The sequence below is a fragment of the Ranitomeya variabilis genome, chromosome 2 (genome assembly GCF_051348905.1).
Source record: "Ranitomeya variabilis isolate aRanVar5 chromosome 2, aRanVar5.hap1, whole genome shotgun sequence".
Taxonomy (NCBI): Eukaryota; Metazoa; Chordata; class Amphibia; order Anura; family Dendrobatidae; genus Ranitomeya; species Ranitomeya variabilis.
Window position 1 is genome coordinate 891,601,721 of NC_135233.1, and position 288,358 is coordinate 891,890,078.

The following is a 288,358-nucleotide window of genomic DNA, read 5'->3' on the forward strand; positions in this document are numbered from 1 at the left end:
GCTGGAAACCCTGATCTGCCCCCCGCCACTGCCACCGATCTCCCAGTCCTCCATTCTGTCCCGCACTCCCCTCCGTCCGCCTGTCCACTCCCCCGTCCTCCTGTCCTCTCCCCCCGTGCTCGGATCCCACCCCCCGTGCTCCGATCCCCCCCCTGTGCTCCTATCCCCTCTCATACTTACCGAGCCTCCCAGTGTCCATCCGTCTGTTCCATGGGCGCCGCCATCTTCCAAAATGGCGGGCGTATGCACAGTGCGCCCACCTCGTTCCATGTACATTTTGATCACTGTGATAAAACCTATCACAGTGATCAAAATAAAAAAAATAGTAAATGAACCCCCCCTTTATCACCCCCATAGGTAGGGACAATAATAAAATGAAGAAAATATATTATACATTTATTTTTTCACTAGGGTTAGAGTTAGAACTAGGGTTAGGGTTAGGCCGGGGACACACTTAACGTATAAAAAAACGGTCCGTTTTTCACGGCCGAGAATCGCACAAATGTTTCAAAAACAGTGATCCGTGTGCAGTGCGAGGATGCGATTTCCTCGCATCAAATGATCCGTGTGACATCCGTGTGACATCCGTATGGCATCCGTATGCCGAGATTTTCTCGCAAGCTTGCAAAACCAACATCTAATGGATTTATGTGCTCAAATGTTCGGGAAAACATATATACAGTATATATATATATATATATCATTGAGACACATATATATATATTCTGTATTTATATTTCATTCAGTGCGATATCTGTGAACAGCCGGTAATTCAATTGCCGGCTTTTCATTTCTCCTGCACAAACCCGACAGGATATGAGACATGGTTTACATACAGTAAACCATCTCATATCCCCATTTTTTTTGCATATTCCACACTACTAATGTTAGTAGTGTGTGTATGCAAAATTTCAGCGCTGTAGCTGCTGAAATAAAGGGTTAAATGGCGGAAAAAATTGGCGTGGGCTCCCGCGCAATTTTCTCCGCCAGAATGGTAAAGCCAGTGACTGAAGGCAGATATTAATAGCCAGGAGAGGGTCCATGGTTATTGGCCCCCCCGTGGCTAAAAACATCTGCCCCCAGCCACCCCAGAAAAGGCACATCTGGAAGATGCGCCTATTCTGGCACTTGGCCACTCTCTTCCCACTCCCTGTAGCGGTGGGCTATGGGGTAATGAAGGGTTAATGCCACCTTGCTATTGGAAGGTGACATTAAGCCAGATTAATAATGGAGAGGCGTCAATTATGACACCTATCCATTATTAATCCAATTGTTGGAAAGGGTTAAAAAACACACACACACATGATTTAAAAGTAGTTTAATGAAATAAACACAGCGGTTGTTGTAATAATTTATTGTTCTCGCAATCCATCAGGACCACCCTCGCTTGGAAAAATAATAAACGCACAAGATACATACCTTCTGGTGAACCGTCTCGTCCCACGAAGTAATCCATCTGAAGGGGTTAACTAATATTACAAGCAGGAGCCCTGCAAATGCAGCTGTGCTCCGTGCCTGTAATCCCCGGCGAATGAATGAAATGTAGGTCATTGACCTACATTTCCTTCAGTCGCGGTGAGGCGCCCTCTGCTGGATGTTCTCATGAACTGCAGCCTGGGAACTTTTTCCCACGCTCCAGGTCATATGAGGACATCCACCAGGGGGCGCCTCACCGCGACTGAAGGAAATGTAGGTCAATGACCTACATTTCATTCATTCGCCGGGGATTACAGGCACGGAGCACAGCTGCATTTGCAGGGCTCCTGCTTGTAATATTAGTTAACCCCTTCAGATGGATTACTTCGTGGGACGAGACGGTTCACCAGAAGGTATGTATCTTGTGCGTTTATTATTTTTCCAAGCGAGGGTGGTCCTGATGGATTGCGAGAATAAATTATTACAACAACCGCTGTGTTTATTTCATTAAACTACTTTTAAATCATGTGTGTGTGTGTTTTTTAACCCTTTCCAACAATAGGATTAATAATGGATAGGTGTCATAATTGACGCCTCTCCATTATTAATCTGGCTTAATGTCACCTTCCAATAGCAAGGTGGCATTAACCCTTCATTACCCCATAGCCCACCGCTACAGGGAGTGGGAAGAGAGTGGCCAAGTGCCAGAATAGGCGCATCTTCCAGATGTGCCTTTTCTGGGGTGGCTGGGGGCAGATGTTTTTAGCCACGGGGGGGCCAATAACCATGGACCCTCTCCTGGCTATTAATATCTGCCCTCAGTCACTGGCTTTACCATTCTGGCGGAGAAAATTGCGCGGGAGCCCACGCCAATTTTTTCCGCCATTTAACCCTTTATTTCAGCAGCTACAGCGCTGAAATTTTGCATACACACACTACTAACATTAGTAGTGTGGAATATGCAAAAAAAATGGGGATATGAGATGGTTTACTGTATGTAAACCATGTCTCATATCCTGTCGGGTTTGTGCAGGAGAAATGCAAAGCCGGCAATTGAATTACCGGCTTTTCTATAGAACACCGCTGCGTATTTCTCGCAATGCACACGCATGGTCCGTGTGTAATCCGATTTTTTCTCGCACCCATAGACTTGCATTGGCGAGTCTCGGCCGAGATACGCTGACAATCGCAGCAGGCTGCGAGTTCCCTCGGATCCGAAATACGGTGGAGAAAATATCGGATGATGGGAGCTGCACCATAGATTAACATTGTGCCGAGTGCTATGCGATTTTTTATCGCATAGCACTCGTCCGTATTACGGTCTAGTGTGACCCCGGCCTTAGGGTAAGGCTATGTGCACACTTGTTCTGGTCCTCTGCGGATTTTTCCGCAGCGGATTTGATAAATCCACAGTGCAAAACCACTGCGGATTTATCGCGGATTAACCGCGGTTTTTCTGCGGATTTCACTGCGGTTTTACAACTGCGGTTTTCTATAGGAGCAGCTGTAAAACCGCTGCGGAATCCGCAGAAAGAAGTGACATGCTGCGGAATGTAAACCGCTGCGTTTCCGCGCAGTTTTTTCCGCATGTGCACAGCGTTTTTTGTTTCCCATAGGTTTACATTGAACTGTAAACTCATGGGAAACTGCTCCGGACCCACAGCTGGGGAAATGCTGCGGATCTGCAGCGTTCTCCGCAGCATGTGCACATGCTCTTAGAATTAAGCTATGTGCACACGGTGCGGATTTAGCTGCGGATCCGCAGCGGATTGGGTGCTGCGGATTCGTAGCAGTTTTCCATCAGGTTTACAGTACCATGTAAACCTATGGAAAACCAAATCCGCTGTGCCCATGGTGCAGAAAATACCACGTGGAAACACTGCGTTGTATTTTCCGCAGCATGTCAATTCTTTGTGCGGATTCCGCAGCATTTTACACCTGTTCCTCAATAGGAATCCACAGGTGAAATCTGCACAAAAAACACTGGAAATCCGCGGTAAATCTGCAGGTAAAACGCAGTGCCTTTTATCTGTGGATTTTTCAAAAATGCTGCGGAAAAATCTCACACGAATCCGCAACGTGGGCACATAGCCTTAGGGTTGGAATTAGAGTTAGGGTTGAATTTAGGGCTAGGGTTGGAAATAGGGTTAAGATTAGGTTTGTGGTTAGGGTTAGGGGTGTGTTGGGGTTAGGGTTGTGGTTAGGGGTGTGTTGGGGTTAGGGTTGTGGTTAGGGGTGTATTGGGGTTAGGGTTGTGGTTAGGGGTGTGTTGGGGTTAGGGTTGTGATTAGGGTTATGGCTAGAGTTGGGATTAGGGTTAGGGGTGTGTTTGGGTTAGTGTTGGAGTTAGAACTGAGGGGTTTCCACTGTTAAGGCACATCAGGGGTCTCCAAACGCAACATGGCGCCACCATTGATTCCAGCCAATCTTGCGTTCAAAAAGTCAAAATGGTGCTCCCTCCCTTCCGAGCCCCGACGTGCACCCAAACAGTGGTTTACCCCCACATATGGGGTACCAGCATACTCAGGACAAACTGGGCAACAACTATTGGGGTCCAATTTCTCCTGTTACCCTTGGAAAAATAAAAAATTGCTTGCTAAAACATCATTTTTGAGGAAAGAAAAGTTATTTTTTATTTTCACGGCTCTGCGTTGTAAACTTCTGTGAAGCACTTGGGGGTTCAAAGTGCTCACCACACATCTAGATAACTTCCTTGGGGGGTCGTTTCCAAAATGGGGTCACTTGTGGGGGGTTTCTACTGTTTAGGCACATCAGGGGCTCTGCAAACGTAACATGATGCCCGCAGACCATTGCATCAAAGTCTGCATTCCAAAATGTCACTACTTCCCATGCGAGCCCCGACGTGTACCCAAACAGTGGTTCGCCCCCACATATGGGGTATCAGCGTACTCAGGACAAACTGGACAACAACTTTTGGGGTCCAATTTCTCCAGTTACCCTTGTGAAAATAAAAAATAGCGGACTAAAAAATCATTTTTGAGGAAAGAAAAATGATTTTTTATTTTCACGGCTCTGCGTTATAATCTTCTGTGAACCACTTGGGGGTTTAAAGTGGTCACCGCACATCTAGATTAGTTCCACGGGAGGTCTAGTTTCCAAAATGGGGTCACAAGTGGGGGAGCTCCAATGTTTAGGCACACAGGGGCTCTCCAAACGCGACATGGTGACCGCTAACAATTGGAGCTAATTTTTACTTTCAAAAAGTAAAAAGGCGCTCCTTCCCTTCCGAGCCCTGCCATGTACCCAAACAGTGGTTTACCCCCACATATGACATATCAGTGTACTCAGGAGAAATTGCCCAATAAATTTTAGGATCCATTTTATCCTGTTGCTCATGTGGAAATGAACAAATTGAGGCTAAAATAATTTTTTTGCGAAAAAAAAAGTACTATTTCATTTTTACGGATCAATTTGTGAAGCACCTGGGGGTTCAAAGTGCTCACTATGCATCTAGATAAGCTCCTTGGGGGGTCTAGTTTCCAAAATGGGGTCACATGTGGGGGAGCTCCAATGTTTAGGCACACAGGGGCTCTCCAAACACGACATGGTGTCCGTTAAAGATTGGAGCCAATTTTTCATTGAAAAAGTCAAATGGCGCTCCTTCCCTTCCAAGCCCTGTCGTGCGCCCAAACAGTGGTTCCTCCCACATATGGGGTATCAGCGTACTCAGGACAAATTGTACAATAACTTTTGGGGTCCAGTTTCTCTTTTTACCCTTGGGAAAATAAAAAAAATTGTTGCTAAAAGATCATTTTTGGGACTAAAAAGTTAAATGTTCATTTTTTCCTTCCATGTTGCTTCTGCTGCTGTGAAGCACCTGAAGGGTTAATAAACTTCTTGAATGTGGTTTTGAGCATCTTGAGGGGTGCAGTTTTTAGAATGGTGTCACTTTTGGATATTTTCAGCCATATAGACCCCTCAAACTGACTTCAAATGTGAGGTGGTCCCTAAAAAAAATGGTTTTGTAAATTTAGTTGTAAAAATGAGAAATCGCTGGTCAAATTTTAACCCTTATAACTTCCTAGTGAAAAAAAAAATTGTTTCCAAAATTGTGCTGATGTAAAGTAGACATGTGGCTAATGTTATTTATTAACTATTTTGTGTCACATAACTCTCGTTTAACAGAATAAAAATTCAAAATTGCAAAATTTTCTAAATTTTTGCCAAATTTCCATTTTCCTCACAAATAAATGCAAAAATTATCGACCTAAATTTACCACTAACGTGAAGCCCAATATGTCATGAAAAAACAGTCTCAGAACCGCTAGGATCCGTTGAAGCGTTCCTGAGTTATTACCTCATAAAGGGACACTGATCAGAATTGCAAAAAACGGCCAGGTCATTAAGGTCAAAATAGGCTGGGTCATGAAGGGGTTAAAGCCAAAATTGACTACTAATAATTAATATCCACTTAATACCACGTTATCTTTACCTTATACTACACAATAACTGTTATCTATTCCTTATACTATATACTGAGACAAAACCGTGTATCAATAAAGGGTATTTATTACACACACACACAAGTCTGCAGTCTATAACATACATATATATTTATACCCAAGCTGGCGACTATAAATATATATTATATATATATATACACACAATGTACGGATGTAAAACTCTAATACAGTAATCTCACTACAGTATACAATAATATAACGATATCACACAGTAAAAACCCACCCTGAATTACCTGTCTAAATCACCCAAATCACACATACAATATCAGCCCTCCCACCTATGTCTCAGCTATCCCTGAGGCCTAGTATACTCAGCCATGTGTGTAAGTCCATCCTTGTCCCAGGAATCCAGCAAGGCAAGAGAGAGAGAACCACCTCGTCTTGTCCCTTATATGTGACCAACTAAAAGAGGTGTGTCCAGCCCCATGTGTGGGGGATGAGGTCACGGTCTATTGTCCACTAAGAAACATCCCCTCAGTCCTAAATGAAACTTGTTTTTCCAGCTCATGGCAGCTTTGTTTTACAGCAGGCTGGAAGGGGGGACTTTGCTCCAGGTGGCATACATGTATATGTAAATGTGTCTATACATAAAACATGCACTAAACACATCTCTATATAGAGATATACATTTTGGGGCATTTCCCTTCTACATTCACTCCTTTTGCTCCGTCCCTAATTATGTGTTTTCTTGCTTTCTAGTGAGGTTTGATAAAGATCCATTACCGGGTCGAAATGTTACCTACTTTAAACCTACTACCTACTTTAAACCTACTAAGGAGACCTTCTCTAAATTGCCTTAATATTGTGGTGACTTGAATAAACTTTTGCTCTTGTTATGCATTCAGAAATCCAAAACCTGAATGCTGCTGTTTTTTTTCAATATATTGAATCACTTCCACGTTCAGCCAGCACCTAACTATTTACTGAGTGCACGCCACTTTTTCTATAGAAGATTGAGAGACAGACGAAATGAAGAGAAGGCTCTTATAATGCTAGACCCAGTCTCTCTGGATAGCGGGGAACTGATGCAACTTGGGGCGATGTCCTCTCATTCCCAGGAGAGGGAGAAGAGGTTTTCTGAAGGGCTATGCTTGTATTGTGGTAAAGCTGACCATTTTATTAAGCAATGTGAGGTTCGCATAAGGAAAGAAAAATAAAGGTCAGTAGGAGTAACACTCCAGTTCGTACTGCGTTTTTACGGAGATTTTTTTCTGGTAATACCACATATCATGGTCATTCCATTGATTTTCAGGTAATGGTGGATTGTGGTTCTGCACTTAATTTGATTGATCAACAATTCCTAGACAAATATAAGTTTGATTCTGAACCATTGTCATCTTTATTTCCTGTTGTGGCTATTGATAACACTCATCTGGAACATAGGTGTATTTCTCGAAAGGTTACCGGGTTCCCACTTATTGTGAATATGAAACATCAGGAGTGTATAGACTTGTTTGTCCTTGCTAAATTACCTTGCCCAGTTGTCCTGGGTTTACCCTGGTTAAAAATGCACAATCCTTTGCTGGACTGGTCGTCTAATACTATAAGGTCCTGGGGTCAGGGGTGTTATGGTAATTGTTGTAATGTTCACATTGCTGCTGTTGTGAAGGAGCTAACTGAAGCCATTCAGGATTTCTGGAGGGTATTTTCGGAGGTTAAGTCGCAAACTCTACCACCCCATAGAGATTACGACTGTGCTATTGAGTTCGTCCCTGTGCTTTTTTTTCTAAAAAATTTTCAGAGACTGAGCTCAACTATGATGTTGGGAACAGAGAGTTGCTGGCTATTAAACTTGCATTTGAGCATTGGCGACATTTTTTGGAGGGGGCTAGACATCCGATACAGGTTTTTACTGATCATAAGAATCTGATATATCTGGATGCTGCTAAACGTTTGAATGCCCGTCAAGCTAGGTGGGCACTGTTTTTTTGCCCAGTTTCATTTCTCCGTAACATATATCCCTGGAACAAAGAATGTTAAAGCGGATGCTATGTCTTGTAGTTTCTCTCCAGCAGTTAATACTGAGAAAGAGGAATGTATTTTGCAGAGAGGGGTGGTGATGGCAGCATTGGGTTCGGAGTTGGAGAGTAGTATCCTAGAGGCCCAGAATGCTGTACCAACTAACACTCCATATGGTAAATTATTTGTGCCTAGAGCCTTGCGGAGAACTTTGTTTGCTGAATGTCATGAGTTTCGGTTGGCGGGTTATCCAGGGATTTCGGAAGCTAGAAAGTCGATCGGTCTAAGTTTCTGGTGGCCAGGGTGGCAAAGAGAAATCATCAAGTGGGTTCGTCAGTGTACTGTGTGCACTAGGTCGAAGGCCTCACATGCCCCAGCTTCAGGGTTGCTGTACACTTTGGAGGTTCCTAGTTCGCCATGGTCACATCTTGCTATGGATTTTATCACCGATCTGCCGGTCTCTGAGGGTTTTTCTGTCATCTGGGTTGTTGTGGACCGGTTTAGTAAGATGTGTCATCTGGTCCCGTTCAATAAATTACCCCTGGCTAAGGCATTTGTAAAAGAGATTGTCAGGCTCCATGGGGATCCCACGGACATTGTTTCCGATAGAGGACCACAGTTTGTGGCTCACTTTTGGTGACAGATTAAAGGTTCATTTGTCATTTTCGTCAGGTTATCATCCGGAGTCCAATGGACAGACCGAAACGAAGAACCAGGATATTGAGCAGTTTTTGAGATGTTTTGTAGGAATCAGGAAATGTGGTCGGAATATCTACCACTAGCTGAGTGTGCTCTAAATAATCATACATCTTCCTCGGCTGGGTGTTCTCCTTTTTTTTTTTGCTGTACTGGGAGGCATCCATCTTTCGGTCCATTTTCTAAGATTGGGGCAGCGGTGCCTGAGGAGGAGAGTTTTTCTGGAAATTTGGACAGGGTTTGGACCAATGCACGCCATAATCTGAAAGAGGGAAATAGGAGGTCAAAGAAATATTTTGACAAGAAAAGAAGGGAGGCGATGTTTGCAGTTGGGGACATGGTCTGGTTGTCCTCTAGGAATCTGCGTTTGAAGATCCCTTCTAAAAACTGGGGCTTAAGTTTGTAGGACCGTGTCAACTCGGCAGCGGTGAGATTAGACATCCCCTCGTCCTGGAGAATTCAGTTTTTCATGTATCTTTACTGAAGAAAGTTGACACACCAGATAAGGAGGCGATGCCGACTGTTCCTCCAGTTGATGAGGACGGCAAGTTTGAGATTCCACGCATTTTAGATTCCAGGTGGCACAGAGGAAGGTTGCAGTATCTCGTGTCCTGGATGGGTTTTGGTCCCGAGGATAATTCCTGGTTGAAAGCTGAGGACGTCTCAGCCTCAAGGCTGATTAAGGCTTTTCACAGATTTCCGAATAAGGCTCGGCCAAGAGGATCCAGAGGATCCTCGTAAAAGGGGAGGTACTGTTAGAATCTGTTTTGTTTTTGACCATCCGCCATCTTGTGGTTTTCTGGCTGCTGGTCTTTTTCCCTGGTGCTGAGTTGTCTTAGGTCAGGTGATTGTATCACCCTTTATTACCCAGCACCTGCCTCCCAATCCTTGCTGGACAACAGTTTAATCTGCTAGACTTCTGGCTAGGTGCTTTGATAGCTTTCTGTGTTGGATTTTATGCAGTTCTGGGACCTCTGGTTCGGCTATCCTTAATTTCTGTTTTCAGTTGGTTTCTGCAGCCTTCTCTCTGTTTTCTATCAGGAGGTGACCTTTTTTATACCCAGTCCTTAGGTCTTTAAGGGACCTCCTTCCCCCTATCTTTAACCCCTTAGTGACGGAGCCAAATTTTTGAAATCTGATCAATGTCACTTTATGTGGTAATAACTCTGGAACGATTCAACATATCCCAGTGATTTTGAGATTGTTTTTTTCATGACACATTATACTTTATGATAATGGTAAATTTAGGTCAATATGTTTTGTGTTTATTTATAAAAAATATCAGAAATTTGAGAAAAATGTTAAAAAATTAGCAATTTTCCAGCTTTGAATGATTATCCCTTTAATCCAGATAGTCATACCATAGAAAAACATTAATAAATAACATTTCCCACATGTCGGCTTTACATCTGCACCGTTTTTAAAGTGTTCTTTTATTTTGTTAGTATTTTAGGAGGTTTAAAAATGCAGCAGTAATTTTTCATTTTTTCAAGGAAATGTACAAAATTTATTTTTTTAGGGACCTATCCATGTTTGAAGTGCCTTTAGGGGTCCCATATACTGGGAAACCCCCCAAAAGTGATACCATTTCAAAAACAGCACCCCCTGACATATTGAAAACTGCTGTCAGGTAGTTTATTAACCCTTCAGGTGCTTTACAGGAATTAATGCAATGTGGCATGACAGAAATGAAAATGTGTATTTTTACCACCTAAATGCCGCTAACTTCTGAACAGATTACTACAGCCGTCAGACTCTAAGGCCGCTATTTGGTCATGAATTGCCATGGCAAACATCAGGACCACACAATCGTGATCCGAGAGCACCAATTTGGATAAAGAGGGAGACCCCACACTCTGTTAACCATTTATAATGATGTAGTCTTTTTTGACAGCAGCATCTAAGGGGTTAAACAGATTTTTACGGTGCAAACACTGATTGTGGCTGATGCAGCAAGTTGTCAGCTATAGTGTACAGCCGACAGCTGCTGGACTGTCCCCTGTATGGGGATGCTAGTCCCTTATATCTCAGGTCAGTTAAAAGACGTATTGGCTGTCATTAAGGGGTTAAGTCTTCGCTGAGATTAACCTAGGATTGTTGGTGGGTCTATTCGCATGGAATGGGTGGCCCACTCCATCGTAGGGTATCAGCCTAGTCTCAGTGCAGGATCAGTTTTCCCTCTTCTATCCTAGTTTTCGTTACCACTATACTTACCTCCGCTGGTCCCGGGGCTGTCTCTGCCGGCGCCGTGCTCGCTGCTCCTTCTTCCTCCGCAGTCGTCACTCCGGCGTCCGCTTCTTCCTGGTCTGGTTCCCGGCGTGTCTCTTCGGGCGCGTCGGCGCGCCTCCCCTCTGCAGCCTGTCACGCGCCATGTCTCCTCCCGTCCTCTCCTTAGAGATAAGCTGTACGCACTCCTCTTCCTTATCCTGTGCTGCGACCTGACCCTGCAGTGTTCTTTGGCCAATGGGGGGTTGGCATCTTGTATTTCAGGCCGCCCTCTCCTTGTGGAGGCGCCTGACTGTTGAGTTTTACTCTGAGTTCCTGCTCTGGTTTGGCTCGTCCTTCCAGGCTCATCCTGCTGTCTTTGGTCTGACCTCTGATCGCAGTCTCTTAACCGCTTCTCCAGCGTCTCGTTCCATACACCTCCTTTACCCCTGCATCCTCTGGTTTTTTGGTTCACCGTTCCTTGGTCACTTCTGCCATACGTCCTCCTCTCCGTTTCTTGTCCAGTTCTCCTATCCCGTCCTCATTCCCTCCTTTCCTGAGCCGATCCCTGGTCCTGGCATCCATGGTACTTGAGACCTCCGAGTTTGCTTCCTAACTGTCCCTGTATAGGGGGTGTCTATACTGGTTCACTCACTTGGAGGTTCAGTATCACGGTCCAGTGGGTCCACTCTTTGTCCACCACCGCTTCTGGCATTACAGTCTGTCTCCGGCATAACAGTTCTGTGTTGATGTTCCGTAACACACAGTTTTTAGAACTGCTTCATATCTATATTGCATAGAGTCAACCAACTTCTGGCATCTGCCAACTGTTGTTCCAGCCCAGGATGCTTGGACTACATCCCAGTTTTTTGGCATTTGTTAGCTTTGCCTCAGACACATAATTTTTGATGTCACTCAACAAGTGTTCTATAGGATTAAGGTCCCGGGATTGTGCTGGCCACTCCATAACCTCAATTTTATTGGACTGGAATTAAGATTTTGCTCATTTACTGGTGTATTTAGGGTTGTTGTCTTGTTGAAACACCCATTTCAAGGGTAGATTCTCTTCAGCGTAAGGCAACGTGATCTCTTCAACTATTTAAATATCTGCATACTAGTCCATTATTACTGGTATGCAGTAAATAGGTTCAGCCCCATAGTAAGAGAAACAGGCCCATATCAAGATGATTGCCCCACCATGCTTCACTGTCTTCAGAATGTACTGTGGCTTGAATGCAGAGTTTGGGGATCGTCTGACAAACGGTCTGCGGTCCTTGGACCCAAAAAGAACAATTTTACTTTCATCAGTCTACAAAATGTTTCTCCATTTCTCTTTAGGCCAGTTAATGTGTTCTTTGGTTAACTATATCCGCTTCAGTACACCTTTTTTTGTAACAGTGGGACTTTGCGGGGACTTCTTTCTAAGAGATTAGCTCCACAGGTGTCTTCTGTCACAGTACTCACAGGTAACTTGAGACTGTCTTTGATCATCCTGGAGCTGAGCATGAGCTGAGCCTTTGCCATCCTGGCTATTCTTCCATCTAATCGAATGGTAGTCTTGAGTTTTCTTTCACGTCTCTCTGGTTTGGCTTTCCATTTTAAAGCACTGGAAACCATTTTAGCTGAACAGCCTATCATTGTCTCAACTTCTTTATACATTTTACCCTCTCCGATCAACTTTTTAATCAAAGTATGCTGTTCTTCTGAACAATGTCTCAAACGTCCCATATTTCTCTGGCTTTCAAGGAAAATAGGGATTTTTGTGTACTCACCGTAAAATCCTTTTCTCTGAGCCAATCACTGGGGGACAAAGACCATGGGTGTATGCTGCTGCCACCAGGAGGCTGACACTAAGTATTATAAAGAAAGTTAGCTCCTCCCCTGCAGTATGCACCCTCCTGCTGGCTCCCACAGAACCAGTTCAGTGCAAAAGCAGTAGGAGAGCAATAACAACATATCAGAGTATAACATGTCAAATTACAGAGCAAGCACAAAGCTATTAACAGGGTGGGTGCTGTGTCCCCCAATGATTGGCTCGGAGAAAAGGATTTTACGGTGAGTACACGAAAATCCCTATTTCTCCTTCGCCTCATTCGGGGAAACAGACCATGGGACGTCCCAAAGCAGTCCCTGGGTGGGGACAACATAACAGATCAGTCCCTGCGTAACCGCTACAGCTAAGATTGCGCTACCGCAGCCTGCAGAGTCCGCCTTCCCAGACTCACATCTGCTGAAGTCTGGGTGTGAAAATTATAGTTGTTTCAAGAATGCGTGCAAACTGGATGAAACCACATCCTTGCAGGCGTGCTCTGCCGAAGCCTGGTGCCTAATGGCCCAAGAAACCTCAATCGACCGAGTGGAGTGTGCCCTGATCCCTGCTGGGATAGGCTGACCTATGACGCAGAAGGACTCCTGGATGTTGGAATGAATCCACCTGGCTATCATTCATAGCCGATAAAGCGGCTACACCCATCCTGTAACCTGTTGTGAATTCTGTTCTCGAGCTCCCGCCTGTGGTTGTGAATGGTACTTCGGCGAGTTCTGTTCATGGACTCCCTCTGGTGGCTGTGAGTGGAGCTGCTGGTTCTGAGATTTCTTCTCCAGCAGATCTCATTCAGGCCTTGGCTGGCTGCTCTATTTAACTCCACTCATATCATTACTTGATGCCAGCTGTCAATGTCCTAGTACTGGTTCAGTCCTCTTGGATCTTTCAGATGACCTGTCTACTTCAGCAAAAGCTAAGTCCCTGCTAGCTTTTTTGTTACCACTGTTTTTGTCCAGCTTGCTATCATGATTTTGTCCTGTTAGCTGGAAGCTCTGGGATGCAGAGTGGCACCACCGCGCCGTGAGTCGGTGCGGTGGTTTCTTTTGCACACTCTGCGTGGTTTTTTGTTAGTTTTTATGCTGACCGCAAAGATACCTTTTCTATCCTCAGTCTGTTTAGTTAAGTCTGGCCTCCTATGCTGAAACCTATTTCATTCCTGTGTTTGTGACTTCCATCTTAACTCACAGTCAATATATGTGGGGGCTGCCTATTTCTTTGGGGAATTTCTCTGAGGCAAGGTAGGCTGTATTTTCTGTCTTTTGGGGTAGTTAGCTCTTAGGCTGTGAAGAGGCGTCTAGGCAGAGTCAGGAATGCTCCATGGCTATTTCTAGTTGTTGTTTGATAGTATTAGGGGCTGCGGTCAGCAGAGCTCCCACTTCCCAGAGCTCGTCCTGTATTACTAGTTTGCTCATCTGGTCATTTCTAGTGCTCCTAACCACCAGTTCAATCATAACAGTAACCATCAGAAGGCCCGAATAAAGCGTCCGACCTTCGGGAGGATGCCGTCCTCTATACGCACCTTCTCAGAGCTCTCACCTCATCCAGGGCATGGAAAACCTGTTCCACCTTGTGGACTGGAGCAGAACAAGACGAGCCTCGTAACGGTGGAAGTACGATACCACCTTGGCAACAAGGGACAGGTATGGCCTGAGGACACCCTTCCCTTGATGGAAGTAAGGAAAAGCATCTTAAAGGACAGAGAGACTAGCTCTGAAAAAAAAAAAATCGCCAGAATAACATGACTGCCGTGAAAAAAAGGAGACCTTCCATGACAGTAAAGTCAGCTACATCATGAAGTGGATCAAAAAGGAGTCTCCTGTAAGACCCCCAGGACCAGTTAAGGTCCCAAAGATTTAGCGGTATGCGATAGGGAAGTACCACATGTGAAACTCCCTGTGTGAAGTCCTTAGTTGCCGTTTTGTCGCAATAAAACCGATAAGGCCAAAATCTGGACTTTCAGCGAGCTGAGGGCCCGGCTTGAACCCAGATTGTTTTGAAACTAAAAAGGGGAAGGCGTCCGAGATCCCTGCCTCAAGCAAAATGTATACTGAGGCGGGCTTACAAGCACTAGTCGCTGATGTTGTGAGAGTCCTGCCTGGGTCAGAACCCAGGATTCAACGCCCAAATTGAGAAACATAGGACCTCTGGGATCTGGTGACAAAACGGTCCCTGAAAAGCAGATGTGGACAATCCGACAATCGCCAAAGAACGGCGACAAATTATACTAGCTCCGCAAACAACGCCTGACGTGATCAGTCCTGATCGACCGGGAACACTTGGACCCTTTCCGCTTCTTAAAGACTCTTGGAAATAGTGGAAGAGGGGAACCTGAACTGGCACCACAGAAGAACCAGAGCATGCACTGCGATAGCTTTTGGATCTCGAGACCGAACTGCGAACTTGAGTACTATGGTATTCAATCTGAATGCCATCTGATCTACATCCGGAGTTCCCTAGCGAAGTCAGATCTGTTGGAAGACTTCTGGATGAAGTTCCCACTCGCCAAAGGCAAGACCCTGGCGGCTGAGGAAGTCTGCCACTCAGTTTTCTTGCACCACCGAGTGATTGATCTCTGCCTATTAGAGAACGTGAGCGACTTCGGCCATGGCCGCCCTGCTGCAGGTACCCCCTAGATGATTGATGTACGCTGCGGTCGTGGCACTATCTTGATTGAATTCGGATGGGGTGACCTGCTAGAAGACAGTGGAACTGCTATAGGGCTAGCCGTATCGCTCAAATCTCCAGAAAACATTGATCGGGAGTTCCCGAGTTGACCAGCGGCTTTGAGCAGTGTGGTGACGCTCCCCAGTCCAAAAGACTGGAATCTGTTTTCACTACTAACCGCTAAACCTGAAGAAAGGATCTCCCCTGGTTCAGGGAAGAACTTAGAGTCCATCATCTGAGACCCTGTCTGACCCACAGAGCCAAGAGGAGTGAAGGTGACTGCTTCCATTGCCGCCACCATGTTTCCCAGAACCCTCATAGCAAATCGGATGGAATGAGGGGACGAGTGAAAAATTGCGCAAGCTCCCTGATGGAAGGCCAAGGCCTTGTCTCACCAATCCTCTGGAGGTGTCCAGGATCATCATCATACTTTGCCACCTACTTCAAAAACAAGATCGACCAAATAAGGCAAACCTTTACTGTTCCACCACCTCAATCATTCCATATACCAGACCTCTGCCCTTCCCTAATAACCTCCCTCTCCAACTTCACTGGAGAGATTACTCACCTCCTTTCCAAATCACACCTCACTACCTGTGCACTTGACCCCATCCCTTCCCACCTGCTCCCCAACCTCACTAACACGCTCATTCCAGCCCTAATCTCTTCAAACTATCGCTATCTTCTGGTACCTTCCCCTCTGCCTTCAAACATGCCACCATCACACCTATCCTCAAAAAACTAACCTTGACCCAACTGCTATGCCCAGCTATCGCCCCATATCACTGCTCTCGTTTGCTTCAAAACTCCTCGAGCCACATGTCCATGCTCAACTTTCCTCCCACCTCTCATCTGACTCTCTCCTTGACAACCTCCAATCTGGCTTCCGCCCCCACCACTCCACCGAAACTGCCCTGACAAAAATTACTAATGATTTAGCTACAGCCAAAACTAACAGACAGTTCTCCATCCTCCTCCTTCTCGACCTGTCCTCTGCCTTCGACACAGTCGACCACTGCCTACTGCTACAGATTCTTTCTTCCCTTGGCATCAAAGACCTTGCCCTGTCCTGGATTGCCTACCTTTCCAACTGCACATTTCGCGTTTCCCACTCCCACACTACCTCCTCATCCCGCCCTCTCTCTGTTGGAGTGCCTCAAGGCTCTGTCCTAGGGCCCCTACTTTTTTCCATCTATACCTTGGTCTAGGACAACTGAAAGTCCCATGGCCTCCAGTACTACCTGTATGCGGACGACACTCAGATCTACCTCTCTGGCCCAGATGTCACCTCTCTGCTGTCCAGAATCCCAGAGTGTCTATCAGCCATGTCCTCCTTCTTCACCTCTCACTTTCTAAAACTCAATGTAGAAAAAACCGAACTAATCATCTTTCCCCCATCTCACGTATCCCCCGTACCTGATCTATCTATTATGGTAAACGGCATCACGCTCTCTCCCGCACCTGAAATCCACTGCCTCGGGGTAACTCTCGACTCTGACCTGTCCTTCAAACCGCACATCCAAACCCTTGCCACCTCCTGTCACTCCAACTGAAAAAATATTGCCAGAATCCATCCCTTCCTCAGCCCACAATCTACAAAAACTATTGTGCATGCCCTCATCATCTCCCGCCTCAATTACTGCAACACCCTCCTCTGTGGCCTCTCCGCTAACTCTCTTGCACCGCTCCAGTCTGTCCTCAACTCTGCTGCCCAGCTAATCCACCTCCTCACTACGCTCCTGCTTCTCCCCTCTGCAAATCCCTTCCCTTAATCTACTAAGACTGATCTACAAATCTATCCACAACCTGTCCACTCCCTCTCTCTCTGAACTAATCTCCCAATATCTTCCCTCACGTAATCTTCGATCGTCCCAAGACCTCCAACTCTCCTGCACACATAATTGTTCCTCACACAACCGCCTCCAAGATTTCTCCTGAATATCCCCCATCCTCTGGAATTCCAACATGTCCGATTATCCACCACCCTCGAATCCTTCAGACGGAACCTGAAAACCCATCTCTTCAGGAAAGCCTAAAGCCTGCAATAATCATTCTGCCGCCTCACCACCACCTGAGCTGTCGCCTCACCACCACCCGAGCTGCCGCCTCACCACCCAAGCTGCCACCTCACCACCACCAGAGCTGCCGCACCCCCGGCCTTCTGTCTCTTCCCCATTATCCCATAGAATGTAAGTCTGCAAGTACAGGGTCCTCTCCCCTCTGTACCAGTCATTATAAATTTGTTTACTGTAAATTATATCTATAACTCTGTATGTAACCCCTTTCTCATGTACAGCACCATGGAATTAATGGTGCTATATAAATAAATAATAATAATCATCCTCAAAAAGGATATCTTCTGGGCTGGAAATGGGGAAGACTTGCTAAAGTTCAACAGCCAGCTCAGACGAGAAAGGGTATCGCAAGTGATACAGACGGACTCAGCGCAGTCATGTAAGGATGGTCCCTTGACTAGAAAGTCATCCGGATAGGGCAGGACGACTACACCCCGACAGTGTGTGATGGTCACGATGGCCGCCATGACCCTTGAGAACATTCTGGGAAGGGTAGCAAGGCCTAAAGGCCAAGTCAAGAACACATAATGCAGTTCCTGAATGGCGAAACGCAGGAATTTTTGGCAAGGGAAAAAATCAGAAAGTGGAGGTAAGCAGTCCGAATGTTGGTGGATGCCAGCAACTTCACCTTTTTCCATTGAGGTAATGACCGAACAGAAGGACTCCCTCCAAAAATGGTGGGCATTGACAAACTTTGAGGTCCAGGATTGGTCTGTTTTCCCAACCTTTTATTTGAAACCTAGATCCCTGAGATCTAGCCTGTCTAGGACAACCCTTCCACTGCTGGTTGGGTCGATAGGAAACCTGTGACTCTTGTTCCTGTGTGGGGAATACCCTGATTGGGAAGTAGTGGGCCTGCCTGAATTGGTTCCAACCTCTCACCGAATAACCGACCACTCTGGTAAGAGAGTGATTTAAGACTTTTTTTTGTGGATGCAGAGCCTACTTTCCCTCATCTGAGCCATAATGCCCTTCTAAATGTAATGGCATTTGCTGCTGACAGCGCCGTGCAACTATCCACGTCCAAAGTGGTGTAGATCAGTCTTCCGCTCAAGAGATTTGATTGGCCAGCTGTACTGCCTCCAGGTTACTGTTCTGAATCAAAGTAGTTAATGTCCTCAACCAGGAGCCCATTGCTTTAGGTACCAATGCGGCAGCTAAGGAAGGGTAGAGCGCTGACTTGGAGAAACTGCTGGGTGGTAGAATGCGCAGCTGTATCCAGATCAGGATAAGTCATGTCTTGCTGTCGCTGCCGTTTTTGGACAGTATAGAGTTAGAGTGATGAACCCTCGATCCACCATCCCTTTAACAGGGAAGTGGAGAGGGACCGTCTGCCTCCTTGCATCATTTGCTAAACAGTGGTGATGCAGTGGGAGTTGCTCAGATGCCAAAAGGGGTGTCTGTACATCCCAGAGTTCAGGCCCCTGGGTGGACAGGGCTGGATGTCCGGCATTAGCCCTGGCTGCAGGAGAGGATACATGGAGGCAACACTCCATGTGCTTGTCTGTTAATGATGTGGGGAGATCGGTGCACTTTATGGGTATGTGCACACACTTCGGAACCGCAGCGTTTCCGCAGCTGCGGGTCCGCAGCGGTTTCCCATGAGTTTACAGTATAATGTAAACCCATGGGAAACAAAATCCGCAGTGCACATGCTGCGGAAAAAAACGCACGGAAACGCAGCGGTTTATATTCCGCAGCATGTCAATTCTTTGTGCGGATTCCGCTGCGGGTTTACACCTGCTCCAATAGAAATCTGCAGGTGAAAACCCGCAGAGGAAACCAAGATAAATCCGCAGTAAAAACCGCAGCGGTTTTGCACTGCGGATTTATCAAATGCGCTGCGGAAAATTCCGCAATGGAATCCGCAGCGTGTGCACAAGCCCTAAGGGACCCGTTGCCTCTAAAAATCAGTCCATGCATGGCATCCTATGTAGATAGACAATACCGTTCCTGCATCGCTTATTTGGACACTCCCTATTCAGGTGACTGGCAAATGTTCTATGGGGGAATTTAGTCCTTTTGAAGAACAGTGCATGACCCGGAGTAAAACCGGAGACCACATCAACCTACAGAGTGAGGATGATGGTCTCAATAAATGAATCCACCATTTCCAGAAAAAAACTGGCAAATGCAGGTCTGGGAAACCCAGAGGTTTCTGTCCTGTGAAGCATTCTTTCTGTGCCGCTGAATAATGTCCTGAAATTCAGGATGGTTGGTGAACATCTTATGCGGATATTTAATCCTGTTAAAGGATACCGCGTGACCCGGAACAGAGATTCGTCCACCATCAGGGTTTGGATGACGGCTGCAATGAGATTATCTACCGTCACTTGATTCTCAGACGAGTCCTGATCGTCAGACTCCCACTCCGAGTCCTAGTCGCTGTGAACCCCTGGTGAGGGGGAGCAAAAAAGCAGAGCTTAAGGACGCCGAGGTGCGAGAGGGCCCGGGAGATGTACTATGGGTACGTATTCTAGCCGCCCTAGTATTTTGTGCCTGAGATCGGCCCCTACAGGCCAACAGTTCCCATGTAGAAGAGTAACCTTCTGAAAGGCAGGCGGATGCCCCAACATGTGGAGGGGTCCCGGGAGGGCTCAACCGCCTTAGTGAAGGCCCTGGACTGCGGCAGTGTTGAAGCTCACTCATGGGGACTAGATGTGCTAAGTTCGGTAATGGCAGAGGGCTCCTGATCCTTCGCAGATTACTCTGTCCCCGTTATAGCAAAGACATAGAGTACCCCCGTATGTTCTGGCTCTGCTGAATGCATCCAATGAGAAGGGTAATGCCCAGAATATACTACGGGGAAGGGGTCAAAGGGAAAAAATGCCCAGGATCGCAGCGCAGCTCTTACCCATACTGTGCCGGGAGATAGAATCCTCCAGCTGCTGGAGCCCAGTCTGAGGCTGTGCACACGATGCGGATTTAGTGCGGATCCGCAGAGGATTTTTCTGTGCAGAAACGCTGCAGATCCGCACTGTGATTTACAGTACAATGTAAATCAATGTGAAAAAAAAAAAAAGCTGTGCAGATGGTGCGGAAAAATCCGCGCGGAAACGCTGCGGATTTAAAAGAAGTGCATGTCACTTCTTTTGTGCGGATCTGCACCCTTCCATTATAGAAATCCACAGTGGTAAAAACCGCAGAAAATCCGCATCAATTCCGCATAAAAACTGCACAAAATCCGCGGCAAATCTGCACCTCCGGTTTCTGCCAGGGGATGCGGATTTTGTGCAGAAAATTCTGCACCCCATTCCGCAACGTGTGCACATAGCCTGAGGAGCGTGGCTGGAAGCCTGAGAATGGACGTCAGGAACAGAGATAAAGCACGCTGAGGGAGTGGGCAGAGCTTCCGACATAGCACAGGCCGAAGCCGGGGATAAAAGTTGTGGGCTCCAGGAGCAGGAAGAGGGGGCAGAGCCGGCTGAGCGTGAACAAGAGGGAGGGATGTCCTGCTTGCGGCCTAGTACAGGCCAAAGCCGGGGAGTAAATTTCCGGCGCCATGTCCGCTGGGTAGTTGCGGTGCACCAAGAGCCCTCCTACCGAACTCGACCCGTCACTCACCAATTGGATGTACGGGGAGCCCGCTGTGAGGAGCTGCAGAGCTTGACCGCTCTGTTGCAGGTCAGGTGCCGTCAATTTTTTGACGGTGCAGGAACCCTCCATCTACCTTCCTTTTCATAGGGAGGTGGACTGTCCGCCTCCTTGTACTATCCGCTTTAACAGTGGTGGTTCAGTGGGGGCTGCTCAGACGCCACGAGGTAGGCCTCTGTACATCCAAAGGGTTAATCACTAGTGATGAGCAAATATACTCCTTACTCGAGATTTCCCGAGCATGCTCGGGTGTCCTCCGAGTATTTTTTAGTGCTCGGAGGTTGTTTTCCTTCCAACAGCTGAATGATTTACATCTGTTAGCCAGCTTGATTACATGTGGGGATTCCCTAGCAACCCCCACATTTTATTATGCTGGCTAGTAGCTGTAAATCATTCAGCTGCGGCGATGAAAACTAAATATCAGAGCACTAACAAACACCCGGGAGGACACCCGAGCGTGCTCGGGAAATCTCAAGTAACAAGTATATTCGCTCATCACTATTAACCCCTTCCCGACATGTGACGGTATAGTACGTCACATGTCGGGACCCCGCTTTGATGTGCGCTCCGGCGGTGAGTGCACATCAAAGTCGCGACATGTCAGCTGTTTTTTACAGCTGACATGTGCGCGCAATAGCGGCGGGTGAAATCGCGATCACCCGCCGCTATTAACTAGTTAAATGCCGCTGTCAAACGCAGACAGCGGCATTTAACTACCGCATCCGGCCGTGCGGCCGGATATGAGCGCATCGCCGACCCCCGTCACATGATCGGGGGTCGGCGATGCTTGTACATTGTAACCATAGAGGTCCTGGAGACCTCTATGGTTACTGATCGCCGGTGGCTGTGAGCGCCCCCCCTGTGGTCGGCGCTCACACCTGCATTTTAGCTACATAACAGCGATCTGATGATCGCTGTTATGTAGCAGAGCCGATCGGGTTGTGCCTGCTTCTAGCCTCCCATGGAGGCTATAGAAGCATGGTAAAAGTAAAAAAAAAAAAGTAAAAAAAAAATGTGAAAAAAATAAAAAAAATATAAAAGTTTAAATCACCCCCCTTTCGCCCCAATCAAAATAAATCAATAAAAAAAAACCCCAACCTACACATATTTGGTATCGCCGCGTTCAGAATCGCCCGATCAATAAAAAAAAAGCATTAACCTGATCGCTAAACGGCGTAATGAGAAAAAAATCGAAACGCCAGATTTACGTTTTTTTGGTCGCCACGACATTGCATTAAAATGCAATAACGGGTGATCAAAAGAACGTATCTGCACCAAAATGCTATCATTAAAAATGCCAGCTCGGCACGCAAAAAATAAGCCCTCACCTGACCCCAGATCACGAAAAATGGAGACGCTACGAGTATCGGAAAATGGCGCAATTTTGTTTTGTTTTTTGCAAAGTTTGGAATTTTTTTTCACCACTTAGGTGAAAAATAACCTAGTCATGTTAGGTGTCTATGAACTCGTACTGACCTGGAGAATCATAATGGCAGGTCAGTTTTAGCATTTAGTGAACCTAGCAAAATAGGCAAGCAAAAAACAAGTGTGGGATTGCACTTTTTTTGCAATTTCACTGCACTTGGAATTTTTTTCCCGTTTTCTAGTACACGACATGGTAAAACCAATGATGTCGTTCAAAAGTACAACTCGTCCCGCAAAAAATAAGCCCTCACATGGCCAAATTGACGGAAAAATAAAAAAGTTATGGCTCTGGGAAGGAGGGGAGCGAAAAACGAAAATGGAAAAAGCTCCGGGGGTGAAGGGGTTAATCACCTAGGATGGGACAGGGCTGAATGTCCGGCAATAGGCCTGGCTGCAGAAAATACGTGGAGGCGACACTCCATGTGCTCATCCATTGAAGGTGTAGGGAGATCGGTGCCCTTGAAGGGACCAGTCACCCCTAAGAATCAGCTCAGGCGTGGCAACCCACGTCGCAGGAAAGGATACGGAGAGGCGACACTCTCCGTGCTCGCCTGTTGATGGTTCGGGGAGATCGAAGCCTTGAAAGGATCCGTCGCCCCTTCGTCCGTTGTAAAAAATAAAATCAAGAATGTAAAAAGAAAATAATAGTTTTGGGTCTGAATAGCAGATCCGTCCATGTGCCTCCTACGGACACTAACACTAAGCAAGAACTGGTTCTCTGGGAGCCAGCAGGAGGGTGTATACTGTAGGGAAGGAGCCAACTTTCTTTGTAATACTTAGTGTCAGCCTCCTGGTGGCAGCAACATGCACCCATGGTCTGTGTCCCCCCCAATGAGGCGAAGGAGAAAATGCATGCACATGTTCTGGCTTCACCCTTAAATGAGGGTCACCTGATTCACACCCATTTCTTCACAGAAAGATTGACCTCACTAATTGAACTCCACACTGCTATTACTTTGAACACCCTCTTTCAATTAATTATTCGAATAGACTCAAAAACATGCAGATCATGAAATGAGTCTGTTGGTTTTCTTAGAATCTACTGCACCAACTAGTGAATTGTTTGATATGTGGTAATATAAGTTATACCAAAAACGGAGATTAATCTGGTTAGTCATATTGCACTATTATTTTGAACACTATTGTATCTTATCTATGTTATACAGGAAACTTCTCACATCATATCTGGATAAACTTACTCTGCAGGTTAGGTCCAAGTGGGAAAAAAAATGGGCCCAACAGAGCCAATGGGCAGATGTTCTGGAATAAACCCCCTAGGTTGGCAGTTTCCGAGAGACAGAGGCTTTCCCAGCTTTGTATTTTTCATAGAGTCTATACAACACCTAGTTTGCTGCACAAAATTGGGGTTAGACAAGATGTGATGTATCCGAGATGTGGGTAGGGAGTTGCACATCTTATGCATATGATGTGGGAGTGGGAGTTTTTGTCGTCTGGCATAATCCGGCAAATTTTGAAAAAAAACAGATCCGTCAGAAATTGTGAAAAATTGATGCGGTGGATCTGTTTTTTCCACCGGAACAGAGTTTGTGCGTCTGCCGGCTATTTTGGATTCAAAATAGGGATTTTTGTGTAGTCTCCGAGCCACTCATTGGGGGACACAGGACCATGGGTGTTATGCTGCTGTCTCTAGGAGGCTGACACTAAGTTGAGACAAAAAAAGGTTAGCTCCTCCCCTGCAGTATACACCCTCATGCTGGCTTCCAGAGACCCAGTTCAGTGCAAAAGCAGAAAGATGAATAACAATATAATACATAACATTAGAGTAGAACATGTCAGAGAAAGTCAAGAACCAAAAAGGTAACGAGCCGTAAGGCTAACAGGGTGGGTGCTGTGTCTCCCAATGAGTGGCTCGGAGAAAAGGATTTTACGGTGAGTACACAAAAATCCCTATTTCTCCTTCGCCACATTGGGGGACACAGGACCATGGGACATCCCAAAGCAGTCCCTGGGTGGGGAACAATACAACCAAATAACTCTGTGTACCATCTGACCTATAAATGCACAACGGCCGCCTGCAGAATACGTCTGCCAATGGCCGCATCTGCGGAAGAATGAGTGTGGACGTTGTAGTGCTTTGTGAAAGTATGCAGGCTAGACCATGTTGTGGCCTTGCAAACCTGCTCCGCCGACGCCTGGTGCCGAATGGCCCAGGAAGCCCCAACTGACCGAGTAGAGTGAGCTCTAACCCCCGCCGGGACAGGCCTGCCCCTGACCCGATAAGCTTCTTGGATAGCCAATCGGATCCATCTGGCTATCGTGGCCTTAGATGCGGCTGAACCCTTCCTGTGACCCTCAGGGAGGATAAAGAGGGGATCCGATTTGCGGAAAGGGGCAGTCCTAGAAACGTACCTCCTGAGAGCCCGTACCACGTCCAAAGTGTGAAGGGCCTTTTCGACCCTACGTTTTGGCTGTGGACAAAAGGAGGGAAGAATTATATCTGCATTAAGGTGAAAAGATGACACCACCTTAGGGAGAAAAGCGGGAGATGGGCGTAAGACTACTTTGTCCAGGTGGAAGGAAAGGAAGGGCGCCCGGCAGGAAAGTGCGGCCAACTCCGAGACGCGCCTGATAGACGTTACTGCCACGAGGAAGGCCACCTTCCATGAGAGAATAGATAGTGGGACATCTTGCAGAGGTTCAAATGGAGGTTCCTGAAGGACGCTCAGGACCAAATTGAGATCCCAGGTCCCCAGTGGCATTCTGTAGGGTGGAACCATGTGGGAGACCCCTTGAATAAAGGTCCTGACTTGCGAGTTAGTAGCAATCTTATGCTGGAACAACACCGACAGCGCTAAAATCTGGCCCTTGAGGGAACTGAGGGCCAGGCCGGAATCCAAGCCGGACTGGAGAAATTCCAGAATGAAGGGAATGGAGAAAACGAGAGGGGGGCGACCGCGAAGCCTGCACCATGAGAAGGCTTTCCAGGTGCGGTGGTAGATGCGAGCGGAAGACGTCTTGCGAGCTCTGATTATTGTGGAAATGACCTGCTGGGAGAAACCAGCTTGAGTTAGGATCCAGGTTTCAACAGCCACGCCGTTAAACGTAGGGCCCCTGAGCTCTGATGGTAGATCGGTCCTTGGCGCAGTAGATCTGGGCGGTCTGGCAACCGCAAGGGAACGTCGGATACGAGATGCACTAGTTCCGCATACCATGCGCGACGCGGCCAATCCAGGGCGATAAGGATCACCGGAACCCCCCTCTATCTTGATCTTTCAGATTACCTTCGGCAACAGAGGAAGTGGGGGGAACACGTACGGGAATCCCAAGAACGCGCTATGAAATTGGGGACTTTGGCGTTGAGCCTGGACGCCATCAGATCCACGTCCGGAGTCCCCCAGCGAAGGCAGATTTGATGAAAAACCTCTGGATGGAGCTCCCACTCTCCCGAGGTGAGACCCTGATGGCTGAGAAAGCCCGCCGCCCATTCTTGACACCCGGAATGTGCACCGCGGAAATGGTGGAGTGGTTGTCCTCGGCCCAACGGAGAATGTGTGTGACCTCTTGCATCGCCACCCTGCTGCGGGTGCCTCCTTGATGGTGTATGTACGCCACAGCTGTGACGTTGTCCGACTGTATTCGGACTGGGTGACCCGCGAGCAGAGTGAAAACGTCTCAGGGCAAACCTGATAGCCCGGATCTCCAGAATGTTTATGGGAAGTTTCGACTCCCGAATCAACCAATGCCCCTGGGCATTGTGGTGGAGAAACACTGCTCCCCAACTGAGGAGACTGGCATCGGTAGCCATCGTGGACAACGGAAAGCCAGATGTGACGAAAAAGAAGCAGGCGTCCGCCTGCCTCGGTGGTGTCGACTGGAATTCTCCCCGAGTCATTGTGAAGGAAATCTGGTAGGTCTAGAACCTCTGGTTCTGGGTTGTCTAGGTTTTCCTCGCCAGGACTGGTTCGGTCTGTAAGGCCGAGTCTCTGTCTGTGCGCGTAGATCGTTCTGATCTAGACGATGCTGTGGAGTTGGACCAGAAAGGGCCACCACGAAAGGGGCGAAAACGAAAATGCTGTTGGCGCTGAAAAGCAGCTTTTGGCCTGTGTTGAGGGAGGAACTTGCTTTTTCCCCCTGTAGCATCGGAAATAAGTTGGTCCAATTTTTCTCCAAATAGGCGTCCGCCCTGAAAGGGGAGAGAAAACAGACTTTTTTGAGGAGGAATCCGCACGCCACTCTCTAAGCCAGATAGCTCTCCTGATGGTGACGGCGTTTGAAGCTGCTGTTGCCGCAGTCTGCTGCGTCTAAAGATGCGTACATCACATAATCTGCTGCCATAGCAATTTGTTTGGCGAGGTCCGCCGCTTCAGATGGAAGAGCCTGGTCCTGCATGGAATGTGCAAGAGTATCTGCCCAGAAAACCATTGCTTTGGCGACCCATGCCGCAGCGAAGGAAGGAGATAGGGAGGAACCTGAGGCTTCATACACTGAGCGCGCCAGGGAATCCAACTGGTGTTCTGTGGGATTTTTGATTGATGCCCCGTCAGGTACTGATAACAGCGTTTTGGTAGCCAAACGCGATACTGGAGGATCTACCAGCGGTGGTTCCGTCCAATCCTTAACCAGTTCTGAGGAAAAAGGATAGATTCCAGGGCCTTTTTGCCCGTAAAGCGTTTATCCGGTCGCTCCCTGTGCCTCCGAACTATCTCTAAAAAATCCGGATGAGAGGCGAACACCTTATGGGATCGCTTGTTTCTGGTGAAGGAAACTGCGTGATCCAGAGCTGAATTAGGGTCATCATTAATCTTTAGCGCATGATTGACAGCCTCAATGAGGGAGTCAACAGTTGAGCGGAACTCCGGGGAATCCGGGTCCATGGATGCCTTAGACTCATACTCAGAGTCGTGATCGCTTCTAGCCCCTAGGGAGGGTGAGCGAGAAATGGAACTATTGGAGGCTGAATGGCGTGGTGAATGATAAGGAGAGGTGGTGCAGATCCGTTTTCTGGATGTCCGAACATCCTGTGGGTGAGAGCGGCCCCTGCTGGCCGATGATTCCCGTTACAGAGTGGTCTCTTAACCCAGGGAAACGAACGCCCCGCTCCCCAGAGGGGTCATGAAGGGATTCAATCGCTTTGGCTAGCGAAGCCACGGATTTGGACAGTGACATGGGCCACTCAGGGGGGCTAGGGACACGGGTTGGTAGCAGCGGAGGGCTCCTGGGCAGATTGGGCATCACAGGTTGGGCAGAACAGGGAGCTTTGAGGCCTGGGAAGAGGAGCCTGGCAGGTGGTACAAGCAGAGAAAAAGGTGGCATGAACCTTAGTGACCTTTTTACCCCTTGACTGGGACATGTTGTACCCCAATGTATGATCTAAGGTGCTACGAGGAAGCTGAGGGGTAGCGCTGCATGGAAGCAGATAGTGCCGTCTCCTTACCCGGTCCTGTGCCCCGCAATTGAGTGGAGAAGGAAAAGATCCTCTGTGGGGGAGAAAAAAAAACGGCCGGCGCTGCGTGCTGCAGAGGGAAGATGGCTGCCGAGACTCTGAAGTGTAGTCTCGCAGGGAGCGAGAAGCACGAGAAGCACCAGAAGCGTGGGCGGGGCCGTAGGAATGATGCATGGAGTGGGCGGAGCCTACGGAAGTGCAGCCTAGAAAGGGCCGAAGCCGGGGACTAAATTTCTGGCCTCGACCGGCGCGCACCCACGGGGAAAAGAATCGCGGCGCTATGTAAAGGATCCTGCCGCTAAGGAGCCCCCCAGAAAAGGTGACCACCATAGAAAGAACTGACCCCTATGCCATACCCAGTGGCAGGGGCGCGCTGCACTTACCCCATAAAGGTGCCCGGACTAAATGGGACGGTGCAGGGTTGGGGGAGCCTCCATCCACCATCCCCATGAAAGGGGGGTGGAGAGGGACCGTCCGCCTCCTTCCATCATCTGCTTTTTCAGTGGTGATGCAGTGGGGGCTGCACGGACGCCACAGTGGAATAGTGCCTCTGTACAGCCGAGGGTGAAACCTGGTGGGCAGGGCAGATGTCCGGCAATAAAGGCCTGGCTGCAGAAGAGGATACTGGAGGTAAAACACCAGTGCTCGTCTGTAAATCGGGGGGAGATCGGTGCCCGTGAAGGGGCCCGTCACCCAAAAAGGTCAGCTCAGGCAGTGGCTTCCCACGTCGCAGGAGGATACGGAGAGGTAAACTCCCGTGCTCGCCTGTTGTTGGTTCGGGGGAGATTGGAACATGAAAGAATCCGTCGCCCCCTTCGTCCAGATTAAAAAGGTTTAAATCCAGTGTGCCTCCTACGGACACTAAGCTTGAACTGGGTCTCTGGAAGCCAGCATGAGGGTGAATACTGCAGGGGAGGAGCTAACCTTTTTTTGTCTCAACTTAGTGTCATCCTCCTAGAGACAGCAGCATAACACCCATGGTCCTGTGTCCCGCAATGTGGCAAAGGAGAGATTTTTTCCAGAATGAAAATGCATGGTTTTAAAAAAACGGAATCTGTCGCCAGATTGCATTGTTTGACCTCACGTTTCACCCGTTTTTCGCTAGATCCATCGCTGTCCATTTTTTCGACGGACAGAAAAAACGTTCCTATGTCCGTTTTCTCCGGCCGCCGAAAAACAGATTTTTGACGGATCCGGCAAAAATCGGATGAAACATGAGGCCATCCGTTGCAATCAGGCGCTAATTCAAGTCTATGAGGAAAAAAACTTTTGCCCGATCGGTTTTTTTTTTCAAATTTGCCAGATTGAGCCTGACGGTGAAAACCTGATGTGTGAAAGTAGCCTAAGCCTGGATATTTCAAGTGTAAGTCTAATATATCAAGCTAGGAAATTATTAGGCCATCACTGGCTTGATCCTCCTGCCCCAACTATCAGAGAACTTAAAGGGAACCTGTCACCTGAATTTGGTGGGACCAGTTTTGGGTCATATGGGCGGGGTTTTCGGGTGTTTGATTCACCCTTTCTTTACCCGCTGGCTGCATGCTGGCCGCAATATTGGATTGAAGTTCATTCTCTGTCCTCCGGAGTACACGCCTGCGCAAGGCAATATTGCCTTGCGCTGGCGTGTACTCCGGAGGACAGAGAATTAACTTCAATCCAATATTGCTGCCAGCATGCAGCCAGCGGGTAAAGAAAGGGTGAATCAAACACCCGAAAACCCCGCCCATATGACCAGAAACTGGTCCCGCCAAATTCAGGTGACAGGTTTCCTTTAAGAAAATGAATAACGTAATATTTTTGGAAAGGGGAATATATATTGGAAGAGAAGCACAATACATACGTTTTATGAGATTTGGAAGCAATGGATGTGTCGGGGCTCCCATCACCAGTGTTGCTCCAAGATAGATTGTCTCTCCCTCTTCATAATGTAATGTAGTTTAATTTGATCCAATTCTTGCCGATTTAACTTAATCTCCTTGGACTATAGGTGGTACGTACTAGTCATTCTTGTCCCTTGGATGTTATCAATCAGATAGAATTCATAGGACCTATTAACTGTTAGAATTATCACCACTGTGCTGTAAAATGCACTGGCAATTTATTGTAATATTGAAACCTTTTATTAATAAGATATTCTGATATATGTAAAAGGCAGACATTTTATATTCTGTATTTTGTACATACGGTAACTCACTTTTATTGTTCGAATTGTAACGGTGTTATGTTAAAAATCTTAATGAATCAGATAAAAAAAAAACAAAAACAGATACTTTATAGACCTCTTGAAAATATAGCTGGTGTGGCTAGGACTTACAATAACTCCATATTCTCCTTAAATCTACTTATAAAATCCTACCTGACTGGAGGAAGTTTGAATGAAGCAGTCACAGTGTGGGCTCCACAGGTGGTCATCATGTACAAGTCTGGATACTAGCTGGTGGGATTGAACCACCTGCCCAGCCATGTGTCCTGTTCCAGCTTCACACGCTGAGGAATGATTGTAAACTACCATTAAATCCCCTCATAGCCTTCACAAACACCATAAAAAAAATAAATAAAAAAAAACACAAAAATGGTACAAAATGATGAAAAAGTCATATAGAACAAATGGTATCGCTGAAATAATCTTGTCGTGCAAAGAACGCAGCCAGTCTGGAAAAATTTGAATTTGTGCGCTCCATTTACCCAGCTTAGCTTGAGACCCCTGCTGTCCAGAGTGTTGTAAAATCTTGCTATAAAAATATAACAAAGAATGCAAATTACACAATCCATGTCTGGATAAAAGTTCTAAACCATCTATTGCTCAATGTATTAACAATACAGAATCACCTATTCATGTAATATGCAGCCTAACTTTGGGAAACCATGAAATAATTTTTGATTACGAAACACTGCATATACGCTTTATTCCCTTTATTGCTTTATACATCTACGACTACATTCATAGTTTACATTTTTTACCTTGGGTTTAGAAATACCCACAGTGCACTTTTTAGAGTAAAACATGTTCTGATTTAGACTGAATAGGTAAAGCCTGGATTGGACAGCAAGAATTTAGGCAAGAGAAATGAGTGAGAAAAATGAATAGAAGACAAGATATGCTTGAAAAGTATGTGCTGTAAAGATGTTTATTTCATGGATTTCTGTCCAGTTGAAGAGGGTGGCCTCCATCAGGCTTGAAATTGAGATACTTGATGCCAATCAAGAATATACGTCCAGTACAAAAGGGAATCACACCGCTTGTCAAAGCTTACTTTTTGAGCGTAATCGAGCATTAAAACTGGTCCAATTGTATTTACCACGTTGAACTAAATGTCATGTTGATACACATTAACCTCTTCGGTGCTGGACATGCAAGCAGTGAAGGGGTTAAGAAATAATTGCATTTCCCCATAGGAAACTAGGCTGATAATCAAAAAATGGAAGATCAAAGTTTATTTTTTGTGTTTTTTTTCGTTTTGTTTTTACTACCTGCATACAAAAACATATTGCACATCAAACAACCAAAACAAAAATAAAAATACCATACTAGGACTAACATATGCAGTTTTTATACAGGAGAAACATTCTGGAAATTGATCTTTTCAGTAGTTAGGGTTATGCCTTTGTGGACTACGTTCGATTTAGTGTTTCTAGCAATGTTTGATTTTAAATACTGTACAGTTTAATAAATAAACCAAACAAAGCTCCAATGAAGAACAGTCACTGCCAATAGCTGCAGATGAGATTTGTGTTCCAGTGGTCTGCAGTTTTTCCTCCATCCAGCTTTTTGTTTTTAATTAAAAAAAAAAAAAAAAAAAAAGGAAAATCAAAAGGAAAACAACATGGATTAAAACGACCAGTTTCCAGACCTAACCAATGGAGAGTTACAGTCAGTGCAAAATACTTTTAGACTGCATTTTCTAGTTTTCCTCAGGTGAAGAAGTGGTTGCATATTGTTAAAAATGTAACAAAAGCAGCTAATGCTTTCAGGACAAATATTATGCAGGATTCCCCCCATTCAATGCCATATTTGAAACAAAACATTTCCTATAGCCAGCACTTTTTTTTTTCTTTTTTTTTTTTCTTTAATGTTTCGTATACTATCTCAAGGCACATCTGATGATGTATTTAGAACACAGTAGGTATCAACTTATGTTTAACATGTTTATCAGGATCCCTCCCCTTTCTTTATTCCAAATGGAGGAACTGAAAGTGTGGTGTAAAGACTGGCGATCCTTAATCTATCTTTGGCAAGCTTGTACAAGCACTATTGTAAAATGTAATGTAAAGGAACTGTAAACTAGGACACTCCATTTAGGAAACCCCATTCAGTATGGCTTCTTGTGTGCTCCCATCTTGACAGCTTGCAGTGTTCCTTTCGGGGGCTGCTGACGACGACTTTGAAGTACTGCCACCATTGGAGCCTCGTGGTCCATTTGTGACCTTTTCAGAAGCTCCATGTTCTTCAATGACTTCCTTTACCTGTATAATAAGTAGTTTAGTTAGTATCACGTCATAGTACTTAAAGGGAACCTGTCAATAACACTTATCACTCCACAAGGAGAGATAGTGCAGGATAAGGCAATATAAAATATTACAAAAGATAACAATTAGTGTCATCCACAGGGCTGAAATTCAGCTTTTGTTGATATGCTCACGAGTGCACTTGCAATCCTAAATTTGCATATTAGTGAACTTGCAGTCTATGGATCCTCTTCACTTTGCTGGCAGTCGGAAAGTGGAGGTGGCGCGGAGACAGAAGCTCATATCACCGCAATTCTCCACTTTCAACAGAGTGCAAGAAAGAAGTAAAGTGGAGACAACCTGGTACACTCCACCAGTGAACCTGCAGAACTCATTCGCATATCAATAAAAAGTGAATTTCAGAGCAGCAGCTGGTACTAAAATAAGCATATATCAATGTTTTACAATATCCCCCAATACCTCTGTTTTCATAGAGATTGATAGTTTTGGGCTGAAAGGAGACCGATGGGAAACTCATAAAATGCATGCTTAACAGGCAATAACTGTTGCGCTTACTGCATAGAAATCTGAGTTCAAAGTTTATGTACAGACTTTGATGTGGATTTTTCAGCTTGAAAGATCCACAACTAACCACTCAAAAATCAAGCTTTTTTTCCTGCAGTTTTTGTGCATTGGTTTTTGCTTACTGCTTTTGTAGTCAAAATTATAATTTTTTTTTCCCCCCAAGAAGATACCCCTCAAATTGATATGTTTTGCTTTAACTCGCGCTTACTGGATTTTGTTGCAGAATTGAAATGCGAGCAAAACCCAAGAATCACTATAACGAAAGACCCCATACAATTTTTGACATTACGCTCCCAGTACAAACATGTGGGTAAAAGCGCTACTCCGCAAGTCAATCCCTATTTGACAAGCCATTTCCTACTTACATAAACAGAGAACTCTACATATACTGTAAGGTCAGCAGTGGTGGTGAGGGAAGTGCTATATTAACCACTTCAGGACCATTCCCTTTTTTGTGCTCTTATTTTGTATACCTTCTTCCAAGGGTTAGAATTGTATTAGTTCATGTTGGGGAAATGAATACTGTATATAAATGTGTGTATCTTTTCCCATCCTTCATTTGCTTGACAGCAAAACTTTCCACATGCGATAGGCAGCGAGACACTGCTCACGCGCACCTATACAAGTCTATGGGTGCGAGATGGAGAATTTCTCTGCCTCCTCTGCAGCGGTACTCTAATCCGGTCATACGAGAGAATCGGAGCACAGTAGCAGGACACTCTGCTCCCGCTCGCAGCAGAGCAGGAGCTGAGGGTCATTAGCATATTGTAGCTGATGGTCATTAGCATATAGCAGCAGATACTCTTGCATCGGATGCCATACACTGGTGTGACTCCAGCCTTATTGTTACAAACGGATCCAGCATCACCATCTTACGTGTGTGACTAAACCTGAGTGCAGGGTGTGAAGGGTTTATATAGCATGCTCCTGATTAATGCAAGGTAAGGCAGAGCTGAAGCCAAAGTCCATTTTTTATATGATTGTTGGCTTGATTTTTATTTATTTATTTAAAAAGATTGATACTGTCTGCTTTCAAAGTACATAAGGCGTGAAGTTACTTATATTGTTCATGTTTTATTATTTGACTCCAAGTGTATATGCCTTTAGGACTGATTCTGGGTAATGGAATAGCGAGTATTTTAGAGCATATGTGGGAGAGGTGTTTGTATTCTTACAGGACCTGTCACCTCAAATAACGCTATTAACCAACAGATAAAGGGTTAACAAATAGTGTTAAGATGTTGCATAGCAGCGTACATAAAGTGCAGTACTCAGGAAAAAAAAAAGCAATATTCTTCCCAGGAGCCGCCAGCTTTCAGTCATGCCGGCGTGATAACAGTCATTGCTCACAGTAGTGTGAGCGGCGGCTGTAAACACATCCCATCACTCTGACAGCCAGCTCTGGCGTGCATCAGTGCAGTTCCCTAGCCTGCTCCATACACCTGCCACAACCACTTGCCATAAATTTACATATGGTCATTAATCAGATTAATAAGTGGTAGCACATGATACAAAAAAAAAAAAACTCACCCGTGAACATATAATGAAAACCGTTTGATACACAATGAATATTTTTAGTTTTGCTTTCAGAGATGGCTCAAGTGAAAATGTAGGTAGCTTAGAATAATCATGGACGTTTCAGGTTTCAGCCAAACTGCAGCTCACCTTTTCCTTTTTGCCTTTAGCGAGAGCTTCTTTAGGGAGGCTTCTCTGTCGACTCTGAGACTCAGCCCTTGAGATATAGTCTGCCACTGTCACTGAAAGGATTATGTATGATAAATGTAAGAGAACTAAAATCACCATGTGTAAAGATCAATCCTGCATTTGGCCATGTACAATGAAAACCATTTAAAGGGATATTCATATATTAACCATTCATGGCATCAGTGAGAACTCTGTCCATCATACAACAGCCAGCTGTGGCTGGGATTACAGAAAATACCAAGCAGGCTGTCCTATGAGCGGTGCATGAATGACAGCTCCGGACACACAGCAACCCAACGTTTCATTTGGTATACAGACAGGTTTTCTTATTTCCACCATAAGTGGCTGGGATGGGAATACTTTTCTACAATAACTTTCGGTAAGTATGTTGTGTACACTCAAAACACACACAAATATCCAATAAATCACACTGCATAGGCTCATTTTATTTGTGCATTGTTAAAACATTAGTATTACATCCGAAACATGACAGAGCAGGGTGGTATTCTATGGTAGGCACTTAAACCATCCTACAGGTTTGGATTTAGTAGTTAGAAACCTTTTCATTGATACGCCATAACACGAGTACCTGGAAAGAGAAGCAGTGCAAATCTCATGCAGGTTAGTTCTCAATAACTCAACCCACATCAGTTACCTGGCTGTCTATCTTCTGCCTGACCCCTGAAGCGACGCCTGCGGCTACGATTGCGTCGCTGGGGTTTTTGTTCACTATCATCTGCAACAGTAAAGTGTGTTAAAATCTTAACTACTCTGAGATGACGCACACCCATGTCATTGACCAAGTTTTAATCACACCGGAACAGTTCTCTAATAAATGTGAAATGAGCAGTACTAAAAGAAAAAAAAAAAAAAAAAAAAAAAAAAAAAGAAAAATACCACAGCTGGAGTAGTGCTTTATTTCACCACTGGACTTTGGACTGGGTGGTATCACTAATGTCTGCTCCTGCCCCTAGTAGTAAACTTACGAGTCACATTCTTCTTGACCTACTGGCACTTATCAGAATCCGTTCAGCCATCTTGTTGACTGTAGCTTACCAATTGGCCAGAAGTCAGAGCCAATGGTCACACAAGCTCAACAGAGCATGGACGTTCGTGAAAATCAGTCCATGATCAGATCGCAATGCACGGACTGGCAGAGAGTCTCGCAACCAGAGCATGACAGCTTCAAAGAAATATTTGAAGCTGCCATGCACAGGTTGGGAGACCCACAGCCACTTTGTGCATTAGCGGTCTGATCTCGGACTGATGTGCACGGATGATTGAATGAGCCTTTACTCTGCAAACATTGAGAAGTGGCATCTTGTCTGCCAAGAAACCAATCCAGCTACTCAAAACTAGCAAAACAGGACCGTAGTGGCAGAGAAAACAGAAGATGGCAGCTGGTAAGTATTCAACTACATGCAAGGAATACACGTTATTGATACCAAGCTGGCGGTTAAATAAAAAAAAAAATGCTGGAGTGCCGCTTTAAAGACTGAATGTGTGGGTGGAAAAAAACAATTTTTCACAAATGGCACTTTCAAAATAATATATAAGACCTGGTATTTTTAAGAACCTATGATGTAAATTATCAGATATACCACTGTACATTTCCTAGAGCAGGCATCTAAATACACTGGTAATGGTTACAATATATTTTAGGACGTCCTACAATACATGAAGAGCCGAAGGAGCTGTTACAACGTCAAATATCGCTGGTGGTTTTGAGAAATAATGTAAGAATACTTACCAAATTATTATTTCTGAAAGGCCCTACTAGTGAATCATTCCCAAAATTTAAATTTACAAGGAGATGGTGTCTATAATCAAGATGTAATATATCAGTATCATGCCTATAAAAACATACCCAAGCCATTTTCATTGACCGATGCATTATCAGATTCAGTCATTCCATCCATTAGAGAAGCATCTTCATCAGTCCTCCTCCTCCGTGATCGCCTTCGCCGGTTAGTGCTGTGGTGAGAGTCACTTGCATCTGTATCGACTGTCTGGTCTGATTCCGTGTTATCAAGTAAGCTGTAGGGGTTACTGTCTGGATCCTTCAGCACTAGGAATATAAATCCAAATATGAAGAGTGTTGCCTTGTCACCATTTATTTAGCGATATGCAGTAGTCGTGACAGTGCCTACATGCTTTAGGCTAGTGAGGGTTTAAAAATCAATTTCATGTTTATGTGCCCTCTAGTTGCCTACAGAAGAGGAGCACTACTCCTTCTATAAGCTGTAATATCTCCATCACTATATGCAAGGTTAGCCAACACTAACATCATTAGTCTTCAGAACTACAATTAACATTACAGCATCCATGTTTTAAAGGGAACCTGTCACCCCCAAAATCGAAGGTGAGCTAAGCCCACCGGTATCAGGGGCTTATCCACAGCATTCAGTAATGCTGTAGATAAGCCCCCGATGTATCCTGAAAATTGAGAAAAAGAGGTTAGATTATACTCACCTGGGAAGGGGGGGGGGGGGGGGGCGGTGCGTTCCGATGGGCATCGCGGTCCGGTCCGGGGCCTCATATCTTCTTACGATGACGTCCTCTTCTTGTAGTCACGCTGCGGCTCCGGCGTACTTTGTCTGCCCTATTAAGGGCAGAGCAAAGTACTGCAGTGCGCAGGCGCCGGGAAAGGTCAGAGAGGCCCAGCACCTGCGCACTGCAGTACTTTGCTCTGCCCTCAACAGGGCAGACAAAGTACGCCTGCGCCGGAGTGTGACGACAAGAAGAGGACGTCATGACGCCCATCGGACCAGAACCGCCCCTGGGTGAGTATATTCTAACCTCTTTTTCTTATCTTTCAGGATACATCGGGGGCTAATCTACAGCATTACAGAATGCTTTAGATAAGCCCCTGAAGCTGGTGGGCTTAGCTCACCATCGATTTTGGGGGTGACAGGTTCCCTTTAAGGTTTACAGTTGTCAAGCTAACTACAAATATACGACAGTGATGATTTAAATTGCATAAACACCCAGCACAGCCATACACACAGTCTATGCCCCACCCAAAACAAAAAAAATAAAAAATTTGCGCAGTAAAAAAAAAAGTTTAAACATTTCAGATACATTTAGTATTTAAGCACATATGGTAAAGTTTAACACCAGTGAATCATAGAAGGAGGTATAAAATAAACACACCAGAGCTGATCGAAGATTTGCCACCCCTAGATCCTCCACGTCCTCGTCCTGCAGATCCACTGCGGCCTCTTCCTCCAGGACGTCTTCGGCTGTCTCTCTGTTGGCGATTTTCTCTATCATCCTCTCCAGCTAGGGACCAGTCACTCAATTCATCTTTTCTTTCGGATTCAGTTTCAGAGGGATTGGACAGTTCAGAGTTTGTACCTGAGAGAAAAAAAAAAACAAAAAAACAAAAAAAAACACATTAAATAGAGTGATGCTAAAGGTTAGCAATACTGAAGCGGTTTCATATTTTACGCAGTTCAAGATCTGAAAAAAAATAGCTGAACAGAAAGTTTTAAAGTTTTACTGTGTTCAGTTTTGGTCACCAATGCTCAGGAAGGATATAATGGAACTAGAGCGAGTACAAAGGAGGGCAACAAAATTAATAAAGGGGATGGGGGAACTACAATACCCAGAGAGATTAGCAAAATTAGGATTATTTAGTCTAGAAAAAAGACGACTGAGTGGCGATCTAATAACCATGTAAGAGTATATAAGGGGACAATACAAATATCTCTCCGAGGATCTGCTTATACCAAGGAATGTGATGGTCACAAGGGGGCATTCTCTGCGTCTGGAGGAGAGAAGGTTTTTCCACCAACATAGAAGAGGATTCTTTACGGTCATGGCAGTGAGAATCTGGAATTCCTTGCCTGAGGAGGTGGTGATGGCGAACTCAGTCAAGGCGTTCAAGAGAAGCCTGGATGTCTTCCTGAAGCGTAACAATATTGTATGTTACAATTATTAGGTTCTTTAGAAGGACGTAGATCTGTGGATTGATTCTGACGGCACATAGGATGAACTGGATAGACAAATGTCTTTTTTCGGCCTTGCTAACTATGTTACTGAAGCAAGGACCTAAAAAGAATTATAGACGGAAAGAGGAGATAATGGACAATGATCATATAGTCTGGATACAGAAAATTCTGCACAATCTGTTCCCTTTTCAGCTTGTGAATGGATAAGGAACAATGAGGGCAGAGTAAAAGGGGACCCATTATGTCATTTTACCCTACTAAACTGCCTCCAATGCCCTAGAGGTCATGTAATGCACACTCGTAACAGGTGTCAAAGTTATTTTTAGTTATCTTCTATGTAAATCTCTGGCTTACAATCAAGTCGGTGGTGCTGGATATTGGGTTAACTCACGCTCCACTAGCCTCTAGTCACACCGACGGCAACATGAATGACGGGCTGATGTAAGACTGTAAAGGCACGGATGATTGGCCTCGGGGAGACCAAAACATCCAACACCGCGGAGACACCATCACGTGTTTCTCAACGCAGTGATCCAGAACACTGCCCCCATCCCTTATGGGAAATATGCAAATGCATGTAAAGTAGCTGCGGAGACACCATCACGTGTTTCTCAACACAAGCAGTGAATAGCCAGGCCTTTCCCCGGGAAGGAACAACCACGGAAAGGGCAGCATCCAATAAAGGAAAACATCCAATAAAGGAAAACCACCTATGCCAAGCATGGTATCCATCCACAGACCGCTGTTTCGGGGTGGTTTTCCTTTATTGGATGTTTTCCTTTATTGGATGCTGCCCTTCCCGTGGTTGTTCCTTCCCGGGGAAAGGCCTGGCTATTCACTGCTTGCGTTGAGAAACACGTGATGGTGTCTCCGCAGCTACTTTACATGCATTTGCATATTTCCCATAAGGGATGGGGGCAGTGTTCTGGATCACTGCGTTGAGAAACACGTGATGGTGTCTCCGCGGTGTTGGATGTTTTGGTCTCACCGAGGCCAATCACTCGTGCCTTTACAGCCTTTTTACTAGGCACTGCTCCTAATAGCCAGTTTCCTAATCCACACTGATGAGGGGCAAAAACCCCGAAACAGCTGTCTGTGGATGGATACCATGCTTGGCATAGGTGGTTTTCCTTTATTGGATGCTGCCCTTCCTGTGGTTGTTCTTTCCCGGGGAAAGGCCTGGCTATTCACTGCTTGCGTTGAGAAACACGTGATGGTGTCTCCGCAGCTACTTTACATGCATGGGCTGATGTAAGAGTCCTCACTGAGGAAATCCTTCCACTGTGTACGCTTCAAAAATGAAGTTGGAGAAGTACAACTAGCTGCCATGAGCATGTCCGAGGAGCTAGCTGTCAACACCCAGGTTTGGGATTTCACTAGGGTGGGCTGTGACATCAAAGCAGTTGAGTCCATAAGTCAAACCGCGATGGGCCTGACTACTGGCTGGGAGAGCATGAATGAACGATTTAGAGTCCATCTCACATGCCTGGAAGCCAGGGATCTTACATAAAAAGGAAGCTAAAGATTAAAAGCATTTTTTTTCCTTCTACAGCTTTACAGACATGTCACAGATGCACATTACACAGCCTATACAGCAAAGTGACATGAGACATTTCCTATAATTATTGTGTCCTACTGCTGACATTGCAGAGGGGAGAGGCTCCTGCTGCAGCCAGCCACAGGCGCAAAAATAGAAAGGAAGAGTTGCACAGAAATTTCTTCTTTATATATATATAGTAACATTTTTATATGACAAAATGAAAGGACCAGAATAGGTGAATTGCTAAAAATTTTGTTTTGTTTAGCCTTCTGTAGGATACAAGAAATCCTGGACCGTCTTTACCACATAAAAACTTTCTTCAGCAGACTACATGGTATACGTGCATCTTGGGCTTGCCAATTACCACTTAATTCAGATATTACAACAAAAGATAAGAAAATAAAGAAAGTTTTCTAACAACATCATTACAAACAGAATAATTTTTCATTTGATGCCATATCAACTTGCAAATTTTAGAACACTGTAGGGGGCACCAAAATGCGGCCTAACTCCTGGATAAAAAAAAAAAAAAAGTTTTTTTTTTTTTCATTTTTACGAGTGACTAAACTTGGACTGACTCACGCTTAATCCTTTCAATATATCATATACAGTGCCTACAAGTAGTATTCAACCCCCTGCAGATTTAGCAGGTTTAATAAGATGCAAATAAGTTAGAGCCTTCAAACTTCAAACAAGAGCAGGATTTATTAACAGATGCATAAATCTTACAAACCAAAAAGTTTTGTTGCTCAGTTAAATTTTTATAAATTTTAAACATAAAAGTGTGGGTCAATTATTATTCAACCCCTAGGTTTAATATTTTGTGGAATAACCTTTGTTTGCAATTACAGCTAATAATCGTCTTTTCTAAGACCTGATCAGGCCGGCACAGGTCTCTGGAGTTATCTTGGCCCACTCCTCCATGCAGATCTTCTCCAAGTTATCTAGGTTCTTTGGGTGTCTCATGTGGACTTTAATCTTGAGCTCCTTCCACAAGTTTTCAATTGGGTTAAGGTCAGGAGACTGACTAGGCCACTGCAACACCTTGATTTTTTGCCTCTTGAACCAGGCCTTGGTTTTCTTGGCTGTGTGCTTTGGGTCGTTGTCTTGTTGGAAGATGAAATGACAACCCATCTTAAGATCCTTGATGGAGGAGCGGAGGTTCTTGGCCAAAATCTCCAGGTAGGCCGTGCTATCCATCTTCCCATGGATGCGGACCAGATGGCCAGGCTCCTTGGCTGAGAAACAGCCCCACAGCATGATGCTGCCACCACCATGCTTGACTGTAGGGATGGTATTCTTGGGGTCGTATGCAGTGCCATCCAGTCTCCAAACGTCACGTGTGTGGTTGGCACCAAAGATCTCGATCTTGGTCTCATCAGACCAGAGAACCTTGAACCAATCAGTCTCAGAGTCCTCCAAGTGATCATGAGCAAACTGTAGACGAGCCTTGACATGACGCTTTGAAAGTAAAGGTACCTTACGGGCTCGTCTGGAACGGAGACCATTGCGGTGGAGTACGTTACTTATGGTATTGACTGAAACCAATGTCCCCACTGCCATGAGATCTTCCCGGAGCTCCTTCCTTGTTGTCCTTGGGTTAGCCTTGACTCTTCGGACAAGCCTGGCCTCGGCACGGGAGGAAACTTTCAAAGGCTGTCCAGGCCGTGGAAGGCTAACAGTAGTTCCATAAGCCTTCCACTTCCGGATGATGCTCCCAACAGTGGAGACAGGTAGGCCCAACTCCTTGGAAAGGGTTTTGTACCCCTTGCCAGCCTTGTGACCCTCCACGATCTTGTCTCTGATGGCCTTGGAATGCTCCTTTGTCTTTCCCATGTTGACCATGTATGAGTGCTGTTCACAAGTTTGGGGAGGGTCTTAAATAGTCAGAAAAGGCTGGAAAAAGAGATAATTAATCCAAACATGTGAAGCTCATTGTTCTTTGTGCCTGAACTACTTCTTAATACTTTAGGGGAACCAAACAGAATTCTGGTGGGTTGAGGGGTTGAATACTAAATGACCCTCTGAAAAGACTTTTCCCAATTTAAAAAAAAAATAAACAAAGAAATAACATTCTTTTTTGCTGCAGTGCATTTAACACTTCCAGGCTGATCTACAGTCCAAATGTCACAATGCCAAGTTAATTCCAAATGTGTAAACCTGCTAAATCTGCAGGGGGTTGAATACTACATGTAGGCACTGTAGGTGACCAATCAGGTTGAAATTGGGACTATGCACAGTTCCATTTTTTTTTTGTCAAACTTTTGCTCAATCACTGTGTATTATAGGTCTTCAAACAAGAACATGCATAAGAGTTGAATATCATTTTTGGATGACGCCATGTCACTTGTCAGTTACCGTACTTTTATACATACTTAACCAAATCTTTTCTGTGAACCTTTATTACAAAAGTGAGGTTGCCATATGGAAAAATAGAAGGACGAAAGCTTCCCCTCCTCCCCTAAATATGTAAACTACTCCATAAAACGCTACCGTAAAATTGAGCAGTCCATCAAAATTATATATATATATATACACACACACACACACACACACACTCACCGGCCACTTTGTTAGGTACACCATGCTAGTAACGGGTTGGGCCCCTTTTGCCTTCAGAACTGCCTCAATTCTTCGTGGCATAGATTCAACAAGGTGCTGGAAGCATTCCTCAGAGATTTTGGTCCATATTGACATGATGGCATCACACAGTTGCCGCAGATTTGTCGGCTGCACATCCCAAAGATGCTCCATACAAGGCAGGATGGATCCATGCTTTCATGTTGTTTACGCCAAATTCTGACCCTACCATCCGAATGTCGCAGCAGAAATCGAGACTCATCAGACCAAGCAACGTTTTTCCAATCTTCTACTGTCCAATTTCGATGAGCTTGTACAAATTGTAGCCTCAGTTTCCTGTTCTTAGCTGAAAGGAGTGGTACCCGGTGTGGTCTTCTGCTGCTGTAGCCCATCTGCCTCAAAGTTCGACGCACTGTGCGTTCAGAGATGCTCTTAGGCCTACCTTGGTTGTAACGGGTGGCGATTTGAGTCACTGTTGCCTTTCTATCAGCTCGAACCAGTCTGCCCATTCTCCTCTGACCTCTGGCATCAACAAGGCATTTCCGCCCACAGAACTGCCGCTCACTGGATTTTTTTTCTTTTTCGGGCCATTCTCTGTAAACCCTAGAGATGGTTGTGCGTGAAAATCCCAGTAGATCAGCAGTTTCTGAAATACTCAGACCAGCCCTTCTGGCACCAACAACCATGCCACGTTCAAAGGCACTCAAATCACCTTTCTTCCCCATACTGATGCTCGGTTTGAACTGCAGGAGATTGTCTTGACCATGTCTACATGCCTAAATGCAGTGAGTTGCCGCCATGTGATTGGCTGATTAGAAATTAAGTGTTAACAAGAAGTTGGACAGGTGTACCTAATAAAGTGGCCGGTGAGTGTGTATGTATATATATATATATATATATATATATATATATATATATATATATATATATATATATATATATATATATATATATATATATATATATATATATATATATACACACACATACATACACATTATATAGGGGGTGGTTAAAACGAGAGAGAGAGAGAGAGAGAGAGATTAGATATATATAGACATATAGATAGATCGATAGATTAGATATATATATCTATATATCTCTATCTATCTATCTCTATATATCTCTATCTCTATATATCTATCTATCTATCTATCTCTCTATCTATCTCTCTCTATCTCTCTCTCTCTATCTATCTATCTCTATATATATATATCTCTATATACATCTATATATATATCTATATATATATCTATATATCTAATCTATCGATCTATCTATATATCTATCTCTATATATCTGTATATCTATATCTATCTATCTATCTATATATATATATATATATATAGAGAGAGAGAGATAGATATATAGATATATAGATAGATCGATAGATTAGATATATAGATATATATATATATATATACACACTCACTGGCCACTTTATTAGGTACACCTGTCCAACTTCTTGTTAACACTTAATTTCTAATCAGCCAATCACATGGCGGCAACTCAGTGCATTTAGGCATGTAGACATGGTCAAGACAATCTCCTGCAGTTCAAACCGAGCATCAGTATGGGGAAGAAAGGTGATTTGAGTGCCTTTGAACGTGGCATGGTTGTTGGTGCCAGAAGGGCTGGTCTGAGTATTTCAGAAACTGCTGATCTACTGGGATTTTCACGCACAACCATCTCTAGGGTTTACAGAGAATGGCCCGAAAAAGAAAAAAAATCCAGTGAGCGGCAGTTCTGTGGGCGGAAATGCCTTGTTGATGCCAGAGGTCAGAGGAGAATGGGCAGACTGGTTCGAGCTGATAGAAAGGCAACAGTGACTCAAATCGCCACCCGTTACAACCAAGGTAGGCCTAAGAGCATCTCTGAATGCACAGTGCGTCGAACTTTGAGGCAGATGGGCTACAGCAGCAGAAGACCACACCGGGTACCACTCCTTTCAGCTAAGAACAGGAAACTGAGGCTACAATTTGCACAAGCTCATCGAAATTGGACAGTAGAAGATTGGAAAAACGTTGCTTGGTCTGATGAGTCTCGATTTCTGCTGCGACATTCAGATGGTAGGGTCAGAATTTGGCGTAAACAACATGAAAGCATGGATCCATCCTGCCTTGTATGGAGCATCTTTGGGATGTGCAGCCGACAAATCTGCGGCAACTGTGTGATACCATCATGTCAATATGGACCAAAATCTCTGAGGAATGCTTCCAGCACCTTGTTGAATCTATGCCACGAAGAATTGAGGCAGTTCTGAAGGCAAAAGGGGTCCAACATTAAATGAACATTTAACTTTTTTTTGCAAACATTTTACTTCAGAACCATTTTTTTTAATTTTTACAAGTGTAAAAACAGAAATTTAACCACAAATTTTGTTGTGCAATTTTTCCGGAGTATGCCGATACCCCATATGTGGAGGTAAACCACTGTTTGGGCGCACCGCAGAGCTTGGAAGTGAAGGAGCACCGTTTGACTTTTTCAATGCAGAATTGGCTGGAATTGAGATCGGACGCCATGTCACGTTTGGAGAGCCGCTGATGTGCCTAAACAGTAGAGACCCCCCACATATGACACCATTTTGGAAACTAGACCCCTTAAGGAACTTATCTAGATGTGTGGTGAGCACTTTAAACCCCCAGGTGCTTCACAGAAGTTTATAACGTAGAGCCGTGAAAATAAAAAAAATCACATTTTTTCTACAAAAATGATCTTTTTGCCTCCAAATTTTTATTTTACCAGGGGTAACAGGAGAAAATGGACCCCCGAAGCTGTTGTACAATTTGTCTTGAGTACGCCGACACCCCATATGTGGGGGTAAACCACTGTTTGGGCGCATGGCTGAGCTCGGAAGCAAAGGAGCGCCATTTGACTTTTCAATGCAAAATTGACTGAAATTGAGATCGGACGCCATGTCGCGTTTGGAGAGCCCCTGATGTGCCTAAACAGTAGAAACCCCCCAAAAGTGACCCCATTTTGGAAACTAGACCCCCCATGGAACTTATCTAGATGTGTAGTGAGAACTTTGAATGCCCAAGTGCATCACAGAAGTTTATAATGCAGAGTCGTGAAAATAAAAAATATATATTTTTTAACAATAAAGATTTTTTAGCCCCCAAGTTTTTATTTTCACAAGGGTAACAAGAGAAATTGGACCCCAAAAGTTGTTGTCCAATTTGTCCTGAGTATGCTGGTACCCCATATGTGGGGGTAAACCACTGTTTGGGCGCACGGCAGAGCTCGGAAGGGAAGGAGCGCCATTTTGGAATGCAGACTTTGATAGAATTGTCTGCGGGCGTTATGTTGCGTTTGCAGACCCCTAATGTACCTAAACAGTAGAAACCCCCACAAGTGACCAAATTTTGGAAACTAGACCCCCTAAGGAACTTATCTAGATATGTGGTGAGAACTTTGAAAGCTCAAGTGCTTCACAGAAGTTTATAATGCAGAGTAGTGAAAATAAAAAAATATTTTTTTTTCCAACAAAAAAGATTTTTAGCCCCCAAGTTTTTATTTTCACAAGGGTAACAGGAGAAATTGGACCCCAAAAGTTGTTGTCCAATTTATCCCGAGTACGCTGATGCCCCATATGTGGGGGTAAACCACTGTTTGGGCGCACGGCAGAGCTCAGAAGGGAGGGAGTACCATTTGACTTTTTTAGCGCAAAATTGGCTGTCGTGTTTGGAGACCCCCTGATGTACCTAAACAGTGGAAACCCCCCAATTCTAACTCCAACCCTAACCCCAACACACCCCTAACCCTAATCTCAACCCAATTCATAATCCTAATCACAACCCTAACGATAATCACAACCCTAACCCCAAAAAAGCCCTAATCTCAACCCTAACCATAACCCTAATCAAAACCCTAAATCCAACACACCCCTAACCCTAATCCCAACCCTAACCCTAATCCCAACCCTAATCCCAAACGTAACACTAATCCCAACCCTACGACGTACCGACGCTAGCGTTGTAAGCGCCGCACAACGGGTGCAGCGGATGCTGTTTTTTCAACGCATCCGCTGCCCCATTGTGAGGTACGGGGAGGCGGGGGCGGAGTTCCGGCCACGCATGCGCGGTCGGAAATGGCGGACACGTCGCACAAAAAAGTTACATGTAGTTTTTTTTGTGTTGACGGTCCGCCAAAGCACGACGCATCCGTCGCATGACGGATGCGACATGTGGCAATCCGTCGCAATGCGTCGCTAATGCAAGCCAATGGAGAAAAAAACGCATCCTGCAAGCACTTTTGCAGGATGCGTTTTTTCTCCAACGACGCATTGCGACGGAAGCCAAAAAACGCTAGTGTGAAAGTAGCCTAACCCTAAATTTAGCCCCAACCCCAACCCTAACCCCAACTCTAACCCCAACCCTAACCCCAACTCTAACCCCAACTCTAACCCCAACTCTAACCCCAACTCTAACCCCAACTCTAACCCCAACTCTAACCCCAACTCTAACCCCAACTCTAACCCCAACTCTAACCCCAACTCTAACCCCAACTCTAACCCCAACTCTAACCCCAACTCTAACTTTAGCCTTAACTTGTCTTCTCCTGCCGGCCGGCAGATGGCAGCAGATGGCGGGCGCACTGCGCATGCGCCCGCCATGATGAAAAAGCCGGCTGGCAGGAGAAGACAGAAGAGGACCCAGGGACACCGGGTGAGTATGTTAGGGTCCCCGAATCCCCCTATTTCTCTGTCCTCTGATGTGCGATCACATCAGAGGACAGAGAAATAACTGATCGGTTTTTTTTTTTCTTTGTGGTCGCCGGTAAACTGTTAATTACCGGCGATCGCAAAGCAGGGGTCGGTGCAAACCGACCCCGATCATGTTCTTTGGGGTTTCGGCTACCCCCGGCAGCCGAGACCCCAAAGATCTTCCGGGTGCCGGAAAAAAGATGGCGGCGCCCATGGGGAGACACGAGGAGCACCGGGGGAGGTAGGTGAGTATTTGGGGGCTATTGGGGGCCATCGGGGACCACATTTCTCTGTCCTCCGATGTGCGATCACATCGGAGGACAGAGAAATTAAACGGCAAATCGCGTTTTTTTTTTTTTTGTTGCGACCGCCGGTAAACGGTTAATTACCGGCGATCGCAACTCGGGGGTCGGTAAAAACCCCCCGAATCATGTTCTCTGGGGTCTCGGCTACCCTCGGCAACCGAGACCCCAGAGAAAATCCGACTCTGGGGGGCGCTATTCACTTTTTCCACAGCGCCGTTAATTAACGGCGCTGTGGATTAAGTACCCTTAGCGGCCGCCGTTAAAAGGCGTATCGGCGGTCGTTAAGGGGTTAATATAGATAGATATACACACACACATGCATAATTTACACTTGTCAAACCAATTTTTTTTTTATCCCAAACTGCAAAATGATGGAGCATGATTATTACAGAAAAGTTGTTTCTAATGCTGCAATGACTGGACATCAGTGCAGCTCATTAGCCGATACTCAATGATCTCCATCTTATATATGACCAATATCATGAGCCAGTGATACATCAGAAGCAGTTGTTTTGGGAATGGATTGTTGCAAGTTTCAATACTAATGCTTGCATGAGTGCAGGAAATTCTTCATCCAATTAGCATGGCTAAAATGGAGGAACATTTTAAGCCCTTTTTTTTTTTTTTTTGTTAAATACAGAACTGTTAAAAGTCTAAAACGGTTAGCACCCACATACCATAACCAGATGTATAATTGGGTCCTCTACGACCTCTGCCCCTTCCACTGTAGGACCTGCTTCCACGGACAGATGAGGCAGTACTTTCATCAGTTGCATAACCCTTTTCTTTCTCTGTGCCTCGGCTTGAAGATGGTCGGAAACCCATACCAATTTGACGAAGTTGTTCATCGATTTGAAGTCTTTCTAGCCGTAACTGCTCTACCTCCTAAAAATTAAGACAAGGTTGTAACAGGTCACCCCAAGAGGCTCCCACAGGGTTTTATGAAACGTTTACAAATAATTGAAAATACACACTTACTTTTAGGTACGCAATATGATATTCTAGGAGAACCTGCACATTTCCAATGCTTTCCTTCGTTCCAACAAAAACAAAAGGAACCATACCCTGCACAAATGAGACGGACACTTATGTACGAAAGAAAAAAAAATACCAAGCACCTCATCATAGGGAAAAAAAAAATGGAAATGGAGGGGAAAAAAAACAAAAATAAAGAGAAATTGAATTTTAAATTATGCATCAGTGTTAACTTACATCTTCACGGGGTAACTTTGTTTCATTATCTCCTTCAATCCTCACTCTTACAACTCCAGATTTATCCACAATCTCCTGAATGACTTTTCCATTTTTTCCAATAACTTTACCTGAGAACAAATAAGTCAAGAACTTTAAAGGGCCCAAGATAATATAGTTTAATACCTTTTAAAACTCCTTAACCTCACTTGATTCTTATACGTTTCACGCTGCGTCGGTCCTAAGCATTCGTTATTGCTCGTTATTGCCTGTAACCCTGTGCACACTGCAATCTTTCTGACTGATGAACGTCATTGTATGACCGAAACATCATTATTTTTGGAGTGCCTGTTCACAATAAAATTATCTTCTTATAACAGTTACCTGAAAGCCAAGTTTTCTACAAGACTGAAGAAAAGCCCAGCAACTAAGAATGTCATATTTTGTGCTCCAAAAGCAATAAATGTGCATATCTCTGCAATGCGGCGACACAGTGTCAACGATACCATATCAAAATTTTGAGAGCTCAGCAAAAAAAAAAAACCCACAGGTTTTGTAAGTAAATCTTACCGACAAGATTTCTGGGCACCTGGATAAAATCTTCCACGAATTCCAAGAAACTGCGAGCTTTCTTGACCGCTTCAGCACTCTAAAATCAAAGCACAGTTTTAAATATTTGAGTATATTTGAGTCATACAGACGTTAAACTGAAAGACAGTAAAAAATTCTAGGACAACACATACAAAATGTATTTTTCATATGATCCAGCATAGCTTTTTAATGGTGTAACCACACGCACTATGTAAATAAGACTACCGCAAATCTACAGCATGTAGAGCAGGATGCACACTAAACCAAAATAGCAGAAAGATCCCAAGAAAAATCATCCATCTGCCAGATGTTTCAGGAAATGATCAACTAATTCCTGCTGCGGCTTTCACATTAAAAGGCGGTGTCTGTAATTAGGAAGTGGTCATTTAAATTTAAAAAAAATTACTCTAGTAGAAACATTTTAGGTGGCTCATTCAGCATTGTTCCAAGATTTTCCATCTGGATCAGAGGGTGGAAAAAAAAACAACGCTGTTGTGTCCTACAGAACAGATTGACCATCACCAAAACGGAGGCCAAAAAAAAAAAAAATGATGTGAACATGAAATTAGAAACTACTAAAATATACCTGGACCGATTATTAGTAAAATAAAAAGATGCAACAAACCTCTCCATAAATTCGAAATGTTCCACTTTCTTCTTCCAATTCTATAGCGGTAATACCTGGAACTTTCCTGGCTAGCTGGATGTTATTTCCATGTGTACCTATTGCGAGCCCCATTAGATCTTCTCTAACAACAAATTCTTCATGAAATGCTGCGGCAAGCTGTTTTGTACACTAGAAAAAAAAAAATAAAAATTGCAAATGGAATAATCTTACTGCTTACTGCTCATCATTGACAAAGGTAATAACAGCACACAGATAATTTTTTCTACATTTCCAGAACAGAAACAGTACAAAAGGTAAATATGTAATGTGCTATATTCTTCCTTGTAACCATATGTACCGTATTTTCCGGCGTATAAGACGACTTTTTAACCCCCGAAAATCTTCTTAAAAGTCGGGGGTCGTCTTATACGCCGGGAATCGACTTGTACGCCGGTGTATATGGTGGGTGGGGAGGGGGAGTGATCCTGATGACGAGGGGGCGTCTCACAGGAAAGTGAGTAATCCCCATTACCTTATCCTAGCGGTGCAGCGTGGGGGTGTCAGTGCTGGGAGCGGCGGCAGCTGCTGTGTTCTGGTGCGGCGGCTCCTCTTCTGTGTGGGGCCTCTGTGCTGTGAGGTGGCGGCGGCAGCGGCGTATCTTTATCCAGTTGGGGCTCCTCCGGCATCTCCTTAGCCCTGGAGGCCCCGCCGCAACTCCATCGGTGCAATGTGGTGGCCTCCGGGAAAATGGCCGCTGCTCAGATTCAGATCTCGTGTCCCGAGATTTCGGGACGAGATCTGAATCTGAGCAGCGGCCATTTTCCCGGAGGCCACCGCATCGCACCTATTGAGCTGCCTCCGGGAAAATGGCCGCTGCATTGCACTCATGGAGTTGCGGCGGGGCCTCCAGGGCTAAGGAGATGCCGGAGGAGCCCCAACTGGATAAAGATATGCCGCCGCCACCGCCACCGCACAGCACAGAGGCCCCACACAGAAGAGGAGCCGCCGCACCAGAGCACAGCAGCCGCCGCACCAGAGCACAGCAGCCGCCGCCGCCACTCCCAGCACTGAGACCCCCACGCTGCACCGCTACGATAAGGTAATGGGGGATACTCACTTTCCTGTGAGACGCCCCCTCGTCATCAGGATCACTCCCCCCCCCCCCAAAAGGCACATATTCACCGACCCTATAAGACGACATAGGGTGTATAAGAAGACCCCCGACTTTTAAGAAGATTTTATATTTTAACTGGTAAAGTTGGGGGGTCGTCTTATACGCCCAGTCGTCTTATACGCCGGAAAATACGGTACTTTCTTAACTTCTACACAGATTACTTGGTTTCAAGTTTGGGGCATTTGACCAATAGCAGATTCCTGGTCAAAACAAGGGACAATAAGTAGGCAATCTTGGAGAAGGGAGGTTTCTAGATGCTTTTGAGATGCGAAAACTTTAATTGCAAATTCAACTGAAAGCAAGCCAGAGATGGAGCCTACAAGTGATTTTAACCAATACAGAAAGGCGTGGTTTATATGAAAAACATTAAGAACATACTTCTAAATGTTTGGTGGCTTCTTCATTCCTTGACATCAGCATCAGCTTAGTGCGAATACTTCGTAAGTGCATGTCACTCAGGATATTTACCCGCTTCACTGTTGATTCACTTGCAGACTACAAATAGGAAACAGATAGTAGCAATGCAAAATCCAACATACAGTTTTCTGAATGTACTCCTCCTCGTAAAAATTTACAGATACATGAAGGCCAAGGCTTCCTGTATTTTTTATTATGACAGTTAAGAGCATAACAGTTTATAAAGTCTAAAGCTGACTATATTAGAGATCTGCCCAAAATTGGCATTTTAGATCACCACCTTTTCATGAGAGATGCCAACAACTATCTGTTAATAAATTGATCTGCCATGCTGGATGTTTTTACTTTTTCTCAGGGGAGAGAAAAGTTATTTATACCTCAAAAATAGATCGGCACCAAAGTACGTTTATTACAGGCCATTGCAGAGATCAATTGGTTGTTTTGTCTAGATTTCAGTTTCGATCCACAGACCTTCACAGACTAACTATGAAAACACAATTATTCCCAAAACAGCTATCTGAAATTCCCAACATACGTCCAGCTTATGGCAGAAAGCTGCATGCAGTCCACGTGTGATCATTAGAAATCTGCATTTGACATTGTATTCATAGAAGCAATCCTTCCAGGCGAGAAGATCTCCGTAACACATTTGAAAGAATCATATCTAATGCTGCCATCAGGTCATTTCTGCAGCTTCAAGTCTAAACTCCATGCTATTTTTTTCATGGTCATCATGGTTGACATCAAAAACTTCTCACACTTAACGCACACATAGGAGCATGTAAAAGTTTTCCTCTAGCACATCCGATTTTAGAAACCTGATTGCCGTTTTGAGCAAATAATTTGAGTACCAAGTTAAAAACGAATAAAAATTACAAAAATCTTATCTTATGCCTCTGCTTAACTTTCATGAGCACATTCTTTCTTACCAGGATAATTAATTGATTAGTCTCTGAGCTAAAGTACACTCTACAGGCGCCGACGGCTTTCTTGAATTCTTTATGCACAGCTTCACTGGCACACCTGCAAAAACATGACAGCTGTATTAATAAAAATGCCCCTTCACGACCACACAGTGGTAATCGTTGAAAGTCGTGAAGTGCAAACTATTAACAAACACTATAGTCACCCCTGCAATGGCCTTGTTGTCATTGAACTGGGAAAGCACGGACACAAATGTGAGATCTATTATAATTCATATCTGTCTCGTAGTTAAACAAATTATAGCCTTCCATTGGAAAAATCCGATCTTACCGGCCTTTACCGAAATTATAGACCAAATTAACCTACATAAAACATATGAAGAAAACTTCGCAATAGCAAACAATTATTATAAGAAATATGATAGGAAATGGAAGAAGTGGGTTGAGGTAGACTCCAACTTATCGCATTAAAAGGAAAGATGGTGGTTACCGCATACCTGTGAGGATAAAATATGTTAATCTGTTAAAATTGTTAATAACTATCAAATTCTGTTATGTCTGGACAGCGTGTCCACAAAGTTGTACTTACCTTTTCCCAGTCCCATTTCCCTTACCTCCCTCCCTCTCCTTACCCTTATTCCCTTGAGAGCTGATTATATGACTATCTTTGCATGTTAATACTAAATTTCAAAAGATACAATAAAAATATTTGAAAAGAAAGTCGTGAAGTGCTTTACAAGGCCGGCATTATGAAGGAATCCTGGCAATTACTAAAATCCAAACTTAAAACTAATGGAGCTGCTAAAGAATTGTGCAGTTAACCTCTTAATGGTCTATAACGTGCAGTGTCCGTCATAAGGCACCTACCCCTCTTTGGTGTGGGTTCCTGATCATGACAGCTGAGCTAATTAGCTGACATGTGCCTCTAACAGCCGCAGGTGGAATAGCGATCCATCCACAGCTATTAACTAGTTAAATGCCGCTGTCAATCTCTGAAAGTGGCATTTAAGTTGTGCAAACCGGATGCCTGTCTTTGCTCCGCTCACCGGTGCCCGTGTCACATGACAAGCTGGGATCTGCAGGAGACCACTGATTGTCATTACCAAACTACTATGAGCATTTTAGGTACACATAGCAGGGCTCCAGCCCTTTGTGTAGCATGTTTGCTTGGATTATCACAGCCTCTAGTCTCCCATAGAGACTATTGAAGCAAAAAAAAAAAAATTATATGTAATCACCCCCCTGTTGCCCAATTAAAAAAAAAATCAAAAAAAAAAAATCAAGGATTAAGGGTTTTTTTGGTCACTCGCTGCAATGTCGGCCTATCAAAACATACTATCAATCCCAAAATGGTATCAATAAAAACGTTAGCTCGGCGCGCAAAAAAAATAAGCATGCATCCAGCCCTAAATCCCGGAAAATAGAGACACTACGGGTCTCTGAAAATGGCACCATTTTTTTAAAGGTAAGGTACCACGTTTGTAGATCATTCATTAATCAATGTAATGTAGCATAACATGCTGCTATAACCAAGATTTGAATGCATGTAAAACAGATTTCGTGTGTTATACCAGTAGAAAGAAGGAGCTGGGGGCTGACATCTTGGTTTCACAGCAGTAGCACGACACTAGCAGTGTCATATTACAGCACCCCATGGACATAGGAGATAATAGACCGCCGCGGACCCCATCTATAACATTGAAGAGGCGTTAGCAGTGAGCTGGGCACGCCTCTGTGGGCTGCACAACTCACTGCTGTAGGTGTGACTAGCAGCCATTTTACTATAGCCCAGTGCTATCTGCCGACCTCCACTTGCTCTCTATCGCTGCAGGAGAGAAGCGCTGACTGGAGCCAGGAGAGTGGAGAGTGCGGGTGATTTACCTCCCTGCTCCTCTGTCTGTACTCCAGGCACTGCACGTTCTGAGCAGACATCCTCTGCTCTCACACGCTGCCCTCCCTGGGTGCTTCTCCTGCTATGTCTCCGCCTCCCCACTTGCACACAGTCCCGGAGATCTCCGGTAAGCTGCACCTTCCCCCATTGTCGCTCTCCCTCTCTGTGCGGCGTGGGGGGGGGGGGGGGGGGTCTCTATGCGTGTGTGCAAGCATCGTCCGATGGGACTACAAGTCCCATCAGACGATACCTGCTACACTGACAGCGATTGACACAGTAGCCAATGATGGGACAGTAATAGTCCCATCATCCGGCTAATGTGTTGAAGAAAAAAAAAAAAAAAAGAAAAAAAGCTGCATACATACGTGCTGCATACATACGTGCTGCATACATACGTGCTGCATACATACGTGCTGCATACATACGTGCTGCATACATACGTGCTGCATACATACGTGCTGCATACATACGTGCTACATACAGTACATTCATACATTACATACATATAGACATACAGTACATTAAACATAGATTACATACATACTACATACAATACATTCATACATTACATACAATACAGACATACAGTACATTAAACATAGATTACATACTCACCATTACTTGTCATTTTGTTCCCCGAAGCCAGTGTCATCTGTAAAAAATATGAAAAAAAACAAACAACCAATATACTCCCTGTCCGCAGAAATCCACGAGTGTCCCACGACGATCTCCCGTGGAGAGCAGCAGCATGAGATAATGCGACTGCTCTCCAGGGGCTCCAGGAACACAATGACGGCAGGAAGGTATCCTTCCACCACTGTATTCCTCCGCCGCTGTAAAAAAAAAAAGTCCCTAGTCTCACTTTCTGCCATTGCTGTATGATAAATTTTCCCAGGCAGCAATTGGCATAAAGTGAGCCTTTGTCCTAAGGTAACCTCTCAGTGATGCACTGAAGAAGCCATTGTCTCCTGTCAGTGTGTCACTGAGGGTCCTATAGAGCAGTGACATCACCCGATGTCACTGTTCTATAGGGGAGATCGTCGTGGGACACTCGTTATTAATTGGACTACGGCGGATAGGTAGTATACGGTTTATTATTTTACGTTTTTTGCAGGCGCTGAAGTATGGTAAGTATGGTGAAATGAAGAATATTAAAATACTTTTTCCTAATGTGTGCGTGTTTTATTAACCCTTTCTTACTATTGGATTAATAACGGATAGGCGTCTTATTGACACCTTACAATAGTAAGGTGACATTAACCCCTTATTACCCCATATCCCACCGCTACACGGGAGTGGGAAGAGAGGGGCTAAGTGCCGGATTTGGCGCATCTAACAGATGCGCCATTTCCGGGGTGGCTGCGGACTGGTATTTGTAGCCGGGGGGGCAATATCCATGGCCCCTCTCTAGGCTATGAATATCAGCCCGCAGCTGTCTGCGTAGCCTTTCTGGCTATAAAATATAGGGTGACCCCACGTCATTTTTTTTTTGCGGTCCCCCTATTTTAATAGCCAGTAAAGGCTACGCAGACAGCTGCGGGCTGATATTCATAGCAGGCTACAGATATTGGCCCCCGGCCGTCGGCTTTCCCCCTCTGGTGCAGAAAATTGCACGGGAGCCCACGCCGTTTTTTTCTTTTTCTTTTTTTTAATTCAACGCTATGCGTCGGGCCGACGTACCGACGCACGTTGTGAAATTTGTACCCGAAGTGGGGAGCGGATGCAGTTTTTCAACACATACGCTGCCCATTCTGAAGTCTGGAAGGAGGGAGCGGAGTTTTGGCAGCGCATGCTGGTTTTTTTCCGCCAGATCCGTTTCTTTTTCCACCGGATGTTTTTTTCCCGCCGGATCCGTTTTTTCCCCGCCGGATCCAGTTTTTTCCACCGGATCTGTTTTTTTCCCGCCAGATCCGTTTTTTCCACCGGATCCGTTTTTCCACCGGATCCGTTTTTCCACCGGATCCGTTTTTCCACCGGATCCGTTTTTCTCCCGCCTGTTCCGTTTTTTCCTCCGGATCCGTTTTTCCACCGGATGCGTTTTTTTCCCGCCGGATCTGTTTTTTTCCCGCCGGATCTGTTTTTTTCCTGCCGGATGTTTTTTTCCTGCCGGATCCATTTTTTTCCCCGCCGGATCCGTTTTTTGTCGCCGGATCCGTTTTTTGTCGCCGGATCCGTTTTTTTTCGTCAGATCCGTTTTTGTCGCCGGATCCGTTTTTTTTCGCCGGATCAGTTTTTTTATCTGATGCTGCTGCTCTCCACGGGAGATCGTCGTGGGACACTCGTGGATTTCTGCGGACAGGGAGTATATTGGTTGTTTGTTTTTTTTCATATTTTTTACAGATGACACTGGCTTCGGGGAACAAAGTGACAAGTAATGGTGAGTAAATACTCTATGTTATATGTACTGTATGTCTATATGTATGTCATGTATGAATGTACTGTATGCATGTAGTATGTATGTAGTATGTATGTATTGAGTATGAATGTAATGTATGTATGTAGTATGTATGTAGCATGTATGTAGCATGTATGTAGCATGTATGTAGCATGTATGTAGCATGTATGTAGCATGTATGTAGCATGTATGGAGTATGTATGGGGTATTTTTTTTTTATATATTCAACACATTAGCCGGATGATGGGACTACTACTGTCCCATCATTGGCTAATGTGTCAATCACTGTCAGTGTAGCAGGCATCGTCCGATGGGACTTGTAGTCCCATCGGACGATGCCTGCACAGACACAAAGACCCCCGTGCAGGCCGTACAGACCCCGGAGACGCCGTACAGACCCCCCGGCAGGCCGTACAGACCACCCACGGTCCCGCACTGACCCCTTGAGAGGCCGCACAGACAGCCACGACCAATCAACGACCGGCACAGTCCGGCGGAAAAATGGCCGCTCCTTCCTCCCCGCAGTCAGTGCCCGCTTCATACTCCCCTCCAGTCAGCGCTCACACAGGGTTAATGCCGGTGGTAATGGACCGCGTTATGCCGTGTTTAACGCACTCCGTAACCGCTGCTATTAACCCTGTGTGTCCCCAACTTTTTTACTATTGATGCTGCCTATGCGACATCAATAGTAAAAAAAATGTAATGTTAAAAATAATAAAAAAAAACTGCTATGCTTACCCTCCGTCGTCGCGTCCTCTGCTCGGCAGTGCAAGCGGCAGGCTCCAGTGCCAAGGATGGTATGCGAGAAGGACCTTCCATGACGTCACGGTCATGTGACCGCGACGTCATCACAGGTCCTGCGCGCAGTCAACCCTGGGACAGGAAGCTGCCGCGTGCACCGCACACAGGCGACAGGACTACAAGGGCTCCCTCGGAAGGTGAGTATATGTTTATTTTTTATTTTAACTCTTTTTTATCCTGTTACATACGTGTCTGGGCAATATACTACGTGGCTGGGCAATATACTATGTGGGCTGTGCAATATACTACGTCGCTGGGCAATATACTACGTGGCTGGGCAATATACTACGTGGCTGGGCAATATACTACGTGGCTGGGCAATATACTACGTGACTGGGCAATATACTACGTGACTGGGCAATATACTACGTGACTGGGCAATATACTACGTGACTGGGCAATATACTACGTGGACATGCATATTCTAGAATACCCAATGCGTTAGAATCGGGCCACCATCTAGTACCATATATGTATATATGCCATGGATGAGGCCACAGTAAAGTGTATCTTTATTTGGGACAAAAGGTAACTCACAGGTCATTGCAGATGATGATGAACATACAATTTGTCATTCCTCCTACACAGTCACATACCAGGGAGGAAGCCACTCCAGCCAGTGTAATATTGCCCCTTTATTTGGGTCACATGGTAACACATGTATTTATTTCCAGTCCACAGACTCCACTCCACCTCTCTGCTGTCTGCTCCTCCCACATGAGTCACAGTCACACTTCACTGGCTGAATCTAAGAAGCTGCCAGGCCCAGACAAGAAAGAAAAAGACTCGGTTCACTCACGCTGCAGAGCCGACTCCTTTCATTCACAGCAGGGAGCCGGCTCTTTGTATCGGCTCGTTCACAAACGACACATTACTAACACACACCACTTCAGTCTTCCTCCAGTCCACCATGCTGCTGCTGAGCCCACTGTGTTCTGCTCCTCTGTAAACAAGCTGTGCTTCTGATGCAGTAACTGCTGGTGATAGCAGATCACAGAGCAGTCACACACAAAATGGCTCTGCCCTGTGATGCTGCTCTTCATTCTGCCCCAGGGATATTAGACCACCCAAAAGGGGAGGGAAATGCTGATGTCAGCAGTTACTTCCCCAATTTTCCAGCTAACAGTAAAGCTGGTAAGTCTTACTATAGCTGCTTGAGGTCTAAAACGGAAAATGCTCCCCCTAGTGGTAAATATATATATTTGTAAGAAAATATATAATATTTTTCATATAGAAATGTTTGCAAACATTGCATTAGTACATTTTATTTACTATTTTAAGCTTAATTTCACAAAAAAAAAATACAAGAAAACTGGTGGCACCTTCCCTTTAAAAAGAAAAAACTTTGAATTTTTTTCACCACTTAAATTAAAAAAAACCCTATACAGTGACAGAAATAATAATATGATCCCTTTCCGATTTTGAAAGTTTGCCCACTGACAAAGACATGATCAGTCTATAATTTTAAGGGTAGGTTAATTTTTTAACATTTAGAGTTAGAAAATCAAAAATAAAATCCAGAAAATCACATTGTATAAATTATTTAAATTTGCATTTTGCAGTGAGAAGTAAGTATTTGATCTCCTGCAAACCATTAAGAGTTCTGGCTCCTACAGACCAGTTAGACGCTCTTAATCAACTCGATACCTGCATTAAAAACAGCTGTCTTACATCGTCACCTTTATAAAAGACTCCTGTCCACAAACTCAATCAGTCAGACTCTAACCTCGAGAACTTGGGTAAGACCAAAGAAATTTAAGGATATCAGGGACCTGATCATAGACCTGTGCAAAGCTGGAATGGGCTACAAAACCATAAGTAATACGCTGGGTGAGGAGACAACTGTTGGTGCAATAATAAGAAAATGGAAGACAGACAAGGACTGCCAATCGACATCGATCTGGGGCACCATGCAACAATCTCACCTCGTGAGGTATCCTTGATCACGAGGAACGTGAGAGATCAGCCTAAAACTACACGGGGGAACTTGTTAATGATCTCAAAGCAGCTGGGACCACAGTCACCAAGAAAACCATTGGTAACACATTATGCCGTAAAGGTTTAAAATCCTGCAGTGCCCGCAAAGTCCCCGTGCTCAAGGAGGCACATATGCAGGCCCGTCTGAAGTTTGCCAGTGAACACCTCAATGATTCTGTGACTGATTGGGAGAAGGTGCTGTGGTCAGATGAGACAAAGATTGAGCTCTTTGGCATTAACTCGCCGTGTTTGGAGGAAGAAAAATACTGCTTATGACCCAAAGAACACCGACCCCACTGTCAAGCATGGAGGTGGAAACATTATGTTTTGGGGGTGTTTTTCTGCTAAGGGCACAGGACTACTTCACCGCATCAATGGGAGAATGGATGGAGCCATGTACCGTAAAATCCTGGAGTGACAACCACCTTTCCCTCAGCCAGGACAATAAAAATGGGTTATGGCTGGGTCTTCCAGCAAGACAACAACCCAAAACATACAGACAAGGCAACAAAGGAGTGGCTCAAAAAGAAGTACATTAAGATCATGGAGTGGCCTAACCAGTCGCCAGACCTTAATCCCATAGAAAATATATGGAGGGAGTTGAAGCTCCAAGTTGCCAAGCGACAGCCTCAAAATCTTAATGATTTAGAGATGATCTGCAAAGAGGAGTGGACCAAAAATCCTCCTGACATGTGCGCAAACCTCATCATCAGCTACAAAAAACATCTAACTGCTGTGCTTGCCAACAAGGGTTTTGCCACCAAGTATTAGGTCTTGTTTGCCAGAGGGATCAAAAACTTATTTCTCACTGCAAAATGCAAATAAATTTATAAAATTTATACAGTAATTTCTGGATTTTATTTTTTATATTCTCTCAATGTTAAAAATTAACATACCCATAAAATTATACACTGTTCATGTCTTTGTCAGTGGGCAAACTTACAAAATCAGCAAGGGATCAAATAATTATTTTCTTACATTGCAATGACCTGTAGAATCATGGCAGGTCCGTTTTAGCATTTAGTGAACATGGCAAAAAAAAATAAAAATGTGGAATTGCATTATTTTTGCAATGTCACCGCACTTAGAATTTTTCTCCCATTTTCCAGTACAGAGTGGAGAGGAAGAAAGGAAGAAAAGAAGAAAAAAAAAAAAGCATGCCATGCATCAGTATAACTTAATTTTTACGGACATATTACAATTTTGTAATTAAATTTTAGGAAACCAAACGGTCCTGTAAAAGTTTAAAAGATGGATAAATAGTGGGCAGAAAAATGGATTGTATACAGACAGCTCATGGATGACAAGTAAAAAAGGAAAATTGTCCCTCTTCTGGATGACAATGGACCAAATATTTATACGCAAGTGCGAGTGAACAATCAAGAGATTACCAAACCCTCATTTCACAATTATCTTGCCATGTAAACAAGCTATTGATCACCTTACAAACAAGTAAAACTGTTCATCGGGTGAAAATATCTTTTGCGCAGAGCAAAAGATCATTGCTCGCACTGGTGTATCGTCTTGGGTAACAGGACTCGCAGTAATGGAATCTATGGCAGCCAATGGCCACTCAGCGATTTATTACATTTTAGGCTATTAACAGTCGATCAGTAAAGATTTACTGGCGGTGTGAACAGAACTTTATGCTAGCATTTAAAGGGAACCTATCACCCCGTTTTTTTCGGTATGAGATAAAAATACTGTTAAATATGGCCTGAGCTGTGCATTACAATAGTGTAGTTTGTGGACCCCGATTCCCCACCTATGCTGCCGAAATACGTTACCAAAGTAGTCATTTTCGCCTGTCAATCAGGCTGGTCAGGTCGGATGGGCGTGGCTTCTTCCCCCAGATATTGCGTAGTTTTCCGTTGGTGGCGTAGTGGTGTGCGCATGTCCAACGTCCCCAATCCTGCACGGGGGGGTGAAAATAGCAGCGATGTCCGTTATTCCATTGGTGGTCGGTGGGCGCGGCCATCTTCCTTTGGCCGCGCGTGCGCAGAAGCGGCGCTCTGCTGGCCGCGGCTTCAGGAAAATGGCCGCGGGATCTCCATCTGCGCACGCGCGGCATCCCGCGGCCATTTTCCTGAAGCCGCGGCCAGCAGAGCGCCGCTTCTGCGCACGCGCGGCCAAAGGAAGATGGCCGCGCCCACCGACCACCAATGGAATAACGGACATCGCTGCTATTTTCACCCCCCCGTGCAGGATTGGGGACCTTGGACATGCGCACACCACTACGCCACCAACGGAAAACTACGCAATATCTGGGGGAAGAAGCCACGCCCATCCGACCTGACCAGCCTGATTGACAGGCGAAAATGACTACTTTGGTAACGTATTTCGGCAGCATAGGTGGGGAATCGGGGTCCACAAACTACACTATTGTAATGCACAGCTCTGGCCCTATTTAACAGTATTTTTATCTCATACCGAAAAAAACGGGGTGATAGGTTCCCTTTAAGTATTTTAAAATCCTAAAAAGCGTTCACATGGAGCATTTTGAAGTGGACAGTCCCATCCAGTTTCTCAAGTGAAGTGATATCAGGAATTATTTTTGGTCTTTTTAAGCGTTTTTTCCCCTGAACCATTTTTTCAGCCTTTTGATTTGACAATCCTAGTGGCAAGCAACTTTTTTTTGTCCACGTGGCATTTTTCAACAGGTGTTCAGAACCATTTGAGTGTTTATTTTTTTTTTTTATATGCACACTTCCCATAAGAATGACCAGAAAAATGTTTCTATACTTTTAAAATTGCTGTATCTGAACACAGCCTGATACAGCTATAACCTCACTGTCCTTAAACAAGGTATTAAAAAAAGCAAATAGATTCAGAGAACAAGTATTTCTGCTTCCCCAGAATTACCCATGGAAAAACGGCTTCTCATACGGAAAATCCACATCAATTTAAATAAATAAATCCCACTACAGGATGTTGATAATGATGGTGGTGGTTTAGATCCAATTACATTAAAGGGAAGTCCATATAACCTTTCTGGTAAAGGGTCTCTCACTGCTACTAACCAATTTCAACCATAAACTACATTTTAGATTTTAAAACCAGTATTATAAATGCAAACCCCACAAAGTACAAGCTTATTTTATACTCCATTAAGGCAACTTACGCTTCTCTCAAGTCTTCTGGAACATCCACCATGCATTTAAAGAAAGAGTTCTTTGTCACAGGCTTGTTCTGATTGACAGGTCGAAGCCGCTCAAATGTCACAATTTCATTGTAGGTAGCATCGCATGCAGCATATTCAATAACGTAGAACTTGAAAAACAAACAAAAAAAAAAAATCACATTTTTAGATTCTATAAATGATTACAGCCTTCCAGAATTTCAAATAGTTTGTGAACATATTGAAATACGAATTGGTCAAATTGTTGCAGTCACATTATAGAATTGCAATGAAATCTGCCGGTTCGGATGACATTCATCCAATGTTTTATGGGCACCTTTACAGCTAGGCTGTACTTTAAACCCCTTAGTGACAGAGCCAATTTTTACAATTCTGACCACTGTCACTTTATGAGGTTATAACTCTGGAACGCTTCAACGGATCCCGCTGATTCTGAGATTGTTTTTTCGTGACATATTGTACTTCATGTTAGTGGTAACATTTCTTCGATATTACTTGCGGTTATTTATGAAAAAAAAAATGGAAATATGGCAAAAAAAATTGCAATTTTGCAATTTTCAAACTTTGTATTTTTATGCCCTTAAAATCAGAGAGATATGTCACACAAAAAAGTTAATAAATAACATTTCCCACATGTCTACAGGGTTAAAAGTTGACCAGCAATTTCTCATTTTTACAACACCATTTTTTTTTTAGGGACCACATCCCATTTGAAGTCATTTTGAGGGGTCTATATGATAGAAAATAACCAAGTGTGACACCATTCTAAAAACTGCACCCCTCAAGGTGCTCAAAACCACATTCAAGAAGTTTAACACCCTTTACGTGCTTCACAGGAACTGAAACAATGTGGAAGGAAAAAATGAACATTTAACTTTTTTTTGCAAACATTTTACTTCAGAACCATTTTTTTTTTTATTTTCACAAGTGTAAAAACAGAAATTTAACCATAAATTCTGTTGTGCAATTTCTCCTGAATACGCCGATACCCCATATGTGAGGGTAAACCACTGTTTGGGCGCACCGCAGAGCTTGGAAGAGAAGGAGCGCCGTTTGACTTTTTCAATGCAGAATGGCTGGAATTGAGATCGGACGCCATGTCACGTTTAGAGAGCCCCTGATGTGCCTAAATAGTGGAAACCCCCCACAAGTGACACAATTTTGGAAACTAGACCCCTTAAGGAACTTATCTAGATGTGTGGTGAGCACTTTGAGCCCCCAAGTGCTTCACAGAAGTTTATAAAGTAGAGCCGTGAAAATAAAAAATCGCATTTGTTTACACAAAAATGATCTTTTTGCCCCCAAATTTTTATTTTGAAAAGGGTAACAGGAGAAATTAGACCAAAAAAGTTGTTGTGCAATTTCTCCTGAGTACGTCGATACTCCATATGTGGGGGTAAACCACTGTTTGGGCGCACTGCAGAGCTTGGAAGAGAAGGAGTGCCGTTTTACTTTTTCAGTGTAGAATTGGCTGGAATTGAGACAGGACACCATGTCGCGTTTGGAGAGCCCCTGATGTGCCTAAACAGTAGAAACCCCCCACAAGTGACCCCATTTTGGAAACTAGACCCCTTAAGGAACTTATCTAGATGTGTGGTGAGCACTTTAAACCCCCAAGTGCTTCACAGAAATTTATAACGTAGAGCCGTGAAAATAAAAAATCCTATTTTTTCCTCAAAAATGATTTTTTAGCCTGCAATTTTTTATTTTCTCAAGGGTAACAGGAGACATTGGACCCCAAAATCTGTTGACCAGTTTGTCCTGAGTACGCCGATACCCCATAAGTGGGGGGCACTGTTTGGGCACCCATCGGGGCTCGGAAGGGAAGGAGCGCCGCTTGGAATGCAGACTTTGATGGGATAGTCTGAGGGCGTCATGTTGCATTTGAAGAGCTCGTGATGTACCTAAACAGTATAAACCCCCACAAGTGACCCCATTTTGGAAACTAGACCCCCCAGATGTGTGGTGAGAACTTTGAATGCCCAAGTGCTTCACAGAAGTTTATAATGCAGAGTCGTGAAAATAAAAAAAAAAAATTTTTCCACAAAAGAGATATTTTAGCCCCCAAGTTTTTATTTTCACAAGGGTAAAAAGAAATTGGACCCCAAAAGTTGTTTTCCAATTTATCCCGAGTACGCTGATGCCCCATATGTGGGGGTAAACCACTGTTTGGGCGCACGGCAGAGCTCAGAAGGGAGGGAGCGCCATTTGACTTTTTGAGCGCAAAATTGGCTGTGGCGTTTAGAGACCCCCTGATGTACCTAAACAGTGGAAAGCCCCAATTCTAACTCCAACCCTAACCCCAACACACCCCTAACCCTAATCCCAACCCGATCCATAATCCTAATCACAACCCTAACGATAATCACAACCCTAACCCCAAAACAACCATAACCCTAATCAGAACCTAAATCCAACACACCCCTAATCCTAATCTCAACCCTAACCTCAAACATAACCCTAATCCCAATACACCCCTAACCCTAATCCCAACCCTAACCTTAACCCTAATCCCAAACCTAACCCTAATCCCAAACCTAACCCTAATCCCAAACCTAACCCTAATGCCAAACCTAACCCTAATGCCAACCCTAATCCAAACCCTAATCCCAACTCTAACCCTAACTTTAGCCCCAACCCTAGCCCTTAACTTTAGCCCCAACCCGAACCCTAAATTTAGCCCCAACCCTAACTTTAGCCCCAACCCTAACTTTAGCCCCAACCCTAAATTTAGCCCCAACCCTAAATTTAGCCCCAACCCTAAATTTAGCCCCAACCCCAACCCTAAATTTAGCCCCAACCCCAACCCTAAATTTAGCCCCAACCCTAACCCTAAATTTAGCCCCAACCCTAACCCTAAATTTAGCCCCAACCCTAACCCTAAATTTAGCCACAACCCTAACCCTAAGTTTTAGCCCCAACCCTAACCCTAAATTTAGCCTCAACTCCTCTAGCTGCTGGCCGGCAGATCATGGCGGGCGCACTGCGCATGCGCCCGCCATTTTCTTACCGGAGGAAGAAGCCGGCGGCCAGGAGGGGACACAGGAGGACCCAGGGACACCGGTAAGTATAACAGGGTCCCCGAATCCCCCTATTTCTCTGCTCTGTCCTCTGATGTGCGATCACATCAGAGGACAGAATTACACACCGCTTTTTTTTTTTGCGGTCGCCGGTAAACAGTTAATTACCGGCGATCGCAAAGCAGGGGTCGGTAAAAAAAACCCGAATCGTGTTCTCTGGGGTCTCGGCTACCCCGGTAACCGAGACCCCAGAGAAAATCCGACTCTGGGGGGCGCTATTCACTTTTTCCACAGCGCCGTTAATTAACGGCGCTGTGGTTTAAGTACCCTTAACTGCTGCAGCTAAAAGGCGTATCGGCGGTCGTTAAGGGGTTACTGTAGATTTAACCCCTTTACGACTGCCGACTGTAAATAAACGTTGGCGCTTGCTGAGCTTTGTGCAGCACTCAGGGCTTCCGGAGTCCTGCAAGCGCTGGCAGAGTAATAATTCTGAGTGGCAACATCGGGACCCGATTTGTCTCAGGTCCCGATGATGTTAACCATCTATATACACTCACTGGCCACTTTATTAGGTACACCATGCTAGTAACGGGTTGGACCCCCTTTTGCCTTCAGAACTGCCTCAATTCTTCGTGGCATAGATTCAACAAGGTGCTGGAAGCATTCCTCAGAGATTTTGGTCCATATTGACATGATGGCATCACACAGTTGCCGCAGATTTGTCGGCTGCACATCCCAAAGATGCTCCATACAAGGCAGGATGGATCCATGCTTTCATGTTGTTTACGCCAAATTCTGACCCTACCATCCGAATGTCGCAGCAGAAATCGAGACTCATCAGACCAAGCAACGTTTTTCCAATCTTCTACTGTTCAATTTCGATGAGCTTGTACAAATTGTAGCCTCAGTTTCCTGTTCTTAGCTGAAAGGAGTGGTACCCGGTGTGGTCTTCTGCTGCTGTAGCCCATCTGCCTCAAAGTTCGACGCACTGTGCATTCAGAGATGCTCTTAGGCCTACCTTGGTTGTAACGGGTGGCGATTTGAGTCACTGTTGCCTTTCTATCAGCTCGAACCAGTCTGCCCATTCTCCTCTGACCTCTGGCATCAACAAGGCATTTCCGCCCACAGAACTGCCGCTCACTGGATTTTTTTTCTTTTTCGGACCATTCTCTGTAAACCCTAGAGATGGTTGTGCGTGAAAATCCCAGTAGATCAGCAGTTTCTGAAATACTCAGACCAGCCCTTCTGGCACCAACAACCATGCCACGTTCAAAGGCACTCAAATCACCTTTCTTCCCCATACTGATGCTCGGTTTGAACTGCAGGAGATTGTCTTGACCATGTCTACATGCCTAAATGCACCGAGTTGCCGCCATGTGATTGGCTGATTAGAAATGAAGTGTTAACAAGAAGTTGGACAGGTGTACCTAATAAAGTGGCCGGTGAGTGTATATAACCTTCTAATTCTGTTTGTTTGTCTGTAACGGAAATCGCGAGTCGCTGATTGGTCGCGCCAGGCGCCCGCGACCAATCAGACAGGCGTAGTCCGGCCGCAAATTGGCGCGGGATTTGAACCACGCTTCGCTGATTGGTCGCGCCCGGCCGGGTGCGACCAATCAGCGATATTGGTGCGCAATTTAAACCCCACTTCTAGAATACCCGATGCGTTCGAATCGGGCCACCATCTAGTGTGTTATATTACAGATGCTGTGATCGCGGCCCTTACACTTTTGTGAAAGGGAGGGGTCTCCTTCACTCACCCCTCCGGCATCCGTGTGATCACAAACCTAAGGCTCTCATGGCAGTCGGAGGTCAAATTATGACCTCTGAGTATGCCAACTACTTAGGCCTGTTAGAATCAGCCAGCAGCAGGGTCTAATAGGTGATCTGACAATGTAACACTGACAGTTCTAATGCATTGCAAAACACATGTATGCAATGCATGAGTCCATCGATCAGAGAAATAAAAGTTGATCTCCCATAAAAGGGACTTTGTAAAATAGTAAGGGAGAAGAAAAAAAAAAAAAAAGTTAAATTTCAAAAAAATAAATAAATTCATAGATTTATGCAAAAACAACAATAAACTAAAAAAAAGTACACATATCCATAATTACCCTATCGATAAAAAGGGTCACACTAGATAACCCCTTCAGTGAACACAGTAAAAAAAATAAAAAAAAAAAAAAGTCCAAAAACTGCTTTTTCAACATACCAAACAAAAAGTTAAATAAAGCGCAATCAAAAAGACTAAATGTAAATGAAAACTATGGTATCGCTGAAAACGTCACCTGGTCCCGCAAGAAACAAGGCGCCATACGGCTCAGCAAATAAAAAAAACCCTTAGGCTATGTGCACACTTTTTTGAAGGGCAAAATGATGGAAGGACAATGTCTTCGTTGATGTGGAAAGCCGAGACCACCTTGGGAAGGAATTCAGGAACCGGTCGAAGAACTACCTTATCCTGATGAATAATCAGGAAAGGGGAACGACATGACAGGGCTGCCAACTCGGAGACCCTCCTGATGGATGTAATGGCAATGAGGAAGGCGACCTTCCAAGAGAGAAGGGAAAAGGGCACATCATGAAGAGGCTCAAAGGGAGCAGCCTGAAGAGCGCCAAGGACAGGTTAAGGTTCCAAGGTTCCAAGGGAGGGCGGAAAGGAGGGGCGATATGCGCAACTCCCTGTAGAAAAGTCCGATCCTGGTGAATGGAGGAAAGGTCACTCTGGAAGAGAATCGACAGAGCGGACACTTGTCCCTCGAGTGTGCTGAGGGATAAGCCCGAATCGAGACCAGACTGGAGGAAACCGAGAAGATCTGGAAGAGAAAAGGACATTGGAAAAACTTCATTGGTTTCGCACCAGAGAAAGAACGCTTTCCAGTACCTATGGTAGATACGGGAAGAAGCCGGTTTTCTGGCTCTGATCATGGTCTGTATGACCTGGGAAGAGAGACCAGAGTTTTTCAAGACTGCGGCCTCAATGGCCATGCCATTAAACTCAGCGACTGAGAACTCTGGTGGTAGAGAGGTCCCTGAGAGAGGAGATCTGGGCGATCCGGGAGTCTCCAAGGAGTGTCCGTGAGCATGTTTACGAGCTCGGCGTACCACGGCCGCCTTGGCCAGTCCGGCGCTATCAGTATGACTGGAATCCCTTCCAACTTGATCTTCTTTACCACCCTTGGAATCAAGGGGAGGGGTGGGAACAGGTAGGGAAACTGAAACTGGGACCATGGAATTACCAGGGCGTCGTGGCCGACGGCAAGAGGATACCGGGACCTGGTGACAAACTGAGGGACCTTGTGGTTCATCCGGGACGCCATAAGATCGACATCTGGCGTACCCCAGCGGAGGCAAATTTGACTGAAGACTGCGGGGTGGAGAGACCACTCGCCCGCTGCTAGGCCCTGGCGACTGAGAAAGTCGGCTGCCCAGTTTTCGACCCCGGGGATATGAACGGCTGATATGGCCGGAACGTGGCGTTCCGCCCACCGAAGAATCTTTGCCACTTCTGTCATTACTTGGCCGCTGCGAGTCCCGCCCTGGTGGTTTAAGTACGCCACGGCCATGGCGTTGTCCGACTGGATGCGGACGGGAAGATTCGACAGAAGAGACTGCCAGCGGATTAACGCAAGGAAGATTGCCCTGATCTCCAGAAGGTTGATGGGAAGGAGAGCTTCCTGGGTGGTCCAACGGCCCTGAGCCGTGTGTTGTCGGTAGACTGCTCCCCACCCGAGAAGGCTGGCATCGGTGGTGATGACCTGCCACTGAAGGGGAAGAAATGATCTTCCTCTCAGGAGAGGAGGACAGCATCCACCAGGTTAGGGACTGACGGACCTGGAGAGGAAGGTGGACGGGACGGTCCAGGGAGTCCAAGGACCTGTTCCAGGTGGATAGGAGGAATAGTTGGAGGAGGCGGGTGTGGAACTGGGCGAAAGGAACAGCCTCCATGGAGGCCACCATCTTTCCCAGGACTCCCATGCAGAAACGAAGTGACTGAGGGGCTGGGCGTTTGAGAAGGCGGACCGCCTTGAGGAGTACTGAGAACTTTTCCTCTGGGAGGAAGACCCGAGCTAAGTTCGTGTCGAACACCATGCCCAGGAAGGACAGTCATTGGGATGGAATCAGAGAGGACTTGGTCCGGTTGATAATCCAGCCGAGACTGGCCAGGATGTCCAGGGAGACCTGGAGACTGTGGGCACAGTCTAGACGAGAGGACCCCTTGATCAACAGATCGTCCAGGTAGGGGATAACGAGGATCCCCCTGGAACGAAGGAGGGCCATGACCGCCGCCATGATTTTGGTGAAGACCCTGGGGGCAGACGCTAAACCAAAGGGGAGAGCCGTGAACTGGTAGTGATTGTCCCCGACAGCAAACCGAAGGAATCTGATGCCGTACGCAGATGGGGACATGAAGGTATGCATCTTGGATGTCGACCGAGCAGAGGAACTCCCCGGGTTCCATGGCGGCGATCACTGACCGCAGGGATTCCATTCTGAAGTGGTGAGGTCGGACGTGGCGGTTCAGAAGCTTCAAATCCAGGATAGGGCGAAGAGACCCGTCCTTCTTTGGGACTACAAAAAGGTTTGAGTAGAACCCGTAAAAACGGTCTTCGGAAGGAACGGGAATTACGACTCCGGCGGCGACCAGAGACGTTACGGCTTGAAGCAAGCCAGGTAAATGGGACAGCTGCTTTGGGGGGCGAGAGAGAAAGAAGCGATTTTCCGGGGGGGGGTAGAAAATTCGGACGGACGAAAGGGGCGAAATGTTCGAGGAGCCTTTGGGTTAAAGAAGCGTTTTGGCTTGGACAGGGGGAGAGAGGTACTCTTGCCCCCAGTCGCGTCTGAGATAATTTGATCCAGACGAGTGGCAAAAAGCCTGGAACCTTGAAACGCCAAGTTGGTGAGAGACTTTTTGGAAGTAGCATCTGCATTCCATGCTTTGAGCCAAAGAATGCGGCGCATAGCGACAATGTTGCTGCTTGCCCTGGCTGAACAGGCTGCTGCATCTAAGGAGGCAGTGAGAAGGTATTTCCCTGCGTGGTTAATCTGGTCGGCGAGGTCAGCCAGCTCGGTAGGGGAGGCCGAAGCCAAAATGCCTCGGCGGAGAATCTTGGCCCAGGCAGATATGGCCTTAGCCACCCATGTGGAAGCAAAGCTGGGGCAGAGGGAAGCACCCGTTGCCTCAAAAGCCGATTTGGCCAGCGCCTCAATTTGTCTGTCCGATGCGTCCTTAAGCGACGCGCCGTCCGGTAAGGAGAGAACAGTCTTGGAGGAAAGACGGGAGATCGGTGGATCGACCTTGAGAGATTCAGCCCACTTGGAGAGAAGATCGGCGCTAAAGGGATAGAGCACGTCCAGATGTTTTCTACCCGAAAAACGTTTTTCAGAATGTTCCCAGTGTTTAGACAGGGTAGACTCAAACTCCTCATGGGTAGGAAAGGAGCGAGAGGGACGCTTCACCCGCTTAAAGGAGACAGAGGAATCCTGGGGGGAACTCTCATCTTGTTTTAGTTTGAGGGTTAGCGATATAGCCAAAATAAGACTATCTACGACAGCCTGCATGCTAGAAGCCTGGTCTTAATCGGAGTCAGAACCGGACTGGGAATCCACATCAGACCCAATGTCCTCCTCCGAAGAGGGGAATTGGGAGGAGGAGAGCAGCTTGAGCGCTGCGGAGGGACCTGGAGAACCAGACGAAGAGCCAGACAGAGTCCTCTTTCTAGAGCGGCTGGCTGATTTGTCTCCCTGTGGTTCAGGGTCAGGTGCGGCCAACTCGCCATGGAAGACGGTCGGAGCGCTGGTGGCTGAAGGAGGCTGTGGAAGACGTTCAAGCGCCTGGACCAGGGACAGAGATACCTTAGTCAAATCAGAGACCGACTGAGAGATAGCAACGGCCCACTCAGGGGGAGGGGGAGCGCCCCCATCCCGAGAGTCAGAAGCTTCCTGCGGGGCAGACATGGCAGGAGGACTGCAGGACTGGCAGAGAGGCGACGATTGGCCTACAGACCACTTTATCTTACAACGAGCACAGGCGTAGTGAGTTATGGTAGGTTTGGTAAGGCAGGCTCCAGAAGAGTTGGACATAAGGATATTCTGCAGCACTATACTACAGAAAAGGCTAAAGGGCCTACAGTGGTATGGATAATACCAGGGAGGGGCCAATATAGCGTCACAATCCTACCGCACCGCAGAGCAGAGTTGTCCGTGTCCCCCAACACACGATGTCTCCTGTGCACGGGGCTGCTGAAGCAGGAAGTGCCAGCAGAGAAGAAGGGGCGGTGCTGTACGGAGAGGAATAAGACAAGGCTCCTGATAGGGCCGCACCGAAAGGGAAGGGTGTGCCCGGGATGTAAAAACCCCTCTGAGTGGAGGAGGAAAAGAGTGCCGAAAAAGGAGGGGGCGTGGCCTATCGCAAGGGTGTGGCCTATCGTAAGGGGCGTGGCCGGCCGCAGCGGTGAAAGTGAAAGTAAAAAACGGCCGTGACTGTGTGAAAGCACAGTACATTTAGACAGGGAAATACTGCTGCGGGGGAGCGGCTGCTGAAGCGCTGGTACCTGCATGTTCCAGTTCCACAGGTAGAGGGAGAGGATCGACCAGGGGCCCGATGAGAGAGGGGTCGCTGGAAATAGAATCCTTCGTCCAGAAGACGGCCTCGACCCCAAAACAAGGGGGAGGGTCACCGCTGGTGACCACTGTCTTCCTCTCAGCCCTCTCCGAGGAGAGGGGTGAGGGGGACTGTTTGGCAAGGACCGCCACCATAAAGACCCTGGAGCACCTGGGAGGGTGACAGGGTATAATGTCCTGCCGGCGGTCTGAGAGCTGCGATGCAGACGACACCACACTGCTCGCTCAGCCGCCCTCCTGGGGAGGCAGGGTGAAAGATTGCACCCTGAATCCCTGAATGCTGTATCTGAAAAAGAAAAGCCAAAATGTTAATAAAAACAACAAAACCTGTAAAGGAATCAAGATTAGCAGCGGATCTGAAGATCCAGGTCCGCCTCCTACAGACACTAAGCACAAACTGAGGTGCTTGGTGCCTGTCGGTGGGTGTATACTGCCGGGGAGGAGCTACACCTTTTTCCTTTTTTGCATAGTGTCAGCCTCCTAGCAGCAGCAGCATACACCCATGGTTGTCCTGTGTCCCCCAATGAAGCGATAAAGAAATAGAAAATTATAGCTCTCAGAATGTGGCAAATGTAAAAACTTTTTTTTCCTACAAAAAGTGTTTTAAATATGTGACAACAGGCAAAAAAAATAAAATATTATACATACCGTATATACTCGAGTATAAGCCGACCCGAGTATAAGCCGACCCGAGTATAAGCCGACCCGAGTATAAGCCGAGACCCCTAATTATGCCACAAAACTGGGAAAACTTAATGACTCGAGTATAAGCCTAGGGTGGAAAATGCAGAAGCTACCGGTAAATGTCAATAAAAATAGATACCAATAAAAGTAAAATTAATTGAGACATCAGTAGGTTAAGTGTTTTTGAATATCCATATTGAATCAGGAGCCCCATATAATGCTCCATACAGTTCATGATAGGCTCCATGAGATGCTCCATATTAAAATATGCCCCATATAATGCTGTACAAATGCTGATTATGGCTCCATAAGATGCTCCATAGAGATATTTGCCCCATATAATGCTGCACATGGCCCCATAAGATGCTCCATAGAGATATTTGCCCCCATATAACGCTGCACATGGCCCCATAAGATGCTCCATAGATATTATGCCCCATATGCTGTTGCTGCAATTAAAAAAAAACAAAAAAAAAACACTAACTTACCTCCCGTCGCTCACTATATTCACCTGTCCTCCGTTCCACCGACAAGCGTCGTTGTGTCTTCCGCACTGACGCTCAGGCAGAGGGCTGAGCGTCACTGCAGAGGAAGCAGAAGACAGCGGCGCCGACGGTGGAACGAGGAACAGGCGAATATAGTGCACTGCCCCCCGCCATACTCACCTGCTCCCGGCGCAGTCCCTGGTTCTCCGGGCGCTGGCAGATTCTTCCTGTATTGAGCGGTCACATGGTACTGCTCATTACAGTAATGAATATGCGGCTCCACCCCTATGGGAGTGGAGTCGGGTCCATATTCATTACTGCAATGAGCGGTACCATGTGACCGCTCAATACAAGAAGAAGCTGTCAGCGCCCGGAGAACGAGGGACGTCCAGGGACCGCGCCGGGAGCAGGTGAGTATGATTAAATGATTAGACAGCTGCCACTCCTCCTCCCCTGCCGACCCTGGGAATGACTTGAGTATAAGCCGAGAGGGGCAATTTCAGCCTAAAAAAAAAAATGGGCTGAAATTCTCGGCTTATACTCGATTATATACGGTACATACATATATACACACAGATGAGCGTGCAACTAATATATATCTTTTTTTTTTCTTCCTACTATTGCAAGGAGCCTTCTGAGATTGCTGGCTGGGGATGCGTTCACTTTGTTAAGGTACTGTGTTTGGTGCTGTTCCCATTTTTAACCTATATACACACATATATATACCGTATTTTTCCGACCATAAGACACTTTTTTCCTCCAAATTTGGGAGGAAAGTGTGGGTGTGTCTTATGGTAGTGGGGAGGGGCAGCGGCCAGTGGGATCGCACTGGGATCCCACTTGCAGGCGGCAGAAAAATGTCCCCACTGCCAGTGCTGGGGAAACCACATGGTCCCGATGATTAAGTGCAGTGAATATTCATTAGCCGCTTCCCCGCCCACCTGTTAGCTGAGCAGTGAGCGGGGAGCAGCAAATGAACAGGGATACACATGGTTTCCCCAGCGCTGGATTCCTGCAACAGCTTGGGAGATCTGTGTGTGGAGTGGAGGAGACAGCTGCATACCTGCCTGGCTGTGCTTGTCTGGATACTGAGTGCTGGGCATAAGGACCTGTGTGATGTCATGAAGTGGGCGGGCTGGAGAATCACATGGCAGCACAGAGCCCTCTCTTTTCTGATGTCATCACAGGTCCTTCAGACACTGCACTAGAATCTGCTGGCTTCCTCTTATAACCTGTGCTGTGGAGAGGCAACAAGAGGGAGGGCTGTGCGGTCATGGGATGCTCCAGCTTTTCACCTCACCACAGTGTGGCTGGCTGCCACAATTAAGAGGTTAGTCTTTACAACACACAATAAAGCACTCTGCCACTCCTTTGGTGAACTATAACTCCCAGCATGCCATAGGATCTGCAGGACATGCTGGGAGTTATAGTTCTCCCATGGGATTTTAAAGCAGCACTCCAGTGTTATTTTTCAGTGCTGGAGTGGTGCTTTAAATATAAGCCCTGTGCCCCCATTCTTAGACTCACCCTCCAGCGTCTTCACATAGTACTTTACAGACACCATACTGGGCCTGCAGCACCATCTTCTACCCGTAGCTTCCAGCATAATAACATACTATTATATATAATAACACCACATATAATAGTATGTTATTTATGTTATTACATTTTACCTCATTTGTTTGCTTCAAACTTTTTTTTCCTATTTTCCACCTCTAAAACCTGGGTGCGTCTTATAGTCCGAAAAATACAGTACATCCAACTATATCTATCTATCTATCTACACACACACACAGAGTATTCTAGAATATGTATGCGTAGTGTATAGCGCAGCCCACGCTGTACATTGCGCAGCCCACGCTGTACATTGCGCAGCCCACGCAGTACATTGCGCAGCCCACGCAGTACATTGCGCAGCCCACGCAGTACATTGCGCAGCCACTTCTATAGCACAGCCCATGAAGTATATTGCCCAGCCCACGCAGTATATTGCACAGCCCACGTATTATATAGCAATGTGGGCATCATATCCCTGTTAAAAAAAAGAAATAAAATAAAAAATAGTTATATACTCACCTTCCGGAGCCCCCGGATCCAAGCGAAGCGGTTACCGACGCTGCTCGTGCGCTCCGGTCTCAAGAGTGCATTGCGGTCTCGCGAGATGACGTAGCGGTCTCGCGAGACCGCTACGTCATCATCTCGCGAGATCGCAGCATGGACCGGTTACCGGAGCGTCGCGAGCGGGAAAGGCCTGTTGTCGATCCGGGGCCGACGGACGGTGAGTACATAACAATTTTTTTTTATTTATTTTTTTTAACATTAGATCGTTTTACTATTCATGCTGCATAGGCAGCATGAATAGTAAAAAGTTGGTCACACAGGGTTAATAGCAGCGGTAAAGGAGTGCATTACACCGTGGCATAACGCGGTCCGTTACCGCTGCCATTAACCCTGTGTGAGGGCAGACTGAAGGGGAGTACGGAGCGGCCATTTTGCCGCCGGACTATGACCGTCGCTGACTGGTCGTGGCAAAACAGCCACGAACAATCAGCGACTTGGATTCCATGACAGACAGAGGCCGCGACCAATGAATATCCCTGACAGAAAGAAAGACAGAAGGACAGACAGAAAGACGGAAGTGACCCTTAGACAATTATAGTAGACATAGATTCTCTCTCCATCTCTCTCTCTCCCCCCCTCTATCTCTCTCTATATCTATCTATCTATATATATACACACCAAGTAGCAAAAAAAGAAGGCAGCACTCCAAGGATTCAAAGTGAAAAAACGTGTGAAGTTTAATCGACCCACATCACTGCGCGACGTTTCGGCTCACACAGCCTTTTTCAAGCTTGAAAAAGGCTCAGTGTGAGCCGAAACGTCGCGCAGTGATGTGGGTCGATTAAACTTCACACGTTTTTTCACTTTGAATCCTTGGAGTGCTGCCTTCTTTTTTTGCTACTTGGTGTACATGTTGGATAGATGAGTGGACCATTCTATCCAGGGGGCCAGGCACCCACCATCGGTGAGCATTGTGCTGTTCCAGTATATATATTATATATATATATATATATATATATATATATATACACATATATACACATACATACATACACATACACTAGATGGTGGCCCGATTCTAACGCATCGGGTATTCTAGAATATGCATGTCCACGTAGTATATTGCCCAGTTACGTAGTATATTGCCCAGTCACGTAGTATACAGCACAGAGCCACGTAGTATACAGCACAGAGCCACGTAGTATACAGCACAGAGCCACGTAGTATACAGCACAGAGCCACGTAGTATATTGCCCAGTTACATAGTATACAGCGCAGAGCCACGTAGTATACAGCAGAGCCACGTAGTATACAGCAGAGCCACGTAGTATACAGCAGAGCCACGTAGTATACAGCAGAGCCACGTAGTATACAGCAGAGCCACGTAGTATATTGCCCAGCCACGTATGTCACAGGTTAAAAAATAAAAAAATAAACATACTCACCTTCAGAGGGTACCCTTGTAGTTCTGTCGCCTGTGTGCGGTGCAGGCGGCAGCTTCCGGTCCCAGGGTGTGATGACGTCACGATCACATGACCGTGACGTCACGGCAGGTCCTTCTCGCGCAGGACCTGTGATGACGTCGTGGTCACATGACCGTGACGTCATGGCAGGTCCTTGTCGCATACCATCCTTAGCACCGGAACCTGCCGCTTGCATGGATCGGTCACCGGAGCGTCGCGAGGAGCGGGAAAGGCGGCGGAAGGTGAATATATAATGATTTTTTATTTTTTTTAAATTTTTAACATTAGATGTTTTTACTATTGAGGCTGCATAGGCAGCATCAATAGTAAAAACTTGGTCACACAGGGTTAATAGCGGCGGTAACGGAGTGAGTTACCCGCGGCATAACGCGGTCCGTTACCGCTGGAATTAACCCTGCGTGAGCCGTGACTGCGGGGAGTATGGAGTGGGCGCCGGGCACTGACTGCAGGGGAGTAGGGAGGGACTACTCGATTCTCTAGAACCTTTGTACTACCAGTACCGTGGAAGCCCCCTATGTTTCCGTTAACAGATGACAGACGTTAGTGGGGACTTGCTGTTTTGTGGATGAATTTGGAGCTTTTGTTATGTAAAATGCTCATAACATTTATCCTGCGCTCTCTGTTGAACACTTAACATCAGGTTTTCCATGTAAATCTCCGAATGATGTGATTCAGATGAAACCCCTAAAGGGTGAAATTCCCAAAATGGGGTCACTTGAGGAGGGTATTCTAGTCTTCTAGCACTTAGGGGCTCTTTAAATGGTATCTGCAAACTATTCTATAGAAATTTGTTCTCCAAGAGTCAAATAGCGCTCCGTCGCTCCCAAGTCTCGCCATATGGCTAAGCAGAACTTTACACACATATTGCCACGTTCCGCAGAAATTGTGTGCCATTTTTACCCATTTTCCCCTTGTTAAAACGTAATCTTTGCAGGCTAAAAAAATTTGTGGTAAAAATCAGGGCTGTGGAGTCGGAGTTAGTTTTGGTTGGAGTCAGAGTCAGTAGAAATGTACCAACTCCAGCTTTTTAAAAAATGTATTAATATTTCATAATTGAACTTTCATATGAATTTTATAAATGTTACTCAAATATACATATGTTCTATCAAACTCTGAACAGTGATAAGCAGTTCTGCTGGAGATAGACATTTCTTACAATGTATGAAACTGAAAATGTGTTGCAAATTCTTAGTAGTAAAGCTCCTCCTCTAGACTAGATGTTTACTAGGTGTGCGTCTTCCAAGCATCTCACAGCTGCTACTCAGAAGAGGAAGACTGTAAGAAGTATTATCCTTTCAACAAACTTTGCATCAGATAACTAAGTACATGAGGAATAACAGTATTACTGACCACTATATCAGTTGTACAACCTGGCAATAATTTTGTACAATTGTTTTTAGGAAAAACAATTGTCATTTGGATTGTGAATGCAGAATTAAAAACCTGAGAATGTCAAAGAAGCGTCACATTAAATCAGCTGTATTTGAACATTTCACCATCACTCAAGATAGAAAACATTATGACTGTCAGTGTATGACAAATTATCCAGATGAAAACAAATGCTGTGAAGCCAAGATCAGTGCATATTCAGGCAAAGATAAAAATGCTCCTACCAGAGCTTCTAATCTAAAGAGACATTTACAGCGCTTTCATCCAGAAGTACTGAAAGCAGTGGATGAGAAAGACTGCATCCAAACCAATGAACCCGTGCCCAGCTCTTCCAGCCAAACAAAGGAGCAGAGAACTTTGCAGCCATCAGTTGCAAGATATTATGTCAGTGACAAAGTTACTGTGACAATGACAGTAGATACATTTAAAAAACAGATCATAGAGCTTGTTGTAAAGGATAGTGTGCTTATTTCATTATTTTCACGACCAGCTTTTATGTGTTTCAATGGGGAAATGGCCCGCAAGCTTGGCGTTTCTCTGGAGAGAGTATTAGAAAATTAGTAATCGAAGAAGCTTTTAAACAAAAGGAAGAACTTAAAAAAACTCTCAAGGGACTCTTTCTGTTTCTTAAAATGGATGCCTGCACACGTCACAGAGTGAACTATTTTGCCATCAATGTCCGATTTGTTTGTGACAAAAATGAAATAGTTACCAAGACATTGGCAGTAAAAGACACCAAAGCTCATCACACCAGTGAGTTTCTCCTGGTCTTGGTGGAAAAGGTTCTGCAAGACTATGAACTTAATAAAAGAGCAAGTTCTTTCTGTCGTAACTGACAATGCTTCAAATATGATAAGTACTATTAAGCTAATGAATGAGAGTAATGATGGTGACCAGCAGCTAGAAGAACATTCTGGGTCCACAGACACAGAAATGTTTGAAATAGAGGAACACAGTATTGTAACTGAGGAGCAAACTGAAGTTGCTTCAGATGAACAGCAACATGATAGTTTAGAAGATCTTGTTGAAACGGTCAATACGTTCTTTCATTCATCACATGCGCTGTGTTGTGCATATGCTACAGCTGGCTATAAGACAGTCTGCAAGAAGGACATACTGCTGCACTGATTGGCAAGGTGAGAAAATTGGCTACTGTTGCCAGAACCCCTAAAGTTGACTCAATTTTGAAGAGACGTGCTGGAAAAGGGGCAATTATTGATCAAGCCACACGATGGGGCAGTACTTACTTAATGATTCAGCGCTTGGTTGAACTGAAAACCTTTCTTGTAGACATGGCTAACCCTCAACTGACGCTAAATGAAAGTCAGTGGAATCAGGTGACTGAGCTGGAAAAATTGCTAGAGCACCCATTTACAGTGACTAAAAATTTACAAGCAGAGGACTTAACTCCAGGTATTTTCTTAAAGGAGTGGAAGAACCTGATGTTTCGCCTGTCCCAAAGAGGAGGGTTAATTGCAAGTGGCATTGCTGCATCAATGAAACGGAGAGAGGAGCTACTATTACAAAATAACATTCTTTTGGCAGCTGTTTATGTAGACCCAATGCATCGGATTCTTCTAGATGATCAACAGCTAACTAAAGGAAAAGAAGCTCTGTTTGTTCTGCAACCCTTTCATCCTTACTGCTATTTCAGTCAGGAGGAACAAGAAGAATTTGGTCATCCTGCCACATCTACACCCTCATCAACTGATGAAGAATTTAATTTCGAAAAATATTTGGATCACAAGGACCGTGCATAGCGTTCCCGCATAGAAGAAGAGTCATCCCCAAAGAACACAGCCAGTACAGTCATGGACAAAAATTTTGAGAATGAGACAAACATTAATTTTTCCAAAGTCTACTGCTTCATTTTTTCTAATGGCAATTTGCATATACTCCTGAATGTCAGAGTGATCAGCTTAACAGCAATTACTGTACTTGCAAAGTCAATATTTGCCCAGAAAATGAACTTTAACCCCCAAAACATATTTCAACATCATTGCAGTCCTGCCTTAAAAGGAGCAGCTAACATCGTTTTAGTGATTGATCCATTAACACAGGTGTGGGTGTTGATGAGGACAGGGCTGGCGATCAATCAGTCATGATAAAGTAAGAATGACATCACTGGACACTTTAAAAGGAGGCTGGTGCTTGGTATCATGGTTAACTGAAGAGAAACAATGGTTATCTCTAAAGAAACACGTGCAGCCATCATTGCACTGCACAAAAATGGCCTAACAGGGAAGAGTATCGCAGCTACAAAGATTGCACCTCAGTCAACAATCTATCGCATCATCAAGAACTTCAAGGAGAGAGCTTCCTTTGTTGTCAAAAAGGCTCCAGGGCGCCCAAGAAAGACCAGCAAGCGCCAGGACCGTATCTTAAAACTGTTTCAGCTGCGGGATCGGACTACCAACAGTGCCGAGCTTGCTCAGGAATGACAGCAGGCTGGTGTGAGTGCTTCTGCATGCACTGTGAGGCGGAGGCACTTTGAGCAAGGCCTGGTTTCAAGGAGGGCAGCAAAGAAGCCACTTCTCTCCAGAAAAAACATCAGGGACCGACTGATATTCTGCACCAGGTACAGGGAGTGGACTGCTGAGGACTGGGGCAAAGTCATTTTCTCTGATGAATCCCCTTTTCGATTGTTTGGGACATCTGGAAAACAGCTTATTCGGAGAAGAGGTGAGCGCTACCACCAGTCTTGTCTCAGGTCAACTGTAAAGCATCCTGAAACCATTCATGTGTGAGGTTGCTTCTCAGCCATGGGAATCGGCTCACTCACAGTCTTGCCTAAAAACACAGCCATGAATAAAGAATGGTACCAGAATGTCCTCCAAGAGCAACTTCTCCCAACCGTCCAAGAGCAGTTTGGCGCCCAACAATGCCTTTTCCAGCATGATGGAGCACCTTGCCATAAAGCAAAGGTGATAACTAAATGGCTCATGGAACAAAACATAGAGATTTTGGGTCCATGGCCTGGAAGCTCCCCACATCTTAAGCCCATTGAGAACTTGTGGACAATCATCAAGAGACGGGTGGACAAACAAAAACCAACAAATTCTGGCAAAATGCAAGCATTAATTATGCAAGAATGGACTGCTATCAGTCAGGATTTGGTCCAGAAGTTGATTGAGAGCATGCCAGGGAGAATTGCAGAGGTCTTGAAGAAGGGTCAACACTGCAAATATTGACTTGCTGCATTAACTCATTCTAACTGTCAATATAACCTATTGGTACTCATAATATGATTGCAATTATATTTCTGTATGTGATATAAACATCAGACAAACACTAATAAAAACCAGAGGGCAGCAGATCATGTGAAAAACGGTAATTAGTCTTACCGGTAATAGTATTTCCAGGAATCCATCCTGACAGCACCATGGAGGTTGTCTTCTTATACACAGTGGGACAGGAAACCACGAGCATAAAAGGACCCTCCCCTTACCAATCATCAGTGATTTTTAAAGTACCACATCTGGATGGATGCCAAAAAGAATATTTTATTTAAACACAAACAAGATACAAATGTTTACGTCACATCAGTTCTTAGTAAATCAGCATGGGAAGGGAAACTAGCAGTGCTGTCAGGATGGATTCCTGGAAATACTATTACCGGTAAGACTAATTACCGTTTTCCAGGTCATCCACCTGACAGCACCATGGAGAAGTACCAAAGCAGACTACTTCCTAGGGTGGGAATACTGCCTGGAGTACCCTCCTGCCAAAACTTAATTGCGTTGACATCACGTCTAGTTTGTAATGTTTGGAGAATGTACTAAGATTCGACCAGGAAGCGGCGTTACAAATTTGATCTGCTGAAGCCCCCCCTTTTTCTGCCCACGAGGCTGCCATTGACCTAGACAAATGTGCTCTGATATATCCCGGCGGATCCTTCCCCCGGGCTTTATAAGCCGAAATTATTGTAGATCTAATCCATCTCGCGATTGTGGATTTAGACACCTTTCTACCCTTAATTGGGCCTCTAAACTGAACAAAAAGATTATTATCTACCCTCCAGGGTGCTGTAACCTCTAGGTATTTAAGAACCGATTCTCTAACGTCCAGGCTATGGTAAAGAGACTCCTTTTGATTTCTGGGTGACTGAAAAAAGGAAGGAAGTATGACCTCCTGATTAATATTTGACTCGGAGACCACTTTCGGGAGGAAAGCTGGGTCCAGTCTCAGAACCAATCTGTCATGAAAGACCTGTAAATATGGATCCTGAATAGAGAGGGCCTGAAGCTCTCCTAGTCTCTTTGCTGAAGTAATGGCTACAAGAAAGGCTGTTTTTAGGGACAATTTACCTATGTCTGGATTATCCCCCAAATCAAACTGAATTTTACACAATTCATTAAGGACCAAATTTAAGTCCCATGGTGGAATAGTTTTCCTTATTAATGGTTTTAGTCTTGCAACCGCCCTGGAGAATCGACTTATCCATGGGTGAGCTGATAAAGTACAATCATAAAAAACACTAAGGGCCGCTACTTGTACCCATAAAGTACTGGGTCTAAGACCTGCTTTAAACCCTGCCTGTAAAAAGTCAAGGATCTTAGGTACATTAGGCCGGTCAGTATCGACTGTAGTTTCTCCACAGTAGCTGCAGAATTTTTTCCAAATTTTGGAATAGATTGAAGAGGTTACTGGCTTTCTGCTTGCTTTTAATGTAGAAATCACCTCATCTGATAAACCCTTTGCTCTTAGGACTTGCCGCTCAGAATCCAGGCCGATAGACGAAGGGTTTCTGGATTCCGGTGGAGAATGGGACCTTGAAAGAGGAGATCTGTTCTTTGTGGAAGAATAACTGGTTTCTCCTTTGACATTTTTTTTAGTAAGGCAAACCAACTCCTCTTCGGCCAGTACGGTACTACGAGCAGGACCTTGGCTCTGTCTTCTGCAATTTTTCTGAGAGTTCTTGGTATTAGTGCAAGCGGAGGGAACGCATACAACAGACCTCTTTCCCATGATTGGGAGAAGGCATCGACTCCCGCCGGGTTTTCCTGAGGGTTCAGCGAATAGAAGACGTTGACCTTTGCATTCTGTCTGGTTGCAAAGAGGTCTATCTTCGGGTTCCCCCAATGATGACAAGTCTTTGAAAACTTCGTTGTTTAGCTCCCATTCTGTTGATAGAACTGTCCTCCTGCTCAGGAAGTCCGCCACTTGGTTGCTGGAACCTTCCAAGTGAACTGCAGAGATCGAGAGTACCGTCACTTCTGCCCACCTGAAGATTCGTTCCGCCAACTGTTGTAGAGCCCTGTGCCTCGGACCACCCTGATGTCGAAGGAAAGCAACTGCTGTTGTGTTGTCCGAGAGTACTTTTACGTGTTTGTTCTTCACCAAGGCTTGTGCTGAAGATAGAACCTTCCAGACTGCGAGCAGTTCTCTGAAATTTGAGGACCGCGTGCTGTTTTCCCGAGTCCACTGACCCTGGTAATACCTTCCCTGGATGTGACCTCCCCAGCCTTGTTGACTTGCTTCCGTGGTAATTATCACTTCGGGAACATGATTCCAGGCCACTCCTTGCCTGAGATTCTTGGGATCTGTCCACCAACGTAACGAGGTCTTCACTTGGTTTGGCAGCTGTATCACTTTGTCTAAGGATCCCTGTCTTCTGTCCCAGGATGAGAGAATCGCCTGTTGAAGCCGTCGCGGGTGAAATTGACTCCAATTTACACAAGGTATGCAAGCCGTCATCAGCCCCAGGATTTTCATGGCATCTCTGATGGAAACTCTGCTCTCTGTGAAAAGATGAATCTTATCTATTATGCCTCGCAGTTTTTCTTCTGGCAGAAAGGACATTCTCACGCTTGAGTCTAGTATGACTCCGAGGAATTTTATCCTCCGTTTGGGTACTAGATCGGATTTTGCCCAGTTTATGATCCACCCCAAATTCTGCAGAGTGGAGATTACAAACTGACAGTTGGTCCTGAGTTGACTCACCGTGTCTGCAACCACTAAAAAGTCGTCCAGATACGGAACGACTATGATATCTCGATTTCTTAGGTAGGCTACTACCTCTATCTAATCTTCGTAAAAACCCTTGGGGCCGAAGCTAGACCAAACGGAAGACAGCGAAACTGGTAATGAAGGACTTTTCCTTCTTTTTCTACTGCGAACCTCAGATATTTTTGGTGGTTTAGGCAGATAGGAACGTGGTAATATGCACTCTTTAAATCTAGGGTGCACATCACCACCCCCCTGTCCATGAGAGGAACCGTAGATTTTAGTGACTCCATCTTGAATCGTTTGTACACTACCCAAGAATTTAGGTGTTTGAGGTTTATAATGGTTCTCCACTCCCCCGAGGGCTTTATTATGGAAAACAGGCTTGAATAAAACCCTTGTCCTATTTCTTGGGGAGGTACTGGGACAATCGCGGCTGTTTTCAGCAGATCCTGAATATCTACCCACATGGGAGATGACGAGGCGAGATGGGAGCTGGAGATCAGGAATTTCTGTGGGGGAGGGGAAGAGAATTCTATTCTGTAACCCTGAGCCACTAGTTGTAACACCCATGGGCTTGTAGTGATTTTTTGCCAGCCCTCCAAAAAACTGGTTAAACTCCCCCCCCACTCTGGTGGCGTCATTTTCTGTGGTAACCCGATGTTGAACCTGAAAAGGTGGATTCTTTACTTTTAGTTCTAGCTTCTCCACCCTTTGGGTAACTCCACCTTCCTTGTTTCCCTTTCCCCCTATAGTCAGTTCTCTGATTAAAACGTGACCTCCGAAAGGGCTGAAAGTTTTTGCGTTTGTCCTCTGGGAACCCCTTTTTATCATCTGACGCTTTCTCTAAGATGTCGTCTAGTACCGGCCCGAATACCCTTCCGCCTGAAAATGGGATGGCGCAAAGCTTATTTTTGGAATGTACGTCCCCTGACCAATTTTTAAGCCAGATCGCTTTTCTGGCTGCATTTGATAGGGATTGATTTCTGGCCGTAAATCTTACTGATTCTGCCGATGCGTCTGCTAGAAAATCTGTTCCCATTTTAAGAAGGGGAAGGGATTTTATTATAGTTTCTCTAGGGGTTTTAGAGGAAAGTTGATCCGCTAGGTCATCTACCCATAAGTGCATAGACCGTGCTACTGATGTCGCCGCTATGTTTGCACGCATTACAGCTGCTGAGCTCTCCCAGGCTCTTTTTAAGAGACTGTCTGCTTTCCTATCCATAGCCTCCTTCAAGTTAGATGAGTCCTCAAAGGGTATTGCAGTTCTCTTGGAGACTCTAGCTAGAGGAATGTCTATTTTGGGGACATCCTCCCAGTCTTTGACTTCCGCTGGATCAAAAGGGAGGCGTAGTTTAAAGTCTTTTGGGATAATCAGGCGTTTTTCCGCCTCCTCCCACTCTTCCAGAATCATCCCGCGAATATGAGCATTAACGGGAAAGACTTTTGAAGTCTGAGCTCGTAACCCGCCGAACATCTCATCTTGTATTGAACGAGAGGTTGGCGGTTCTTCAATTTGCATGGTGTGCCTCACAGCACCTAGCAGCTCATCCGTGTCTATTGAAGAGAATAAGTACTTTTTTCCCTTCTCAGGAGGGTCTCTAAACTCGTCTTCCTCCAGATCTGAATTGGACAACGCTCCTTCAGACGTAGAGTCCGAATCCCTCGTTCTCTTCCTATTATCCGGCTGTGAGGGTTGAGGAGTCATTAAGCCAGAGACTGACGCCTGTACCTCCTCCCTGATAATAGCCCGCATGTTAGACATGAGAGAGGCCTGTTCTTCACCCAGGATGCGATTAGTGCAGGGTTCACACAGGGGGCTACCTATAACAATAGAAGCAGCACCGTTTTAGAAGGATGTGCATATAACCGGGAGGAAAGCATTAGTGGTTGCCCTCTTTAGGGGACTTACGTGTGCCTGATTCTCTCCCTCTATCCTGGCGGTATCCTCCATTTCGGATAATGTGCAGGATAGATTCCTACCTACTCCTTTTACCTTTATACTTGTCTCCTGGCGTTGGAGCGTTCGCGCTCGCCGGCATGCCCCGGAAGTGCTCCGTCTCCACCATAGAGAGAGACGGGGATGCCGACCCCGCCCCCCGCCGGTGACCCGGAAGAGGCTAGCGTGCGGCGCTCCGGTGAAGCGGTGCTGCGGTGAGCCACCAGGCCGCCTGCCTGTTCACAGGGGCGGACCCGGGAACGCTCGCGCGGCGTGCACGGTCAAGAGCCCCCCGGGAGGAAACGACCGGCGATCCCAGGAGCAGCGCTGCACTGGGTAAGCTGAGGGACCCTGTGTCGGGTTTCAGCGTACGGGGTCTTGAAGTGGGAAGGGTAATAAGGGCCTAAACCCCCCGATCCACACTCCCCAAACGGAGCTTGCCGGAGTCTCGTAGTTCCTATCCAAAGTGGGACAGGAAAAACACTGATGATTGGTAAGGGGAGGGTCCTTTTATGCTCGTGGTTTCCGGTCCCACTGTGGATAAGAAGGGTATGGCTCCACGGTCCGGAGGGGCGGCGGTATCGCCGCAGCGGCGAAGCCACTCGGCGCTAAGCCCCGCCCCCTTTCTGGGATGCGATGGTGCCGGATGTGTACAGTACACATCCGGGATCATCGCACCCCTCGCCATAGGGCCCTGTGATATGCCTTGCGGGGACGCTGCGTCCCCGCAAGGTGTACGGACATGCTGCGATCTGAAAAGACGCGCAGCATGTCCGGAGTCGCAGGGCCGCCGCGTGCGGGTTTCCACGCATAGTGGAGACGGGATTTCATAAAATCCCCTCCACTATGCTGGAACATCTGGACGCTGCTTGTTTGACGCTGCAGCGTCAAACAAGCAGCGTTTACTTACCGTGGAAACATACCCGAAGACAGCCTCCATGGTGCTGTCAGGTGGATGACCTGGAAATATAATTTTGGTGTCATTCTCAAAACTTTTGGTCATGACTGTACATTTCAGCAGAATTTTTCATGTGCCCTAAAAGAAATTGAGAAATTTGACTGTTCATCAAAAATAACAGTGCAACAAGCGATTCCTCTGTATCCTGACATTGTCAGAGATGTTGCCCGAGTGGTTACTGCTTTGCCACCAACCCAAGTTAGTGTAGAGAGGTTGTTCTCTGCTCTCAAAATAATTAGATCAGATTTGAGGGCATCCATGGAGGAGGATCTGACAGAGGCAATACTTTTTCTGAGGACAAATTTATAGATTTCTTCTTATTAACTGCATAACAGTGTTTATTGCATATTTACTTACAAGAGTTTAGAAAAGTTTATAAAAGTTATTTGCTATATTCTAATTGTATTCTAATAAATATAGTTTTTGCTCTAAGTGGTCTGATTACTTATATGATTGTGAGAAACTGAATAAGCACGATGTTAATATTTTACAACAGTAAATTTATTGTTACGAATTGGCCATTTATGAAGGAGTCGGAGCTGGAGTTGGAGCCGGAACCTGATAAAATCCAGGAGTCGGAGTCGCAACTGTGGCTTACTGACTCCACAGCCCTGGTAAAAATGTAATTTTTTAATTATTTAATTACCGTATTTTCCGGCGTATAAGAGGACTTTTTAACCCCTAAAAATTGTCCCAAAAGTCGGGGGTCGTCTTATACGCCGGGTACGGGTGCACAGAGCGATCCTGGATGGTTCCCAGGGTCTGAAGGAGAGGAGACTCTCCTTCAGGCCCTGGGATCCATATTCATGTAAAAAATAAAGAATAAAAATAAAAAATATGCATATACTCACCCCTCCAACGGACCCTGGCTCTCACCGGTGCAAGCGTCTGCCTCCGTTCCTAAAAATGCAGTGAGTGAAGGACCTTCGATGAAGTCGCGGTCACATGAGCGGTCGCGTGACCGCGACGTCATCGCAGGTCCTTCACTCACTGCATTCTTAGGAACGGAGGCAGACGCTTGCACCGCTGAGGTCCAGGGTCCGTCGGAGGGGTGAGTATATCCATATTTTTTATTTTTATTCTTTATTTTTTACATGAATATGGATCCCAGGGCCTGAAGGAGAGTCTCCTTCTCCTCCAGACCCTGGGAACCACACGCCGTATAAGATGACTTAGCGTATAAGATGACCCCCGTCTTATACGGCGGGTATATCCCAAATTCCATATTTTGTATGGAAAAGTTGGGGGTCGTCTTATACGCCCAGTCGTCTTCTACACCAGAAAATACGGTATATAATTCTGTGAAACACCTGTGGCACTGGTGTCAATATAATCACTGCACTCCTAGTTGAATTGAGAAGTGTAGTTTGTAAAATGGGGTCACTTATTGGGGGGGTTCCGCTGTTCTGGCACCTCAGTGGCTCTGCCAATGTGACATTGCACCCTCAAACCATTCCAGCAAAATCTGCACTATAATTGCTCATAGCACTTCAATAATTCTGCTACATAGCGGCGATCTGAGCATCGCCTCTACGTAGCAGAGCCGATCAAGTTGTGGGAGCTTCTAGTCTCCCATGGAGGATATTGAAGCATGCCAAAATTTAAAAAAATGTTTTTAAAAATATGAAAAAAATAAAAAAGAAAAACTATAAAAGTTTAAATCACCCCCCTTCCGCCCCATTGAAAATAAAACAATAATAAAAAAATAAAAAAATCAAACCTACACATATTTGGTATTGCCGCGTTCAGAATCGTCCGGTCTATCAATAAAAAAAAAAAAAATTAACCTGATCGCTAAATGGTGTAGCGATAAAAAAAAAAAAAAAAAAAAGGCAAAATGCCAGAATTATGTTGTTTTGGTCGCCATGACATTGCATTAAAATGCAATAACGGGAGATCAAAAAAATGTATCTGCACCAAAATGGGATCATTAAAAATGTCAGATCAGCATGCAAAAATTAAGTGCTCACCTAACCCCAGATCACGAAAAATGGAGACGCTACCGTTATCGGAAAATGGAGCCATTTTTTTTAAGCAAAATTTTGAATTTGTTTTCACCACTTAGATAAAAAGGAACCTAGACATGTTAGGTGTCTATGAACTCGTAATGACCTGGAGAATCATAATGGCAGGTCAGTTCTAGCATTTAGTGAACCAAGCAAAAAAGCCAAACAAAAAACAAGTGCAAGATTGCACTTTTCTGCAATTTCACCGCCCTTGGAATTTTTTCCCGTTTTCAAGTACATGACATGGTAAAACCAATGGTGTCATTCAAAAGTACAACTCGTCCCGCAAAAACTAAGCCCTCACATGGCCATTGACGGAAAAACAAAAAATTACTGTTTCAAAAATAAAGCTGATGTGAAGTAGAGATGCAGTAAATGCCTCTTATTATTTTGTGTGTGGACATAACTATCCGGTTTAAGGGCATAAAAATTGAAAGCTTTAACATTGTGAAATTCTCTACATTTTTGCCAAAATTCCAATATTTTCACAAAGGAACACAAAAAATATTGACCTAAACTTACCACTCAACCTCACAATCACTGGGACACGTTGAAGCGTTCCAGAGTTATTACTTCATAATGTGACACTGGTCAGAATTGAAAATATTGGCCTGATCAGGAAGGCGAGAACAGGCTATGGCGTGAGTGGTTTTAATAAAAAAAAAAAAAAAAAAAAATCAATAAACATGAATACCCATAGTGACTGTAAAAGAAAAAAAAAAAAAAAAAACAACCAAATACACATGCAGCGATAGAAACCTACATCTCCTTTCATCATTCGGACTTTCGCAAGCCACCATCCACAAGGCTCTTGGTCATTTGCTCTGGAGTAAACCTATAAAAAAAAGTATGCAGATTACAATGCAAAGCAAACAATACGTCATTCTACATTTATGGTAACTATACAAGTTGGGTGTATTCAAAAAGTGTATGAGATCCACAGAGTAAATTTTTTTTTTTCACTTAAAGTGAAGAAAAAAAAAAATAGATATTAATATACAGTGGTTTGGGAAAGCATTCATCCCCTTGGCATGTTTCGTGTGTTGCTACCTTACAACCTGGAATTTTCCCTTATTTTATTTTATTATTTTTAAGCGTTTCCATGAATTCATGTAAAAAACATGCCTACAACTGTGAACATTAGATTTTTTTTTGTGAAGCAAACTATAAATATGAATACTGAAGTTTTTATTCTAAGGCTGCTTTCACACATCAGTTTTTTTCCCCCCATCAGTCACAATCCATCGAATGTTGAAAAAAACGGATCTGTCGCAGATTGTGAAAAACTGATGCGACGCATCCGACTAGCTGATCCAGCTAATTGGATCTTTAAAAAAAATAAATAAATCGGAGCATGCTCAGTTAAAAAAACACAAACAGAATCCGTCGCTGGCGTCCATCATTTGATGGATCCAGCGCCATAGGGTTCCATTCTAGCAAACGACAGACGGCGACGGTTCCGCTGCTGTCCCGTTTTTTCGACGTACACAAAAAACGTTACTATGTCAGTTTTCTCCGGCCGCCGGAAAAACAATTTTCCAGCGAAAAACGGATGAAACGTAAGGCCATCCGTCGCCAATACAAGTCTATGAGAAAAAAACGATTCCGGCGGCAAATTTTGCCGCATCAGTTTTTTAAAAATTCGCCGGATTAAGACTGATGGCAAAAAACTGATGTGTGAAAGCAGCCTAACTATTCATCCCTGAAAGTCAGTGTGATGGTGTAATATGCTATGTGGGTATCATTTTTCTGTATATTTCTATTTTACTGGTTATCATGGTGTTACTGTATCTCATAGGATGAGTTATTTGCCATCTGATATTCTCCCCACAGTTCTGTATTGTATGCTAATGACATGTTGACCTAGCTTGTTGAAACAATGACCCCCTGTAGTGCCTTAAACCACCAGGCACCTTTACCAGGTGTGGGAGGCCTAAAAACCGCCCCAACCTGTCTGACTACTTCTGGACATAAGGAGAGGACAGGAGCTGGGGGGAATTGAGATCCTGTGTGGACCCATGATGTGAAGACAGTACATCAGAGAGAGAAAGAAGGGAATATGGACTGTTATCCTCTGTGCTGGATTGTTGGACTTTTATCCTGTTACTGAAATGCATTCGTTTTCTGGAATATTTAATCCTTTGTGTGATGGATCGTATATATGGAACTTTCGTGTTTTGCCTAAATAAAGGTCTTGGAATTGTTCACTATTCTCTTGCTCTGTTGATTGTGTGATACCGGAGAAGGAACCTGTGACAACTAGTGGCAAGCAGCGGGATCAACAGAGCGTAACCTAATGGAGAACCACACACACACAGAGAGTACAGAAATTGGACTGTATCCAGTTTACAGGAGAGAGCCAGAGACCTGGGCCTGAACTACCAGGGACTGACTAAAGAGGCCTTAATCGATCTACTGGTGGGTGCTAGCCAGACCACCTACTCCCATATGTCTGAAGGACGAGCACTGGAGACGAGGACCCCCACCCCAAAAAGCCAGTGGGTGGTGTGGTACGAAGAAGAGATGGCGGTTCTGGGCCCAGCCGTCTCTCAGGAGCACAAGGAAGAGGCTGCCCGCCGGGCACAGTGGAGACAAGAAGCAATGGAGCTTGAAAGAGGGAGTAACGCAATGTGGAATGTAAACCCAACGATCCGGGAGCCTGTACGGATCACCCGGACAGAGTTTAAGCCATTTGATGAGGCTTCTGGAGATATGGAGGGGTTCTTCAAGGACTTTGAGCAGCAGTGTGCTGTTTTGGAGGTGCCCCACTCTGGCTGTATGCGTTTGTTAGTGGGACTCCTGAACGGTAGCCTGGCGGAGGCTTACCGAACCATTGACTCACAGCGGAATCGGGATTATAACATTGTAAAGCAGACTATCCTGGATTACCATGCTATCACCCCAGACTCATATAGGGCCAAGTTCCGAGACCTCCCATGCACTACGGGGGGGATCGTTTAGGATGTATGCACATAAGATGTCCCAGGCATGTCGGAGATGGCTGGAAGCAGAAAATGCCTTTACTGTGGAAGATGTTATACAGGCGTTCCTTATAGAACAATTTCTTGCCAAGTGCCCCGCAGGGGTACGGGAATGGGTGCGGGAGCGCACGCCGTGCACCGTGGATAGAGCTGCAGCCATGGCCGATGAAGTCCTAACTATCCGACCACAATGGAGGAGGCTTCTGGACAATGAACCATGGCCTTCTACCGCGCCCCGTCCCCCTCCGATTATATCTGCCCCTCCACCCAGCCGCAGGCCGATGACAATCACAGCTCACAATCCTGGGCCCCAACAGTTCCGAGCACGACCTGGGGGTATCACAGAGAGATGTTACGGGTGTGGGCAACCTGGACATTTGCAGTCTGGCTGTCCCTCAAGGATTCGGAGGGAGCCCCACCTCCTCCAGTGCGTCCTGTACACTCCATCCCACCTGAGGAAGAGGAATCTCCACCCCCACCAGAGTGGACCACTGACCACGGCACCATAGATACCCCCTCCTGGAGTGTACGGACTCCGGCCTTTGTCCATCAGAAATACACAGCAACGGCATTGCCACCTGCAGGATGTCTTAATTGATGGATACAAAGTGTCGGGATTTAGAGACACAGGGGCATTCCTGACTATCGCTGACCCCCATGTGGTTCGACCCGAGGCAATTCACCAGGGCCCGGGAATTCCCATTGCGGACACCCCCCGCCAGGACAAATATATAGAGAGCTTTGGTACGTTTGGATTTCGGTTTTGGAGAAAAACTCTGTTGGATTGGCGTTATGGGAGGACTTCCTGCAGATATCCTCCTTGGAAATGACATTGGGAAGTTGCAAAGTCATTTTGTGGGAGCAGAAGGTCCGTGGGCCTCTCCTTCTGATAGAACAATTGGAGGGAGATATCGCAGATACCTTAACGCCCATCATTCCATACGTTCTAGAATTCAGAGACTGCCTCGCCCGTACTTGGTTTTACGGTGTTTGGTTAGTGGGGCCTCTTGCTTAATGGTGTTGCAGCCTCTGTGGTCTTTCAGAAAAAGTAAAGTGTGTATACTAACAGATCATGTGACTTATATTGCACACAGGTGGTCTTCCTTTCACCAAGCATGAGACCAGAAATTTTAAGGGGCTTAATGGCAAGAGAGGTGAATACATATATACATGCCAATATGCCAATATTTAGTTACTTTATCCCTTAAATTAAATTTTTGACTATATTTTCTCACATCAGCAACTTAAGACTATTTAGTGCTGATGCATGACACAAATCGTATGACAAATATATTTAAATACAGGTTGCAGGACAGAGGAGGACGGGGGGGGGGACGGAGGAGGACGGGGGGAGGACGGAGGAGGACGGGGGGAGGACGGAGGAGGACGGAGGAGGACGGGGGGAGGACGGAGGAGGACGGGGGGGAGGACAGGGGGGAGGACAGAGGAGGACGGGGGGGAGGACAGAGGAGGACGGGGGGGAGGACAGAGGAGGACGGGGGGGGGGGGGAGGACAGAGGAGGACGGGGGGGGGGGGGGGAGGACAGAGGAGGACGGGGGGAGGACAGAGGAGGACGGGGGGGAGGACAGAGGAGGACGGGGGGGGGAGGACAGAGGAGGATGGGGGGGGAGGACAGAGGAGGACGGGGTGGGGGAGGACAGAGGAGGACGGGGGGAGGACAGAGGAGGACGGGGGGAGGACAGAGGAGGACGGGGGGAGGACAGAGGAGGACGGGGGGAGGACAGAGGAGGACGGGGGGAGGACAGAGGAAGGACAGGGGGAAGGACAGGGGGAAGGACAGAGGAGCCCAGCCATGCACACAAGATGAGACCGGGGGAGCCATGCATACAACAGGGGGAGCCACACACAGCAGGATAGGATGGGGGGGGAACCACACATACCGGGATAGGAATGAGGGGACAATACATACCCGACTTAGGCTATGTGCACACGTCCAGAATTGCCGCTGAAATTTCCACGGCAATTCCGCAACTGTGCCGCGGGTAAAATGCATGCGGAATTGATATGCGTTTTCCTGCTAAACACAAGCGATCTGTAGCATCGCTTGGAAAACTGATTGACAGGTAGGTCACACTTGTCAAACATAGTGTTTGACAAGTGTAACCAACGTTTTACTATTGATGCTGCCTATGCAAACACAAAAAACGCAACATGTGCACAAAAATTGGGGATTGCATTCTAATAGGATGCTTAACCCCTTCACCCCCAAGGGTGGTTTGCACGTTAATGACCGGGCCAATTTTTGTAATTCTGACTACTGTCTCTTTATGAGGTTATAACTCTGGAACGCTTCAACGGATCTTGGCGATTCTGACATTGTTTTCTCGTGACATATTGTACTTCATGATATAGTAAAATTTCTTCAATATAACTTGCGTTTATTTGTGAAAAAAACGAATATTTGGCGAAAATTTTGAAAATTTCGCAATTTTCCAACTTTGAATTTTTATGCCCTTAAATCACAGACATATGTCACGCAAAATACTTAATAAGTAACATTTCCTACATGTCTACTTTACATCAGCACAATTTTGGAACCAAAATTTTTTTTTTGTGACGGAGTTATAAGGGTTAAAAGTTGACCAGCAATTTCTCATTTTTACAACACCATTTTTTTTTAGGGACCACATCTCATTTTAAGTCATTTTGAGGGGTCTATATGATAGAAAATAACCAAGTGTGACACCATTCTAAAAACTGCACCCCTCAAGGTACTCAAAACCACTTTCAAGAAGTTTATTAACCCTTCAGGTGTTTCACAGGAATTTTTGGAATGTTTAAATAAAAATGAACATTTAACTTTTTTTCACACAAAATTTATTTCAGCTCCAATTTGTTTTATTTTACCAAGGGTAACAGGAGAAAATAGACCCCAAAATTTGACCCAAAAGCCATTTGACTTTTCAATGCAAAATTGACTGGAATTGAGATGGGACGCCATGTTGCATTTGGAGAGCCCCTGATGTGCCTAAACATTGAACCCCCCCCACAAGTGACACCATTTTGGAAAGTAGACCCCCTAAGGATCTTATCTAGATGTGTGGTGAGCACTTTGACCTAACAAGTGCTTCACAGAAGTTTATAATGCAGAGCCGTAAAAATAAAAAATCATATTTTTTCACAAAAATGATCTTTTCGCCCCCAATTTTTTATTTTCCCAAGGGTAAGAGAAGAAATTGGACCTCTAAAATTGTTGTGCAATTTGTCCTGAGTACGCTGATACACCATATGTGGGTGTAAACCATGGGCGTTTGCGTTTGGGCGCATAGCAGAGCTCGGAAGGGAAGGAGCGCTATTTTACTTTTCAATGCAAAATTGACTGGAATTAAGATGGGATGCCATGTTGCGTTTGGAGAGCCCCTGATGTGCCTAAACATTAAAAAACCCCACAAGTGACACCATTTTGGAAAGTAGACCCCCTAAGGAACTTATCTAGATGTGTTTTGAGAGCTTTGAACCCCCAAGTGTTTCACTACAGTTTATAACGCAGAGCCGTGAAAATAAAAATTCTTTTTTTTTTTTTTTTTCACAAAAATGATTTTTTAACCCCCAGTTTTGTATTTTCACAAGGGTATCAGGATAAATTGGACCCCAAAAGTTGTTGTCCAATTTGTCCTGAGTACGCTGATACCCCATATGTGGGGGGGAACCACTGTTTGGGCGCATGACAGAGCTCGGAAGGGAAGGAGCGCCATTTGGAATGCAGACTTAAATGGATTGGTCTGCAGGCGTCACGTTGCATTTGCAGAGCCCCTGATGTACCCAAACAGTACAAACCCCCCACAAGTGACCCCATATCGGAAACTAGACCCCCCAAGGAACTTATCTAGATGTGTTGTGAGAACTTTGAACCCCCAAGTGTCTCACTACAGTTTACAACGCAGAGCCGTGAAAATAAAAAAATCTTTTTTTTCCCACAAAACTTATTTTTTGGCCCCCAGTTTTGTATTTTCCCAAGGGTAGCAGGAGAAATTGGACCCCAACAGATGATGTCCAATTTGTCCTGAGTACGCCGATACCCCATATGTGGGGGGGAACCACTGTTTGGGCACACGGGAGAGCTCTGAAGGGAAGGAGCACTGTTTTCCTTTTTCAACGCAGAATTGGCTGGAATTCAGATCGGATGTCATGTCCCGTTTGGAGAGCCCCTGATGTGCCTAAACAGTGGAAACCCCCCAATTATAACTGAAACCCTAATCCAAACACACCCCTTACCCTAATCCCAACAGTAACCCTAACCACTCCTCTAACCCAGACACACCCAACCCTATTCCCAACCGTAAATGTAATCCAAACCCTAACCCTATCTTTAGCCCCAACCCTAACTGTAGCCCCAACCCTAGCCCCAACCCTAGCCCTAACCCTAGCAATAACACTAGCCGTAACCCTAGCCCTAACCCTAGCCCTAACCCTAGCCCTAAACCCTAGCCCTAAACCCTAGCCCTAAACCCTAGCCCTAAACCCTAGCCCTAAACCCTAGCCCTAAACCCTAGCCCTAAACCCTAGCCCTAAACCCTAGCCCTAAACCCTAGCCCTAAACCCTAGCCCTAGCCCTAATGGGAAAATGGAAATAAATACATTTTTTTATTTTTTTATTTTTCCCTAACTAAGGGGGTGATGAAGGGGGGTTTGATTTACCTTTATAGCGAGTTTTTTAGCGGATTTTTAGGATTGGCAGCCGTCACACACTGAAAGACGCTTTTCATTGCAAAAAATATTTTTTGCGTTACCACATTTTGAGAGCTGTAATTTTTCCATATTTGAGTCCACAGAGTCATGTGAGATCTTGTTTTTTGCGGGACGAGTTGACATTTTTATTGGTTACATTTTCGGACACGTGACACTTTTTGATCGCTTTTTATTCCGATTTTTGTGAGGCAGAGTGATCAAAAACCAGCTACTCATGAATTTCTTTTGGGGGAAGCGTTTATACCGTTCCGCGTTTGGTAAAATTGATAAAGCAGTTTTATTCGTCGGGTCAGTACGATTACAGCGATATCTCATTTATATCATTTTTTTTTTATGTTTTGGCGCTTTTATACGATAAAAACTATTTTAGAGAAAAAATAATTATTTTGGTATCGCTTTATTCTCAGGACTATAACTTTTTTATTTTTTTGCTGATGATGCTGTATGGCGGCTCGTTTTTTGCGGGACAAGATGACGTTTTCAGAGGTACCATGGTTATTTATATCAGTCTTTTTGATCGCATGTTATTCCACTTTTTGTTCGGCGGTATGATAATAAAGCGTTTTTTGCCTCTTTTTTTTTTTTTTTTTCTTACGGTGTTTCCTGAAGGGGTTAACTAGTGGGGCAGTTTTATAGGTTGGGTCGTTACGGACGCGGCGATACTAAATGTGTACTTTTATTGTTTTTTTTATTTTATTTAGCTAAAGAAATGTATTTATGGGAATAATATATATATTTTTTTCTTTATTTAGGATATTTTTTTTATTATTTTTTTTTTACACACATGGGGAATTTTTTTTTTACTTTTTTACTTTGTCCCAGGGGGGGACATTACAGATCATTGATCTGACAGTGTGCACAGCACTCTGTCAGATCGACGATCTGCTGTGCAGGGCTGCAGGCTTACCAGCGCCTGCTCTGATCCCTCCCTGCAGGACCCGGATGCCGCGGCCATCTTGGATCCGGGACCTGCGGCGAGGAGGGAGGTAGGAGACCCTCGGAGCAACGCGATCACATCGCGTTGCTCCGGGGGTCTCAGGGAAGCCCGCAGGGAGCCCCCTCCCTGCGCGATGCTTCCCTATACCGCCGGTACACCGCGATCATGTTTGATCGCGGTGTGCCGGGGGTTAATGTGCCGGGGGCGGTCCGTGACCGCTCCTGGCACATAGTGCCGGATGTCAGCTGCGATATGCAGCTGACACCCGGCCGATCGGCCGCGCTCCCCCCGTGAGCGCCGCTGATCGGTGATGACGTACTATCCCGTCGGTGGTCATACGGGCCCACCCCACCTCGACGGGATAGTACGTCAGATGTCAGAAAGGGGTTAATGTATGCGTCTTTTTCACGGTTTTATAGCGAAAAACCATGAAAAATCCTGAACGTGTGCACATAGCCTTTTACTCGAGTCAATAAGCTTACCCAGTTTTCCGTGGCAAAATTAGGTGCCTCTGCTTATACTCGGGTGAGCTTATACTTGAGTATATACGGTATATATATTTTTGTAGAACAGTATATATTAACCCCTTCATGGCCTTGGGATTTTCCGTTTTTTCCGTGTTCGTTTTTTGCTCCCCTCCTTACCAGAGCCATAACTTTTTTTTACTTTTCCGTCAATATGGCCATGTGAGGGCTTATTTTTTTGCGAAACAAGTTGTACTTTTGAATGACATCATTGGTTTTAGCATGTTGTGTACTGGAAAACGGGAAAAAAATTCCAAGTGCGGTAAAATTGCAAACAAAGTGCAGTCCCACACTTGTTTTCTGTTTGGCTTTTTTGCTAGGTTCACTAAATGCCAAAACTGACCTGCCATTATGATTCTCCAGGTCATTACGAGTTCATAGACACCTAACATGTCTAGGTAATTTTTTATCGAAGTGGTGAAAAAAAAAATTCCAAGCTTTCCTTAAAAAAAAAAAAAAAACATTGCGCCATTTTCTGATACCCGTAGAGTCTCCGTTTTTCATGATCTAGGGTCGGTTGAGGGCTTATTTTTTGCGTGCCGAGCTGGCGTTTTTAATGATACCATTTCAGTGCAGATACGTTCTTTTGATCGCCCGTTATTGCATTTTAATGCAATGTCGCTGCGACCAAAAAACGTAATTCTGGCGTTCCGAATTTTTTTCTCGCTATGCTGTTTAGCAATCAGGTTAATGCTTATTGATAGATCGGGCGATTCTGAACGTGGCGATACCAAATATGTGTAGGTTTGATTTTCTTTTTATTGATTTATTTTGAATGGGGCAAAAGGGGGGTGATTTTATTTAATTTTTTTTTTTTAGTTTTTATTTTTGCCATGCTTTAGTAGCCTCCATAGGAGTCTATCAGCTGGCACAACTCGATCGCCTCTGCTACATAGCAGCGATCATCAGATCACTGCTATGCAGCAGAAATGCAGGTGTGCTATGAGCGGCGACCACAGGGTGGCGCTCACAGCTACCGGGGATCAGTAACCATAGAGGTCTCAAGGACCTCTATAGTTAATATAGAGAAGCATTGCTGACCCCCGATCATGTGACGGGGGTCAGCGATGCGCTCATTTCCGGCAGCCTGGCCGGTTAAATGCCGCTGCCTGCGTTTGACAGCGGCATATAATTAGTTAATAGCGGCGGGTGAATCGCGATTTCACCCGCCGCTATTGCGGGCACATGTCAGCTGTTCAAAACAGCTGACATGTCCCGGCTTTGATGCGGGCTCACTGCCGGAGCCCGCATTAAAGCGGGGGTTCTGACCTCGGACGTACTATTCCGTCCGAGGTCAGAAATGGGTTAATCATTTTGTACAAAATAAGCTACAATCATCATGCAAAAGACAACAAAAGAGGAATTGAGAGGAGTGACTTAAATGAGAGTAATTAGGAGTAACAAGGCACAGGAAAGTATAGTCTAGGGGTAAGGAGTGAAGAGAATTAGGGAGACGAAGCATGTCAATGAAATCCACACAAGGCTGCTAAGTTTTCAGAATAAGCTCTATCAAGTCTGTACAACACCTTGGACCAATGAGCACAGTCCAGTTCTTTTTCTCCTTGGCTCAGGTAAGACGCTTCTGGCGTTGTCTATTGGTCATGAGTGGCTTCACACAAGGAATGCGATACTTGTAGCCCATGTCCTGGATATGTCTGTGTGTTGTGGCTCTTGAATCAATGATTCCAGCTGCAGTCCACTCCTTATGAATCTCCCCAAATTTTTTAATGGCTGTTTCTTAATCCTTTTTAGGCTGCAGTTATCCAGATTGCTTGTGCACAGTTTTCTACTACCCTTTTTCCTTCCACTCAACTCTCCATTAATATTCTTGGATATAGCACTCTGAACAGCCAGCTTCTTTAGTAATGACCATTTGTGATTTACCCTCCTTGTGGAGTGTCAATGACTGCCTTCTGGACATCTGTCAAGTCAGCAGTCTTCCCATGATTGTGGAGCCTACTTCCTAAGCGTATAGGAAGCCTTTGCAGGTGTTTTCTGTTAATTATTCTAATTTATTGACATAATGACTTTTGGGTTTTCATTGGCTGTAAGCCATAATCATCAACATTAACAGAAATAAACACTTGAAATGGATCACTCTGTTAATAATGACTCCATAAAATATCTGAGTTTCACTTTTTTGTATTGAAATTTAAATAAATTAACTTTTTGATATTTTAATTTTGTGAGAAGCACCTGTATGTCTGGGTTCCGAAACCAAAGATATTCGATTCCAGTAAGTATGTGCTGTGGAGCCAAGATCTTAGAATCTCCCTGAAGTAAAGTGATGATAATCCTGGGAAGAAGTGGAGGACCCTTGTATAAAACTAGTAGGTCCTATATAGTATGTTGATGGAATATTCAACCAAGGTGACTGATACTGATTGCTGCCAATGCTCACATGGCATTTAAGGTCTAAATCAGACTTTCAATAGCAGCATGTACCGTAGAATAGTACCAGTTGGTTCATAGCTACATTTGTTGGAAATGTGGCCTGGGCTAATTGGTAGTAAAAAGATATTTTGGCATCTGCCATAATCTCTACATGCTCACAGTTCTTCAGAATGTACAAAGCTACATGCCAAACTGAAGTCTAATCTACAAGATTACATAAATCCACGTTCCCACATTAAGAACTCTAAAAGGAATTAAAAGTGAATTTTGCAGGTACAGAATCTGTTGATGTTCAACCGATAACACATGCTCAATTTAGAACATACGAACAAGAAAAAAAAAAATGAACAAGGAATGAAGAATATTTAATATTGCCCCAGATTCCTCATAGAAAAGCCACACATTATCCCAACTGCACAACAATGAGGCTAACCCACATGAAGATCAGTTGCCAGAAGTTAAAGACTTTGTCTGACTTCAATTGCATATTCTTTGAAAATCACTGAAGTGACTGCTTTTTCATACAATCCATACAAATGTATTCTACTGTGAATTTCCAGTTTGCAACCATTCTAAGGGTACTGTCACACAGTGGCACTTTTGTCGCTACGACGGTACGATCCGTGACGTTCCAGCGATATCCATACGATATCGCTGTGTCTGACACGCAGCAGCGATCAGGGACCCTGCTGAGAATCGTACATCGTAGCAGATCGTTTGGAACTTTCTTTCGTCGCTGGATCTCCCGCTGTCATCGTTGGATCAGTGTGTGTGACACCGATCCAACGATGCGTTCGCTTGTAACCAGGGTAAACATCGGGTTACTAAGCGCAGGGCCGCGCTTAGTAACCCGATGTTTACCCTGGTTACCATCGTAAAAGTTAAAAAAAACAAACAGTACATACTCACATTCCGGTGTCCGTCAGGTCCCTTGCAGTCTGCTTCCCGCTCTGACTGCCGGCCGGAATGTAAGAGCAGAGCACAGCGGTGACGTCACCGCTGTGATCTGCTTTCACTTTACGGCGGCACTCAGTCAGAGCGGGAAGCAGACTGCAAGGGACCTGACGGACACCGGAATGTGAGTATGTACTGTTTGTTTTTTTTAACTTTTACGATGGTAACTAGGGTAAACATCGGGTTACTAAGCGCGACCCTGTGCTTAGTAACCCGATGTTTACCCTGGTTACCCGGGGCCTTCGGCATCGTTGGTCGCTGGAGAGCGGTCTGTGTGACAGCTCTCCAGCGACCACACAACGACTTACCAACGATCACGGCCAGGTCGTATCGCTGGTCGTGATCGTTGGAAAGTTGCAGAGTGTGACAGTACCTTAACAGAAATCAATGTGGCCTAAATGTATATGTATTGTCTGTAAGTATTGTAAAAAAAAAACTTACCTTTGATGGCAAACATCAAAAGAGAAATTTGACACTTACTTCAACCTCATCCCCTTCGGTTATTTCCTTCTTGATGTCAGGTAGGGGTGGCATCCGAACTTCATGGAACGGAACCTGACGTTCCGGCTGCCAGCTGAGAATAAGCAGGTGACAGCAGATTGGAACAGAGCAAGTGAGCATACAGCCAATGGTCACATGGAAAATATAAAAACGGCCTACTTACTTGTTTTCGAAAACAACTGTGAGCGAATCTTCATGGACATCTTTGATGAATCCCTGAAAGCAGAAAACAAAAATGGTTTAAAAATGCATACAAAAGTGAATAAAAAAAAGAATTATAATTTACTTTATAATGTGTTATATGCGGTGTTTAATTCAATCTCAGTCTATCAATTTACTCGAATCTACATAGAAAAAAACCCCCACAAATCGGTCTTTAGTTTTTCCTTACGAGTCGATAGCTTTTACTGGAATATCATTAGACTAGATGGCAGCCCGATTCTAAAGAATCGGGAGTCTAGAATCCATATATACTTTATTTATTCAAATGTAAGAATAATGTGGTGGGCGGGGCCCCTCGGCCTCCGATGTGGTGGGCGGGGCCCCTCGGCCTCCGATGTGGTGGGCGGGGCCCCTCGGCCTCCGATGTGGTGGGCGGGGCCCCTCGGCCTCCGATGTGGTGGGCGGGGCCCCTCGGCCTCCGATGTGGTGGGCGGGGCCCCTCGGCCTCCGATGTGGTGGGCGGGGCCCCTCGGCCTCCGATGTGGTGGGCGGGGCCCCTCGGCCTCCGATGTGGTGGGCGGGGCCCCTCGGCCTCCGATGTGGTGGGCGGGGCCCCTCGGCCTCCGATGTGGTGGGCGGGGCCCCTCGGCCTCCGATGTGGTGGGCGGGGCCCCTCGGCCTCCGATGTGGTGGGCGGGGCCCCTCGGCCTCCGATGTGGTGGGCGGGGCCCCTCGGCCTCCGATGTGGTGGGCGGGGCCCCTCGGCCTCCGATGTGGTGGGCGGGGCCCCTCGGCCTCCGATGTGGTGGGCGGGGCCCCTCGGCCTCCGATGTGGTGGGCGGGGCCCCTCGGCCTCCGATGTGGTGGGCGGGGCCCCTCGGCCTCCGATGTGGTGGGCGGGGCCCCTCGGCCTCCGATGTGGTGGGCGGGGCCCCTCGGCCTCCGATGTGGTGGGCGGGGCCCCTCGGCCTCCGATGTGGTGGGCGGGGCCCCTCGGCCTCCGATGTGGTGGGCGGGGCCCCTCGGCCTCCGATGTGGTGGGCGGGGCCCCTCGGCCTCCGATGTGGTGGGCGGGGCCCCTCGGCCTCCGATTTGGTGTGTGCTCTGCCTGGGGCCACTGTGCTCTGCCTGGGGCCCCATATGCTGCCTGGGGCCCCTGTGCTCTGCCTGGGGCCCCGTGTTCTGCCTGGGGCCACGTGCTCTGCCTGGGGCCACGTGCTCTGCCTGGGGCCCCTGTGCTCTGCCTGGGGCCCCTGTGCTCTGCCTGGGGCCCCTGTGCTCTGCCTGGGGCCCCTGTGCTCTGCCTGGGGCCCCTGTGCTCTGCCTGGGGCCCCTGTGCTCTGCCTGGGGCCCCTGTGCTCTGCCTGGGGCCCCATATGCTCTGCCTGGGGCCCCATATGCTGCCTGGGGCCCCATATGCTGCCTGGGGCCCCTGTGCTCTTCCTGGGGCCCCATATGCTGCCTGGGGCCCCTGTGCTCTGCCTGGGGCCCCATATGCTGCCTGGGGCCCCTGTGCTCTTCCTGGGGCCCCATATGCTGCCTGGGGCCCCTGTGCTCTGCCTGGGGCCCCATATGCTGCCTGGGGCCCCTGTGCTCTGCCTGGGGCCCCAGTGCTCTGCCTGGGGCCCCAGTGCTCTGCCTGGGGCCCCAGTGCTCTGCCTGGGGCCCCAGTGCTCTGCCTGGGGCCCCAGTGCTCTGCCTGGGTGTAGGACACTGGTGACGTCACTTAGCTCCGGACATTAGCTCCGGACATTAGCTCCGGACATTAGCTCCGGACATTAGCTCCGGACATTAGCTCCGGACATTAGCTCCGGACATTAGCTCCGGACATTAGCTCCGGACATTAGCTCCGGACATTAGCTCCGGACATTAGCTCCGGACATTAGCTCCGGACATTAGCTCCGGACATTAGCTCCGGACATTAGCTCCGGACAAAGCCACGGAAGTTGGCACAAATTGCAGGAAGTAGTATTCTAGGCAATTATATATTAGATGGGGAATGTTAAAGGAGCTGTCTATTAGGAGGACAACCCCTTCTAACACCCCAAGCTTTGCCCTGATAAAATAAAGCCTATAGTTCTCACGGTGTAGGCACTCGCGTTCCATGGGCTCTTGTGCGGCTGTATGACATGTGACCCCGACACCCAATCAGTGCTGGCGTCACTGTCCCCGTCTTTGGACAAATTGGACACGAAGAGGAAGTTAGAGAGCAGCGGCAAACCGGACTTCCTCTTAATGTTCAATTTGTCCAAAGGAGGGACAGTGACTCCAGCACTGATTGGGAGCCCTGGGGAGAGCGAGTGCCGTCACTGCAGGAACAGCACTGGCATGTTAGAGGAGTTTAAGTTTTTTTATTATATCAGGGTCAAGCGAGGGTTATGAGAATGGGTTGTCCAAGTAGTGGACAACTTCTTTAACCTTTTTGCTTCCAGGCTTTCTGAACATTTTACGCTTCAGGTAGAAAGGAAAATTTTTGCTCTTTTGAAGTGTACTAATTAAACAAAATTAAGAACATGTATAGATATTGGGTTGGGTTAAGTATCAATTTATTTTTCAAAGTAAACACCTGGCACACATTGTCAGAATACCACGCTGCACTTCATATAAACAAGCACGGTCATATATTCTGAGCCAAAATAAAAAATTTTTGTACAAAATTCCTTAAAAATTAATAATGGCTAAAAAGTGTGAACCAAACAGAAATTGGATACACCACACCTCCTTAACCTCTTCATGACTGAGCCAACTGAGCTTAAGGGTATGTGCACATGTTGCGAATTTCTTGCAGAAATTTCCTGAAGAAAACCGGAAATTTTCTGCAAGAAATCCACATTTTTTTTTTTGCGTTTTTTTTCTGTTTTTTTCGCGTTTTTTTTAGCATTCTGCAAGCGTAATTAGCTTGCAGAATGCTAAAGTTTTCCAAGCGATCTGTAGCATCGCTTGGAAAACTGACTGACAGGTTGGTCACACTTGTCAAACATACTGTTTGACAAGTGTGACCAACTTTTTACTATAGATGCAGCCTATGCAGCATCTATAGTAAAAGATAGAATGTTTAAAAATAATAAAAAAAATAAAAAAATGCTTATACTCACCCAGACATCTCCTCACCGGCGTCCGTTCCTCTTCCTATAGCTGGTCTGTGCGCACAGGACCTTCCGTGACGTCACGGTCACATGAGCGGTCACATGACCGCTCACGACCAATCACAGGACAGTGACGTCATCGGCAGGTCTTTCACCGCACACCAGCTACAGGAACCGAAGCGACAGCGTGCAGTGGAGGCGGGAAGACATCGAGGGTGAGTATAGGACTATTTTTTATTTTAATTCTTATTTTTTGACCAATTATATGGTGCCCAGTGCGTGGAGGAGAGTCTCCTCTCCTCCACCCTGGGTACCAACCGCACATAATCTGCTTACTTCCCGCATCGTGGGCACATCCCCGTGCGGGAAGTAAGCAGATCAATGGACCCCTAGGTGTGCGGAATCCCCTGCAATTCCGCATTTTAATGAACATGTTGCTTTTTTTTCCGCGATGCGATTTTTTCGCGGAAAAAAAGGCTACATTTGCACAAAAAATGCGGAATACACTTAAAATAATAGGAGGCATATGTAAGCGTTTTTTTCGCGTTTTTATCACGTTTTTATAGCGAAAAAACGTGAAAAAAACGTGAAAAATACTTAACGTGTGCACATGGCCTAAAGGGACTCTGTCACCCCAAACATCGTATCTGAGCTAAGCTCACCGGCATCAGGGGCTTATCTACAGCATTCTGTAATGCTGTAGATAAGCCCCCGATGTAACCTGAGAGATGAGAAATAAAGGTTAGAGTATACTCACCCAGGGGCGGTCCCGTCCGATGGGCGTCGCGGTCCGGGGCCTCCCATCTTCATAGGAGGACGTCCTCTTCTTGTCTTCTTGCCGCGGCACAGGCGTACTTTATGTGCCCTGTGGAGGGCAGAGCAAAGTACTGCAGTGCGCAGGCGCTGGGCCTCTCTGACCTTTCCCGGCGCCTGCGTACTGCGCTCGGCCCTCAACATGCACAAAGTACGCCTGCGCCGGAGCATGAAGACAAGAAGAGGACGTGATCGAATGAAGATGGGAGGCCCCGGACCCAGATCACGACACCCATCGGACCGGACCGGGACCGCCCCTGGGTAAGTATAATCTAACCTTCATTTCTCATCTTTCAGGTTACATCAGGGGCTTATCTACAGCATTCCAGAATGCTGTAGATAAGCCCCTGATGCCGGTGGGATTAGCTCAGATACGATTTTTGGGGTGACAGAGTCCCTTTAAGCTCAGCTGGCTCAGTCATGAAGAGGTTAAGGAGGTGTGGTGTATCCAATTTCTGTTTGGTTCACACTTTTTAGCCATTATTAATTTTTAAGGACTTTTGTAGAAACATTTTTTACTTTGGCTCAGAATAGTGACCAAGCCTCATTCTTTAAATCTGACGAGTGTCACTTTATTTTACTCACTCAAATACTGCCATTAGTTGCACAGTGCCTTACAAATATTATCTTTTGCAGTAATAACTTTGATAGTGTTCGGGCAGACAATTTTTGGTCCGAATGTGATCCGACAAAGCATCGGATCGCACTCGACCAATATTATTCTATCGGGCCATGCATATATCCAATTTTATCCTTGAACAGACTGAGGGAGGAGAGTGTAAAAGAAACACACACACACACACTGGGGAAGTCCACCTACAAAGAATTAAGAAGTCTAATTTTTATGGTAGATACACTGCAACCGAGAGATAGAATCTAAAAAAAAACAGAAAATCACATAGTATGATTTTTAAATACCTAAATTGCATTTTATTGCATGAAAGTATTTCATCACCTACCAACCAGCAATAATTCTGGCTCTGACAGACCTGTTAATTATTCTTTAACCCCTTAACGAGCAGAGGTATTTTTGGTTTTGCATTTTAATTTTTTGCCCCCCTTCTTCCCAGAGCCATATTTTTTTTTTGGTCAAAGTGACAATGTCTGAGGGCTTGCTTTTTTGCAAGACGAGTTGTACTTTTGAACGACACCATTGGCTTTTCCATGTCATGTACTCGAAAATTGAAAACAAATTCCAGGTGCTGTGAAATTGCAAAAAAAAAAAAAGTACAATCCTACAGTTTTGTTTTGTTTAGTTTGTTTTTTTACCAAGTTCACTAAATGCTTAAATTGACCTGTCATTATGAATCTCCAGGTCATTACGAGTTCATAGACAACAAACATGCCTAGGTTCGTTTTTCAGTAAAAAATTGCAAAGTTTTTGTTAAAAAAAATAAAAAAAATTGCTCCATTTTCGGGTACCCGTAATGTCTCCATTTTTCGTGATCTCTGGTTGGGTGAGGGCTTATTTTTTGCGCGCCAAGCTGAAGTTTTTAATGAAACCATTTTGGTGTAGTCACTTTTGATTGCCCAATATTGCATTTTAATGCAATGTTGCGGCGACCAAACAAAAAATTCAGTTCTGGCATTTTGACTTTCTCATTACGCCGTTTAGCGATCGGGTTAATTTTTTTTATATTGATAGATCGGGTGATTCTGAACGAGGCAATAGCAAATGTGTGTACGTTTTATTTTTTAGTTATTCTTTTATTTTGAATGGGGCTAATTTGAACTTTTTTTTATTTAAATTTTATTTTTTTTACTTTTTGCCTGCTTCACCAGTCTCCATGGGAGGCTAGTAGCTGCCATAATCCGAACGGCTGTGCTACATACAGGCAATCAGATCGCCTGCATGTTTGTAGATTGTGAGACCTCGCTGGTAGGGTCCTCTCTCGTCCTGCACCAGTCGTGAAATGTATTATTTAACCCCTTAACGACTTCCGATACGCCTTTTAACGGCAGCAGTTAAGGGTATTTAAACCACAGCGCAGCTTTTTTATGTAAAATAGGGGGCAGGTCACTGAGGGATCAGTGAACTGTCATAAGCCATCAGTATGAATAGCTTAAAAGCAGAGCACCACATAAAGACCCCCCCCCCACACCCCGAAGCACGAGCATATCATTAAAGGTACCGTCACACTAAACGACTTTATAACGATATCGCTAGCGATCCGTGACGTTGCAGCGTCCTCGCTAGCGATATCGTTTAGTTTGACACGCAGCAGCGATCAGGATCCTGCTGTGATGTCGCTGGTCGCTGAATAAAGTCCAGAACTTTATTTGGTCGTTTGATCGCTGTGTATCGTTGTGTTTGACACCAAATGCAACGATACCAGCGATATTTTACACTGGTAACCAGGGTAAACATCGGGTAACTAAGCGCGGGGCCGCGCTTAGTAACCCGATGTTTACCCTGGTTACCAGCGTAAAATGTAAAAAAAACAAACAGCACATACTCACATTGCGTCCCCTGCAGTCTGCTTCCTCCTCTGACTCAGCGCCGCAAAGTGAAAGTGAAAGCAGCACAGCGGTGACGTCACCGCTCTGCTCTCACTGTACGGCGCTCAGTCAGTCAGGAAGTGGACGCAGGGGGACGTGAATGTAAGTATGTGCTGTTTGTTTTTTTTACATTTTACGCTGGTAACCAGGGTAAACATCGGGTTACTAAGCGCGGCCCTGCGCTTAGTTACCCGATGTTTACCCTGGTTACCAGGGGACCTCGGCATCGTTGATCGCTGGAGAGCGGTCTGTGTGACAGCTCTCCAGCGATCAAACAGCGACGCTGCAGCGATCGGCATCGTTGTCGTTATCGCTGCAGCGTCGCTTAATGTGACGGTACCTTAACTGAAAAAGATTAAACAACAACCACCACAGGATGGATTTCATCAACCAAGGTGAATAAGGTTTAGTGTAATAGCGCCAACATGACACTGTCTGTAGGTTACTCAGCACAATCCTGCTGACAGGTGATGAGAATGATGAGAGGTATACTCAAGTCAGAACAATGACAGTAGGTGGGGGCATTTTGGACTATTACTCCCATCATCTGTCACCTGCTGCCGCTAATAACAGTGACAGCAAGAGCAGATGATCGGGGTATTTCTCACCCGCCGCCTGCGATATAACTAAATAAATGAAAAACCCGGTATGGGTTCCCCCTGCATTTTCTGTAACCAGCCAGGCTAAACTCTCAGCTGGGGGCTGCAACCCTCAGCTATCAGCTTCAGCAAGCCTGGTTATGAAGAATAGAGGGGTCCTCACACCTCATTTTTAATTATTTAAATAATAATAACCCCAAAAAAATAATTAACACGGTGTGGGGTCCCCTCCATTTTTGACAACCAGCTTTGCTAAAGCTCACAGCTGGGGGCTGGTATTCTCAGGTAAGGGGCCATGGATATTGACCCCCCCAGCCTAAAAATAGTGGCCGCCCCAGAAAAGGTACATCTATTAGAGGCGACAACTCTGGCGCTTTGCTCGGCTCTTCCCACTTGCCCTGTAGCGGTGGCAAGTGGGGTTTCTGTCAGCTTTGTATTGTCCAGTGACATCAAGCCCACAGCTTAGTAATGGAGAGGAGTCTATAAGACACCTATCCATTACTAATCCTATAGTTATATGATACATAAACAAACAGCCAGAATAAAGTTCTTTAATAATCTTAAAGGGAACCTGTCACCTCCCAAAATCAAAGGTGAGCTAAGCCTACCAGCATCAGGGGCTAATCTACAGTATTCTGTAATGCTGTAGATAAGCCCCTGATGTATCCTGAAAAAAGAGAAAAAGAGGTTAGATTATACTCACCCAGGGGCAGTCCCGGTCGAATTCTGGGCCTCCCATCTTCTTACGATGACATCCTCTTCTTGTATTTACGCTGCGGCTCCGGCACAGGTGTACTTTGTCTGACCTGTTGAGGGCAAAGCAAAGTGCGCAGGCCTCTCTGACCTTTCCCAGCACCTGCGCACTGCAGTACTTTGCTCTGCCCTCAACAGAAAAGACAAAGTACGCCTGTGCCGGAGCCGCAGCGTGAATACAAGAAGAGGACGCCATCGTAAGAAGATGGGAGGTCCCGGACCGGACCGCGACGCCCATCGGACCAGAACCGTACCGGGACCGCCCCTGGGTGAGTATAATCTCTCTCTTTTTCTCATCTTTCAGGATACATCGGGGGCTTATCTACAGCATAAAAAAGCAGCAGAACTGCAGTGTGAACTTAGCCTTATGGATACATTTTTACCATATTGCATCAAAATCATAAGGATATCTTCACATGCAGATATATTTTTGATGAAATGTACATGGCTGTATTATGTACCAGAATATCATGCGCATGTTGCAGAACCATCTCTTCACATTTATAGAATAGAGTTTCCAGACGGATGGCATCACTCTTCTGCCACTTAATTTAAAAATGGACACTATTAACTTAAGTGCTATCAAATCCAACAGACACCTGAGAAAGGAGAAATCCAGTCCATGTCAAAATGCGCCCATATGCATTTGAGAGAAGACGCTCAATCAACTCATTTCAGCAGATCTGGCTGACGATTTAAATATATGGGCCTTCCCAAAAGACCAACCATCCTCAGACTTGATGAGGAGTGGGCATGCTAAAATAACACCCCATTTATTATGTTATTCTCAGGAAGAGAATAGGCCAGCAGTGGTTTCGGCACACTCAAGAGCCAAACTAGTATGTGTGTGGCGACAAGAAGTATAGCTGTCAGCCTATTAAGAGCGTGCAATAATGGCACTCAGGCTGCCTGTGCGAGGGGAAGCCGCAACCAATCAAGCGGCCGCTGCAACGAAAATGTGATATTACATGGTGACTTATACCATGTCATGTCCTCAGGCAAGCTCAAGTTCAGCTCAGCACATAGAAGACAGACAGGAGTCTAATAGGTTGCATGGACTGGTGGTTTCTTAATGAGACTGTGCCGTTAACAAATTTCGTTATTGTTCAATTTGTACAGAAAAATAGAGCATCAGTAATGTAAGCATAGTTGTAAGCCTTATTCATAGGAACCCACTGTACTTGTGTGTAAAAGGACCCGTCACCAGGTCAAAAAAGTGTCCAGTTTTTGTTCATTTAGACTATGTGCCCACGATCTGGAACTAGCAGCATTTTAGATGCTGTATTTTCTCTTTGTCCAAAACGCAGCGTTCTATTGAACAAAGGTAAATCCACGTGTTCACTGAACCATTTACCGCATTAAATACATTGTTTTCATTAAATTTTTGTTGCGGAGATTAGCGTCTCTGCAAGAGAAATTGGCATACAGCGGTCCTGAAAGACGTGCCACGTGTCAGTTTCTATGGGTGATCAACAGGCGCACATACACAAGTAGTGGAATGGGATTTCTAAAAATCCCATCCACTATGCTGTAACATCTGGCTGCAGTGGTTTTGATGCTGCAATAATATGCAGGTAAAAATCGTAGCAATTCCTGATCGTGGGCACATACCGTAATATACCTGCTGCTCCCTATAAATGTCCTCAAAACGTTCAGGAGATATGGACTTTATTTGGTGATAATTTTTATGCCGTTAATGAAAGGAGTGGTTGTCACAGGGAAATTTTGCAGAAAAACCCAAGGACACTCCCAGACAATCCTGTGAGCAGTGCAATGGTAATGGCCATAAAAAGTAGAGCTAAATGTTTTATCTGCTGCAGATCTACCGGTTCGGTTCGCTGAGTATAACCCCATCCACACCACTGATTAGCAGCATCCTGTGTACACAGTGCATAGGCAGAGAGCTACCAATAAGTCGTGGGGTGTTGTTGGGACTATAAACATACCCCTACTAGAAAACCAAAGTCCTGCCCCTGTTCTGTAGTCCCGAGTATACTCCCATTTAATGTATATGCAGCAATAGGATTACTCCTTCCCAGGTGCATTACTCTACATTTACCGTATTTTTCGGACCATAAGACGCACTTTTTTTCCTCCAAATATGGGAGGAAAGTGTGGGTGCGTCTTATAGTCCGGATGTAACATGTGGGAAGGGGGCAGCCACAAGTGGGATCCACTGTGATCCCACTCATAAGAGGCTGCCTGACTGCAGTGCTGGGGAAACCACATGGTCCCGATGATTAAAGTGCAGTGAATATTCATTAGCCGCTTCCCCGCCCAACTGTCGCTGAGCAGTGAGTGGGGAGCAGCACATGAATACTCCTTCACTGAAACACACATGGTTTCCCCGGCCCTGGATTCCTGCAGCAGCTGGGGAGATCTGTGTGTCTGGTGGAGGGGGGGGGCAGCAGCAGGGGCCGGAGGAGACAAGATCGCTGCATACCTGCCTGGCTGTGCTGGATGCTGAGTGCTGCGGCAAAAGGACCTGTGTGATGTCATTAAGTGGGCGGGCTGGAGCATCACATGGCAGCACAGAGCCCTCCCTCTTCTGATGTCATCACAGGTCCTTCAGACATGGCACTAGAATCTGCAAGCTTCCACTTATTACCTATGGAGAGGCAACAAGAGGGGGGGCTCTGTGTGTGCAGTCATGGGATGCTCCAGCTTTTTACCTCACCACAGTAGCTGGCTGGCTGCAGGACCTGCACAACTAAGAATTACGGTAAAAGGTTAGTCTTTACAACACACAATAATTTTTCACCTCTAAAACCTGGGTGCGTCTTATAGTCCGGTGCGTCTTAGGCTACTTTCACACTGGCGTTAACTGCATTACGTCGCAATGCGTCATTTTGCCGAAAAAACGCATCCTGCAAAAGTGCTTGCAGGATGCGTTTTTTCTGCATTGACTAACATTAGCGACGCAATGACACACGTCGCAACCGTCGTGCGACGGTTGCGCCGTGCTGTGGCGGACCGTCGGGAGCAAAAAGCGTTACATGTAACGTTTTTTAGCTCCCGACGGTCCGCTTTTTCCGACCGCGCATGCGCGGCCGGAACTCCGCCCCCACCTCCCCGCACCTCACAATGGGGCAGCGGATGCCCTGGAAAAATGCATCCGCTGCCCTCGTTGTGCGGCGGAGACAACGCTAGCGTCGGGAACCTCAGCCCGACGCTAGTGTGAAAGTAGCCTTATAGTCCAAAAAATACGGTATCTACATTAAACCTCATTTGAGAAGTGTTTGCCCATTCAGACATCTTATCCAGATTACATTGCAGTTTTGCAAAACAAAGATCAGATTTTAGTATCCTATATAGTTTGGTGTGGTTAGCAAAAACTAACACTTTACTCTCAATCTCATCCACAAGGTCATTAATAAAGAGGTTAACATGACAAACATTTTATCAGGCAAACAGAAGGGATGCTGCTCGTGTGCATATTGCCCACCGTTTGCGCGCAGTCAGATGGCCGTATAAATCGTAACGAGATTGTGTTTCTATACAGCTGTCACGCTGAGGCTGGGAAAGATGCCGGTCAGTCCATGCACTGCATTCCGACTTACACGGTCGTCGGACTGTGCCCTTAGACCGATTGGGGAACATCATACTTGGCTTGGCAAATCCCATTTATCTGTCCATATTCTGGACAATCTGCAATACAGGGCGACAAGCCCAAACACACTGTTCCATTGAACTTCAAGCACAATGCATAGATTGCAATGTGGAAACCATATGCTGACGTACATACATTCATCACAGAACAAATGATACGCTAAGAGCACATTTTGCTAATTGTAAAAATAAAAATGTAATGGAGAATGCAGGATTTTTCTTTTTATGTACATTCCTTCATAACATATTACATTGTTCTTTAGTATCAGTGATATGGAAGCCAAATACAGCCATATGCATTGAATTGTGAAACCCCCTACAACACTAAACATTAGATTTTCATTTTGATGCAACTAGAGCCTCTTTCTCTCCTGATAAGTAAAAGCAACTTTCAACGATCTTTTCTTATAACTAGGCATTGTGCCATTCATCTTATTATTTCAAGATATATGCAAATTAACTTAACCCCTTCCCGACCCATGACGCCTATGTGGCGTCATGGAATGATCGCGTCCCTGCAGATCGGGTGAAGGGGTTAACTCCTATTTTACCCGATCTGCAGGGAGAGGGGGAGTGGTACTTCAGCCCAGGGGGGGTGGCTTCACCCCCCCCCCCCCCGTGGCTACGATCGCTCTGATTGGCTGTTGAAAGTGAAACTGCCAATCAGAGCGATTTGTAATATTTCACCTAAAAAACTGGTGAAATATTACAATCCAGCCATGGCCGATGCTGCAATACCATCGGCCATGGCTGGAAAACCTGAAGTGACCCCCCCCCACCCCACCGATCGCCCCCCCAGTGCTCCGTTATGGGGTCCGGTCCCCTCCGTCCTGTGCTCCGCTCCCCCGTCCTCCTGCCTGCTCCCCCCCCTGCTCCTATGTCACCCCCCGGTGCTCCGACGCCCCCCCGTGCCCCGATCTCCCCCCCTTATACTTACCGAGGCTCCCGGTGTCGGTCCGTCTCCTCGCTGGGCGCCGCCATCTTCCAAAATGGCGGGCGCATGCCCAGTGCGCCCGCCGAATCTGCCGGCCGGCAGATTCATTACAAGTACATTTTGATCGCTGTGGTAGGTTCTATCACAGCAATCAAAATAAAAAAATAATAAATAAACCCCCCCCTTTATCACCCCCATAGGTAGGGACAATAATAAAATAAAGAAAATATTTTTTTTTCTTTTTCCACTAGGGTTAGGGTTAGAACTAGGGTTAGAACTAGGGGTAGGGTTAGGGGTAGGGTTAGGGTTACGGGTAGGGTTAGGGGTAGGGTTATGGCATGTGCACACAGAGCGGATCGGCCGCGGATCCGCAGCGGATCGGCCGCGGATTTCCGTGCAGAAACACTGCATTGTATTTTCCGCAGCATGTCAATTCTTTGTGCGGATTCCGCAGCGTTTTACACCTGTTCCTCAATAGGAATCCGCAGGTGAATTCCGCACAAAAAAACACTGGAAATCTGCTGTAAATCCGCAGGTAAAACGCAGTGCCTTTTACCTGCAGATTTTTCAAAAATCGTGCGGAAAAATCTCACACGAATCCGCAACGTGGGCACATAGCCTTAGGGTTAGGGTTGGAATTAGAGTTAGGGTTGGAATTAGGGCTAGGGTTTGAAATAGGGTTAAGATTAGGCTTGTGGTTAGGGTTACGGATAGGGTTAGGGGTGTGTTGGGGTTACAGTTGTGGTTAGGGTTGGGATTAGGGTAAAGGTTGGGATTAGGGTTAGGATTAGGGTTGGAATTAGGGTTACGGGTGTGTTGCGGTTAGGGTTGTGGTTAGGGGTGTGTTGGGGTTAGGGTTGTGATTAGGGTTATGGCTACAGTTGGGATTAAGATTAGGGGTGTGTTGGGGTTAGTGTTGAAGTTAGAATTGAGGGGTTTCCACTGTTTAGGCACATCAGGGGTCTCCAAACGCAACATGGCGCCACCATTGATTCCAGCCAATCTTGCGTTCAAAAAGTCAAATGGTGCTCCCGCCCTTCCAAGCCCCGACGTGCGCCCAAACAGTGGTTTACCCCCACATTTGGGGTACCAGCGTACTCAGGACAAACTGGGCAACAACTGTTGGGGTCCAATTTCTCCTGTTACCTTTGCAAAAATAAAAAATTACTTGCTAAAACATAATTTTTGAGGAAAGAACAATTATTTTTTATTTTCACGGCTCTGCGTTATAAACTTCTGTGAAGCACTTGGGGGTTGAAAGTGCTCACTACACATCTAGATAAGTTCCCTTGGGGGTCTAGTTTCCAAAATGGAGTCAATTGTGGGGAGTTCCTACTGTTTAGGCCCATCAGGGGCTCTGCAAACGCAACCTGACGCCCGCAGAGCATTCCATCAAAGTCTGCATTTCAAAACGTCACTACTTCCCTTCCGAACCCCGACGTGTGCCAAAACAGTGGTTTACCCCCACATATGGGGTATCAGCGTACTCAGGAGAAACTGGACAACAACTTTTGGCGTCCAATTTCTCCTGTTACCCTTGGGAAAATAAAAAATTGTGGGCTAAAAAATCTTTTTTGAGAAAAAAATTATTTTTTATTTTCATGGCTCTGCGTTATAAACTTCTGTGAAGCACTTGGGGGTTATAAGTGCTCACTATGCATCTAGATAAGTTCCTTGGGGGGTCTAGTTTCCAAAATGGGGTCACTTGTAGGGGAGCTCCAATGTTTAGGCACACAGGGGCTCTCCAAACGCGACATGGTGTCCGCTAACGATTGGAGCCAATTTTCCATTCAAAAAGTCAAATGGCACGCCTCCCCTTCCGAGCCTTGCCGTGCACCCAAACAGTGGTTTACCCCCACATATGAGGTATCGGCATACTCAGGAGAAATTGCCCAACAAATTTTAGGATCCATTTTATCCTGTTGCCCATGTGAAAATGAAAGAATTGAGGCTAAAAGAAATTTTGTGTGAAAAAAAAAGTACTTTTTCATTTTTGCGGATCAATTTGTGAAGCACCTGGGGGTTTAAAGTGCTCACTATGCCTCTAGATGAGTTCCTTGGGGGGTCTAGTTTCCAAAATGGGGTCACTTGTGGAGGAGCTCCAATGTTTAGGCACACGGGGGCTCTCCAAACGCGACATGGTGTCCGCTAAAGATTGGAGCCAATTTTTCATTCAAAAAGTCAAATGGCGCTCCTTCCCTTCCGAGCCCTGCCGTGCGCCCAAACAGTGGTTTACCCCCACATATGAGGTATCAGCGTACTCAGCACAAATTGGATAACAACGTCCGTGGTCCAGTTTCTCCTTTTACCATTGGGAAAATAAAAAATTGTTGCTAAAAAATCATTTTTGTGACTAAAAAGTTAAATGTTCATTTTTTCCTTCCATGTTGCTTCTGCTGCTGTGAAACACCTGAAGGGTTAATAAACTTCTTGAATGTGGTTTTGAGCACCTTGAGGGGTGCAGTTTTTAGAATGGTGTCACTTTTGGGTATTTTCAGCCATATAGAACCCTCAAACTAACTTCAAATGTGAGGTGGTCCCTAAAAAAAATGGTTTTGTAAATTTTGTTGTAAAAATGAGAAATCACTGGTCAACTTTTAACCCTTATAACTTCCTAGCAAAAAAAAAAATGTGTTTCCAAAATTGTGCTGATGTAAAGTAGACATGTGGGAAATGTTATTTATTAACTATTTTGTGTCACATAACTCTCTGGTTTAACAGAATAAAAATTCAAAATGTGAAAATTGCGAAATTTTCAAAATTTTTGCCAAATTTCCGTTTTTTTCACAAATAAACTCAGAAATTATCGACCTAAATTTACCACTAACATGAAGCCCAATATGTCACGAAAAAACAATCTCATAATCGCTAGGATCTGTTGAAGCGTTCCTGAGTTATTACCTCATAAAGGGACACTGGTCAGAATTGCAAAAAACGGCAAGGTCATGAAGGGGTTAAAAAAAGACCAACAATGGCTTCAGGGGTTGCCATGTGCCTTAGCCTATTAGTTTTGGCCAGAGGCTGGGTCTTGTAGTGTATAGGCTCATACAAATGAGTGTATAATACCGACATGTGGTGTGAGGGGGAAAATAATAAATAAAAAATATAGAACAGCACATTGACCAATAGGGGTCTTCAGATGACCGGTTTCTCACAATGATGGGGGGTTAAAAAAAGACCAACAATGGCTTCAGGGGTTGCCATGTGCCTTAGCCTATTAGTTTTGGCCAGAGGCTGGGTCTTGTAGTGTATAGGCTCATACAAATGAGTGTATAATACCGACATGTGGTGTGAGGGGGAAAATAATAAATAAAAAATATAGAACAGCACATTGACCAATAGGGGTCTTCAGATGACCGGTTTCTCACAATGATGGAGTATTCGTATAAACAAAAAATAAATAAAATTGCAGTATGCTCTATTTCTTTTCAGAGTTTCAGTTGAGACTAGCCTGTTCAAGTTTATGGTTGCCCCCCAAAAAATAGAAATTGGAATCCACACTGAACATCCGTGTGACATCCGATTTTTGAAGTGAATGTGTCAACAAGTTTTTGCTACCTCATCTGAGAGTAGCATGAAATAGGCAAAGAGAAGCTGAATCCATCAGTTTACTGGGTGCAGCAGTTGTGACACAATCAGTTTTTAGATGTAAGAAAGTTCAGAAAGTGGCCCATGCCCACACCACAGCTTTCTATGTACATTGTCAATTGACAACAAGCTACTTATTGGAAGAGGCGTGGTCGGACCAGGGCTCATGTGCACTGTGGTCCAGGCAGTGATCTCCTGGTGTTAAAACATTAATTGAATTGAAACAGCAGCACACAGCCTAATAAATGACACATCACTGAAATATGTGTTTCAGCCCCTACCTAATGCGGTCATCAGATTACACCACAAAAACCTGCTGACAGATGCACTTTAAAAAGGAGGTAATTTATTGCGTTTTACAAAACACATGCTTTTTTATGGGTTTAAGATGTCATATATACACAAGCAAAAATACATATTTCAAGGGGGGTGCTCAATTGTAGTGAAACCTTTTATGAACAGCTTTTAGATGGAGACAAAAGCCTGGGTCTCATATGAATAAACCCTAAAGGCTTATTTTTTTGGCCCAACTGTGAATATAGTCACTGGAACTAATTGAATTATTGGTCCTTATGATGCTGGTCTTTTGGGTTAGAAGACCCTCAATAAAGCAAGAGCTTTCAGCCATAATACTACATGAGAATGAATGAGAAAAAAAAATAGTGTATTCAAAAAAGTGAATTATAGTGATATTTGTCTCAAATATGCCACATTAAAATCATCCTTTGTATCTGATCCAAGAGCAGAACAAAAAACAAACAAACAAAAAACCCCACAAATCATCACATGTAAACAGCTTCATATAATTTGGCTTCAAAGAATATTTATCAAATATAAGAATTAACAACTCTCCAGCACAAATAGAACAATTCTACCAAATGCCAAAGGTTTTTTTTCTTTTTAAATACGCAAGCAAGGACAGGGAGATATAACCATATGTATCAGGTTTTCCACAATTTACAGCATGTAATCGTTACCTTATGTGTACAAAAATGCCACCACAGCGTTAAGCTAGCGGGTTCTTCTGCAACGTCATTACGTTACAGACTCAGTAAGCGGCAAAAGTGCCCAGTATGCCGGCAATCTTGTGAACAGTGCACTGGTGCCAGTAGTCCATGAGCCAAGAACCAAATTTGACGATATCGGTACCAAGCGGAGTGACTAATTCTCTTTGGTATTTTTAGGTAGATGCATGTCTGTAGTTTATTTTTTGATATGATAGCCCTTACATATACGTAGCTTATTAACCCCTTCAGCCCTAGGCCTATTTGTACCCAAGTGCCTAAGCCAATCTGACCTGTGCCACTTCATGGGCTAATAACTTTGGAACGCTTTCACCTATCCAAGCCATTCTGAGATTGTTTTCTCGTGACATATTGTACTTCACGTCAGTGCTAAATGGGAGTCAATATATTTTACCTTTCTATATAAAAAAATGCTAAATATTCGGAAATTTTGGAAAAATCGGCAATTTTTTAACTTTGAAATTCTCTGCTTTTTACAAAAATACTGATACCCCCCATAATAGTTATTAATTTACACTCCCCACATGTTTACTTCATATTGGCATCATTTTGAAAATGAAACCTTATTGTTTTACGACGTAATAGGGCTTATAGTTTTATGCGCAATTTTTCACATTTACAGCAAAACCCACTTTTCAAAGGACCAAGTCACTTCTGAAGTCACTTTAAGGGGCTTACATAACAGAAACCACCCATAAATTACCCCATTTTGCAAACTACACCCCTCAAGCTGTTCAAAACTCATTTTTAAAAACTGTTAACCCTTTAGGTGTTCCACAGGAATTTTAGCATGAGCCAAGAACCAAATATGACGATATCGGTACCACCCGGAGTGACTAGATGTAGTATTTGTAACAAAATTTAATCCAAGTTATGTAAATACACACTGAACATGTCATGTGCATATATATATATATATATATATATATATATATATATATATATATATATATATATATATATATATATATATATATATATATATATATATATATATATATATGTTACTCCATAATATCTTCAACATCGGACTCTGAATCTGACTGTTGTTCTACTGGCTCGTCTTCAGTACCCTTGTTCTGGCATGTCTGTAATCTGCACATGTCTGTGCACTTCAGGCCATTGCTGAGGCAAGTACACTGAGGAAGTTCACATGACCGCACACACTTGCAGGACAGTAGCTGTATAATAGCTTCTGGTGCTGGTGCCCCTTGCATCCACTTGACAACAAGCTTTCCGTCGTTATCTATCATCCAACCGCAGTCTGTTGGGTTTGCAACCCATGGCTGGCTCTGCAGACTTCTCCTCCAGATCGCAGCCTGGTAGTTTGCACGCAGTGCATGCATGAAAAGGCAGTCCTGGCAAGGAGGGAGTTGACTTGACTCTACCACTCCACGTCTGGCACAGAACAGCTGATAACGGAGCCTGTTTACCTCAGTTGTTTGGGTAGTTGGCAGGTACATGTGGCAGGTGATTTCCTGTAACTTCTCAAAAAGTTCGGTAGACACTTCCCATGAACGACCAACTTCCTGAAAGGCATCCTGGTATGTCTTGTTCATCTTCAACTGCTTGAGTGTCGTCATCTTCCCACGGCCAGCGAATGCACTGACGGTGTCACAGCCTGTAAATGCATGCATACCAATCAATGAATCACATACGCTGCCTCCCAATGTTCGGCTCAGAGTGGTGATATCCAGGAATCTTGTCCGGTTCTGTGTACCGCATTTCTGGAACAGGTGGGATGGGATTTTGTGGCACATGCCCAGACACAGGACCATGACATCAGTATCCTCCGAAGTGATGATGACCGACTTGTAACCAGATTCTGCTGCATGAAGAGCATGGAGAAGGAGGCGTGTGTCTGCTTCTTCTTGATTTGACTTAAGGTCAGCAGCCTCTTCCCACTGTTCTTTGGTGATCTTAAAGCAGAGCTGCTCACATGTGACATACAGCTCCTTCTCCTCAAGCTTCTCCCTGTGGTGTTTCGCCTTCCATTCTTCTACCAGAAACTTTATGAGACTTGCCTTGTTGGAGGAACTACTTAGAAGCTTTTTCCACTGCTGGATGTTGTGCCCATGTTGAATGTTCTTGAAATGGATCCCTGTGCCTTCATATCTGTTGACTCTTTCTGTATCTTTGATGGATGTCTCCTTGTAGACGTCAAAGACAATATCAATGCGCTTGCTCTTAGCACCCTCATGGATAGCGCGACTCATTGCTGTGCCTGCTAGCTGGCCAAATGTTGCATTGTTTCCCTTCAGTTTCTGAACCAGGCTCATCCCATCAATGATGGTTGCAGAGGGCTCGGGGATCACTTCTGCAGGACGAGCATTCCTCTCCAACTCCCTTGCGAGGGCAGCCTTGTTGGTCTTGCGGATAGACCCATCACCATTGGCAAGTGCCCATGGCAATGGACCCAGGGGATGAGTCAAGACATCACTCATTTGTAGCTTTCTGTTCTCAGCTACAAGTATCATCTGGCCAAATAGGTTTCTGTCAGCCTTCAAAATTACCTCCTTGCCAAGACCTTGTCTGCGTGTCTTCATTTGGATGTTAGAGAACGTTTTAAGTTTGTTCTTCGTCATCTTGTCATGAAACAATGTAGTTGGCTTATCGGTACCCAAACGCTCATCCTTGAATGTTTGATATGCATCCTCTCCTATACTGTATGCCCCTTGAAGGTCTTTGGCTACATCTGGTGGTGCTACAGTCGCTGTTGACAAACTGATAAGTTCACCATTATGCTCTTTGTTGAAGGGGTTCACCCAACCTGTCTCCAGCAGTTGAACGAAAGATTGGACATCGGCTTCATCTCTTCTAATCCTAGACACCTGTAGGTCTGAATGGCTGAAGTCAGTATATTGTTGGCCTACCAGGGCCCTCAGCTGCCTCAAGTACATACTGCGGTACTCTGATGTCAGGTAGAACCTGGAAACAGCTCCAACTTTGAGGCTGAAGCCTTTTGTGCCCCCTGGTGTCTGGGTGTCTTTGTTGATTGTCTCTTCAATGGTCTGGTCCACAGGAATTCGTCCAAAAGGATTCTTGCTACCGATCTGGACCGAAAAGCCACCTTGCATGAAGTATTCATGGACCTCTGGGTGTTCTATGGGCAGCCGAGACATTGTGGCATAGTAATAGGTTAGGTATCGGGCATAGTTGACCTTGTCATAGGCAAAACACCATGGTATCATCTGTCGGATTGCTCCTAGGTGAAGCATCCAGTTGCCTTCTCTTGAAGCTCGAACCAGGGCCAGCATGGTCTCGACCATGTCCAAGTATGACATCCAGAATGCTGAGAGTTGTTCATTTCTGAGGGTCTCAAGATAAACTTGAAAGAGCTTCAGGGTAAGTGTGCAAGATTCATTATCCAAGAGCTTTTCGAAGGATCCCTGCGACACACTGATGCGAAAGTTTGTGATGTTCTTCAGTGTTTCATCCAGATGGTGAAGGTCCCTTGCATGGTTTTCTTCTAGCCATGGAAGGAAGTTTTTCCATGCAAGCCTCATAAGTGCTTCATAGACCAGCTTGTGTAGTCTCACTGCTCTGTTGTACCTCCGGCCGTCCATCACTCCAGACACTGATCCTTCAGCGATTACACCGGATTCAACACACAGATCTCTAAGGCCTGCATCCTGAAATAGGTGTCAGCCTCTACAGAGGGAGATAGGAGCTCTGCAGAGAAGACCGGAGAGTCCTGTTCAGCACAGAACGTGTATGTGTCAGTGTGTGTGCGTGTGTTGGGGCACCTCAGGGTGTCTTCAAATGTGACATAGCCCCCTAGATTTCTTCCAGTAAAATTTGCACTCCAAAAGTCATTTGGCGCTCCTTCCCTTCCGAGGCCTGCCGTTCCCCAATACTGCAGTGTACGACAACATATCGGGTGTTGTTGTGTTCGGGAGAGATTGGTGAACAAATAGTGGGGTGCATTTTTTGCTGGTACACCTCTTAAAAATAAAAAAATGAGCCTAAAATGACACCTTCATGTAAAAAATGCACTTTTTCCATTTTCTCAACCAAGTGTTTCCAACTACTGTGAAACACTGGTTGGGTCAAAGTGGTCACTATACCCCCTAAAAGATTCCTTGGGGGTGTAGTTTCCAAAATAGGGTCACTTTTTGGGGTTTCCACTGTGGGGGTACCTCAGGCAGCCTTCAAATGTGACATGGCCCCCTAGATTTCTTCCAGTGAATCCGCCACCCAAAAACCACATAGCGCTCCTTCCGTGTTGAGCTGTGCTGTGTGCCCATACTTTAGTTTACGAGTACATGTGGGGTGTTTCTATAAACTGCAGAATTAGGGTAACCAAGTTTGGGTTTGCCGTTAACCCTTGCTAGGTTGCAGGTAAAATTGGATTACAATGTAATATCTGGAAAAAAAATGAAATTTTGAAATTTCGCCTTCATTCTGCTAAAATTCCTGTGGAACACCTAAAGGGTTAACAGTTTTTAAAAATGAGTTTTGAACAGCTTGAGGGGTGTAGTTTGCAAAATGGGGTAATTTATGGGTGGTTTCTGTTATGTAAGCCCCTTAAAGTGACTTCAGAAGTGACTTGGTCCTTTGAAAAGTGGGTTTTGCTGTAAATGTGAAAAATTGCGCATAAAACTATAAGCCCTATTACGTCGTAAAACAATAAGGTTTCATTTTCAAAATGATGCCAATATGAAGTAAACATGTGGGGAGTGTAAATTAATAACTATTATGGGGGGTATCAGTATTTTTGTAAAAAGCAGAGAATTTCAAAGTTAAAAAATTGCCGATTTTTCCAAAATTTCCGAATATTTAGCATTTTTTTATATAGAAAGGTAAAATATATTGACTCCCATTTAGCACTGACGTGAAGTACAATATGTCACGAGAAAACAATCTCAGAATGGCTTGGATAGGTGAAAGCGTTCCAAAGTTATTAGCCCATGAAGTGGCACAGGTCAGATTGGCTTAGGCACTTGGGTACAAATAGGCCTAGGGCTGAAGGGGTTAATAAGCTACGTATATGTAAGGGCTATCATATCAAAAAATAAACTACAGACATGCATCTACCTAAAAATACCAAAGAAAATTAGTCACTCCGGGTGGTACCGATATCTGGCCCGGCTCATGGACTACAGGCTGCCACATAAGAGCAAACTAGATCCCAGAGGAGCGAAGTTAGAATATTTGCTAAATTCTGATACACTGATGAAAAACTGATACAACACACATCTTGAAAATTGGTTCCATTTTTATGCCTATAAGAAATAACTGACACCTAAATGAGGGCTAAGGGTACTTTCACACTGGCGTTTTTTGTCCTCCGTCGCAATGCGTCGTTTTGGTCAAAAAACGCATCCTGCAAAAGTGCTTGCAGGATGCGTTTTTTCTCCATAGACTAACATTGGCGACGCGTTGACACACGTCGCAACCGTCGTGCGACCCATAGGGGTGGAGCAGCATATTCATCACTGTAATGAGCAGCACCACGTGACCGCTCATACAGGACAAGCTGTGGCTCTGAGAGGAAGCATCGAGGGAGCTGGGTATTTTTTTTTCCAGCGGGCGGGCGCACAGGGGGTGGGAGGGGGGTGGTAACAAGGATCTTTATTTTAACCACAAAAAAAATAAAAAAACAATGATTTTTCATTCCTTCTCTCCAGCGAACGCTGCTGGAGAGAAGAAATGAATGGCGGCTTCAGCACAAGCTGGGGGGACAGCGCTTACTGTAGCGCTGTCTCCTGCACGGCACACGGACAGCATCCGTGTGCGGTACGTGTTTTACACGGACCCATTGACTTTAATGGGTCCGTGTGTTCCGTGCGCTCCCACGAACACTGACATGTCTCCGTGTTTTTCAAACGGACACACGGTCCGTGAAAACACGCTGACATGTGCAGAGACACATTGATTTTAATGTGTCTACGTGAGTCAGTGTCTCCGGTACGTGATAAAACTGTCACCACACAGAGGAGCCACTGACGTGTGAAACCGGCCTTACATGTCAAAAAGTTATGCTTGCAAAATGGAGAAAGCAGTAAGTCTAATAATGGGTCTTGACAGAAGACATATCAGATGCACTATTCGTTGGATGAATTATCTAGACATTCCAGAAAACGCCTGTTTTAACAGCTGTAGCTAAATATCTGGTCAAGTGTGCCTGCACCTGTGTCTGTTCATCCAGGGCTCACTATCCTATGCCATATATATATACCACTTACACTCAGACTTAATGCTTAGTTACAAGATCTGTTTACATCCAAAGTCACATCCTTAAGATAGCCTTATAGTCAGGTTTCTCATTGACTATGGTCACACACTGTGTTTTTGCTGCGTTTTACATAACCAGTAAAAGCTATGAGATTTCTGAAATCTGATAAGCACACTGGTGTTTTTTCCTGAACTGGAAAACTGCAGCATGTCACTTCTTGCAGTGATTTTTCACCCATGGGCCATGTTCAAAAGTTGCATTTTTGCTGCATTTTATTCGATAGGCAAAACCTGCTCTCTTGGCAGTGAAGAAGCTGCTTTACCAAAAGAAGGTTTTGCTGCGCTTTCTGCTGTGTTTTTCAGGATCCCAAAGTGTAGCTTCGCTTCCATCACAGAAGCATGAACATTGGTCACCAACGCAAGACATATGTGAAACCATAAAATGATTTTTTTGGGGGAAAAAAAAAAAAAAAAAAACAATTTGAATTTTAGGTCTGAAAAAAAAGGGATTATTCTGAACAAAAGTTCAAGAGTTCATGGAAAAAAAAAAACACAATTATAAATGTGACAGTGGGGGAAAGTGAATGGGTCATAGTTTACAGACCTTGGCAAAGCATTAAGTTTGCAGGACATTGCTTACTTTCACACTTTGGAGGGCCCTGGAGTGGATAAGGTATTGTTCAGTTTCACACCATGGTCAGCCAAAAAAGAAGCAGCGTCAAAAACGCAGGTGTCGGTGCATTTTTTGCAGCTTTTTTTTTTTTTTAGGATGCAATAGTTCAGCTTTACTTCCAGCACAGAAGCATGAACACTGGTCACGAATGCAAGACATGTTTATGAAAAAAATACACATACAAATGTAACAGCTAGAGAAGGTGAATTAGTCTGGGATAATCCAACTAAAGGTACCGTCACACTCAGGGACGCTGCAGCGATATAGACAACGAGCCGACCTAAACTAGATAGCTGGAGCGTCGCTGTTTAGGTCGCTGTAGAGACGTCAAACAGCAACTCCAGAACGATGCAGGAGCGATCCAGTGACGTAACGGCGACTCACTTCTCGTTCTCCCTGGTTGTTAGCTCCATGTCAAACAGCCGGAGTGTACCGACTGGCTAGAAGGAGACGCTGCGACGCCCCCTATGCTCGTTGCTGGCGTTGTTGCTTTTGATGTCAAACATGACGATACACGCCGACCTGGCGACGAAATAAAGTTCTGGACTTCTAGCTTCGACCAGCGATGGCACAGCGGGATCCAGATCGCTGCTGCGTGTCAAACACAACGAGATCGCTATCCAGGACGGTGCAACGTCACGGATTGTTGTCGTTCTCTTTGCAAAGTTGCTGAGTGTGACGGTACCTTTAGGGCTCTTTCAGACATCCTGATACTTCCGATAATGGAAAAAACAATACCAGAGATATCAGTGTCCATGTGTTTAATACTTGTGGCATCCATGTGCTGCATTAGTACCACCCATACTGGCACCAGGGAATCAGCGGTACTGTTCGTGCTGTAACTAGTCACTGAAGACAGCTCGCACCATTGCTCCCTCCTCGAGCTGCGATCAAAGCTAGCAGGGAAGAATGTTGAATTTTATTCAACTGATAACAGCGAGAGAAGGCGGTGGCTAATTAGAGTATTCATCAGCCACCACCTCCGCTATAAAAAAAAAAAAAAAAACCGTGGGGTTCCCATGCATTTTTGATAATAGCTAGGCAAAACTGACATATGTGAGCTGCAGTTTGTCTTGAGTACGCTGATACCCCATATGTAGGGGGTAAACCACTGTTTGGGTGCATGGCAGAGCTCGGAAGGGACGGAGCGCCGTTTGACTTTTCAATGCAAAATTAGCTGGAATTAAGAAGGGACGCAATGTTGCATTTGGAGAGCCCCTGATGTGCCTAAACATTGAAACCCCCCACAAGTGACACCATTTCGGAAAGTAGACCCCCTAAGGATCTTATCTAGATGTGTTGTGAGAGCTTTGAACCCCTAAGTGTTTCACTACAATTTATGACGCAGAGCCGTGAAAATAAAAATTCTTTTTTTTTTTTCCACAAAAATTATTTTTTAGCCCCCAGTTTTGTATTTTCCCAAAGGTAACAGGAGAAATTGGTCCCCAAAAGTTGTTGTCCAATTTGTCCTGAGTACGCATATACCCCATATGGGGGGGAACCACCGTTTGGGAGCATGGCAGAGCTCGGAAGGGAAGGAGCGCCACTTGGAATGCAGACTTAGATGGATTGGTCTGCAGGCGTCACGTTGCATTTGCAGAGCCCCCTGATGTACCTAAACAGTAGAACCCCCCTCCCCACAAGTGACCCCATATTAGAAACTAGACCCCCCCAAGGAACTTATCTAGATGTGTTGTGAGAACTTTGAACCCCCAAGTGTTTCACTACAGTTAATAACGCAGAGCTGTGAAAATAAAAAAATCATTTTTTTCCTACAAAAATGGTTTTTAGCCCCCAAATTTTTATTTTCCCAAGGGTAACAAGAGAAATTGCAACCTAGAAGTTGTCCAATTTGTCCTGAGTACGCTGATAACCCATATGTTGGGGTAAACCCCTGTTTGGGCGCACAGGAGAAAGGGGGGGGTCGGCGGGTGAGGGGGAGCGACGCCTGTCAAATTCTCACCTGCTCCCGGCGCGGTCCCAGCATGTCCCACGTCTCCGGGAGCGGCAGCTTCTTCCCCTGTTCAGTGGTCACTGGTACCGCTCATTAAAGTTATGAATATGGACTCCACTCCCATAGGGGTGGAGCCGCATATTCATTACTGTAATGAGCAGTGCCACGTGACCGCTCACTACAGGGTCAGGAAGAAGCTGCCGCTGGCCCGGAGACGTGGGACATGCGGGGTCCGCGTCAGGAGCGCCGGGAGCAGGTGAGTATGTCATATTCACCTTTCTGCGTTCCACCGCCACCTCGTCTTCCGCGTCCTCCGCAGTGACTGTTCAGGTCAGAGGGCGCGATGACGTATATGGTGCACGCCGCCCTCTGCCTGAACAGTCAATGCGGAGAGACGGGACGCTGAGGAGCAGCGGGCAGTGACGAGAGGTGACTGTTTTTTTTTTTTTTAGTGCAGCAGCAGCAGCATTACATGTGGCACAATGCTATATGGAGCGTCTATGGGGCCATAAAGAACTGCATGGAGCATTATATGGGGCATCTATGGGGCCATAACTGCATGGAGCATTATATGGGGCATCTATGGGGCCATAACTGCATGGAGCATTATATGGGGCATCTATGGGGACATAACTGCATGGAGCATTATATGGGGCATCTATGGGGCCATAAAAAACTGCATGGAGCATTATATGGAGCATCTTATGGGGCCATAATGAACAGTATGGAGCATTATATGGGGCTCCTGATTCAATTGGATATTCAAAAACACTTAAGCTACTGATGTCTCAATTAATTTTACTTTTATTGGTATCTATTTTCATTTTTGACATTTACCGGTAGCTGCTGCATTTTCCACCCTAGGCTTATACTCGAGTCAATAAGTTTTCCCAGTTTTTTGTTGCAAAATTTGGGAATATATATATATATATATATATATATATATATATATATATATATATATATATATATATATATATATATATATATATATATATATATATATATATATATATATATATATATATATTTTAATTTTTTTTCTACACATGTAAATATTTTTTTTTTCTTTTGTTTTTACTTTGCCCCAGGGGGGGACATCACAGTAAAGTGACAGATCGCTGATCTGACACTTTTTTGTGCACTGTGTCAGATCAGCGATCACACAGGTACAGCAGGGAGGCTTCCTAGCGCCTGCTCTGAGCAGGCGCTTGTAAGCCACCTCCCTGCAGGACCCGGATGCAGCCCCGCGGCCATTGTGGATCCGGGGCCTGCAGGGAGGAGACGCTCGGTACAAGGTGAGCACATCGCTTTGTACCGAGGGTCTCAGGGAAGCCCGCAGGGAGCCCCCTCCCTGCGCGATGCTTCCCTATGCCCCTGAAACGCTGCAATCATGTTTGATCGCAATGTGCCGGGGATTAATGTGCCGGGGGCGGTCCGTGACCGCTCCTGGCACATAGTGCCGGATATCAGCTGTGATGGTCAGCTGACACCCGGCCACGCTCCCCCCGTGAGCGCGGCCGATCGCTATGACGTACTACCCCGTCCCTGGGAATTAAGTCCCAGGTCACCTTGACGGGATAGTACGTCAAATGGGATTAAGGGGTTAAATAGAAAGCAGCAACATGCATTGAAAATAAAAAAAATAATATCTGTATGCAGTTTGCAGTTTTCACAAACCCATACACATGTATTTGTGAACTTTGAGCCATGAATCTGGACAAACGGCCCTTGAGAATACACAGACACGCCTTTATAACGCTTCAGCAATGGCAAGTATAAATAAAACTTAACTTTTAATGACTAAATAAAATACAAAGCATCATATACTAAAATTAATCATATACTACAAAGCATCATATGCTACAATTAAACCCTAAAGAGACTGTAATGGGTAGATGTTCTGTGAAGAGCCTCATTCAGATGTCAGCTTTTCTCATGCTATCAGTAACCGTATTTTTCACAGAAAGTCTATGGAGTAGGTCACATGCCTGATTTTGCCCTTGGGCCCTGCAAAATTGCTGAGACTTGTCAGAAATATCAGACCAAACTCAACAATAAATCCATTAAATTTAAAAAAACAAAAAAAAAAAAAACAGCACTTTGCTGTCCGTTTTTCACATTGAATATTCGGAGAAGTTGGAGAAACTTTTTCCACAGCAAGAGAAAAACTGATGATAGTGGAGATGTGGTCATCAAGTCTTAAATAGCCCCCGGCCTGAGGTTCCCCAACTCTGCTTTAAAATAACAGCGACCAACACCAAAATTAAAAGGTCCATGAACAGGATGAGAACTTGAATTCACTTTTAGGCCGGCCTCACACTTGGCGTAAGACAATACGCCACGTATTATACGTCCGTACTACGGCCGTAATACGGAGAAATGTTCCCAAAATATTGATCCGTAGTCAGGGTGTGTCAGCGTATTTTGCGCATGGCATCCTCCGTATGTAATCCGTATGGCATCCGTACTGCGAGATTTTCGCGCAGGCTTGCAAAACCGACATCTAATGGATTTATGTGCTCAAATGTTCGGGAAAACATATATACAGTATATATATATATATATATATATATATATATATATATATATATATATATATATATATATATATATATATATATATATATATATATATATATATCATTGAGACACATATATATATATTCTGTATTTAGATTTCATTCAGCGCGATATCTGTGAAAAGTCGGTAATTCAATTGCCAGCTTTTCATTTCTCCTGCACAAACCCGACAGGATATGAGACATGGTTTACATACAGTAAACCATCTCATATCCCCCTTTTTTTGCATATTCCACACTACTAATGTTAGTAGTGTGTATGTGCAAAATTTCAGCGCTGTAGCTGCTGAAATAAAGGGTTAAATGGCGGAAAAAATTGGCGTGGGCTCCCGCGCAATTTTCTCCGCCAGAATGGTAAAGCCAGTGACTGAGGGCAGATATTAATAGCCTAGAGAGGGTCCATGGTTATTGGCCCCCCCGTGGCTAAAAACATCTGCCCCCAGCCACCCCAGACAAGGCACATCTGGAAGATGCGCCTATTCTGGCACTTGGCCACTCTCTTCCCACTCCCTGTAGCGGTGGGCTATGGGGTAATGAAGGGTTAATGCCACCTTGCTATTGGAAGGTGACATTAAGCCAGATTAATAATGGAGAGGCATCAATTATGACACCTATCCATTATTAATCCAATTGTTGGAAAGGGTTAAAAAACACACACACACACACACACGATTTAAAAGTAGTTTAATGAAATAAACACAGCGGTTGTTGTAATAATTTATTGTTCTCTCAATCCATCAGGAACACCCTCGCTTGGAAAAATAATAAACGCACAAGATACATACCTTCTGGTGAACCGTCTCGTCCCACGAAGTAATCCATCTGAAGGGGTTAACTAATATTACAGGCAGGAGCCTTGCTAAATGCAGCTGTGCTCCGTGCCTGTAATTCCCCGGCGAATGAATGAAATGTAGGTCATTGACCTACATTTCCTTCAGTCGCGGTGATGCGCCCCCTGGTGGATGTCCTCATATGACCTGGAGCGTGGGAAAAAGTTCCCAGGCTGCAGTTCATGAGAACATCCACCAGAGGGCGCCTCACCGCGACTCAATGTAAGTACAGATCCTGCTTTCCTTTCAGCACCCGGGGATTACAGGCACGAGCGAGTGGTTTATCGCAGCTCGTGCCTGTAATATTAGTTAACCCCTTCAGATGGATTACTTCGTGGGACGAGACGGTTCACCAGAAGGTATGTATCTTGTGCGTTTATTATTTTTCCAAGCAAGGGTGTTCCTGATGGATTGAGAGAACAATAAATTATTACAACAAGCGCTGTGTTTATTTCATTAAACTACTTTTAAATCATGTGTGTGTGTGTGTGTGTGTTTTTTAACCCTTTCCAACAATTGGATTAATAATGGATAGGTGTCATAATTGACGCCTCTCCATTATTAATCTGGCTTAATGTCACCTTCCAATAGCAAGGTGGCATTAACCCTTCATTACCCCATAGCCCACCGCTACAGGGAGTGGGAAGAGAGTGGCCAAGTGCCAGAATAGGCGCATCTTCCAGATGTGCCTTTTCTGGGGTGGCTGGGGGCAGATGTTTGTAGCCACGGGGGGGCCAATAACCATGGACCCTCTCCTGGCTATTAATATCTGCCCTCAGTCACTGGCTTTACCATTCTGGCGGAGAAAACTGCGCGGGAGCCCACGCCAATTTTTTCCGCCGTTTAACCCTTTATTTCAGCAGCTACAGCGCTGAAATTTTGCACATACACACTACTAACATTAGTAGTGTGGAATATGCAAAAAAAAAGGGGATATGAGATGGTTTACTGTATGAAAACCATGTCTCATATCCTGTCGGGTTTGTGCAGGAGAAATGAAAAGCCGGCAATTGAATTACCGACTTTTCACTAACACCGCTGCGTATTTCTCGCAAGTCACACTGCAGGTCCGTGTGGAATCCGTATTTTTCTCGCCCCCATAGACTTTCATTAGCGATTTTTTTGCGCAATACGCTGACAAACGCAGCATGCTGCGATTTTGTACGGCCGTAGAAAGCCGTATAATACTGAACCGTAATATACGGCTAATAGGAGCATCCCCATTGAGAATAATTGTGCCGTTTATTTTGCGAGTTTTACGGACGTAATTTCTGCGCTCTTACGTCCGTAAAACTCGCTAGTGTGAGGCCGGCCTTAAGCCATTTTTATAAATTGGCTTCTTTCTCCTCCTGGATTGATCTTTTGATTATGAATATTTTCAATTCACTGGCAAAATATTTTCAATAAACACAGACTTTCCCATTACAGGGATAGGTTATAAGGGTATGTGCACACATTCAGGATTTCTTGCAGAAATTTCCTGACAAAAACCGGACATTTCTGCCAGAAATCCGCATGCGTTTTTTTTCACGTTTTTTGCTCGTTTTTTCCCCAATGCATTAAATAGCGGGAAAAACGCGAAAAATCCGCAAAATTAATGAACATGCTGCTTTTTTTAACCGCAATGCGTTTTTTTCGCGGAAAAAAAACGCATCATGTGCACAAAAATTGCAGAATGCATTCTAAATGATAGGATGCATATGTATGCGCTTTTTATCGCGAAAAAACACGAAAAAATAGTTGTTTCTAATAGTTGTATGAAGATGGAAGGTGGGAGATGAAGAGAAGAAGAGACTCTGCTGCAAGTGCTCCTGAAATGACTTATCTACTATATAATTGTCTAAGGGTCACTTCCGTCATTCTGTCTGTCACGGATATTCATTGGTCGCGGCCTCTGTCTGTCATGGAAATCCAAGTCGCTGATTGGTCGCGGCAAAACGTCCACGGCGAAATGGCCGCTCCTTACTCCCCGAAATCAGTGCCCAGCGCCCGCTCCATACTCCCCTCCAGTCAGCGCTCACACAGGGTTAATGGCAGCGTTAAAGGGCCGCGTTATGCGTTAACCCTGTGTGACCAACTTTTTACTATTGATGCTGCCTATGCGGCATCAATAGTAAAAAGATCTAATGTTAAAAATAATTTAAAAAATAAAAAATAGTTATATACTCACCGTCCGTCGCCCCCTCGGATCCAGAACCGGCCTTTCCCGCTCCTCGCGACGCTCCGGTGACCGCTCCATGCATTGCGGTCTCGCGAGATGATGACGTAGCGGTCTTGCGAGACCGCTACGTCATCATCTCGCGAGACCGCAATGCACTCTTGGGACCGGAGCGCGCAAGGAGCATCGGTAAATGCTTCGCCTGGATCCAGGGCCAACGGAAGGTGAGTATATAACTATTTTTTATTTTAATTCTTTTTTTTTTTTTTTTCTTTTTTTTTTTTTTTTAACAGGGATATGATGCCCACATTGCTATATACTACGCGGCCTGTGCTATACACGTGCGTGGTATGTTATAAACTACGTGGCTGTGCTATATACTCCGTGGGCTGTGCTATATACTACGTGGCCGTGCTATATACTACGTGGCTGTGCTATATACTACGTGGCCGGCCGTGAACAATCAGCGACAGGCGCAGTCCGGCCGCGAATTGGCGCGGGATTTGAACCATGCTTCGCTAATTGGTCGCAGCCAGCCGAATCCTGTGTATTCAATGTATTATTCTAAAATCTTCATAAATAAGCTACATACATATTCTAGAATACCCGATGTGTTAGAATCGGGCTACCATATAGTTACAATATAATATGCTGCCGTGTACATGGGTTCTTGACTTTTTTTTAACCATTATATTATTGTGAAATTGCTTAATAATGCTGCGCTGTCAAAAATTAGATTTAACAATCAAAGAAAGGTTCTTCTGTTAAAGTGCTGTAACCACAAGTACAATCATTTATCCACCTATCCTACATTGGTTAGTGTGCTGATTTGAACTCTCTAGGGTTATCATATGTTGAGAGGGCGCCATTTTGCAAATAGGGTGCCAGCCTCTGTGGATAGGTAGGAAGAGGGTGGGGATTATCAGGGAATTTTAACCACCCCACCCTATGTTCTAATTTGATTATTGCTTTTGCTGAACCTTATGGTTTCTATTTAAATATACAGATACAACTCTATAATTGTCCCTTCCTCAGCCTTCAACCTACTAAAACTCTTGTGCATGCCCTCATCTCCCGCTTCGATTACTCCAACACCCTCCTCTGCGGCCTCCCCGCTAACTCTCTTGCACCACTCCAGTCCTCAACTCTGCTGACCGACTAATCCACCTCTCTCGTTGCTACTCCCCTGTGTCTCCACTCTGCAAATCCCTCCACTGGCTCCCAATTCCCCAACGAATCCAGTTCGAACTACAACCCCTGGCAAAAATTATGGAATGACCGGCCTTGGAGGATGTTCATTCAGTTATTTAGTTTTGTAGAAAAAAAAGCAGATCACAGACATGGCACAAAACTAAAGTAATTTCAAATGGCAACTTTCTGGCTTTAAGAAACACTAAAAAAAATCAAGAACAAAAAATGTGGTAGTCAGTAATGGTTACTTTTTTTAACTAAGCATAGGCAAAAATTATGAAATCACAATTCTGAGGAAAAAATTATGGAATCATGAAAAAACAAACAAACAAAAAAAAAACACTCCAAAACATCACTAGTATTTTGTTGCACCACCTCTGGCTTTTATAACAGCTTGCAGTCTCTGAGGCATGGACTTAATAAGTGCCAAACAGTACTCTTCATCAATCTGGCTCCAACTTTCTCTGATTGCTGTTGCCAGATCAGCTTTGCAGGTTGGAGCCTTGTCATGGACCATTTTCTTCAACTTCCACCAAAGATTTTCAATTGGATTGAGATCCGGACTATTTGCAGGCCATGACATTGACCTTATGTCTTTTTTCAAGGAATGTTTTCAGTTATTGCTCTATGGCAGGATGCATCATCATCTTGAAAAATTATTTCATCAGCCCCAAACATCCTTTCAATTGATGGGATAAGAAAAGTGTCCAAAATATCAACATAAACTTGTGCATTTATTGAAGATGTAATGACAGCCATCTCCCCAGTGCCTTTACCTGATATGCTGCCCCATATCATCAATGACTGTGGAAATTTGCATGTTCTCTTCAGGCAGTCATCTTTATAAATCTCATTGGAGCGGCACCAAAGAAAAGTTCCAGCATCATCACCTTGCCCAATGCAGATTCGTGATTCATCACTGAATATGACTTTCATCCAGTCATCCACAGTCCACCATTGCTTTTCCTTTTGCCCATTGTAACCTTGTTTCTTCTGTTTAGGTGTTAATGATGGCTTTTGTTCAGCTTTTCTGTATGTAAATCCCATTATCTTTAGGTGGCTTCTTACAGTTCGGTCACAGACATTGACTCCAGTTTCCACCCATTCGTTCCTCATTTGTTTTGTTGTGCATTTCCTGTTTTGGAGACATATTGCTTTAAGTTTTCGGTCTTGATGCTTTGATGTCTTCCTTGGTCTACCAGTATGTTTGCCTTTAACAACCTTCCCGTGTTTGTTTTTGGTTCAGATTTTAGATACAGCTGACTGTGAACAACCAACATCTTTTGCAACATGGCGTGATGATTTACTCTCTTAAGAGTTTGATAATCCTCTCCTTTGTTTCAATTGACATCTCTCGTGTTGGAGCCATGATTCATGTCAGTCCACTTGGTGCAACAGCTCTCCAAGGTGTGATCACTCCTTTTTAGATGCAGACTAACGAGCAGATCGAATTTGATGCAGGTGTTATTTTGGGGTATGAAAATTTACAGGGTGATTCCATAATGTTTTCCTCAGAATTGAGTGATTCCATAATTTTTCCTCTATGCTTTGTTAAAAAAGTAACCATTACGGACTACCACATTTTTTGTTCTTGATTTCTTTTAGTATTTCTTAAAGCCAGAAAGTTGCCATTTGAAATGACTTTAGTTTTGTACCATGTCTGTGATCTGCTTTTTTTCTACAAAATTAAAACAACTGAATGAACATCCTCCAAGGCCAGTGATTCCATAATTTTTGACAGGGGTTGTACTAACACTGACCTACAAAGCCATCCACAACCTGTCCCCTTCCTATAGCTCTGAATTAATCTCCCAATATCTTCCCTCACGTAATCTTCGATCCTCACAAGACATCCTACTTTCCTCCACACTTATTCAACCGCCTCCAAGATTTCTCCCGAACATCCTCCATCCTCTGGAATTCTGGGCCTCAACACGTCCGATTATCCACCACCCTCGAATCCTTCAGACGGAACCTGAAAACTAGTGATGACAGAGTGTTCTAGTTGCTCGGGATTTCCCCAGCATGCTCGGGTGGTCTCTGAGTATTTATGACTGCTCGGAGATTTCGTTTTCATCGCTGCAGCTAAAAGATTTACAGCTACTAGACAGCTTGATTAAACGTGGGGATTCCCTAGCAACCAGGCAACCCCCACATGTACTCAGGCTGGCTACTAGCTGAAAATCATGCTGCTAAGGCGATGAAAATTTAATCTCCGAGCAGTTACAAATACTCTGAGACCACCTGAGCGTGCTCGGGAAAACCCGAGCAACAAGTACACTCACTCATCACTACCGAAAACCCATCTCTTCAGGAAAGCCTACAATAACCATTCTGCCGCCTCACCACCACCAGAGCTGCCTCCTCATCAACATCGGAGCTGCTGCACCCCCGACCTTCTAGCTCTTCCCCATTATCCCGTAGAATGTACTTCCGCAAGGACAGGGTCCTCTCCCCTCTGTACCAGTCTGTCATCGTAAATTTGTTTACTGTAAAAGATATCTATAACTTTGGCTGTAACCCGCTTCTCATGTACAGCACCATGGAATCAATGGTGCTATATAAATAAACAATAATATAATGATTTTCGACTTTCTGGGGGAGTTTTTAACCCCTTCATGACCCAGCCTATTTTGGCCTTAATGACCTTGCCGTTTTTTGCAATGCTGACCAGTGTCCCTTTATGAGGTAATAACTCAGGAACGCTTCAACGGATCCTAGCGATTCTGAGATTGTTTTTTCGTGACATATTGGGCTTCATGTTAGTGGTAAATTTAGGTCGATAATTTCTGAGTTTATTTGTGAAAAAAACGGAAATTTGGCAAAAAATTTGAAAATTTCGCAATTTTCACATTTTGAATTTTTATTCTGTTAAACCAGAGAGTTATGTGACACAAAATAGTTAATAAATAACGTTTCCCACATGTCTACTTTACATCAGCACAATTTTGGAAACAATTTTTTTTTTTGCTAGGAAGTTATAAGGGTTAAAATTTGACCAGTGATTTCTCATTTTTACAACAAAATTTACAAAACCATTTTTTTTTAGGGACCACCTCACATTTGAAGTCATTTTGAGGGTTCTATATGGCTGAAAATACCCAAAAGTGACACCATTCTAAAAACTGCACCCCTCAAGGTGCTCAAAACCACATTCAAGAAGTTTATTAACCCTTCAGGTGTTTCACAGCAGCAGAAGCAACATGGAAGTAAAAAATGAACATTTAACTTTTTAGTCACAAAAATGATCTTTTAGCAACAATTTTTTTATTTTCCCAGCGGTAAAAGGAGAAACTGGACCACGGACGTTGTTGTCCAATTTGTCCTGAGTACGCTGATACCTCATATGTGGGGGTAAACCACTGTTTGGGCGCACGGCAGGGCTCGGAAGGGAAGGAGCGCCATTTGACTTTTTGAATGAAAAATTGGCTCCAATCTTTAGCGGACACCATGTCACGTTTGGAGAGCCCCCGTGTGCCTAAACATTGGAGCTCCCCCACAAGTGACCCCATTTTGGAAACTAGACCCCCCAAAGGAACTTATCTAGAAGCATAGTGAGCACTTTAAACCCCCAGGTGCTTCACAAATTGATCCGTAAAAATGAAAAAGTACTTTTTTTTCACAAAAAAATTATTTTAGTCTCAATTTTTTCATTTTCACATGGGCAACAGGATAAAATGGATCCTAAATTTTGTTGGGCAATTTCTCCTGAGTACACCAATACCTCACATGTGGGGGTAAACCACTGTTTGGGCACATGGTAAGGCTCGGAAGGGAAGGAGCGCCATTTGACTTTTTGAATGGAAAATTAGCTCCAATCGTTAGCGGACACCATGTCGCGTTTGGAGAGCCCCTGTGTGCCTAAACATTGGAGCTCCCCTACAAGTGACCCCATTTTGGAAACTAGACCCCCCAAGGAACTAATCTAGATGCATAGTGAGCACTTATAACCCCCAGGTGCTTCACAGAAGTTTATAACGCAGAGCCGTGAAAATAAAAAAATAATTTTTCTTTCCTCAAAAATGATTTTTAGCCCAGAATTTTTTATTTTCCCAAGAGTAATAGGAGAAATTGGACCCCAAATTTTGTTGTCCAGTTTGTCCTGAGTACGGTGATACCCCATATGTGGGGGTAAACCACTGTTTGGGCGCACGGCAGGGCTCGGAAGGGAAGGCACGCCATTTGGCTTTTTGAATGGAAAATTAGCTCCAATCATTAGCGGACACCATGTCGCGTTTGGAGAGCCCCTGTGTGCCTAAACATTGGAGCTCCCGCACAAGTGACCCCATTTTGGAAACTAGACCTCCCAAGGAACTAATCTAGATGTGTGGTGAGCACTTTGAACCCCCAAGTGCTTCACAGAAGTTTATAACGCAGAGCCGTGAAAATAAAAAATGTGTTTCCTTTCCTCAAAAATATTTTTTAGCCCAGAATTTTTTTATTTTTGCAAGAGTAACAGGAGAAATTGGACCCCAAAAGTTGTTGTCCAGTTTCTCCTGAGTACGCTGATACCCCATATGTGGGGGTAAACCACTGTTTGGGCGCACGTCAGGGCTCGGAAGGGAAGTAGTGACATTTGAAATGCAGACTTTGATGGAATGGTCTGCGGGCGTCACATTGCATTTGCAGAGCCCCTGATGTGCCTAAACAGTAGAAACACCCCACAAGTGACCCCATTTTGGAAACTAGACCCCCGAAGGAACTTATCTAGATGTGTGGTGAGCACTTTCAACCCCCAAGTGCTTCACAGAAGTTTATAACGCAGAGCCGTGAAAATAAAAAATAATTGTTCTTTCCTCAAAAATTATGTTTTAGCAAGTAATTTTTTATTTTTGCAAGGGTAACAGGAGAAATTGGACCCCAACAGTTGTTGCCCAGTTTGTCCTGAGTACGCTGGTACCCCAAATGTGGGGGTAAACCACTGTTTGGGCGCACGTCGGGGCTTGGAAGGGAGGGAGCACCATTTGACTTTTTGAATGCAAGATTGGCTGGAATCAATGGTGGCGCCATGTTGCGTTTGGAGACCCCTGATGTGCCTAAACAGTGGAAACCCCTCAATTCTAACTTCAACACTAACCCCAACACACCCCTAATCCTAATCCCATCTGTAGCCATAACCCTAATCACAACCCTAACCACAACACACCCCTAACCACAACCCTAACTGCAACACACCCGTAACCCTAATTCCAACCCTAATCCTAACCCTAATCCCAACCGTTAGCCCTAATCCCAACCCTAACCACAACTGTAACCCCAACACACCCCTAACCCTATCCGTAACCCTAACCACAAGCCTAATCTTAACCCTATTTCAAACCCTAGCCCTAATTCCAACCCTAACTCTAATTCCAACCCTAACCCTAAGGCTATGTGCCCACGTTGCGGATTCGTGTGAGATTTTTCCGCACGATTTTTGAAAAATCTGCAGGTAAAAGGCACTGTGTTTTACCTGCGGATTTACAGCAGATTTCCAGTGTTTTTTTGTGCGGATTTCACCTGCGGATTCCTATTGAGGAACAGGTGTAAAACGCTGCGGAATCCGCACAAAGAATTGACATGCTGCGGAAAATACAACGCAGCGTTTCTGCACGGAATTTTCCGCACCATGGGCACAGCGGATTTGGTTTTCCTTAGGTGTACATGGTACTGTAAACCTGATGGAAAACTGCTTCGAATTCGCAGCGGCCAATCCGCTGCGGATCCGCGGCGGATCCGCTGTCAATCCGCTGCGGATCCGCGGCCGATCCGCTGCGGATCCGCTGCGGATCCGCTGCGGTTCCGCTACCGATCCGCGGCCGATCCGCTGCCGATCCGCTGCCAATCCGCTGTCAATCCGCTGTCAATCCGCTGTCGATCCGCTGTCGATCCGCTGTCGATCCGCTGTCGATCCGCGGCCGATCCGCGGCCGATCCGCGGCCGATCCGCGGCCGATCCGCGGCCGATCCGCGGCCGATCCGCGGCCGATCCGCGGCCGATCCGCTGCCGATCCGCGGCCAATCCGCGGCCAATCCGCTGCCGATCCGCGGCCAATCCGCGGCCGATCCGCGGCCGATCCGCGGCCGATCCGCTGCCGATCCGCGGCCGATCCGCTGCCGATCCGCGGCCAATCCGCTGCCGATCCGCGGCCAATCCGCTGCCGATCCGCGGCCAATCCGCTGCCGATCCGCGGCCAATCCGCTGCCGATCCGCGGCCAATCCGCTGCCGATCCGCGGCCAATCCGCTGCCAATCCGCTGCCGATCCGCGGCCGATCCGCTGCGGATCCGCTGCCAATCCGCTGCCGATCCGCTGCCGATCCGCGGCCGATCCGCTGCGGATCCGCGGCCGATCCGCTGCGGATCCGCGGCCGATCCGCGGCCGATCCGCTGCGGATCCACGGCCGATCCGCTCTGTGTGCACATGCCATAACCCTACCCCTAACCCTACCCATAACCCTAACCCTACCCCTAGTTCTAACCCTAGTTCTAACCCTAACCCTAGTGGAAAAAAAAAAAAAAAAAAATTCTTTATTTTATTATTGTCCCTATGGGGGTGATAAAGGGGGGGGGGGGGGGGTTATTTATTTATTTATTTTTTTTATTTTGATCGCTGTGATAGAACCTACCACAGCGATCAAAATGTACCTGTAAGGAATCTGCCGACTGGCAGATTCGGCGGGCGCACTGAGCATGCGCCCGCCATTTTCCAAGATGGCGGCGCCCAGCGAGGAGACGGCCGGACACCGGGAGGATCGGTAAGTATGAAGGGGTGGTGGGGGGGTGGATCGGAGCACGGGGGGGGGGGGGGAACGGAGCACAGGGGGGGTGGGTCTGAGAAAGGAGGGAGCGGACAGGAGGACGGGGGAGCCGGCAGGCGGACGGAGGGGACCGGACCCCATAACGGAGGACGGGGGGGGCGATCGGTGGGCGTGGGGGGGGGCACTTCAGTATTTCCAGCCATGGCCGATGATATTGCAGCATCGGCCATGGCTGGATTGTAATATTTCACCAGTTTTTTAGGTGAAATATTACAAATCGCTCTGATTGGCTGTTGAAAGTGAAACTGCCAATCAGAGCGATCGTAGCCACGGGGGGGTGAAGCCACCCCCCCTGGGCTGAAGTACCACTCCCCCTCTCCCTGCAGATCGGGTAAAATAGGAGTTAACCCCTTCACCCGATCTGCAGGGACGCGATCATTCCATGACGCCACATAGGCGTCATGGGTCGGATTGGCACGGGTTTTCATGACGCCTACGTGGCGTCATGGGTCGGGAAGGGGTTAAGATGATATTTCCCATGGATTAACATTTAAGATTTTTTCATATAATGTATGGGCAAAACTGTTACAAAAAAAAAAAAAAAAAAGAATCTGTCACATCGTCAAACATAAAAAACTGCTAGAATACCTGAATTGCTTCCCAATTCCTGATGCTTGCCTCCGCTACCATCCTCACTGTTTTTGGTACCCAATTAGTAAACTAAAAGGGTTTTTCAATCATACAATAGTATACTGTTTGATATCTATGATTAGTGAGGGTTCTACATGTATGATAACCAACATTTCTGAGACTGAAGTGGACACGTAGCTAATTTAGCTGTTCCCCACCCAAAACTAAGAAACCACTAAAACTGATTGGAAAATTGTAATTTTATGTTCTGAAACTTGGTTTACACATTGTTGCTGCATCATGGGTGCCCGAATGGAGATCATCATGGTTTTCTGACTAGGTAAAGGTTTAATTGTTAATTCACTGTTCTTCCTGATCATAAAGTGGAGGCCTAGCTGGTTTGTCCTCTCTCCTGGGCAATGGTGCTTCTGGCCACTTGCTACACAGAACAGTAGCAGCAAGTGAACAAACATCTCGTTTGTTCTCAAAATTGTGGGGGCCCCAACTTGTCTAGTCTAAAACTAAAGGTACCTTCACACTAAGCGACTTTGCAGCGAGAACGACGACGATCCGTGACGTTGCAGCGTCCTGGATAGCGATCTCGTTGTGTTTGACACGCAGCAGCGATCTGGATCCCGCTGTGATATCGCTGGTCGGAGCTAGAAGTCCAGAACTTTATTTCGTCGCTGATCACCCGCTGTCATCGCTGGATCGGTGTGTGTGACGCCGATCCAGCGATGTGTTCACTTGTAACCAGGGTAAATATCGGGTTACTAAGCGCGGCCCTGCACTTAGTAACCCGATGTTTACCCTGGTTACCCGGGTGCTGCAGGGGGACTTCGGCATCGTTTAAGACAGTTTCAACGATGCCAAAGTCTTTCCCCTGATCGTTGGTCGCTGGAGAGAGCTGTCTGTGTGACAGCTCCCCAGCGACCACACAACGACTTACCAACGATCATGGCCAGGTCGTATCGCTGGTCGTGATCGTTGGTAAGTCGTTTAGTGTAACGGTACCTTAATTGTGTGACTGCAGACTTGTGAATCCTCACACTGCGTGCTGTGAGGATTATCTGGTGTCAGAACCGAAAATGGCAGTCATGTGACCGCAAACATGTGATATGCCTGTTACCGGCAAAAACACAACTAGACTGTTTCCGGCCTCCACACCGATCTAGTCGGATTGTAGCTAGGAGTATGCATATCGCATTTTTTGCGGACACATGATCGCAGCTACCGAGGCTGACACCGTAGATTCCTCACAGCATGATGTGTGCCCACTGTGAGGATTCACAAGTCTGTAGTCACAGAGTGACACTGCCACTGTCCATAGCAGATTTCTGCAATAACCAATAGAGACGTGTTCTGAAAGGGCTGTGGAGTCGGTATAAAATGACTGTTTGGTACAGTAGTTCACTGCAGTATGTGCTGTGTTTTCCTAAAAACTTGGGAAATTTATGAAGTGATCTATAAATGTCTGTTCTGTTCCTGATCTAAGGATCTCGGTTGTTAGGCTTCTTTCAGACTTCCGTCGGTATGCGGCCGTCGCATGGCGTCGGCGTGACGTCCCGACGGACATTGGAGTTTTTTTTAGCACAACGTGGGCAGCGGACGCAGTGTTTCAACGCATCCGCTGCCCACAGTAAAGTCCCAGGGAGGAGTTACGGCCGGGCATGCGCAGTAAAAAATGCAGAACACGACGTACGAAAAAACGTTTCCTTGAATGTTTTTTTCGCTACGACGGTCCGCCAAATACCGACGCATACAGTGCACATCCATATGTCGCAATCCGTCAGTAATACAAGTCTATGTGAAAAAAAAAGCATCCTGCGGGCAACTTTGCAGGATGCGTTTTTTCACAGAACGATGCATTGCGACGTGTTCAAAAAAACGTAACTGTGAAAGTAGCCTAAGTTGAGATGAATCTGTGCTGCACTTTATGTACATGCTCAGTAGTGAGGCAGTGCTGTGGAGTCGGAGTCAAGAAAATTGAGGAGTCCGGTGGTTTGGCTTACCACCTCCACAACCCTGTCCTAAACAGTGGACCCAACTCCTTGCTCCAGTGAGGAATATTAATGGTACTGCTCAAAGCAAGAGTCATTTTTAATAAAATAAAATAATTGCAACATTAAGTCAACAGAAATGTCAGAAACACATCCAATAATGTAAAACCACACACTGAGGGAAGCCGGCTTATAAATAGAAAGGCCAACACATTTCAAAGAGCTGACAATGTGCCTCAGGATGGGAGAGCGACAGGGACAGCTGAAATACTTTGTACTGAAACGCTCACCTCCCTGGTAACATACTTTAGGCTTCTGTCTTGTTCCATAGACGCAGTGACGCGTTACAAATTATTGTACAGATTCATATCTGTGCGAGTTAGAAGATTATCACGAGGAATAAATTAAAGTAAGGACCTGTTCACATTTCATCACCAACTCCATCCCCTCCAAGAGTGGGAAACAATGAGCATATTCCTTGCCTATTTCTCCAAAAGTATGTCACGATAGGTACGGTATATCTTTCATATGTTGATTAATAAACCTTATTGTAAAAAATATTTGTTTTTTTCTTACTCTATGCAGGAAAGTGTAGCAGATATACTGTCCTATTAAGTAAAATAGGACAATAGAGCATATACTTGTGCCCAATGTATGCCAAAAGGACACTCTTAGGAGTGCGACGATGTGGGCACTGGACCTTAAGGATTCATTTGACATGAAAATCAGGAGCCTTTTCTTTCGTATTTGCAAAACGTGATGATGAATCAAAATGTGAAAAGACAGCAAAAATACAACAGTAGACTCGCAATGTTGAAAATGGTTTCTGATCTACAGGTGGGATGTAAGGCTACTTTCACACTAGCGTCGTGCACTGCACGTCGCAATGCGTCGTTGTGGATAAAAAAAAGCATCCTGCAAAATTGCTTGCAGGATGCGTTTTTTCTCCATAGACTAACATTAGCGACGCATTGCCACACGTCGCAACCGTCGTGCGACGGTTGCGTTGTGTTGCGTCGGACTGTCGTCACCAAAAACGTTGCATGTAACGTTTTTTGGTGCGTCGTGTCCGCCATTTCCGACCGCGCATGCACGGCCGGAACTCCGCCCCCTCCTCCCCGCACCTCACAATGGGGCAGCGGATGCGTTGGAAAACAGCATCCGCTGCCCCCGTTGTGCGGCGCTTTCACTGCTTGCGTCGGTACGTCGCAACGACGCAATTCGTCGTACGACGCTAGTGTGAAAGTAGCCTTATAGAACAGGAGGAGATGATCAAACTGGTATATATATTTTTGTACATTTCAGTAAAATCTGTATGTTAGCCATTGAAGTCTCTGGTGTTTGTAGGCATGAGTCCAGTGGGCGGTCCTAGTAGTGATTGACAGTCTTCCCCCTATGGCTATGATTGCAAATATAGCTGTCACTCACTAGTAGGACAGCCTACTAGGCTCATATGCTTACAATCACCAGGGATTTCTATGAATAAAATACAAAATCTTTTCACAAACCTACATAATATGCTCAGCTTCTCCTTCTCTATACTGTGCTGCCGACTGATCGGACAGCATGTACGCGACAGGTTCCTTTTCAAGCAGCTTTAGATTATGTTTTGAGTTGTAGGATATACCTATATGTACATCGGTGATGAAAGGTGGACAAAAACTTTAAGGGCCCATTCTCACATGCGAGAAACTCAGATGAGCCTCACACGTCAATACCCGGCACTCAGGAGCAGAGCGTGCGGCCGCATGTATTGCTACGCGGCCACACACTCCGATGCGAGTGCAGGGTATTGACGTGCGAGACTCATCCGAGTTTCTCACATGTGAATGAGCCCTAAAAAGGGACATTTCAGAGAAAAGTGGAAATTCTTTAAAAAAAAAAAAAAAACACATTCCTTGGGTCGGAATGAACTCTAGGAGTCATACAAGAAACTTTCAAAGACATCAATAAGAAATAGTTCTGATAGACTGTGGTCTTGGGCCGCTGTGGTTTGTTACCATTTCCCTGCACAATCACTTCATCTCACAGACAAACAACCATTTCCTTGCAAGGTGAGTGGGAAGACAGCGGAGGCAATAGGCTACTGTAGTTATCAGCTGTAGGTTGAACTCCAATTTAAACAGGTCCAGCTGCCAAAAGTGGATGACACTGGATTTCTAAAACATCTGGTGTTATCAGCTGTCATACAGCAGGGCTGGTATGTACGGGTCCTTCAGGTGAAAATGGCTGCTAGTGTGGACTACAGGGGATAAAGAAACCATGATATAGTATACCAATGTCTCAAACGTTGACAGCACTCACAGTAAAGCCACGTTCAGCATTATACAGCAGTATTTGTAGCCAAAACCAGAACGGGAACAATCAAATGAAAAAGTATAACAAACATGTCACCACTTCTGTATTTATCACCCACTCCTGGTGTTGGCTTATAAATACTGATGTCAAATAGTCACGTAACTGATCAGGAAACTTGTATTACTGGAGAATGGCCGATGAGCTACTCATGGTAATGCTACTCTAATAGTAATTGGTATTGTGAAAGGAAATGGGTAAAAGTTGATGCTTACAAATGCCTTATGGTTTCCTAGCAAAAGCTGCATCAACTAACAAATCCCAAACTAAAAGTGCACAAGATATGAAAAGTGAAAGCCAGGTAACCCAGCATGAGAATGAACAAGGAGGCGGACGACGACCTCTCCTGTTACTAGGGGATGTCTGTAGTTACTGTATGTACAGACTCCTGACTACACCTGGTCAGCAGTGCCCTGACAGTACAACTATTACCAGGAGCAGGCAATAATAATAATGGGGCAGATCAGACAGTCCGGGGGGGGGGGCGATCCCTCGGGGCAGATCAGACAGTCGGGGGGGGGGGGGGGGGGGAATCCCTCGGGGCAGATCAGACACAGTCCAGGGGGAAGGGGGGAATCCCTCGGGGCAGATCAGACACAGTCCAGGGGGGGGGGGGAGGGGGAACCCTCGGGGCAGACCAGACACAGTCTCGGGGTGGGGGGATCCCTCGGGGCAGACCAGACACAGTCTCGGGGTGGGGGGATCCCTCGGGGCAGATCAGACACAGTCCGGGGGAGGGGGGGGGGGGGGGGGGAGGATCCCTCGGGGCAGATCAGACACAGTCCGGGGGAGGAGGGGGGGGGGGGGAGGAGGAGAGGATCCCTCGGGGCAGATCAGACACGGTCCGGGGGAGGGGGGGATCCCTCAGGGCAGATCAGACAGTCCGGGGGGGAGGGGGATCCCTCGGGGTAGAGCAGACACGGTCCGGGGGAGGGGGGGGGAATCCCTCGGGGCAGATCAGACACAGTCCGGGGGGGGGGAATCCCTCAGGGCAGATCAGACACAGTCCGGGGGGGAATCCCTCGGGGCAGATCAGACACAGTCCAGGGAGGGAATCCCTCGGGGCAGATCACACACAGTCCAGGGAGGGAATCCCTCGGGGCAGATCACACACAGTCCAGGGAGGGAATCCCTCGGGGCAGATCACACACAGTCCAGGGAGGGAATCCCTCGGGGCAGATCACACACAGTCCAGGGAGGGAATCCCTCGGGGCAGATCACACACAGTCCAGGGAGGGAATCCCTCGGGGCAGATCACACACAGTCCAGGGAGGGAATCCCTCGGGGCAGATCACACACAGTCCAGGGAGGGAATCCCTCGGGGCAGATCACACACAGTCCAGGGAGGGAATCCCTCGGGGCAGATCACACACAGTCCGGGAGGGGAATCCCTCGGGGCAGATCAGACACAGTCCAGGGGGATCCCTCATGATAACCGACTGTTATATATAGTAAGATCCCATTGGGTCCGATCCAGTGTACACAGGCCCTGATTGGAGCCTCACACTAGGGCCAGTAGTAAATGCGGCCCAGCACAGGTCCTTGCACCCAGCACAGGTGCAGTGGACGAGGTGGCCAGGGCGCGGGCAGTGGTACCCATGATGCTTCCCCAGCCGTCGGCCGATAGCCCAACATATCGCTCACTATCTGCCGCTCACCAGGCCCAATCCCGACCTATAGGGGAGCTAGTGCCCCCCGTAGAACAGCCCCCGCCCCACAGTGCCCCCTGCACACCACAGAGCAGCCGCCGCGGCCTCCTCCTGCCGCCCTCGGAGCCCAGAGATCCCAGCGCGCCACCGGCTCCGTCCCGTGCTGCGGTGTGCCCGGCCTGTGCCCGCGCCATTCCAGCCACCGGCCTGTGTATTCCCGTTACCTTGTAGAAAGCTCCGTTAGAGCCGCGCACTTCCACCGTCAGGTCCTCCATGTTGGAAACGCAAAGGGCGATGGGAAGGATTTCTAGAAAGTTTCTGCGTCACCCAAGGAGGGAGGGAGAAATTCTGGGGGAGGGAAGAGGGAGAGGAAGGGGAGGAGACCCCGAGTACAGGGAGGCAGTAGGTGGGAGGCAGCAGTAGAGGTGGTCGCCGTGTGCTGAGGAGCGGGCAGGTGGGCGTTATTATAATGGCGGGAACTAGTGAGGTGTCTGCGCGTCCATGTGGCCGGGCTGGAGGAGGGGGGCTTGTGTTTCCTGCCCACCATGGACTACGGAGGCGGGAACCGTGTCCCACACTGTCCTGCATGTGTGACTGCCTAAATATAGCCCCGGCCCTAAATAGCCGGTAGTGTCACGTATCCCGGGAGCCTCCGGGTCACACATGGCTGAGGTAATGGCTTTCCTCATGGCTTGTTAATGGCCACTTATGGGGTGTGGAGCGGCCATCGTTACGATATCGTACTCCCACCTTATCTGACCCGCTGTGTGAGAAGACATTTTTCAAAGGCGCAATATAGAAAACGCCTGTAACTAAATAGATGCAAACTGCTATGGAAGGGACTCGGTGACTATAGTGGCGACCGTCAGATTTCTGCTTTAGCTTCTGCATGGTGCATTTTTTTTCCCTGTTCAGTCAGTGGACTTAAAGGGAACTTTTTGCGTCCAGAAATGCTGTTTATCTCCTGATATGGGAGTAATTGTGTAAATAGCACGTATGCCAGGTTATAGCGTTTTTAACGCGAAAAATCAGCATCGCGTGCACACAGCCAGCGGCTGCAGGGAGAAAATGAACTTGCATCCTCCCTGCAGCTGCTGCTTCCAGTCATCAGGGCGGTGCTGTCTCAGGCTGTCCCTCACAGCGGCTGGGTGAGATCACACTTACAGTGTGACCAATGTGTAGGAAGACTGGAAGCATCTGCCGCAGGGATGATGGGACTTAATTTTCTCCTTGCAGTTGCAGCACCAATGAGGCACTTGGTATTAAAACGCTCCCTACCTCCAGAATATCTATCCCTATATCTGCAGGTAACTGGCGTTACTGAATGGGACAGATTACCTTTTAAGTGTACCTGAGGAGAACGTGTGGCAGGCTAGTTCCTTCCTCCAACCCGGTCCATAGTATTTTATGAGTCATGACGGTAATCTATGACAGTAAAGGCACAGATGATTGGCCTCGGGGAGACCAAAACATCCAACACCGCGGAGACACCATCACGTGTTTCTCAACGCAGTGATCCAGAACACTGCCCCCATCCCTTATGGGAAATATGCAAATGCATGGAGGATAGCTGCGGAGACACCATCACGTGTTTCTCAACGCAAGCAGTGAATAGCCAGGCCTTTCCCCGGGAGGGAACAACCACGGGAAGGGCAGCATCCAATAAAGGAAAACATCCAATACAGGAAAAATGATAATTACAGGTAATTTGATTTTCCAGAACCATGACAGCACCGCACGTGAGAGATGGCATCCGCCCCCAGGAACAGGAAACCTGTAGCAGAGATAAAAGAATGGGGCGGCCACTCTCTCCTCAGTTTGTTTCAGAGTATGGAAGATGACCGCTTTGTTAGTACACATTCATATATCATATTTACATTGTATAGCTGTATATTAGCTCTTATCTATATGTCAAGAGTATGTATATATGTACACTATCTATTTATTTATTTATATATATATATATATATATATATATATATATATATATATATTTATTATTATTTTTTTTTTTTGTGAATCACACAACCATCACCAAGATAGGGCGGGAATTAATGCGTTGCTGTCATGGTTCTGGAAAATCAAATTACCCGTCAGTAATTATCATTTTTTCCCTTCACCATGACAGCACCGCACGTGAGAGGAAGAAATAGAAGACTCCTTAGGGTGGGACAACAGCAGATAACACCTTTCTCCCGAAAGCCAAGTTTGAAAGACCTAAGTCTAGCCTATAATGTCGGAAGAAGGTAGAGGGTGAGGACCATACTGCCGCCCTACAAATCTGCTCCACCGAAGCGTTTGCCCTTTCCGCCCAGGATGTGGCAATAGCACGCGTAGAGTGGGCCGTAACACCCTGTGGGGGAATTTGGCCAGAAGAAGAGTACGAAAGCGATAGCTGTACGCAACCACCGTGCAATAGTCGCCTTTGAGGCCTTTTTTCCCCTGGAAGGTGACAAAAAGGGCTGATGACTGACGCCAAGATTTTGTGGCTTCTATGTATTGAAGCAGGCAGCGTCTGACATCAAGACAATGGAAGGTTTGCTCTCCCTGGGATTTTGGTTGAGGACAAAATGAGGGTAAGATAATTTCCTGGTCCCTATGAAATTTGGAATTGACCTTTGGTAGGAAGGCCGGGTCAGTTTTGATGATTACTCTGTCATCCTGGAAGGTAGTATAAGGGGGGTTCACTGAAATAGCCTGCAGCTCGCAAGTACGGCGGGCTGAAGTTAGAGCAACCAGGAGGACAGTTTTTAGTGTCAAAGATTTTATTGAAATAGAATCAAGAGGCTCAAAGGGGGAAACAGTTAGAGCATTTAAAACTAAATTTAGATCCCAGGGAGCCACCTTGGGAGATAATTTTGAGGGTCTAGATGTAAAAGCGGCTCGGATGAACCTATAGACCCAAGGGTGGTCAGCAAGTTTGAGATCAAACAGCGCACCCAGGGCAGAGACATGCACCTTCAGGGTGCTAGTAGATAGCCCTCTCTCCAGACCTTTTTGGAGAAACTCTAAAATTTCTTTTACCGGGACTTCTTGGCCGGTCTGGGACAATTGTCGCCCCGAAAATTCCAGGAATTTCTGCCAAATTTTCTGATATTTTTCTGAGGTGACTTTTTTCCTGCTAGCGAGCAACGTGGTTACTAAAGGGTTTGAGAATCCCTTTGCTAGTAGCAGTCCCCTCTCAAGTTCCAGGCGGTGAGATGTAGCCCGTGTACTTGAGGGTGTTGAACTGGTCCCTGATGTAGGAGATCCGATGTATCTGGAAGGATCCACGGGTCCGAGATAGACATGCGTCTGAGCCACGTGAACCATGCTCTTCTCGGCCAAAAGGGAGCTATGAGTATTACTCGTGCTTTGTCTTCCCGAATTTTCCTGAGGACTGTCGGGATTAACGGTATTGGGGGGGAAAAGCGTATGCCAGATGAAAGTTCCACTGGTATAGAAACGCGTCTACTCCTTCCGGTTGTTCTCTTGGGTTTAGAGAATAGAACTTGTTCACTTTCCGATTTTGTTTTGTGGCGAACAAGTCTACTTCCGGAATGCCCCAGTTGGCACATATTTTCCAAAAGACTCCCTGGCTCAGGGCCCACTCCCCTTGATGTAATGGGTGACGGCTTAGGAAGTCGGCTACTTGATTTTCTGCTCCTCTTAGGTATGTCCCAGTTAGAGAGAGAAGGTTTTTTTCGGCCCACAAGAAAAGTTCTTTGGCTTCTGTCATCAGGGATGGTGATCTTGTGCCCCCTTGGCGATTTATATAAGCTATTGTTGTGGTGTTGTTGGATAACACCACTACATGCCTTCCTTGTATTTTTTCTTCTATTTGAAGAAACGCTTGTCTCACCGCTGACAGTTCCTTCAGATTGGAAGACGCTTCTGTCATTGAGGGCTCCCATTGACCTTGTAGGACTTGATCCCCCATATGCGCTCCCCATCCCCATGGGCTCGCATCGGTGGTGAGGATTACTGGATTTTGCAATGACCATGGTACCGCTTTGCTTAGATTTTCTGGTTTTAACCACCATTTTAGCGAGTCTTGGACCCTTGGAGATAGGAGAATCTTCCGATTCAGATTGTAAGGGTTTCTAGCTTGCTCGGCTAGTACCTGCCATTGCAACTCTCTCGTGTGGCTTTGGGCCCACCGTTTTGCTGGAATTGTCGCCGTTAGAACTCCCAGGAGCGACATTGCATTCTGTAGAGAGATAGATTGTTGCTGCTGAAGAAGTTGCACCTTCTGTTGGATAGACTGAATCTTCCTCTGTGGGAGGATACACTCCTGCTTGATGGAATTTAGTAGGATCCCGAGGAACTCTTGAGACTGTGTTGGGACAAGTCTTGATTTCTTCAGATTTATCATCCACCCCAATCTTAACACGTTTATAACTGTTGTGACTGCTTTTTCGCAATCTTCTTTGCTGTTTGCTACTACCAAGAAATCGTCCAAATAAGGCACCAGTAATATGTCTTGTTTTCTGATGTAGGACACCACTTCGGAAATAATTTTGGTAAACACGCGGGGTGCTATGGCTACCCCGAATGGAAGACATTGATACTGTAGGTGGGTGGGAGTTTTTTCGAGGTTTACTAGCCGTCTGAGATATTGCTGATGTTGGCTTGCGATTGGCACATGGTAGTAAGCGTCTGTAAGATCGATTACTGCCATATAACAGCTTGGGTTGAGTACTTTTATCGCCGTCCTTAGAGTTTCCATTTTGAACTTCTCTATTTGAATGTGCTGATTTAAGGCCCTCAAATTGAATATTACTCTTAACGAGCCGTCTGGTTTTGGTGTTAGGAATAGGGTGCTGTAGAACCCCTTCCCTATTTCCTGATGAGGAACTCTCACTAATACTTTTTTTTGTATGAGGAGATAAACTTCTCTTTCCAGTGTGGCCTGATTTTTTTTTTCCCGCCACCTGGGTCATTTTCAAACGATTTGGTGGGAGGCTGGAGAATTTGAGTTTCAAACCTTCCGATAATAGGTTGGTTATCCACTGAGAAGCCGGCAGTGCCGCCCAGTGGTGGACGAATCACCGGAGTCTTCCCCCCCCCACCGGAATCCTGGCGTCATTGGTGTTTTGGGTCAGATTTAGGGGGAGGCTTGCTGAAAAGGAATCCTTTCTGTTTCTGATCTCTCCAAGGTCTGCCTCGGCCAGACCTGTCATCTGAACGGCCGCGGGCCCCCCTGTATCCAGATCCCCGAAAGGACGAACGGGAAGTCTCCCATCGGCGCCTAGGAAAGGAAGGAGGTGGAAACCGCTTCTTTTTGTCAGATGCTTTTTCAAGAATCTCGTCCAGAGCTTTACCGAAAAGATATTGCCCTTCACAGGGTACTCCGCAGAGTTTGACCTTTGACTGGAAATCAGCTGCCCAATTCTTTAGCCATAATGTTCTACGCCCCGAGTTGGATAAAGCACAAGCACGTGCGGCCCCCCTGACCGAATCAATTGATGCATCCGCCAGAAGTTTTGCGGCACCTTGTAGGGAGGGCAATGCCTCCAGTAGTTTATCTCGCGGGCATTTATTCTTGATTTGGTCACTTAACTCTTCCAGCCACTTGACCATAGCACGAGCCGTGCAAGTGGCCACAACCCCGGGCCTAAACGACCATGTTGATGCCTCCCAAGCCGACTTTAGAAAGGCATCCGCCTTTTTGTCAAGAGGGTCTTTTAGGGCTCCCATATCCTCAAAAGGCAATGCTACCCCTTTAGAGGTGCTGGCTATGGCGTTGTCTAATTTAGGAGCCTTTTCCCATCCTTCACATACCGCTTCATCAAAGGGGTACTTTCGCTTTAAGGCTTGAGGAATGGAGATCTTTTTATTTGGCTTTTTCCACTCTTTCTTAATTAAATTAAGTATACTATCATGGAAGGGAAAGACCTTTCGCTTCTTCCCCTCCAAGTTACTGAACATGCTATCCTGTACTGAATGCGGCTCCTTTGGGGTTTCCACCCCCATAGTTGCTCTAACGAGTTTGAGCAGTTTTCCAATGTCTTCTGACTGGAAATACGGGTGGCCATACTCCTCATCCGAGGAGTCTAAGTCTGAGGCGTCAGAGGGGGTTAACACTCCCGGTTCATCCCCTGAATTAATGTCCGACCCCTGCTCACTTGCTGGGGGAGGGGGGTTTTCTTTAGCCGCCTGATGTTTCAGCTGCTCTTTGACTGTAGATTTGACCTCTTCCCGTATTATTGACCTGATGTTCTGTAATAAGGAAGGTGATTCTTTTGCGATTGTTTTATCTATGCAGGCTCGGCAGATTCTTTTGGTATATAGTTTGGGGAGTGTCGCCTTACATAGTGGACAAGCCCTATTCTTTTGTTTGGAGGTGGCTTTCCTTCCCTAAAAAGACACAGTATAGTGTATCAGTGTGTGTGTGATTTTGCCTTACAAAGGCACTCACGCCTCCAGGACCCTGGATACCGCGGTAGCTTGCGTCTCCTCAGACATCCCGGGTACAGGCATCTCCGGATCCATCGCTGGTTCGGTCATGCTAGCAGGCAACTGCGTGCTGTAGAGGACCAGCGTCTAATCCGTTTGCCCCAATATATAGAAGGAGCGGTGCGCGCGCCTCTGGAACAGCTTCCACCCGGAAGTGTCCAGCACACCGGCTCCTTCGGCGTGTGACGTCACTTCCGGCGCGACCGGAAGTTGTCATCCTTCACTTCGGCGGCCGGCGTCAGTGAAGGACACGCCCCCTGCCCCGGACCTGCCTCCTGCCCAGAGCGGTCGCCGGGGAGTCCAGCGAGGGAAAAGGCGCGGTACAGCAGCCCCTTTCACCCCGGACAGCACCGCACGCAGTGCCGCCAAGCATGGCTGGTCACCCCCGCGGACCTCGGCCTCCGGACCGGAATCATCAGAGGGTATCCCTCCGGAGGTAGGAACTCTGCAACAGGCGTCCACCTGCAGGAACAGGAAACCAAACTGAGGAGAGAGTGGCCGCCCCATTCTTTTATCTCTGCTACAGGTTTCCTGTTCCTGGGGGCGGATGCCATCTCTCACGTGCGGTGCTGTCATGGTGAAGGGAAAAACCACCTATGCCAAGCATGGTATCCATCCACAGACAGCTGTTTCGGGGTGTTTGCCCCTCATCAGTGTGGAGTAGGAATCTGGCTATTAGGAGCAGTGCCTAGTAAAAGGCTGTAAAGGCACAGATGATTGGCCTCGGGGAGACCAAAACATCCAACACCGCGGAGACACCATCACGTGTTTCTCAACGCAGTGATCCAGAACACTGCCCCCATCCCTTATGGGAAATATGCAAATGCATGGAGGATAGCTGCGGAGACACCATCACGTGTTTCTCAATGCAAGCAGTGAATAGCCAGGCCTTTCCCCGGGAGGGAACAACCACGGGAAGGGCAGCATCCAATAAAGGAAAACATCCAATACAGGAAAACCACCTATGCCAAGCATGGTATCCATCCACAGACAGCTGTTTCGGGGTGTTTGCCCCTCACCAGTGTGGAGTAGGAATCTGGCTATTAGGAGCAGTGCCTAGTAAAAGGCTGTAAAGGCACAGATGAGAGGTAATCTATGACAGGCTATGTGCCCACGTTGCGTTGTTTAAGCATTTCAGTAAAACTCATCCCATTAATTGAATTCCGTAATAGCTGTACCCATGCTGCGTATTTTTACGCAGCGGAATCACATCGCGGAAAAATATTCAGCACGTTCATTAACTTTGCAGAATCGCACCGATGCCGCCGCCATTGACTTATATTGGGAAAAACGAGTCAAACGCATCAAAAATAGGTCAAAATCCGCATGCGTTTTCCTTGGCAAGTGTGTGCGATTTTGATGAGGAAAAATCTGCTTCTATTCTGCAACGTGGGCACATAGCCTTAGGGAAAATCACTAACTATAGATTTTACAACTTCTACCCTTGAATTAAGATTGAAAGATCAGAACTGGAGGAGAAAGAAGCTGATTTTTCTAAGAAGTTACATGACAAGTTACTTATTCATATGTAATAATTTATGAAATAAAAAAGGATTTCTTTAACCCCTTCCCGACCTTTGACGCAGTGTATGCATCATGAAATCCTGTGCCAATCCGACCTGTGACGCAGCATATGCGTCATGGTCGGATCACGCTCCTGCAGATCGGGTGAAAGGGTTAACTAATTTCACCCGATCTGCAGGGACAGGGGGAGTGGAACTTGAGCCCAGGGGGAGTGGAACTTGAGCCCAGGGGGGGTGGCTTCGACGACCCCCCCCCCCCCCCCCCCCCCCCCCCCCCCCCCCCGTGGCTTCGATTGGCTGTTGAAAGTGACGTTTCACTTTCAATCAGCGATAGTGGCCGATTACCCCCCCTCATACTTACCGACCTCCGGTGTCCGTCCGTCTGCTCCATGGGCGCCGCCATCTTCCAAAATGGCGGGCGCATGCACAGTGCAGATTCGTTCCAGGTACATTTTGATCGCTGTGATCTAGGTTCTATCACAGCGATCAAAATAAAAAAAATTATAAATAAACCCCCCCCTTTATCACCCCCATAGGTAGGGACAATAATAAAATAAAGAAAAAACATTTACTTTTATTTTTCCACTATGGTTCGGGTTAGAGCTAGGGTTAGGGTTATTGTTAGAACTAGGCTTAGGGCTAGGGTTATTGTTAGAACTAGGCTTAGGGCTAGGGTTATTGTTAGAACTAGGGTTATTGTTAGAACTAGGGTTTTTGTTAGAACTAGGGTTAGGCTGCTTTCACACTAGCATTGTGTGACGGCCGTCGCAATGCGTCGTTTTGGAGAAAAAAACGCATCCTGCAAAGTTGCCCGCAGGATGCATTTTTTTCTCCATAGAATTGCATTTGCGACAGTGCCACACGTCGCAACCGTCGTGTTTTGGCGGACCCTTGGCACAAAAAAAGTTACATTACATAGTTACATAGTTATTAAGGTTGAAGGAAGACTTTAAGTCCATCTAGTTCAACCCATAGCCTAACATGCCTTAACATGTTGATCCAGGGGAAGGCAAAAAAAAACCATGTGGTAAGAGTAAGCTCCACCATGGGGAAAAAAATTCCTTCCCAACCCCACATACGGCAATCAGACTAGTTCCCTGGATCAACGCCCTATCAAAGAATCTAATATATATACCCTGTGACATTGTACTTTTCCAGGAAGGTATCCAGTCCCCTCTTAAATTTAAAGGGCCACTGTCACCCCCCCCCCCAGCCGTTATAAACTAAAAGAGCCACCTTGTGCAGCAGTAATGCTGCAGTCTAACAAGGTGGCTCTTTTAGTTTTTGATTCATTTATTACCTCAAAAAAGCGTTTTAAAAATTGGCCACACATACCAGATATTGTACCAGGAGGCGGTCCGAATCGTCCTGTGTGAAGCTCCCAACTGCCGTCACTCTTCTCTTCAGGGGCGACGGTACCCGCCCCCTGAGCGCTGTTATCTTCTGAAATCCGGCGCCTGCGCTGTGCGTGCCTGCCTGGGGCCTGCGCAGTGTTCATTGTCAGTGCGGCCACACTGTTGCTGAATCCCTCGCCCCGCACTGTTATTCATTATGCACAGTGCGGGGCTGGGGTTCCTGGGCATGCGCACTGCGCTGTTTAGACGCTCCCCAGCTCCGACGCTCCCCCGCCTTCCCAGGAACCCCAGCCCCGCACTGTGCATAATGAATAACAGTGCGGGGCGGGGGATTCAGCAACAGTGTGGCCGCACTGACAAAGAACACTGCGCAGGCCCCAGGCAGGCACGCACAGCGCAGGCGCCGGATTTCAGAAGATAACAGCGCTCAGGGGGCGGGTACCATCGCCCCTGAAGAGAAGAGTGACGGCAGTTGGGAGCTTCATAGAGGACGATTCGGACCACCTCCAGGTACAATATCTGGTATGTGTGGCCAATTTTTAAAACGCTTTTTTGAGGTAATAAATGAATCAAAAACTAAAAGAGCCACCTTGTTAGACTGCAGCATTACTGCTGCACAAGGTGGCTCTTTTAGTTTATAACGGCTGGGGGGGGTGACAGTGGCCCTTTAAGTAATGACTCACTCATTACAACATCATACGGCAGAGAGTTCCATAGTCTCACTGCTCTTACAGTAAAGAATCCGCGTCTGTTATTATGCTTAAACCTTTTTTCCTCCAGACGTAGAGGATGCCCCCTTGTCCCTGTCACCGGTCTATGATTAAAAAGATCATCAGAAAGGTCTTTGTACTGTCCCCTCATATATTTATACATTAACATAAGATCACCCCTTAGCCTTCGTTTTTCCAAACTAAATAGCCCCAAGTGTAATAACCTATCTTGGTATTGCAGACCCCCCAGTCCTCTAATAACCTTGGTCGCTCTTCTCTGCACCCGCTCCAGTTCAGCTACGTCTTTCTTATACACCGGAGACCAGAACTGTGCACAGTATTCTAAGTGTGGTCGAACTAGTGACTTGTATAGAGGTAAAATTATGTTCTCCTCATGAGCATCTATTCCTCTTTTAATGCATCCCATTATTTTATTTGCCTTTGTAGCAGCTGCCTGACACTGGCCACTGAATATGAGTTTGTCATCCACCCATACACCCAGGTCTTTTTCATTGATGGTTTTGCCCAGAGTTTTAGAATTAAGCACATAGTTATACATCTTATTCCTTCTACCCAAGTGCATGACCTTACATTTATCCCCATTAAAGCTCATTTGCCATTTATCAGCCCAAGCTTCTAGTTTACATAAATCATCCTGTAATATAAAATTGTCCTCCTCTGTATTGATTACCCTGCAGAGTTTAGTGTCATCTGCAAATATTGAAATTCTACTCTGAATGCCCCCTACAAGGTCATTAATAAATATGTTAAAAAGAAGAGGGCCTAATACTGACCCCTGTGGTACCCCACTGCTAACCACGACCCAGTCCGAATGTGCTCCATTAATAACCACCCTTTGTTTCCTATCCCTGAGCCAGCTCTCAATCCACTTACACATATTTTCCCCTATCCCCATTATTCTCATTTTATGTAACAACCTTTTGTGTGGCACCGTATCAAAAGCTTTTGAAAAGTCCACATACACTACATCCACTGGGCTCCCTTGGTCCAGTCCGGAACTTACCTCTTCATAGAAGCTGATCAAATTAGTCTGACATGAACGGTCCCTAGTAAACCCATGCTGATACTGGGTCATGAGGTTATTCCTCTTCAGATACTCCAGTATAGCATCCCTTAGAATGCCCTCCAGGATTTTACCCACAGTAGAGGTTAAACTTACTGGCCTATAATTTCCGAGTTCAGTTTTTGTCCCCTTTTTGAATATTGGCACCACATTTGCTATACGCCAGTCCTGTGGTACAGACCCTGTTATTATGGACTCTTTAAAGATTAAAAATAATGGTCTATCAATGACTGTACTTAATTCCTGCAGTACTCGGGGGTGTATCCCATCCGGGCCCGGAGATTTGTCAATTTTAGTGATTTTTAGACGCCGCCGTACTTCCTGCTGGGTTAAACAGGTAACCTTTAATTGGGAATTTTTATCACTAGTCATATTGGCTGCCATGGGATTTTCTTTTGTAAATACTGATGAAAAAAAGTCATTTAGCATATTGGCTTTTTCCTCATCCTCATCCACCATTTCACCCAGACTATTTTTAAGGGGGCCAACACTATCATTTTTTAGTTTCTTACTATTTATGTAGTTAAAGAATATTTTGGGATTATTTTTGCTCTCTCTGGCAATGAGTCTCTCTGTCTCAATCTTTGCTGCCTTGATTTGCTTTTTACAGAATTTATTTAATTTTCTGTATTTATTTAATGCCTCCTCACTACCTACTTCCTTTAATTCTCTAAATGCTTTCTTTTTGTCACTTATTGTGCCCTTTACAGCTCTATTTAGCCATATTGGTTTCCTCCTATTTCTAGTATGTTTATTCCCATACGGTATATACTGTGCACAGGTCCTATCCATGATGCTAATAAACGTCTCCCATTTTCTTTGTGTATTTTTATGCCTCAGGATATCGTCCCAGTTAATTGCACCAAGATCCTCTCTCATCCGTTGTAAATTTGCCCTCCTGAAGTTTAGTGTCCTTGTCACCCCTCTACTACACATCTTATTAAAGGAGACATGAAAACTTATTATTTTGTGATCACTATTCCCCAAGTGACCCCCAACCCTTATATTTGATATGCGGTCTGGCCTGTTGGTTAATATTAGGTCTAGCAGTGCCCCCCTCCTTGTTGGGTCCTGAACCAGTTGTGAAAGGTAATTGTCTCTCATAGTTGTCAAAAACCGATTGCCTTTACTGGAACTGCAGGTTTCTGTTCCCCAATCTATTTCTGGGTAGTTGAAGTCCCCCATAATAATGACTTCTCCTTGAGTCGCAGCTTCATCTATTTGCTTTACGAGGATATTCTCCATTGCTTCCATTATTTTTGGAGATTTATAACAAACCCTTATCAGTAATTTATTATGTTTTCCCCCTCCCCTTATCTCCACCCACAGGGACTCTACATTTTCATTAGATTCACCTATATTATCACGCAGGATGGGTTTTAAGGTCGATTTTACATACAGACACACCCCACCACCCCCTCGCTTATCTGTACGGTCATTTCTGAAAAGGCTATAGCCCTGCAAGTTAACAGCCCAGTCATGGCTCTCATCCAGCCATGTTTCAGATATCCCCACCATGTCATAATTATGCTCCAACAACATTAATTCTAATTCATCCATTTTGTTGGCGAGGCTTCTGGCATTAGTATACATGCACTTGATGTTCCTCTCTGTACCTCTATTCTTTCTTAAATTACTAACTGTTCTAACCCCACCCCCCCATGCCACCGCCACCCCCAACTTCCTTATTTGTGCCCAGGTCTCTATCTGCACTATCTTCCCCTCCTATAAAATGGAATACCCTCCCCCCCAATCCCTAGTTTAAACACTCCTCCAACCTTCTAGCCATTTTCTCCCCCAGCACAGCTGCACCTTCCCCATTGAGGTGCAGCCCGTCCCTAGCGTAGAGCCTGTAGCCAACTGAGAAGTCGGCCCAGTTCTGCAGGAACCCAAACCCCTCCTTCCTACACCAATTCTTGAGCCACTTATTAACCTCCCTAATCTCCCGTTGCCTCTCTGGCGTGGCACGTGGTACAGGCAGTATTTCGGAAAATACCAAGTTGGAGGTCCTTGCTTTCAGCTTGCAGCCTAATTCCCTGAAATCATCTTTAACCCCTTCCCGACCTTTGACGCCACGTAGGCGTCATGAAAACCCGTGCCAATCCGACCCATGACGCCTATGTGGCATCATGGAATGATCGCGTCGCTGCAGAGCGGGTGAAAGGGTTAACTCCGATTTCACCCGTTCTGCAGGGACAGGGGGAGTGGTACTTCAGCCCAGGGGGGGTGGCTTCACCCCCCCGTGGCTACGATCGCTCTGATTGGCTGTTGAAAGTGAAACTGCCAATCAGCGATTTTGTAATATTTCACCTAAAAAACTGGTGAAATATTACAATCCAGCCATGGCCGATGCTGCAATATCATCGGCCATGGCTGGAAATACTGAAGTGACCCCCCCACCCCACCGATCACCCCCCCCAAGCCACCGATCTGTCCCGTAGTCCCCTCCGTCCTGTGCTCCGCTCCCCCATCCTCCTGTCCGTCCCCCCCCCCCCCTTATACTTACCGAGGCTCCCGGTGCCCGTCCGCCTCCATGGGCGCCGCCATCTTCCAAAATGGCGGGCGCATGCTCAGTGCGCCCGCCGAATCGGCCGGCAGATTCATTACAAAGTACATTTTGATCGCTGTGGTAGGTTCTATCACAGCGATCAAAATAAAAAAAATAATAAATAAACCCCCCCCTTTATCACCCCCATAGGTAGGGACAATAATAAAATAAAGAAAATATATATATTTTTTTTTTCCACTAGGGTTAGGGTTAGAACTAGGGTTAGAACTAGGGTTAGAACTAGGGGTAGGGTTAGGGTTAGGGTAAGGGTTACGGGTAGGGTTAGGGGTAGGGTTAGGGTTATGGCATGTGCACACAGTGCGGATTTGGCTGCGGATCCGCAGCGGATTGGCCGCGGATCCGCAGCGGATTGGCCGCTGCGAATTCGTACCAGTTTTCCATCAGGTTTACAGTACCATGTACACCTATGGAAAACCAAATCCGCTGTGCCCATGGTGCGAAAAATTCCGTGCAGAAACGCTGCGTTGTATTTTCCGCAGCATGTCAATTCTTTGTGCGGATTCCGCAGCATTTTACACCTGTTCCTCAATAGGAATCCGCAGGTGAAATCCGCACAAAAAAACACTGGAAATCTGCTGTAAATCCGCAGGTAAAACGCAGTGCCTTTTACCTGCAGATTTTTCAAAAATTGTGCGGAAAAATCTCACACGAATCCGCAACGTGGGCACATAGCCTTAGGGTTAGGGTTGGAATTAGAGTTAGGGTTGGAATTAGGGCTAGGGTTGGAAATAGGGTTAAGATTAGGCTTGTGGTTAGGGTTACGGATAGGGTTAGGGGTGCGTTGGGGTTACAGTTGTGGTTAGGGTTGGGATTAGGGTTAGGGTTGGGATTGGGGTTAGGATTAGGGTTGGAATTAGGGTTACGGGTGTGTTGCGGTTAGGGTTGTGGTTAGGGGTGTGTTGGGGTTAGGGTTGTGATTAGGGTTATGGCTACAGTTGGGATTAGGATTAGGGGTGTGTTGGGGTTAGTGTTGAAGTTAGAATTGAGGGGTTTCCACTGTTTAGGCACATCAGGGGTCTCCAAACGCAACATGGCGCCACCATTGATTCCAGCCAATCTTGCGTTCAAAAAGTCAAATGGTGCTCCCTCCCTTCCAAGCCCCGACGTGCGCCCAAACAGTGGTTTACCCCCACATTTGGGGTACCAGCATACTCAGGACAAACTGGGCAACAACTATTGGGGTCCAATTTCTCCTGTTACCCTTGGGAAAATAAAAAATTGTGGGCTAAAAAATCATTTTTGAGAAAAGAAAAATTATTTTTTATTTTCACGGCTCTGCGTTATAAACTTCTGTGAAGCACCTGGGGGTTATAAGTGCTCACTATGCATCTAGATAAGTTCCTTGGGGGGTCTAGTTTCCAAAATGGGGTCACTTGTAGGGGAGCTCCAATGTTTAGGCACACAGGGGCTCTCCAAACGCGACATGGTGTCCGCTAACGATTGGAGATAATTTTTCATTCAAAAAGTCAAATGGCGCTCCTTCCCTTCCGAGCCTTACCATGTGCCCAAACAGTGGTTTACCCCCACATGTGAGGTATCGGTGTACTCAAGAGAAATTGCCCAACAAAATTTAGGATCCATTTTATCCTGTTGCCCATGTGAAAATGAAAAAATTGAGGCTAAAATAATTTTTTGGGGAAAAAAAAAGTACTTTTTCATTTTTACGGATCAATTTGTGAAGCACCTGGGGGTTTAAAGTGCTCACTATGCATCTAGATAAGTTCCTTTGGGGGTCTAGTTTCCAAAATGGGGTCACTTGTGGGGGAGCTCCAATGTTTAGGCACACGGGGGCTCTCCAAACGCGACATGGTGTCCGCTAAAGATTGGAGCCAATTTTTCATTCAAAAAGTCAAATGGCGCTCCTTCCCTTCCGAGCCCTGCCGTGCGCCCAAACAGTGGTTTACCCCCACATATGAGGTATCAGCGTACTCAGGACAAATTGGACAACAACGTCCGTGGTCTAGTTTCTCCTTTTACCCTTGGGAAAATAAAAAAATTGTTGCTAAAAGATCATTTTTGTGACTAAAAAGTTAAATGTTCATTTTTTACTTCCATGTTGCTTCTGCTGCTGTGAATCACCTGAAGGGTTAATAAACTTCTTGAATGTGGTTTTGAGCACCTTGAGGGGTGCAGTTTTTAGAATGGTGTCACTTTGGGGTATTTTCAGCCATATAGAACCCTCAAAATGACTTCAAATGTGAGGTGGTCCCTAAAAAAAATGGTTTTGTAAATTTTGTTGTAAAAATGAGAAATCACTGGTCAAATTTTAACCCTTATAACTTCCTAGCAAAAAAAAAATTTGTTTCCAAAATTGTGCTGATGTAAAGTAGACATGTGGGAAACATTATTTATTAACTATTTTGTGTCACATAACTCTCTGGTTTAACAGAATAAAAATTCAAAATGTGAAAATTGCGAAATTTTCAAAATTTTTGCCAAATTTCCGTTTTTTTCACAAATAAACTCAGAAATTATCGACCTAAATTTACCACTAACATGAAGCCCAATATGTCACGAAAAAACAATCTCATAATCGCTAGGATCTGTTGAAGCGTTCCTGAGTTATTACCTCATAAAGGGACACTGGTCAGAATTGCAAAAAACGGCAAGGTCATGAAGGCCAAAATAAGCTGGGTCATGAAGGGGTTAAGGACCTTCCACCTACCTCTAACTTTGTCATTTGTGCCAATGTGCACCATGACCGCTGGGTCCTCACCAGACCCTCCCAATAACCTGTCAACCCGATCAGCGATGTGTCGGACTCGAGCGCCAGGTAGGCAGCACACCGTCCGACGATCCCTGTCTTTGTGACAGATTGCCCTATCTGTTCCCCTGATAATTGAGTCCCCCACTACCAGCACCTGTCTGGCCTGCCCTGCTCTCCTATTTCCCTCCTTACTGGAGCAGTCACTCCTCCGGCTTTCAGAGGACATGCCTGGCTGCAGCAGTGCTACCCCTGTACTGGCACCCCCCTCATCTGCCAACTTAGCAAACTTATTGGGGTGTGCCAGATCAGGACTAGCCTCCCTGGCACTCTTCCCTCTACCCCGCCTTCTATCTGTCACCCAGCTAACTGCCTCACTGTCCTGCAGCTCCATCCTACCATCCCCCCCCTCATCTATCCCATTGAGCGTCTGCTCTGTGAAGCAGAAGACTCCTCTCCATATTGTCTATGGATCTCAGTGTTGCCAGCTGCACATTTAGATCCAGAATCTGGGCTTCCAAATGCACAATGTGCTCACATCTTGCACAGCAGTATGCACCCTCGACCGGCTGATCAAGGACTGCATACATGTGGCAAGATGTGCACTGGATGGCATTAACAATAGTGGAGCACATTTCCTAATGGGGATTGCACCACACAAACGTTACTTAAAAATAAATACAAAGTATTAAAAAAAAAAAAAAAAAAAAACAGACAGCAATTCCTCCCTTGGAAACTCCCTGATTCCAAAGTCACTGAATCACAAGTCACACTTACCGCCGTCCACACTTACACTCAGGTCACACTCAGCTCGCTCACACTCGCTATGCTGAAGATTTATAGATTTTTTTTTTCTCTCTATTTCCCTTCAACAACAAGCCACCTTGCTGTTCAAATGCACTTTCAAAAAGGACTTGAGCCCCAAACAGCTGCCCCTTATAAACCCTTGATTATGACCGCCCACCCTAAGTTAACCCCTTGTGAATATAGCTACTCCCAATTCAGCAACTCACACAAATTCACACAGGTATTTGTTAAAGGCCTTCCAAATACCTCCTCACTGAATCACAAGTCACACTTACCGCCGTCCACACTTACGCTCAGGTCACACTCAGCTCGCTCACACTCGCTATGCTGAAGATTTATAGATTTTTTTTTTCTCTCTATTTCCCTTCAACAACAAGCCACCTTGCTGTTCAAATGCACAATGTAACTTTTTTTGCGCATCGTGTCTGCCCCCTCCTCCCCGGACATTACAATGGGGCAGCGGATGCGTTGAAAAACTGCATCCGCTGCCCCCGTTGTGCATTTATTTCACAACGTGCGTTGGTACGTCGGGCCGACGCATGGCGACGGCCCCGTACCGACGCTAGTGTGAAAGTAGCCTTAGGGATAGAATTAGGGTTAGAATTAGGCTATGTGCACACTGTGCGGATTTGGCTGCAGATCCGCCGCTGCGGATTCGTAGCAGTTTTCCATAACGTTTACAGTACCATGTAAACCTATGGAAAACCAAATCCGCTGTGCCCATGGTGCGGAAAATACCACACGGAAACGCTACGTTGTATTTTCTCACTCAATTCTTTGTGCGGATTCCGCAGCGTTTTACACCTGTTCCTCAATAGGAATCCGCAGGTGAAATCCGCACAAAAAACACTGGAAATCCGTGGTAAATCCGCAGGTAAAACGCAGTGCGCTTTACCTGCGGATTTTTCAAAAACTGCGGAAAAATCCTCACACAAATCCGCAACGTGGGCACATAGCCTTAGGATTAGGGTTGGAATTAGGGTTAAGATTAGGGTTCGGGGTGTGTTGGGGTTAGGGTTGGAGTTAGAATTGAGGGGTTTCCACTGTTTAGGCACATCAAGGCTCTCCAAACGCGACATAGCGCCACCATTGATTTTCAGCCAATCTCGCGTTCAAAAAGTCAAATGGTGCTCCCTCCCTTCCGAGCCCCAACGTGCACCCAAACAGTGGTTTACCCAAACATATGGGTTATCGCCGTACTCAGGAAAAATTGCACAACAACTTTGGCAGTCTAATTTCTCCTGTTACCCTTGGGAAAATGGGCTAAAACTTATTTTTGTGGGAAAAAAAAAAGATTTTATTTTCACGGCTCTGCGTTATACATTTCTGTGAAGCACTTGGGGGATCAAAGTGCTCACCACACATCTAGATAAGTTCTTTGGGGGGTCTAGTTTCCAAAATGGGGTCACTTGTGGGGGTTTCTACTGTTAAGGCACATCAGGGGCTATGCAAACGCAACGTGACGCCCGCAGACCATTCCATCAAAGTCTGCATTCCAAAATGTCACTACTTCCCTTCCGAGCCCTGACGTGTGCCCAAACAGTTGTTTACCCCCACATGTGGGGTATCAGCGTACTCAGGACAAACTGGACAATAACTTATGGGGTCCAATTTCTCCTGTTACTCTTGAGAAAATAAAAAACTGGTAAAAAATAACTTGAGGAAAGAAAAATGATTTTTTTATTTGCTTGGCTTTGCGTTATATACTTCTGTGACGAACTTGGGGGTTCAAAGTGCTCACCACACATCTAGATTAGTTCCATGGGAGGTCAAGTTTCAAAAATGAGGTCACTTGTGGGGGAGCTTCAATGTTTAGGCACACGGGCTCTCCAAACGCGACATGGTGTCCTCTAACAATTGGAGCTAATTTTTCATTCAAAAATTCAAATGGCGCTCCTTCCCTTCCGAGCCCTGCCGTGTGCCCAAACAGTGGTTTACCCCCACATGTGAGGTATCAGTGTACTCTGGAGAAATTGCCCAATAAAGTTTAGGATCCCTTTTATTCTGTTGCCCATGTGGAAATGAATAAATTGAGGCTAAAAGAAATTTTTTGTGAAAAAAAAAAAGTACTTTTTCATTTTTACGGATCAATTTGTGAAGCACCTGGGGGTTCAAAGTGCTCACTATGCATCTAGATAAGCTCCTTGGGGGGTCTAGTTTCTAAAATGGGGTTACTTGTGAGGGATCTCCATTGTTTAGGCACTCAGGGGCTCTCCAAACGCGACATGGTGTCCGCTAACGATTGGAGCTAATTTTTCATTCAAAAGTCAAATGGCGCTCCTTCCCTTCCGAGCCTTGCCTTGTGCACAAACAGTGGTTTGTGATCACATATGCGGTATCGGTGTACTCAGAATAAATTGCCCAACACATTTTAGGATCCATTTTATCCTGTTGCCCATGTGGAAATGAACAAACTGAGGCTAAAAGAAATTTTTTGTGAAAAAAAAGTACTTTTTTATTTTTACGGATCAATTTGTGAAGCACCTGGGGGTTCAAAGTGCTCACTATGCATCTAGATAAGCTCCTTGGAGGGTTTAGTTTCCAAAATGGTGTCACTTGTGGGGGAGCTCCAATGTTTAGGAACACAGGGGTTGGATTTGAGCCAATTTTTCATTGAAAAATTCAAATGGCGCTCTTTCCCTTCCGAGCCCTGTCGTGCGCCCAAACAGTGGTTCCCCCCACATATGGGGTATCGGCGTACACAGGACAAATTGTACAATAACTTTTGGGGTCCAGTTTCTCCTTTTACCCTTGGAAAAATAAAAAAATTGTTGCTAAACGATCATTTTTGTGACTAAAAAGTTAAATGTTCATTTTTTCCTTCCATGTTGCTTCTGCTGCTGTGAAGCACCTGAAGGGTTAATAAACTTCTTGAATGTGGTTTTGAGCACCTTGAGGGGTGCAGTTTTTAGAATGGTGTCACTTTTGGGTATTTTCAGCCATATAGACCCCTCAAACTGACTTCAAATGTGAGGTGGTCCCTAAAAAAAAAAGGTTTTGTAAATTTTGTTGTAAAAATGAGAAATCGCTGGTCAAATTTTAACCCTTATAATTCCTAGCAAAAATAAATTTTGTTTCCAAAATTGTGCTGATGTAAAGTAAACATGTGGGAAATGTTTTTTATTAACTATTTTGTGTCACATAACTCTCGTTTAACAGAATAAAAATTCAAAATTTGAAAATTGTGAAATTTTCAAAATTTTCGCCAAATTTCCATTTTTTTCACAAATAAACGCAAAAATTATCGACCTAAATTTACCACTAACATGAAGCCCAATATGTCACGAAAAAAACAATCTCAGAATCGCTAGGATCCGTTGAAGCGTTCCAGAGTTATTACCTCATAAAGAGACACTGGTCAGAATTGCAAAAAACGGGCAGGCCATGAAGGTCAAAATAGGCTGGGTCATGAAGGGGTTAAAAAGGACCCTCAAGCAATTTTTTGATGTTCAACTGGACATAGGATGTAACAGTAGCTGCAGAGCAGAATAGCACTTTTTCAATTTTTTTTTAATTTTGCAGAGATATTAGCAAGTAAAGTATTTGGCATCTTGAGCTTTAACTTTTGTGAAGTCCAAGTGGGTGTTATCAGATAGTTGTCAATGGGCACGTGTACTTCTCCCTGTATGGGTTGCCCAATTATATGCATTTAGCAACACACAGGAGAAAAAGAAAATGGCCCACCATAGCTTAGAATTCTCAGTGTGTTTGATGTAAGGATACAGCTCTGAGCTCTATAATTCATGCTGGCAGTAGAGCACAGACTAAGGCTATGTGCCCACGTTGCAGAATAGAAGCAGATTTTTCCTCATCAAAACTGCACACCCTTGCCAGGGAAAATGCCTGCAGATTTTGATGCGTTTTTGACGTGTGTTTCATGTGTTTTTTTTCTAAGCGTTTTTGAGGACAAATAAAGTTGGGACCAAAAAAAAGGCTCCTATGAGGTCATTTCCTGGTCCAACCCATCTTCTCTATTTTATGTTCTTGTTGGATTCAAGATGCCACAAGTGCAGCCCCCATAATACTGCCACACAGTGCCCCCATAATACTTCGAGACACAGCGCCCCCATAATGCTGCCAGCCTCAGTGCTTGAATCTTATTTATTAAATTGACCATATATGTTTCCGTATAAATTTCCAATGTGCCATTCTAAGCTTGGCTTATGTCTTTTATTTTTTGCGCTTTTATAATTTTTTTCTTTCTTTCAGAGAAGATCTGACGCCTAACCACAAGCGATCAAGGCCTGTTTTTCTTGCACATTTATTGAAGCAAAAAAAAGGACTTTGTTTTAAATTTTAAATCTTAAATCTTGTCTCTTTGAGTTATTGACTATTTTTGACAGACACTTTTTCTGATCACATTTTCCATTGACAGTACCCAAACTCTAGATAAGCATATACTCACATTATTTTATTTTTTTTTGTTCAAATGACCACAGACACAGTTTTCCAAATAAAGGGTTTTTTCATACAGATTATATATGTAACAAACATATATCAAAACAGTTGGACAAACATTGTCCAAACTTTTTGTCCTTAAAAAATGGACAGGATAACGACCTATCAACAGGACAGAGGAGGTGAAGGGTAGGGTGGGGTGGGGGGGTTGGGATGGCTGGGATGGCTGGGCTGGTTGGTGGAGGAATAATATCTTTAAAACTGTTGGTACTCCGGCTGGTACCCATACCCCGGGAACATGTCTTGGGAGGACACGCTTGTATTTGGAAGAAAAGAATCTGGCACTCAACTTAATGCTTGTGAATATTTAATCGTAGTAGCCAAAAAACGTTTCGGTCCTTTATCCGGACCTTCATCAGTTACGTACTAGTAATAGAATAGTTGATTAATGTGACAACAGTGTCATGCAGGGCACAGCTTGATCTGCGTCTGGTGCTGCGCAGATAGTGTATAGGCACAATATGTGGACTTAAAACGCTGACATGTACTGTGCTGAAGTCCTGACGCGGAGTCCTCTGGTCAGGACTTCAGCACAGTACATGTCAGCGTTTTAAGTCCACATATTGTGCCTATACACTATCTGCGCAGCACCAGACGCAGATCAAGCTGTGCCCTGCATGATACTGTTGTCACGTTAATCAACCATTCTATTACTAGTACGTAACTGATGAAGGTCCGGATAAAGGACCAAAACGTTTTTTGGCTACTACGATTAAATATTCACAAGCATTAAGTTGAGGGCCAGGTTCTTTTCTTTGAAGTGTCACATGGTGTGGGAACCTACCTGGGCACCATCAATAGTAGTGCACACGCCTCTATCTTTCACGCTTGTATTTGGAGACATTGAGTGATGGCCAGTTGGAGGGGCTGTATGCTGTCGCCTGCCCAAAACGCTGCAATGCAGCTGCTGGTGGTGGTGGAGGCACACTTTCCGGATTAAATAAATTCATAATCCCCGTGATTATGGCTGGTGACGGAGGTATAGGGGATGGGACATCAACAGCCATGAGCAGAACGTTGGCTGCTGACATATATATGTTCTGCCTGTCCCGCGGCATGGACCTTAGGCGGCCGGCTAACAATGAGCCGAATTTGTCCAGCTCATCTTGTTGAGAAGAATTATCAATCAGATTGAGGGTTCGACTAGTGAGTGTCTCAATCACACTAGACGAAGCCTCATTCTTTTTTCCCTTCTTGGGTGCAGCCCTTTTCATTGTCATGGGACGGGCAGTACCATCCCAGTGGGCCTTGACACGCCACCAGCAGAGCTAGAGGCAGGAGCAGCCTCAGAAGACCCTGAAACCACGTCCACAGCAGACGACGAACTTCCATCCGCACAGGAGGATGCCGAACCAGCTTCAGACATTGCGGAAGAAGGCCTGGCCTCCAGAGGATTTGGCGAGGAACACAAAGAGAAGTCCTCGAACTCTTCGCCTAGACCATGCTCTGGGCTTTTGCCATCATGGGTCCTTGGAGTTTGGTTCCTTATATTGCCTTCAGTCCTGTAGAAAGAATCAAAAGCCATATTATTAAATTACTATTGGAAAAATTGGAGATTACAAAAACAATATATATATTTTACCTCCGCAAATTCCTGCTTGTCAAAATAAACTGAAGCTGGTCTGCGTAGGGCATCCTCCTCTTGGATGGCGAGGTGCCGCTTGTAGTCCTCAGGGACTTGACCAGCCGGTCAGTCACAGGATGCCACCTCTTCTTTACGTCATCCATTTAAATGAAACAAAAAAATGAGGAATTCAAAAATTACACATTCATTCAAATTAATAAATTCTTACAAAGCATTTTTTGTCCCGCTTTTGGTAGCTGAGGCCACAAGGGGTATATTTCGATCACTATGGCCGGCCAGGCATCACGTTTGGTATGTGAGGCCTTGTCGTCTTCACTAGCGCTGTCCCACACCTCCGGATGTTTCTTGATCTACAATGTTTAAAGGGACTCTGTCACCCCAAAAATCGTATCTGAGCTAAGCCCACTGGCATCAGGGGCTTATCTACAGCATCCTGTAATGCTGTAGATAAGCCCCTGATGTAACCTGAAAGATGAGAACTAAAGGTTAGATTATACTCACCCAGGGGAGGTCTCGGTCCGATGGGCGTCGCGGTCCGGGTCCAGCGCCTCCTATCGTCATTCAATGACGTCCTCTTGTCTTCTTGCAGTGGCTGCGGCGCAGGCGTACTTTATGTGCCTTGTTGAGGGCAGATCAAAATACTGCAGTGCGCAGGCGCCGGGAAAGGTCAGAGAGCCCCGGCGCCTGCGCACTGCAGTACTTTGCCCTCAACAGGGCAGACAAATTGCGCCAGAGCCCGCTGCAAGGAGACAAGAAGAGGATGTCATCGAATGAAGATAGGATGCGCTGGACCCAGATTGCGACGCCCATCAGACCGACCCGCAGCAGGACTGCCCCTGGGTGAGTATAATCTAACCTTTATTTCTCATCTTTCAGGTTACATCGGGGGCCTATCTACAGCATTACAGAATGCTGTAGATAAGCCCCTGATGCCGGTGGGCTTAGCTCAGATATGATTTTTGGGGTGACAGAGTCTCTTTAAGATTACAAGTCAATAAATTTATTTAAAAAAAATTGTGTATTCAAAAAAACAAAATATATATATACATTTGCACACATATATACAGTTGTGGCCAAAAGTATTGACACCCCTGCAATTCTATCAATTCCTAATCACCAGGAAAATAACTGGTGAAATACCGAGGCTAAGACAAGAATAAATAAAATAGATATCTTTATTGACACAAAAAACATAAAATTTCATATAAAACAAGACAAGGAAATTTCCAAAAGGTACGAAATAACTGATGGTCACATATTTACAAGATTCCAATAGTCATGGAAGTAAATAGGTTCAAAATGGGATATACAGGTAAATCATCTCTTGCCCATTTAAATACAGTACATCTCAAAAATAAATTATCATTTCACATGGGGCAAAACAAACCACCTTTCCTAGCTATAACAAGGTTCACCTATATAGACATATTAAATTTATATATATATACAAAAATATGAAGTGCATAATCCTGTGCAGATATGCTCCTCACTGCAAAACATATTCAATCTAATATATATATATATATATATATATATATATATATATATATATACATACTCAATATATCCTAGCCCAATGTAAATTGCAAAGTTCTGTGCAACTATGCTTCAATAATTATATCCTATAGCAACAATACTAACCGGCACTATATAAAAGTGCTCTGTGCTGTGCAAAGGAATGCATAATATGAACAGACCAGCATGGCAGGAGGGAAATAGAATATAAAGTGCAGTGCAGCAAAGAAAGGACCTGTACCCCAGCCTGTAGATCTTTATTACTTACATATGACAGACCATCAGAGGGGTCTCTGATGGTCTGTCATATGTAAGTAATAAAGATCTACAGGCTGGGGTACAGGTCCTTTCTTTGCTGCACTGCACTTTATATTCTATTTCCCTCCTGCCATGCTGGTCTGTTCATATTATGCATTCCTTTGCACAGCACAGAGCACTTTTATATAGTGCCGGTTAGTATTGTTGCTATAGGATATAATTATTGAAGCATATTTGCACAGAACTTTGCACTTTACATTGGGCTAGGATATATTGAGTATGCCTATATATATATATATATATATATATATATATATATATATATATATATATATATATATATATATATATATATATAGATTGAATATGTTTTGCAGTGAGGAGCATATCTGCACAGGATTATGCACTTCATATTTTTGTATATATATATAAATTTAATATGTCTATATAGGTGAACCTTGTTATAGCTAGGAAAGGTGGTTTGTTTTGCCCCATGTGAAATGATAATAATTTATTTTTGAGATGTACTGTATTTAAATGGGCAAGAGATGATTTACCTGTATATCCCATTTTGAACCTATTTACTTCCATGACTATTGGAATCTTGTAAATATGTGACCATCAGTTATTTCGTACCTTTTGGAAATTTCCTTGTCTTGTTTTATATGAAATTTTATGTTTTTTGTGTCAATAAAGATATCTATTTTATTTATTCTTGTCTTAGCCTCGGTATTTCACCAGTTATTTTCCTGGTGATTAGGAATTGATTATATTGATTGGAGGTGGCTGTTTTACTACTGGAACCCCCCCCCCCTTTTTGGTAATGTACCCCTGCAATTCTGTCAGATAATACTAAGTTTCTTCCTGAAAATGATTGCAAACACAAATTCTTTGGGTATTATTATCTTCATTTAATTTGTCTTAAATGAAAAAACAAAAAGAATTGTCCTAAAGCCAAATTGGATATAATTCCACACCAAACATAAAAAAGGGGTGGACAAAAGTATTGGCAATGTTCGAAAAATCGTGATGCGTCTCTAATTTGTGTAATTAACGGCACCTGTAACTTACCTGTGGCACCTAACAGGTGTTGGCAATAACTAAATCACACTTGCAGCCAGTTGACATGGATTAAAGTTGACTCAACCTGTGTCCTTGTGTGTACCACATTGAGCATGGAGAAAAGAAAGAAGACCAAAGAACTGTCTGAGGACTTGAGAAACCAAATTGTGAGGAAGCATGAGCAATCTCAAGGCTACAAGTCCATCTCCAAAGACCTTAATGTTCCTGTGTCTACCGTGCGCAGTGTCATCAAGAAGTTTAAAGCCCATGGCACTGTGGCTAATCTCCCTAGATGTGGACGGAAAAGAAAAATTGACAAGAGATTTCAACGCAAGATTGTGCGGATGTTGGATAAAGAACCTCGACTAACATCCAAACAAGTTCAAGCTGCCCTGCAGTCCGAGGGTTCAACAGTGTCAACCCGTACTATCCGTCGGCGTCTGAATGAAAAGGGACTGTATGGTAGGAGACCCAGGAAGACCCCACTTTTTCCCCCCGAGACATAAAAAAGCCAGGCTGGAGCTTGCCAAAACTTACCTGAAAAAGCCTAAAACGTTTTGGAAGAATGTTCTCTGGTCAGATGAGACAAAAGTAGAGCTTTTTGGGTAGATCTTTTTGGGCAAAGGCATCAACATAGAGTTTACAGGAGAAAAAAGGAGGCATTCAAATAAAAGAATACGGTCCCTACAGTCAAACATGGCGGAGGTTCCCTGATGTTTTGGGGTTGCCTTGCTGCCTCTGGCACTGGACTGCTTGTGTGCTTGGCATTATGAAGTCTGAAGACTACCAACAAATTTTGCAACATAATGTAGGGCCCAGTGTGAGAAAGCTGGGTCTCCCTCAGAGGTCATGGGTCTTCCAGCAGGACAATGACCCAAAACACACTTCAAAAAGCACTAGAAAATGGTTTGAGAGAAAGCACTGGAGACTTCTTAGCAGGGCTGTGGAGTCGGTTTTGGTTGGAGTCGGAGTCGGTAGAAATATACCGACTCCGACTCCAGCTTTAAAAAAAATGTATTAATATTTCATAATTGAACTTTCATATGAATTTTATAAATGTTACTCAAATATATATGTTCTATCAAACTATGAACAACAGTGATAAGCAGTTCTGCTGGAGATAGAGACATTTCTTCTTGTGTGTCACTGTTCTCCACTGCCCTTCTCTAATCTTATACTTGGCTAACCTAATGCTGCCCCAACCCCCCTACTTACAACGTATGAAACTGAAAGTGAAAATGTGTTGCAAATTCTTAGTAGAAAAGCTCCTCCTCTAGACTAGATGTTTACTAGGTGTGCGTCTTCCAAGCATCTCACAGCTGCTACTCAGAAGAGGAAGACTGTAAGAAGTATTATCCTTTCAACAAACTTTGCATCAGTTAACTGTGAGTACATGAGGAATAACAGTATTACTGACCACTATATCAGTTGTACGACCTGGCAATAATTTTCTACAATTGTTTTTAGGAAAAACAATTGTCATTTGGATTGTGAATGCAGAATTAAAAACCTGAAAATTTCAAAGAAGCGTCACATTAAATCAGCTGTATTTGAACATTTCACCATCACTCAAGATAGAAAACATTATGTCTGTCAGTGTATGACAAATTATCCAGATGAAAACAAATGCTGTGAAGCCAAGATCAGTGCATATTCAGGCAAAGATAAAAATGCTCCTACCAGAGCTTCTAATCTAAAGAGACATTTACAGTGCTTTCATCCAGAAGTACTGAAAGCAGTGGATGAGAAAGACTGCATCCAAACCAATGAACCCGTGCCCAGCTCTTCCAGCCAAACAAAGGAGCAGAGAACTTTGCAGCCATCAGTTGCAAGATATTTGGTCAGTGACAAAGCTACTGTGACAATGACAGTAGATACATTTAAAAAAACAGATCATAAAGCTTGTTGTAAAGGATAGTGTGCTTATTTCATTATTTTCACGACCAGCTTTTATGTGTTTGAATGGGGAAATGGCCCGCAAGCTTGGTGTTTCTCTGGAGAGAGAGAGTATTAGAAAATTAGTAATCAAAGAAGCTTTTAAACAAAAGGAAGAACTTAAAAAACTCTCAAGGGTCTCTTTCTGTTTCTTAAAATGGATGCCTGCACACGTCACAGAGTGAACTATTTTGCCATCAATGTCCGATTTGTTTGTGACAAAAATGAAATAGTTACCAAGACATTGGCAGTAAAAGACACCAAAGCTCATCACACCAGTGAGTTTCTCCTGGTCTTGGTGGAAAAGGTTCTGCAAGACTATGAACTTAAAAAAGAGCAAGTTCTTTCTGTTGTAACTGACAATGCTTCAAATATGATAAGTACTATTAAGCTAATGAATGAGTGTAATGATGGTGACCAGCAGCTAGAAGAACATTCTGGGTCCACAGACACAGAAATGTTTGAAATAGAGGAACACAGTATTGTAACTGAGGAGCAAACTGAAGTTGCTTCAAATGAACAGCAACATGATAGTTTAGATGATCTTGTTGAAACTGTCAATATGTTCTTTCATTCATCACATGCGCTGTGTTGTGCATATGCTACAGCTGGCTATAAGAGACAGTCTGCAAGAAGGACATGCTGCTGCACTGATTGGCAAGGTGAGAAAATTGGCTACTGTTGCCAGAACCCCTAAAGTTGATTCAATTTTGAAGAGACGTGCTGGAAAACGGGCAATTATTGATCAAGCCACACGATGGGGCAGTACTTACTTAATGATTCAGCTCTTGGTTGAACTGAAAACCTTTCTTGTAGACATGGCTAACCCTCAACTGACGCTAAATGAAAGTCAGTGGAATCAGGTGACTGAGCTGGAAAAATTGCTAGAGCACCCATTTACAGTGACTAAAAAATTACAAGCAGAGGACTTAACTCCAGGTATTTTCTTAAAGGAGTGGAAGAACCTGATGTTTCGCCTGTCCCAAAGAGGAGGGTTAATTGCAAGTGGCATTGCTACATCAATGAAACGGAGAGAGGAGCTACTATTACAAAATAACATTCTTTTGGCAGCTGTTTATATAGACCCAATGCATCAGATTCTTCTAGATGATCAACAGCTAACTAAAGGAAAAGAATCTCTGTTTGAAATAGCAGTAAGGATGAAAGGGTTGCAGAACAGTCAGGAGGAACAAGAAGAATTTGGTCATCCTGCCACATCTTCACCCTCATCAACTGATGAAGAATTTAATTTCGAAAAATATTTGGATCACAAGGACTGTGCAAAGCGTTCCCGCATAGAAGAAGAGTCATCCCCATCAAAGAACACAGCCAGTACAATTCAGTAGAATTTTTCATGTGCACTAAAAGAAATTGAGAAATTTGACCGTTCATCAATAATAACAGTGCAACAAGCGATTCCTCTGTATCCTGACATTGTCAGAGATGTTGCCCGAGTGGTTACTGCTTTGCCACCAACCCAAGTTAGTGTAGAGAGGTTGTTCTCTGATCTCAAAATAATTAGATCAGATTTGAGGGCATCCATGAAGGAGGAATTGACAGAGGAAATACTTTTTCTGAGGACAAATTTATAGATTTCTTATTAACTGCATAACAGTGTTTATTGCATATTTACTTACAAGAGTTTAGAAAAGTTTATAAAAGTTATTTGCTATATTCTAATTGTATTCTAATAAATATAGTTTTTGCTCTAAGTGGTCTGATTACTTATATGATGTGAGAAACTGAATAAGCACGATGTTAATATTTAAAAACAGTAAATTTATTGTTACGAATTGGCCATTTATGAAGGAGTCGGAGTCGGAACCTGATAATATCCAGGAGTCGGAGTCGCAACTGTGGCTTGCCGACCACAGCCCTGCTTCTAAGGTGGCCAGCAAAGAGTCCAGACCTGAATCCCATAGAACACCTGTGGAGAGATCTAAAAATGGCAGTTTGGAGAAGGCACCCTTCAAATATCAGGGACCTGGAGCAGTTTGCCAAAGAAGAATGGTCTAAAATTCCAGCAGAGCATTGTAAGAAACTCATTGATGGTTACTGGAAGCGTTTGGTCGCAGTTATTTTGGCTAAAGGTTGTGCAACCAAGTATTAGGCTGAGGGTGCCAATACTTTTTTCTGGCCCATTTTTGGAGTTTTGTGTGAAATGATCAATGTTTTGCTTCATTCTCTTTTGTGTTTTTTCATTTAAGACAAATTAAATGAAGATAATAATACCAAAGAATTTGTGATTGCAATCATTTTCAGGAAGAAACTGAGTATTATCTGACAGAATTGCAGGGGTGTCAATACTTTTGGCCACAACTGTGTCCACACTGAAACACCCACGCAAAACCGATGTAGATATGTATGAATCTGTGTAAACACGTGTGCATGCACACACACACAATCCCCCCCCTACACAGCTCTTTCAAAAGAATCTCTGGTACGAGTCGTGATGACATTTTCGACACATACCGGAGACACTGAAAAGCACATAAGCAACACATAACGGCCGGACACGACGCGCAAAGCAACATTTTTTTTTTGTGCGGTGAGAAATGATCTTTTTGAACCCAATTTTTTTTTATTTTCCCAAGGGTAACAGGAAATTAGACCCCATAAGTTGTGGTGCAATTGTCCTGAGTACGCTGATGTCCCATATGTGGGGGTAAATCACTGGGCGCATGGCAGTGCTTGGAAGGGAAGGAGCACCGTTTGACTTTTTCAACGCAGAATTGGCTGGAATTTAGATCAGACAGCATGTCGCGTTTGCAGAGCCCCTTGGTGTGCCTGAACAGTGGAAACCCCCCAATTCTAACTCCAAACCTAACCCCAACACACCCCTAACCCAAACCCTAAATGTAGCCCTAACCCTAGCCCAAAAATCATTACAAAACCCGACGTGATATGACACATGGTTTACATACAGTAAACCATATCATATCAAAACTAATTAAAAAGTGTAGAATAAATGTAGTAGCTTGTGTTAGGAAGAATTTGGAACTCTAGGTGTTAAAATAAAGGCTATAATCTTGGAAAAAAATTGCCTGGGCTCCCACGCAGTTTTCTAAGCCAGTGAGTGAAGGCAGATATTAATAGCCTAGAGAGGGACCTCCCCCAGCCACCCCAGAAAAGGCGCATCTATAAAAATGCACCTTTTCTGGCACTTAGCCTCTCATCCCACTGCCGTGTAGCGGTGGCATATGGAGTAATAAGGGGTTAATGTCACCTTGCTATTGAAGGGTGACATTAAGCCGGATTAATAATGGAGAGGTGTCAATAAGACACCTATCCATTATTAACACTAGAATATTAAAGGGTTAAAAAAACAATTAAAAAATCTTTTAATGAAATAATGACAAGTTTTTGACCAAATTTATTTGTCTGCTAACCCTAAAAAAAAAACTTGTTCTGTAAATATATATATATATATATATATATATATATATATATATATATATATATATCCATACCTCTCCGCAGTACAGTCAGGTCCCACGCCGTAAATCCATCACAAATGGTTAACTATTTTACAACGGGGATGGGGATAATGCTACCGGCCCGCTGTAAGACGCTGCAGAATGAATTAAATCATATCTGCGCATTAAGGGGCCAAGGAAAAATGAACTTTGCAAATTGGTAAGTCTTACCCCTCAAATTTGTTCCTTTTGGCATAAGGATTCACCATGTAAAATATGTTGACATTAAATTTAGATTTACCACTTGCTCAAGGTATATATATATATATATATATTACAGACCAAAAGTTTGGACACACCTCATTTAAAGATTGTTCTGTATTTTCATGACTATGAAAATTGTACATTCACACTGAAGGGATCAAAACTATGAATTGACACATGTGGAATTATATACTTAAAGGGGTTGTCCACTACTTCCAGTTAACCCCCCAATGTATCCCCCCGAGGCCCCTAATGAATTTTATAAATACCTTCTGTTGCCGTTTTCGCCTGTGAGCGGCGCTATGGTGGCGGCTGAGTCCGGGTCACGTGACCCCCAGGCTGCAGTCGCCGCTAATTTCCGCCGACGTCATGTCAATTTCCAGACTCTGGAAATTGATGTGACGTCAGCAACAGGCTTGTCCCAGCCGCACAGTCAGCAGTCACTCAAGAGTGACTGGGCTGTGGGTGGGGCTGTGCTGGGATCTGCTGCGTTCGTTGCGGCGGCCGGTGCGGCTGCCGGTGCCGTGGCGGTTTGCCGGTTCGGCGGCCGGTGCGGTGGCGGCGTTCGTTGCGGCGACCGGTGCGGCTGCCGGTGCCGTGGCGGCGGCCGATGCAGTGGTGGTGGCCTGTGCGACGGCGGGGGTCTGCGCGGTTAAACCGAAGGTGCTGGAGTGTGGCTGTGCGGTGGTGGTGGCGTCGTCTCTGTGTGCAGGCATCGTCCGATGGGACTACATGTCCCATCGGGCTCTCCCTGCTACAGTGACAGTCAGTGACACATTAGCCAATGATGGGACAGTAGTAGTCCCATCATCCGGCTAATGTGTTGAATGTAAAAAAAAAAAAAAAACACACATACAGTGCATACATACATAGAACACACATACAGGACATGCGATGACATGCACCATGCGGCGCCATGTGATGACATGCACCATGCGACAACATGCAGCATGCGACATGCAGCATGTGACAACATGCGACGATGCGACCACATGCAGCATGTGACAACATGCGCCATGCAACGACATGCGCCATGCGCCATGCAACAGCATGCAGCATGCGACATGTGACAACATGCGACGACATGCAGCAAGTGACATGTGACAACATGCGCCATGCGATGACATGCGCCATGCAACGACATGTGCCATGCAGCATGCGACATGAGACAACATGCGCCATGCGACGAAATGCGCCATGCGACGAAATGCGACATCATGCAGCATGCAACATGTGGCGGCATGCGACGACATGCGCCATGCGATGACATGCGACTTGTGACAACATGCGCCATGCGCCGACATGCAGCATGAGACGACATGTGACGAAATGCGCCATGCACCGAAATGCGTCATGCGACGAATTGCGCCAGGTTTTTGCATTTCTTCTTGAATGTTTGATTGAAAATTGCTTTGAAACTTACCATATTATGGTCACTGCATCCCAAATGCTCCCTGACCTGCCAGTGATTCGGCAAATCGGATCACACGCACCGATAAACATCTATAGATGTGTGTAAAACATTGGAATGCACTCAGATGTCATTCGAGTGCAGTCCAATTTACTCAGACATGGAGAAGATGGAGAAATTCAGTTCTCCATCTTCTCCGCACCTGTGATAGAGAATCAGATCATAGGCAACTGACACTCGACTCAAACTTGGATCAGAGTGTGACATGCACCATGTGACAACATGCGACGACATGCAGCATGCGACGACATGCGCCAAGTGACGACATGCAGCATGCGACATGTGACAGCATGCGACATGTGACAACATGCGCCATGCGACGCCATGCGACATGTGACAACATGCGACGACATGCAGCATGTGACATGTGACATCATGCCACATGCCACATACAGTACATACATACAGTACATACATACAACATACATATAGACATACAGTACATGTAACATAGAGTACATATTCACCATCACTTGTCACTTTGTTCCCCGAAGCCAGTGTCATCTGTAAAAAAAATATTAAAATAATAAACAAACACTATACTCCCTGATCCACAGAAATCCAATTAAAACGAGTGTCCCTCGACGATCTCCCATGGAGAGCAGGAGCATCAGCTGATGCGACCGCTCTCCAGGGGCTCCAGGAACACAATGAGGGGAGGAAGGTATCCTTCCACAATGTATTACCCACAATGTATTCCTACGCCCCTGTGAAAAAATAGTCCCTAGTCTCACTTTATGGCATTGCTGTGTGAGAAAGTTCCCACGCAGCTTTTTGCCATAAAGTGAGACCAGTGAACTATAGTAACCTCAGTGATGCACTGCAGGAGCCATTGTCTCCTGTCAGTGTGTCACTGAGGGTCCTATAGAGCAGTGACATCACCCGATGTCACTGCTCTATAGGGGAGATCGTCGTGGGACACTCGTTATTAATTGTACTACGGCAGACAGGTAGTATACGGTTTATTATTTTACGTTTTTTGCAGGCGCTGAAGTATGGTAAGTATGGTGAAATGAAGAATATTAAAATACTTTTTTCTAATGTGTGTGTGTTTTATTAACCCTTTATTACTATTGGATTAATAACGGATAGGTGTCTTATTGACGCCACTCCGTTATTAACCCGGCTTAATGTCACCTTACAATAGCAAGGTGACATTAACCCCTTATTACCCCATATCCCACCGCTACACAGGAGTGGGAAGAGAGGGGCTAAGTGCCGGAATTGGCGCATCTTACAGATGCGCCATTTCTGGGGCGGCTGCGGCCTGGTATTTGTAGCCGGGAGGGACCAATATCCATGGCCCCTCTCTAGGCTATGAATATCAGCCCACAGCTGTCTGCGTAGCCTTTCTGGCTATAAAATATAGGGGGACCCCACGTCATTTTTTGGGGGGATCCCCCTATTTTAATAGCCAGTAAAGGCTACGCAGACAGCTGTGGGCTGATATTCATAGCAGGCTACAAATATTGGCCCCCGGCCGTCGGCTTTCCCCCTCCGGCGCCGAAAATTTTGCGGGAGCCCACGCAATTTTTTTTTTCTTTTTTTTTTTTTTTAACAAACATTGTTCATTAACCCCTTTCTGCCAGCTGACGGAATAGTACGTCAGCTGGCAGTATCCCCCGTTTTGAGGTGGGCTTCGTGGTGAGCCCACTTCAAAGCCGCAACATGTCAGCTGTTTTCAATACAAAAAAAAATGTACATGATCGCTAAACGGCATAGCGAGAAAAAAAAATCAAAAGACAAAATTACGTTTTTTTGGTCGCCACGACACTGCATTAAAATGCAATAATGGGCAATCAAAAGAACGTATCTGCACAAAAGTGGTATAATTAAAAACGTCAGCTCGGTGCGCAAAAAATTAGCCCTCACCCGACCCGATATCTCAGAACATATAGACGCTACGAGTATCTGAAAATGGGTCAATTATTTTATTTTTTTTTAGCAAACTTTTGAATTTTTTTTCACCACTTAGATAAAAAATAACCTAGACGTGTTTGGTGTCTATGAACTCGTAATGACCTAGAGAATCATAATGGCAGGTCAGTTTTAGGCTGTGTGCACACGTTGCAGATTTGGGTGCAGAATTTTCTGCACAAAATCTGCATCTCCTTGCAGAAAACGCCGCTGCGTTTTGGATGCATTTTTTTCACGTTTTTTTTTCATATTTTTTGATCGGTTTTGATGCGGGTTTTTTTGTGTGGTTTTGATGCAGTTCTTGGTGCGGTTTTTGCGTGTTTTTTGTGCATTTTTGTATGCATTTTTGAAAGCTAAATAAAGATGTATTATTGAACAAAAAAAAAAGATTTGTGATGTCATTATTGTACAACCCACACTCAATTACACACAGATAGATAGATGAAATGGATAGACAGATCTACATATAGATAGATATAGGAATAGGTAGATGTATGCATCTATAGATCTATCTATAGATATATCTGGATAGATATATCTATTGATAGATGTATGGATAGTTTAGTGTTGTGAATTCTGTTCTTGGGCTCCCTCCGGTGGTTATAAGTGGTAGCGCTGCTGTCTGTCCTTCACAGCAGTTATCAGGTGTGTCCACTCTGGACTGGGCTATTTAGTCTGGCCTCACCCTTTAGTCAGTGCCAGTTGTCCATTGTATTCTGGAGGATTCACATCCCTTCATGGTTTCTCCTGCTTCCTGGTCTTTTCACCAAGATAAGTTCTGCTTGTTTTGCAGCCCACATGTTGTGGGTCTCATTGTTCAGTGCATTTCATGTTTTTTCTTGTCCAGCTTAATCTGTGTAAGGATTTATGCAGTCAAGCTGGAATCTCTGGAGAGGCAGATATACCCTCCATATCTTTAGTTAGATGTGGAGTTTTTTGTATTTTCTGTGGTGGATATTTCCTAGTATTTTAATACTGACCGCATAGTTCTCTGTCCTATCTTTCCTATTTAGCTAGATTGGCCTCCTTTGCTAAATCCTGTTTTCAGCCTGTGTATGTTTTTTCCTCTCCTCTCACAGTCAATATTTGTGGGGGGCTGCCTATCCTTTGGGAATTTTCTCTGAGGCGAGATAGTTTTCCCTTTTCTATCTATACGGTTAATTAGTCCTCCGGCTGTGTCGAGGTGTCTAGGATCAGTAGGTACATCCCACGGCTACTTCTAGTTGCGGTGTTAAGTTCAGGGTCCGCGGTCAGTATAGATACCACCTTCTCCAGAGTACGTCCAATGCTACTCCTGGGCCACCAGATCATAACAGTACAACTGGCCAACAATGAGTTAACCGCATCTCAGAAGAAGGGAAAGAAAGTGCTGAGCCATTTTTTTTCTGTACTCTGTTGTGGTTTTTTTTCTCTCTTTACCTCTGGGTGGTTCAGGAGTTTGGCGCTGACATGGATGTTCAGGGACTTGCTTCTCGTGTGGATCAACTTGCTGCTAGAGTACAGGGTATTTCTGATTATATCTTTCAGACTCCAGCTTTGGAGCCTAGAATTCCAACTCCTGATCTGTTTTTTGGGGACAGGTCTAAATTTCTGAGCTTTAAAAATAACTATAAAATGTTTTTTGCTCTGAAGCCCCGTTCCTCTGGTGATCCCATCCAGCAGGTTAAAATTGTCATATCTCTGTTGCGTGGCGACCCCCACACTGGAGAAGTTGACAATGAAACGGCGATAAAAATTAGCAAAGCCCAAAAATTTCTGAAGGCTCTTCACGGATGTGGGCTGGATCCAATCATGAATGGCCTGAACCTTAACCGGATCCATTTCTATAGATGAGGGAGAAAAAATTAAGCCCAAAAAAGAAACCTTCTGTACTCCAAAGAGGCACTTAGACCCCTTCACAAACAAGGCATTATCACGAAGGATCTGAAATACCATCCTGACTTGTTTCACATGAGACTCCCAATAATCCGAAAAAATCAAAATATCATCCAAATATACAATCATGAATTTATCAAGATAATTCCGAAATATATCATGCATGAAGGACTGAAACACAGATGGAGCATTAGAGAGTCCGAATGGCATCACAAGATATTCAAAATGGCCCTCGGGCGTATTGAACGCAGTTTTCCATTCGTCGCCCTGCTTAATACGAACAAGATTATATGCCCCTCGAAGGTCAATCTTAGTAAACCAACTAGCACCCTTAATCCTGGCAAACAAATCAGAGAGCAAAGGGAAAGGGTATTGGAATTTGACCGTGATCTTATTCAAGAGGCGATAATCAATACAGGGTCTCAAGGAGCCATCCTTCTTAGCAACAAAAAAGAAACCTGCTCCCAATGGAGAAGAAGATGGCTGAATATGCCTCTTCTCCAAAGACCCCTTAACATAACTCCACATGGTAGCATGTTCTGGCACAGACAGGTTGAAAAGTCGGCCCTTAGGGAAGTTACAGCCTGGAATCAAGTCAATAGCACAATCACAGTCCCTATGCGGTGGAAGGGAACTGGACTTGGGCTCATCAAAAACATCCTGGAAATCTGACAAAAACTCAGGAACTTCAGAAGAGGGGGAGGAGGAAATTGACATCAAAGAAACGTCATCATGAACCCCCTGACAACCCCAACTAGTCACAGACATAGATTTCCAATCCAACACCGGATTATGCACCTGTAACCATGGAAACCCCAGCACAATAACATCATGCAGATTATGCAACGCCAGAAAACGACAATCTTCCTGATGGGCTGGCGCCATGCACATGTGGCATTGTGGCGTTGAATGATGGCGGCGAGAGGGATAAGAAGCGGTGTCTGGTAAGACATGTGCAGCCCATCATTGCAAGCGGTCATTCCGAGACGCGGCTTATTACAGCTGCCTCGGACTGTGAGAAGCCCCACTCCTTCCCCTGACAAACCCTGGTGTATTGTCCTAGGGGGAAATGCGTCGGGATGGGCGGCAGTATATGGATGGGCGGCAGTATATGGATGAGTACATCCTTTTTTTCTTGACCACTTTTAAGATGTTAAATTGCCATTAATGTCTGTATGAAATGCTGGAGGTGCACGTGTATGGCAGCGTAATGATATTATGCTGATGCATTGGTATTCTGTATTATCCGATTGAATACCATATTACTCTGCTTGCGCATTTATACATTATTACTTTCCTAAATACCATTTTGTGTATATAATTAAGGTGTTTGAGTATCCTTTGGGTGTCATATATGTCCTGGTATTATAGGCAAGATTATTGTTGCTGAACATCGCAAATACTTAAAAATTATTTTGTCTCTGTTAGGGTACCGTCACACATTGAAATTTCCATCGCTACGACGTTACGATTCGTGACGTTCTAGCGATATCGTTACGATATCGCAGTGTCTGACACGCAGCAGCGATCAGGGATCCTGCTGAGAATCGTACGTCGTAGCAGATCGTATGGAACTTTCTTTCGTCGCTTGATCACCCGCTGACATCGCTGGATCGTTGTGTGTGACAGCGATCCAGCGATGTCTTCGCTTGTAACCAGGGTAAACATCGGGTAACTAAGCGCAGGGCCGCGCTTAGTAACCCGATGTTTACCCTGGTTACAAGCGTAAACGTAAAAAAACAAACCGTACATGCTCACCCGTCGGTGTCCTTCAGGTCCCTTGCCGTCTGCTTCCTGCTCTGAGTGCCGGCCGGAAAGTGAGAGCAGATCACAGCGGTGCTGCGCTCTGCGCCTCTCACTGTACGGCTGCACTCAGAGCAGGAAGCAGACGGCAAGGGACCTGAAGGACACCGACGGGTGAGTATGTACGGTTTGTTTTTTTACGTTTACGCTTTTAACCAGGGTAAACATCGGGTTACTAAGCGCGGCCCTGCGCTTAGTTACCCGATGTTTACCCCGGTTACCCGGGGACTTCGGCATCGCTCCAGCGCCGTGATTGCAACGTGTGACCGCAGTCTACGACGCTGGAGCGATATTCATACGATCGCTGCGACGTCACGGATCGTGCCGTCGCAGCGATGAAAATTTCAATGTGTGACGGTACCCTTACTAGACACCTATTGCACCTCCCATATATTATACGTGTATAAGGGTAAATATCTCTTAGACCCTTTTGTTGTGGAAAACTGATCCACATAAGATTTCAACAGCTTTTATATTGCACCTTATAAGCTCTATTGCACTTTAGATAAGGTTTTGGTGTGGTGGTAGTTTCATTTGTTAAGTTTCTGTAGGGTCTCAAGGGAGAGCCATCGATGAGTGGGGGCGCCATGTCGAACTTAGGGTGCCAACCTCCGCTGTGAGGTAGGGTGAGTAAGGGAAAGATCACACCCCCCCCACCACCACCATTTTAGTCTCTATCCTTTCTTATCAATGTTAAGGTATTATTGTCTCCTGACCCTTTTATATGGGTTATTTTTACTCTAAATATTAAAAGTTATATTTTAAGGGTTTTTCTGTACTCCTTTTTGATTATACCTATATCTCTATATAATAATACACTTGGTAGTTTGGTTAATGAATGATGAGATGCTGCTTTTTTCTGTACAGAGTGAATCAAGTGAATTATGCCAAGTACTGCCCATACAATGGGGTTGGGGGGCCAGATCTGCACAGGGGCCCATCGGGGGAATCCCCTGTTACCCTATGGGCCAGTCCGAGCCTGTGTATATAACTTGTATGTATTTTCTGTATATGAGTTCTAATATTACATAGTTACATAGTTATTAAGGTTGGAGGAAGACTTTAAGTCCATCTAGTTCAACCCATAGCCTAACCTAACATGCCCTAACATGTTGATCCAGGGGAAGGCAAAAAAAAACCCATGTGGCAAACAGTAAGCTCCACCATGGGGAAAAAAATTCCTTCCCGACCCCACATACGGCAATCAGACTAGTTCCCTGGATCAACGCCTTATCAAGGAATCTAATATATATACCCTGTAACATTATACTTTTCCAGAAACTTATCCAGTCCCCTCTTAAATTTAAGTAATGAATCACTCATTACAACATCATACGGCAGAGAGTTCCATAGTCTCACTGCTCTTACAGTAAAGAATCCGCGTCTGTTATTATGCTTAAACCTTCTTTCCTCCAGACGTAGAGGATGCCCCCTTGTCCCTGTCACCGGTCTATGATTAAAAAGATCATCAGAAAGGTCTTTGTACTGTCCCCTCATATATTTATACATTAACATAAGATCACCCCTTAGCCTTCGTTTTTCCAAACTAAATAGCCCCAAGTGTAATAACCTATCTTGGTATTGCAGACCCCCCAGTCCTCTAATAACCTTGGTTGCTCTTCTCTGCACCCGCTCTAGTTCAGCTATGTCTTTCTTATACACTGGAGACCAGAACTGTGCACAGTATTCTAAGTGTGGTCGAACTAGTGACTTGTATAGAGGTAGAATTATGTTCTCCTCATGAGCATCTATGCCTCTTTTAATGCATCCCATTATTTTATTTGCCTTAGAAGCAGCTGCCTGACACTGGCCACTGAATATGAGTTTGTCATCCACCCATACACCCAGGTCTTTTTCATTGACGGTTTTGCCCAGAATTTTAGAATTAAACACATAGTTATACATCATATTACTTCTACCCAAGTGCATGACCTTACAGTTGTAGCGCCCCCACTGCCGCAGGGACGAGGGGTACCCGGTACCGGGCCTCTGAGTCTCTGTTCTGGGGTTGTCACGGTGGCTAGACCCGGTCTGTGACCCTGCTGAGGGGCATACAATGATAGGTGTGCGTGATGGTGATGATGTTGTGGTGGTAAGGTGCAGGTTAAATAACGAGGACACCAGGTTGCAGTCTCTTTACCTCTTTACTGAAGGCTTCGAGTTAGCCAATCCAGAGCACTGTTAACCGGGCTGTCTGAGACCGGCCGGTCCATAGGCACATTAGGAGTTCCCCTTGATAGGTGAGAATCAGCGTCTACCTGCTAGCGCCTATGTGTTGTAGTCCTTCCCTGCTGAGCACCCCGGGATAGTCCTCACAACTTATTCTGTCTGTTTCTGATGTTCGTTCTCTCTCTGTCCCCCAGATGGTATGGCTAGGACGCACCCGTATGACGGGGTAGGCCTGGAGTTCTTCCGGGACTCTAGAGTCTCCCCTCTCCCACAGCTGCCTCCGTTGTCTGCTTAGGTGTTTAAGTGAGACAGCCAACCTATAATTGGCTATCTGTTGTGAAATTGGATTTTGGGCTCCCCCGGTGGCCACTGGTGGAATTGAACTGGTGTGCATCATCCCCTCTGTTCACCTGTTTCCATCAGGATGTGGGAGTCGCTATTTAACCTTGCTCCTCTGTCACTTCCATGCCGGTCAACATTGTAATCAGAAGCCTTTCTGTGCATGTTCCTGCTGCTAGACAACTCCCAGCTAAGTTGGACTTTAGTCCTCGTTTGTTTTTGCATTTTGTTCCAGTTCACTGCTGTAGTTTCGTTTCTGTGTCTGGAAAGCTCTTGTGATCTGAAATTGCCACTCTGATGTTATGAGTTAATACTAGAGTCTTAAAGTAATTTCAGGATGGTATTTTGATAGGGCACTTTCATGGTCAGCTGAAAACCCTTTCTGTCTTCCTGCTATCTAGTAAGCGGACCTCAATTTTGCTAAACCTATTTTCATACTACGTTTGTCATTTCTTCTAAAATCACCGCCAATATATGTGGGGGCCTCTGTCTGCCTATCGGGGAAACTTCTCTAGAGGTGAGCCAGGACTATATTTTCCTCTGCCAGGATTAGTTAGTCCTCCGGCCGGCGCTGGGCGTCTAGGGATAAAAAACGTAGGCAACGCTACCCGGCTACTGTTAGTTGTGCGGCAGGTTTAGTTCATGGTCAGTTTAGTTTCCATCCTTCCAAGAGCTAGTACTTATGTTTGCTGGGCTATGTTCTCTTGCCATTGAGAACCATAATAGTTTGACCGGCCATAAAAAAAAGGGTTAAATTAATTGACAGAGAAAGGAGAGAAAAGAGAAGTCTGCTGAAGATTTTTTTTTTTTTTTTTTCCCCTTCCCTTCAGTTCTGAGTGTGCTTGTAATTGAATCTCTTGCAAGTCTGCCTATATTGCAGCCTTTCTCTCTCTCTCTCTCCTTCTAATCCTGGAATGGCTCTGTGTTCACCTGTTTAAAATGGATATTCAGAGTTTAGCTGCAGGTTTGAATAATCTCACCACGAAAGTTCAAAATTTACAAGATTTTGTTGTTCATGTTCCTATATCTGAACCTAGAATTCCTTTGCCTGAATTTTTCTCGGGGAATAGATCTTGCTTTCAAAATTTCAAAAATAATTGCAAGTTGTTTTTGTCCCTGAAATCTCGCTCTGCTGGAGATCCTGCTCAGCAGGTCAGGATTGTGATTTCCTTGCTCCGGGGCGACCCTCAGGATTGGGCTTTTGCATTGGCTCCAGGGGATCCTGCGTTGCTCAATGTGGATGCGTTTTTTCTGGCCTTGGGGTTGCTTTATGAGGAACCTCAGTTAGAGCTTCAGGCGGAAAAGGCCTTGATGTCCCTATCTCAGGGGCAAGACGAAGCTGAAATATACTGCCAGAAATTCCGTAAATGGGCTGTGCTTACTCAGTGGAATGAGTGCGCCCTGGCGGCGAATTTCAGAGAGGGTCTCTCTGATGCCATTAAGGATGTTATGGTGGGGTTCCCTGTGCCTGCGGGTCTGAATGAGTCCATGACAATGGCTATCCAGATCGATAGGCGTCTGCGGGAGCGCAAACCTGTGCACCATTTGGCGGTGTCTACTGAGAAGACGCCAGAGAATATGCAATGTGATAGAATTCTGTCCAGAAGTGAACGGCAGAATCTAAGACGAAAAAATGGGTTGTGCTTCTATTGCGGTGATTCAACTCATGTTATATCAGCATGCTCTAAGCGTACTAAGAAGCTTGATAAGTCTGTTTCAATTGGCACTTTACAGTCTAAGTTTATTCTATCTGTGACCCTGATTTGTTCTTTATCATCTATTACCGCGGATGCCTATGTCGACTCTGGCGCCGCTTTGAGTCTTATGGATTGGTCCTTTGCCAAACGCTGTGGGTATGATTTGGAGCCTCTTGAAACTCCTATACCCCTGAAGGGGATTGACTCCACCCCATTGGCTAGTAATAAACCACAATACTGGACACAAGTAACTATGCGGATTAATCCGGATCATCAGGAGATTATTCGCTTTCTTGTGCTGTATAACCTACATGATGTGTTGGTGCTTGGATTGCCATGGCTGCAATCTCATAACCCAGTCCTTGACTGGAAAGCTATGTCTGTGTTAAGCTGGGGATGTAAGGGGAAGCATGGGGACGTACCTGTGGTTTCCATTTCATCATCTATTCCCTCTGAGATTCCTGAATTCTTGGCTGAATATCGTGACGTTTTTGAAGAACCTAAGCTTGGTTCATTACCTCCGCACCGGGAGTGCGATTGTGCCATAGATTTGATTCCGGGTAGTAAATACCCTAAGGGTCGTTTATTTAATCTGTCTGTGCCTGAACATGCTGCTATGCGAGAATATATAAAGGAGTCCTTGGAAAAGGGACATATTCGTCCTTCGTCATCTCCCTTAGGAGCCGGTTTTTTCTTTGTGGCTAAGAAAGATGGCTCTTTGAGACCGTGTATTGATTATCGGCTTTTGAATAAAATCACGGTTAAATATCAATATCCGTTGCCACTGCTGACTGATTTGTTTGCTCGCATAAAGGGGGCCAAGTGGTTCTCTAAGATAGATCTCCGTGGGGCGTATAATTTGGTGCGAATTAAGCAGGGGGATGAGTGGAAGACCGCATTTAATACGCCCGAGGGCCACTTTGAGTATTTGGTGATGCCTTTTGGTCTTTCAAATGCCCCTTCAGTCTTTCAGTCCTTTATGCATGACATTTTCCGTGATTATTTGGATAAATTTATGATTGTGTATCTGGATGATATTTTGATTTTTTCGGATGACTGGGACTCTCATGTCCAGCAGGTCAGGAGGGTTTTTCAGGTTTTGCGGTCTAATTCCTTGTGTGTGAAGGGTTCTAAGTGCGTTTTTGGGGTTCAAAAGATTTCCTTTTTGGGATATATTTTTTCCCCCTCTTCCATCGAGATGGATCCTGTCAAGGTTCAGGCTATTTGTGATTGGACGCAACCCTCTTCTCTTAAGAGTCTTCAGAAATTTTTGGGCTTTGCTAACTTTTATCGTCGATTTATTGCTGGTTTTTCTGATGTTGTTAAACCATTGACTGATTTGACTAAGAAGGGTGCTGATGTTGCTGATTGGTCCCCTGCTGCTGTGGAGGCCTTTCGGGAGCTTAAGCGCCGCTTTTCTTCCGCCCCTGTGTTGCGTCAGCCTGATGTTGCTCTTCCTTTTCAGGTTGAGGTCGACGCTTCTGAAATCGGAGCTGGGGCAGTTTTGTCGCAGAGAAGTTCCGATTGTTCCGTGATGAGACCTTGTGCCTTTTTCTCGCGTAAATTTTCGCCCGCCGAGCGGAATTATGATGTTGGGAATCGGGAGCTTTTGGCCATGAAGTGGGCTTTTGAGGAGTGGCGTCATTGGCTTGAGGGGGCTAGACATCAGGTGGTGGTATTGACTGACCACAAAAATCTAATTTATCTTGAGTCCGCCAGACGCCTGAATCCTAGACAGGCGCGCTGGTCGTTGTTTTTCTCTCGGTTTAATTTTGTGGTGTCCTACCTGCCGGGTTCTAAGAATGTTAAGGCGGATGCTCTTTCTAGGAGTTTTGAGCCTGACTCCCCTGGTAACTCTGAACCTACAGGTATCCTTAAGGATGGAGTGATATTGTCTGCCGTTTCTCCAGACCTGCGGCGGGCCTTGCAGGAGTTTCAGGCGGATAGACCTGATCGTTGCCCACCTGGTAGACTGTTTGTTCCTGATGATTGGACCAGTAAAGTCATTTCTGAGGTTCATTCTTCTGCGTTGACAGGTCATCCTGGAATCTTTGGTACCAGGGATTTGGTGGCAAGGTCCTTCTGGTGGCCTTCCCTGTCTCGAGATGTGCGAGGCTTTGTGCAGTCTTGTGACGTTTGTGCTCGGGCCAAGCCTTGTTGTTCTCGGGCTAGTGGATTGTTGTTGCCCTTGCCTATCCCGAAGAGGCCCTGGACGCACATCTCGATGGATTTTATTTCGGATCTTCCTGTTTCTCAGAAGATGTCTGTCATCTGGGTGGTGTGTGACCGTTTCTCTAAGATGGTCCATTTGGTTCCCCTGCCTAAGTTGCCTTCTTCTTCCGAGTTGGTTCCTCTGTTTTTTCAAAATGTGGTCCGTTTGCATGGTATTCCGGAGAATATCGTTTCTGACAGAGGAACCCAATTCGTGTCTAGATTTTGGCGAGCATTCTGTGCTAGGATGGGCATAGATTTGTCTTTCTCGTCTGCTTTCCATCCTCAGACTAATGGCCAGACCGAGCGGACGAATCAGACCTTGGAGACATATTTGAGGTGTTTTGTGTCTGCAGATCAGGATGATTGGGTTGCTTTTTTGCCTTTAGCGGAGTTTGCCCTCAATAATCGGGCCAGCTCTGCCACCTTGGTGTCTCCTTTTTTCTGTAATTCGGGGTTTCATCCTCGATTTTCTTCTGGTCAGGTGGAATCTTCGGATTGTCCTGGAGTGGATGCTGTGGTGGAGAGGTTGCATCAGATTTGGGGGCAGGTAGTGGACAATTTGAAGTTGTCCCAGGAGAAGACTCAGCTTTTTGCCAACCGCCGGCGTCGGGTTGGTCCTCGGCTTTGTGTTGGGGACTTGGTGTGGTTGTCTTCTCGTTTTGTCCCTATGAGGGTTTCTTCTCCTAAGTTTAAGCCTCGGTTCATCGGCCCGTACAAGATATTGGAGATTCTTAACCCTGTGTCCTTCCGTTTGGACCTCCCTGCATCTTTTTCTATTCATAATGTTTTTCATCGGTCATTGTTGCGCAGGTATGAGGTACCGGTTGTGCCTTCCGTTGAGCCTCCTGCTCCGGTGTTGGTTGAGGGCGAGTTGGAGTACGTTGTGGAAAAAATCTTGGACTCCCGTGTTTCCAGACGGAAACTCCAGTATCTGGTCAAATGGAAGGGATACGGTCAGGAGGATAATTCTTGGGTGACTGCCTCTGATGTTCATGCCTCCGATCTGGTCCGTGCCTTTCATAGGGCTCATCCTGATCGCCCTGGTGGTTCTGGTGAGGGTTCGGTGCCCCCTCCTTGAGGGGGGGGTACTGTTGTGAAATTGGATTTTGGGCTCCCCCGGTGGCCACTGGTGGAATTGAACTGGTGTGCATCATCCCCTCTGTTCACCTGTTTCCATCAGGATGTGGGAGTCGCTATTTAACCTTGCTCCTCTGTCACTTCCATGCCGGTCAACATTGTAATCAGAAGCCTTTCTGTGCATGTTCCTGCTGCTAGACAACTCCCAGCTAAGTTGGACTTTAGTCCTCGTTTGTTTTTGCATTTTGTTCCAGTTCACTGCTGTAGTTTCGTTTCTGTGTCTGGAAAGCTCTTGTGATCTGAAATTGCCACTCTGATGTTATGAGTTAATTCTTAAAGTAATTTCAGGATGGTATTTTGATAGGGTTTTCAGCTGACCATGAAAGTGCCCTTTCTGTCTTCCTGCTATCTAGTAAGCGGACCTCAATTTTGCTAAACCTATTTTCATACTACGTTTGTCATTTCTTCTAAAATCACCGCCAATATATGTGGGGGCCTCTGTCTGCCTATCGGGGAAACTTCTCTAGAGGTGAGCCAGGACTATATTTTCCTCTGCCAGGATTAGTTAGTCCTCCGGCCGGCGCTGGGCGTCTAGGGATAAAACGCAGGCTACGCTACCCGGCTACTGTTAGTTGTGCGGCAGGTTTAGTTCATGGTCAGTTTAGTTTCCATCCTTCCAAGAGCTAGTACCTATGTTTGCTGGGCTATGTTCTCTTGCCATTGAGAACCATAACAAAAGACATACTGATAGGGAATTTAGATTGTGAGCCCCATCCGGGACAGCGATGATAATGTGTACAAACTGTAAAAGCGCTGCGTAATATGTTAGCGCTATATAAAAATAAAGATTATTATTATTCATGTTAGTTGTAAAATTTCCTTGCCATTACTTGAGTTTATTTGTGAAAAAAAATGGAAATTTGGCAAAAATTTTGCAATTTTTCCACTTTGAATTTTCATAGAGATATGTCACACAAAATACCTAATAAGTAACATTTCCCACATGTCTACTTTAGATCAGCACAATTTTGGAACCACATTTTTTTTTTTGTTAGGGAGTTATAAGGGTTAAAAGATGACCAGCAATTTCTCATTTTTACAACACCATTTTTTCTTTAGGGACCACATCACATTTGAAGTCACTTTGAGGGGTCTATATGATAGAAAATACCCAAGTGTGACACCACTCTATAAACGGCACCCCTCAAGGTGCTCAAAACCACATTGAAGAAGTTTATTAACCCTTCAGGTGTTTCACAGGAATTTTTTGAATGTTTAAAAAAAAATTAACATTTAACTTTTTTTCACAAAAAATTTACTTCTGATCCAATTTGTTTTATTTTACCAAGGGTAACAGGAGAAATTGGACCCCAAAAGTTGTTGTACAATTTGTCCTGAGTATGCCAATATGTGGGGGTAAACCACTGTTTGGGCGCATGGCAGAGCTCGGAAGGGAAGGAGCGCCATTTGACTTTTCAATGCAAAATTAGCTGGAATTGAGATGGGATGCCATGTCGAGTTTGGAGAGCCCCTGATGTGCCTAAGCAGTGGAAACCCCCGAAAAGTGACACCATTTTGGAAAGTAGACCCCCCAAGGAACTTATCTAGATGTGTGGTGAGCACTTTGAACCCCCAAGTGCTTCACAGAGGTTTATAATGTAGGGCCGTGAAAATTAAAAAATCCTTTTTTTTTTCCTCAAAAATGATCTTTTAGCCCCCAATTTTGTACTTTCCCAAGGGTATCTGGAGAAATTGGACCTCAAAAGTTGTGCAATTTGTCCTGAGTACGCTGATACCCCCATATGTGGGAGAAAACTACTGTTTGGGTGCATGGCAGAGCTCGGAAGGGAAGAAGTGGCGTTTTGGAATGCAGACTGATGGAATGGTCTGCGGGCGTCACGTTGCGTTTGCAGACCCCTTGATGTACCTAAACAGTAGAAACCCCCCACTAGTGACCCCATTTTGGAAACTAGACCCCGCCAAGGAACTTATCTAGATGTGTTGTGAGCATTTTGAACCCCCAAGTGTTTCACTAAAGTTTATAACGCAGAGCCGTGAAAATAACAAAAAAAAAAATTCCACGAAAATGATTTTTTAGCCCCCAGTTTTTTATTTTCCCAAGGGTAACAGGAGAAATTGAACACCGAAAGTTGTTGTCCAATTTGTCCTGAGTACGCAGATACCCCATATGTGGGAGTAAACCACTGTTTGGGTGCACGGCAGAGCTCGGAAGGGAAGAAGTGGCGTTTTGGAATGCAGACTTTGATGGAATGGTCTGCGGTTGTCACGTTGCGTTTCCAGAGCCCATGATGTACCTAAACAGTAGAAACCCCCCACAAGTGACCCCATTTTGGAAATTAGACTCCCCAAGGAACTTATCTAGATGTGTGGTGAGCACTTTGAACCCCCAAGTGTTTCACTAAAGTTTATAACGCAGTGCCGTGAAAATAAAAAATCCTTTTTTTTCCACAAAAATTATATTTTAGCCCCCAGTTTTGTATTTTCCCATGGGTAACAAGAGAAATTGGACCCCAAAAGTTATTGTCCAATTTGTCCTGAGTACGCTGATACCCCATATGTGGGAGTAAACCACTGTTTGAGCGCACGGCAGAGCTCGGAAGGGAAGGAGCACCGTTTTACTTTTTCAACGCAGAATTGTATGAATTGAGATCGGACGTCATGTTGCGTTTGCAGAGCTCCTGGTGTGCCTAAACAGTGGAAATCTCCCAATTCTAACTCCAACACACCACTAAGCCTAATCCCAACCCTAACCACACCCCTAACCCCAACACACCCCTAACCCCAACCCAACCCTACCCTAACCCCAACACACTCCTAACCCTAATCCCAACCCTAACCACACCCCTAACCCAACCATAAACGTAATCCTAACCCTAACTTTAGCCCCAACTCTAACTTTAGCCCCAACACTAACTAAATAGATTTTTTTATTTTATTATTTTTCCCTAACAGGCGGTGATAAAGGGGGGTTTGATTTACTATTTATAGCAGGTTTTTATAGCGGGTTTATATGTTTGGCAGCTGTCACACACTGAAAGACGCTTTTTATTGCAAAAAATATTTTTTGCGTTACCACATTCTGAGAGCTATGTTTTTTCCATATTTTGGTCCACAGAGTCATGTGAGGTCTTGTTTTTTGCGGGACGAGTAGACGTTTTTATTGGTACCATTTTCGGGCACATGACGTTTTTTGATTGCTTTTTATTCCGATTTTTGTTAGGCAGAATGAACAAAAACCATCAATTCGTGAATTTCTTTTGGGGGGGGGCGTTTATACCGTTCCGCGTTTGGTAAAATTGATAAAGCAGTTTTATTCTTCAGATCAGTACAATTACAGCGATACCTCTTTTATATCATTTTTTTATGTTTATGTTTTGGCGCTTTTATACAATAAAAACTATTTTATAGAAAAAATAATTATTTTTGCAAAGCTTTATTCTGAGGGCTATAACTTCTTTATTTTTTCGCTGATGATGCTGTATGGCAGCTCGTTTTTTGCGGTACAAGATGACGTTTTCGGCGGTACAATGTTTATTTATATGCGTCTTTTTGATCGCGTGTTATTCCACTTTTTGTTCGGTGGTATGATGATAAAGCATTGTTTTTTGCCTAGTTTTTTTTTTTTACGGTGTTCACTGAAGGGGTTAACTAGTGGGACAGCTTTATAGGTCGGGTCATTACGGACGCAGCGATACTAAATATGTGTACTTTTATTGTTTTTTTTATTTACATAAAGAAATGTATTTATTGGAACAATATATATATTTTTTTTATTTAGGATTTTTTTTGTTTGTTTTTTTTTTTCCACATGTAAAAAAATTTTTTTTCCCTTTTTTACTTTGTCCCAGGGTGGGACATCATGTTATAATGTCAGATCGCTGACCCGCAAGGAGCCCCGCTGCCATTTTGGATCAGGGGCTTGCAGGGAGGAGGGCGGAGGAGACACTCGGAGCAACCTGATCACATCGTGTTACTCAGAGAGTCTCAGGGAAGCCCCCAGGGAGCCCCCCTCCCTGCGCGATGCTTCCCTATACTGCCGGAACGTTGCGATCATGTTTGATTGCAGTGTTCCGGGGATTAATGTGCCAGGAGCGGTCCGTGACCACTCCTGGCATATAGTGCCGGATGTCAGCTGTGATAGTCAGCTGACACCCGGCCGAGCTCGGCCGCGCTCCCCCCGTGAGCGCGGCTGATCGCGTTAGACGTACTATCCTGTCTGTGGTCATACGAGCCCATACCACCTCAACGGGATAGTACGTCTAATGTCAGAAAGGAGTTAAAAATGGATAGGCCTAGGGGTTCAGTCAGGAGACCATATTTGCTAAACCAAATTGTTTGGAATAAAACTGTGTTGCAGTCAGGAATCAGAAAGCCACATTTCCTGTTGTGATTTTGCTTTTTGCTCCCTCTAGTGGTCATTAGTGATTTGACTCTGGAGCTTCTGTCTTTTTTCCTATATCCTCACCTGGGCCGTTAGTTCAGGGGCGTTGCTATATAAGCTCCCTGGACCTTCAGTTCAATGCCTGGCATCGTTGAAATCAGAGCTAATCTGTTGTGCTCTTGTCCTATGATCCTGGTTCCTGTATTTCAAGCTAAGTCTACTTCTTCGCTTTTTGCTTTTGTTTTGTTTGGTATTTTTGTCCAGCTTGTTCCAATCTGTATCCTGACCTTTGCTGGAAGCTCTAGGGGGCTGGTGTTCTCCCCCCAGACCGTTAGACGGTTCGGGGGTTCTTGAATCTCCAGCGTGGATTTTTATAGGGTTTTTGTTGACCAGATAAGTTATCTTGCTATATTCTGCTATTAGTAAGCTGGCCTCTCTTTGCTGAACCTGGTTCATTTCTGTGTTTTTCATTTCCTCTTACCTCACCGTTATTATTTGTGGGGGGCTTGTATCTTGCTTTGGGGTCCCTTTCTCTGGAGGCAAGAGAGGTCTTGTTTTCTTCTCCTAGGGGTAGTTAGATTCTCCGGCTGGCGCGAGTCATCTAGCGATCACCGTAGGCATGATCCCCGGCTACTTCTAGTGTTGGCGTTAGGAGTAGCTATTTGGTCAACCCAGTTACCACAGCCCTATGAGCTGGATTTTTGAATCTCGCAGACTTACACGTTCCTCTGAGACCCTGTCCACTGGGGTCATAACAGTATGCCAGGCCAGTATTAAATGTTTAATGCATTGCAGAAGTGGGATTATAAGAAAGAAAATTTTGAGTTTTTTTTTTCCCTCTCTCATTTTTTTTTTTTTTTTTTTTTCTTTTCCCCTTTACCTCAGAGTGGCTTAAGCTTGCTGCAGACATGAATGTCCAGACCTTGATTACAAGTGTGGACCAGCTTGCCGCTCGTGTGCAGGGTATACAAGATTATGTTACCAGAAATCCTAGGTCTGAACCCAAGATTCCGATTCCTGAACTGTTTTCAGGAGACCGATTTAAGTTTAGGAATTTCAGGAATAATTGTAAATTGTTTTTGTCCCTGAAACCTTGTTCGTCTGGAGACTCTGCTCAACAAGTAAAAATTGTTATTTCATTCTTACGGGGTGACCCTCAAGATTGGGCTTTTTTGTTGGCGCCAGGAGATCCGGCATTGGCTGATATTGATGCGTTTTTTCTGGCGCTCGGTTTACTTTATGAGGAACCCAATCTTGAGATTCAGGCAGAGAAAGCCTTGCTGGCTATGTCTCAGGGCCAGGACGAGGCTGAGGTGTATTGCCAAAAATTTCGGAAATGGTCCGTGCTGACACATTGGAACGAGTGTGCACTGGCCGCTAATTTTAGAAATGGCCTTTCTGAGGCTTTTAAGAATGTTATGGTGGGTTTTCCCATTCCCACAGGTCTGAATGATACCATGTCCCTGGCTATTCAAATTGACCGGCGGTTGCGGGAGCGCAAAACCGCAAATTCCCTCATGTTGTTGTCTGAACAGACACCTGATGTGATGCAATGTGATAGAAAAACCGCAAATTCCCTCATGGTGTTGTCTGAACGGACACCTGATTTGATGCAATGTGATAGAATCCTGACTAGAAATGAGAGGAAAATTCATAGACGCCGGAATGGCTTGTGCTACTACTGTGGTGATTCTACACATGTTATCTCAGCATGCTCTAAACGTATATCTAAGGTTGTTAGTCCTGTCACCGTCGGTAATTTGCATCCTAAGTTTATTCTATCTGTAACTTTGATTTGCTCACTGTCATCTTATCCTGTCATGGCGTTTGTAGATTCAGGTGCTGCCCTGAGTCTTATGGATCTCTAATTTGCTAAGCGCTGTGGTTTTATTCTTGAACCATTAGAAAATCCTATCCCTCTTAGGGGTATTGATGCTACGCCATTAGCAGAAAATAAACCGCAGTATTGGACACAGGTTACCATGTGCATGACTCCTGAACACCGCGAGGTGATACGTTTTCTCGTTCTACATAAAATGCATGATTTGGTTGTTTTGGGGCTGCCATGGTTACAGACCCATAATCCAGTCCTTGACTGGAAGGCTATGTCAGTGTCTAGTTGGGGCTGTCGTGGTATTCATGAGGATTCCCTGCCTGTGTCTATTGCTTCTTCTACGCCTTCGGAAGTTCCGGAGTATTTGTCTGATTATCAGGATGTCTTTAGCGAGTCCAGGTCCAGTGCATTGCCTCCTCATAGGGAATGTGACTGTGCAATAGATTTGATTCCAGGCAGTAAATTTCCTAAGGGAAGACTGTTTAATCTGTCGATACCTGAACATACCGCTATGCGTTCATATATCAAGGAGTCTCTGGAGAAAGGACACATCCGTCCGTCTTCTTCCCCTCTTGGTGCGGGATTCTTTTTTGTGGCTAAAAAGGACGGATCTTTGAGGCCTTGTATTGACTATCGGCTTTTAAATAAGATCACTGTCAAATTTCAGTATCCTTTGCCGCTGTTGTCTGACTTGTTTGCCCGGATTAAAGGTGCCAAGTGGTTTACCAAGATAGACCTTCGTGGTGCGTACAACCTTGTGCGCATTAAGCAAGGGGATGAATGGAAAACCGCATTCAATACGCCCGAAGGTCATTTTGAGTACTTGGTGATGCCTTTTGGGCTCTCTAATGCCCCTTCAGTTTTTCAGTCCTTTATGCATGACATTTTCCGGAACTATCTGGATAAATTTTTGATCGTTTATCTGGATGATATTCTGTTTTTTTCTGATAATTGGGACTCGCATGTGGAGCAGGTCAGGATGGTCTTTAAAATTTTGCGTGAAAATTCTTTGTTTGTCAAGGGCTCAAAGTGTCTTTTTGGTGTACAGAAGGTTCCCTTTTTGGGGTTCATTTTTTCCCCTTCTGCTGTGGAGATGGACCCAGTCAAGGTCCGAGCTATTCTTGATTGGACTCAGCCCTCGTCAGTTAAGAGTCTTCAGAAGTTCTTGGGTTTCGCTAACTTCTACCGTCGTTTTATCGCTAACTTTTCTAGCATTGTGAAACCTTTGACGGATATGACCAAGAAGGGCTCCGATGTGGTTAATTGGGCTCCTGCTGCCGTGGAGGCTTTCCAGGAGTTGAAACGTCGGTTTACTTCGGCGCCTGTTTTGTGCCAGCCTGATGTCTCGCTTCCCTTTCAGGTTGAGGTGGATGCTTCAGAGATTGGAGCAGGGGCCGTTTTGTCGCAGAGAGGCCCTGGTTGCTCTGTTATGAGACCTTGCGCCTTTTTCTCTAGGAAGTTTTCGCCTGCGGAGCGAAATTATGATGTGGGCAATCGGGAGTTGTTGGCCATGAAATGGGCATTTGAGGAGTGGCGTCATTGGCTCGAGGGTGCTAAGCATCGTGTGGTGGTCTTGACTGATCACAAAAATCTGATGTATCTCGAGTCTGCTAAACGCCTGAATCCTAGACAGGCCCGCTGGTCATTGTTTTTCTCCCGTTTTGACTTTGTTGTCTCGTATTTACCAGGTTCAAAAAATGTGAAGGCCGATGCTCTTTCCAGGAGCTTTGTGCCTGATGCTCCTGGAGTCGCTGAACCTGTTGGTATTCTTAAGGATGGTATTATCTTGTCAGCTATTTCTCCAGATCTGCGACGTGTGTTGCAGAGATTTCAGGCTGATAGGCCTGATTCTTGTCCACCTGACAGACTGTTTGTGCCTGATAAGTGGACCAGCAGAGTCATTTCCGAGGTTCATTCCTCGGTGTTGGCAGGTCACCCAGGAATTTTTGGCACCAGAGATCTGGTGGCCAGATCCTTTTGGTGGCCTTCCTTGTCTAGGGATGTGCGGTCATTTGTACAGTCCTGTGGGACTTGTGCTCGAGCTAAGCCTTGCTGTTCTCGTGCCAGCGGGTTGCTCTTGCCCTTGCCTGTCCCTAAGAGACCTTGGACACATATCTCCATGGATTTCATTTCTGATCTTCCGGTGTCTCAAGGCATGTCTGTTATCTGGGTGATATGTGATCGCTTCTCCAAGATGGTCCATTTGGTTCCTTTGCCTAAGCTGCCTTCCTCTTCCGATCTGGTTCCTGTGTTTTTCCAGAATGTGGTTCGTTTGCACGGCATCCCTGAGAATATTGTGTCAGACAGAGGATCCCAGTTCGTTTCCAGATTCTGGCGATCCTTTTGTAGTAGGATGGGCATTGACTTGTCGTTTTCGTCTGCTTTCCATCCTCAGACTAATGGACAGACGGAGCGAACTAATCAGACTTTGGAGGCTTATTTGAGGTGTTTTGTCTCTGCTGATCAGGACGATTGGGTGACCTTCTTGCCGTTGGCTGAGTTTGCCCTTAATAATCGGGCTAGTTCCGCCACCTTGGTTTCGCCGTTTTTCTGCAACTCTGGTTTCCACCCTCGTTTTTCTTCGGGTCATGTGGAACCTTCTGACTGCCCTGGGGTGGATTCTGTGGTGGATAGGTTGCAGCGGATCTGGAATCTTGTGGTGGACAACTTGAAGTTGTCACAGGAGAGGGCTCAGCGCTTTGCCAACCGCCGCCGTGGTGTGGGTCCCCGACTACGTGTTGGGGATTTGGTGTGGCTTTCTTCCCGCTTTGTTCCTATGAAGGTTTCCTCTCCCAAATTTAAACCTCGTTTTATTGGTCCTTACAAGATATTGGAAATCCTTAATCCTGTATCCTTTCGCCTGGATCTTCCTGTGTCGTTTGCTATCCACAACGTGTTTCAAAGGTCCTTGTTGCGGCGGTACGTTGTGCCTGTGGTTCCTTCTGCTGAGCCTCCTGCTCCGGTGTTGGTTGAGGGCGAGTTGGAGTACGTGGTGGAGAAGATCTTGGATTCTCATCTCTCCAGGCGGAGGCTTAAGTACCTGGTCAAGTGGAAGGGCTATGGTCAGGAAGATAATTCCTGGGTGGTCGCCTCTGATGTTCATGCGGCCGATTTAGTTTGTGCCTTTCACGCCGCTCGTCCTGATCGCCCTGGTGGTCGTGGTGAGGGTTCGGTGACCCCTCACTAAGGGGGGGGTACTGTTGTGATTTTGCTTTTTGCTCCCTCTAGTGGTCATTAGTGATTTGACTCTGGAGCTTCTGTCTTTTTTCCTATATCCTCACCTGGGCCGTTAGTTCAGGGGCGTTGCTATATAAGCTCCCTGGACCTTCAGTTCAATGCCTGGCATCGTTGAAATCAGAGCTAATCTGTTGTGCTCTTGTCCTATGATCCTGGTTCCTGTATTTCAAGCTAAGTCTACTTCTTCGCTTTTTGCTTTTGTTTTGTTTGGTATTTTTGTCCAGCTTGTTCCAATCTGTATCCTGACCTTTGCTGGAAGCTCTAGGGGGCTGGTGTTCTCCCCCCGGACCGTTAGACGGTTCGGGGGTTCTTGAATCTCCAGCGTGGATTTTTATAGGGTTTTTGTTGACCAGATAAGTTATCTTGCTATATTCTGCTATTAGTAAGCTGGCCTCTCTTTGCTGAACCTGGTTCATTTCTGTGTTTGTCATTTCCTCTTACCTCACCGTTATTATTTGTGGGGGGCTTGTATCTTGCTTTGGGGTCCCTTTCTCTGGAGGCAAGAGAGGTCTTGTTTTCTTCTCCTAGGGGTAGTTAGATTCTCCGGCTGGCGCGAGTCATCTAGCGATCACCGTAGGCATGATCCCCGGCTACTTCTAGTGTTGGCGTTAGGAGTAGCTATTTGGTCAACCCAGTTACCACAGCCCTATGAGCTGGATTTTTGAATCTCGCAGACTTACACGTTCCTCTGAGACCCTGTCCACTGGGGTCATAACAATTTCCTGTGTGGGTGGCTGCATTATACTGTGTGGGGGGGCTACATTTTACTGTGTGGGGGGACTGCATTATACCGTGTGTGGGGGTGCTGCACTATACTGTGTGTGTTTGCAGAGGGCTGAATTATAATGTGTGTTTGTAAGGAGCTGCATTATATTGCATATGTGGGGCTGCATTATACTCTGAGGGAGCTGTTTTATACTCTGAGGGGGCTGATTTATACTCTTGGGAAGCTGCATTATACTGAGTTTGTGGGGGGCTGCATTATACTCTTCAGAGGCAGCATTATATTCTGAGGGCGCTGCATTATACCGTGTGTGTGAGGGGGTGCACTATACTGTGTGTTTGTGGGGGGGCTGAATTATACTGTGTCCCCACATTACTGCTGCATTACTCTGAGGGGGCTACACTATACTCTGAGGGGGCTGCATTATACTCTGAGGGGGCTGCACTTTACTGTGTGGGGGCTGCATTATACTGTGTGTGGGGGTGCACTATACTGTGTGTGGCTGAATTATACTGTGTGTGCGGGGGGCTGCATTTTACTGAGTGTGTGGGGCTGCTTTATACTCTGCTGGGCTGCATTATACTGAGTGTGTGTGAGAGGCTGCATTATACTCTGAAGGGGCTGCATGATACTGTGAGTGTGTGAGAGGGCTGTACTCTACTGTATTTGTTGTGGGGGCTGAATTATACTGTGTGGGGGGCTGCATTATATTCTGAGGGGCTACATTATATTCTGAAGGGGTTGCATTATACTATGAGAGGGCTGCATTATACTCTTAAGGGGCTGTATTATACTCCATTAGGGGGCTGCAGAATACTCTCTGTGGGGAGCTGCAGTATACTCTGAGGGGGTATCAAGGACCATGGAGAGTGTATTTTACTATATGGGACCTGCATTATACTGTATTGAGGACTATACCAATCATTCTTCCTCAGCCGGAGTAAGGGTAGGTGCACCTGGTCAGTAAACAATGCAGGTTAGACACTGCATACTTGTGCAGTGTCCAGATGTTACAGCATAGTGGATGGGATTTCAATAAATCCCATGCCCACTATGCGTGAACAGATGCCCGCAGCTCATCCGCGGAGGCGGACATGCGGCGCATCTCTCCAGACTGCAGCATGTCTATTTTTCTTGCGGAGACGCGAGCCTCCGCAAGATAAATTTCACCCTTAAGATGTATTGGATGCAGTGAATCTGCATGGTTCAATGAACACATGCGGATTCACCTGCATTCAATAGCCGGCAGCGCTTTGGACGCAATAGACATGTGCTGCGTCCAAAGCACTGCAAATTACTGAATGTGTTCACCTACCCTAAATGGCCTGGAAACAAGCGTAGAACGACTTCAATATTGTCGATCGAGCTTGTTTAGCGGCCTGAACTTAGCACTTGTAAATACAACAGAAATGTTTCTGTGTGATGGTGCAATATGTGAGTATTTGGGGTCCCACTTTAAACGTTTGCCCAGGGCCTCACTTTGTCTAAAACCAGCCGTGGAAATCATAAGGACATATTTCCCCTTAAAAATCGTGAGGCCTAATACAAGTGTTCAGCCAGGGGGCCATATTTGCTAACCCAAATCATTTGTGATAAAACTGTGTTGCAGTGAGGAATCAGGAGGCCACATGTCCTCTTAAAAATTGGTAGGCCTAATATAGGGGTTCAGCCAGGAGGCCCTGTTTTCTAATGGAGCGCCCTACCAGGGCAGTGGGGTACTCGGCACCAGGTCCTGTCTCTCTTAAAGGGGATGTCACTGTGGCTGCGACCCGGTGCGTGGCCCTGGGCATCCAATAAAAGGTAACGATCTTTAAAGGGATATTGTGAATGAGTCTGTCGTTACGCCACCTGTGGTGTTCGGTCAATAGTGGAACCGACGCTGCTTTAAAGGGGTCATCTGGGGGATGTTGTTGCAGCAAAGATGGTATCGCTTCCCACAGGTGAAGTGGGGTCCCCAGGGGTCTTATAGTGTATGGCGATGATGGTGTACGCCAGGCAATGAGTAAAGGACACAAGTTGTAAAGTCTTTACCTGGTTTACTGTAGTTGGCAGGCCACAGTCCAGGGTACCAGGCACGGTGATGTGGCCCGGCCGGCTCAGAGGCAATGGAAGAATCCCTTTTCCAGTAGAGGTCAGTGAGCCTTTCCAACTAGCGCCGTTCTATGTGAGGTCGCTGCTGCCTGAAACTTACTGGCAAAGTCCTCTTTTCCCTTGTCCTAGGACAGGTACCTGCATGACGAGCAGCTATGGCCGTTTTACAGGCACTCTGTCATGCCTCGGGCTCCTCAGGTGCTACTGCGTCTCAGGTGTTTTGCGCTTCGTTCACTTAAAAATCTGAATCCTCTGATTTTGCTAGGTGTCCTACAGTTCCACTATAGCCTCAGGCTCCCGGTACCCGGTACTGCGCTTTGGCTCTAAGGGTGCCCGGTCACAGTTCCCCTCTGAGCCCTGTTCCTCTCCTTTGCTCCTTTCCTCTGAAGCTCCACCACATACAACCCTTCGGGTCTTTCTCCTTCCAGAGGCTGCAGCTCCCACATGGCTGCTAGGCCTCTCTGTCTGCTCTCTCAGACTTCCTTCTCCTTCTGTGTCTCTCTCAGACTGGCTAACTCCTCCTCCAGACCAGGACATATCCATATTTGAGGGAAGCTCCCTTGAATCCGGGTCCTGAGCTCCCCCTCCTGGTCTGAATTTGGAATATGTTGCATATGAGTGCCTTACCTGATAAAGAGAATTCCATTGCCTCTGAGCATGATATTACCCTCCCCGAAAGGAAGGTAACATCACTGCAACAACTGGTAACCTGGGGTGTTGCACTAATCCAAATCGTTTGGGATAAAACTGTCTTGCACTGAGGAATCGAAAGGACGCATTTCCTCTTAAAAATCGTTAGGTTTAATATTAGTGTTCAGCCAGGAGGCTGAATTTGCTAATCCAAATTGTTTGTGATAAAACTGTGTTGCAGTGAGGAATTAGAAGGCCACATTTTCTCTTAAAAATCATTAGGCCTAATATTGGGGTTCAGCCGAGAGCCCTATTTGCTAATCCCAATCGTTTGGGATAAACTGTGTTGCAGTGAGGAATCAAAAGGCCACATTTCCTCTTAAAAATCATTAGGCCTAATATTGTGGTTAAGCCAGGAGGTCGTATTTGCTAATCCAAATCGTTTGTGATAAAACTGTGTTCCACTGAGGTATCAGGACACATTTCCTCTTAAAAATCATTAGGCCTAATATTGGGGTTCAGTCAGGAGGCCCTATTTGCTAATCCATATCATTTGGGATAAAACTGTGTTGCACTGAGGAATCAGAAGGCCATATTCCCTCTTAAGAATCATTAGGCCTAATATGAGAGTACAGTCAAGAGGCCGTATTTGCTAATCCAAATCGTTTGTGATAAAACTTTGTTGCAGTGAGGAATCATTAGGACACATTTCCTCTTAAAAATCGTTATGAGGTATAATAAAATTTTGTTCAGGCACACTAAGAAAATAAATAGTGATTGTTCATTTTGTGAGAGGTGACTTACAGGTGTGGACCTAAGGTTGTGAAACAGCAGGTTACAAGAGGGGAAGGGTACATACAACATGAGTGGGAAAAGCAAGGTCGTGTTGGGAGAGGGAATAGGCTTGTTTTTCGACATGTACGTGGGTTAGATGTTAATGTTAATGGAAGCTCAACTGAACAAACAGCGTCTCGTCATATCCAAAGACCACTGACATAATCTGTTACTGGACATGCTACTCAACCCATTTTCTTTGGCAACCGCACAGTAGTACACATTGTAGATAAGAGCATGTGGTCCAGTGGATGGCAAGCACTGCATAAAGCGTTCTCTCCTCCTCTTCCTCCACCTTAACATTGCACATAGTACAATCTTCAGAGGTGGCACCCCAATCACCCTTGTTTCCACCCACATCACAAATTTCTAAATGCCCAACTGACTGTGGGGAACCACATATGAGGCATTCTGTAGAGCTGATCACACATTCTATTCCATGGGCGTCAGGGGTCTACTCCAAAGATTCACAGAATCCAGAGGAGGAAAGCATTTGCACCAAAGCTCAACATTTTTTCATGTTGGATCCGGGGCTGGACGAAGTAGGGTTCGAGCAGAATCCAGAATCTCACCAGACGTTACCCACCGGGGGTGGAAGTGATCCTGATGAGACTCAGATACCAGCGGTGCACACGGACTGTACTGTGGTGTCAGGTCAGGAAGATGATGAGGGTGACTCTCAGGGTGAGGAGTGTGAGAACAGAGAGGATGATGATGAGGCTGTAGATCCCACTTGGTGTGAACCCAGAGGTGTGCAGCTGAGTAGCTCAGCAGAGGAGATGGAGGAGAAGGAAGACAAGGTTATGTTGTGTCCCGCACAGACACGAAGTGATGCAACCACAACAAGCACTGCTTCCTCAGCCACAACTCTGGCTGTGGCCAACACCAGTCGCAAGTCTGCAGTTCACAGAAGCAGCAAGGATTGTCTAGCTTGGTCTTTTTTTGAGACCGCAAACGATGACCCAACTCACGTTATCTGCCGAATTTGCAAAAAAACCTCAGTAGAGGCAAAAATTGAAATAATTTGACAACTGCATGCATGAACCACCACATGCGTGATCATGCCTTAGTCTTGGAATCTCTGCGCTAAAATGTGGACTAGCATGCCTCCTTAACCACGGACTGTCTCATCAACCACATCTGCTGCTTCTCCTTCCTCCATCACCATGCCATGTGTTCACACACAGGTCCACTTGTTTACCCCCTACAGTTGAGGTGAGTGAGAGCCGGACAGTCGTTACGGAAGTGGATGTGCCTGTTGTTTTGTGTCACCTAATGTAAAACAACTTTTTCAATCCACCATAACATCTCCGCCTGCACCTCATTCACAGTCTAGCAGTTTGTCCTGTTCACCCTACTCCACCCTCTCTCAGCAGAGCAGCAAGCCTTTGGACCCACAGTTGTGGTCATGTAAAAGAATGTTTCCCCTAAACGTGTCAAAGCTAAGAGCTTGTACATCACTAGCTCCAATCTGTTAGCAATGGAAATGCTGTCTTTACGCCTGGTGGATACAGATGGTTTCCGAAAGTTGATGGCTGTAGCAGTCCCCCAGTACCAGTTGTCCAGTCACTATTAGTGTTGAGCGATACCTTCCGATACTTGAAAGTATCGGTATCGGATAGTATCGGCCGATATCCGAAAAATATCGGATATCGCCGATACCGATACCCGATACCAATACAAGTCAATGGGACACAAGTATCGGAAGCTATCCTGGATGGTTCCCAGGGTCTGAAGGAGAGGAAACTCTCCTTCAGGCCCTGGGATCCATATTCATGTAAAAAATAAAGAATTAAAATAAAAAAATATGGATATACTCACCCCTCCGGCGGCCCCTGGACCTTACTGATGTAACCGGCAGCCTCCGTTCCTAAGAATGAGGAGTTTAGGACCTTCGATGACGTCGCGGCTTGTGATTGGTCGCGTGACCGCTCATGTGACCGCTCACGGGACTAATCACAAGCCGCGACATCATCGCAGGTCCTAAACTCCTTATTCTTAGGAACGGAGGCTGCCGGTTACATCGGTAAGGTCCAGGGGCCGCCGGACGGGTGAGTATATCCATATTTTTTATTTTAATTCTTTATTTTTTACATGAATATGGATCCCAGGGCCTGAAGGAGAGTCTCCTCTCCTCCAGACCCTGGGAACCATACACTGGGAACTGTTATGACCCCAATGGCGAGGGTCTCAGAGGAACGTGGAAGTCTGCAGAATACAAAAATCCAGCTCATAGGGCAGTGGTAACTGGGTTGACCATATATCTACTCCTAACGCCAACACTAGAAGTAGCCGGGGATCATTCCTACGTTGATTCTAGATGACACGCGCCAGCCGGAGAATCTAGCTACCCCTAGTAGAGGAAAACAAAGACCTTTCTTGCCTCCAGAGAAGGGGACCCCAAAGCTGGATAGAAGCCCCCCACAAATAATGACGGTGAGGTAAGAGGAAATGACAAACACAGAAATGAACCAGGTTTAGCACAGAGAGGCCCGCTTACTGATAGCAGAATAAAGAAAGGTAACTTATATGGTCAACAAAAACCCTATCAAAATCCACACTGGAAATTCAAGAACCCCCGAACCGTCTAACGGTCCGGGGGGAGAACACCAGCCCCCTAGAGCTTCCAGCAAAGGTCAGGATGTAGATATGGAACAAGCTGGACAAAAATACAAAACCAAAACAAATAGCAAAAAGCAAAAGGCAGACTTAGCTGATATAACTGGAACCAGGATCAGTAGACAAGAGCACAGCAGACTAGCTCTGATAACTACGTTGCCAGGCATTGAACTGAAGGTCCAGGGAGCTTATATAGCAACACCCCTAACTAACGACCCAGGTGCGGATAAAAGGAATGACAGAAAAACCAGAGTCAAAAAACTAGTAACCACTAGAGGGAGCAAAAAGCAAATTCACAACAGTACCCCCCCCTTAGTGAGGGGTCACCGAACCCTCACCACGACCACCAGGGCGATCAGGATGAGCGGCATGAAAGGCACGAACTAAATCGGCCGCATGAACATCAGAGGCGACCACCCAGGAATTATCCTCCTGACCATAGCCCTTCCACTTGACCAGGTACTGAAGCCTCCGCCTGGAGAGGCGAGAATCCAAGATCTTCTCCACCACGTACTCCAACTCGCCCTCAACCAACACCGGAGCAGGAGGCTCAGCAGAAGGAACTACAGGCACAATGTACCGCCGCAACAAGGACCTATGAAATACATTGTGAATAGCAAACGACACAGGAAGATCCAGACGAAAAGATACAGGATTAAGGATTTCCAATATCTTGTAAGGCCCAATAAAACGAGGTTTAAATTTGGGAGAGGAGACCTTCATAGGAACAAAGCGGGAAGAAAGCCATACCAAATCCCCAACGCGTAGTCGGGGACCCACACCGCGGCGGCGGTTGGCAAAGCGCTGAGCCTTCTCCTGTGACAACTTCAAGTTGTCCACCACATGATTCCAGATCTGCTGCAACCTATCCACCACAGAATCCACCCCAGGACAGTCAGAAGGCTCCACATGACCCGAAGAAAAGCGAGGATGGAAACCAGAGTTGCAGAAAAAAGGCGAAACCAAGGTGGCGGAACTAGCCCGATTATTAAGGGCAAACTCAGCCAACGGCAAGAATGTCACCCAATCGTCCTGATCAGCAGAGACAAAACACCTCAAATAAGCCTCCAAAGTCTGATTGGTTCGCTCCGTCTGTCCATTAGTCTGAGGATGGAAAGCAGACGAAAACGACAAATCAATGCCCATCCTACTACAAAAGGATCGCCAGAACCTGGAAACGAACTGGGATCCTCTGTCTGACACAATATTCTCAGGGATGCCGTGCAAACGAACCACGTTCTGGAAAAACACAGGAACCAGATCGGAAGAGGAAGGCAGCTTAGGCAAAGGAACCAAATGGACCATCTTGGAGAAGCGATCACATATCACCCAGATAACGGACATGCCCTGAGATAGCGGAAGATCAGAAATGAAATCCATGGAGATATGAGTCCAAGGTCTCTTCGGGACAGTCAAGGGCAAGAGCAAACCGCTGGCACGAGAACAGCAAGGCTTAGCTCGAGCACAAGTCCCACAGGACTGCACAAATGACCGCACATCCCTTGACAAGGAAGGCCACCAAAAGGACCTGGCCACCAGATCTCTGGTGCCAAAAATTCCCGGGTGACCTGCCAACACCGAGGAATGAACCTCGGAAATGACTCTGCTGGTCCACTTATCCGGGACAAACAGTCTGTCAGGTGGACAAGACTCAGGCCTATCAGCCTGAAATCTCTGCAACACACGTCGCAGATCCGGAGAAATAGCTGACAAGATAACTCCATCTTTAAGAATACCAACAGGATCAGCGACTCCAGGAGCATCAGGCACAAAGCTCCTAGAAAGAGCATCGGCCTTCACATTCTTTGAACCTGGTAAATACGAGACAACAAAATCAAAGCGGGAGAAAAACAATGACCAGCGGGCCTGTCTCGGATTAAGGCGTTTAGCAGACTCGAGATACATCAGATTTTTGTGATCAGTCAAGACCACCACACGATGCTTAGCACCCTCAAGCCAATGACGCCACTCCTCAAATGCCCATTTCATGGCCAACAACTCCCGATTGCCCACATCATAATTTCGCTCGGCAGGCGAAAACTTCCTAGAGAAAAAGGCACAAGGTTTCATAACAGAGCAACCAGGGCCTCTCTGCGACAAAACGGCCCCTGCCCCAATCTCCGAAGCATCCACCTCAACCTGAAAGGGAAGTGAGACGTCAGGCTGGCACAAAACAGGCGCCGAAGTAAACCGGCGTTTCAACTCCTGGAAAGCCTCCACGGCAGCAGGAGCCCAGTTAGCTACATCGGAGCCCTTCTTGGTCATATCCGTCAAAGGTTTCACAATGCTAGAAAAATTAGCGATAAAACGACGGTAGAAGTTAGCGAAGCCCAAGAACTTCTGAAGACTCTTAACTGACGAGGGCTGAGTCCAATCAAGAATAGCTCGGACCTTGACTGGGTCCATCTCCACAGCAGAAGGGGAAAAAATGAACCCCAAAAAGGGAACCTTCTGTACACCAAAGAGACACTTTGAGCCCTTGACAAACAAAGAATTTTCACGCAAAATTTTAAAGACCAACCTGACCTGCTCCACATGCGAATCCCAATTATCAGAAAAAACCAAAATATCATCCAGATAAACAATCAAAAATTTATCCAGATACTTCCGGAAAATGTCATGCATAAAGGACTGAAAAACTGAAGGCGCATTGGAGAGCCCAAAAGGCATCACCAAGTACTCAAAATGACCTTCGGGCGTATTGAATGCGGTTTTCCATTCATCACCTTGCTTAATGCGCACAAGGTTGTACGCACCACGAAGGTCTATCTTGGTGAACCACTTGGCACCCTTAATCCGGGCAAACAAGTCAGACAACAGCGGTAAAGGATACTGAAATTTGACAGTGATCTTATTTAAAAGCCGATAATCAATACAAGGTCTCAAAGATCCGTCCTTTTTTGCCACAAAAAAGAATCCCGCACCAAGAGGGGAAGAAGACGGACGAATATGTCCTTTCTCCAGAGACTCCTTGATATATGAACGCATAGCGGTATGTTCAGGTACCGACAGATTAAACAGTCTTCCCTTAGGAAATTTACTGCCTGGGATCAAATCTATAGCACAGTCACAGTCCCTATGAGGAGGCAGTGCACTGGACTCAGACTCACTGAAGACATCCTGATAATCAGACAAATACTCCGGAACTTCCGAAGGCGTAGAAGAAGCAATAGACACAGGCAGGGAATCCCCATGAATACCACGACAGCCCCAACTTGAGACTGACATAGCCTTCCAGTCCAGGACTGGATTATGGGTCTGTAACCATGGCAGCCCTAAAACAACCAAATCATGCATTTTATGTAAAACCAGGAAACGTATCACCTCGCGGTGTTCAGGAGTCATGCACATGGTAACCTGTGTCCAATACTGCGGTTTATTTGCTGCCAATGGTGTAGCATCAATACCCCTAAGAGGAATAGGATTTTCTAATGGTTCAAGAGTAAAACCACAGCGCTTAGCAAATGAGAGATCCATGAGACTCAGGGCAGCACCTGAATCTACAAACGCCATGACAGGATAAGATGACAGTGAGCAAATCAAAGTTACAGACAGAATAAATTTAGGTTGCAAATTACCAACGGTGACAGGACTAACAACCTTAGCTATACGTTTAGAGCATGCTGAGATAACATGTGTAGAATCACCACAGTAGTAGCACAAGCCATTCCGGCGTCTATGAATTTTCCGCTCATTTCTAGTCAGGATTCTATCACATTGCATTAAATCAGGTGTCTGTTCAGACAACACCATGAGGGAATTTGCGGTTTTGCGCTCCCGCAACCGCCGGTCAATTTGAATAGCCAGTGCCATAGTATCATTCAGACCTGTGGGAATGGGAAAACCCACCATAACATTCTTAATGGCTTCAGAAAGACCATTTCTAAAGTTAGCGGCCAGTGCACACTCGTTCCAATGTGTCAGCACGGACCATTTCCGAAATTTTTGGCAATACACTTCAGCCTCGTCCTGCCCCTGAGACATAGCCAGCAAGGCCTTTTCTGCCTGAATCTCAAGATTGGGTTCCTCATAAAGTAAACCGAGCGCCAGAAAAAACGCATCAAGATCAGCCAATGCCGGATCTCCTGGTGCCAGCGAAAAAGCCCAATCCTGAGGGTCGCCCCGTAAGAACGAAATAACAATTTTTACTTGCTGAGCAGAATCTCCAGATGAACAGGGTCTCAGGGACAAAAACAATTTACAATTATTCACGAAATTCCTAAACTTAAACCTGTCTCCGGAAAACAGTTCAGGAATCGGTATTTTAGGTTCTGACATAGGATTTCTGATAACATAGTCTTGTATGCCCTGCACACGAGTAGCCAGCTGGTCCACACTTGTAATCAAGGTCTGGACATTCATGTCTGCAGCAAGCATAGCCACTCTGAGGTAAAGGGGAAGAAGAAAAAAAAAAAAAAACTCAGAATCTTCTTTCTTATAATCCCTCTTCTGCAATGCATTAAACATTTAATACTGGCCTGGCAAACTGTTATGACCCCAATGGCGAGGGTCTCAGAGGAACGTGGAAGTCTGCAGAATACAAAAATCCAGCTCATAGGGCAGTGGTAACTGGGTTGACCATATATCTACTCCTAACGCCAACACTAGAAGTAGCCGGGGATCATTCCTACGTTGATTCTAGATGACACGCGCCAGCCGGAGAATCTAGCTACCCCTAGTAGAGGAAAACAAAGACCTTTCTTGCCTCCAGAGAAGGGGACCCCAAAGCTGGATAGAAGCCCCCCACAAATAATGACGGTGAGGTAAGAGGAAATGACAAACACAGAAATGAACCAGGTTTAGCACAGAGAGGCCCGCTTACTGATAGCAGAATAAAGAAAGGTAACTTATATGGTCAACAAAAACCCTATCAAAATCCACACTGGAAATTCAAGAACCCCCGAACCGTCTAACGGTCCGGGGGGAGAACACCAGCCCCCTAGAGCTTCCAGCAAAGGTCAGGATGTAGATATGGAACAAGCTGGACAAAAATACAAAACCAAAACAAATAGCAAAAAGCAAAAGGCAGACTTAGCTGATATAACTGGAACCACGATCAGTAGACAAGAGCACAGCAGACTAGCTCTGATAACTACGTTGCCAGGCATTGAACTGAAGGTCCAGGGAGCTTATATAGCAACACCCCTAACTAACGACCCAGGTGCGGATAAAAGGAATGACAGAAAAACCAGAGTCAAAAAACTAGTAACCACTAGAGGGAGCAAAAAGCAAATTCACAACAGGGAACTTCCGATTCCGATTTCCGATATCACAAAAATATCGGAACTCGGTATCGGAATTCCGATACAGAAAATATCGGCCGATACCCGATACTTGCGGTATCGGAATGCTCAACACTAGTCACTATTACTTCACTAAGAAAGCTGTGCCTGTGCTACACTAGCATGTCACAGACAACATCAATTGTTCACTGAAAAAATGTATGTCTGCCAGGGTGCATTTCACCACTGACACCTAGATGAGCAAACATGGGTAGGGGCGTTACATCTCACTGACTGGGCACTGGGTGACTCTGGTGGCTGTGGGAGCAGGCGGTCAAAGGGCTGATCCACAAGTCTTTGAATTCCCATGGCTTGTGAGACAAACCTCTGTATCTAACACTTCTTCCACTGCTTCTGGCTCCTCTGCCTCTTCTAGGGCCTCCACCAGTCATCTCAACTCCTCCCTCAATCAGACACATGTCCCAACAATACAGAGAGAATCCTCCCACCTCCGTACTGTGCAGCCAGGCTTACCACAATCAGGCAGTGTTAAAATTAATATGCCTTGAAGATTGCAGTCACACAGCCAAAGCGTTGTGGACAGCAATCCAATCCGAAATACAGCAATGACTGTCTTCACTTAACCTGGAGCCTAGGAATGCCTTACGCCGTGGCAACCTCACACACGTGCCTTGCATGGCTCACGTCCTCAACCTGGTGGTACAGAAATTTCTCAGCCACTATCCTGGCCTGGATGTACTGCTGCAGAAAGCACGGTCACTGTGTGCTCACTTCTGACTATCGCACCCCACATGTCATCGACTTGCATTGCTACAGAGGTGTTTTGTCCTACCGGTTCACAGTTTGATTTGCAATGTTCCGATATGGTGGAATTCCAGTCTGCACATCTTGCAGCGACTGTGAAAGCAGTGACAAGCCCTGTTGTAGTATGTACTTTTGCATAGCCTGGGCCAATGCAGTACAGACATGGTGCAAATCACACTTGCGGAGTGGGCACCGATGGACCTCTGCACCCTTCTACACAGTTTTGAAATGGCTACTGAGATGGTTAGTGCTGACAATGCCATTGTCATGCCGTTCTGTCTGTATCTGATTTTCTGCGTGACAATACATATATCTTTGCTTTAACCCTTTACTCCTTTCCCCTAATTGAGCTGGGATTCTGTTGGCTGTTATGTATATGGAACCTGCTTAGTTCCCTCCTCTGCTGCGTAGTCGTACATGGGTGGTTAGGTCTTTGCTCTGCTGCATGACCATCCGCATGTGCAGTCCCTGGTTTCTGCTGTGGAAGCTGTCCGCGGGTTGTGAGCTCATTTGCAGCTGGTGCATGACTTTCCATGTGTGTCTGGGCATGCAGTCACTGCCAGGTGCCCTGAGCCTCAGTTCCTGCACTGTTTGTGCTGTAATGGTTTCTGTTTGTGCTAAGGGCGTGCGCTGCCACACCTCCCCTGCTTTTATCAGGGTTGTGTGTGTACTGGAAATACTGTCCCCAGCCAATTGCTGAGTGGCAGCTCATTTATAAAGTTCCCCTGCCCTATGGGTGGGGCCTGAGCTACTCACAAAGCTCCTGAACTTTGCTATGTGTGCCTCGGTCATCCGTTGGTGCCTTGGGGTCCACTGGGTGGTACCCTTTTGGGAGGTGTAAAATCGGGAGCCTGGCATACTCATTTTTGGTTTATGTACTGTGTGACTTTACTTTAGTAAACTTTCTCTATACCTGAAGTTGTGCGGTGTAATGAAGTCCTACATGTCTCTTGTTCACATGCTCAGCCGCCACAGAACCCCGGTCTCTGACCTCCCCTAGTTCGGGTAGGTCCGGATCCCCCTCTGCGGTATAAAGAGTCCGTATTGCCATCGTGGTCGGTCGGCGTGGGGGCGTCTGTGGGCTGGGCCGCATCAGTGGATGCAGGTTATCGTGACAGCCATCATCAGCATCACTATTTCGGTCATCTGCATGCTGGAGCACACTTTGAATAGTCTGCGTGAGAAGGTGGTGGTCCCAGAGTAAGAGGTGGAAGCAGAGGAGAATGCGGAAGGAATAACAATATCCATAAGTTCCCAACTATCGTCGCACAGGCAGGTGCCCTGGGAGGATGGATTACAGTGATAGAAGGGGGCTTATGTACCAGTCAAACTGTTAGTGAAGGTGCAGTAGCCAAGGAACAACTTGAGGTTGAAGAGGAAGAGGTGTTGGATGCACAACAGTCAGGAGATGAAGCGGATAATGATTCCCTCTCTGCTGTTCATGGTTTGTGGGAGGGAAATGAGGAAGCAACTTTGACTGTTACCCTGCCACCAACACACCATGGAATCACCCGACACATGAGCGCCTTCTTGCTGCACTATTTTCAACATGATACCCATATTCTTAAGGTTAAAAATAGTGCTGACTACTGACCACGGTACAAGAGTAAATTTTGCCAGATGCATCCCCCTCTGGACTTCCCCTGACGAAGCCGTCTGCTCATACGGCGAAATGCGTGGGGATTGGTCGGTCCTCTCATGCTCCCTAGCCTGGACGGGTCACAGGTTTTTCTCACTTACCTATTGGCCGTATTACGGGGCTTATTTGTGTGAGGTCTTTTCCAGGTACGGGTCCAGCCCCCAGAACTAGACGTGCTCTTTACCTGCTACTGTGGTGGTATTTTATGGAGGATATTGTATTTAGTGGTGGCATTATATCACCACATTTTTTGTATTTATTCATGGCTGATCTTATGACATTGTCTTTACAATTCTTTTTTCCTCTCTGCTCATCACATGCATGTTAGGGATGTGGCAGTACCTTGGTTGTCTCACATAATTGATCATGTAACTACCACGATTGTAGTGCTGGTTATCTTTACTCTATAATTCATGTATATATTAGGGATATCCAATCTCTTTGCTTATGAATTTTGTTTTCATTGTATGGATTGTTCATAAAATGAGGGGGATCCACATGTTTTACCTGTTTTAAGTTGTATATTTTGTGTTAATAAAGTTTTTCTTCATTATTTAATTATACCGGTTGTGTACATATCATGCAGTGGTGCTTTTTGCTCTCTTTTTTCTGGTCACAATATTGTTTGCGACTGATACTGCACCTCCATATTGGATATTTTTATTAGTGGTGCGCCTTGTTTTCTTCATTATTACTTCCCCTCTGGAAGGGACGTGCGCATGCTGGAGTATCGAAACACGCTTGCAGACAATCTTAAGAGTAGTTTTCCCCAAGACAGCAGTGACGCACACAGTGTGCATCACAATTCTAGACTTCCAACCCCAGGAACGTCAAGGAGTCACCGCAAAAAAATTAGCAGCAGTGTAAGTAAGCAATTTATGCTAGTCATTTCACACACTTTTTAGATCAGCCCGTGTACCAGCAGAAAAGAGTACAAGTCTGACACGTTGAACGACTGAAGAGGATGGCGAAGGAGTATCTCAAGCCCAATATCAATGCCATTAGGGGGAATTTTGACCCTTTTTCATTTTGGTCTTCAAAAATGGAAGAATGGTGTGAGCTTGCCTGTCACGCCTTGGAGGTTTTGTCATGCCTGGTAGCCAGCGTTCTCTCAGAATGTGTGTTCTGCACTGCTGATGGTGTCCTGATGTCAGGGCCGGCTCCAGGTTTTTGAGGGCCCCGGGTGAATGAGTCTCAGTGGGCCCCCCCTTTTTACACATACCACGATTCATTATGCATAGATAGAGCAGAGAAATATAGGTATAGTACAATGCCAGATTTCACTTCTTACATGAGTGATAGCTATTGTAAATTCTACAATACCATACAGCTGAGGGGCTTTATATAAGTCAACCCCTTATATGCCAATTTTTGTGACCTACTCCCTCTGCCTCAGTTACCAGTAGGCATTTTATTGTTAGCTGAACTTGCTGCAAAGAAAAAACTGCATACATTGAATATGACAATTTTTAATGGAAAACTTTTTAACATAAACATTAGAAAGTATTAACATAGAACATTTGTAAAAGTGCAAAATGGGTAGCATATAGCACAGCCACTTAGTATATAGCACAGCCACGTAGCATATAACAGCCCACGTAGTATATAGCACAGCCACGTAGTATATAACAGCCCACATAGTATATAACACAGCCCACATAGCATATAACACAGCACACATAGTATATAGCACAGCCACCTAGCACATAACACAGCCACATAGTATATAGCACAGCCCATGTAGTATATAGCACAGCCACGTAGAATATAACACAGCCCATATAACATATAGCACAGCCATGTAGTATATAGCACAGCCACGTAGTATGTAACACAGCAAGGTAGTATATAACACAGCCCACGTAGTATATAGCACAGCCATGTAGTATATAACAGCCCACGTAGCATATAACACAGCCATGTATATAGCACAGCCCGTGTTTCTCTCCCCCCGAGAATGGCCCCACAGTCCAGTACTCACTTATAGTAAAAAAAAAAAAAAAACACACTCCTCTCCTCGTTCCCGCGCTGCGCTGCTCCCTGTTCCTGTCTCAGCGGCTGCACTGCCTGGTACACAGTGAGTGCGCGATGATGTCATCGCGCACCCGCAGTGTAAGAGGCAGAGTGGGGAATGATGGGAGAGGGAGCGTCAGCTGACGTTCTCTCCTCCATCATTGCTTTGAACTGTATTGGCAGACGCCGGTATAGTTCAATGCGGTGGTGGGGGAGTCGGCGCTGGTGGCAGGCGGGCCCCCCTGCCTCACAGGGGCCCCATAGCGGCCGCTAGCTGAGGGCCCCTGGGGGAGCGGGGGCCCTAGGCAGCTGCCTGCCCCTCGGAGCCTCAATGTACTGTACCGTGAATGGGCCCCCCCATCTCGCCAGGGACCCGGCACTTGCCCAGGTGCACTGGGTACTGACGCCATCCCTGCCTGACAGTTAAGCGCATTCGGCTGTCGCCGGAAAGGGTTAACTTTCTTCAAAATGGATCTTCATGGATCTCCAATGACTTTTGCACCCCAGTTGCAGACTGGGTTGACTATGCGATGGTTTAGTTTTTAGTGTCATGCATTGATCTCGCATTATTGCAATCTGTTCCACATTGTCGTGGCTTCTGTGTCTGCTGTTGCTACTACTACTAATGTAGCAAACAATTTTTTGCAATGTGGAGACTCGAAGTTGGGTCTTCATCTGGTGGGTTGCCTGTAGTGGAAGGTGTGTCTTAGGCCTATTATACTGTAAATTGATGTCACTTTTGTGGTGTGTGACAATAATTTTTTTAAATGTTGAGACTCAATTTGGGTCTCCATCTGGTGGGTTTCCTTTAGTGTAAGGTGTGTCAGAGGCATATTATACTGTTTCTACTCTGTGGAAATTGATGCCACTTTTGTGGTGTGTGACTATAATTTTTTAAAATGTGGAGAATTCAATTTGGGTCTCCTTCATGTGTGCTGTCTGTAGAAGTAGGGCTCCTGGCAGGCCCGCACTTGCTCTCTGATTTCTTCTTGCTCTGTTAGCACACACACACAGTGTTCACTACTGAACACTGAAGGGTATTCAATGAAAGATTACGTCCTGACGCCAGAGTCAGGATGTACTTTGTGGGCAGAGTTTGTATGGCCCCCGAAGGAAGGTATAAATATCCAAATGGCCCTTAGTAGAAAAAAGATTCCCCACCCCTGCCTTAAGGTGTTGTGTACACATTTGGTTTGGCCTCCCATTGAATTTAATGGAGAACCCTATATTGCTTAAGGGAATAGTTAATAACGGTGTTGGTGGTGGGAGCTATCAGATAGTAATGATTAATGAGCGTTGTCCACCTTAATTATACTAATTAGCTACTTTTTGGAATGAGAACGATAATTTGCCATATGAGAATATGTTTTTTAGCCAATCAATAGTTTGTACACCACATTGATGTGAACGCCCTAAGGTGAAAGGGTATATAATATCAGCTATGGAATAAAGGAGTTATGATTGTTTTCTATGCAGATACAATTTGTCTCTGTGTGAATTCATCATCCGCTCGAGCGTCCTCATAATAATATTTGGAAACCATCCAATATACTCTGGTCCGCTTGAGACCACCCTAACAAAATAGATATATTCTGGTCTGGAGAGAAAGTTAGTGCCAGATAGCAGACTGGAGCAGTCTGAGGCAGAGAGACGTATGAAGGGCCATGCAGCTAGAGGAGCTACAGCTCCAGGATTGAGAGAATACAGAAGGAAGAACAGATTTGTAGTGAGCGTACAGAAGAGCGAAGCACAGAAGAGTGACAACTGTGGAGAATAGCTGCAACTGGACTACCTCCATACAGAGCGCAGATTCTGGTAGCTGGAAAACCGAGGTTGTGTCGGACTCTAGGAGGCACAGCAGAAACCGGCAGGACAGCTGGATTACATGTAACCTGTCTGCCCTAATACCCAGGAGACACAATGGCACATAGAGCCCGGGTCGTGATAAAGACCCTGTAAAAAGGCTCGAGCCATCTGTCATACGGGTTAGTGTCCCACCTTTATGGAGGACAGAGAAAACTGTGAGGACCTTCATAGAAGCCACAGGCAGCAAGGGACTACACCAAAGCGCTGGTAGGAAGGCTTTCATCTCCACCTGGTAAAGGAGACACTGAACTTGCTTCCAAGCTGGCCGGAACCTGCCTGCAGGGCTGGCGTCAGCACCTGGCTTTCCCGGGCAAGTGCCAGAGCCCTGGCGAGATGGGGGGCCCATTCATGGTACATTACACTGAGGCACTGGGGGGCCCTGCAGGCAGGGCCGACGTTAGGGGAAGGCAGCTTCCTAGGGCCCCCACTCCCCCAGAGGCCCTCAGCTAGCGGCACATCACACAGCCACTATGGGCCCCCGTGAGGCACCACAGAGACCCTAACGCCCCGGACCCGCAGCTCTCACTGGAACCGTGTCCCCTCCTCATGCCTCATCGGATTCTTGCACATAGTACTAATAGCGAGGTTTGATAAAGACCCACTGCGGGGTCGAAACGTTACCTCGACACTCTTACGCTACTGTGGTGAACGCAATAAATTTCACTCATGTTTTGCATTTGAAAATTTATACCTTGAGTGCGGCTGTTTTTTGCAACCCCACCTTTATGGAGGACAGAGAGAACTGTAAGGACCTTGATTGAAGCCACAGGCAGCAAGGGACTACACCAAAGCGCTGGTAGGAAGGCTTTCATCTCCACCTGGTAAAGGGGACTCTGAACTTACTTCCAAGCTGGCCGGACCCTCCCTGTACCTGTGATCTGGTGCCCTGGACTGTGGATTCCTGAAGTCTCCAGAAAACCAAGTAAAGAGTCTGCAAACCTGTATCCTCCATTCTTTACTGCACCACTCACCATCCTCATCTACACACCAGGAGCTCTGGGGACCTACTTCACCTGAGGGAAGTTATACCATCTTAGCTGCCATAACATCACCCCAGAGGACCCCCTTTAAGCAGCGTCAGTCCCCACTGACCGAATACCACAGGTAGCGTCACGAACACAAACTTTATTTCAAACCCCTTTAAAGACATTCCCTTTAACATGGGCATCTAGGGTCACGGACCAGGTCGCCGCCACCATGACATCCCCCTTTAGGTACCAGACCCGGTACCGAGTAACCCACGGCCCTGGCGGGCAAGTCACTACTATCCAACTCTTTGTCACTCCAGTCGATTGAAGGATTTTTCAGGGCTCTTGGCATCGTTTGTGAAAACCTGGACCGAATCTCCCCTGTGGAATCTAAACTACATAAGATCCAGCAGGGACACTGACCGGCAGAGGAATTTTGTTCAGAATTCCATAGATGGGCCACTGACACCCAGTGTAATGACCCTGCCCTTAGGAGTCAGTTTTGTCAGGACCTGTCTGAATAGTTAAAAGACGTATTGGAGCTGTACAAAATTCGTGTTGTTGGAGGCTGCCATGGCTCTTGCCATACATATAGACAGACGCTTCCGGGATAGACCAGTAGAGAACCTATCCCCTGTTGTACTTTGTAGGATTGAAGATCTACCCATGTGCTCTGAAGAACCTATGCAGTTGCAGGGATTCTCCTAGTTATGGGTCTTTTGAGGTTCGCCGCAAGATGGGGGGTGTGCTTTTACTGTGGCAAAAGGGTAATTTTAGTGGGGTTTGTCCATCTATACCTAAACACCAGAAATCGTAAAAAAAAACTTCTGTCCCCAGGTTGTATGGAGGATTATAACCTTGACGTATATATCTGCTCCACAGGTGTGTCTCAGTTTATCCTACCTGCAGAAGTGGTTATAGGTACAGAAACTGAGACCATATCTGTTCTACTGGATAGTGGGGCAGGAGCCACTATGGTGGATGCGCAGTTCGCTCACGTCCATGGTCTCACCTGTAGTAAGCTGGCAAAGTCTATCCCCTTATTTGCTATAGACTCTGCATCTCTTGATCAGGCAAGGTTTACGCAAATAGTGCATAAAGTGAATCTTCGGGTAGGTGATCTTCATGGGGAGCTCCTTTGTTACCTTTAAGGCCTTCCTACTCCTATTGTGTTGGGTCTTTCCTGGTTGACTAAGCATAGTTCAGAGATGCTTCCAGAGGTCTTCCCCATGCTGTTCCCATGCCATTTCAGCACTGTGTCCATTATTTTAACCAATTTTTAGACCCCTCCAGACCTCTGGGGGGTCACCGGAAAAATGCTTGAGTTTCTCTTTGACATCCATCATATCATACTCATTACTCAGGTCAAACACCCAACCATTACAATTTGCTTGACTCGAGTAATGAGCACATGACCATTTTATTGCTTGCTCATCAGTAGTAGACAACAAAATATAAGGAAAAAAATATTTTCATGCTAATTAAAACTATCCTAGTGATGCAAATAAGTGATGGGATTGGAGGTTTAGGGTTGTGCCTCATTTCTAGTTGCTCTAGAGCAGTGTTACCCAAACTCCAGTCCTCCCGGACCCCAACAGGTCATGTTTTCAGGATTTCCTTAGTATTGCACAGGTGATGGAAGTTCTCCTACTTGTGCAGCACCATGGAAATCCTGAAAACATGACCTGTTGGGAGCCATGAGGACTGCATTTTGGGAAATACTGCTCTAGTAGAGGGTAGAAGAGGATGGTAATGTTTTATGTCAAAGTGGTAAAATAAGTAGGGATACATACCTGTGATATAGTGTACAGCATGTTATGGGGTTGGAGCAAAAAAAAAAATAAAGGGCTTTGTATAATGCCTCCAACAGTGACATGACAAGTCACAATTAGTGATGAGCGAATATACTCGTTACTCGAGATTTCCCGAGCACGCTCAGGTGTCCTCCGAGTATTTTTTAGTGCTTGGAGATTTAGTTTTCATTGCCGCAGCTGAATGATTTACATCTGTTAGCCAGCATAAGTACATGTGGGGGCTGCCTGGTTGCTAGGGAATCCCCACTTGTAATCAAGCTGGCTAAGAGATATAAATCATTCAGCTGAGGTGAGGAAAAACTAATTCTCTGAGCACTAAAAAATACTCGGAGGACATCCGAGCGTGCTCGGGAAATCTCGAGTAACGAGTATATTCGCTCATCACTAGTCACAATACATTTTACTTTGATTGTCCTGTACAGAAGTTCACAGAAAGCACCAGTGGAATCAATATGCTTGGAGTTTTCATTTATGCCACTTAGACCAATTATATCCATTTTTGCCAGCTGTACACTTTAGTAGAGGCTTCTCCATCTCCCACACTATATGGGATGGCTGAAACATAATTTATATCAAGCAGTGGTGTTGTACATTGATTAATTGTGCACTTCATGATCATCCTTAAATCTAAACAACAAAAGACAAAATCATGTGTATCTAATACAGTGCTCAGACTGAGCAGCATGTGAAAATGCAGAAGACTGGTTCTCGTCTTGGAGATGGAGACTCTCCTACTGTCACAACTCTGTTGTCGGGTATCCTGGAACCAGGGGCTCCTTTCCTTCCCTGTCCCTAACATTAGGAGCGCCCTAGCTTGTCCTGTTACCCGGATTCATTCTGATGGTGGAGATGCTGGGGCCACGTACCTTGCTTTAGTTGCTGAATCTGCCCTTATTCTGTACCCCTAACCCACCCAGGGAAGGGTGGAGTAGTATTGTACCGTAATACACCAACCAGACTAACAAGGTAATCCAAACAGGGATAAAGGTAAATACCAATCATACAAATATACATACACAAACAACAGAGGTCAACACTGGGGAGTGGAGGATGGAATAAAAACAAAGTAGGAGAAGAAGGGGATTAGCAAACACCCAAAACCTTGCTACAGTCTAAGATAAATCCATTAAACGCCTTCTCAAACACCAACCACCATCTCCAACCATGCAGCATAAATTATCTCTGGTAATGAGTGCTTCCCAGTGTCCAGATTATATAGGAGATGGGAGTGGCTAACAGTGATCAGCTGATAGCCTTAATGCAGGAAAGCTTCCAAGAGCTCTCAGCTGAGCAGATTAACCCCTGGACTGCTAAAAGAAACCTGCACCATTTAATATGAAGGTGTAGTGCTTCTAATCAGTGAAGGAGTAGGAAAAATAAGACGCTGCAGTCTTCTGGCTCCTCTGTCATGGTAAAATCGTGACACCTACTAAGTGTAAACCAACCTTTTATTATATTTATTTTTTATTTTACTTGCTTATATAGCACCATTAATTCCACAGCGCTTTACAGGCATGATCATCAGAGTCACCATTGCAGCTCATCTTATCAGTATGTCTTTGGCGTGTGGTAGGAAACTCACACAAACATGGGAAGAACATACAAACTCCTTGGTAGGTGTTGTAAGCAAGCTAAAATATTAAGTCCAAATGAAAAAATAAAACAAATGCAAATTAGATAACGTGTCTAATGTTACTTACTGCTAATGCATTTTTGTCAAACTAGAAAATGGTGATGAAGTTCTGCCAAACTTCAGTACTGACCATTGAACCACCATACTGCCCTGCCTTTTAAGGGGTTGTCTGGCTAAAACTGATAAGTCTGCAGTCACTCAGAGCACGCACAGTGTGCTGTGGGGATTCACCATTTTCAGACCCGGGAACATAAGGTATGTATAAGTTATACATACCCCCGACCAGTGCCCATGGCCTCGCTCCAGACACTTGTATTGAGCCAAGGCCAGGACCTGTGATGCTGATGACCAGTGTGCATGGCCGACTAGAAGGTGCGCGACCTCAATCCTTAAAAGTGTGTGGAGAGCAAGGTCGTGCACACTGGCCGGGAGTATGTATAACTCATACATACCCTCTGTTCCTGGGTCTTAAACCTGCGCATGTACTGGGGGAATTCGTAAGTTTGCAGTCACACAGAGTAACTGCAGATTAATCGGTTTTGACCGGACAACCAGTTTAAATAAGGCTTGAAGTTCTGATATCATTCTATGAGGCTAGCTGCTAATTCCTCAGAATTCAGTAGCCTTCACAAGAGAGGAGAAAGCATTCAAGTGCTAAAGACCTGGGCATGGATTTCAAGAGAAGCCACAGCAATGGTCTGAAATTTACAGAAGATACTGGATGAGGTTAATGAAATGAAAGCCTGATAAGAGCTGCAATATGGCTGTGATCAACATTTGGGTGTGAACATTTCGAACTGAGCGAAATTTTAAGATAATACCGCTTACATATATTTACAGTCAACAAAAAAATGTGAAGAGGCTCACCTTTGGAAGCCATTGGATATTGTATATTCAGTGATATGCACTATGTAGTTCCCATTACTGTAACACCCTTATGGGCAACTATTGTGGCTTTTCACAACTTAGGCTGGGTTCACATTACGTTACACCCTTCCGTTAGACGGACTACGTTGCACTGCGGCATAACGCGGTGTAACGTAGTCTGTTTAACGCCGCCATTGACTCCAATGTCGGACGCATCACTAGCGCACGTCCACAATGGGCGTGCGCTAGGGATGTGCCGTCATTGAGTGACGGACCCTGAGACGCGGGCTGCAGCGTTTCCGGGTCCGTCACTGCTAGCGCAGATAGAGCTAGCAGATGCTCTATCTGCGCTAGCGTGCTGCCATACCGGCACTTACGTTTACAGCAGCCCGTTACCGTATGTGTTGAACGGGCTGCTGTAAACGTAATGTGAACCCAGCCTAATTAAGAATTATTAGGCCATCTTTAAAATTTGGGAATATTCAGAGATTGGCTGACAACAAGTACAAATTGTGCTGCGGGAAGCAGTTTAATGAATTCTAATGACTTGCAGCAACATATATTGTCTCTGTGCGCTTTATTCTAATTTGTAGAATACTGTTTTAACATATACTGGCATGTGAATAATATATTGAAAGCAAAAAATAATAATTCCAAATGCAAAAATAAAAAACAAATTCTTCTTAGATAACATCCATCTATATACTACTAATGCATTTTTGTCAAACAAGAAAATAGTTTATAGGCCATCAGGCAAAACAGAGTGAAAATGTGTCAGCAGAATCATTAAATATTATTATAGTATCTCTCTATTCAGTAGTAGGACAGTGATTGACATGATAAATAGTTAAATAGCACAAGGAAGACAGATGGATGAATTACAAACCACTCATTGCTCAGCAGGGGAACCGTGAAATAAATAAATATCTAGATAAATAATTTGAAAGGCACTTAAGAATACATGAAAATGTAAATTAGAAATTCAGGCAAGATGTAACTGTGAAACGAACACATTTCCCCGGATAATCCTTTTTTTCTGCCTCCTCTGCTTTAAAATCAAAGACCCCTTAGTTTTTGGTTAAGAATTTCCAATTTAAGCTTCTTGTTTCTTCAATGAAAATTTTTCCAAAGTGTTGGAACAAAATGTAAAATCGATTTCATTACCTTTTATTCTTTTAAAAGTTTCTGAACTGGCAGCCCTATGTGATGTTCTTGGAACCGCAATCTTTTCTAGCTTGCAAAAGAAGATATATTTATGGTTCTAAAAGGTGTGTTTTAATAAAATAATATAAAACATACATGAAAAAATATCTTTTTTTATTGATGCTTATTTCAATGAAAGACTAGTGCATCGGATATTCAAACATTTCTCTTTTATAGGTGGAATTTTTTTTGTCTTTGTATTAGAGTTAAATTGAAACTTTCAGGGTCATTTGCCCAGCATGCTACTGAGATTTCCTGCCCAATACAATCCAATTAGGATAGACTCTTCCAGGTTTAATGCCACCGATGATGTTGAATTATTCTGTACATTTCTTCTAACCTGTGCTCTACATGTGCATGCACCTTCTGAGACAAAAGCCTCCACGAGAGACACTTTCATTATTATTTAACACAGAAGTCTGCAGGAGATAAAAAAAAAAAATCACAAGAGTAAAAGTAACACTTGAAAGAACAATGCGTCTCCTTTATGGTCTTCAATGTCAGCTACAGAAGTGGATTGTATGTGTATGCCAGTATGTCAAACCCTCATTTTAAAACATGGCCAATATTAATATTAGCCACCTAGTCCCCGACTAGCAAGGTTCTCATTACTTCAGACATTTGTATATAAAGGTTAATTGTAATGTTATCTTAACCACTTAAATCTTTAAATCTTTCATGTGAGAAATAAAACAAGTATATTTAGAATTAATTTACAAGCAGCTCTCATTTTTATTATATTATAACAATCGATTTCCATTTATGACTTTTTTAAAATTCATAGGCTCCCATTGGCTGAAAATTAAAAACAGAGCTTCACTTACCCTCCCCTGCTCCAGTATCAACTCTTCACCAATGCCTCCAGTCTTTGTTGACAGGCTGGAGCAGTGAGCAATCTCCTTCTCTAAAAACCCTTTTAAGCTCTACTATTATTAGTAGTAGTAATATTAGTATTCTCATTAATTATTGTATCCTGTGGACATGTTTTATCAGGGGATAAGATTAAGTAATAATATAATTGTTGAAAAACCATAGCCTACTATTACAGGGGTTGGACAAAATAATGGAAACACCTGGAAACATCAACATTAGTGTTGAGCGATACCGTCCGATACTTGAAAGTATCGGTATCGGAAAGTATAGGCCGATACCGGCAAAGTATCGGATCCAATCCGATACCGATACCAATACAAGTCAATGGGACTCAAGTATAGGACGGTATTCCTGATGGTTCTCAGGATCTGAAGGAGAGGAAACTCTCCTTCAGGCCCTGGGATCCATATTAATGTGTAAAAGAAAGAATTAAAATAAAAAATATTGCTATACTCACCTCTCCGACGCAGCCTGCACCTTACCGAGGGAAGCGGCAGCGTTCTTTGTTTAAAATTCGCGCTTTTCTTTCCTTACGTGAAGTCCCGGCTTGTGATTGGTCGCATGCCGCCCATGTGGCGGCGACGCAACCAATCACAGCAAGCCGTGACGTAATTTCAGGTCCTTAAGGATTTTAAACTTACGTCCCGGCTTTGTGATTGGTTGCGTCGCAGTCACATGGGCGCCGCAACCAATCACAAGCCGTGACATCACGGGAGGCTGGACACGCGCGCATTTTAAAATGGGCGCGTGTCCAGCCTCCCGTGACGTCCCGGCTTGTGATTGGTTGCGGCGCGGTCAACCAATCACAAGCCGGGAGGCTGGACACGCGCGCATTTTAAAATGGGCGCGTGTCCAGCCTCCCGTGAAGTCCCGGCTTGTGATTGGTTGCGGCGCGGTCAACCAATCACAAGCCGGGAGGCTGGACACGCGCGCATTTTAAAATGGGCGTGTGTCCAGCCTCCCGTGACGTCCCGGCTTGTGATTGGTTGCGGCGCGGTCAACCAATCACAAGCCGGGAGGCTGGACACGCGCGCATTTTAAAAATTTTAAAAATTGCTTTAACGATTCTATGAATTGGTGCATTATCCTGAACGATGGCGTTCCCCTCCGGGAACAGTGCTTGAACCATTGGATGCACTTGGTCGCCCAAAATGCCTAAATAATCTCGGCTGTTAATTCTTCCATGAAGGGATATCATTGGCCCGGCGGATCTCCACGAAATAGCACCCCAGATCATCACAGAACCTCCACCATGTTTTATGGTTGGGAGAAGTCAGTCTGGATGGAATGCTTCTTTCGGCTGTCTCCAAAGGTACACTCGGCCGGAGGTCGGAAATAGGGTAAACGATGATTCGTCTGAGAATATCACATATTTCCACACTCGAGGGACCAATTCTGGAGGTTTCTATACTACTCTAAACGCTTGGAAACATTTGTCATTGAGAGCAGCGGTTTTCTAATTGCAGCTCTTCCGTGCAATCCAGATTTGTGCAGCTCCCGACGAACAGTTTTCATGGAAACTGGGTTCTGTAGGTGTTCATTGAGCTCAGCAGTGATTTTCGGAGCCGTGGTCTTGCAATCCTCTCTCACAATTCGCTTTAGAGTCCGACGGTCTCTCTTAGTCAACTTTGACTTTCGGCCGGACCTGTGCTTTGCTGCGGACGTTTTTCCTTCTCTTTCGAATGCAGTCATTACTTTGGAGACAGTACCTCTTGATACACCAAGCATTCGGGCACTTTCTGTTACACTAGCGCCTGCCATACGAGCACCAACAATTTGGCCTCTTTGAAAATCCGAGAGGTCTGCCATTGGTATCAGGTTCTCATCAATGTTCTTATAATTATGCAAAACAAACAGTTAATTTACATACACATATAACATAACACAAATAATCAACTACAAAACATTACCATATGTCACGGTTTGCATGTTTATCACATGTTCGAAGATTATGATGCCAAAACGTTAGGTGTTTCCATTATTTTGTCCAACCCCTGTATGTTTAATGTAATAAAGTATGTTATGTAGTAAGTTATGTTGGTATATAAAGTATCATATTACATTTCTAGAATATGCCACAAATGGCATTTTTGGCAGCCAATCAACTCGCCTGTATTTTCTATGAAAAGTGCAAAATTATTTAAATTAACAATGCAAATTTGGTTCAGCTAAGGAAAAACACCAGATTTTCGTTTTTACTTGAGAAATAGGTTATTGGTGCTGCAACGTTCGTCTTCCCAATGGTTAGTTGTACCTTTGTTTACTTTTATGGATGATTGTGTCTATCTTTGGACATTCAGATTGAAGAAATGCCATCTTTTATGTTGCCAGATTCTTTAAGAGTATGTGATCCACCATTCAGCTTGCGCCACTCAGCACACTGCAGGCATGATGACATCACTACATTGCGTCTGCTGTGTAGAGCCTCGGTCCTCACACTTCACAGACCTGAGCAGTCTGCCACAGGAATGAAAGAAGATAAGTAGTGTTTTTTAATGTCAGTACATGTAGGGACCATCATAACAAGTGAGGGGCTTGTTTGTAGGGGATATCATGCTATGTAAGGGGCTGTGGGGTCCATCATACTGAGTGAGGAGTTGTGGGAGCCATCATGCTGAGTAAAAGGCTGTGGAAGCCATCCTGAATGGGGGGTGGGCTACACAAGCCATTAATACTGAGTGAGGGGCTGTGGGACCATCAAACTGTGGCTGGAGCGGATATCATACAGAGTAAGGGAATGTGGGGGCTATCATACTGAGTGAGGGACGGACTGTAGGTGAAAATATACTGAGTGGGGAACTGTTGGGGCCATAGTACGGAGTCAGAAACTGTGGGGTCATCAAATTGAGTGGGTGACTAGTGGCGATCATACTGGGAGATTTTGAGGGCCTTCATATTCAGTGGAGCACTGTGGGTGCCATTATACTATATGCAGTGTTGTGGGGGTATGATTCTGAGTGGGGGTATTATTCTGAGTGGGAGCCATCATGCTGACAGGTCATCATACTATGTGGGAGCCATAATACTGTATGTGAGGGAACTATTGGAACATCATACTGTGAGGGAGGGGTCTGTGTTGAGGGCACTGTGGAGTCATCATGCTGAACGTTAGGGAAGGCTATGGGCTGAAATTGTATAGTAGATGGACACCTGTGTGAACAACCAATGCATAAGCTCAATTAATTGTCAAGACGGATTAAAAGTGTATTTGAATGCCATTTTGAACATGTGTGATATACACTTAAACAACATCTAGGAGTATGTCAGCAATTTGCAAAGTGTGAATCTTATAGATGAGGATGTAGCTGCTTGTAAAGGGTGAATCACAATGGTCTCTCAGTATATAGACCAGGCCTGCACAACATACGGTCATCTGGCCTCATGAGGTCTGCCAAGGGATGTTGTGCAGCCCTGGGAGCTGTCCAGGGAACACTGCCTCCTTCATACATTTGAAGAATTTGAAGCCGGGACTGGGGCAGAGGAACACTTGTCAGTCCCGGCCCCAATGTGCTGTGGTGTGATGAGATCAACACATTCATTACGTCATCACACTGCTGCTGGCACCGAAGCACCACAGAGAAGAAATTGTGTGGGCAACAGTAAGCGCTCCATGTTTTATCATTGTAGATGGTGGGAAGGGGGATAATGGTCCTGTGAGGGCACATAATGGAGGAACAATTGGGTCATTCTACATCAAGTGGACCAGTTTTAAAAATCATCCCCACTCGACCTCCGATTTTGCTGAAAATTTATAAGGATGTACATGTATGTTTGAAAAGAGGTTCTGTACATTTTTAGGGCCAGATCTCAAATACATTGGGCACTGTTGACCTTTCACTGGAGGTTCCACCAAGCCTGCCGCTTCAGCTAAGAGGATTTTGCAAACTTTGGCACATAGCCATTAGAGTTCTATACTGGCTATGATGCTGAAATTTGGCATACTAGCTCAACTTTTGCTGCTAAACACGATAAAATTATTACCGGCTATGATAAAACAATATTTCGGCCGCAATTTTGTGTCAAAGTAGCTTGAAAAACGCGTTGCATAAAATTTATGCCAAACTTTGCCCATATATAACTCAAGACCAAAAACCAATTGTAACTGGTGCTTTGCCCTGTACACCAAACATCTACATGACTTTGCATTGCTGCAATATCACGGTCAAAGCATATGTATTTGTGGAAATATTCACACCCACATATGATGAAAAACTTAAAAAAAATGAATTTTACCTATTTTTAGGTCAAATTTCTCAAAAAGGGTACCCCTAAAATATATTAATTCTGATATCATTAGAAAGAGCACATTTTTCTCTACAAGGATCATTGTTTTCTTTTTTGGATTCTCTCAGTTTAAGAAATGAAAAATGCCACTGAACATGGTGTTATTTATTAATACGCAATGAATGGTAACTGCACTATTCAAACCCTTGCGTTGGTCCATGGTGGTTATACCACAACCAATTCCCTAAGAATTGGTATTATGATCCTATTAAGAATTGTAATAATGCTGTCTTTCGAGAATTGGCAGCCCCATCGCCTAGGAGCCATGGCCGATAGCCATGCAAGGCGAGCCTCGGGCGGTCTCTTTATCGCAGGTTCCAAAGCCTGAGGGTGGGTGTCTTTGCCTAGGATCCCAAGCCTAATATTGGGTATATTTTGTTGGTTCCCAAGCCATAATGCTCAGTCTAAGTGGTCTGGAATTGTTGCTGAATTTGCAACATAATCGGTTCAGAGAAGCTGTATTGTCGGCCCATTGCTGTTGCAGCTGGTGCTGGAATTATTGCAATGATTGACTGCTCGGGAATCCAGCATGTATCATTTCTCACAGGCCAGTGAAAGAAGCTAGCTGGTCCATGAGGATGCATAAAATTTATTAATGCATCATGCTCGTCGACTGAAATTTCAGAAATATTTCCAATCCACCAGTTCCTATCGTAAATGCAGGCAATGTATTGCCCTGGCTGGAGGTTTACAATTGGCACAAAAGGCATTTCTGATCTGACAGATCTATCTACATGAGCAATGAAAGATGATGGGTCATTTGACACCCTTGAAATGCGAATCTTTTTGTCATCAATTGGCACAAACTGTTGATTTTCTCTTGTTCCAGCAATTGTATGTCCATCTTTGAACCTTTCCTCTTGAACTACCCGTATTTCGTTAATTTTTTTTTCTTTTGGAATAAAAAAAAAAACTTGATTCCATGCAGTTGCTCGTTGCAAAAGTTGAATAAATCCACCGGGGTCAGTATTTGGTTTTCAGTTAGGCGTTGAAGGCTGGCACGAGCTGCCAACCTCTTTGCTGTCCCTCCAATCCCATCACAGGGCGACTTTCCATGACTGGTACCAAAAACATTCCATTCAGCGCTGATATTGAAATCAGCATTGTGGTGGCACAAGTTGAGAAAATTTTTGAAATTTTTGTACTGGGCTGCAGATCCATCGCTGAAGTAGTGGATATGACGAATCCCATAGATGAGTCTTGAGATACTCCACAATTACTGTTAAGAAAGTGTGGACTGCAACTGTGTCATGTCGTGAGCAATCACTGATTATGCACAAGCTGATGTTCTGCGCAGCTTCACCATTTAACTCCTTGAAGTAAATTACAAATGGGTGTACTGTAGCTTGACTATTTTCCCAGTGGAAACCTTGAATGGCATCTTGAACAATAAATGAGTTATGTTCAGCAAAGTCCATAAGGATCACAAGCTCTCCAGGTCTCAGATTTTCCTTCAACAATTCCAGATAGCAACTTTGATGCTTGGCGATGCAGTGATGGCTACAAAGTTTAGAAATTTTCAAAACCAATTCTTCAATGAAATCTTCTATAGTCAGTTTGGTATCAAGCTTGTCTCGATCAGTGTGAATCCATTGTTGGAACTCAATAATATCTTCAGGGTCACTGTTGACAAACACATTGACTAGAAATTCTTTTAAAACTTCAGGACCCGGGCATTTATCACAACGGCCAAGCATACAGTCCTTGGATTCAATTCCACAGACCATTTTGCATATGAGCTCTTTGTAGTCATCATTGATTGGGCATGCTGCAAGCATTAGTTTACATTTTGGTGAATGGTACACACATAAACGGAATGTGTTCTAGCAGATCCAACGGTTACGCACCACTTTGGCCGAAGCTCACAAAACTTGGAAAATCCAATTTCAGGGCCATTCCGATCCCGATAGGCAACAAACATTTCCCTCATATTGCTCAGTAATAGTCGCTTTTGCATCTGCTTTTTTTCTCCTGCTATTCGCACTGATACATAGTCTTTTTACCAGGGCACATTCGACTGAATTTATCATCCTCAAAAAAATGCCTGCACCTTTTTCTTCACTTCCTCAGAAACTTTCTTGCCACACTTGATTCTAGGGTAGATGGACATACAATTGCTGGAACAAGAGAAAATCACCAGTTTGTGCCAATTGATGACAAAAAGATTCACATTTCAAGGGTGTCAAATGACCCATCATCTTTCATTGCCCATGTAGATAGATCTGTCAGATCAGAAATGTGCTTTTGTGCCAATTACAAACCTCCAGCCAGGGCAATACATTGCCTGCATTTACGATAGGAACTGGTGGATTGGAAATATTTCTGAAATTTCAGTCGACGAGCATGATGCATTAATAAATTTTATGCATCCTCATGGACCAGCTAGCTTCTTTCACTGGCCTGGGAGAAATGATACATGCTGGATTCCCGAGCAGTCAATCATTGCAATAATTCCAGCACCAGCTGCAACAGCAATGGGCCGACAATATAGCTTCTCTGAACCGATTATGTTGCAAATTCAGCAACAATTCCAGACCACTTAGACTGAGCATTATGGCTTGGGAACCAACAAAAGATACCCAATATTAGGCTTGGGATCCTAGGCAAAGACACCCACCCTCAGGCTTCGGAACCTGCGATAAAGAGACCGCCCGAGGATCGCCTTGCACGGCTATCGGCGATGTCTTCTAGGCGATGGGGCTGCCAATTCTCGAAAGACAGCATTATTACAATTCTTAATAGGATTATAATACCAATTCTTAGGGAATTGGTTGTGGTATAACCACCATGGACCAACGCAAGGGTTTGAATAGTGCAGTTACCATTCATTGCGTATTAATAAATAACACCATGTTCAGTGGCATTTTTCATTTCTTAAACTGAGAGACTCCAAAAAAAAAAAAGCAATGATCCTTGTAGAGAAAAATGTGCTCTTTCTAATGATATCAGAATTAATATATTTTAGGGGTACCCTTTTTGAGAAATTTGACCTAAAAATAGGTAAAATTCGTTTTTTTTAAGTTTTTCATCATATGTGGGTGTGAATATTTCCACAAATACATATGCTTTGACCGTGATATTGCAGCAATGCAAAGTCATGTAGATGTTTGGTGTACAGGGCAAAGCACCAGTTACTATTGGTTTTTGGTCTTGAGTTATATATGGGCAAAGTTTGGCATAAATTTTATGCAACGCGTTTTTCAAGCTACTTTGACACAAAATTGCAGCCGAAATATTGTTTTGTCATAGCCGGTAATAATTTTGTCGTGTTTAGCAGCAAAAGTTGAGCTAGTATGCCAAATTTCAGCATCATAGCCAGTATAGAACTCTAATGGCTATGTGCCAAAGTTTGCAAAATCCTCTTAGCTGAAGTGGCAGGCTTGGTGGAACCTCCAGTGAAAGGTCAACAGTGCCCAATGTATTTGAGATCTGGCCCTAAAAATTTACAGAACCTCTTTTCAAACATACATGTACATCCTTATAAATTTTCAGCAAAATCGGAGAAGGTCGAGTGGGGACCACTGGTCCACTTGACATGGAATGACCCAACTGTGAAAGGGGGCACAGTTTTGCCGGAAGCAGTGGTGGGGGGTTACTTTATTCAGAGGTGCAATGGGGAGATATATTTTGCAGAGGGGCAGTGTGTTTGTGTGTGGGGAGGTATATTGCAGGGGGGCAGTGTGGGGAGGATATTTTGCAGAGGGGCAGCACGCAGGGGATATTTTTCAGAGGGTCAACATGTGGGGGATATTTTGCAGAGGAGCAGCACATGGGGGAGATATTTTACAGAGGGGTAGCGTGCGGGGGAATATTTTGCAGAAGATTGATATGTGGTGGGATATTTTGCAGAGGGGCAGTGAGCGTGGGGGATATTTTGGAGAATAGCAGTTGGGGAATATTTTGTGCACGAAGCAGTGAGGGGCAGTTATTTATTCATGGGCATGGGAATTTATTTTTATTCATAGGGCAGTAGAATAATATTTTTATTATTAAGGGCATGGTGTCGGAAAGTGCTGCAGAAGGCTCGACGAGGGAAGTCTGCAGAGACGAGCTCTGGGCATGAAATCTCATCATGGTGTCTGTACTACATAAAGACAAAAAGGATGGGAAAGACCTCAATCAAAGAAGGTTTCAAATATAAGGTACCTGGAGGTAAATGTTTATTTATGATCTTGACTACATCTTATTAGTGCTGTGGTTCTTGTATGGTCCGCAGTCTGATTATGACTGTTAACTACTTCCAGTATCTTCTTATTGTTAAATACATACTGGGAGTTGTAGGCTCATGTGGCAGACTGGACATTGCATTTGATCGCTGTATTAAGCATGGTAATTTGTTCATGTACTGATGGTGTTTCTGACACTGCATTCATGTACTAACTGTGGTTCTCACACTGTATACATGTACTGAATGTGGTTCTGGAGCTGCATTCATGTGCTGATGGTGGTTCTGGCACTGCATTTGCCTCCTGACATAGTTCTGGGGCTGCATTCATGTACTGACTGATGGTGGCTTTGGTGCTGCATTGAAGTACTGACAGTGGTTCTGGAACTGCATTCACATTCTGACGGTTATTATGACGCATTAACGTATTGATGGTGATTCTAGTACTGTTTTCACGTACTGACATTGGTTCTGGCACAGCATTCATCTACTTTTGGTGATTCTGACGCTGCATTCTTGTGCTGACAGTGGTTTTGGTGCTGCATTCACATACCCACAGTGGTTCTGATGCTGCTTTCATGTGCTGACATTGGCTTTGTTGCTGCTTTCACGTACTGATGATCCTTCTGTCGCTGCATTCATGTGCTGATGTTGGTTCTGATCTTGTACACATATAGCAATCCAAAATCTATTTCATGGCTAAGTTAAAACTTAAAAATCTTCAAAACTTGTGAGGTTATGAGGAGGATTTGGCCAGATTCTGCTCAGTCTGAGGCAAAAACATTATGCAAGTTAGCGTATGTTCACACGTATTTTTTGGATCAGAAACTGAGCAGAATCTCTCAATCCTCAAATACTCAAAACTTGTTGTGATGAAGTATTATTAATGTACTGATTGTGGTTCTGGTAATGTATTCATGTTAGTGCCCCTTTAATTTTTTGTGGCTCTTGTGATTGGTTCAGTATGGCATTGCCAGCCCTTGAACTAAAAAATGTTGTGCACCCCTGACATAGACACAAACACAGGATACTAAGGATATATGCAAATAATTTTGAGTAGCTATTTTAGCTCAAAATGTCTGAAAAAACTGTTATTCATTTCTGTTGTAAAACCACTTTGCTTTTCATATGTTCAGTTTTTTCGGTGTTTTTTTTAAATCTTTTTTAGGTTTTGAAAAATGGCTGGTGGAGGAAAAGAAAGTGCATGTCACTTTTTTGAAGTGACTCCTGATGTAATTCACTCCAAAAAATGTATTATCCAATAAAAAAGACTGCAAAAAATCCTTAAGGATAAAAAAATACCTCTTCCAAAACGATTCAAAAACTCTTGAAAACCATTCAGAAAATGATCTAGAAAAAAAAAAAAACATCAAAAACTCCTCTAAAAAGAATTGTTTGCTGTGCTGAAGAGGTTTACACTAGAAAACTTTTTTTTTTATCCCCTTCAAAAAACTCATTGTACACATACCATTAGGAGAAACTGTGACAGCATTAGCCTTTAATATTGCAGCTTCTAGTGCCCCCATATGGTGATCTAAACTACACATGAATCCATCTTACGTATAATCTTATATATAGTACCTTGCAAAAGTATTCGGCTCCCTGGAACTTTTCAACCTTTTCCCCACATACAGTTACGTCCATATATATTTGGACAGAGACAACATTTTTCTAATTTTGGTTATAGAGATTACCACAATGAATTTTAAACAAAGCAATTCAGATGCAGTTGAAGTTCAGACTTTCAGCTTTCATTTGAGGGTATCCACATTAAAATTGGATGAAGGGTTTAGGAGTTTCAACTCCTTAACATGTGCCACCCTGTTTTTAAAGGGACCAAAAGTAATTGGACAGATTAAATAATTTTAAATAAAATGTTCATTTCTAGTACTTGGTTGAAAACCCTTTGTTGGCAATGACTGCCTGAAGTCTTGAACTCATGGACATCACCAGACGCTGTGTTTCCTCCTTTTTGATGCTCTGCCAGGCCTTCACTGCGGTGGTTTTCAGTTGCTGTTTGCTTGTGGACCTTTCTGTCTGAAGTTTAGTCTTTAACAAGTGAAATGCATGCTCAATTGGGTTGAGATCAGGTGAATGACTTGGCTATTCAAGAATATTCCACTTCTTTGCTTTAATAAACTCCTGGGTTGCTTTAGCTTTATGTTTTGGGTCATTGTCCATCTGTATTATGAAACGACGACCAATCAGTTTGGCTGCATTTGGCTGGATCTGAGCACACAGTATGGCTCTGAATACCTCAGAATTCATTCGGCTGCTTCTGTCCTGTGTCACATCATCAATAAACACTAGTGACCCAGTGCCACTGGCAGCCATGCATGCCCAAGCCATCACACTGCCTCCGCCGTGTTTTACAGATGATGTGGCATGCTTTGGATCATGAGCTGTACCACGCCTTCGCCATACTTACTCTTTCCATCATTCTGGTAGAGGTTGATCTTGGTTTCATCTGTTCAAAGAATGTTCTTCCAGAACTGTGCTGGCTTTTTTAGATTTTTTTAGTAAAGTCCAGTCTAGCCTTTTTATTCTTGATGCTTATGAGTGGCTTGCACTGTGCAGTGAACCCTCTGTATTTACTTTCATGCAGTCTTCTCTTTATGGTAGATTTGGATATTGATACGCCTACCTCCTGGAGAGTATTGTTCACTTGGTTGGCTGTTGTGAAGGGGTTACTCTTCACCATGGAGATTAGTCTGCGATCATCCACCACTGTTATCTTCCGTGGGTGCTTAGGTCATTTTGCATTGATGAGTTCACCAGTGCTTTCTTTCTTTCTCAGGATGTACCAAACTGTAGATTTTGCCACTCCTAATATTGTAGCAATTTCTCGGATGGGTTTTTTCTGTTTTCGCAGCTTATGGATGGCTTGTTTCACCTGCATGGAGAGAACCTTTGACCGCATGTTTACTTCACAGCAAAACCTTCAAAATGCAAGCACCACATCTCAAATCAACTCCAGGCCTTTTATCTGCTTAATTGAGAATGACATAACGAAGGGATTGCCCACACCTGTCCATGAAATAGCCTTTGAGTCAATTGTCCAATTCCTTTTGGTCCCTTTAAAAACAGGGTGGCACATGTTAAGGAGCTGAAACTCCTAAACCCTTCATCCAATTTTAATGTGGATACCCTCAAATGAAAGCTGAAAGTCTGAACTTCAACATCTGAATTGTTTTGTTTAAAATTCATTGTGGTAATGTCTATAACCAAAATTAGAAAAATGTCGTCTCTGTCCAAATATATATGGACTTAACTGTATCATTCTTCAAACATAAAGATACCAAATGTAAATTTTTGGTGAAGAATCGGCAACAAGTGGAACACAATTGTGAAGTTGAACAAAATTCATTGGTCATTTAAAATTTTTGTGGAAATTTAAAAACTGAAAAATGGGGCGTGCAATATTATTCGGCCCCTTTAACTTAATACTTTGTTGCGCCACCTTTTGCTGCAAATCGCTTGGGGTATGTCTCTACCAGTTTTGTACATCGAGAGACTGAAATTCTTGCCCATTCTTTCTTGGCAAACAGCTCGAGCTCAGTGAGGTTTGATGGAGAATGTTTGTGAACAGCAGTTTTCAGCCATTTCCACAGATTCTCGATTGGATTGAGGTCTGGACTTTGACTTGGCGATTCTAACACCTGAATACGTTTATTTTGTGAACCATTCCATTGTAGATTTTGCTTTATGTTTGGGATCATTGTCTTGTTGGAAGACAAATCTCCATCCCAGTCTCAGGTCTTTTGCAGACTCCAGCAGGTTTTCTTCAAGAATGGTCCTGTATTTGGCTCCATCCATCTTCCCATCAATTTTAACCATCTCCCCTGTCACAGCTGAAGAAAAGCAGGCCCAAACCATGATGCTGCCACCACCATGTTTGACAGTGGGGATGGTGTGCTCAGGGTGATGAGCTGTGTTGCCTTTATGCCAAACATATCGTTTGGCATTGTTAACAAAAAGTTTGATTTTGGTTTCATCTGACCAGAGCACCTTCTTCCACATGTTTGGTGTGTCTCCCAGGTGGCTTGTTGCAAACTTTAAACAACACTTTTTATGGATATCTTTGAGAGATGGCTTTCTTCTTGCCACTCTTCCATAAAGGCCAGATTTGTGCAGTGTACGACTGATTGTTGTCCTATGGACAGACTGTCCCACCTCAGCTGTAGACCTCTGCATTGAGTGATCATGGGCCTCTTGGCTGCATCTCTGATCAGTCTTCTCCTTGTTTGAGATGAAAGTTTAGAGGGACGGTCGGGTCTTGGTAGATTTGCAGTGGTATGATACTCCTTCCATTTCAATATGATTGCTTGCACAGTGCTCCTTGAGAAGTTTAAAGTTTTGGAAATCATTTTGTAACCAAATCCGGCTTTAAATTTCTCCACAACAGTATCACGGACCTGCCTGTTGTGTTCCTTGGTCTTCATGATGCTCTCTGTGCTTCAAACAAAACCCTAAGACTACCACAGAGCAGGAGCATTTATACGGAGACTTGATTACACACAGGTGGATTATATTAATCATCATTAGGCATTTAGAACAACATTGAATCATTCAGAGATCCACAATGAACTTCTGGAGTGAGTTTGCTGTCCTGAAAGTAAAGGGGCGGAATAATATTGCACGCCCCATTTTTCAGTTTTTGAATTTCCACAAAAATTTAAAATAACCAATACATTTCATTCAACTTCACAATTATGTTCCACTTGTTGTTGATTCTTCACCAAAAATTGACATTTGGTATCTTTATGTTTGAAGGATGATATGTGGGAAAAGGTTGAAAAGTTCCAGGAAGCCGAATACTTTCGCAAGGCACTGTAAATATAGCCATAAAGAAATAAGAAATATAACAACACAGATCTCCATGCTGCAAACCCTCATTCTCCCCCAAATCAATGGTAGCTCCCAGCACAGATGAAGGAAGTCTCAACAGCTATCAAAATAGTGAGACAATGGCTAGCCAACTTTATTTTCCATTTCACTAAGTTTGACAGGATTTGTTTTAGTTTCCCTAATTACATACTGTATATTTGAAAAATATGTGATACTTTGAACTCCATTTACTTCATGAAGATGGAGATAGTTCTATAACATCCTGTTCATACTGCGTTTTCTGCAATGCATTATGGGGTTCACCTGAATCCCCCTGTAAATGGGATTCCATAGACGGCAATGAGACCAATTCACAAGGAGTGGACTGCTGCTGGAGTCATTGCTTCAAGAGCCACCACACACAGAGGTATCCAGGACATGGGCTACACGTGTCACATTCCTTGTGTCAAGCCACTCATGACTAATAGACAATGCCGTAAGTGTCTTACCTGGGCCAAGGCGAAAAAGAACTGAATTGTTGCACAGTGGTCAAATGTGTTGTTTTCAGATTAAAGTAAATTTTGCATTTCATTTTTAAATCAAGGTCCCAGAGTCTGGAGGAAGAGTGGAGAGGCCACAATCCAAGCTGCGTGAGGTCTAGTGTGATGGTTTGGGGAGCCATATCATCTGTGTTTTATCAAGACCAAAGTCAGCGCAGCCGTCTACCAGAAAATTTTAGATCACTTCATGTTTCTCTCTGCCGACAAGCTTTTTGGAGATGGACATTTAATTCTTCAGCAGGACATGGCACCTGTCCACACTGCCAAAAGTACCAATACCTGGTTTAAAAACAACAGTATCACTGTGCTTGATTAGCCAGGAAACTCATCTGACCTTAACCCCATAGAGAATCTATGGGGTATTGTCAAGAGGAAGATGAGATACACCAAACCCAACAATGCAGACGAGCTGAAGGCTGCTATCAAAGCAACCTGGGCTTCCATAACACCTCAGCAGTGCCACAGGCTGATCTCCTCCATGCCACGCCTCATTTATGCAGTAAATAATACCAGTAAGCTGGTGTTATAAAGTATTCTAATTTACTGAGATAATGACTTTTGGGTTCTCATTGGCTGAAAGCCATAATCATCAACATTAACAGAAATAAACACTTGAAATAGATCACTCTGTTTGTAATGACTCTATATAATATGTGAGTTTCGCTTTTTGTATTTAAGAGCTGAAATAAATTAACTTTTTGATGATATTCTATTTTTTGTGAGAAGCACCTGTAAATGTACTCTATCTATCTGTCTGTCTATCCATCCATAGATCCAATACATGTTATACCTTTAGGCTTACATTGTTTTGCTTTTTTGCTCTCTATTCCTTGTGTAAGATAAAATGTATAGCTGGATAAAGGATCCCGAGCAGCAGGTATAGGCAGCTTTTCATTATACCGTACATAGGCAGAGGAAAACTGCTGATGTGCAGAGCCGTATTCTACTTCTTTTCATTTCTTTGCCAACACTAATTAATTGAGACCCTACTTTATTTTCTGCCAATGATCTTATTTGCTCTAAAGAGCTGGAGGAGTGAAAGACACAAAAGCATTAGGGAGTTATAATAATACAGATCGCCAATGACAGTCGCATGTAATATTTTGTAAGAGAAATACTTAAGGAAAAAAAGCTAGTACGATGCTTGCAGACAAAAATATTTGGAAGAATATAGGGAAATGCATATTTCCACAAAAAAGACAGATACATTAGAAATCTTATAATCCCAGTTTGACACAAGTAAATTTCCATATGAATTTAGTTTACCGTACTCACTTATGTAGTGCCATTAGTTCTGCAGCACTTTACAGACATCGGCATCCCTGTCCCCATTGGGGCTCACAATCTAATTTCCCTATCCGTATGTCTTTGCATATAACAGCCGCAACACTTATGGTATTATTAGTATTTTTTTAACCTTACTTTGTTCGCATCTTGATTTACACTTACTCCACAGCGGTAGCTCAGGAGTTTTCCACAACATATACCATATTTTGCAGACTATAAGATGCACTGGGCCATAAGACGCACCCCAAATTTTGGGGGTGTAAATAGGAAAAAAAAGTTTTATAAAATGGGGGTCTATCTTATAGATCAGATTTACAGTAGCTTACCGGGGGAACGCATGTGCAGATTGAGATCTCATCTCGTCAGTGAGCCAAGATATCAATCTGCATATGCGCCACCTCTCGTGACTATTTTCCTGAAGCCCAATGCTTGGAAATAATTGAACTGCTCTCCTGCCTCGGACATTTTTTTTAAGTCCACACCTCTGGAACACCCCCTTCTTTCAGCGCATGGCCCGCAGCATCACCCCACTCCTGCTGCTGCCGGCTTCCTGCAGCAGCGACCCTGCCTCCTGTGGCCCCCGCTTCACCACAACCCCTCTCCTGGTAAACTACATTCAGTTATAAGACGCACCCTCATTTTCCTGCCAAACTTGGGGGAAAAAAAATGCTTCTTATAATCCAAAAAATACGGTACTTCCAGTGGAAGCCTCTGATGGATGCATTTATCTGTGCAATTGAAGAGTTGGATCATGGCATCAGTACACATAATTATAAATCCCATTCAGGGAAAGTGGATCCCCTGTATCAGAGCTTCAGCAGCTAATTGAATGGTATACGGTGCTCAGCAAATAAATTTGCAATTTTCATAGTATTGAAAAGAAGTTATGCGGCACTCACCATTGCGAACAATTGTGCAAGTCCTTTATTCCATCTTGTGGTGTTTGCACAAAGTCAGTGACATGCAGGTTACAGAGGCAGCGGGGAAAGAGAGAGTGGACGATGCATATATCTCCCAATGACTAAAAGAAAATATTACGATATTCTGTGTAGTATACAATTTTTTACTACCTTCCTCCCTATAGGAAAATTAAACAAAGCTTTCAAGTATCACATCCTATAAAGTGAAAAAAAATGTGCTGGGCCATCTTATAGTATATTATGTGCTTGGGTGGTTATGGATAAACTTAAGTGCCCCCAGATATTTCTTGGTGCATTTGCCAAATGTAAAGATAGAATGAAATGTGAACAGAGACTGAAGGCCCTTTACACAAGGCGTTTATTGCCTGAACAAACGTTCATACCCAATTATTGCCCAGAGTAAACCTACCCAGTAATGAAAGTACAGATGAGAAAACGATTGTTGGTCAGCTGATCACATCATTTATTTGGACAGAAAAAATATTGTTAGTTGGCATCACATCCCCTAGTCTTAAGGGGAAACTAATGATCATACACAGTGGGGGAAAAAAGTATTTAATCCCTTGCTGATTTTGTAAGTTTGCCCACTGACAAAGACATGAACAGTATAATTTTAAGGGTAGGTTAATTTTAACAGTGAGAGATAGAATATCAAAAATAAAATCCAGAAAATCACATTGTATAAATTATATACATTTATTTGCATTTTGCAGTGAAAAATAAGTATTTGATCCCCTACCAACCATTAAGAGTTCTGGCTCCTACAGACCAGTTAGACGCTCCTAATCAACTCATTACTTGGGTTAAAAACTGCTGTCTCACATAGTCACCTTTATAAAAGACTCCTGTCCACAGACTCAATGAATAAAAAACTACTATTCCCACATAATTACATGTAGAGAAACAGAAGCGATCCCATGTGTAGGCAATAAAAACAATTTTTATTATAAATATAGTAAAAACAACAACAATATAAACAAATCAAAAAGCAAAAGATGCCGTAGGGGACACCACTAATATCAGAATAATGAGACAGCCCTCTATGGAAAATAGGACCAAGGACTATAGCTAATTTGAATGCTGAAACAGCACATGCTGATGTATCCAAAGGATAGAAAAACATACAAGAGTATATTGATCAAAACACTTCAATTTTCATTGTTCTCAAGAGATATCTCTGTGTACAAAATCTGATCATAAATATAAACTCTTATTGATATCCTAAACAGCCTTTGATCCACATGAATCAAACATACATATCATGCTGTCAATGCAAACCATAGACCATAGGGCTTGACCCATTATCCACCACAGCCATGATCCACCCAAAATATAATCAATATAATTCTGTCAGTGCAGGAAGTAAGAGCGTAATAAGGCTAATACCTTCAATGGGTTCCGTGCTGGGATGCCCCCGGAAGAAGCAGGCGGTGAAACGCGTGTCGGGGTGAGAGGATGCCACGAGCACCGGTCCCAGCACGGATCCCTTTGGATACATCAGCATGTGCTGTTTCAGCATTCAAATTAGCTATAGTCCTTGGTCCTATTTTCCATAGAGGGCTGTCTCATTATTCTGATATTAGTGGTGTCCCCTATGGCATCTTTTGCTTTTTGATTTGTGTATATTGTTGTTGTTTTTACTATATTTATAATAAAAATTGTTTTTATTGCCTACTCATGGGGTCGCTTCTGTTTCTCTACATGTAATTATGTGGGAATAGTAGTTTTTGATATTTGAAGTGCCCTACATTAGGACAAATTTGGTATTCAGACTCAATCAGTCAGACTCTAACCTCTACAACATGGGTAAGACCAAAGAGCTTTATAAGGATGTCAGGAGCAAGATCATAGATCTGCACAAAGCTGGAATCAGCTACAAAACCATACATAAGACACTGGGTGAGAAGGAGACAACTGTTGGTGCAATAGTAAGAAAATGAAAGAAATACAAAATGACTGTCAATCGACATCAATCTGGGCAGAGGCGTAGCTAGGGTTTTGGTTGGGGGGGGGGGGGGGGCGGAGCTTCTAACTGGGCCCCTAACCAGGTAACATTGATTACAATTCAGTGACGCTCCCTAATAGTGGAGGAGAACCTCAGCAGATGACCGTTCTGTTACTGAAGATAATCTCTATATAACGACCAACATGGATATTACCGCCATATGGTCAGTGGTAGATACCAGCCCTACAGAACATATAAAAGATCACAGCACAGTTACAGATAATGACTTACTGCTAACGTTCTTTATGATGGAATCGTCACTTTTCATGTCTTTTCCATCTGGCCCAGACTGACACAACTTTTTCCAGCCAGGACTCGGCTGCAGAGAATACAACAAAGACACATTTTACTTCTCATATTCCAGCCCTATCACCATCTATCCCCAACCTGCACAAACTCCTCATCCTGCTGATACCCCAATACTGAGCCTCTGCTGCCATGTGTCCCTATTACTACACCTGATACCCCAATACTGAGCTGCTGCTGCCAATTACTGCACCTGATACCCCAACACTGAGCCACTGCTGCCATATGTGTCCCTATTACTGCCCCTGATACCCCAATACTGAGCTGCTGTTGCCGTATGTGTCCCTATTGCTGCACCTGATACCCCAATACTGAGCTGCTGCTGCCGTATGTGTCCCTATTACTGCCCCTGATACCCCAATACTGAGCCGCTGCTGCTGTATGTGTCCCTATTACTGCCCCTGATACCCCAATACTGAGCCGCTGCTGCCAATTACTGCACCTGATACCCCAATACTGAGCCGCTGCTGCCGTATGTGTCCCTATTACTGCACCTGATACCCCAATACTGAGCCACTGCTGCCATATGTGTCCCTATTACTACACCTGATACCCCAATACTGAGCCTCTGCTGCCATGTGTCCCTATTACTACACCTGATACCCCAATACTAAGCTGCGGCTGCCATGTGTCCCTATTACTGCCCCTGATACCCCAATACTGAGCTGCTGCTGCCATATGTGTCCCTATTACTGCCCCTGATACCCCAATACTGAGCCGCTGTTGCCGTATGTGTCCCTATTACTGCACCTGATACCCCAATACTGAGCCGCTGCTGCCATATGTGTCCCTATTACTGCACATGATACTCCAATACTGAGCCGCTGCTGCCATATGTGTCCCTATTACTGCCCCTGATACCCCAATACTGAGCCGCTGCTGCCGATTACTGCACTTGATACCCCAATACTGAGCCGCTGCTGCCATATGTGTCCCTATTACTGCACTTGATACCCCACTACTGAGCCGCTGCTGCCATGTGTGACCGTATTACTGCACCTGCTGTGTGGTTATCTGTGCCCTCTAAATTCTAAAGCAACCCTCTATAATATAGTAATGCCAGGTGCAAGTGCCCTAGAAAACAGTGCCCATATTTTGCCCCCTAGAAAGTAATATTGCCCTGTGTGCCCCTTTGATAGTCACAGTAACCTGAGTTCCCCTATAACATTATAAGTGCCCACTTTACATTTAATAATAATCACTGTAGTCCCCACACTGTACGATGGCCTCCATATAGTATAAAACACCAGATAGTCCTCAACATAGTATAATGCACTCCCCATGGGCCTACTCTGTTGTATAATGCACCACCATAGGCAGACTCTATAGCACAAGGCAGCACCCATAGGCAGACTCTGTAGTATAAGGCAGCCCCCATAGGCAGACCCTGTAGTATAAGGCAGCGCCCCTATAGGCAGAACCTGTAGTATAAGACAGTACCCCTATAGGCAGATCCTGTAGTATAAGACAGTACCCCTATAGGCAGACCCTGTAAGTATAAGACAGTACCCCTATAGGCAGACCCTGCACTATAAGGCAGCACCCCCTATAGGCAGACCCTGTAGTATAAGGCAGCACCCTTATAGGCAGACCCTGTAGTATAAAACAGTACCACCCCTATAGGCAGACCCTGTAGTATAAGACAGTACCCCTATAGGCTGACCCTGCAGTTTAATACTGAGCTGCTGCTGCCATATGTGTCCCTATTACTGCCCCTGATACCCCAATACTGAGCCACTGTTGCCGTATGTGTCCCTATTACTGCACCTGATACCCCAATACTGAGCCGCTGCTGCCATATGTGTCCCTATTACTGCACCTGATACCCCAATACTGAGCCGCTGCTGCCGTATGTGTCCCTATTACTGCCCCTGATACCCCAATACTGAGCCGCTGCTGCCGATTACTGCACCTGATACCCCAATACTGAGCCGCTGCTGCCGTATGTGTCCCTATTACTGCACTTGATACCCCACTACTGAGCCGCTGCTGCCATGTGTGACCGTATTACTGCACCTGCTGTGTGGTTATCTGTGCCCTCTAAATTCTAAAGCAATCCTCTATAATATAGTAATGCCAGGTGCAAGTGCCCTAGAAAACAATGCCCATATTTTGCCCCCTAGAAAGTAATATTACCCTGTGTGCCCCTCTGATAGTGACAGTAGCCTGAGTTCCCCTATAACATTATAAGTGCCCACTTTACATTTAATAATAATCACTGTAGTCCCCACACTGTACGATGGCCTCCATATAGTATAAAACACCAGATAGTCCTCAACATAGTATAATGCACTCCCCATGGGCCTGCTCTGTTGTATAATGCACCACCATAGGCAGACTCTATAGCACAAGGCAGCACCCATAGGCAGACTCTGTAGTATAAGGCAGTGCCCCTATAGGAAGACCCTGTAGTATAAGACAGTACCCCTATAGGCAGATCCTGTAGTATAAGACAGTACCCCTATAGGCAGACCCTGTAAGTATAAGACAGTACCCCTATAGGCAGACCCTGTAAGTATTAGACAGTACCCCTATAGGCAGACCCTGTACTATAAAGCAGCACCCCTATAGGCAGACCCTGTAGTATAATGCAGCACCCCTATAGGCAGACCCTGTAGTATAAAACTGTACCACCCCTATAGGCAGACCCTGTAGTATAAGACAGTACCCCTATAGGCTGACCCTGCAGTTTAAGACAGTACCACCCCTATAGGCAGACCCTGTAGTATAAGACAGACCTCCCATAGGCATATCCTGTAGTATAAGATAGCACCCCCATAGGCAGACCCTGTAGTATAAGGCAGAACCCCCATAGTCAGACCCTGTAGTGTAAGACAGCACCCCCATAGACAGATCCTGTAGTATAAGACAGCACCCCCCATAGGCAGATCCTGTAGTGTAAGACAGCACCTACTATAGGCAGATCCTGTAGTATAAGACAGCACCCCACCATAGGCAGACCCTGTAGTATAAGGCAGAACCCCTATAGGCAGACACTGTAGTATAAGACAGCACCCCCCATAGGCAGACCCTGTAGTATAAGACAGCACCCCTATAGGCAGACCCTGTAGTATAAGACAGTACCCCTATAGGCAGACCCTGTAGTATTAGACAGTACCCCCATAGGCAGATCCTGTAGTATAAGACAGCACCCCCCATATGCAGACCCTGTAGTATAAAGCACACTTCCATAGGCAGATCCTGTAGTATAAGACAGCACCCCCCATAGGCAGACCCTGTAGTATAAGGCAGAACCCTCATAGTCAGACCCTGTAGTGTAAGACAGCACCCCCCATAGGCAGATCCTGTAGTATAAGTCAGCACCCCCATAGGCAGATCCTGTAGTGTAAGACAGCACCCCCAAAGGCAGATCCTGTAGTATAATACAGCACCCCCCATAGGCAGACCCTGTAGTGTAAGACAGCACCCCCCCAATAGGCAGACCCTGTAGTATAATGCAGCACCCCATAAAAAATAAATACCTCTCTTCTTGGTTCCTGCGCTGCTCTGAGCGCCCGCTCATCTGCTGACAGCGAGCGCCGGGCAGTGATGTCATCGTGCCCGCTGTCAGCGTTGGCAATGTCAGACGCTGACAGGGGGATGATGGGGGAAGAAGAGTAGCGCAGCGCTCCTTCCCTCATCATTGCAGTCAGCTGTATCAGCTAAATGCCGGTACAGCTGACCTTGCGATGACAGGCGGGGGGCCCACTGCTGGCACTGCTCCCCCCCTCCGCCTGCTCAGGGGCCCCAGAGCGGCCTGACTCTCCCTGCATGTGTCAAAATTTGACATGTGTCAAAATCTTAATGATTTAGAGATGATCTGCAAAGAGGAGTGGACCAAAAATTCCTCCTGACGTGCGCAATCCTCATCATCAACTACAAAATGTGTCTGACTGCAGTGCTTGTCTTGTTTGCCAGAGGGATCAAAAACTTATTTCTCACTGCAAAATGCAAATAAATGTATATAATTTATACAATGTGATTTTCTGGATTTTATTTTTGATATTCTGTGTCTCACTGTTAAAATTAACCTACCCTTAAAATTATAGACTGTTTTTGTCTTTGTCAGTGGGCAAACTTACAAAATCAGCAAGGGATCAAATACTTATTTCCCCCACTGTAAATGATTATTTGCATGAACCTTCTTACTATTATTAGAACATGAAAAGAAAAGGAAACAAGCTCCAACCTATATGCTTTATAGTTGTGAGCTATGGCCATGCTCCTTATGGGCTCTGTGTCAGCTAGTGTAAAAGGACCCTTATATAATGCATATGGAGCAATAAGATAAGTGTTTGCTGTGACAATAATTAGCAATCATTAACATCATTCCTTCACATAAACCCTGTAAATAATTAACAGTTTACATCAATTGAAGAAGACATCCATCAGAAACGTTCAGGATTTGATCCACTGCTGCCACCTGGAGTCATAACACAACACCCATGTAAGAGTTTACAGCGGAAATCATTTTGACAATTTAATGCAGACTGTAACTATCTCAGTACAAGTGGTGTGAGCATTTTATGCAGACTCAGGGAATCCATTTAAAGTATGTTCTCCTGCATTATGCAAAAATAATTGAATAAATAATTGCCACAGACGCTTGCCAGATAGTTCAGTGAGAAAATCTCTGCAACAAATACAATGACCCGTGATTTGTATGCACAAGTTCGTTTTAATGATGGTATTTGCTTAACCATCAGCAAACTAGTTTCTGAAATATCTATAACGAATTTATATGTACTGTACTTCCTAAAATATCGGAAAATATACAATTACACATATGCATATAGCATATATATATAATAACCTTTTATTTTTTTATATAGCCCTAACATATTCCGCAGCGCTTTACACACATTTTCATCACACACACACATATATATATATACTGTATATAACATATCCAATGAGTCATTTTGTTAGTGCAAAACTATCACAGGATACAGTAGAATGTATAGAAATATTATGGTAATTTTGACAATAATTATAACTTTAAAATTACTTGCCTTTGTAATCTGAAATATTGCCCTCAAAGAAGAAAGAGCAATTTCAACCCCTTCCCGACATGTGACGGTATAGTACGTCACATGTCGGGACCCCCGCTTTGATGTGCGCTCCGGCGGTGAGCGCACATCAAAGTCGCGACATGTCAGCTGTTTTTTACAGCTGACATGTGCGCGCAATAGCGGCGGGTGAAATCGCGATCACCCGCCGCTATTAACTAGTTAAATGCCGCTGTCAAACGCAGACAGCGGCATTTAACTACTGCATCCGGCCGTGCGGCCGGATATGAGCGCATCGCCGACCCCCGTCACATGATCGGGGGTCGGCGATGCTTGTACATTGTAACCATAGAGGTCCTGGAGACCTCTATGGTTACTGATCGCCGGTGGCTGTGAGCTCCACCCTGTGGTCGGCGCTCACAGCACACCTGTAATTCTGCTGTGTAGCAGCGATCTTATGATCGCTGCTGCATAGCAGAGCCGATCGGGCTGTGCCTGCTTCTAGCCTCCCATGGAGGCTATAGAAGCATGGCAAAAGTAAAAAAAAAAAGTAAAAAAAATGTGAAAAAAATAAAAAAAATATAAAAGTTTAAATCACCCCCCTTTCGCCCCAATCAAAATAAATCAATTAAAAAAAACCCCAACCTACACATATTTGGTATCGCCGCGTTCAGAATCGCCCGATCTATCAATAAAAAAAGCATTAACCTGATCGCTAAACGGCGTAGTGAGAAAAAAAATCGAAACGCCAGATTTACGTTTTTTTGGTCGCCACGACATTGCATTAAAATGCAATAACGGGCGATCAAAAGAACGTATCTGCACCAAAATGCTATCATTAAAAATGCCAGCTCGGCACGCAAAAAATAAGCCCTCACCTGACCCCAGATCACGAAAAATGGAGACGCTACGAGTATCGGAAAATGGCGCAATTTTGTTTTGTTTTGTTTTTTGCAAAGTTTGGAATTTTTTTTCACCACTTAGGTGAAAAATAACCTAGTCATGTTAGGTGTCTATGAACTCGTACTGACCTGGAGAATCATAATGGCAGGTCAGTTTTAGCATTTAGTGAACCTAGCAAAATAGGCAAGCAAAAAACAAGTGTGGGATTGCACTTTTTTTGCAATTTCACTGCACTTGGAATTTTTTTCCCGTTTTCTAGTACACGACATGGTAAAACCAATGATGTCGTTCAAAAGTACAACTCGTCCCGCAAAAAATAAGCCCTCACATGGCCAAATTGACGGAAAAATAAAAAAGTTATGGCTCTGGGAAGGAGGGGAGCGAAAAACGAAAACGGAAAAAGCTCCGGGGGTGAAGGGGTTAAATATTCGATTTTGCTGCAGAGTGCCTAATTATCTACAGACGAGACTATTTTTAGCCTTCAATGCACCTTTAATGAGTGCTGATTGACTATGTACAAGTCATTTGCAGCTTGCTTACTGACAACAATGAAGTGGGCGATCATTCTATCCATCATTTATTGACTGTATTAATTGCATATTTTAATAGATCGGACTCTTATGAACATGGTGATACCAAATATGTTTGACTTTTTTATTTTTAATGAGGGAAAATGGGTGTGATTTGAAGATTAATCTATCTTTTAAATGTTTTAAAATGTTTTTCTTTACTTTCTTACACTGTTTTTTAGTCCCCTTCAAGGAATTGAACCTGCGATTAGTTGAAAATTTATATTACCATGTATACTGCAATTCCATAGTATTATATTGATGACTCCTCTTTGCAATAGATCATGAATATTAAATTGGTGCGTGTCCAACACGGCAAGCCTACTGATCAGCTGTTTTCAGCTTTAGCACAGGATTGACGGAAACCTTTAATAAAGCTGAAACAGCATCTCTCCATTTTCTGCCTAGTGGCCATTGTCAAGAATTGCAACTCAGTTCCTATCCAGCAATGTTTGTGGCAATGGCCACTACACAGTGAATGGAACCATGTTTTAGCTGAGCTGCAGTTTTGCACTGTGAATGGAGTCAGAGTCGGGACAAGGGGTAGGCAGGGTTCCACCTCCTGCATACTCAAGGGGGGCATACTTTGAAAGAAAATAGCTGAATGCCTGCGGCTGCCTGACACCTTCCTCCGGCCGCAGACATTCAGCACAGTTACGGCCAGGGAGCAGGCATGGAGGTGAGCGATGTCAGTCACTGACATGACTCACTCCTCTCTCTCTTGCACCCCGGCCACCACTCCCTCCCTGCACTCAATTATATTCGCGGCTGTCAGATGCAAATACAATTACTATGTGTGCTGCCCGGGAATGACGCAGAAGAGCTGTAATTATCCCTGCTCAGTTGGGATATCCAGCAAGACGCAGGCCGGAAAAGCTACGCTCTGTTAGAGACAGAGCACGCAGTGGACATTGGATGGCGCGATGGAGTGATGTCACCGTGCCATCCACCATTCACTGTAGTACTTCACAGAAGAGGAGACGGTGGATGGTGAGCCAAGATTTGGTGAGTATAAGCTTCTTTTTTTTTAAATGATTATATTACTGTGCAGTGGGGTGTAAAAAGGGGCTGTGCAGAGGAGGTAGAATAGAATGAGGGGATGGGCTGTGCAGTGGGGGAATAAAATGAGGGGCTGTGCTGATGAAGGGGTAAAATGAGGGGAGTGGAAGGGTGGTGCTGATGGAGGGAATAAAATGAGGGGTTGTGCAGTTGGATAAGTAAAGTGAGAAGCTGTGCAGATGGGGGAATAAAATGAAGGGCTGTGCACATGGTAATAAAATGATGGGGAGGGGCTGTGCTGAAGGGGGAATAACATGAGGCTCTGTGAAGGTGGGGGAATAAACTGATGGGCTGTGCAGGGGGCATAAAATGTGGGACTGTGCAGATGAGGCATAAAATATGAGGCTGTGCAGATAGGGGAACAAAATGAGGGGTTGTGCAGCTGAGGGGAACAAAATGATGGGCTGTGAAGATGGGGGAATAAAATGAGGGGCTGTACAGAAGGGAGGAATAAAATGAGGGGCTGTACAGATGGGGAATAAACTGAGAGGTTGTGCAGATGGGGGAATAAACTGAGGGGCTGTGCAAAAGGGGATAAAATAAGGGGACGTAAAGATAGGGGAATAAACTGAGGGGCTGTGCAGAGGAGGAGGGAATAAAATGAGGGGCAGTGCAGGGGGGCATAAAATGAGGGGGCTGTGTGGGGGGTATGAAATGAGAGGCAGTGTGGGAGGCCATGAAATTAGGGACTGTGCGGGTGCCAAGAAATGAGGGGGGACAGCAATGTATATGAGGAGCTATGGTGACCATACTGGATAGGGGGTTGTGGTGAATATCAAACTGTGTTGGGTGATGTTTTGGGGCTATAATACTGTATAGAATGATGTGTGGGCCATCATAGTATACATGGGGTCTGATTTGGATATCATACAATTTTTATGGGGGATCTGTTGTGGACATCATACTATATATGTTGGGCTGTGGTCGTGATCATACTATATATTGATGGCTTGTTGTGGATATCGTACCGTAATAGTGGCTGTGATGACCATCATATTGAGTAGGAGGACAGTGTGAGAAGTGGTAACAGTTTGAAGAGGGCAGTGTGGTGGGCAGTATGAGGACACAGTGTGAAGAGGGGGCACAGAATGGATATGGAGAGAGGACAGCGTGAAATGGAGGCACAATAAGGTAAGGGGTTAGCATGGTGGGAGGACAGTGTGGAGATATAGAAAGTGTAATGGAAAATTAAAGAGGGACATACATGGTAAAAGCTGTGGTTCATAAGGGTGGATGGTGTGACAGTTATAGCTGATAATGGTAGACAGTGTGGAGGTCATATACCATAGGAGGCTTATTTAGGTCATATTATTAACATATTTTTATGCAGAGGGCATTTTAATAACCCTTTTTTAAGGGGCACTGTGTGGGGATGTACAAAAAAGATCGAAGAACAGGGAGGTGTGCAGAGACTAGCTGTGGATGAGAAAAGTCATCGAGACAAGATGGAGATGAAAAATAAGAAATGACTCCAGAGAAGATGTAATCTATGAGGTACCTGGATAGGTTTATTTCTGATACTGAATAATTCTTATCAGTATTGTGGTTCCTGTAAGGTCTGCAGTCTGATGATGTGTCACGGAGTTACCGCGACACTGTGGAGCCAGAAGACTGCAGCGTCTGATTGCTCCTACTCCCTCGCTGAGAAGAAGCACTTCTTAATTTGAAATGTTTATTTCTTCTGGAAGAACAGGGGTTAATTGGCTATGTTGGAAATCCCTGTGCTCACAGCTGAGGTTGGTTAGCCACTCCTTTCCGGTTTATAATCTGTTATAAAATCCTTGTCAGAGCAAGCATTTGCTGCATGGCTAACAGAGGGAGAGGAGTTCATATGAGGAGAGTTGGAGAAGCTATCTATGACTGTTGTATGGTTTGTATGTGTGATAATTCCCTATCCTTTTCTATTTTGGTTTATTTCCCTACCTCCACACACCAGTGCATTCCTTTGTTATATGTGAGTGATTTTGTATGCCTGGAGTTTTCTGTTATCCCTTGTTTGTGTGGTTGGTGTACTATGGTGCACAGTAGCGCCCCCTCTTCCCTGGGTGCAGAAAGAGAACAGATGGAGGGCTAACTCAGAAGATAAGGCAAGGGCAGAGGCCCCGGCATCTTCGCCATCTGAAGTATCCTGAGCTAGGATGCCTCCTAGTGTTAGAGACAGGGAAGGAGCCCCTGGTCCCAGGTCACTAGGCATCTGTGTCGAGACATGATGTGTCACGGGTTTACCACGACAGAGAGGAGCCAGAAGACCACAGCTTCTTATTTCACATACTACTGCACTGATTAGAAGCACCTCTCCTTCATATTAAATGGTGTAAGTTTTTGTCTGGTGTGGAGTGGAGGTGTTGGTTGTGTGTAGAGGCATTTGGAGTGTTGAACTGTGACTGTTTATGGTGTTTCATTCATGTGTGCAAAATCCTCATCCTCTCCTATTTGGTTTTCCTTCCTTATCTCCCCATTGTTCCTCTCTGTAGCCTTTGAATGCATATTTGTATGTTTGGTATTTTCATTTATCCTTGTATGTCCTCCCTTGTTAGTCTGGTTTGTATATATACATACACTATTACTCTCCGCTTCCTTGGGTGAGGGAGGGGGACAGATATAGGGATGACTCAGGAGTTCAGCAAGGTACGTTGCCCCAGCATCTTAACCATCAGAAGTAATCCAGGAAGCAGGAATAAGAATAGCTAGGGTGCCCCTAAAGTTAGAGACAGGGATAGAGCCCCTAGCTCAGGGTATTCCGACAACAGAGTTGTGACAAATGACTGTTAAGAACAACCCCCAGTATAACCAGCAATGCTGTTGAAAGCTCATGAGGAGCTGAAACGCTCAAACAGGTTCTCAATAAAAGAATCAAGGTTCATGTTGTTTGTGAGTGTCGGGAGTTCTTCACCTATTTTAAACTAGAGTGTCCTCATGGGGTGCACTTATATAGTGCTTGGCAACGCACCTAATCTAATAGTATGGATGTCACAAATAGACTGTAAGCCAGACACTGTGCACTACATGTGTGTGATTATCGCCCATCATGCTTATATTATGTGCAATTTTAATACATGGCAATCACCCCCTCCATGAATTGGTACCTTGTGAGTAGTTGTCATAGTTTGAACTTGTGTTGCTCCATCCTTATTGAGTTTTCTGCATCCTGATAGTGCTTTAGTTTTTGAGACCTGGTGAGGTAAATACTGTTGCCATTTTTTGCTGTGTTAATTCTTCAATTTTGGGGGAATTATAGTTTTGCATTTAAGTTTAGTAATTAGCTGTAGTTTTTATTGGTACCATTTTGGAATTCATACAACTTTTTGATCATTTTTTTAAGCAAGGATTAACAAAATTGTCAATTATGGTATAGTGTTTCATATACAGCTCTGGCAAAAATTAAGAGACCACCACATCAAAACCCTGTCATGGGCAACCCAATCTCCAGATCTGAACCCCATTGAAAACCTCTGGAATGTAATCAAGAGGATGATGGATAGTCACAAGTCATCAAACAAAGAAGAACTGCTTAAATTTTTGTACCAGAAGCAGTGTGAAAGGCTGGTGGAAAGCATGCCAAGACGCATGAAAGCTGTGATTAAAAATCATGGTTATTCCACAAAATATTAATTTCTGAACTCTTCCTGAGTTAAAACATTAGTATTGTTGTTTCTAAATGATTATGAACTTCTTTTCTTTGCATTATTTGAGGTCTGAAAGCACAGTTTGTTTTTAATTTTGACCATTTCTCTTTTTCAGAAAAAATTTATTGCTTGGAAATTCGGAGACATGTTGTCAGAAGTTTATAGAATAAAAGAACAATTTACATTTTGCTCAAAAATATACCTATGAAGAGAAAAAACAGACAATCTGAACATTTTGCAGTGGTCTCTTAATTTTTGCCAGAGCTGTACTTTTTTAAACCCCTTTCTGACCTCGGACGGGATAGTACGTCCGAGGTCAGAACCCCAGCTTTGATGCTGGCTCCGGCGGTGAGCCCACATCAAAGCCGGGACATGTCAGCTGTTTTTGTACAGCTGACATGTGCCGCAATAATGGCGGGTGGAATCGCAATCCACCCGCCGCTATTAACTAGTTAAATGCCACTGTCAAACGCTGACAGCGGCATTTAACTAGCGCTTCCGTCCATCGGGCCAGAAATGCGCTCATCGCTGACCCCTATCACATGATCGGGGGTCAGCCATGCATCGGCAAGACAACCAGAGGTCTATTGAAGACCTCTATGGTTGTTGATGTCGGATTGCTGTGAGCGCCACTCTGTGGTCGGCACTCATAGCAATGCAGCAATTCTACTACATGGGAGCGATCTGAGCATCGACTCTATGTAGCAGAGCTGATCAGGCTATGCCAGCTTCTAGCCTCCCATGGAGACTATTGAAGCATGGCAAGAGTAAAAAAAAAATGTTTTAAAAAATATGAAAAAAAAAAAATTAAAAGTCTAAATCACCCTCTTTCACCCCATTCAAAATAAAACAATAAAAAAATCAAATATACACATATTTGGTATCGCTGAGTTCAGAATCGCCCAATCTATCAATGAAATAAGGATTAACCTGATCGCTAAATGGTGTAGCGAGAAAAATTTTTTAAACACCAGAATTACAATTCTAAAATGCAATAACGGGCAATCAAAAGAATGTATCTGCACCAAAAAGGTATCATTAAAAATGTCAGCTCGGCTCGGAAAAATTAAGCCCTCACCCAACCCCAGATCACCAAAAATGGAGACACTACGGGTATCGGAAAATTACGCAATTTTGTTTTTTTTTAGCAAAGTTTGGAATTTATTTTTACCACTTAGATAAAAAAAATATAGACATATTTGGTGTCCATGAACTCGTAATGACCTGGACAATCAAAATGACAAGTCAGTTTTAGCATTTAGTAATCCTAGCAAAAAAGCAAAACAAAAAACAAGTGTGGGATTGCACTTTTTTTGCAATTTCCCTGTACTTGGAATTTATTTCCCGTTTTCTGGTACACGACATGGTAAAACGAATGATGTCGTTTAAAAGTACAGCTTGTCCCGCAAAAGCCCTCACATGGCCATATTGACAGAAAAATAAAACAGTTATGGCTCTGGGAATGAGGGGAGCACAAAACGAAAATGTAAAGCCGAAAAAAGCTGGGGTCATGAAGGGGTTAATCGCATTGATCACTGATATAAAAAATGATATAGTTTTATAACATGGGTCATTAAGAATGTGGATACAAATATACGTTTTTTGAGGGGGGTTATTTATTAACAAACTATTTTTACATTCTTAAAACTGTTTTAGGTTTTTTACACTTAAAAATAATTTTGTCCTATCTGTGGAGGTTGGCACCCTAGTTCAGCACGACAGTGGCGCATCCACTATCGAGTCGTCGAGTTGCCCTGAGTGTCCCTATACCCACTAGTTGAGTGGAAACACCTATGGTCAAATGTGAAACTATAGGTAAGCAAGTATTATGAGTATTTCTTTAGAGAATGTAGGTATCTCAGTTGGACCATAAAATACATATAGGATATGATACTTCAAAACTTGGTCATCAAATATACATGGAGATAAGCAGGATGATGAAAGACACAAAAGGCACTGTATATCACACCCAAAACGCCATACCATCATTGAAGTTTGGAGGTGGGAACGTGGGTAAACTTGATATAATTGAAGGAAGGATGAATGGACAAATGTATCGAGACATTCTTGCTAAAAATCTGCTGCCATCTACTAGGATGATCAAAATGAAACAAGGGTGGATATTTCATCAAGAAAACGGTCTCAATCACACAGCCAAGGAATCTCTCAATTGGTTTCAAAGAAATAAAAGAAAGCTGCCAAAAAGGCCTAGCCAATCACCTCAGCTGATTCCAATATCATTTATGGAAGGAACTAAAGCTCAGAATTTATAGAAGGAGCCTACGGTACCTTCAGGGTTTGATAAGTTTTTGTGTGGAAGAATGGGACAAAATCACACCTGGGCAATGCAAGAAACTACTTTCTCCATCATGGAGGCATCTTCAAGCTGTCGTCACCAATAGAGATGAGCAAAACTTTTTTTTCTTATTTGACCCATCAATCGTGCTATAAGGCTATGTGCACACGTTGCGGATTTGGCTGCGGATCTGCAGCGGATTGTCCGCTGCGGATTTGCAGCTGTTTTCGATACGGTTTACAGTACCATGTACATCTATGGAAAACCAAAACCACAGTGCACATGCTGTGGAAAATACCGCGCTGAAACGCTGCGTTGAATTTTCCGCAGCATGTCAATTCTTCGTGCGAATTCCGCAGCGGTTTACATCTGCTCCGCAATAAGAATCCGCAGGTGTAAAACCGCAGGTGTAATCCGCACAGAAACCACAGGAAATCCGCGGTAAATCGGCAGGTAAATACCTGCGGATTTTGCAAAAACAGTGCGGAAAAATACGCACACTAATCCGCAACGTGGGCACATAGCCTAAATAAATAATTTTTAAAAAAATTGACGTGGGTTCCCCTATATTTTTGATAACTAGCCAGGCAAAGCTGACAGCTGAGGGCTGCAACTCTCAGCTGTCAGCCTCAGCAAGGCTGGTTATTGAGAATACCACAACAGGAGGAAAAAAAGGAGGAAAAAACCCTCCACTATTCTAGAGAAAACACCACAGAAAAAACAGGCAAAGGTGCTTACCTGTCCAGGCCTCAAATCAAATGCACTATCATGGTGCAGCGGGACCAAGTAAAGATGGCAACTGCACAGGTGCGGTAATACCAAATAAGACAGCCAGCCTACAATCAGGGATTGGCCGCTTGGCACACCAGTGTAAAAAAATTATCTTCAGCAGTGTTCACACAGAGTATGCAAAGCATCTGGATCATAGCCTATTTGTGATGCCCTGTGGCGGGCTGCCCAGTGCTAACTGTAATGTGTCCCGTGTGAACAGAGGCCACAACTTATAAAGCCATCAGGGCCCAACTGCACCTCAAAAAGAAAAAAGAAAAAAAAATGCACAAGAACATATCAAAATATGTAAGGTATTAGTTAATAATATGGCCACAATACATAAGCTGACAACCCACATCACGGGTCCTCATGCTTGCCAGTCCTACTCTAACAGCAAAAACCACAACAGGAGGAATAAAAGGAAGAAAAAACCCTCCACTATTCTAGAGAAAACACCACAGAAAAAACAGGCAAAGAAATAAAATAAAGCTGCCAGAAAGGCCCAGCCAATCACCTCTGCCAATTCCAATAGCATTTATGTAAGGAACTAAGGCTCAGAATTTATAGAAGGAGCCTACGGTACCTTCAGGATTTGAAGAGTTTTTGTGTGGAAGAATGGGACAAAATCACATCTGAGCAATGCAAGAAAATACTTTCTCCGTCATGGAGGCGTCTTCAAGCTGTCGTCACCAATGAGCGAAACTTTTTTCTTAATTGACCCATCAGTTGTGCATTTATAAATAAATCATTTTAAAAAAAATTGACATGGGTTCCCTTGTACTTTTGATAACCAGCCAGGCAAAGCTGACAGCTGAGGGCTGCAACTCTCAGCTGTCAGCCTCAGCAGGGCTGGTTATTGAGAATAGATGGCCATATTTTTTCATTACTTAAATAAATAATTTAGAAAAATGGTGTGGTGTCCCCCTCATTTTTTAAATGCAGCCAATCTAAATCTATTCTCAGGCTGGTAAGGGGGGGTGGAAATTTTGCCCACCCAGCCTAAAAATAGCAGCCCATAGCCAACCCAGAAAAGGTGTATCTATTAGATGCAGCAATTCTGGAGCTTTGTCTGACTCTTCCCACTTGCCTGTGGTGGTGGCATGTGGGGTTCATATTTGTAGGGTTGTTGTCTTCTTTGCATTGTCCGATGATATCAAGCCCACGGCTTAGCAAAGAAGAGGCTATAAGACAATGTAATCCATGTCTGGGGATCAACAGTTTTCAAACTGGACATGAAGTCACTGAGTTTGAACTACGGTGAACTTACTTTCTTGCCCCAGCTATCTGCTTTAGCTTGGCTGGTTGTCAAAAATGGGGGAACACACATAGTTTTTAAAAAATATTTAAATAATTAAAAATATGGCTTGGGGAACCTTCTATTCTTGATAACCAGCCTTGCTGAAGCTGACAGCTGAGGGTTGCAGCTCGAAACTTTCACTTTTGCCTGGCTGGTTATCAAAAATACAGGGGAACTCCTCATAATTTTATTTATTAATTTATAGCACAGGTGGCAGCTGATGAATATTACCATCAGCCACCACCTGCTCTTGCTGTTAACAGTTGAATACAACTCTCAACATTGTCCCCTGCTAGCGCTGATTGAAGCATTTCAGCCCCCGGCACTGGGGAACAGCGTGAACAGTACCGCTGATTCCCAGGCGCCGGTACGTGTCACACTGATGACACACGGATATCATCCATGTGTCATCAGTGTGCACGTGTGCGGGACGTTTTGCGGCCTGTGCTGCCACCAGAAACATTAACGTCTGAAAGAGCCCTTAGTGAACTTGATCATTTACCAAACTTTGGCCTACTTTTGCCGATTTTTAGGGAAAAAGCTCAGGAATCTGAACACGAATCCAAATGTGCAACATTCATGCTGAATTTGAGATTGGTGAATGTTTTCTGGATAAGTTCACTCATCTCTAGTCAGCAAAGGCTTTTGTATTAAATAAATTTCAGTAATAGTTATCAATACTTTTCCCTGTGTCTTCTCTCATTATTAAACATGACTTAATTTATAGACATGTATGGTTTGATTTCTTTGCCTGTGTGGATTGGATGGGTTGTTACTGACATTTGGTGGGAATTTCATGTCAACAGCACCTTTAGAAATATATTTACTTAGAAAATTGGTGATGTGTTCAATACTTAAGGTATTTCATCGATGTATGTGCACTAATTGATTGCACATTGATGGTTAAGTGCAGCATGTTTTAAATATAAATTGTAAGCATGAGCAGCACTGCCTGCATATCTGTGTGTTAGTAACCATTGCAGACAATTGTGGGCACTGCCTTTGCATTGAAGGCATTATTCTGGTCCTTAAAACAGACCAAGGTAGTTGATGGTACAATTTTTTTCCACATAAACCACAAGGAAAATCGGCCATGTGCAGTGGTGCACTGGCTTTGATGGGTGTGTGTGCTCTCTGGAGAGCACACAATTGCGATTATATGCTCGTCTGAATGAACACTTATATAACCATTATAGGAAAGTATAAAATTATAGCAGACAGAAGATGAAAAACTAACAGTATAGGGCCGATTCATCAAAAATTGCACCAGTCTTACTGGAGTACAAGATGCCAAATTCATTAAGAATAGCAATCCACTTAATGAATTTGGGACATCTTCTGAGTAGCATGCGCCTTCATGCGCTGCTCTTAAAATGCTAATCCAAACAGTAACAGGAGTAGCATTTTTAGCATACGAAACGATGGCACTTTTGATGAATTGGACAGGCGGGTGAGGCCACGCCACTTCCCATCCCGCCTCCTCCCCAGTTCTGCCCATTCTGGCGGAGCTGATTCAAACTGCTGTGAAAATGCTGAAAATACATATTGCATGAAAAAATTGTGACTTATTGTAACGAAAAAATTGTGACTTTTCAAATCTTACATTTTCCTGGAGCAAAAGTTTTTATGTGTTCCAGCCAAAAGATGACGAGTTGAGGAGTCGCAAAGTGTTGTTTTTTTGTGTTCCAACTTCACGCAGCTAAACCCTTGGTTGCATGGAAGCAGATGGCTATACAGCTGTCCACACTGCCTACACATCATCAAAACTCTACTTTTGCACCCGTTTTCTCAAGTTGCTTTTTGATAGCCTCTCACATGGCGGGTCCAGTCATTTAAATACAGTATGTCACTTGTGTCATTTCCATCTATCTCCACCCTTCTCTGCTCTGTGAATCCAGAGTTGTCAATCAAAGAAGGGGGGTGGAGACTGGAGGAAAACAAGCAGGTGGGAAGGTGTAATTAAATGACTGGCCCCGCCTTGATGCACCCAGTGACTCTACTTAGTTTAAACAGTCATTCTGTGAGGACAGAGTCCCTTTAAGACAGAGATTCCCAATCTTACTGTTTCCATTCCTAAAGGACCTCTATTCACCCACCTCAAAATAGCTTTCTCAGAAATGTATATTCTGCCCAAACTTTTAGTCTGCTCCAACACCATATATCTTTGGACAACTCTGTTGTAAAAGTGACAAATCTTTCTGCTGCCTACGATGGGGTGCCATGGCACTTTGGGGAGGGAAACACTTATCTGAAGAAATACAATTTTTCATATTTCGTTGCACCAGTGTACAGTCACTCTGCCCAAGTAATCATTTTATTATATATTGTAAAGGTGACATTATAGAGTCTAATCATTTACGCTCTTCTATTGGATTGAGCTTCTTTCTGCTCCTCATTATAAATTGTCTTGTATCTGGATGGATTTTTGTTCCTTATCCGAATATTTTATCACAGGCTGTTTGATAAGTGCTCCTATTAATATCTGAAAATAATATTGTTCCTAATCAGCTGCAATGACCCAATTAGGATGGGTAATGGGTCCTCCCTTTGGTGCTTGCCACTGGCATCGTAGACTGGCAGCTCCTCACCAAGGAGGACCTCTACATAGACCAGTCACTTGTGGCAGGTAGCATGAAAATTTCAATAAAGTAAACTCTCAGCATTATCAAAATCATACGTTTTTGGCTGTTAGCGTGGCCTAGAAAAAGATGAGGACAGGCTCATCTCATTAAAAGAGAAGAAATAGTGGAATTAGCTTGAATCTAATTACAAACCACACTATCTAATGTAAAAACATGACTGTTTTTTTCACTCCCATTCATTTTGACTAGTAATTAGTTTTGGCCTCTAAAATGCCACCCTTTAATCATCCAAACACAGATGTGATTTGCCATGCAATTTAATCTTGCTTTAATGAAGAACTAATGGACGCATCGCAAATTACTTTCCCTGTTGGAGAAAAATTCTATTTCCTGCTTTTCAAAAGATCAAGAGTATCTTGTGATAATAGCCGGAGCAGTCCTGGCAGCCTGGCTGTACAGAGCAAACAAGCTCTTTTACTCAACTCCCAATTCAATGGAGAAAAAGAGGCTACAATTAGCAACAAAGCAGGGGAAGCGCAGTATTGCAGCCGAATCACTTTCTGTAGCTCAACCCCCAGCAACCACTGCCTTGTTAGAGCCAGGGCTAAAGTGTCAGGAGCGAACAATGTGCCATGATAAATTACTCTCTTCAAACAGCTGCACTGCTAATTTTCAATTATACTCACAAATGGCTCTCAGATTGGAAGAAAATGGAGTGCATGGGGAGAACAGTAGCAGATTCTCATGTTTGTTTGGTGCGGAGTTTGGAGGTGTGAGAATGACATATTGGAGAGGAAGCTGCGTTATGTGGAGCGAGGGATTTATCCCATGTAGTGCTCACCCCAAACTTCTCCAGCCTTGCTGGGCTTACATTAGCCGCAGACTGTCAGGATTCCTATCTGCTACATTACAAGGCGGAATGACCTAATAATGCATCTTCTTATAGTAAGCTCCATCTTAGACCATTTATATCACTCCGGATACCTTTCATGGTTTTATACATTATTGTTTTATACATTATTGTTACACTGGAAGAAAGAAAAATAAAATAAAAATCCATAGCACAAACATTAACTGTCACCTGGGTTTTGCTACCCCATCTGAGAGCAGTAAGATGTAGAAGCAGAAACCCTGATTCCAGTGTTGTATTACTTACTGGTCTGCTTGCTGCAGTTCTATTAAAGGGAATGTCAGCAGGTTTGTGCTACCTTATCTGAGAACAGCATTATGCAGGCAAAGAGATGGTGAATCCAATGATGTATCACTTATCATTTACTGGGTGCAGCTGTTTTGACACAGAGTTTTTAGATTTAGCAGTGAAGCAGAGCTGAGGAAGCTAACCCCGCCCACCCCAGGCTCTGTATATAACGTCCGTAGACAGTGAGGTGCCTATCACAGGAGGGGACTAGCATGCTGTGTCCCAGTAATGACAAGCTCCTGGTACTAAAACAATCATTGCAAGCAACAAAACAACAGAGCTTGATAAGAGGCAACACTGAAATTTGTGTTTTAACCCCTACATCATGCTGTCTTCAGTTTACATAGCAAAAACCTGCTGACAAATTCCCTTTAATAACTGTTTAATCTGCTACAGATCTACCAGTTCTGGGAATGCTGAGATCTGTGTAACCCCACCCACACCACTGACAGCTTTCTGTGTACACTGTGTATAGGCAGAAAACTGCCAATCAGTGGTGGGGGTGTGGTTGGACTATTTGGGGACAGGTCAAGTAGTCCTTTCGTGATAATCTCCTGCTGATAAAACACTGATTTCATAAAAACTGCACTAAGCAGCCAAGTAAGTGACACACTGCTGGAATCAGGGTATATGCCCCTAAATCATGCAGCTCTCACATTAGGTAGCAGTTTTGTGTTTTGTTTAATTTCAGCAGCTTTTGTTTAATTTCAGCAGCTTACTAAAAATTGATCAAGTCTTTGCAATTGTCTTACCATAGGCATAACTATAGGGGTGCAGAGGTTGCAATAGTTCCTGGCACCTCGGGCCTGAGAGCACCCAGTAGTCACCCTGACACATAAGAGAAAATAGTATCACTGTAATTATCTGTGTACTGTGACATAAGAGTGTGCAGCTTTTAGTTTTATCACTATTTTTAATTTCCCATTACTGTGCTTATTATCCCTGCACTGTAAAATCACTTTACTTTCATACCGCGGCACTGCTGTGTATCTTATTCTGTGATATATACAGTTATATGAAAAAGTTCGGGCACCCCTATTAATCTTAAGCTTAATGTTTTATAAAAATTGTTTTTTTTGCAACAGCTATTTCAGTTTCATATATCTAATAACTGTTGGACACAGTGATGTTTCTGCCTTGAAATGAGGTTTATTGTACTAACAGAAAATGTGCAATCTGCATTCAAACAAAATTTGACAGGTGCATAAGTATGGGCACCCTTATTTTCTTGTTTTAAATACTCCTACCTACTTTTTACTGACTTACTAAAGCACTTTTTTTGGTTTTGTAACCTCATTGAGCTTTGAACTTCATAGCCAGGTGTATGCAATCATGAGAAAAGCTACTTAAAGTGGCCACTTGCAAGTTGTTCTCCTGTTTGAATCTCCTCTGAAGAGTGGCATCATGGGCTCCTCAAAACAACTGTCAAATGATCTGAAAACAAAGATTATTCAACATAGTTGTTCAGGGGAAGGATACAAAAAGCTGTCTCAGAGATTTAATCTGTCAATTTCCAATGTGAGGAACATAGTAAGGAAATGGAAGAATGCAGGTACAGTTCTTGTTAAGGCCAGAAGTGGCAGGCCAAGAAAAACATCAGAAAGGCAGAGAAGAAGAATGGTGAGATCAGTCAAGGACAATCCTCAGACCACCTCCAGAGAGCTGCAGCATCAACTTGCTGCAGATGGTGTCACTTTCTTTCTGTCGCGGATATTCATTGGTCGTGACCAGCCAGTGGGCGTAGACAAAAGGGCAGGGGAGGCTAGGAAGTATGCAGAGCGAGTCCCCACCCACTCTGAACAGGCCTGGCCAGAAGCGCTGCAAAGGGGGCGGAGTCGCCATAAGGAGCGCGGAGCCGGCCGGGACCATGGGCGCTGTTGGGCCTTCCATGGCCAAAAGCCGGGGACTAAATTAGCGACCGCGGGTCAGGGCCAGCCAGTCAGCGGAGACAAAAGGGCAGGGGAGGCCAGGAAGTATGCGGAGCGAGTCCTCGCCCACTCCATATAGGCCCGGCCAGAAGCGCTGTAAAGGGGGCGGAGTCGCCGTATGTTGTCTATTCCATTTGCGCAACAGCATGTGAAATTGATTGTCAAACAGTGTTGCTTCCTAAGTGGACAGTTTGATTTCACAGAAGTTTGATTTACTTGAAGTTATATTCTGTTGTTTAAGTGCTCCCTTTATTTTTTTGAGCAGTGTATTTTACTAGCTATTGAACTCTTGGGTAGCGAGTCTGTCTATCTCTCTCTCTCTGCATCTCTCTCTGTATCTCTCTCTCTATCTCTGTCTCTATCTCTGTCTGTCTCTAGCTCTCTGTCTCTCTCTGTCTCCATCTTTGTATCTTTCTCTCTGTCTGTCTCTCTCTCTTTCTATCTTTTTCTCTGTATCTCTCTCTGTCACTATCTCTCTATATAGTGGGTACGGAAAGTATTCAGACCCCTCTAAATTTTTCATTCATTGTTTTATTGCAGCCATTTGGTAAATTCAAAAAAGTTCATTTTTTCACAGCTGCCCTCCCAATAAAGGAGTAGAACCATCTCAAGGACTATCACAAGGAAATGGACAGCATGTGACTTAAATATGAGTGTCTGAGCAAAGGGTCTGAATACTTATGACCATGTGATATTTCAGTTTTTCTTTTTTAAGAGAAAAATGAACTTTTTTGAATTTACCAAATGGCTGCAATGAAACTAAGAGTGAAAAATTTAAAGGGGTCTGACTACTTTCCGCACCCACTGTTTCGCTCTCTCTCTGTATCTCCCCAGGTGAAGCTGGTGCTGCTTCATCCGACGTCCTGCCATGTGCTGACTCCTGCACATGCTCCGGAGGCTTCGGAGAAGGACACATCTACGGTTATATTATAGATGTTCCCATACTGTACAATCACTGTGCTTGAAAACCCATTTATTATTTATGTACTGTGACACCACTGTGTTTGTTTGTATTTGTCCACTACTAAGACAACCCCTTCAAAAATACTATATTCCCTAATGTAAAATGGAAATATTTTATACTCTACTCCCATACTGATGCTGTTCCAGCGATGTCAGCAACGGGCCTCCCACGGCTCTCGTGACTTTGTTATGGCATGTAAACCCTGCAGTGAACAAGCTGCCTCTAAGAGGCAGCAGTGCTCACATATTCCCCCAGACATTTGAGGTTCATGCAAAGGAAGTGTGAACACGGCAGGTCAATAGCCATCGCTGATTGGCTGCAGGACTCAGATACACACGCCACTCCACCACTGATGCGCGTTTTGTGTGAGCTTTATCAAGGAGCACCTTGATAAAGCTCATGCGAAACGCGCCTCGGTGGTGGAGTGGTGCGTGTTCCTGCCTGAAGGGAAGCATGGGTAAGCACTTTTGGGAGAGGGGATAGTATTTGGAAGTATGATACATATATGGATCAACAGGACGAGCTGTCTTATACATTGATGTCCACCTCCTTTACTCTCATGTGGGATTTATAGGCACTAGCACTTTATATTATGCCCTTGCCTGGTCTAGCCAGGACACATTATCCATCATCTACATCAAGTACCTGATCCTTTGCTGTTATGTCTCTTTTGACTTATTTTTGAATACTATGTCTACTTTTTGATGAAATGTCTGTGTATTTATCAAGTATGTAATTAAAATTATACCTTTCTATGTATATAAGCACACTGCACATACAGTACATATCAGCCTGACTTTTCTTCAGTTCCCCTAGATTTCTGCAGATGAAGAACTTTTGGTTACATCATGGTCACATGACTGTGACATCCCCAAAGGACCTTAAGTAGTTTTACCCTCATAATAGAAATGTTAGGGGCCTCGAAGAGAGAAGGGGCCCTGAGAAATTGCCCATTTTACCCACTTCTCCCTAATGTTGGCCTGTCTTATCTCCAGTTCCTTTATACTCCTGCCGCTCAAACTCTATGGTGACATTGTGGCGCCCCTAGGGGTATTTTCCACAAAAATAGTTATTGACACAAAATACAAATATTAAAATAGCAAGACTGCACTACCATCTCCGGCCAGAAGGGGGAGCTCCAGAGACTCCCCTTGATCTATTCTGGTCTGAGAAAAAGATTGGCAGTTGGGTTGAGGAGCTGAAAATGAGAGGTCGTATAACTGAACTCCTAACAGCCCTATGACGGATTATAGGCCCGTAATACCCATAGTAGGAAAAGAGGAATAGAGAAAAAGGACATTGTGAGAACCGGGTAGCAATAACCTCTACCCAGAATAGGCACAGAGACGGATACCGGATCCGTGGCTATATTTATTATATATAATACAGCAACCGGAAGGAAGTGAGGTGATATCAGCTTCACCAGGGTAAGACGCAGCAACAGACACAGAGTTCAGCGGTACTCCCAGAGGGGGCAAACCGACAAAAAGGACTCGGGTTGTCCGTCGAACCAGAGCACAGAAGAGACAGATTGGGTCGGCAGCCAGTTCACAAACAGCAGCAGGGCCGTACAGAAACTGCGCATAATAAGAGGTGGAAATCCTGACAGGGTCAAAGTAATTCAGGGTTCGTATACAGACTCCGGTGACAGTATTGGTGGCAAATCCCTTTTTGTTGAAGTAAATTGGTTAAACGTTTCAGCGCCTCAGTCTTTCATTTGGACAATAACCATCGACCCAGGATTGGGGTCATCACAGCTGAGAGGACCTGCTGCTGACCAAGTAAGTGTCTGTTCCTTCATGATATCCCTTACACTGTGCATCGCCTGAGGCCACAGCACCGGGTCAAGCCACTAGTGACATCCCCCTTAAGAGATGGACCTCATTGATCTGGTGCTGGGTACCTCGGTCTCCCGGGCGTCACAACTGGCGTCACGAACAGGATGGGGCCAGCCCGTACACCGGGTATTGTGTGCCGTAATTGGAGTCTGAAACTGTGAAAATTTGGATGAAAAGTCTTGGAAATTGACTTTGTTAAAGAAAATCCCGTTCCCCTTTGAAAACTATTGAAAGTGACTTTTCTCCATTGGTTATAATGGGGTAAAAATGGCCGCCATCCCCTGATGTAATCATCTCATAACCGTCAGGCACAAAACTGTTAATCGAGCTACGTCATTACCCAAGCCCCAGTTTAACTGAAAAACTTCAAAATCCACCATCACAGAGCGTGCGGCAGTTAGAGGCAGCAGGGGGCGTGTCATTGTCATCCTGCTGCACAGAGGAACGAATCTACATTATCTAGACGGAAGCTGGGACCGGAGGGGTCTGGATTAACTAAGGGGGTACAGTATGTCGCAGCACGGAGACGCCGCAGCACCCGGCGACGCTAATGCAGCTGAAAGACAGAGTGTCGATAGAGAGCCTGGCAGCGCAGCAGTACAAGGAGTGGCGCCCATCATGCCGGTGTTAATGCCATTTACCCCGGGTGGCCCGTGGCTTCCAATGTATGAAGGTGAACCTAATACCCTTGACTGTTTCAGGGAAAAGATGCTGGCTCATTTTAATGTGTTCCCTGTGGGTGAAGCTCAGCGTGTTAGTCTCCTGATGATGCAGTTAAGTGGCCATGCTAAGCGAGAAGTCACGGCATGGGCAACTGATCTAAAAGGTACTGTTGAACGCATACTTGCTGGATTAAAAGCTACATTTGAAACCACTGCCAGCAGCAAAGCTAAAGTACGATTCTTTAATTGCAAACAAAAAGCTAATGAGGGCGTGAGAGATTTTGCCTTAAACCTGCAGGAAGCCCTTAAATCACTTACACTGGCTGAACCCATTTTTAACACAGGAGCTGATAAACTGCTAAGAGATCAATTTATTGAGGGACTCTACACCCCTTCTCACCGGGGGCATGTGAGCATGCTTGTTTTTAAGGACCCTGAATTGACATTTGCCCAATTAAAGGAGAGCGCTATACCTCTCCAGCTGGCAGAGGCACCTCGGGATCAGGATCTCACAGAACCCATGGCAGATGCACTTCAGCAACGGGGAATGCCAGTGACATCAGCTACGTCCGGTGCCAGTGCTAAGTCCCTGGGGCCCATTACTAATGAGGCTCTTCAGCAAAAGCTTGACTCTTTAACTGATGTTGTTGCTTCAATGGCTAAAACCATGCAGGAGATGAGAGAACCCAAGATGGAGTTGGCAAACCGTAGAGAGGATGTTCCATGGATGAGGTCCCGGAGATACCCGACATGGAGAGGACGACCCCGTGACCGCTACCAACCAGATGGACAGCCGCTTCGCAGGAATTAATTTTCAAGGCCCAACACCCTGGCACGACAGGTACATCGGAGGACGACCCATCATCCCTATCGTGCTGGATGGAATTCCCCTCAACGCTTTGCTGGATACAGGTTCCCAGATTTCATCTATACCATATATCCTTTATAAGAGGTACTGGGCTGAGGTAGATATTGATAAAGGACCCTCTGATGTTGAACTAGATATATGGGCCAGTAATGGTAAGTTGGTACCGAAACTAGGATTCAGGGAGATGACCATAAAGATTGGTAAAGCAGAATTGAAGAAACAGGGTATAATTGTCGTTGATGTTGACCGACAGAACTGTGAACCAACTGTATTGATAGGAATGAATGTGTTAGAGAACTGCTTTTCCGAAGTAATTTCTGTCTTACAACAAATTGCTGAAACCGCCCGATCCTGCCAGCAGAGAGTTCTCCAGAGGGAAATAAAAGTATTAATGTTAAGGCAACAGATAGAAGTTGCAGGTGGAGAAATCGGCAGTGTGAGGGTGAGTGATCCAACGTCTATTGTAATCCCACCAAAAACAGAAATGCTGGTATGGTGTAAAGCGGCCATTGGTACTAAAGGACGAGACTATCAAGCCTTAATAGAACCAGCGTACACCGACAGCAGACCCACTATACTCACGGCACGTGGGGTGGTCGAGGTACACCGGGGACGGGTGCCGGTATGACTTTTGAACTGTGGAGAGGAAGAGGTCACTTTGCCAAGGTACGCTACAGTGGCAAAGTTATATACTGTTGACAACAATGCCATCACAACCGTTGAGCCCTTAGAATCGACCTGTCAGGTGGAAAATAACGGCTCAGATGGAGAATCGGAGGATTGGTGCCAACAGCTAGACGTGGGTATAGATTCAACACCTACCCATCAAAGACAAGGGGTATATAGATTAGTGACGGAATATGAACAGGTCTTCAGTAAACACCCATTGGACTTCGGACGGATAGAAGGGGTGGAACATACAATCCCCACCGGTGACCATCCCCCAATAAAAGATAGATATAGACCCATACCGCCCGCTCACTATCAATGCGCGAAGGACATGCTGAGAGGGATGAAACAGGCCGGGGTAATAAGAGATAGTTGTAGCCCTTGGGCGGCCCCTCTGGTGATTGTCAAAAAAAGGACGGAACCATGAGAATGTGCGTAGACTACCGGCGGATTAATAACATCACCCATAAAGACGCCTATCCCTTGCCTAGGATAGAAGAGTCCTTGACTGCTTTGAAATCTGCTAATTATTTTTCCACCTTAGACTTAACAAGCGGGTATTGGCAAGTCCCTGTGGCTGAGAGAGATAAAGAAAAAACGGCATTCACCACACTAATGGGTCTAAGCGAATTTAATCGCATGCCGTTCGGACTCTGCAACGCATCCGGTACTTTCCAGCGACTGATGGAATGTTGCCTCGGACACAAGAACTTCGAGACCGTCCTCCTGTACCTAGATGATGTGATCGTCTACTCAAAGACTTACGAACAGCACTTAACAGACCTGGCAGAGGTGTTCGAAGCCTTATCCAAGTATGGTATGAAAATCAAACCATCCAAATGTCACCTTCTCAAGTCCAAGGTACAATACTTAGGGCACATCGTGAGTTTGGAGGGAGTAGCACCGGATCCCGAGAAAATAACTGCCATAAGGGATTGGCCAAGACCTACCAACGCAAAAGAAGTGAGGCAATTCTTGGGATTAGTGGGTTACTATCGTAGATTTATAAAAGGATTTACCAAATTGGCAGCGCCCTTGCAAGACACTTTGATAGGGCAGACGAAGAAACCTTCAAACCGAAACCCTCCTTTTCAGTGGAACGACGAAAGAGAAGACTCCTTTGAACAACTAAAGAAGGCACTAACTGGAGAAGAAGTTCTGGAGTACCCGGATTACCATCAACCTTTCATCCTCTACACCGATGCCAGTAATGTGGGATTGGGAGCGGTGCTGTCACAAAAGCAAGAAGGTCGGGAGAAAGTCATCGCCTTTGCAAGTAGAAAACTCCGGCCTACTGAAAGAAATTTTGAAAATTATAGTTCCTTCAAATTGGAGCTACTGGCAGTAGTTTGGGCTGTGACTGAACGTTTCAAACACTATTTGACCGGTGCAGAATTTATTGTCTATACTGACAACAATCCATTGACCCACCTAGACACGGCTAAATTAGGTGCATTAGAACAGCGATGGATAGCCCGGTTATCTAATTACAACTTCGTGATCAAGTATCGAGCAGGTCGCAAGAATGGAAATGCCGATGCCCTATCCCGGATGCCACACTTGAGAGATGTAGAAGAAGAAACGGGGGAGCTTGAAGAAATTGAACTACCAGCCTTTCATCAGCCCAAGGCAAAACATCGTCAGTCAAATACCTATCAGAAACAACAAGAAGTGAATTTTAATCCGTTAGCACACCATAGATGGGCTGACACCCAAGATAGCATTCCGGCTGTGAAGATAGTGAAGGAACTATTGACTGAGCAATGTGCATATCCCGATGAGGATGCCCCAGAAGAGACGCATCAACTCTGGAAAGAGAGAGGCAAAATGTTCCTGTATCAAGGGAAACTCTGTAGAAGATACACCAATCCGAAAACACATGAATTGGTTTGGCAGATTATCGTGCCTAAACAAGATGTGAGGATGGTCCTCGAGGCTTACCACAATGGTGCTGGTCACTTTGGTTGGAAAAAGCTAGAAGTACTTCTCAGAGAAAGATTTTATTGGGTCGGGATGAGAAAATCAATCGAACAGTGGTGTAGAAACTGTGGCCCGTGCAACCTCAGAAGGAACGATCAAAAGAGCCAAAGAGCACCACTGCAGCCCATAATCACCAAACAACCACTTGAACTGGTAGCCATGGACCACGTGAAGTTGACACCGAGCCAGTCCGGTTACGTCTATGCCTTGACCATCGTGGACCATTATTCTCGCTTCTTGGTAGTAGTACCTGTAAAAGATCTGACTGCAAAAACAGCAGCCAAAGCGTTCCAAACGTACTTTTGTAGACCCCATGGATATCCAGAACAGGTTTTCACTGACCAGGGTACAGCCTTTGAATCAGAGATCTTCAGAGAATTCTGTAATATGTATGGTTGCAAAAAGATCCGGACGACGGCCTATCATCCGCAAACAAACGGCTTATGTGAGAAGATGAACCATATTGTGATAGACCTACTAAAGACTTTACCTGAAACGGAAAGGAATCAATGGCCAGAGAAATTGCCTGACTTGGTGGATCTGTATAATCATGTCCCGGTGAGCTCTACCAACTGCACCCCAGCTTATCTTATGCGTGCAAGACCCGGCCAATTGCCAATAGATCTAGAAATGGGAATTCTGAGACCAGACGCAGAAGTTCAAGACTCCAATTGGGATGTCGTACGGCAAAAGCAGTATCGCCAAGTGCAAGAGAGTGTGGAAAGAAGCCTCAAGCAAACCAGAGAAAGACAAGAGCGAACTTTCAACCAGAATGCTCTAGCAACTCCATTAAGACCGGGTGACCAAGTACTCAAGAGGAATCGTCGAACCAATAAACTGGATAATCAATGGGAAGCCGTACCCTACACAGTTTTACCAACAAGAATGGATAATCCTAAAATGTGTCTCATTAGCAAAAACGGAGGTTTAACATCTGTACTAGTGTCAAGAGACAATCTTAAATTATGTCTGGAAACGTTGAAAGAGCCAGAAGTTGTCCAGCCAGAATCAGAAGTTATTCAACCTATACAGGTTCAACCAGTAAAGGAAAAAGAGGAGGAAATGTATCACACCTGTATAGGAGACTTTCCCAAAACCCTACTAACATACCATGGTGCAGTAGTGGTTCCCATGGTGGCCTTTTATCCAACACCGAACCCAATATTAGAAGTCCCAAGACAGGAAGAGGCTGACCCCCTACTACAAGAGGTTCCAGGTCAGGAAGAACAGATTCCTGATCAGAGTGATCCCATTCACGGTGGACTTGCCAACCCCATAGTGATGGAATTATCTTTAGCAGAGAGGTCAGATACTATATCCGCAGCAGACAGTAGTACACCACATAAAGAGACACCGCTATTACGTAGATCCCAGCGTAGTACCCAGTGTCAATTACCGGCCAGGTATGCGGATTACCAACTATAAGACTATAGTCATTGTTATCGTTCTGTAACGTTTAAGCCCAGTACCTACAGAGACTTACCTGTATGAACTTCTTGCATATTCTTGAACTTTTTATCAGCCCGGAAACACTAAATCAAAGCTCCGGAAAGACTGCTTTGTGAACTTTGCTTCCTAGTACCTTCAAGGATAGAACTGTATTAATGGACGCTATTTGAAGTGACTTTTTACAGAATTCCATTTTTTTTTTGTTTCTTTGAGTGGTTTTTGTAACTTTTCATTTTTAAGACTCTGTATATATCAATTGTTATTTCAAAATCTTATCGTCCCACAGTCCCGGAGTACTGTTCTTAACTAAGGGCGAACAGGATTCGAACCTGTGCGGTGAAACCCCATTGGATTTCGAATCCTGTTCATGACGCCAGTTGTGACGCCCGGGAGACCGAGGTACCCAGCACCAGGTCAATGAGGTCCGTCTCTTGAGGGGGATGTCACTAGTGGCTTGACCCGGTGCTGTGGCCTCAGGCGATGCACAGTATAAGGGGTATCATGAAGGAACAGACACTTACTTGATCAGCAGCAGGTCCTCTCAGCTGTGATGACCCCGATCCTGGATTGATGGCTATTGTCCAAATGAAAGACTTTCTTTCATATCTTTGGTATGTATGTTTTTCACCATCATAATTAAGCTCTGATATATGTGCCCTTTAAGGTATATTTGCTTATGCGCCTAGTACACATGGAATGTTATCGGATGCCATGTTCATTCCACTTCCTATGGACTTAAGAGCTCGGCTGTCCTGTTGATACCTGGATATGCTGTGCTTGGGATATGTAAGCATGGGGAATGTTTTGCTCACGATCAGAACATATAAGATAACTGGTTGATTAGTAATATTCTTTACTTGGCGCATGCGCTTTTGATGCATCTCAGATTTCAAGGCGTCCATATTCCCATGGTAATTTCCGCGCCTGCGCAGACTTGCTGCGGGTATACTTAGTATAATCATTTAGTTTGTATCAAAATATCATGTAACCGTTATGTTCTGCGACCTTGCCAGTATCAATGGCCCCTTACTCTTGTGGGGGGAATTAAAATATAAATGCCTTCATCATTTTTTGAGTAGCGCATGCGCCCTTTGTCTACGAAACGATATTCGGATGTCATGCATTATTTTTAGCTGCCTTGCTTGCGCCTGGACATGCTGTCCTTTGGGCATGCGGGTGCAGTGAATACCTTCCTATTGTTGTAACATGAAAAACAACCGATTTACCAGCACTGCTTCTTTAAACACATGCGCAATCGGTGCGTCCTAGACCACTAGGCGTCCATATTTCCATGGTAATCCCCACGCTTGCGCACTGACTCGCTGTGGGTCCATCTGGTATCATTGTGCGCAGCCGCACATTCTGTAGTCATGTGGGCGCATATCCGGAAGTCCACATGGCTTCTCGCATGGTGGACTGATTGCACACGCCACGGCCTCCTTACAGGTGATTCTTATTTGATTTATGATTTATGTATATATAAGGGACACACTTTGGACATATCGCTTACAACCTTCCCCTGATGAAGACGCTCTAGCAGCGTCGATACGCATGGGGCCTTGGTTCCCCCTTATGGACTCCTTTTGGTAATTTCCAAATGCACTTTAGCCTTGCTATTTGCACAATTCATACATCTTTTTGGCTACGCTGATAAACATCCCCTTTTGGGTTGGGATTAGGGTAACCTCTGTTATTATATACTATAATTTGTTTAGTGCATTAGTATTGAGGCAGGTCTCAGACATATTATATATTATGGGATTATTGACGTCTATTTTTGATATTTGGTCTGCTCCTGCTAACTTTGATGGTTTATTACTATTTATACAGACTGGTAGTTTATCGCTGAGGTCAGCTGGCAGCATAGGATGGTGATTATTTGCAATTTATGTGCCGTCTAGCTTAATCACATATATACACTCACCGGCCACTTTATTAGGTACACCTGTCCAACTTCTTGTTAACACTTAATCTCTAATCAGCCAATCACATGGCGGCAACTCAGTGCATTTAGGCATGTAGACATGGTCAAGACAATCTCCTGCAGTTCAAACCGAGCATTAGTATGGGGAAGAAAGGTGATTTGAGTGCCTTTGAACGTGGCATGGTTGTTGGTGCCAGAAGGGCTGGTCTGAGTATTTCAGAAACTGCTGATCTACTGGGATTTTCACGCACAACCATATCTAGGGTTTACAGAGAATGGTCCGAAAAAGAAAAAAAATCCAGTGAGCGGCAGTTCTGTGGGCGGAAATGCCTTGTTGATGCCAGAGGTCAGAGGAGAATGGGCAGACTGGTTCGAGCTGATAGAAAGGCAACAGTGACTCAAATCGCCACCCGTTACAACCAAGGTAGGCCTAAGAGCATCTCTGAACGCACAGTGCGTCGAACTTTGAGACAGATGGGCTACAGCAGCAGAAGACCACACCGGGTACCACTCCTTTCAGCTAAGAACAGGAAACTGAGGCTACAATTTGTACAAGCTCATCGAAATTGGACAGTAGAAGATTGGAAAAACGTTGCTTGGTCTGATGAGTCTCGATTTCTGCTGCGACATTCGGATGGTAGGGTCAGAATTTGGCGTAAACAACATGAAAGCATGGATCCATCCTGCCTTGTATGGAGCATCTTTGGGATGTGCAGCCGACAAATCTGCGGCAACTGTGTGATGCCATCATGTCAATATGGACCAAAATCTCTGAGGAATGCTTCCAGCACCTTGTTGAATCTATGCCACGAAGAATTGAGGCAGTTCTGAAGGCAAAAGGGGGTCCAACCCGTTACTAGCATGGTGTACCTAATAATGTGGCCGGTGAGTGTATATTCTTTTGTATATGCGGTATCTGTATTATCCTTGCATATTCTCATACTGGTCTGTTGTTTTCACATCTAAACTTGTCCTGGGGGGACCTAGGTTGGTCTTTTTTGACTTTTAAATGTTTTTATATTATGTGTTTTTGTTGTTGCCCTTTGTAATTAAGTGTTTAATAAAATATATTATAGTTGGTTGATCCCACTAGTGTGCATATCTTTTTTCTTTGCTTATTTTCTCCACATGACCATGATGTCATCAAAGGTCCTTAAGCAGTCTTAACCTCGAACCAGAAATGCTGGGAGTCCCTAAGAGAGTGGGAACCCTGGACAATTGACAAGATTGTACCCCCCCCACCCTAACGCTGGCTCTGACTGTAATTAGGGCAAATTTTTTGAGTAGGGTTTGTATTTCAAGCATACTCCAAAAATCCTGTAAAATCATACTTGCGCTTATTTTTGGGGAAATATGGTATTATTCCTTTAATGTTACCCCACTTTGATCATTTCACATATGTTTTTGTCAGATAATCTCAAGACAACAGTGTAGAGACCTTGATTCCATCGATATGTCACTTACTGGGCTGCTTAGCGTAGTTTTGGCAAAATCACGGGTTTATTAGCAGGAGATTATCATTAGAAGACTAGTAAACTTGGTACCAGGTAGTCCTCCATATTCATGAATTCAGTATATCCTCGCCCTCTCTATTGATTGGCAGCTTTTTGTGTATACTGTGAATGGGCAGAAAGCCACCAATCAGTGGTGTTGGGTTGGTGTGATTATATACTATACTGTATATAATCACACCAACCCAACACCACTGATGTGCATTTTCCATGGTTTGTGACTCTGGTTCTGTCCACTTTATGTGTGCTAACTGCACTCAGTGTTTTTACTGCATGTTTATACAGTTGTATACCGTATTTTTTGGACCATAAGATGCACTTTTTTCCCAAAAAATTTTGGGGGAAAATGGGGGTGCGTCTTATGGTCGCAATATACTTACAAATCCTGGTGGCGGTCCCAGTGGCGGAGGTCCCGATGCAGCTGGTGCTTCTGTAGCTGTGCTCTGTGGTGCGGTGGTGTTGGGGCTCTGTGGTGTGGCAGCAGCGAGGCTCTGTGCTATGGGGGGGCTCTGCCGGCATTTTATCAAAGCCCGGAAGGCCCCGCAGCTCCGTTGCTACAACACAGTGGCCTCCGGAAAGATGACCGCCGGGGTGGCGCATGCTCAGATTCAAATCTCGGCAACAATATCTCGTCTCGTTGCCAAGATCTGAATCTGAGCATGCGCCACCCCCGGCGGCCATCTTTCCAGAGGCCACCTTCAGCCATCTTTCCTAAGGCCTCCGCGTCGCAGCAATGGAGCTGCAGAGGCTTCTGGGCTTTGTCGAAATGCAGGCGGAGCCCCCTACGCAGCAAAGAGAGCCACTGATGCCCCAGCACAGAGCCCCGACACCACCACCCCATAGATCCCCACCACCCCCACAGAGCCCCGCAGCCCCACAGAGCAGCAGCACCACCGCACCAGCCTGGGATAGGATTTCCCAGAGGCCACCGCACCAGCCTGGACCACCAAACAACCTCTGTGACTACTCCTCAATCAGTGCCAAAACCCCTCCCTGGTAAGCTGAATTCAGACTGTAAGACGGACCCCCATTTGACACATTTTTTTTTTCCCTTATTTTCCTTCTGAAAATTTGGAATGCATCTTATGGTTCGATGCATCTTATAGTCCAAAAAATACGGTACTTTTTGTGGTATCCTGTTAATGTAGAAACAAAAAGAAATCGGGATATGTATCAGTCAAATACGTCAGGGGCTATTGAAACATACAGATTACCTTTCTAATGTATACGCTTAGTTTGGACAGCAAAAACAGTCAGTCGTAAAATTTGCTAAGACTACTGCCTCAATTCATCATTTGCGTTCATTTTGAGTGACTCCCATTTGTCTTGTAGTATTAGTTGCATTTTTTGGTGCCAAATTCATAAAAATGATGCACCTGTGTCTCCGATTTGGCATAAAGTAAAAATAATAAAACATTTCTTGTCTTGAATTGGTTTTGTGACTTCTTCCGGCAAAAGTCACAAAAATTGCACCAAAGTTCTGACGTACTAAAAACTACAGCATGGGGGACAGGAGTGATGTTGCCCTAAATTTTGTGACTTTTTAAAAAGTTTGAATTGATGAATCAGGCGAAAACATCTGGAACTGATAAACTTCACCAACAAAGGAGCAAACAAAACACTGGCAAGCACATATAAAATAGACTAAAAAGAAGTGCAAGTAGAATAATGAATTGGGTTCAAAAAACAAAAAAAGGTGCAAAATACACAAACCTAGGAAAAAACAGGTGCAAAAGCAATGATGAATGGGGGCTAAATGTCTAAGTATTATTGGCATAGTTGTTGAAGCACTCTTTATACAAACCAAACTGCAAGATTAAGGCTATGTGCCCATGTTTAGGATTTTTCATGTTTTTTTCGTGTTTTTTCAGCAGTTTTCCGCTGCAAAAACGCTTAAAAAGCGCTTACATTAAGCATCCCATCATTTTAATGCATTTTGCAATTTTTGTGCCCATCTGCTTTTTTTTTGCGAAAAATCCGTGAAAAAAAATGCGATAAAAACGCAAAAAAAATGCGAGCGGATATGTTGCGAAAGGAGTCCGGATTTGCTCAGGAAAATTCTGCATACATTCCTGAACATGGGCACATAGCCTTAAAAACAAATGATCACTTTACGAAATTGATAGTAGGACCTACAGAAAAAAAAGAAAGAAAAGAAAATATGCAGTAAATGAGATGTTTTCAGAAGATGGCGATAGAAGCAGTGCGAGTGACAGGGGACATCCTTAGGTGTTCAGAGCACAGGAAACGCTGTGTCAAGGTGTGGAGCAATAAAAAACAAGAGAAATCCAGCTCAATGAACTTGTGAACAAACTTCTTTCTTTATTCACCAAAAGTATTCAGCAGAGGGTAAAACAGCATCAGCGCTGACAGTTATATGATATGCGACATCGACGCTTTTCAGGTGGCTACGCACCCTTAATCATAATGTATTTGGTCAGTATGTTACATCAGTATTAACCAAAATCAGGAGTGAAGCAATCAGATGAAAAGTATAATAGAAACATATGCACCACTTCTGTATTATCACCCACTCCTGGTTTTGGCTTACGAATACTGTGATGTAGAATACTGACCAAGTACTGAACATGTGAACGTGACTTCAATCTGCATTCCAACCACATAGGCTTGAAGACTGACTACGACGTTCTCTGTAAAGTTTGCTATTTGTTATCACCTTTTCAAATAGCCATTAAAAAATTATCCACTTTCGAGGACTCTCAATTTTGATAATTTTTTTAGGACTTTCTCAGAAGTCTACCTTCGTAACTCCTATCACTTTATAGCAATGTTCTCTTTCAGTACAAAGAATGTACATGGCAGTGCACAATGACTTTCAGAATCACCTATGTAGAAGATGTAATTAATATTACCATTTGTTTTTTTAGGACCTTGTTTAACTGTAAGGATTCATTAATTCCACCCTCAGTCCTAACCATAAACCTGAAGTTAAATTTGATTTCAGATTTTGATATTAGTTTATTTACTGTTTTATCCAAAGCATTTTCATCTTTGAATGAAGCTGTTGTCAAATATATTTTCGGCTCCCATAAATCAGGTGAGATATGGTGCAGCTGAGAATGAGACTTGCTTTACTTCCTTTAAATTGTAAGTACTAGTTTATGTCCATGTTTTAGGCAGTTCCATATTATCTAATCAGATGATACATAGCGACGTTTTTTCCTATTTATTTTTGATACAACAATTTTACCTTTTGTTTGCCAGTTGCATCTCATTGGGTAATGCAGGGTTAAGAACACAGCTGCCGAATTTAATGTGGGCTTGTAAAGTGAGGCACTTTACTATTTTGCTGAAGTGGGATTTCTCTTCCTCCGCTTCATAATTGTTGCAGAAATTTAAACCTCAACCCATTTCAGTGCTAGCTTATGCTAAGCTTGTTAGTGGCGTCTGATGGTCCACGTGATAGAACCGCGGCATTACCATAAATCAGCAGAATTAACGATGATCTTCAGAAACATGCCTGAAAGTGGCTGACAGAAGTCTGCAATTTGGATGCTCTGAATATTATGATAACACTCTATATTAAATGTTTATAATCTACTTAAAGCTCAGCTTAGAGTATATTTTATATTTGTGCCAAACCCATTATAATGAATTCCATGCTATTTATGGTTTGCCTGGAACAACTATCCTGAAAATGAAGAACTGATTTGAAGAAGTTTGCAGATGGATTTTCATTCCGTCCTTTCCTTTATTGCAGCACCTTCTACTGTTCACCGATAAGACTGGTTTGCCAGCTGCTAACACTCACTTTAGTCTATTTGCTGGAAAACTAGAACTTTAGTAGGTAAACCGTATCAAATTAAGCCCAGGTCAGTCGAAATTGGATATTCAGTCTTAATAAACCATGTCTTTATATTGAGTTTTTAAAATAATTTATTAAGATCCAAAGTGATGATAAATGCCTATATAATAGCTTATGATACGTAATCATAATCTATGCACTCAACATATTAAATACATGCAGTACACATGTGAAATAATTTTAAAATATATTTTTGTTTATTTTATCTTTGGAAAATAAGGAAACCTACATTTTAATATGTCTTTGGACCGAAAGCTGTTATCAGTAACTATTTTTGTCTGATAACATTAAAATCAAATAAAGATCCATTTACACAAAGCAATTATCCTTTATATGGCAACAATCATAGGCTGATGTTACTATAATTGCCTTTTGTAAATGAGATTATAATTAAATGAGATGACACTTAAATAAAATGTTAATTACTGAGTTAATGGATTGTACATGCAGAATAATATGTACAATCACTGGTCAGTATAGTAAAGTTATTATCATACTCTAAATATTTAAAGAGACCTATTTTCATTAAATATTGATATTATTATATATTGTAATGGGGCTTTAAAAGGGTTGTCATTTTTTTAATGTTTTTTATTTCCTTTTAAAGGGCTCATAAGTAGACTAAACGAAAGCATTAAAGAGTAACCGTTGTTTTATTTTTTAATTTAATAAATCAATAGTACACGTGAAAATAAGCAACTTTGTAACATATGTTATCAGATAACTTTGCCTCTATCTCCTCTAGGACTGATAATTCATTTTCAAAACTTTCATATCACAGTTAAAATCTGTCTTCAGTGAAGACAGATTGTTACATTACTGAGATAGGAGATGGCAGCTGCTACTGATAAGATTCTATATTGAGAGGAGGGGAGGAGCTCTGCCTCTAGCTCCTCCCTCCTCCTTCCACCCATGTTCTACATACAATCTTATCAGTAATAACGATCATCTCCTGTCTCAGTAATGTAACAATCTGTCTTCACTGAATACAGATTTTACCCAGAAATTGAGAATTTTGAAAATGATCAATCCTTGTAGAAGCGGATTTGTCTGATAAGATATATTAGAAAGTTTCATATTGTCACATGTACTATTGATTTATGAATTGAAAATTAAAATGACAGCTACTCTTTCCATAAGCAATATTCATCGCATTGATCCTCGGCTGCTTCCCTTCCAACACTGCCGATCCTTTACCTTTATTTATTCTTTGCTACAGTAATTCCACAATAAGAACATTTGACCATTGCAGCCATTCATTGGTTGAGGCCGGTTACTTCTACAGTCAGCGATTGATTGAGCAGTGATATTCTGTGTTGAGAGAGAACAGTAAAGTGAGTATCTATATTTTTTAACTTTTTTAATTAATTTAATTTGTTTAACCCCTCATGACCTATGATGTATAGGTACGTCATAGGTCGTGTCCCCGTACTAATTGCAGGCTTCAGCGTTGAGCCCGCATGTTTTGCAGCACAACGGCTGATTTCATAAGCTGACATGTGCCTCTAACAGCCCCCAGTGGAATCGCAATCCACCCACAGTATTAACATGTTAAATGCCACTGTCAATCTCTGACAGCGGCATTTAACATGCTGGCGCCGAAAGCACATCACAAACCCTACCTATCGATGCCGTGTCACATGACCGCGGGTCGCCGATGGGTTGGCATGACAACCCAGGGTCTGCTGGACACCCCTGTGGTTGTCATTGCTGGACTGAAATAAGCGCCACCCTGTGGCTGGCGCTCATAGCAGATGATCATTTTAGTTACACATAGCAGCAAATTATCGCAGCTTCTAGTCTCCCATAAAGACTATTGAAGCCAGTGAAAAGTAAAAAAAAAATAAATAAATAAAAAAGTACAAAAGTTCAAATCACCCAGCATTCGCCCCATTAAAAAAACAAACAAAGAGAAAATACACATTTTGCGGTATTGCTGCCATCAGAAATGCTTGATGCCTGAATTAATCCGAATGGCATAATGAAAAAAAATTGAAAGGCCAGAATTACGTATTTTTGGTTGCCGCTACATTGCAAAGACATGCAAAAACAGGTGATCAAAACATTGCATCTACACAAAAATGGTGTCAATAAAAACTCCAGATCCTGAAAAATTGAGACGCAACGGGTCTCAAAAAATTTCCCCATTTTTATTTTTTTTTTTGCAAACTTTGGATTTTTTTTTCACCAATTAAATAAAACACAATCTATACATGTTTGGTATCTGTGAACTCGTAATGACCTGGAAAATCATAATGGCAGGTCAGTTTTAGCATTTAGTGAATACGGTAAAAAACAACAACAACAAAAAAAACAATTAATAAGATGTGTAGTAGAGGGGTGACAAGGACACTAAACTTCAGGAGGGCAAATTTCCAACGGATGAGAGAGGATCTTGGTGCAATTAACTGGGACGATATCCTGAGACATAAAAGTACACAAAGAAAATGGGAGACATTTATTAGCATCCTGGATAGGACCTGTGCACAGTATATACCGTATGGGAATAAACATACTAGAAATAGGAGGAAACCAATATGGCTAAATAAAGCTGACAAAAAGAAAGCATTTAGAGAATTAAAGGAAGTAGGTAGTGAGGAGGCATTAAATAAATACAAAAAATTAAATAAATTATGTAAAAAGCAAATCAAGGCAGCAAAGATTGAGACAGAGAGACTCATTGCTAGAGAGAGCAAAAATAACCCCAAAATATTCTTTAACTACATAAATAGTAAGAAACTAAAAAATGATAGTGTTGGCCCCCTTAAAAATAGTCTGGGTGAAATGGTGGATGAGGATGAGGAAAAAGCCAATATGCTAAATGACTTTTTTTCATCAGTATTTACAAAAGAAAATCCCATGGCAGCCAATATGACTAGTGATAATAATTCCCAATTTAATGTTACCTGCTTAACCCAGCAGGAAGTATGGAGGCGTCTAAAAATCACAAAAATTGACAAATCTCCGGGCCCGGATGGGATACACCCCCGAGTACTGCAAGAATTAAGTACAGTCATTGATAGACCATTATTTTTAATCTTTAAAGAGTCCATAATAACAGGGTCTGTACCACAGGACTGGCGTATAGCAAATGTGGTGCCAATATTCAAAAAGGGGACAAAAACTGAACTCGGAAATTATAGGCCAGTAAGTTTAACCTCTACTGTGGGTAAAATCCTGGAGGGCATTCTAAGGGATGCTATACTGGAGTATCTGAAGAGGAATAACCTCATGACCCAGTATCAGCACGGGTTTACTAGGG

The 288,358-nt window shown here is 44.7% G+C and overlaps 1 protein-coding gene across 3 annotated transcripts; it reads right to left on the reverse strand.

Annotated features, from left to right (window-relative positions):
- Nucleotides 1-31,535: 31,535 nt before the first annotated feature.
- On the reverse strand, nucleotides 31,536-148,852 carry FXR1 (FMR1 autosomal homolog 1). 3 transcript variants are annotated; one of them, XM_077290445.1, is made up of 17 exons: nucleotides 148,499-148,852; nucleotides 102,433-102,485; nucleotides 102,249-102,342; nucleotides 90,031-90,102; nucleotides 62,654-62,802; nucleotides 52,475-52,568; nucleotides 51,507-51,623; nucleotides 49,973-50,143; nucleotides 49,327-49,405; nucleotides 48,778-48,887; nucleotides 48,544-48,630; nucleotides 48,243-48,450; nucleotides 37,636-37,839; nucleotides 36,350-36,550; nucleotides 35,138-35,218; nucleotides 34,444-34,535; nucleotides 31,817-32,211 (listed from the first exon to the last, which is right to left on the reverse strand). In XM_077290445.1, the coding sequence occupies exons 1-17, from the start codon at nucleotides 148,547-148,549 to the stop codon at nucleotides 32,044-32,046; spliced, it is 2,031 nt and encodes a 676-aa protein (XP_077146560.1). In that variant the 5' UTR covers nucleotides 148,550-148,852; the 3' UTR covers nucleotides 31,817-32,043. The 3 variants fall into 3 exon arrangements, with proteins under 3 accessions (XP_077146561.1, XP_077146560.1, XP_077146562.1); XM_077290447.1 differs by lacking the exon at nucleotides 148,499-148,852 and adding an exon at nucleotides 148,360-148,414 and having other exon boundaries at nucleotides 31,907-32,211; XM_077290446.1 differs by lacking the exon at nucleotides 35,138-35,218 and having other exon boundaries at nucleotides 31,536-32,211.
- Nucleotides 148,853-288,358: the final 139,506 nt, after the last annotated feature.

Coding starts and splice junctions, on each gene's coding strand:
- FXR1 (XM_077290445.1), bottom strand. CDS start 148,549: ATGGAGGACCTGACGGTGGAAGTGCGCGGCTCTAACGGAGCTTTCTAC. Junction 52,569..62,653: donor CCAGAAGACTTGAGAGAAGC/GTAAGTTGCCTT, acceptor ATGTTTTTGCAG/GTGTGCCAGTGAAGCTGTGC. Junction 50,144..51,506: donor AAGCCACCAAACATTTAGAA/GTATGTTCTTAA, acceptor TTTTTTTTCTAG/TGTACAAAACAGCTTGCCGC.